Source organism: Stegostoma tigrinum, chromosome 16 (assembly GCF_030684315.1).
Source record: "Stegostoma tigrinum isolate sSteTig4 chromosome 16, sSteTig4.hap1, whole genome shotgun sequence".
Taxonomy (NCBI): domain Eukaryota; kingdom Metazoa; phylum Chordata; class Chondrichthyes; order Orectolobiformes; family Stegostomatidae; genus Stegostoma; species Stegostoma tigrinum.
In genome coordinates this window covers 15,138,839-15,419,802 of record NC_081369.1, presented here as the reverse complement: position 1 = coordinate 15,419,802, position 280,964 = coordinate 15,138,839, and the positions used below count along the sequence as shown (strand labels likewise).

Sequence of the window (280,964 nt, the reverse complement as noted above, 5' to 3'; positions counted from 1 at the left end):
GATGGTTGAAGGATCACATTTCCTCGGGTCACCAGCAAAACATTCCTGCTTTTTGATGAAGCTGCCGTAGGACACTGGGCCTCAGGTCCCCCCATATTGTCAAGCCTAGTAACATTTGAACTCCACTTTTCTAATTAAGTTTCAGAGCAGCATTAGATACACATGAAGGATGTTAAAGTCATAGTGTCATAGAGATGTTCAGTACGGAAACAGACTCTTCGGTTCAACTCGTCCATGTCGCCCAGATGCCTTAAATTAATCTAGCCCCATTTGCCAGCATCCCTCTAAATCCATCCCATTCATGTTCCCATCCAAATACCTTTTAAACTTTGTGATTGTACCGGCCTCCATCACTTCCTCTGGCAGTTTATTCCATACACGCACCACCATCTGCATGAAAATGTTGCCCCTTAGGTCCTTTTTATATCTTTCCCCCTTAAACCTATGCCCTCTACTTCTGGACTCCCCTACACTGGGGAAAAGACCTGACTATTCACCCTGTCCATGTCCCTCATGATTTTATAAACCTCTATAAGATCATTCCTCAGTCTCCGACGCTCCACGAAAAATAGCCCCAGCCTATTTAGCCTCACCCTATAGCTCAAATCCTCCAACCATGGCAACATCCTTGTAAATCTTTTCTGAATCCTTTCAACTTTCAACTTTTTCAATAGCAGAGAGACCAGAATTGCATGCAGTATTCCAAAAGTGGCCTAAACAATGTCCTGTACAGCCGCAACATGACCTCGCAACTTCTATACTCGATGCACTGACCAACGAAGACAGGCATACCAAACACTATCCTCACTACCTTGTCTACCCACAACTCCACTTTCAAGGAACTATGAACCTGCACTCCAAGATCTCTTTGTTCGGCAACATTCCCCAGGACCTCACCATTAAATGTATTCGTCCTGCCCTGATTTGCCTTTCCAAAATGCAGCACTTCACATTTAAGTTGATAATGAAAGAATTTCACTTTTATTAGAAAACTGCAAACATAGAAACCATCAGTATTCCCCGCATTGCATGGGTTGATGGCACTTGTTGATAAAAATGCAAGCTAGAGGCTGCATTTAGCTGATTGCTGGCTGAAAGTCACCCTGACAACTGTAGGGAGGGTCACGTGTAGAGTGTGAGCTCCATACACTGCAGTAGAAAGGAAGCAGCCTCAGAAGGCTGAAGGGGCCTGGAGACCAACCATCAGCGTGTGACCACTACAGTGAGCAGGGGTATGGGGGAAGCATGGACTTGTTCTTGGGAAACAATGCTAGGGACAACCAGTTTGCATCTCTTTATGTTTAGGGTACAAATGCCTTCACAATTCCAGAATGAAGTTGTAGCTCCTATCCATGAGAACTGAGCTCAAAAACTCACCATTGCTGCTCAGCTTGGTTTGCGGTGTGTATTTGGGATATGATATGAGTCACCGGGATGGAATAGGCTAAATTTTGCTTTCAAGAATATCATGTAGGACAAGCTGTTGTTTTGTTTGATAACTGTGGAATATTGTAACCACTTGTACTGCTTTAGTTTATACTGATATCTCTTTCAATCTGGTCAAACATATAGTCTTGAAAAGAATTTAGGCTTTATGGCTGAACATGCCAAATCTTGGACCTTATCTGTTGCTTCCTTGGATTTGTGATTCAGTACAAATTTTGAACATCCTGGATTAGCTGATATGATCCTGGGCCGTGAGATGTTCCGACTGGTCTCACTAACCTTGGTTTAAAGGAGGTAGCTAATAGAAATTGGCCAAGATGCTACAATGTGAGCCCTTTCGAGAACAACTCATGATAATTCAAATCAAGCAGTTCGGAGAAGTTATTACACACTTCTGGAGCAGGTGAGACTTGAACCCAGGACCTCTCTGGTCCAGGGGGCATGTACACCACAACTGTACCACAATAGGCCCAAGAAACTCCTCGGGAACTTCAGGTGAAAGACTGAACTCAGCTGTGATGGCCTCCACAGTTAATTAGCCTGCCAATAACTTACTGTTCAGGGTTCATGCATGAGATATATCAAAGGTCTGCCAGGTAATGTGATGTCATACATCAGTAAAAGCCAAGTGTCAGAAGTCAAGAATACAGACTGGGGTTAAGTGAAAGAACTGTGAAACATTGCATCATGCGATTCAATGGAATTAGCTGGTTTACTCATGCTTTAACACTATTGACCAGCAGGTGGTGCAATATTACTGCTTCCTCAGTTATTGACCACTACTTATTCATTAAAAGCTGCCTCTGCTCTTCCAGTACGATTTCAGACAATGAGTTTCACAACCTGTTCTTTACCAGATGTGGGTCAAACAGCAACAGATCCTCTTTAAGGCAATCCAGACAGATTATAAACTGTAGAAGAATGATTACATGCACCTTGTGTGGTCACTCTAAGGATGAATGTAATCCTGTAATGCTGTGCTATTCTATTTTATGAGAGAAAGTTATCAGATCAGATGGCCAAAAGGTTGTTCAAAGAGATAGATTTAAATTGCATCTGAAAGGAGAAATTGAGGTGGAGGGGTGGGATGGTAATGAGAAAAGATCCAGCGTTTCGAGGCTAGTCAACTGAACCCACAAGTGTTGATGGAGCGATCGAACTTAGGGCTGCTCAGAAGGCCACAATCTGAGGAATCATGGACAGTCTGGAGGAGGTTACAGATATGGGCAGTGACAAGATTGTGGAGAGATTTTGAAAACAAGGATGAGACTTCTGAAACCAAAAGGATGCTAAACCAATGTCAACACAGTTTAATGATGAAAGGGGCTTGGGTTCAAGCTACGACAACAGCAACTAGATTTCAGATGACTTCCAGTGTGCAAAGTGTAGAAAGTGGGAGACTAGCTCAGGGCTGTGTTGGAATCGTCAAGTCTCCAGGGAATGTGGGCTTGGGTGAGGTTTTCACAGCAGATCAGCTGAGACAGGGACGAAGTTACAGAGGAAAAAAGAATAGATGGAATTGTGCTGGCTTCAAACTTATGGATAGCCAACGTAGCTCAAAGGAACAAAGGATGTCAGTCTCTCAGTTCAAATCACTGGGAGTCTGAAAGGCTAGAGGGATTGGACAATGAATACCCATGTTCTAAGTATGCTTGCCATCTAGCCAACCCACTTCAAATCAGTGTGAATGTGTCTACCTGAGATCACTAAGGCCTTCTCCGCTGCTCGATGTAATTGTCTAACTTCACATACCCATGGCTACCAAAGTCTACTCATGTTGATTTCAGTGCAATTTCCATGGAGGAAACTCTAGACCTGCAATTCCCATCAAACCAATGTTAATAATCCCACCTTCTCACCGAGCAAATACACCAAAGGGTTCCTGAAGGAGTTATGACAACCAACATATGTAAAATGATATGTTTATATCAGGTTTACACTGAAACACATTGGAATAAATCCCTGAGACAGAATTATAGGGCCAATGTCGCAGAGAAATACATAGTTGTGGATTAGTTTACAACAGCTGCAATCTCACAGCAGACTGAACAAGGTAGGCTATAAGGAGATGGGTGGCAGACTCGAGCAACAAGCCTGGCAGGATCCATTTTAATATCAAGATCATCTCACACCTCTTTTGATGCTTTTCACCAGCGATGTGGTCAGATTCCCACTAGGCAGCTGTTTGATGGGGATCAGTGTTTCTTAAGTACCTGGTTAGCATCAAAACCTGTCTCATTAACATTCACACTTCCATTTCACCGACTAAGGTCAACATCAATAAAAAATGATGAGAAAGCTAGAACAGGTGCCTAATGGATTCAGCTCACCACCAGCTCTGCACGATCCCCATGTCGGGCACTGGTCAACAACATCTCAGAGCACAAATCATGGGCACCATGGTTACCATCCAGAATCAGTCAACCTGTCACAACCATTTGGCACTTGTCCTGTCTGCTAGCAGGGCATTCTGAAAGTGCAGGCTGTACCAGAGACTAACAATGACAGGCTGCAGAGGAGGCAATTTGTGCATGGGCTCAGGTATCGAGCTCGCAGGCTGGGCTAGGCCGCGTCTTAGCAATGCTCATTTGCCATCTTACTGCTAACCCGCATGCTAAGGAGTGGGCCTGGCTCGCCATGGAAACCAGCTATCTATCCATGGATAATAAAATGTGAGGCTGGATGAACACAGCAGGCCAAGCAGCATCCCAGGAGCACAAAAGCTGACGTTTCGGGCCTAGACCCTTCATCAGAGGGTGATCTGATGAAGGGTCTAGGCCCGAAACGTCAGCTTTTGTGCTCCTGGGATGCTGCTTGGCCTGCTGTGTTCATCCAGCCTCACATTTTATTATCTTGGAATCTCCAGCATCTGCAGTTCCCATTATCTCTATCTATCCATGGAGACAGCCAGATGGTCACATGACTGCCTGTACTGCTGCAGCTTGTGAGTAATGGCCATTGTGTCCCACTTCCCCGTCTGCTGCTCCTGTTCCTCCCCGTGCACGTGGACACAATCCCCGATTACTGAGCCTAAAGGCTCCTCTCCTTCCTCAGGCAGCTGCAGGCCTGTCACAAGGAGGCCGTCGCTTGATTGTGCACCTACACTTTCTCAGCCTGACAGAGGAGGTCAGGATCTGAGCTGGCGAGGGCTATGAGACGCGGCCTTGTCACTGCTTCCTCTGAGGCCTCAATACCCTCAGAGGTTAAGGAGGGCGGTTCCTCCACAGCCAGCTACTCCTCTGGCACGATGTGGACTTCTGGAGCCCACAGGGCCAGGGAGAAGGAAGGACTCATGGTGCTAATGAGAGAGCAAGGCGTGTGGCATGGCTCTTACTGTTTGGTGGGAGCTTGGACACCGGGAACCAGCATGGGCTCTCGCTGCTCTGTTACAGGCTGTCTTCTCCTGGGCAACTGGGTGAGATGGCAGTGTGTGGCACAGCTGCCAGGGCTGGTGCGCAAGGAGTGGGGATAAATGTTGGTGAGCTGTCCACAGAGGACTGAGGAGGCCAAACAAAGGGCAAGATGGGGTTAGTGATGTGAGAGGCTGACAGAAGGAGGGATGGGTGAAAGAAAATGTTAACCATGTGTCCTGAGCCTTGGTGGGAGGTGGGTGCAGTGGCAAAGCTAGTGAGCTTGAAGGGGGAGAGAGGAGAGGGATGGGTACTTATCCTGGCAAAGGGGACAAGGTAACTGACTGGCTGTTCCTATGGCAGCCTACAGATTGCTCTGGCCCACGTGGTGACCTCAGTTGTCATGACCTCCTCAGGGGAAGGAAGGCAGCCCTGCTTTGCACCATCCCAGCAGCCAAGCTCTCCTGCCAGACTGTCATGGTGCTATGTTCTGGAAACATTCTTGGCCAAGGAGGGCACCTTCAAAATGCCAGAGCTCATCTCATTTAAAGATGGCATGAGCTCAAGCGATGCCAGCATTTTGACGAATAGCCACCAAGTGGCAAGTTGTGCGAAGAACAGCATGTGCTAAGATGGGCCGGAAAATCAGACATGTGGGATGAGGTAGCAGCGGGAAAGGTAACTACACCAGGGCAAGAAAGCTGATTAGGCCTCACTACAATAAACCCTCCAAAAACACTTGACACAACTCAGCCTTAGCCAAAAGGAAGATTCAACCTGATTTTTCTCCAGCGAAAAATGGAAATTCAGTCCATGATTGTGGACAGCCCCCATTTTCTTTGAAGCCTGGGCCAAAAGGTGAACATTGAGGTGACTAATGTTAATGTTGTTACATATGCTGAGGTGGAGAAACCACTAAAATGCTAACCAAGGTAAACCAGAAATGATACTCCTCTGCTCAGCAACATTCAAACTGTCTGTCATGATACCGCCTCCCGTTCTCCTTCGAGTGCATGAGGAAACAATGCACCGAGGGGTTCAAAATCATGAACCGGAATAAGTTGGGACAAACTGCCTCCTATGAGGGAATGTCGGTAAATATATGGACTCGAGAATTTGTCAAAGAATCCGAGACAAGAATTGTTTTACAACACAGCGAGCTGGTAACGATCCAGAATTCAACGACTGAAGCAAATTCAGAGCAATATTCAAAAGGAATTGTAAATAAGTTGGAAAAGAAACATTTACAGTCCTGTCAGGGAGCAGGGCAGAGGGAGATGGCTCACTCAAGGAGTTTGTACAGGATAGACCTTCACTCCTGCACGATTTTAATGAACAGCTTTTTCTTTGAGAAGTTTGCATTTGCAGGAAGGAAGGAAGGAGGGAGATGGGAGCATTTCAACAATTTCCATTTTGCTATCCGAGCTTTGTAAGGTGAGTTGCAGTAAACCCCATACCATTCCTGGATAGCACAGATGGATGAGTTCCGAAGCTGTTTCATGTTTGAAAAGTTGACAAGTTAGCTTTGTCACTGTAGATTGGGACTAACGCAAAAACCTCCTCCTCCCCTCACCTCAACCCTGCTCCCCGATCCACCACCTCACAAAAACTCCTCTCCCTGTAATGCCTCTGCTTGTTACTTTCCTATGGGTATCACCACTCCCTTGCAGACACTGACTCAGTACATAAGGAAATCTACAAGTTGGATCACATTTCTAAGAGTGTCAATATATTCAAAGGCAATTGAACACTCACAAGAAGTTTCAGGTTGTAAAGATGTGACGGACAGAAACAGATGGAATGTGGTGGACCCAGAGCATGGGCGAACAGCGTCCCCAGCACAGTTTAAACCATTACATTCACCAGATATAGCTGAAAATGTTACTGGCAACACTCGCTAGAAGGAGGGAGAACTATTTCTGTGGTACACAGCGATTACCCCAAGATGGAGCATCAAGTCCAGAGTCTGGGGCTTTTCCGCTTCTGTCTGCCTTTCTCAGCAGGAGACGTGCCTTCCTCAGAGTGTTGGCAGAAGCGTGTTCCTTTGTTGAAATGGCAGTGCCAGGAGGTGGTAACGTCAGCCAAGTAAGTCAGAATGGGGTGCTGGCTGCTTTGGCACAGTGGACCCAGCGTGGAGTTTGAACCTAGTTCAGAACCGGGCGGTTACATTGGCGAGATCAGCCCAGCACAGGGTCACGACAGCATGGCTCTGGGCCACAGCTGGGCATGGGTAGCTGGCACTGCAGGTGGCGCTCCAGCAGCATGTAGGGGATTCAGGCCACCTAAGTGTTTGCAGACTGAACAATAGACTTTGGTTTTCTGGCAGTGAGGACTCATGGTGGAGGTGAGGGAGTGTTCTGGACATTTTGGCTGTTTCTTTTATTTCTGCTTCAGGTTGTGTACTAAGAATGTGTCGGAGAATGTCGACCTTGCACACTTTTCACCATATTCCTGAATTCGGGTACACGTGAGAATAAATTCAAAATCTAATCTACGCAGTAAGAATTCTGTCTCTCTGTATCACTCGCAGAAGGCCTTGTTATCTCCCTCACCTTGGAGCTTGGTGCAGTGGAGACAAGCTACGCTCCCAGGTCAATGAGAAAGATTTTGTTTTTAAATGGATGGCTCAGTGGTTAGCACTGCAGCCTCACAGTGCCAGAAACCCAGGTTTGATTCCACCATTGGGCGACTGTGCAGAGTTTGCACATTCTCCCAGTGTCCCCGTGTTTCCGCCCACTGTCCAAGGATGTGCAGGTTAGGTGGATTGGCCATGCTAAATTGCCCATAAGTGTCCAGGGATGTGCCAGTTAGGTGGGTTACAGGGGGATGTACTGAGGGTCAGTGTTGGGCTAAAGGGCCCGTTCCCATACCATAGGTAATCTATGAATTAAAAAAAAACAGCCTGTACTTGGAGGCCTGTCACCTTCCACCTTCAGTTTGATTCACAGCAGCAATCAAAGAAGCTGGTTTGGTTGGTTGGTTGTTTGGATCACGAGGGAAACTGCAGAGATATTTGCTGCTCTGGTTACAGATGAACAAGTAGCTGCATTGTTTGGGATTCGCTGTCAGAGTCAGCCTGCTTTCATAGCCACTGAACTTGAAATGTTAATCTCTGTCTCTCTGTCCCTCTCCACAAATGCTGCCAGGCCTCCTGAGTTTCCCCAACACTCTGCTTTCATCTCAGATCTTTGGCAGTTCTTCATTTTATTTTAGATAATAAAATGTGAGGCTGGATGGACACAGCAGGCCCAGCAGCATCTCAGGAGCACAAAAGCTGATGTTTCGGGCCTAGACCCTTCATTTTGTGCTCCTGAGATGCTGCTGGGCCTGCTGTGTTCATCCAGCCTGACATTTTATTATCTTGGATTCTCCAGCATCTGCAGTTCCCATTATCACTTCATTTTATTTTGCTGCTTTTACATTAGCTGTTTATCAAGAACGTGTAGAATGTAAACCAGGAACCAAAAAAATGTAGTTTTTAATTTTTTTCTTCACTTCTTCTTGACTGAAGGCTTTGACTGTATGTTCTGCACATTTTCAATGCTGGAACAGTACCTCATCCAAGAGGTTTGTATTCAGTGTAAGACACTCAGCTCCTCAAGTGTGTTTCCCCCATTCAGATTACACTGTGCATCGCTACTCCATTTACCCAATCGATTATCATTTCTCTCACTTGTGGGCACTTCCTGGGCTCAATCAGGTAGTGTCTCAGCAGACAAACTGACGCCATTCAGACGTGAACAGTGTGGGGTCAGCTTCTCCACACTGACCTACAATTCTCTTTAGGCGATTCCAGATGAAGTAAACTTCGGCCAGTTTTCTGGCTAGTCTCCAATAGATTGGGAAATCGAGGAAGTGAGTGAGGGATTCGTAGCAGTGATATCTGTCTCACACACACACACACACAAGATTTGATGCATGCGTACAAGATTATTGTTGAACTTCTGTTGACATGCTAGTGACATTCAAGAGGTTTTAGTGAGAAGCTGGAGTCAGGGACTTCTCTATGCCTAACACCTTTCCATCGTAGGCCTCTAGTGGTGTCATTCCAGTATAAAGCAACTACAATGCTGGGGCCCAGATTGTTGCACAAGACCCAGTGATCTGAAATGGTAAGCAGTCCAACATTAGACTTCACAATGATTTTTATGATAACTTTGTTGTTTGTTTAAATGAGCACCCTTGCCTCACTTTGTTTGAGGCTTTACAGACTTCCCTAAACAAACAAAAAGGTTATCACAGCCGCTCTTAGCTAAGCAAGCAAACTCCTCAACTAGTCCAGAAGGATATTTCCGAAATAAGGGATTAGGTTTTAAGAGGGAGCCCGGCATCTCTGTGGCAACAGCCAAACAGTAATGGGATTATTCTGCACAATTCTGGGGCTTTTGATAGCATTTCTGAAGCTTTGAAGTTGTTCAAGGGCGAGAGGTTCATGGTTTCAAACCTGATGGACTTTTGTTCTACAAAAGAGAAAATAAGTTACATAAGATTTCACGCAGTGAACTTTATTGAAGACTCCTTAGAGTCAGAGTCAATCTGTGTATATAATCCCATCAGAGAGTGGAACAGTACAAAACCACATTTACACAACATTCAAATCAGTGATGGCTAAACTTTGGGAACCAGGAGCTAAATCAATATGTCAATTTCATCTTCAGTGAGTGAGCAATCAATGTTTCAAACATAACAGCACAAGGACTGTGTGGATACGATGTGGCTCCCCATTCATGTGGACAGCGATAACCCCATATGCAAGAATAAGACCTCATCAAGCTGTCAGTGGTCCTTGCCTCTCATTCACTTCTCTACTGCTTCAAAACTTGTTCTTTTACTCTTTCTCTGGGTTCTAACTCCCTCTCCATGCTTCTGTTCCCTTCTCCACTTTGGGACAATCACTCTCGCTCATCCTCTCTTTCCACATTTTCTGCTGTCTCTCTTCTGGTTTTTGTTGTCATTCTGGTTTCTGCTTCTCAAATTGCTCTTCCAGGTCACAGTCATCTTCAGAAAGATTCCATTACGTTCAACACTATTAAACCCCACTTTAAAAAAGGCATGCCATCCATGCACACAGGCAATAAGAGAGATTTAACCAGGGGTCTTCACATTAATGGGATTAGAGATAACATTAAGACCACATACGGCTTCAAACCCTACCTTGGCAGATGGTGGATTTTGAATTTTCTTTTAAAATCTGAAGGTAAATCTCTGATTATGGTCATGAAACTATTGTTGGTTGTCAGGAAAAAAAAACCTGTCTGGTTTCTGGTTCATTAATGTCCTGAAAAGGCAATTAGAAATGAGCGAAGGCCTAGCTAGTGGCACCAACATCCCAGGAACATATTGTGTAAAAAAAAAATCCATGGAAACATCAAAACTCACCAGGCTGGAAGACTTCGGAACATCCACAGTTTGAAGGAGTTAGAATCATAGAATCCCTACAGTGTGGAAGTGGACCATTCAGCCCATCGAGCCCACACCAACCCTCCAAACAGCATCCCACTCAGACCTACCTCCCATACTCTACTACTCTTATTCCTGCATTTCCCATGGCTAATCCAAATAGCCTGCACATCCCCAGACACTACAGGAGAATTTACCATGGCCAATCCACCTGACCGGCACATCTTTGGAGTGTGGGGGAAATGGAGAATTCAGAGGAAACTCACGCAGACATGGGGAGAATGCGCAAACTCCACACAGACTTCCACCCTCTGGCAGCTTCGAACCCAAGCCCCTGGCAACATGCTAACCACCGTGCCATCCCTCGTTGTGGCCAGTTTGACAGCGCAGCACAAAGGGAAGCAACACGAGACTAAGACTGGACTTGGCTGCAAGCAACTCTTGTAGATTATTGGCCCAATGTGCCATAACTATTCTTACCAACTTTCAACATTGCCCTGGAGATTTCAGGTCAAAGATCAACCTCCACTACATTGCTGCTAGCAAGTGCTAAACAAGACAGATTTCGAACAAATTAAAAACTGGGTGTCCACGAGGCAATGTAGGCCATCAGCTGCAGAATTGTGGTCAACCCTATTCTATAGCCAGATAGCCCAGCAGAGTCCGCACTGTACCATTACCATCAGTCTGGGCATCAACCTTGGTTCAATGGTGAGTGCAGAAAGGCATGCCAGGAATAGCACCAGGCATACCTTAAAATGAGGTGCCAACATGGCGAAACGAAACAAGGATGAGCATCATGCCAAAACAGCAGAAGCAGCATGCAATATGCAGAACTAAGTAGCTTCACAACTAACAGATCAGATCTAAGCTCTGCAGTCCTACCACAGACAGATAGTCAACTATTAAACAGCTCATTGGAGGAGGATCCACAAATATCCCCATCCTTAAATGACTGGGGAGGCCAGCATATCAAAAGAAACACTGGAAGCATTTGCAACAATTTTCAGCCAGAAGTGGATGGTCCATCCCAGCCTCCTGCAGAGGTCCCCAGCACCACAGATGCCAAACTTCAGGCAACTTGATTCACAGCATGTGATATCAAGAAACGGTTTAAGGCACTGAATACTTCAAGGGCTATGGGGCATGATAGTACTCCAGTAGCAGTACTGAAAACTTTCTGACTATTTAAACAACTAAATTAAAAGCCAATGAGGGAGTTGCTTGAAATAAAGTGGAACCGAAATCTTCAGAATGTGGCATTACAACTTGATGCATGACTTACGCAACTTGCTAATGGAAACAAAGTATCAGCAGAGTAATGCACACCCTGCCGCCACAGGAGCGTTCAACAGGAAATAAAGTGGGTTAGACAAAGGGGAGCACAGGAAGAAGGCAGTTCTCATTTCCATCAAAATTGCTTTTATTGTGCTTGTTACGCAACGTGAAGTCTAAATTTACACTTTTGCAAAAATAATAACCAAGTTACTTTTCCAATAAATGTTTGTCATAAAACTTGCACTAAAAGGGAATAAGCATTTTTCATATTAAGTCATATTTGCAAAGATAAAAGTGTCGGTGGCCACAGCTGTTGTTACAAAGAGATTATAAAGATGCTGTCACATACTGTGGAGTCACTCTGTGATCCAATTTGCAGCTTCACACACTAGAACCTAAATTGCACATTATATAATAATATCTTTCCTCTAATAATTTACAAAATTTACATTTTATATCATGTACTACCCTGCGCTTCATTTGGAATCACATCTAGAGACCCAGTCGCAGCAGAAACAGTGACTTCATTTTTGCACAAAGCCCGGAAACACTGAACTAGGATTGCACTTTTTCTCCCCTCGAAAAATAAAATTCAACAAAAAGGCACAGCAGTTCGGTGTGCAATTGGAATTAGTTCGCCACAACCTGAGGACCTTCAGGGATCAACGACGCAAAGAAGGTTTTGAAAAACACCCAGGCTTTATTTGCAAGTGTCGTTCTATTCATCTCAACCTCTGGAGCCGCAGGGGCTTCTGTGATCTCACCGCTTCCAGAGTTATTTTCTCCTCCAACTTCTCGATCTGGTGTCCCACTCTGAAATTCACACACGAAACAAATCAGATTAGTAACATTTCGCACTGTAATTTAACTTGGATCAGATGTGCAGAGTTTTGTTTATTCTGTACCCTTTAAAAATCTCTCAGCTAACAGGATCTTGCCTTATGTCAAAAAAAATCCTAACATGTTTCACAGGAATATTATCAGGCAAAACTTGGCAACAAGCCACATATGGGCACAGACAGCCCAAAGCTTAGTCGAAGAGCAAGGTTAAGAGGAGGATTGGGAGAGAGGGATGGAGAAGTTTAAAAGGAGAGAAATTTTGAACATTGAGTAAAAACCAAAAGAACTGCGGATGCTGTAAGTCAGAGACAAAAACAGAAGTTGCTGGAAAAGCTCAACAGGTCTGCTAGCATCTGTGGACAGAAATCAGAGTTAATGTTTTGGTTTGAGTCAACTGGAAACGTTAACTCTGATTTTTCTCCACAGGTGCTGCCAGACCTGCTGAGCTTTTCCAGGAACCTCTGTTTTTATTTCAAAATATTGGGGCCTGGGTATCTGTAAACTGTCTATCAATGATGACAAAAAGAAAATCAGGATGTAGAGAAGAGATTGGAAGAACAGAATTCTTGAGGCGGCTGTACAAATAGGAAGGGACAAAACCACTGAAGGGCTTGTCTTTCAATTTAAAATGGAATGAACCTACTTGAAGCAATAAGTATCTTGGCCATTCAGGAATAGGCATTAGTCTGATTTAAGGTGTTTTACGCAGGATCGGCATCATCAAAGGAATTAGAAACCAGTGATGGGTGTTTAAAAAGTTACAACAGGGCAAGTGACAGGTTATAGATATATAAAATTACAAACTCCTGCTCTGCCACGTAAACTGAAAAATAGAATAGGTTCATTTGCAAGGCAACTGTGTGTTTAGCTGAGCATTGTTCCTTTTCCCCCAGAGCAGATTTACCTTTGTGAAAGTCCTGCCATTATAGTCAACCTATCCCTGCTAAGTGATGGCCTTTTCCAAAGAACACCACTGTCATCTTAATCTCTGCCGGGAATGATTGAATTCTCCCCAAATGCCCTTCAGTGAATACATTTTCTATCCGCAGAATGGAACAAGTGAAAGTGAAAACCTCATTTCCCGCCATGCAATCATTGGAACATCTCCATTCAACATCATGCACATTGTTATAATGCTGCTCAAAACACCAAATGACTTCAAAAAGGTGCTATTCAAAATACATTTACAACCATTAAAAAAAAGTTTGCAAAATGTTTTGCTTAATTCTGATTTGACTTCTCGCAGTAAACAACTTTCTTGAAGATACTGGGTGGGCTTGAGCTCTTAACAACTACTGTATACTCAACTGCAGATCCTCTACGCAGATGAACCATGTGAAAATTGCACTGACCTCTCCTTGCACATTCTCTTGGTAATCCAGATTCTCTTGAAGGTCACGGTTTGGATTGGCTTCCTCTGCTGGCACTTCAGCATTTGGTGCTGGCTGTACTGGTGCTGGATGCCCAAATAGGAACCAACCAGCACGATGCCTATAAGGGCAGGACAGGACACACATTCAGACAGCAAGAAAACTAGGTGCATATAGCCCCTCAGGTCTAGTCAATTGCTGAGATGGGCATGGCATCAAGTCTGCAATAGGCTAACTTGTGAATAAAGGGAACAGAAATACAAACTGTCGAGTAATCTGCTGGATAAAGTGCAAACTGGAAGCTTCAACAGTAACAGCTATTAATGGCCAAATCAAACGTTTTGCTCGATATCTGATTGTTAAAGAAAATTGGTGGGGGTGTAAAACGAGTTGATGATTTACCAAAATACAACCTGACCTTTGCACCCTCCACACGTTGGTAAGTCAGCCATGGGCAAGATTGGGAGGATAAAACCAGCCCAGGGTTGAGCAGTGAGGCCACTATCTTTATGACTTCTCACTCTCTGCAGTGACAAGGTATACGAAAAAACACCTCATCAAGTCAAAAGAAATCTCAAAGTCCGATACTTTTCGGTACAGGTGATTTTGAGTCAAGAGGAGGAAGCAAGATTAACAGTTAAAATACCAAACAATATAAACCATATGTATACAAATCAGCCATTTTATTTCAGTTACTAGCAGTACAAATAAACAATTTCAACACCGGATTAAAACTAGTTAGTTTTAAATAGGATTAAAGAGGCTAGAAAGAAACTCAATAGAACCGAATGCTGGCAGCAATCAGAGCTCCGGTCCAATACTTAGCACCGACCTTAGTATCAGGGCTGAATTCTGTATAATGGTATACTAGACTTTGGAATATTGAGTTTATTGAACCCTGACCCTTCTGTGCATAGCTCACCATGATACGTTAGAGCGAACAAAGTAAACCATAGAAACAAGCCAATTTAAACAAGCCACGTCATCAGTTGAAGCTCTCTGTAGGCCAACTCTACCAGACCATGCTGGTTAGTCCTGACATTCTCGGCTGTAAATTCCTTCAGAATCTTGTCACACAGCAGAGTACTTTCTTCCCTTCCTATCAATGTATTACAGATAGAATTTTCCTTCTTAATAACTGTAGGGGATGTCAAGAGAAATGTGGAACAGACAAAATAGAATTGAGACCAAGATCAGGTCGACCATGACCACATCGAATGGTACAGCAGGTTAGAGGGGTAGTGGGGTCCACTTCTATTTTAACAGCATTGCCCCAGGTTTGGTTGCCTATAAGTAGGGGGTAAAGGGGTTGGGTTAACAGAGTGATTGCAGCTAATGATGATTCAAGCAAAAATAAAAATGCTTATCAAGACTATTCGTGACAGAACTGAAAAATGCTGTCAGAATGCAAATCTGCAATGATCTTTGGAAGCCATGCTATGGGTAGGATTTCATGAATTCTTTTTAGACATGGTGCAGTTTAAACAGCCACTATCTCCCTGGTTCAACATCTCACAAACCGGTTGTCCTGGTTCGTAATGGATGAAGGTGCAAGTCAGCGATGCAATATCAAACATAGGTTGGCAACTCTAACCGGTTATCCTAAGGATATTCCAACTCCAACTATCTAGTCAAACGGCCTTCCATTGGCCGCTTTATAACAATCATTAATAAGCTAAGGAGTGTTCACAGAAAGCAGCCCAATAATTATTTCTCTGCAGCACTCTCCTGAGGACAGAACATCTATTCTTGGTAGTTCCAGGACATGCTGGAGGTTGGCGACCACTCACTCATATGAATAACGGGCGTAAACAAGAACTGCCTGAGGTGCTGCAGAATACTTACAGGTATATCAGCAGAATGGCACTGGCTACCAGCACCACACGGCTTAGAGATGAGTAGAAGTAGACAATGCTGAGGAAAAAGCAGGCCCGGGCACCCAAGTACAGCCAGTCCAGCCAATCGCGGTTCAACTCATCATCGTCGTCCATCACCGGGCCCCCCTGAGCATTCATCCGGAGGTTTTGGTTGGCCGGCGGGTTGTTGAGTTGAGGCAGGGGGGCGTCCCGATCTGCTGGAAGGTTGACCAGAGGGGGTTGGTTGGGTAGCACTGGAGGTGTCCCCGGGGCGACCACCGGATGCTGCCGAGAGTCAGTGGCAGCAGCGGCAGCAGCAATTGCAGCCTGGCTGGAAAAGAAAACATTACAATTCAGACAGATAAATCCAACAACATCCAGCTTGCTTGGCTTCCTGGGAAGGTATTCATCATGGCAGGGAGAGACAGTGAGAGACAGCAATTGGCTCCAGTTTTCTAATTAAAACAGAGAAACCCGAAAACTTGTACAAGCCCCAAAAGGACACTTCAGACTAAATCAAAAGGGCTGCTGACTATTTTATCGGTAAAGGAACCAATGGGTCTCCCCCTTGGCATTGGCCATTATACCAGCCCAGGCAGAACTGTAGAGGTCATTCTCCCCATCCTGACTATGCTGGCCCTCTACAAGTGCAAATCAGACAGTTCCCAATGCCCACCTGATTCCCAGGTGCCTATCCCATAACCCTGCAGATAGGATCACAGATTTGCTCCAGTGTGGAAGAGGCCACTTGGCCCATTAAGTCAACCTCTGAAGGTCATTCCACACAGACCCACTCCCCTACCCTATTCCTATAACCCTGCATTTTGCCATGGCTAATCCACCTAAGCTGCACATCCCTGAACACTATAGGCAACTTAGCATGGCCAATCGAACTAATCTGGACATTTTTGGACTGTCGGAGGAAACCGGAGCACCCAGAGGAAACCCACAGAGGCACGGGGAGAATGTGCAAACTCCACACAGTCGCTTGGGGCTGGAATTGAAGCTGCGCTCCTGGCGCTGTGAGGCACCAGAGTTGACCACTAAGCCACCATGCCACCCCTATTTAGATGCCAATAGAATTATGTTGAAAACCACAATTTAATCTACCTCTGTCAGGCAGAACATTCGAGATCCTAATCACTCACTTTGAGTAAATAAAAAAAATTCCTCCTCACACCATTTTTGCCTTGTCACAAATCACCCTAAAATGGTACCCCCGGTTCTTAAACCTCCAGCTGAATAAAACGGCTCGCCCCCATTTGGCTGTCCAGTAACCTCATGATAGAATTGCTCAATCAGATCTCCTCCCAATTTTCTCTTCTCTAGGCAGAAAGCCTCAGCTTCACCACAGACCTGATGTCTCCACATGGGTGTTGTCCAATAGCTAGATGTTGGCATCAGACACAAACTGCTCAGTTTTCATCAGTATAGTTTCAGGTGGAATTGGGATAGCAGATTGGCCATTTGGTCTTTTTAAAATGATTTGCTAGTTTTTCACTTCCATTTCGCCATACATGGGCCTAACCCCTTGGTATATTTATCCAATAAAGGTCTGTCTGTCTAGTCCACAATACATTAGTTTGGGAACAGGAGTCTTTTGTCTGACAGGGAGAAGACAGGTTAATAAAAACCAAAAGAACTGCAGATGCTGTAAATCAGTATCAAAAACAAAGTTGCTGGAAAAGCACAGCAGGACTGGAAGCATCTGCAAAGGGAAAAACAGAGCTAACGTTTCAGGTCCGGTAACACTTCCGAGAGTTCTGAGGAAGAGTCACCGAACCCGAAACGTTAACTCTATTTTTTCCTTCATAGAAACTGCCAGACCTGCTGAGCTTTTCCAGCAACTTCTGTTTTTTTTGTGTTTTTGTCTATTGCTGCGAATGCGCAGGCACTGGGCAAAGGAGATTCAACCCTTTGTCCCTACCCTCAAAAGGAAACTTGTGGGAAGTGAGGCTTTTCAATGTCAGGACACAAGACAATTCCAAAATGTAAGCTTTTTAACTTACTAATAATGCTAAACAACCTTCGCTTAGTTTCAAAACTTCAAATCAGAGACATTTACAAACATTAACTCAGAATAATAGACATATTATTTAACTGTACTCAGCAGGGGACAATCTCTCCTTTAGCAAAGAATACAAGAAAAGGTGTGAGCACTGTGATCTTCTTTTGAACAATACAATCTACACTCAATACTGTAGCAGAATGGCAGAAAGGGAACCAGTGTGATGTAAGAATCACAAAGAAAAACCTGCAAATTCTGTTTTAAAGATAACCTGTGGAATAAATGAAATACTTACTACTGCATATAGTACTGTCTTGCATACATCTGCTGGAGCCAAACTATTTGCTGAGAGCTGTACAGATTGTACGCTGCTAGACCAGACATTCCTGCTGGTCTCTGGAGCTCTTCTCCTGCTGGCCTTTCAAATGACAAATCAAAGAGCAGATTTAACACATAACCAAACAAATACAGACATCAAGTCAGTGATGAATGAGCCTCTGGTCCTACTCACCAGGCACCATACAACCAAGGGAAGGAGCTGGATCCTCTGTGCCGAAGGCTGTCTGCAGTTACTGACGTGGGGACAGTGAGGGTTTCCTGGCCAGAGGCTGTAGGTGCAGCTGCTTCCTGTTTATAGAAGGTCAAAAACAAAACAAGTCAACTTGCTATGCAGACAAAAAAAAAGCAAGAGATAGGACAGAGGAACAAGTGGATGTCAATCAAACTCCGTGTCTGCCATCTTGCTTTTCACTACCTTTAAATACAGATGGGGAAAAAAATTATTTTTGGCCTATCCACTGCATCTCAGACAAGTTTTCCTACTTTGTCCATTTTTACACCAGTGAATGATCCATATCCTATGATTTCCAGCGCTAAGAGTAAACTTGGGGGGGGGAATCATGTCATTGTCTGTCCAGTTGAGGACTGGATTCTGAAATGGACAAACTGAACTTGACGAAACAATTTGGACACTCAAAGGCTTTGACATCGTCTCCTTAGCCACAAGCCTCAATAGGGCAAAGGTTAATTTTGGGCAAGAGCAACTGTTTCTAAACTTCATCTGATATTCCACTCCATTGACGTCAATAACTAGGCTGCCTATACACCATTGCTGATTCCGTATTTTCACTAGCGCCAAATATTTTTATCCCAGTGACAATGGTTAAGTGAAAGCATTAAAACATTTAGATTTATTAAATCTCTATGCACAGTATTTAATTTTTAGTTTTTGCCCTAAGGCGCAATGACAACAACTCCCATTTAGGTGCTTTCTCTGTGGGACTTTAGCTTAAGCCAAAGCCAATTAGGATATAAATAGTTTGCTCTCAACCCATGACACAGCTGGACATTTTGAACTACCACAAGTATGCAAATCTCCAGAGCAGGGAACAACATTTGTTGAAAATAAGTTTGCCTGCACTTGGCACTGCACCTGTTATCCTGTGGGTGGCTTTTTATGATAGCTCACAGCAGAAAGTGAGAAGCTTCACACGCCTCCAACTGCATTTCTCAATAGTTGGGATGATTCTTTTCCCCCATCACATAGTGACAAGCCTTGAATTCATAGCTCTTTAAGTATACTCTTCATGCTTCAATCCTGCACCATTCAACTCTAATTGAAACTAAACATTTTCATAGTCAAAGACTTTTTTTATAAAAAAGAGAAAACATGGAGCCTGATCTTTTCTTTCTATTATGAGAGTCGAGTTATGATCAGGCACAAACTTCAAGAGCTGCGATTAGCAAATGTTTACAATTACGTGGTGTTTTCTATGTGGAACAGTGACTGACAAACTTCAAAGAGGAAGTAATTCCTGTGAAACCTTTGTGGAGGTCAGAAAGAAAAGGAAATCAGAGGTTTGTTCAAAGAGGGGTAGTTAAAGTGCCTTTGAAAAGTTAAGGGGTTAAACAAAAGAGTTGGCAGAAGCAGTTCCAAGCAGATGTCCAGCTCCTGTAAACTCTGCCGTCAACAACAAATTTGAAGGGTCTATCCAGGAAGCACACGACCACGTGTATATAATGCCTTCCACCTCTCAGGGCAACTCAATGTACTTTACAGCCTGTTAACTCTGTTTATGAAACACATCATTAGTTGCTTTCTAAGTAAAACAAGGCAGGCAATCTACATACAACAAGTGACCATGAAAACCAACGAGTTCAACAGCAGTTAGTAGTGACATTGGTAAGGGGTAGGATAAATGACAGCTATGACACTGCTAGAAATCCCCAGTTCTTCAAATTTTACCAAGGGATCTTTTACATTGATCTCAGGGGCAGAGTGGGTCTCAGTTCAATGAATTTTAACAAAATGCAGTGAAGGGATATGGGCATCACTGGTTGGGCCAGCATACATTGCCCATTCCTGGTGCCCTCGAGAAAGTGGTAATGGGCTGCCTTCTTCAACATCACTGAAGTTCACTGATGTAGGTACATCCACCACTCCATTATGAAGGAAGTTCCAGGATTTTGACCCTGCAACACTGCAGGTATGTCAATATATTTCCAAGTCAGAATAGTGCTTCGGGCTTGGAGGGGAATTTGCACGTGTTGGCGTTCCCACGTACCTGCTTTCTTTGACCTTCCAGATGAAAGCGGTCATGGGTTTGGAAGGATCTGTCTGAAGGTCTTTGGCAACTTTCTGTAGACAGTACACAATGCTGCCATTGAGCATCTGGTGGTGAAGCGACTAACTATTTGTGAATGTGATGTCAGACAAGCAGGCTGCTTTGTCCTAGATAGTGTCAAGCTTCTTGAGTGTTGTTGGACCTGCACGCATCATCTGATCTACTTTTGTAACTACAGTGTGGTGCCTAACCCAGTTTGGTTTCCGTTCAATGATAACCTCCAGGGTGTTGACAGTGGGGGCATTCAGTGATAACGGGGCCATTGAACATGAAGGGTAATGGTTAGATTCTCTCTTGTTGGAGATTGAGATAGTCATGATCTGGCAGGTGTGTAGCACAAATGTTATTGCAGTCAGTTGTCAGCCCAAATTGGGATAGCCACATATGGACATGTACTGCTCCAGCATCAGAGGAGTCATCAACAGCACTGAACGTGATATAATCATTGTGAACATTCCCACTTCTGATTTTAATCACGGAGGGAAGATTATTGATGAAGCAGCAACATGGTCGCGTCCAATTCATCAACATTGTGCAGTTTTGCCGCCGCAGTATCAGTATAGATTCCCTGCTGAAATTTCTGGAGCTAGGTTTGAAGTTTCTATCAGTCAGAACCTGAAGAGTGAAGGAGGGAAATTCAGCCTGAAAGACAGTCGCAGATTTTGAGTCCTAACATCACCACAGTACACGGCTTACAGGAGTCAAGTCTAACAGCATTACGGTGGTGTCATGCTCACTCACTATTGTAGTTGATAATTCACTGCTGCTCAAGTCAGGCACCCATAATTTCCCAGCCCAGCAACGGCAGGAGCTGCACAAGTGGTGACAGATTGTGGCAGGATGTTCACCCACTACCTTGGCCATTTACCAAACGTCAGGGGAGGTATTAACAACAAACTTAACATGTAGGGCAACATGAACTCAGCACAAATCAAAAGGCACATCTAGGCCTTTGTGACCATGTCATGAAGGAGGTGGAATGGAGAAGAATTTTCTGACATCCAGTTTCCTGTCCTGGTGTGAACTAGCTGTGGTTCTTAGTATCTATAAAATAGAACCTACAGCAATTAGATCCAATTTTACAACAGTGTAGGACTTAGACATTCTCATTTTAGTCCAGTCAGATCTAAACGGTGATGTCCATGGGAGTATTTGTAAGGGCACGCTAACCAGTCCCATTGATTCCTTCCTTTTACCTTCATATTTGCTGCTTGGGTAGATTCAGCTTCACTTCTCAAGTTACAGACCAAGTGAAGGGTGTGGTATTGGTCATTCTGCAGGAGATGAGGGAGACAAACAAGACAATTAATGCCAGACTTGGTCAAGGTACTTCTGGAAGCTGACAGACAGAAGCAGGTTCACAAGGCATCCAAAAGGAATTTTACATGTTGTTTTAACATAAAGAAATATAGGTCTGCTGAATAAGAACTTAGTAAATAACTAATATCTGAATGGTGAACTTCTAACTTATTTCTTTTTCTACTTTTTAACCTAAGATTTTGTACCTAGATACCTTCTACCTAAGATGGGGCTGCGAATAGCAACATTGTGAACTTTTCACTGTACTCCTGTATCTCTGTACTTGCGTATATGACAATAAAACCTAATTCTAATATGATTTGATCAAAATCTTTAGCTTACTGTATCTGATACCAGGTGTTGTTACAACCCATTCCAGTGACACATCTGTCTCCATGAATTTAATCATAAGGAACACACAGCAGGTACTGACTGGCAATTCTTATCTGGTTTGAACACACTTTCAGCACAGCGATTAATTTGTGTGACCAGCTCAACAAAAAAAACAAACAAACAATTCTCAGTTTAGGTTTTTTTCTCCCATACCAAATCACCCTTGGTATTTATTTTTCCCCTATATTAATCACCACCAGAAAATCACCCATGTTGCTACATGTGTAGCATCAAAGCTCACAAGCCTTGATACCTGGATTAAATCCAGCCCAGAAAATGGAAAAAAGTCTCCGCTAATCAGATATGAGCTTAAGCCAATTCCAACATATTCTTAGCAATCATGAGACCATTGCATAATTCCGATGGCAACACCAGTTAGAAAGGACATGGGTGTTTGAAAGGCTTATTACTGCTCAAGGGATCTTCGAGTTAAACGCTGCTAAGGAATTGTGCCTAATCTGAGCTAGTGGTGAACTGACAGTCCTGCGCACTGACACATACGTGTCAATTTGATAAACTGTTGCTTCTCAAGGTGATGTCAGTGCAACAGGCATTCAACAAAAACCATACTTGCTGAATGGCAGCACTTCAAATTAACATCACATCCCATTCAGACTCAACATTCAGTGTGCCTTCGCACTATGGAGTTAATGCTTACACATTATAAGAATGGAGAGAAGAGCCAACATGTGTTTCTACAGTGTCCTTTTGTGATCAGGAAATTTTGGAATGCTTTGCTGCGAATTGAGCCCATTATGAAGTATATTGAATGTCTTGATTGAGGAAATCTGACATTTAACGTGTTGCATTCTTTCATGGGATGTGGACATTGCTGGCTAGGACAACTTTTGTTCCCATCACTACCTGCTCGAGAAGATGGTGCTGAGCTGTCTCCTTAAACGATTGCAGTCCACATGGTGGATATAAACTCAAAAAAGCCAGTAGAGAGGAATTTCAAGGATTTTATCTGGTGACAATAAAGGATGGTACGGGGATTGGAAGGGAACTTGCAAGCCATGCTGTTCCCTTGCATCTTCTGCCCTTGTCCTTCTAGATGGTAAATGTCATGAGTTCAGAAAATGCTGACTAAGGAGGTTTGGTAAGACCATTGTGGGTACAGTAGACAATAGCCACAGTGCACCATTAGAGGGAGTCCATGTTGATGAGAGTGGCTCGGTGCCAAACACTTAGCTTTATCCTGAATGATGTCAAGCTTTGCACGCTTTTGGAGCCATATTATCCTGGCAAATCCAGAACGTTCCATCATTCTGACTCATGCCTTGTAGATAGTGGACCAGACATTAGGGAGACAGGAGAGGATTACTCATTGATCAGTCTCATCCAGGTGGGCTATAAAAAAATTCATGAGATCCGCCTTTGTTCTGCCATTTGTACAGTTTGTGATGGCTTCAACCATAGTTATAGTGTTAATTAATGTTTACTGCATGTTAATTCTAGGAGTATAAGTTAAACATTGGTGTTTGTTTGCTTGGTTCACTATTGTACAGTTAAAAATTTCTTCTGTTTGCAAGCTGCAGTGTCCTGCAGCTTTATTTTGTAGTAAATAACCTCTCACATTTCAAAGTTTCATCACTATAAACAAAATGTTACAGATCCCTAACTGCATTGTGGTCTGATTTGGGGGTGTGGTCTGAGATCATAAGCATTTTATGTGAGAAATGGTACGTCAGAGTTCAGTTCTCTCTTGGCCCTGCACTGGAATGTCAACCTAATATGCCCAGAGTCCTGTGATGACTCTTGAACTTCTGAGTCAGGAGTTTGCAGATTCAAGTGTTACCAACTCAATCAACACAAAAATGAATTCAAGAACATAAGAAATAAGAGTAGATTGTATGACTCCTTAGGCCTGCACAGCCATTAAATATCATTGCAACTGACTTGATCAGAATCTCACCTCTGCCTATTCTCCATCACCCTCAACATCCCTGTAGGGCAAGAATCTATTCCACCCTTGAACATACTCAATGATCCAGTTTCCAAACTTCTCTGGGGTAAAGAATTGCACTATTCCTCATTTTGAAACTATGCCCCTAGTTCAGATACCCCTCAAGGGGATGCACTTTCTCAGCATCTACCCTATTAAGCCCACTTCAGCATTCCGTGTTTCAATAAGATCATCTCAAGATACTTTAAGGGAGAGTAAAAATTCTCTCTCTTCGACCTTCCCCTCTTCTATTCCTGTTAGTAAAACACATTTTTAAAAAATACACAGCAATTACTAACTCCAAAAGTCACGAGCAAAACAACATTGAACTCAACAGTCATTGTCGTTTGCTTTAAAAAAAACTGACATTAAATTCTTTTGAACCACAAAACCCATTTAGTGAAAGGCAATGTTTTTTTCACTTCCAGCAGGACTGACCTTACGTAGCACGTCTCTCAGTAAAAGATGGTCAGGCAGCAGCTTTCCTGAATAAATCAGCCGTTGCTCAGATTCAGTCTGAAAAAGCAAACATATTCAAGAGTTGATTAGGCACAGACACAGTTGGCTCTGGATGCATCCAATTGCTTCTAAGCCTTTGCAAATTTCAATAACACTTCTTAAATTCAAACTGCCAGAAACAAAGTGGTCTTTGGATTCACTCCTGATTATCATTAATGCCAAATTCAGAGACAAACTCCACTGTCACTGCACTTCAAAAGATTGTATGACGAAGCACTTTTGAATCACTGCTGGGAGACACGAAGCTTCTTTATAACCTTTACTCCAAAACAAGCCAGTCAAAAAGCTGATTCAACTCAGTGATCCTGAGGATGTTAAACTGCAAGCAACAAGTGCTAACAACCAGTGCTGCCTTAGGCTATTTTTACACTGGGCCTTGAACAGACAGACTGTCTTGCACCTTATTAGTCTTTCTGGGAAATGTAAAATGCTCCGTTATTTTTTTGAACTGCAGTCACAGGCATGAGACAAATGTTGGCAGAATAGTGATATTAAATCAGTGGCATACAAAAAAGCAGAGGCGCCTTGAATTTGATCATTTACCTTCTTGCAGATCTTGATATGCAATCAATTATAGATTACATGGCTACACTCATCAAGGCAGGAATGCTAGTCGGTCCATTGGTAAAAGCAGCCACTCTTCAGAGACAGGTGAGCATAACATGTCTTACCTCAAGAAAATCGTTTAAATGCATTCAATACATGTTTTTGTGTGAGATTCAATGGGCCGAATTCAACTTCTACTATCTCACTTTCTGAACAGGCAGGGGCTGAGAGATAAACAATCCTCACTTAGAATTACAAGAATGCACCCTGTGGAATTCTGCCCAAACTCCTCCAACTGACACAAACAAACAAAGCAACAAAGCATGCTAATGTTGCAGAAGTGGCATTGATACTGAGCCACCTGGCAGCATGGCAACAGCAGACTCAGCGCCAACTGTCTGGAGGCTGCATCTAAAAGTATTTGCTTAAACTTTGCTTTGGACTCGGCAAGTGCACTAAAAGCAACTAAAGCACTGTGCTGTAAATGAAAAGGGGATTTAGAAAAATGCAAAATGGTGAAATATTATGATGCATGTTTGTATGAAACATATATGGATTCGCTATACCTCACAGTGCCAGGGACTCTGATTTCATTCCGACCATGGATGACTGTTTGAGTGGAATTTGCATGTTTTCCCCACGTTCATGTGGGTTTTCTCCCACAGTCCAAAGATATGCAGGTTTGATGGATTGGCCGTACTAAATCCTCGCATATTGTCGAGGGAAGTGCAGGCTAGGTGGATCAGCCGTAGAAAATATGGGGTTACAGGAATAGGGTGGGTTGCTGTGCAGAGGGTCGATACTAACTCGATGGGCTAAGGAGCCTCTATCTGCACTGTACTATAATCCAAGATATATGCTAAAGCCCAACATTACAGAACACAAAGAGAGCATTGTTTTTTTGTCTGGAAGCCATCAGCTCAATTCAACCTTCCTGCTAGTGCTTATGTGCCATATTAATATTTCAGTATTACCAGGATTTCTTTCGAAATCCAGACTGTGCTTTAACAATGGCATGTGGCAAAGAATGATACATTCCAAATATCAGTGATAATGGGAACATTCCAAATATCAAGTGATTTATTAACAAACATGTTGTTTGTACCTCAGCTACTCATTTACATCAGCAGTTTTCAGTCAGCAGGCAGTGGGGATTACTCAATATTTGTCTTGTAGAAATGAGAGTGTTTTAAAAGGGCCATCGCAGTAGGTGTTAGGGTGCATCCATCAGTTCAATTTAAATGTTTATCTTGCGAGTGAGGGCATAAATAATTCTGAACATTGGATCATTCCACAGGGGGATAATTACTCAGGGAAGTGGAAAGTGACATGCTGAGCATGGAAAACCTTCCCATTATGTCCAGTCACTGGCAATGAAAGAAAACACCCAATTATAGACACTGTCCTCCCACAGCCTGGGTTGTTTCTCCATCTCTATGATATTAGTATGAGCTACTAGTGGTTACATATCTGAAAGAACTTTCAAAGCTGCATGTATTGTTTTAGAACGAAAAAGGACTAATTTCTTTTTCTTTCTCAGTTTGATAGAGAAGTCAGCAACAGCATAACAGGAAATTTTAGGTTTTCACTTTTACACTATGAGTGTCAACAGATGAGACATTTCATTCCCTTTGATCCCAGGATGTGAAACCTGTGTGAAAAGTCCCTAGCTCTCATCAGCCAAGCACATGCTGTTCACTGGCTGACAAATCACCACGTCACCTTAAGGTAAAAGCATTTCTCTCCAAATTGCTATAATCTGTCAACTTTAAAATCAGTATTTCATATTTTAATCAGACCTGGGATAAGAGTTGAAATGGTCATTGACAATGTAAAGTTTTAAGAGTGGCAATATTCTTGAAACAGCTGGGCAGACTCACTATTATATTATGCAATGCCACCTTTTCAGGTGTGTAGCAGCAGATACATTATTGTCATAATACTGTGGCACTTTTCTGCAATATATCAGCGGTATTTTAATTAGGCTTCTGTTCATGGCTAGTCAACTCCTACAGCCTTCCAGTACCTCACCTAATATTTTGATTCATTCAAGGGATGAGGGCTTGGCCGCCGAGACCATTCCTAATTGGCCAAGGGGTAATTTGTGTAGATCTGGAATCCACGGTCATCATTACACTCTTAATTCTAGGGATTTTTTTTTTAAAATTGATTTCAAATGCCATCTGCTGCAGCAGGATTCGAACCGACGTCTCCACATACACAGTCCAACAATAACATTAGGCCACTAGCTTTCCTCCTCTGTTGTGTGTAGTTGTTGCTGAATTACGTGGACATTGCAACCGTTCTGTCGTCAATTTGAAGATCACACGTGACTTTCAGGAGGGGAAACCACAAGAAACAGAACGTAAACTTGACCGGACACGTCCTCCAAGTTATTCACCATCCTACTTGAAAACACATCACCTATAGGTCAAAGTCCTGGAGTTCCCTTCCTAACAGCAGTCCTACATAGTTCACCATCAGCAATCGGACCCTGCTAGTGTCTCACATGTAAGAAAATATATTGTATGTTTAAGAGAGGTCTTTAGGTTTTTGGATAGAATCAAACCCCAATGTTATATTTGCTTCCTTGATATGAAACTCACTTTTTCAAGGGCTACTAGGTATGGGTAATAAGTGTTGGTCCAGCCAGCAACACCCATATCCCATAATCAATAAGGAGAAATTCCCTCACCCAGATTGAACACTCTCTCCTGTCTCCTTGCTGGGATGCACATAGATGGGGAATTAAGTCTGAGATCTTGCCAAGACTGTGATTCGTCTGCTCGTTGTTTTAATTAAATTATCACAGAAACTAATTTACAATCAGAGGGAAAAATATCGATGGCTGTGCATAAATTAACACTTTTAACTCATTTAAAGAGTTAGAGGCCACATTAGGGAAATATGTTTCCGAGCCATTTTAGAATCCTGTAGGTTCAGCGAACTGAACATTGGGAGGCAAATATAATGGAGCCGAAACAACAGTGTAGCTGGAATTGGTAAACTTCTTGTGTTTTTAGATCGTTCTGCCAGACTGTGAAGAGTTTCCACACCCTCATAAGTCACATTCGAGTCAAACTTTGCGATCCACTCTGAACCTAATAAGCTTCCGGCTTAGTACTCCTTTCAAGCAGGGCTCAGAGCATGGGTTATACATATTGGCGAGGAACAATTTAAAATAAAGGCAGGTTGGATAGTTTCTGGTAGTGTGATAATTTTAGCATCTATAGTCCATTGGAAGAAAAACAAAAAGGATTTTAATGACAAACACTTCAATGTAGAGAAGCTGTAAAATCCAAGTTAACACTTAAAATGCAATGTTAATACTCACACTCCCACCCTTCTACCTACTAAAATGAGAAGTCGAACAGTAGGGCAGCTTACAACTTTACTGTGCAGTGTACAACAGGATTGCCCAGCTCTGCTAAAATGTTTCTCACTTGCTGCCTAGCCCTGATGAGAATTTCTCGGGTCTTGCCGAGGACGGATCTGTTCTGCCTCACTTGTCAAAGATCGACGGGCCAGGCAGATCCACAAGTAGGAGCCGGAAGTCTCGGGAGGGGCAAGAAAATTTCTTAAAAAAAACTTTAAGCGAAGGGTCCCTGAAAGGAGCCCTCGAGTTCCACACCAACAATGTGTCTCGTTCCTGAGCGGCTATGAAAGCTTTAAAAATAAAATCTACCAGACTGCTAAATACAACTCGCTGTGATCTCCAGCGTTTTGTTGTTTTAGGTTCACTCCACCCTCAAGCGCTCCCCACCCGGAGTGACTTACTGGGTGACTCGGATAGTTCTCTCTCAGATAGGATTTCAGATTCTTCACCGTCCAGCCTGGATCCGCCTCGACTTTCTGATCTTCGTACTTTTGGTTCGGCGCTTTAATGAGCAGAGGCACCATTTCCACATGAGCCCCCATACCCGCTGCTTCTTTGGAGTTTAGGGGTTTTTTTTCGCTCCTCTGGATTTTGTGCGAGGTTTATAATCGGAACCGCTTCTTCAGCGCCGCGAGTGTTGAGTAAGGGTAGAGCAGGAACTGGTACAAGACAAGCGGGTTACACCGAGCGCTGCTAATCCCTCCCGCTCAGCAGTTTATAGACTCACTGTGACTTGTCTCCTCGCCCCCTGCTTTCTGAGTTTGTTTTCCCATTGTACTGGGGCTGTAGGGTGGGGGCGGAGTGTCCGTAATGCCAAGCCGGAGTGTGGCTGCTGGTGATTGGTCCTTTGTAGCAGCGACGTGGAGCTCGAAGGAGGCAGTTTTGGAATGCGAACCGGGGGAGGGGATTTCCCCGCCTCCCTGCCGGGCTCGGAGCGTTCACGGCCGGCTACAGCTCCCCAGCCCTGTCCGGGCCTCAGGAGAACCACAAGCGCTGCCCGTTTCTCAGAATCAGATTGCACGGAAACAGACCCTTCGGCCCACTTCTCCATGTTGACCAAGTTTCATAAACTAAACTAATCCCATTTCCCTGCATTTGACCCATATCCCTCTAAACCTTTCCTAATCATGCAAATTGTCTTTTTAAATGTTATGGTGCCCATCTTTACCGCTTCCTCTGGCGGCTCATTTTGTACACGCGCTACCCTCTGAGAAAAAGTTCCCCTTTTCCTTTTAAATCTTTCTCCTCTCACCTTAAACCAATGCCTCTAGTTTTGAACTGCCCTGCCCTTAGGAAAAGACCTTGGCTATTCACCTAGATAACAAAGTGTGGTGCTGGATGAACACAGCAGGCCAAGCAGCATCTTAGGAGCACAAAAGCTAACGTTAGGCCCGAAGCGTCAGCTTTCCTGCTGCTAAGATGCTGCTTGGCCTGCTGTGTTCATCCAGCTTCACACTTTGTTATCTCGGATTCTCCAGCATCCGCAGTTCCCATTATCTCTTGGCTATTCACCTCATGATTTTACAAACCTCTCTAAAGGTCACCCCTGAGCCTGTGATGCTCCAGGGAAAACAGTCCCAGCCTCTCCTTATAACTCAAAGCCTCAGGACTTGGTAACAACCTTGTAAATCTTTTTCGCACCCTTCTGAGTTTGATAAAATTCTTCCTATAGCAGGGCAATCAGAATTGTATGCAGTATTCTAGATGTGGCCCTACCAATGCCTCGTACAGCTGTAACATGACATCCCAACTCCTGTACTCAACGCTCTGACCGATGAAGGCAAGCATACCAAATGCCTACTACCCTGCACACCCGTGATGCTACTTTCAAGAAATTATGTACCTGCACACTGAGGTCTCTCTTCTTTGCAACCTTTTCATTACACCTCTCCCTCCGTCAGAAGTGGAGGCCATTTCATCTGTTCATCCTGTGCTCTTACTGTGTAATCTAATTAACTCCAAGCCCCCTGCTCTTCACCCAGTCTCCAATGGAAAGTTCCTGTTGAATCTGCATTCAGCTGCTCCTTGGGGACACTGCATTTCCAGACAAGAACAACTCATGTAAACAGCCAACTCACTTACACTCTGAGGTATAGTAGATTCTGGCATCTCCTTCTCACGAAAGGATCTGTCAGTTTCTCACTAAACTTGTATATTAGGATAAAGGTCCAGATTGCACAGAACTGTTGCCACAGGAGGAGGCGGCCATTCAACTAATCATGTCTGCACCAGCCCACCACGAGTATTTAATTTTGCACAATTCTACTGTTATTTCCTCTTAAGTCTGTGGTCTTCCTTTTCAAAAGACAGTCTAATCCCCTTTTCAATATCTCAAACAAACCTGCTGCTACCACACAGTTGGATTGTGTGTTCCTGAGCCCAACCATTTATGGGTTTTTCCCTGTCACGTTTGCTCTCTTAAGAACTACTTTAAATCTGTGGCCTCTCATTCTCAATTCTTTTATGAGTGTCTTTCCCTATTTGCCCTGTCTCCTTAACTCAATAATTAACACAGTTCCCTTACTAGCAAACACTTAACAGCTGCTTAACCAATGCAGCAGGGGTAATTTAACTAGCAACACGTGAAGGCAGAGAAATTAATATTGGGAGTTGGGTAATACGTGCGTGACTGAAGTGAGAATTTAAAGGGCCTGGGCAGGCATGGGAAACACATGCAAAAACATGGTGAGGGCAGGCCGCCATGGGATAATGCATCATCAGGTCACAGTTCAGGTCTGTGCGGGAGCAGAGACACTCTGCCTCACAAACATAGGTTCCACGGTCACCTCTGTTCATTTTGAACTTTGGCGAATTTGTCTTTGCAATTCGTGACAACACCACCCGTTCCCAAATTTATTACTTCAAAGTGTTGGCAAAGATTTGTAGCTTGGGTTATGGATGAAGTTGCTGACTAACTTGCCGAGCTGGCTTGTTCTCGTTCAGATGTTTCGTCACCATGCTAGCTGACATCATCAGTGAGGCCTCCAATAAAGCGGTGTTATTCTACTCCACTTGGAATTTATACTGTCTGGTCTGTTATGGTGAGTACAGTCATTTCTGGTTTTGATCTGTATGGGTTTGTATGTGGGGTCCAATTCTGTGTGTTCGTTGACTGCATTGCAGATGGAAAACCATGACTCTAGGAATTCCCATGTGTGTCTATGTTTGGCTTGAGCTATTATGGTTACCTTATCCTAGTCAAACTGATGGCCTTCATTGTCTGAGTATACCGATATCAAGGAGAGTTTGTTGTGCCGTTTTGCTGCTAGTCGATGTTCATATATTCTGATGGAAAGTTTCCATCCTGTCCGTCTGATGTAGTATTTGTGGCAGTCGTTGTGTGGTATTTTGTAAACCACGTTGGTTCTGCATGTTGTGGCAATGGCGTCTTTAATTCTTGTAATTTTTTGTCGTAGAGTAGCTGTGGGCCTATGTGCCACCATGGTTCCTAGTGGTGTTAGGAGTCTTGTCAGTTCTGACATGTTCCTGATGTATAGCAGTGTGGCCAGTGGGTTAGGGCATACTGCGTCCTAAATTCCAAGTATAAATTCCAAGCAGAGTAGAATAACATTGCTTCATCTGAGAGTCCACTGATGATGTCACCTAGCATAGTGACAAGACATCTGAATGAGAACAAGCCAGGTCGGTGAGCAAGTCGACAACCTCCAACTTATTTCCTCTTGCTAAGCTCATTAGAATCTACTGTCCTGGCATTTTCACACCAACCCATCATATCCAAACCCTTCATAAGAGCTAGTAGGAACTACTGCTGCTGGAGTCAGAGATAACAGTGTGGAGCTGGTGGAGCGGAGCAGGAAAGTTGACGTTTTGGAAGAAAGGTCCCAACCCAAAACGTCAATTTTCCTGCTCCTCTGATGCTACCTGGCCTGCCAAACCTTTCATAAAAGTCTTTTTTAAAATTCATTCATGGAATCATGGACTTTCCTAGCTAGGCCAGGATTTATTGACCATCTCCAATTGCCCAGAGGACAGTTAAGTATCAACCCTGTTGTTGTGGGTATGGAATCACACATAGGCCAGAGCAGGAAAGGATGGCAGATTTCCTTCCCTAAAGGAAATAACTGAGCCAGACTGTCAAAAACAATAAAATCAACAGTGGTTAGAGATAGTAAGAACTGCCGATGCTGGAGTCCAAGACAATACAGTGTGAAGCTGCAGGAACACAGTGGGCCAGGCAGCGTTAGAGGAGCAGAAAAGTTGACTTTTCAGGTCAGGACCCTTCTTCAGCTTCATACTGTTTTGTCAATAGTGGTTACATGGTTTTTATTAGGCCAGCTCATATTTCCATACTGTTGTTGAATTCAGCTTCAGTCATGGAGGAATTCAATCCCCTGTCTCCAGAGCATTACCCTAGGGTTCTGGATTATGTTAATGCTATACCACTGCTCCAGTCCCAAAACCTGAAATGTGGAGCAAAGACAAGGACCTGTTCCACTTTCTTTCAGGTTCTCCTCTACACAATTGGAAAAGGTAGGAAGTTGTCTCCTGGAGGCCCTCCTGCCCATCCAAGATAGCTTGGACAGCATTTGCAGAGGGGACTAGCAACTGTGGGGTCCACTCAAGATCACAAGTGCGCTGTTAGGTTAGGGTTGATGACCTCCTTCAATCCACCCAGGTAAGTGTCTCAGTGGCACGGGATAATCGCTCGGGTGGACATCAGTATTTGTGTGAGTGAGCAGCAGGGCCAGCAGGTGAGCATGTCAACTGGATAGCATTTGAGGCCAGGGTCCAAATATTTACTCAAGCCAAACTATCTCAAATAAACACATCAGGCAGTTTGTGTTAAGAAGATAACAAGACAGTCAGTTGGCATTTGTCAAGCCACTAAACATCCACTTTTTCTTGTAGGATAAATGGACCCCCTCATCAAAAGGGAAAGGCAAAGGGGTCTGAAGAGTGCCCAGAATGAACACCTTCACCCCTGCATGGGGCAAGAAACCTTCTATTCTGATAGGGACCAGCTAAGTCAGCTCATTGCTGACAGTAAGTCAAGAGTGATGAGGCATGAAATTGCCATATGGATGCTCAGCACCACTGGAGGAATTGTGCAGTGGTCCCAGACTCTGTGGAACTTGTTCTCCTTCTCAGATGCCCTTCAGTGCAGAAGCTGGACCTTAGTCACTGGAGACTGAAGACTTCACCCCTAGGACAATGACATCAGTGACCGACAGGATGCGCCCTCCACCAGCAATACTCCACCCAGCAAGGTCACAGAGGGGTCGAATTTAGAATTGAGGCATATTTTGGTAAGCATGGCACAGAAATGAGGAAGCACGTGACAAATGAGGTCCAGATACTGCAATGACCTCACCCCAATTCCAAGCCACACCGTTGATGGGTCTCTGGCTGCGGCCTTAGGTCTAAAGGACGTGCAACGAAGGTGAGAAGAACGTATGATGGAAATACCAATGGTTAAACACAACTTTGTGCAGACTAAGAAGATGTCTGTGCCTATCAGGTGTTCTGCCAAGTCTCCGAGCACTGTTTCATGAGGGAGTGACCACCACGGAAAGCCAGGCCAAGTAACCAACCCCACGTGCAGTGTGACCTCCACTCAGGGAGAGAGGGAGCTCCTGCGCCCAGATGTAGGACAAACCCAGGCTAGCTGAGCTGGGAACTTGCTCTCAGGACTGCTCCAGGGGGAGCATCCTCGTCTCATTCCCTCAGCAAGGGGCATCAATTACTTTCTGCATGTCTTGCTGATGATGTTTCCCCTCGTACTCGTGTGGAACACCCAGGTAGACAGACAGAGAATGCAGGTCAAAACCACCACAGATAACAGGATATCACAGCGTGCAACCTGCCATCACCGCAACCTGCCATCACCTCAACTGCTGATATCAGGTTCACGCCAAGAAACAGTACTGGAAAGAGAAATCTTCAAAATTAATAAAGCACAAGTGAAATTCTCTTTAATACAATTAGCTATTGTAGATATCTCCTAATCAACCTGTCAGAGATGTTATTACATACCTCTGGAGAGACAAGACTTGAACTCCATCCTCCTGGCTCAGAGTTAGAGACGCTACCACTACCTCAGAGCCCACATATAGCTATTGTACTTTATATTATTCCCTCTTTATTCATGTATGCATCATTATCCAAATTAGGGATTTGAATAGTCAAAGATCTAACTGGCATCATTGATGGGTTCCGAGGGAGCTGAAATGATAACTGGCATCGTTGATAGTGGGTTCAAATCCTGCCACAGCAGATGGTGGAATTTGCATTCAATAAATATCTGGAATTAAGAATCTAATGATGACCGTGAAGCCATGGTTGATTGTTGAAAAAACCCATCTGGTTCACTAATGTCATGTAGGGAAAGAAACTGCCATCCTTACCTGGTCTGGCCTACATGTGACTCCAGGCCCACAGCAATGTAGTTGACTCTTAACTGCCCGCTGGGCAATTAGGGATGGGTAATAAATGTGGCTTAGCCAGTGATGTCCTCATCCTGTTAATGAATAAAAAAAATTGTGTTAGACATCTTCATTATTGTGAAGGAGACTATGGCATGTGTACTTGCCAGCAGTTTTTACTTATTGTATGTGCATCCATTGAGATGGTTAGCAAATTATGAGACATCGAAAGATGTGCAGACCCCGCAGAAACTTGTCTGCAGCACCAAAACGATTGTCTAAGACTATACTGAAGTGCTCTGTATTAAGTCAGTAACTTGTGATATTGCAGCTAATTATCCTTTAGATTCTTGGAAAGGAAGTGACAGCTGTAAGGCCCACTGCCCTGACCGCCAGGCTATCATCCAACCTGTGTAACTCACTGGCATGATAGAAGAGAACACGGTCATCCATGAGGCTCTGTGTGGTGTAATACAGGCCTGTCAGGGCAACAGGACTGCATTTGTTACATCTCAATGGCCTGCTCAGTGATGGCTGTGGTGGAGGTCTGACCTGCCTCACCGGTGTCACGATGGCCTTCAACAGCCAGGATCAAGTCATTAATCTAGATGGTAAAGCTCAGGGAGCTGTAAGTTCTACAAGATCTATGTGCCACGAGAGCTCTCTGTGAAATGATCACAGACCTGTATAATTCTTTACTTGCGATTATAGATGAGTTTAATGTTCACAGAATGGAACCTCTTCTTGATGGGGCCTGCCCAGATTAAAAATCACAGCTATAATGGGCGATTTGCATGTAATTGTTAAGTGCCCGCTTTTAGGTCATAAAACATTGTGAAAAAGTTCTGAAAAGTCTAATTTGAGTTTCCATCAGATCTAGAACATGATGCAATTTCATCAAAAGTATAATACTCATGTTGTCACATTCCTTGTTGAAACATTGAACTCTAATTTATTCCCATTCATTTTCCACATGCTCCCTTAGTCTTGCTATCAGCATGCCACTGTGATCAGTGCCATATAAAATAATGGTTCTGAGAGAGTTAATGGTGTGTTGCATTTATCTCCACCCAATCTGACAATGTCACACAGTCTTCAGGTAAGGAAGAAGCTGTGTTACACAAGATCCCAGTAAAAACATGTCAACTTTGGATCCCAATACTCTTCATAATTACTCATACCTAGTCAAAATAACTTGTACATATTGCTATCACTCAGATGGAGTCTTGTAGTGAAGTCAAGTGCTCCTTTTTGTTAAGACTCCACAGTGGTTTATCCTGTCCCACTGTTAATTAGATAGGCCCTTAAATTCAGTCTATGAAGGAAGATTGCATCCTACATACTCCAGAGGGGTGTCATAACATGTCTGAACAGATTGCTTACAAAATTACCTGGAGAGGAGGATTTGCAGGACCCTTGCAATGAATAGAAAGTGAGGTCTTAGGATTGTTAAGGTTCAAGAATTGTCTTTAATTTCGGGCAAAATGAAGACGACCATGTGACCACTGCAAAGTCTGCCTTACAACAAATTTGAGTGGTTCAGGCTATTAGAGATAAAAGGGTGGCCCGTGTTATTTGCTGGAAAGACGTTGTAATGTGTTCACATGCACAGACGATGACAGCAGCATTTATTTACAATATTACAGTAAGGTTGAGAGCCGTCTCCAATGCCCCAGCACATTGAGAATGTCAAGTTGTCAGTGTTTATAACTTAAAAAGTCAATTTGCACCAACAACAGCCAAGGTCACCCCTGAGTTTCAGGGATAGTTAATCATCTATACCTACACAAATCTATTGAGAGGCAAAGAGTTTCTAAGATGTCTGAAACTCTCAGATAAGTCAGTCTTCTGCGATCTATTGGAATGGATGAGGGGATGGGTGGGCAGAAATGGGTTGGAGATGGAGAGAGAGGGGAAAAACTGTCTCCATGGTTTACAACGCAAGGTGGTGCAGGTGAAATATAAAATTTGTGAAGATTTAAAACGAGGTTGGAAGGTCCACCTATCCTGTATTAGATGAATAAAGATAAACTTACACTGTGAAAACTAGGTGTGTGGTTTTAAGGGACATTAAAAGGGAAGGGGAAAGGAACAGAAGTAAGCATTTGAGAGCGAAGAATAACTTTGGATTATAGACTAGGAAAATTGAGCAACTACATGAGGAACAACGTAAAGTAGATCTGTGAAGTGTTTTTTATAATCATTTGTGCTAAAAATAAAAAGAGGAAGTTCAATTCTATTCTTTAAAACCTAAGTTGCCGACTAAAATACTGTCTAGTTGGTAGTGCTTTAGTCTGATTGTTTCAACGAAACCTTAAAATATGACACCTTGACAGGTTAACTTTCCAGTTGAGAAATGGAAGTTCAATTTCTTTCTTTTGCAAAATAGTCATTCTCCACAACGACCACAACAAATCGATGTCTCGTGCAAGATGCTAGTAATGGCACCAAATGGACTGTGTTTACCAGAGTTTAAATGTGCCAGCTAATTTGGAAACATCAGAAACTATTTAAATGTGTGTCTGTTCTTCAAGTTCATGTATGGGAAAACAGAGGCAACCAGGTATTGCAAAACGACAGCAAGAGACGATGGGACAGAGAACTGAATAAATATAACAGATGGTGGAGACAATATTCCCAAAAACAGTACAATGTAGAACGAGCATTCACAGACAACAGAGGCAGGGAAAGCAGAAGAGTGAAAATGAGACCTTTTGAAACAGAGAGAGAATAATGAAAATGAGAAAAAGTACATATCTCAGATTTCTTAAAGACTATCAATAGTATAAAGCATAGAGAGGACCACAAGCCACAATGCATCAAGGGAGAACAAACAAAATAAGGAAACAGTATGGAACAAAGACCAGATGTAAGGTTGGTCCCTCTACATTGGGGAAACCAAGCAGAGGCTTGGGGACCACTTTGCAGAACACCTCCGCTCGGTTCGCAATAAACAACTGCACGTCTCAGTCGCGAACCATTTCAACTCCCCCTCCCATTCCTTAGACGACATGTCCATCATGGGCCTCCTGCAGTGCCACAATGATGCCATGCGAAGGTTGCAAGAACAGCAACTCATATTCCACTGGGGAACCCTGCAGCCCAATGGTATCGATGTGGATTTCACAAGCTTCAAAATCTCCCCTCCCCCCGCCGCATCACACAACCAGCCCAGCCTGTCTCCACTTCCCTAACCTCTTCTTCCTCTCACCCATCCCTTCCTCCCACCTCAAGCCGCATCTCCATTTCCTACGTACTACCTCATCCCGCCTCCTTGACCGGTCCGTCTTCCCTGGACTGACCTATCCCCTCCCCACCTCCCCACCTATACTCTCCTCTCCACCTATCTTCTTTTCTCTCCATCTTCAGTCCGCCTCCCCCCCTCTCCCTATTTATTCCAGAACTCTCTCCCCATCCCCCTCTCTGATGAAGGATCTAGGCCCGAAACATCAGCTTTTGTGCTCCTGAGATGCTGCTTGGCCTGCTGTGTTCATCCAGCTTCACACTTTGTTATCCCAGATGTAAGGTTAACAGGAATTAGTGCTTGACAAACATGCAAAATTGAGGAAACAGGAAAAACAATATAATGCAAAAAAAACCCCACAGAACTGTGGATGCTGGACATCAGAAACAAAAACAAAAATTGCTGTAAAAACGCAACAAATCTGGCAGCATCTGTGGAGAGAAAGCAGGGTTAACATTTTGGGTCTAATGACTCTCCTTCAGAACTCCTCAGGTGAAAATAACACCATGATGTTTTTGAATGAAATTGAAAGGGGAGCTCTTTGAAAATACAGAGTCTGTCATCAAAGAAATTGCAAAGTGACTTTATAATGCTGCAATGGGGCTGGATGGAACATATCATGTAGACTTCTGCTACTGGTAAGTATCTAAGTAAAGACTGATGTCACAGTGCGACCTACTGGGGGATTCAGCTCAAGGTATGGCATGGTGCGTCAGTAGTTAGCACAGGTGCCTCATAGTGCCAGGGACCTGGGTTTGATCCCACTCTTGGGCGATTGTCTGTGTGGAGCTTGCACATTTTCCCATGTCTGTATGGGTTTCCTCCAGGTGCTGTGGTGTCCTCCCACAATCCAAAGATGTGCAGGTTTGGTGGATTGGCCATGCTAAATTGCTGGTGTTGTCCAGTGATGTACAGGCTAGTTGGATTAGACATGGGAAATGCAGGGATACTCCGATAGTGTTGGGGGAGGGGGTTTCTAGGTGGGATACTCTTTGCAGTGTCAGTGTGGGCTGGATGGGCTGCTTCCACACCATAGGGATTCTATATTTTAACTAGACGGACAGTATTGAAATAATTGAGGAAACTGGAGTATTACTGGAAACAGACAACAAAATTATGCCTCACAAAGTAAAGGTACCTAACAGAAACAGTACATGGATGGAAGGCTTTCAAACGTGTTATATAGATGACTCTGGTTTGTTTGAAATCGGCAGACTGACTAATGAAGGGAAGGGAAGCAAGTATCTTTTCAGATGAAATCTCATTTTGCAGCCTGATAATCCATGTGGGATAATACCACCCAATGAACTATTGAAGTGCAGATACATGTAGGAATATTTGGCAATTCGCTTACAGCAACATTGCACAAATGACAAGTAAATGTCCAAGTAATTGGTTTCGGTGGACTGGTTGATAGATGTTGTTCGGGGCATCAGTGTGGAGACACTCCTCTTCTCTGCAAAGTGTAGTGAGATCTCTTATGTTCTGTTCAAATGTCAGGTTCAGTATCTCATCCAGAAGTACACAAGCCTAAGATGGCTGTAGTCCCTATGTCCTGTACTTTGTGTTCAAGACTCTGGAAGCTAAAAGAGTTGTTGTCAGAATGCAATCAAAGGGTAGCTTAATCCTAGTGAGCACATAACCGCAGTTAGCTATCAGATTCCGTTGCATCATGAGAAAGGTTGAAACTTATTTTCAAAGATTGGCAACAGGGGAGATTGTGTCCTGTAAATAGTATAAGGAGAAGCAGTGTAGGTAATGGCTGGTCAACAAACTACATTTACAACAAGACAGGACAAGAGGAAACAACGTGGAGAATCATCAGCCAGAATGAAAACAATAACAGTGAACCCAGCCCCGCATGGAATAGCCAACCATTAACATTGCCAGCAACAAAACTGGCACCTGAACAAAATCAGAATGGCAGGAGCTAAGCGATGCTGATTCAGTGACTTTTAGTGTTTTCAAACTTTTATAGCAAGGCCTAAAAATTGGATTATGATCAAGGGTGGGAGTGTGTGGACTGTGCACGTCACCTCTCTCTGTAGGCCCATAATAAGTTGATCTCCAGCCTCAGGGTTCTACCAGTCAGCTGTAGGCATCCATGGTGATCCCAGAAACTGATTGGGGAGGGATAGGGAATAGGTCTTAATGTTCTGTGCTTTAAACATGCAGCCATCAGGCACACTAAGGTAGGAAAGTTTACCCTACTGGTGGCAGCTCACTCTGGTTCCTTTAAGGTTGGTTGCTTTACCTACTGTTTGCCTAAAACACTTCAACAGGAATGGAATTACAAGCAAAGACAACATCCTTCCCAAAGGTGCTTGGAACAGAGTGTAAAACAAACAAAAAAAATAGCTGGTTGAGAAAGAAATGAGGCATTTGGGTCCTAGCTGAGGAAACCTGGCTGGAAATACATATCAGAGTCTCTAGGCAGATCGGAGGCAATGCAAATTTTATCACAGAACCTTTTACTTCTGAAAAGCAGAATCCGATCCAGGAACTGTTCTTGTGTGTCCTTATATGTAGAATAGCCCATTACAAATCTTTGCAATATCTTACCTTTCCAGGATAATCAGAGGAAGACTGGGTACTTCTCAGGAACAAGCCTGAACAACAGATAGAGCTAGCTGTTTCACGTTGCTACAATGAGTGGTATTCATCACTAACGAAATGTTGCCATCAAGGCAAAAAGAAGTTCTATCTATCACACAAAATAGTAGTGTGGTATGTGAATTTCAGTATTGTTGTGATGCCAGGTGACAGGTTGAAGGTCCAACAGACTGGTGGATGGTGTCAATTAGTATGTCTGCACAGTTGTCACAACAATCAGGGTACAGACTGTACAAACTGTCTGGAGAACTTGGCAATGCAGCATCTAGAATTGGATGCAATTCTGCTATTGGACAGCATTTGCTGGATAATCCCGAGTGTGTGAAGAATTACACTGCCTACTAATTTGAGATTATCAATTGATAATTCCAGTGTAATGCAGTTGTTTATATTGGAAGCTAAATACAGTAATACTTTTTTTGCAGGCAGAGAGTTATACAGCATGGAAACAGATCTTTTAGTCCAACCAGTCCATGCCAAACATAATTCCAAATTAAATTGGTCCCATATCCCTCTAAACCTTGCCTATTCATTTACTTATCTAAGTGTCTTTTAAACATTGTAAATGTGCCTGTATCCACCACTTCCTTAGGAAGACCATTCCACACAGAAACTACCATCTGTGTGAAAAAAATGGCCCCACGTCTTTTTTAAAAATCTCTTCCCCCTCCCCTTAAAAATACTAACCTAGTTCAGTTCAATACAAATAAGTGACAGAAAGCAATGCCCTGACAAATCAGATCCATTCTGCCTGGCTTAAAATAAGAGAAGGATGATGTAGGTCTAGATATCACCTGAATAAATTGGCACAGTGGAATGTGATATCAGTGGTTTTAGCAGGCATTAAAAAAAATGGATAAATCCCCAAGCCAGGATGAGATGTGTCCCAGGCTGTTGTGGGAGGCAGGGTGGGGATCACAGAAGGTATAATATTAAGGAGAAATGTCAGGCAGTGAAAAACAACTGATGTGGTACCATTATTCAAGTAGGGCGGTAGAAATAAGCCAGGAAATTACAAGCTACTGAGTCTAACATATATGGGAGGATAAACTATTCAAAAAAGAATTGAGACACAGAATTAATCCCCACTTGGGCAGGCAGAGATTCATCAAGGATAGTCAGTACGACACTGTAAGGGAGAGATCATTTCTAATAATTGAAGTTTTTGAGGAGATGGCCGTGTATACAGGAGAGTAGCCCAGTTGATGAAATACACAGACTTTTTGAAAAGGTCTTTCATGGCAGACTGGTCAAGAAGCTAGGAGCCAATGGGATCCAGGGAAAATTGGCAGATTGGATCCATGATTGGCTTTGCTGGAGGAAGCAGAGCGTGATGGTCAAAGGATGTTTTTGTGCCTGGAAACCAGTGTCCAATGGCACACAGTTGAGTTTGGTGCTGGGTCCTTTGCTGGTTGTTGTGTACATTAATGATCCAGATTTGAATATAGGAGGTTTGATCAATATGTTCATGGATGACTCCAATGCAGTACGAAAATTGGTTTTCTCCTTTCCCCCTATCGTCCTGATGAGGGGGAAAAAATGTCAAAAATGTGTCTTTTTTCAGCAGGAAAAAAAAGGATGATGATGGACTTTTTTCCAAGCCAGACAGTTCCAGCTGATACTTCTCACTATTACATGGGAACTATTTCAGATGGAACCCAAAGCTGTTTTCTGAGGCCTCAGCTGTTCAGCTGCATTTTTCCCAAGAAACTCAAAGTTGCTGTTAACATTTTGTTGGAATTTCCCAGGGCCAAAATAAATCGATGAACTAAAACTAAAACAGCAAACCAATTAACTTCTATAAAGCTCACCCAGCAGTTTCTGAACTAATCAATGGCGACTATTGGTACTTTCTGCACTACAAGTCAGAACCTCCAAATCTGAACAAATCATCCACTGACAAATTGCTTTGATTAGAGCTACTATACTTTAACTGTGCGCAATAATCTTAAAAGCTTCAGATGGGAAGGCCCCACAGGAGGTAAACACTTAAAGATGTAACTTTGTAGGCAATCTCTCACCTTTGCCTTTGGCTATAATGCAGTGTTTCCTCTTCCTGGAGATATTCTGTTATCAAATCCCTCATTGGCTACCCTTTGCTATCGTTCTCTAATGAAAGAGGCAACCTGCACTGCACCAAGGTGAACAGGAGATGTGATAATGAACAAGCATTGTAATAGAAACCGAAAGAACTGTGGATGCTGTGAATCGGGCACAAAAACAGAAGATGCTAGAAAAGCTCGGCAGGCCTGGCAGCATCTATGAAAAGAAATTTGAGTTTACGTTTTGAGTCTGGTGACCTTCCCCAAACCTTTCTGTTTTTGTAGCATAGTAATGGAACTAACTAATGAAATGTCTTATTATCAGGAAGTTTATATATTTTGAAGAAATGCAGAAGAGCTCCAATTCTTTTGTGACAGGACAAGAAATGCTAATTTAGACCAGACCTAAGTCCCAGTGAAACATTTTAAAACACCCTTAAATCTTCACCAGACTGAAATAGTGAATTCAGGAGAGGTCAGTCTCCTTCTCTGCTTGGGATGGCTCGAGTAAGAGATAAAGATATTCATTCAAAATTATTTTTGCTTTGACTCATTTGGGCCTTCAAAAAGCCATGTTGTACTCAAGATGGATAAATTGACCATCTGGGGCATCTTGACAGCTTTATTTGTCCCACTGCAGCTGGATGAGGGTCCTTGCAATTTGGAATGGGGCATCTTGCTTTAGATAATGGTACTGCTCCATTTCACTCACTTGAGTTGTGACTTGGTCATCATAGGAAATCCAGAGAAACTCAAGTGCCTGTTTTGGCTCAAGAGAAGGGCAGCTGGTCTGGCTCAACACAGGATCTCTGACTCAAAGACAGAGAACCCTGGACTGGAAAACCAAAAAGAGGGGGTGTCATATCCAATACTGGTAGAAGCTGCTTTTGTGTTAACTACCAAGCGGAATGCTGGTCCGAACTGACTCCGTGTGTTAAGAGACATAACTTGGGGAAATTCTAAGGGCAAGGAATCATGAGACAGATGCCTTCATGCTGGAAATTTGTTCAATTACACTGAAAAGATTGAGTGAACAGACTTGTAAAAGGACTCTGTAAAACTCATCCTGATGTTTAGAGAGAAAGGCTCTTCTTGGAAAATCCAACAAAAGTTTAGGGGTTTACTTCTGCCAAGAATGGTTTCCTTTATTCATTTGTGGGATGTTGGCATAGCTGGCATGATCAGCATTTATTCTGCATCCTTAATTGCCTTTGAGAAGGTGGTGGTGATCAAGGATTTTGCCTGAGAGACAGTGAAGGAACAGTGATACAATTCCAAGTCCAGACGGTATGTGACTGAGAGTTGAATTTGATTAGTGTGAGGGTTTTCAGTTATGTTAACTAATTATTGTAGAAAGTACCTTTTCTGTAGTTTAGTGCATTAGTGTATGTGAGTAATGTTTATACTATATTGATGTTAGTTTGCTTGTTATAATAAGTACCTGAAAACATGAAATCTTGTTCTGTGATTGTTTCTGCCATCAATGGGAAAGGTAAATTTCTTTTTGAAAGTGATCAGTCTCTACCAGGATCAGAACAATAGATAGAACAATGGTTTGAAGTTTAGATAAAATTTTGAATTATACTTCCCCTTTGGAAGACTGGTAATACAGCTGAATGTAACAGCTAGCAGAATTGCCACTGATAAAACACAAATAAAACAGTCCAGATTTTAGAAATTGAAAAATATTAAGCAGAAAATGCTGGAAAGACTCAGCAGGTCAGTCAGTATCCACAAGGCAAGTATCAGGACTAATGTTTCAGCTCAACAATCACTAATAAAAGATAATCTCCCCAAAATGTTAACTCTGCTTTTCCATCTCCAGAGATCTTAACTGCTGAGTACTTCAAACATTTTCTATTTTAATTTGTGGTGAATACTGACTGAGTTGGGGAGGACTAGACATTGAACAGATAGTTGTAAGTTTTATTAGATGGGATTGTCAATTAGTAGGGAGTTAATTCAACCAAAATGTTCCAAAATAAATTACCACTTCTGTGTCTGAATTTGGTCAAATGCGGGGAAGTTTGGGTTATAACAAAAGGAAGAATATCTGTTACATTATCTTCACACAAAAAGTTGACAGGTCTTTGCATACAGTGTCAGATGCAGAATGTGAAGATGTGTCAATGAACTGATTACTACCAAAAAACAAAGAAACACATTTCTTTGTGAAATTATGTTGCTGACAGAAAGTTTCAAAAACATTTGATGGCAATAGTTGAACAGACCAAACTTAAAAAGCCGACACAAGGAGAAGCTAAATTAGTCCATTTATTTAATGTTGCATTCATTCAGTGGGTGGCACTGCCATGTATTTGAACTAAGGTTGTGGATTCAGGTCCAGTCCAGAGAACTGAACCCCAAATCTAAGCTGACACAGCCATGCATTACATGGGAAAACTGTATTGCTAAAGGTGCTACCTCTTAGATGAGATATTAAACTGTCTGCTCTCTCAGGTGGATGTGAAAGATTTCATGATGTTATTTCAGAGAAAAGCATGGGGTTACGGTCTAAGCAGGCAGGGTAAATCAATTTGAACTGACATGAGGAAAAATGTCCTCACCAAGAAAGTCCTGAGGCTGTGGAATTCACGACTGCAGAAAATCAGGGACAAAACACTGAAATATTTCAAGAAGGAGTCGGACATAGCACTTGTAACTAAAGGAATCAAAGGATATGGGGAAAAAGTGGGGACTGGGAATTGAGTTGGATGATCATCCATTATCATAATGAATGGCAGAGCAGGTGCAAAGGGCTGAATGGCTTACTTCTACTCCTACTTTCTATACTTCTATCTATATTATCCCCAGTGTCCAGCAAAATACTTATCTCTCAATCTTCATGATCAAAACGGAATCATTACATTACCAATTGGGGGAACTTACTGTCTATAAATTGGCTGTCAAGTTTGTTACGTTATAACAGCAAATACACACTGAAAGTAGTTAATTGGCTGCAAAGAACTTTAGCACATCCTATCATCATGAAGGCTACAATATAAATGCCCATTTATGAAGAAGGGTCCTGACCCGAAACATCAGCTTTCCTGCTCCTCTGATGCTGCTTAGTCTCCTGTGTTCCTCCAGCTCCACGCTGTGTTATCTCTTAAAGTAAATGCAAGCCTGTTTTTAAACTAACTGTACTTGTCTTTCAGAACACTATGCTTGTGGTGTTTTGAATAACAAATCCATCTGTAATTGTCTAGATGTGAAAATACAAAAGATCCCAAGTGGACCAAGTTCCCTTGAGAAAACGATTAGTCAGATGTGACGAAGGAAAAACAGTTGGATTAACACACCTCATAGGAATGAATCAGATAGCTGTGCTGAAGTACAATTGTTAACAATGTAAAGTTCATAATAATATCAGACTCCAAAATCACATGCATCCCAGCAGCACTTATTAGTAAAGGAGGAGTCAGAGCTAATTAAAGGAAAAGATGTCAATTTCTTCTTTAAAAAAAAATATTCACTCTCCTGATGCACCAAATAACTGACCATTCAAGAATCAGAAACTACCATTGGTTTTTCAGTTTGATCTTTTGGATTCAGTGATTTTGTTTTTCTTTTGACAATGCAAAATTTCCAAATATTATTGTTCTGACATTTGCAAACCTTCTGACTTTAAGATCTTTTCCTTCTAATTTGATTTTTTTCCACTACACTGGATTCCTCAGAAATTTTATTCATCAACTGGTGAGTTTTCAGCTGTTCTCTGGAATTTTGTATCTAATTGGTTGGTTACAAAATATTTCATTCTGGACCTAACTGAAGAGCAGAACCACTTGAAGAGTTTGAAGGTTCACTCTGTTCTAATGCTCTACGTAGGTATGATCTAAAGCTGGTTGAAATTCCTGAACCTATGCCATCAGATACTAAATGTGGTTTAGGCACAAAGAACATACTCATCAAGAGTACAGGTAGTAAAGAGGTTAACAGTAACATTTTGTAGAAAAGAATGCAATAGTTGCAAATTGAAAATCATTTAAGACTAAGGAAGGTTGAAGCTTGTTAGATCACAGCCTGTTCAGACCTGTGAGTTTATCCTGGCAGGGTTCGATCAAGTTTGACCGACACTTCAACCCAATTTACCAAACTCTTAGCAAACAGATGTCTTTCATTCTCAGTTTTGGGAGCTGCAATTGACCCAGAATTAACAGCCATTCATTTGGGATAGTTCCAGATTTCTTCTACCCATTGTCTGAAGTAGTGTTTCCAGACTTAACTTGGTTGTCTCTAATTTCAGGAAATCCTTTTCTGTGTTCAATTTTTAAAGAGAAGCAATTGACAAATCTCCCACTAGGTGGTGATGTTGATCCTGTAGATACTCAAAGATGGTTTGGGGAATGAGGGCATTACAGCAGAGAACATCCTGCATTACAAAGGAATGCGTTTCAAAGATTTTGGTTCTGCGAATAAATTATCAAATATTTTCTTTGCTTAAACACTGAAGCTTACTTCATTATGAGGAAAGACTTGCTACACAGTAATTGGGCACAACGTATGCTGCTCCACCTGTTAGGCTTAACCTGGGCCAAAGTTGTACTACCATTTATCTGTCACCATGAAACAGTTCATGGGCAATTTGAAAACAATTCAGTAACTCAGGGGTGAAGCCAGGGGTCATCTGATAGCTCAACATAATAAAGCCACTCCTGGTAAACGGAATTCTTAGCAGACGTAGTAAGACCCCAGCCCAAATCAACGCGCCATTTTCATTGTGCTCAAGGACTTTATTTTTGACCACTGTTAACACACACAAGAAGTGCAACTCCTGCCTAAGCTCTTATATCAAGATCTAAACAGTGAGATAGGGTGAAGCAGGCTGAGATGAATGCAGTTTCCAAAGAGACATGGCAGCAATATTCTCTAGATTTGCCAATCTGCAGTGGGCTTTATAGTTACCAATGAGAAACCAATGCCTGAAACAGAATAACAAGATAACAAAGCGTGAAGATGGATGAACACGGCAGGCCAAGCAGCGATACTTTTGATCAGATCTTCGGCCCCACGTACTCAAGATTGAGTTGATATTCTGGGAAACGCTGCTCCAACACCAGGAATAAATTCATCCCAAATTGAGTTCGCCTTTGTAAAGCCTGTCAAAATGTTGTAATTTTTCTCAGAAGTGCCACAGAACAAGAAATGAGTTCAACATGTATGAATAGATGGTAAAACCAATTTTAAAAACAAAAGTCATACATTGATTGCACTGGTTCTCCATTATGATGTACACAAGTCACACCATTCGCCAGATTTTTAAATTTATTCATGAGATGAGGACATCGCTGGCGAGGCCAGGATGCATTGCCCATCCCCAATTGCCCAGAGGGCAGTTGAGAGTCAACCACATTGCTGTGGGTCTGGAGTCACGTGCAGGCCAGACCAGGTAAGGATGGCAGTTTCCTTCCCTAAAAGGACATTAGTGAACCAGGTGGGTTTTTCCAACAAGGATGTCATGGTCATCATCAAACTCTTAATTCCTGATTTTTAAAAAAATGTTGAATTCAAATTTGGCCATCTGCAATGGCAGGATTTGAGCCCAGGTTCCCAGAATATTACCCGGACTAATAGCAGGCCTTTGTCTGCCCAGTTCCACCAGTTTCTCCTTCACAGCAGTTTGGACTTATCACCAACAAGACACATCAAATTGACAAACCCTGTTACCTGGAAATTTCCTTCCCTCTACGACTTGCAGTGTGGGTTTACATCATAGTTCTGTCATTCAGGAGCCACTAACATGGATCAAAGCAGCTGGGCCCAGTCTATGTAAAGGTGTCAATGTCTGACAAAGGGTCAATGGACTTGAAATGTCACCTCCGCTTCCTCTCTGCAAATGCTGCCAGATCTGCTGAGTTTCTCCAGCAATTTCTGTTCATGTTTCAGACTTCCTGCATCTGCAGTTCTTGGTTTCATTTTGTGCCAATGCCTTTGTTCCTCTTATTCAGAGCAAATAACCACTTTTGGGATCTATGGCCATTTTCTTATCTAAAAGGCAAGATAACACTTCAATTGTGTCAGTGCCTTTATACTGTCTGTGTACATTTCAGTGGGACCTCATCGCTAATCACCAGCCAGCAGCCGGTGTCATCCTAGAGAAATAGCAGTGGACAATTGAACAGCTAACCAGAGGAGTCTCTACAAACATCCCATTTTTAAAGGTAAAGGTAACACAGCATGTCACTGCAAAAACAAAAGGTTGAAGCATTTTCAAGCATCTTTAGCCAGAAGTGCCCAGATAAAGATCTATCTTGGCCTCTCATCCCTGCAGTCCCCTACACCACGCCAGCCAATTTGATTCACTCCATATATGATTCCAAGAATTGGCTGAAGGAACTAGATACAGCAAACACAATGATCCTATGTACTTTTTGCACAGCAGAATATCCTTAACCAAAAACACACACACATTTATTTTTCTGGTTGCAGGCATCTGAGGTGCATTCAATGGAGTGACTTCTGAAGCCAGACATGTATGGGACCAGCATGCCAGTCACTGTGTGTGTAACTTCATAGTGGGTATGTGGCCTGACAGCTTAGAGGGGATTCTGCCCTAACTACCTGTGTCATTCTAGTGCAACTACAACACCAGCATCATGTATCTGGCAACATGAAAAACTGTCCAGGCATATCCTGTCCACAAATATCCATGCTGGTTAATAACACCCCCCTGTCTACTCTTGGTATCAGCAAAGTGATGGAAGGTGCCATCACACAGCACAATTAATATAACTTTTATCATTCATGTCATTGGTTGGAGGGTGTCATTGGCTAGGCCAGCATGTATTGTCCATCCCTAATCACCCAGAGGGCCGCTAAAAGTCAACCACATTGCTGTGGGTCTGCTTAGTGAGCCACTGACTCTCTCAATTATCCTAAAATTCCAGTAGAATTGCCATTTTAAATGTAACACAGTTGCATAATTCACAGATGCAGAAGTGACATGAGGAAAATTCTAAAGATAGAGATTTTTGGACCAAATGTTCAATGTCACCTGGTCCTCCCAAGGATAATTCTATTATCTCATTTCATGTCTGTTACTCCTGCATTGGATAGTGTGGATAGGAAGCAACTGTTTCCCTTGGTTGAAGAGTCAGTAACAAGGGGCATAATTTTAAGGTGAGGTTTTTTGCACCCATTGGGTGCTGGGGTCTGAAATACACTGACCAGGTTAGGAGTTGAGGCAGGAAATGTCGCAATCTTTTAAAAAGTCCTTGGATGAGTACCTGAAATGTCCTAACATCAAGGCTATGATGGGCCAAAGGGCCTCTTCTGTGCTGTATGATTCTGTGATTATATCCCAACAAATTGTTTTCTGAAATCTCTCTGGAATCATCTTAGTGAATGTTACGACAAACTTACATGATCATGGTGTCCTTCCTAAAATAACCTCACCAAAAAAATTTATTCCTGAAATATAGGTCAACCACTCTTGAAATGGCACAATGCTAATACAAGGAATGCCACCCGTCTTGTTAATTTTCATTCCCACATGTATCTGAAGAAGTTCTCTTTGATCTTACTGCTGTTGGCATTTTTATTCCCATTCCAGTAGATTTTAAACTGTTTATGAAATATTCTTTGCTTCTGTAATCACCTTTTACTTGATCTTCAAACAATGCACAACACAACTCAACACTTCAAGAAAATATGACAAGATATATTTATCCAACAGTTTGTTGTTTCTAGCCCGATACACAGGAACACATCTATCTTCATCCTCCAGTATTCAGAAAGATCAGCAATATTATTCATTTTTAACGTCTGGGTAAAGATATTTAAAAACTATCAGTACATTTTTCTTCCAAAGACTTAAATGGGGTTCTACATTAATTATAGCTAAAATTACACAATCAAGAGGGCCCTTGACAATGAGACCTTGGTCAGCTGGGCTGATGGCCAAGGAGTGGCAGAAGAAGTTTAAGTTAGATAAATGAGAGATGTTGCATTCTGGCAAGGTAAATCAGGGCAGGACTTATATACTTAATGGTAGGGTCCTGGGGAGTGTTGCTGAACAAAGAGACCTTGCTATGCAGGTTCATAGATCCTTGAAAGTGGAATTACAGGTAGACAGGATTGTGAAGGTGGTGTTTGGTATGCTTGTCTTTATTGGTCAGTGCATTGCATAAAGGAGTTGGGAATTATGTTGTAGCTGTACAGGCTATTTCTGGAACACTACGTTCAATTCTGATCTCCCTACTATAGGAAAGATGATGTGAAACTTGAAAGTGTTCAGAAAATATTTACAAGGATGTTGCCAGAGTTGGAGCGTTTGAGCTGTGGGCAGAAGCTGAATAGGCTGGGGTTATTTTCCTTGGAGAATTGGAGGTTGAGGTGTGACCTTATAGAGGTTGATAGAGGGGCACAGATAGGGTAAACAGCCAAAGTCTTTGCCCCCTCAGAGTAAGGGAGCCCAAAACTGGAGGCACAGGTTTAATGTAAGAGGGGAAATATATAAAAGGGGCCCAAGGGACAACATTTTCATGCAGAGGGTGGTGCATGTGTGGAATGAGCTCTGAGGGGGTGAGGGGGGCTGGTACATTTACAACATTTAAAAGGCATCTGGATGGGTATGTGAACAGAAAGCTTTTGGAGGGACATGGGCCAAATGCTGGCAAATGAGGCCAGACTAATTTAGGATATCTGGTTGACATGGACGATTTGGACTGAAGGGCCTGTTTCCGTGCTGAACAATTCTGTGACTCTAAGAGAGCAGACTGATTTACGATTTCCAGCTCACATCTCTGGTGAATTAATAGCAAAAAGATCTGAACAAAGTCCACCTAACAGTCATGAAGACACCACATAATTATTATTGGGACATCTCTCAAAACTCTCACCCGAGTTCTGGAAGGTCTTGTCATGCACCGAATCTGCACTCATCTTTTCTGTACTGAACCCCTCAAATCAGGCTTCTGTCAGTCTCCACAGGTCTTCCTGAAATCACAAATAACATCCTGTGTGACTGTGGCAGTGGTAACTCCTCATTTCTTCAACCTGTCTGTGACCTTCAACAGAGTTGAACAGAGTATCCTCCTCCAATGCCTTTCCCCAGTGACCTGTTGGCTCAGACTGTGTTAAACTGGCTCCTTTCAACACAAATGTTTCAGTTCTTATATATTCCTCTTACTTCTGGCGTTGCGCCAAGGATCTATCCCTGATCAAAGGGCCAAATAGCCTACTTCTGCTCCTAATTTCTGTGTTTGGCAGCCTCAATACTTCTAAGCTAAATATTGCAAAACACATCCCATTCTACAGTAAACTGAGGGAACTCAGTTCCATCTTACCACCAGTCGCGATAAATATGTTGGATTCTTTAATACCATGATATCTGTATCCTAGTTTCTCATGTTATAAGGGATATAAATATTTCTGCATTAGGTTACGTGCCCTGCTGGAGGCCAAAACACGTTATACTCATTAATGGTTTGACTATTGGAGAGATTTCTCCTCCATCTTGTAGAAAACCAGTTCAATCCGTTTTATTTCAATAGTCTCAACTCACTATAGCAAATCCAATGACTGACCGGAAAGATGAGTAAGGAATTTCTTCATTCAAAGATTTAAAACATCAATCTGTTCTCAGATTTAGTAAAAGTCCATTTGAATCAACGTGGGGATGCATCAGTAAAGCAAAAAAAAATTTCAATATACATGATGTTAAGCAGTTGATTGGTGCTCAAAAATGAATAAAAATTGAACTTCTGAGATCCACAACTACTTCACCTCTGGAGAGAACTGACCCTTATCCCGGGGATTGAGTGGTTTCTGGGCTGTTGAGTTGGGAGAAGTGCAATTGTACTTTGTGCATTGACTAACAAACTGTAGTCACGTGACAGTTACCACTGATGCAAGTGTTGCGAAGTTGGGTAGAATGCTTGTGGATTGGGAAGAAGTTAGAATTTGGAGTTTGTAAAATGCTCGGGGGTAAGGCATTGCATGGTCGCTTTAGAAGATGATATGCTTTTTCTATGCTTAGAGATTTTAAACAAAACGTCTGTGAACAGGTTACAAGTTTGCAAGTACACAGACAGCACCTGACTTGAAACATTTGTATCAAAAGGCTGTACAGTTCATAGTCCATAGAATCTTTATAGTGTGGAAACAAGGCCTTTGGCCCAACAAGTCCACACTGACCCTCAGAGCATCCCATCCAGACCCATTCCCCAAACCTACCTAATCTACACACCCCTGAACACTACGGGCAATATAGCATGGCCAATCCACCTAGCCTGCACAACTTTGGACTGTGGGAGAAAACTGGGGCACCCGGAGGAAACCCACGCATACATGGGGCGAATGTGCAAACTCTGCACAGACAGTTGCCCGAGTCTGGAAATAGCAGGCCAAGCAATAGTTTTGTTACCAAGGGGTTAAAATTGTGTCAGAGATAATAGGAATTGCAGATGCTGGAGAATCCAAGATAACAAGGTGTACAGCTGGATGAACACAGCAGGCCAAGCAGCATCTCAGGAGCAGGAAGGCTGACGTTTCGGGCCTAGCTGAAGAAGTGTCTAGGCCCAAAACGTCAGCCTTCCTGTTCCTCTGATGCTGCTTGGCCTGCTGTGTTCATCCAGCTCTACACCTTATTATCTTAGTTTTGTCACCAACATAAGTTTTGAATTTAGCCAATCAATTTGAACCAGGCACTTAGACACCAAAAACCAATTAAACTTAAGTCTGGTGGTTTTGACAACATTGGACCAATGGAATTGTAAGAAATTGATATGTCCTCAGGGGTAGAACAGAAGGGGGCAGTTGGAAAAAAGAAAAAAAAATCAGGAGAACTAACTGCCATCAGCCAGAGTTAACAGCTCTCGAGAGAGAGAATTGCAGGCTCCCAATCTTCTCAATGTCTTAGAGAAAACACTAACTAAATATTAAAGGTACCAACAGCACAACTAGTTAATCTGCCTGACAGAAGAATCGACAGAGAAGACGCTCCTGACAGAATATTCAAGAGACAAGACAAGATACTTAATCTGGCTGTAATTTTGAGACGCTAAACTCTATTTCATTTTATTTTACTTTACTTTATATAAGTAGGACTTATATTTGTTGGAACAGGATATCATGAGAATCTTGTTATTTGGGAATAGCTAGTAGTTTGAAGGGATTTATTGGTTTGTTAATAGTTTAACTAGTTTGTTCGCTGTTAGAGTTAGAGAAGTAAATAGTTACTTATTGATTGTAAAGTGAGTGCCGAAGATTTATTTTATTTAACCACTAGGACTTGCTGGTTTTCTACCCAAGCTTTTATGGCGAGACAGGAATTTCACCAGCGAGCAGCAAAAGAAAGCATTCACATGCATTACCATCTCATTGTTGTCATTCTCGTCTCATTTGTACAGAGTTTGCTGTTGTTGAAGCAAGATAGCGATGATGTAGCAGTGCAGCTTGTGGGCTCCTCTACTCTGTCCATGTTTTACCCTTTTCTTCTTCTTAACATCTCCATTTATTATGTTACATTTTTTAACTTGTTTGGGAGAAGGCATCTTCTCCCAGCCTAGTGAAGAGGTGTCTTCCGGCCCAGCACTGCGGTCACGGCCCTGTTGCAGTGGCATGGCAGTCTCAGGTTTGGCGGTCTCGGTATGGAGATTTCCTTTGGCCGCAGCTTCCAGGTATTTCAGTGGCCTGGCACAGTGATCATGTCCAGTCCTGCCGTGGGAGGTCTTGTCCGAATGCGCGGCATTGAGGTCTCAATCCAGTGTGAAGGTCTTGTATTCCAGCTTGAAGCAACAGTTTCCCATTGTGGCAGCCTATTCCTGAAGGGGCAGTGTCGGCTTGGCATGGCGGTCTCCAGGTTTGGCTGTCTTATCCCGAATGTGGAGGTCTCATCAGTATGGAGGTCTTCTTCCGAGGCAGCTTCCAGGTTTTCCAGCGTTCGTTGTCTTAATCAACTTTCGCTGAATTGAAGTTGATATGAGATGAACTCTGTCTCAATTTTTACTTTTCTATTCTTTTCTATAACTTCCATCATTAGTACAGGTGTCACGGTATGGTGACTTATGAAATTATCCGTTTTTTTTTTAAAAGTACACGAGAATAATTTACCATTCTATTCTCTTGAATAGCAGAGAGAAACTAGATAATTCCTGATGTGGATGTCACAGTGGTTACCTGATAACTCCAGCTCACGACTTACTCCTCCTCTTTCACCAGCATTCCCGTGTTTCCAAGAACTCTTCAAGTGTAGTACCCATCTTCCGCTCCTTACCCTGCTCCACAAAGGTTGGCATTGGACACTCAGCAGCCTCACCACATCATCATGGTACATCTCAAACTCACGTTGAATACAGGCTCTGAAAGTTTTACAGGTGTGCCAGGCCACTGAAATACCTGGTTAATGTCCAAGTCAATGAGGGTGAGGGATCAGTTCAGCATCTGCTGCAGAGCTTTCTAGCTATCTGCAACTTCGAAGGCAGGAAAGAAGAACTGGAAAAGAAGGGAAATGATTAAGAAAAAGTGATAAATCCTAGCAGCATGGTCGCAGAGAAAATAAAACACCTGAAAGCATGTACAGATCCGAACAATCTCAATAAAGCTTTGGACAAATCTCAGCATCCACATGCCAAACATTGACAAAATTGTGCCACAACTTGTCGCATCAAAGACTGACAGCAAATGGACCTGGCACAGTGAGAGCTACAGAAGAGGTATAGCCACCGACAAATGTGTAATCAGTGTAAGAATGTGTTAGATTCATGAACCATTAACTAAAGTTCTTGTCTAATTTGTTGCCAAACTGCAAATTCTATGCAGGCTCCGTCTTAAGGATGTGTCATAGTACTGCAAAACACAACTGGGTAGAACTGTCACTCAAACAAAAGCAGCAAAGACCAGCGGTAGTGTAACAATATTACAATGTCAACAACACTGAAGTAACCTTGCAGTGTGATACCAGTGAGGCAGTACTTTGAGCAACCATTATATTGCAGGGATAACAATCTGCATTTGCATCCAGGTTGTTAATGCAAAATGAAAAGTGCTGTGCTCAGCTTGACAGGGAGATCCTAGCTATTGTCCTTGCTGAGAGTGTTAACCAATACCTGTTTATGAGAGACAAAACTACAGTGAAGTCTGATCACAAGCCACTTCAAAGCATTTTCCTCAAACTGCTTCTATCTGCTCCAAAGCATCTGCAAAGAATTTACTTCATTTTGCACAGAATTATTTGGATATGACATATAAGCAAGGGAGACAGGTATGCATTGCCAAGATGCTGTTGGGAGCAGTACTCCCTACACAGAAGTTCGAAGATGCTAAGCCAGAATGTGAAATGTTCCAACTTAAATGAGAAGCAACCGGCTCATCATGGTCTGGAATCATCAGTCCCACCGAGGTACTGAATCTGAAAGGTAAACCTCTTGCTCAAAGAGGAGACGATGGCCTAAACATATTGTCATTGGACTGTTAATTCAGAGACCCAGGTAATGTTTTGAGGACCCGGGTTTGAATCCTGCCACAACAGATGGTGGAATTTGAATTCAAGAGAAGTCTGGAATTAAGAATCTGATGATGACCATGAAAACATTGCCAACTGTCAGGAAAAACTCATCTGGTTCACTAATATCCTGTAGGAAGGAAACTGCCATCTTTACCTGGGCTGGTCTACGTGTGGCTCCAGACCCACAGCAATGTGGTTGACTTTTAATCGCCCTCTGGGCAATTAGGGATGGACAATACATGCTGGCCTAGCCAATGACACCCTTAAACCATGAGGAAAAGAAAGAAACATAACACAAAATGCAACACTTCAACTGCTGCAGGAAGTAAAAATGAAAGGATCGTCTGAAAACATACTTTACTGAAAACATACATGTTGCTGTAACAGTGTACTGAGCATACAGGGGTGAAGTGATTGCTCGCAATTTGGGAGCAATCTTGTGATCCTGATAAGGAACAACAGGCTGTGTTCTATATTTTAGGTCGTAAAAAAGGTTCGATGCATTGAAGGCTATTAGTCTCTATAATTTGAGCATTGCTATTTTCAGAGTTTCTCTTGCTCATTTCAAAGTGCAAATTATTTACAACTCTCAATCAAGGTCTGTTTTGTGCTGGTGTGATTTACAAGGGTCACATGATGTTTGGTTTGCACAGAAATTTGATGGTTGCCATGCAAATTGAAGGGAACATTGCCTATGATTGGTTCGTACACAACACACTGATTGAGGAATTCCAAGATTAAATAATTGTCTTGTTGTTCCTTGGTGTTTACAATAATGGACAATATAAACTATTTCTATCATCACCGGGCATTTTGGTTGGTTTTATGTGCATCACCTGAGAAGCGGTTGGAATGAGGTCAGCCAGCTGGACCCCATAGAATACGAGTTCCCTGACTGGACCAGATTAACAGCCCAATTGGGGAGCTCTGGCTGACATAAGAACAGGAATGACAGGCATCCTGTTCACTCTGACAGCTGGCTCTGGATCAGTGTTAAAGATGCTCCATGTGTAAATAAAGGGTGACTTGGTGACGTGATACCAGCCTCTGTGGAGTTATTTCAGTGGTGAAAGAAAAGCGTGCTCCTGAAGAAATTCTTTTGCAACAGTCTTTGAGTTGGGGTAAAGATTTCTGGCACCGTATGATTTATTTGGGAAACTTGACTCATTCTATCCTGGCAAAGAGCGGACCAGTACGTGGAAAGAATGTGTTCTCTCTTCTGGGCAAATGACAAGCAATGAGTTATTCTCCTGATTGCCTGTGGACCCAAAGCTTTTTTGGTTATTAGGAGCCTAACTATCCCCGAGACACCAGATAATAGAACCTTTCAAAAGTTGATGGATTTAGTTGAGGAATATTACAACCCCAAGCCTCCTCTAATTCTGAGATACTAATCAGTTTTACTTGGGAATTTGAGAACCAGGGGAAACTATATGGAGATTTTTGAAAGTTTAAGATGACTGACAGAGGCATATGACTTTGGTTTAACACTTAATGAGATGCTGAGACCATGTTTAGTCTATGGGGTTAATGATGTAACCATACAAAAGCACCTAATAGTTGAAGCCTAACTGGTTTTATCATTGTAAAATGCAGCAGGTGGACCTTGTAAGTTACAGGGTATTCCAATGGATGTGGACACCCTCGTCAGTCCAACTGAGCTTAGGGCAAATCACTTGAGCGAAGACAATTGCATAACCTTGCTCAGGACATATCCTGAACAGAGGGACTCTCTGTCTGCCCGCAGTGAAACCCCAAAACAAAGCCAAGTCTCAGCCAAATAGTTAACATTTTCTGCAGGATTTGGGCCAGCAAGCCATTTTAGTTGCTACTATGTGGACTCGAGACAGAATCCCAACAGACTTAAATCGAGTAAAAGAACTCAAAGGCCAATATCCAGGACCATGAACACCCTGGGAAGTCCATCTACATCTGATTTGGACCAGTTAAGTTGCTTGGCAACATCCAAATCAGAACCAAAAGTAAATGCCTCGTTAAATGGTCACCTGGTTTTACTGGAGGTCAATACTGGTGCACCTGTTTTGGAGACTGCAGGGCCAGTCTTTAACAAAACTCACTCAGGACTTCAATCCTTAAGTTCGCATAAGACCTCAGTTAGACTGAACTTCTACAGGGGACCCTCTACACATTGAGGATCCAATTTTGGTTCTGCTCTCTCATGAGAAGTAGCTGGTTCTGACTGTAGGACAAGGATTGGGCCTAAGCTTTGTGGGGTGAAATTTGTTGATGAAGATTCACCTCAACTGTCTCAACATTTTACGATTAGAAAATGGCTGCCAAAATGAAATTTTAATTAAATACCCAGAAGTTTTTCAAGAAGGTCTACGGACGATCAAAGGAGCCAAGGCCACCTTGCATATTGACCAGGAAACAATTCCACGATTTTACAAGGCCTGCGCAGTGTCATTGGGCTTACGGACAAAAGTAGATACACAAATCAGAAAACTGGAAAGTGAAGGAATCATCAAACTAGTACAGTTTGTGGAATGGGCAGCACCAGACATTCCAATTGTGAAGCCCGATGGATTAGTTCACCTTTGTGGGGTTTTTAAACAAACAGTAAATCACTTTTCGCAGCTGGATAAACACCCAACCCCCACCCCATACAGGATTTATATGCAAAGCTGGCCTTTACAAAACTGGACATGAGCCATGGTACTTGGCGACTGTTACTAGAGGAGGGTTCCCAGAAATATGCAACAATTATTACCCATAAGGATTTGTACCAACATACAAGACTGACATTTGGGGTATCATCAGCTTGTGCCCTTTTCCAGCAGACAATGGAGAACATTTTACAACGGCTATCCCAGGTTGCCATTTAATTGAGATGACATGTTAATAACAAGAAAGACCAATAAACAGCAGTTGAGAATTTGGACATAGTGCCTAGACATTTCTCCCAGGTGGGCATAAGCCTTAAAAGGGGAAAAAAAAGTGTGTTCTAGGCACCTCAAGTGACCTACTTGGGCTACTGATTTGACAAGACCATGTTACACCTATTGGAAGATAAAGTGAGGGCAATCAAAGATGCCCCGGCCCTATGTCTGTACCTGGGCTCAGGTCTTTCCTTGGGTTGGTGAATTATTACAGAAAGTTCATACATAACTTGGCCTAGATCGTGGCACCCTTTTTGGGTCAACTCTCAAAAAAAGGGATCAGCCTTGGAAACGTTTGCATAGCTAAGCCATAGCTTTCAGGGAAGTGAAGGAACAGGTATCGTCGAGGACTCTCCACAAGTAAATAAAGGATGACTTGGTGATGGAATAGCTGCCTGTGTAGAATTATTTCAACTTGTTGTCAGCCTGAGTAGCAACCATTAGTGGAGCTCCATCTCTAAGTGAGAAAACTACAAGTGTCTCCAGAAATACTCTAATTCATTACCAGGATATTTCACAAAGCCATACAATTGAATCACTTAGTTGCTTTCGATTCCACGTGGAGAAGGACTTAGGCCAGGAATTCAGCTGTCTATGGCTCCAGTTAAAAATTTTCTGAACGTACGACCATCGTGTGTAAACAGCAGATGAAACTCAAAGGAAACTCCCAGAATAAGTTACACAATAAATTTATCAATTGATTTACTGCAATCAGTCATGAACCCACTCCTTGGGCAGTGTTATCAAAAGGTTACATGTGCATAATCAATTATCTGAATTTTTATCTACTTTTAAGCTCCATGTCTTCAAAATCAAAACTACTGATTCAGTAGCCATCTTGTGGATTGCTATCAACTTGTGCAGCACTTCCCAAAGTGGTGACCTGCTGATTAAATCTCCTTCAGTTCCAGGAATCTTCTTCCAAGGATCTTCAGGTCTAATCCTGTCTTCCGGTTAGGAATTGTGCATCTTGACAAGATCAGGAGCTGACGGTATGGGGAATCACAGCTCAGAAGTGCACCCCACCACTCCTGTTGCACCACACTTAACAACGTGACACACTACCAAGGACTGCTGTCATCTTAGTTGTTTAAACAATTGGTGTCTGAGTATTTTGGATAAGGCAGAGTTCTGCAGGACAGTCTCAACTCTTTATTTCAAAAAAGATGTCATACCCCGCTTTTTATAGTTTCTATCTCTGAAGTGTCTCTCTTGAATCCATGATAAACACTCTTGAGAGCATAATATATTCAAATTATCCAATGCTTTACAATGGATATTGTGGTGAGCAACGGCGACTAAGTTTAACCACATGGTGCATCATATATAGTATGAATATTGATAAGCTGACTTTTCCCTTATTGCATTAATATTACTACTTTGGTGAAAAGAAATCCAAGTTGTTGTAATAAGTGCAGCACCCTTAACATGTCAAAACATCCCAAGGCACTTCACAGGAGCATTATCAAACAAGAATGAAACTAAGCAATATAAGGTTATATTAAGTCAGGTGAATAAAAACTTGGTTATACAGATAGGTTAAAGTTAGCAAAGTAAGTGAGAGATGTAGGGACAGAATGCCACAGCTCAGATTCTAAGCAAGCTAAGGCATGATATTGATGGAGATGCTCAAGCGAATAGAATTAAATAAGTAAAGATATCACAGAAGTTATGGAGCAGGAGATAGGAGTCGTAGTCAAAGAAGAGTTATAGAGGAGTTTGAAAACAAAGTTGAGAATTCTATGCATCAGACAGCACAGGGGTGATAACAAAATGGTATTTGCTGCGAGTTAAGAGACTGACATAACAGCTTATAGATGACCTTTAGCTAATGAAGAGTACAATTTGGGATGTAATACAGGAGTGTATTGGAATAGGCAGGTTTAGAGGTATCAAATGCAAGGATCTGTGTTTCAGCAGCAAGTAAGCAAAACAGGGAAAGTTTAATAATATCACAGAGATTCAAATAGGCAGTCTTAGTGTGAATATGAGGTCAGAAACTCAGCTTCAACTCAGATGTGATGCAAAGCTTATGAGCAGATTGAACTGATTTCACACTGTTCTAGAGATAGGGTTGGAATTGGCAGCTAGGAAATGGAGTGGGAATCAAAAACAACAACTTCACATTTCCCATATTTCATTAAAGAAAACTTCTGTTTATCCAATACTGGATGTCAGATCAGCAATTTGATAATTTAGCAACAGCAGAAGAGTCGACCTAGGTGGTAGGGTTGGAGTTGGGTGTCAATGTTTGCAAATGTTAACAGTGCACTCCCAGATGATGTCACAGAGAGACTGCATGTAGATGGGAAATAGGTGGGAGCCAAGAACAGATCTTTGGAGAGAGGAGAAAAAATGACTGGGGATGAGTTTGTTAGTGATACCCTGGCTATACTGAGATAGCTAAGGATAGAATAAGATCAAAGGAGTCCTACGCAGCTCGATGACAATGGAGAGCTGTCCCAGAGGACCATGTGGTCAACCACAATGAGAAGGATGTGGAGATACGTGTACCTTTGTCACAATCATATCAGTTAAGATTTTACACTTTAGAAAATTCTCCAGTTCATGAAACCATCCTCTCCCTTCACTGTAACTTTTCATGTTGCTCTTAATTCCAAGTCACCTATTTTGTACTTTAAAATGCTAAACTTACAGACATACAAAACTCAATACAGCTTTACAGATAAATTTCCAAAAAAATGCTCATGATTTTGCTGTGCTAATTGGTGTAATTACTTAGTTCAAGTGCGTTAACATGAATGAATAATCAGTCTTTTAGCCAGTGTTACTGACAGTAGAAAGTCAGGACATTTTCTTGGTTTCCTCGGATGAGGATGACAGGGGGACGCAGGTCCTGAGAAAGGGTCTCCAGCCATGCCAAGTACAGTGTGCTCGGGCATTTATCCTTCCTTGCGACTGGCATCGTACTGAAAATATAAGAACATTTCACTCCACAGAAACCCACCAATGTTAAATAATATGCTCTTTCAGAGAATTCCAGGGCCTCAAGAGAAAACTGATCCCCTTGGTGCAATTTAAGTATGCAATCTCACCATTCTTATTAATTCTTCCATGAAAAAAATTAAACCATTATGAGGCATTGCTTTAACTTTAATGTAATTCAATTCTGAAGTGTATGATAAGGAAGGGAAGAAATCTTTGACGATTAAAAAAAAATTTCCACAGGCTGTTATGAGAGTGAGTGGTAGACATCTCTTAAACAAGCTTTTGTTAAGTCTCTTTGGTAAGATATCCTGACCATGTAGTACAGACAATTTAAATAAAAATTTAAAAAATCACAACCTCAATTCAGGGGAATGCTAAGAGAAGTATGAAATAGAAAGAGACAGTGCCACTTTGTCACTGTATAATTGACCAACTGAATCTAGTTAAAGTCAACTTAACTTATTAATAACCATTTAAATGTGTATGTATATTAGGTTCATAAAATACATGTATAAATATGCTCTCATAAGTTACAATTGAATTTTCAGCTTTCCGTACTACAGCTTCATAAAAATTAATGTATTTTCCAGAGAACTCAAGATATAACTGAATCTATACTGTATTATTATTTGAGAATGAGAGTTACTGAGATTGCTAATCCAAATTTTAAATGACTGGTATCTATCTTGTAGATATGCATTATCAAAATAAATTAGTAGCGTATTTGAAATAAAGTTCATTCATTTCACTAAATACCAGGCTAAATTTGGAAAACAAGTTGTAGAAGTTGAAGTCTTTGGTACATAAATCTGATGCCTGGAGACTTTGAAACATCTTGAGACAAGGACAGAAACATTCTGAGCTGGAGGTCACACAGAACTTATACTTACACAACTATAAGTGCAGCATCACGGGAGTAGTCCAACAAGATCTCGTTTACTCTCACTTGCCGGAGTGACTGCAGGTAACACATTGACGTTATCTAATTTGCACTAAATTTTTTTTGGGTATTTTAATTATACAAAAGCAATTTAACATATAATCCAGATCCATGAACATAATAGATGCAAATCTAATTTGAAATATAAAAATGTTGGTCATACACAATCCTACAAAAGCCCTGAAAGGAGGCTGATTTTAGATATATGCAACAATACTAGTCTAATTACTATCAAACTGGTCCTCAAGCCAATCCAGGTCACAATCAATGAAATCTCCAACCAGATCTTTACATACTTTTGTCCTGCTATTCTTAATATCCTCATCTGAGATCTTCCAAGGACAATCTTTCCTCAGCTCCTTCACAATAGTTTCATCCTTGAAGCCATCATTCAGTCTGTAGGGAGCAATCAGATCTTCAAACCTCTTTAAGCTGTAGCAAAGGTGGGAGAGGAGGGGTTGAAAGAATGGCTTACGAAATCAAAGACGTAAAACTAGTATCACTAGCACTATGTGGCAGAATGCAGAATCTTACAGAGCTCTAGCATTTGTGCTACAGTGCTCCTTACTGTTCAGGACGCGGGTTCTCATTGATGTCTGGCAGGACATGGACCTCGTGGAAACCAAGGCGGAATTTGTTCAAGAGAGTAATCATCCTACAACAGAGAGAGAGAGACAGAGTCATTAATCTAGTATCTTCATCTGTTGTGAAATTTGTCAAATTCTCTCTTTAACGTGGACAATGAGACCTATCCTGGGTTAACTGTCACTGACAACAAGGGACTAAAAATTGAGTCAGTTTACCTGCCAGCACTAATCTTTCCTCCTCATAGAAGGTGTATAAAATTAAACATTTGCATTATTTATTGCAAAGAATGTTAATTTGTATTTACTGGTTTCGTCCAATTTTTGATTTTTTTAAAAACTAAGTATTTGCGACAAGGAGCACGAACTTTATTTCTGAAAATTACTGGAAAGTAGTAAGGGCTAAGATTATTGACAGGTAGGAAATCACTCGAAGCAATTATAGCAAATGGATGATTTGAAATGCATAAATTTACATAAATCTTTAAATCTATAGATCGAAGAGAAGATTTCAATTAATGGACCTTGTACCACATGGACTTTAAGTATCATAGTGCTTAATGTTAGCTGGAATCTGTGAGACAAATACGATTTGAGACAAGCTTTGCAGCCAGGAGAGATTTAGAGACAGGTCATACACTGATAGGGAGTGGGGAAAACAACATCCGAGATTACTTATTCCCTCTGTAGGTGAAGGTAATGTTGTTGAAATTTAACGTGATTCTGAGTGGACATCTGATTCTTATATTTGTAAGAAGCAAAATTAGAATTTGGATAATAAGGTATTTATGGTATAAAGGTGCTCAATTTTTCAGTATTCTTTAGGTCTTACTGTAGTCTAACTGGAGTGACGCATCACTTGAAATAAAACAATGGTAAACCTATACTCAGTCTCCAGTGTTCAATTGTGAGCAGATATCTCAACAGAGCTAGAACATAAGAACAGAGAGCTAGGGGCAAGAATAGGCAATTCAGCCCCTTGAGCCTGCTCTGCCATTTAATACCAATCAGTGATGATCTCATCTCAACCTCAACTCCACTTTCCTGCTGTTCGCCAACTTATTACTAATTTAAATGGCTATCTCCTCCTTAAATTTCCTCCATGTCCCAGCATCCACCTCTGGAGTAGTGAATTCCACAAATTCACAATCCCAAGAGAAGTCACTTTCCCTCCGGTGTGTTTTAGATCTGTTACCCCTCATCCCAAAACTATGGCCTCTTGTTCTAGATTGCCCAACACGAGGAAACATCCTTTCTACATCTACTCTGTCAATCTCTTTTAGCATTTTATATACCTAAAGCATAAATTCAGCTGCATTATGGTGTGCAAAGATAAAGCAACCAAGCCAATATTATAGGGTGTGTTCTACAAAGTACCTGTTAGTGTAATTGTTTTGGGATTAATTTGATTATTTGTAATACAATTGGGTGACGTGCCATAAGATGACCATTTCATTCACAGAGGGTTAAAGGCGCCAATATTGTCAAATAGGTTTTGAGCCCCAGAAAGTTAAAAGGGTACATTTTGGATATGCATAAATCACCGAGGGCAGTAGTCTACATTATTTGGGCTTACTAGGGATTTAGGAGTTCTGGTCTTTGCAGTAAGGAGACCATCCATTATGTAGTGAGATAGTACCACCATGCAAATTGGGACAGACTAGATGGGCATGGAAGCTTAAAATTAGGTGTCCATGAAGCATTATCAGCAGAGGCAGAAGAACTATTTACCACTGCAATCTGGAACATCAGCGCCTGGAGTAACAAGTCACATTGTGGTTATGTTACTGGACAAAATCCAGAGGACTGGCATTTGTAATCCAGAGATTTGATTTCAAATCCCAACATGACAGAATGGACAACTTAAATTCAATGAATTCAATAAATATACACTAGCAAATAACTATTACCAGTAATGATGACCTTTAAACTAACAAATTCATGTAATAATACACCTGGTCCACCAATGATGTCCTTTAGGGAAAGGAAATCTGCAATTCATAGAAACATAGATACCCTACAGTGGAATCAGGCCATTCAGCCCATCAAGTCCACACCGCCCCTCCGAAGAGCATCCCACCCAGATTGACCTCTTTACCCTATCCCTGGAATCCTGCATTTCCCATGGCTAACCCACCTACCAATGCATGTCACTGGACAATATCAGCAACTTGGCAAGGCCAATCCACCTAACTTGCACATCTTTGGATGAGGGAAGAAACCGGAGTACCTGGAGGAAACCCGTACAGGTACAGGAAGATTGTACAAATTTCATATGGTCAGTGGTGCAAGGCAGGAATCGAATCCAGATCCCTGGCACCGAGAGACAGCAGTGCTAACCACTGAACCACCGTGGCATGCCACTGCAGTCTATTTGTGATCCCAAATCAACAGCTGTGACTAACTCTTATCTGCCTGCTGAAAATAGATTTGTAAGCCACTTAACTGTTATCAGTGTATTCCCAGGGGTAATTAGGGATGGGTAACAAATGCTGGCCTTGACAGTGACACCCATATCCATGCTTTGATGATCATTGATCACCGTAAAACTGAGCCGTTGGCCTAATGAGAGGTGACTACACACTGGTCACACAAATCAGAACCATCATGAATGGATGCTTGACAATGCGCGCACACAATAATCCCTGCTCAATTCACAAGTACTTACGCCTTTTTCTCCTCATCCATACGATTAATCTGACCTCCCACAAATACACGAACCTTGCAATTGCGCCATCTCTTCTTGCGCGTGAGCAAATATGGGATTAAGAGAGTGAGGCCTACAGTGTTGAAAAATAAACAGGTTAGTACAACAGCTGTCGGCATGTTGGATTCCCATTTTGAGCAGTCCTGGAAGACAGTTGCAGCTGCATCAACCTCTCTTCATTCTTTGCTTCCCACTGCGCCCATGTTTACCATGCTGTACTTCCACGTGACAGGAAGGATAATCTGATTTCTCACACATTTCTGGAGGGACCAGTTTAGAACATGATTGAAAATCACTCTGCAGTGTCTACCTGAGGATCAGGGTATTCACCTATCTCCTGCCCACAGTCAGTGGACAACACAGACCTGGAGACAGGCAGACAGAATGAAGACATCATTAATTAATCAGTGCAGATTTATATAAGAGTAGATTGGATTTTTTTTTAATCCCCAATCCATCAAACACAACCCATCCAGAAATGGTAAAGCCACATGCTACTGACCTAGCTTTCTAATTGCATCATCTCAACAAGAGATAGTGGGAAAAACACAGAGACAGACTTAGAAAAACCTCTCTTTAACTCAGTGAGACAATCATTCAATGCTTCATGGCAATACAGTTACTTAATCCATGAAATAACTTTCATTACCTTGTTGCATTGATTCCAAGAGGTTATGCTGGAGCTATGTTTCTATATATTTGTCCCAACCACTATGGCTAGGCCAACAGCTGGGGTACTGAGTGATCACCACACTCTCAGAAGGATGCAACTGCATTGGAGAGGTTGCAGAGAAATTCACCAGGATGTTGCCCGGAATGGAACAGCTTCACTATGGAGAGAGGCTGGATAAGCTCGTGTTGTTTTCTTTAGAGTAGAGAAGGTTGAGAGGGAAACTGATTGAAGTGTGTAAGATTATGAGGGGCATGGACAGGGTGAACAGAAAGTAACTGCTCTAGTTAGTTGAAAGGCCAAAAACAAAAGGAGGGGAGAGGGAATTACCAGGCAAAAGGCTAGAAGGTTTAATGGGGATTTGAGGAAAAATGTTTTCACCTAAAGGACCGTGAGAAACTCGAAGAGTAGTTGAGGCAGGAAACCTCAACTTTTAAAAAGGTCTACGGGATTTCCGATTTACAGAAGTTTTCCTCCGGGTGCTCCGGTTTCCTCCCGCAGTCTAAAGATGTGCAGGCTAGGTGAATTGGCCATGCTAAATTGCCCGTAGTGTCCAGGGGTGTGTGGGTTATAGGGGGATGGGTCTGGGTAGGAGCTTCAAAGGGCGGTGTGGACTTGTTGGGCCGAAGGGCCTGTTTCCGCACTGTAGGGAATCTAATCTAATCTAATCAAATCTCATACAGGAATGTAAGCTTTAAAATCCCACAAACAAACATTTCCTGTATTTACAAATGACTGCTTTATATTGTCCTGCACTGTGTTCCAACTTATGTACAAAATCGACTTGGAAATGGACTTCAGAATGGAATTTGTTTTCAAACTGTCTGTACTTGGACAAACTTGAAATGTCATAATGTTCATGGTTCCAAGTCTGGAAAGTGGGACAATTGGAGATTTAGGGAAGTTTTAGTTGGTGCAGACTCCCAAAGGTCCTCTTCTGTACTGCATGAGTCTATGGTTCTTTGAATATCCCACAGCAATTTATAGTCAATGAATTATTGTTTGAATTGCTGTCACTGTTGTAATGTTGTAATCATTGCAGTCAAATTGTGACAGTAAGTTCCCACATGCAGCAACAATGATAATGATGTTGTAACATTGATCTGAGGGCTAAATATTAGCTAAAATATTAGGAATAAGTCTCCTCTTTGAAAGAATGTTACAAGATCTTTTATGGTTGCCTCAGAAAGCGATGATTTAACATTTCAGTTGATAGCCATGCAGTCATAGACATCCTGCAGTACTGTGTTAAGATTGTCTGTACTGGTACTTGAACCCCTTAACCTATGACAACACAACCACTGAGTCATGGCTGCCTTCCAATCACCAGCAGCAGCAAAGACCAAGTTCTCATGATTCCATGTTCCATCTGTCATAATACTGGCCTTTCATCTTTTCCTCTTCTCTAAATTCTAGGTATAATTTCCATTTAAGAACAGTTGATGGCAAATTAAACTGTGAAGCTATCTGATTGGGAATAAATGAGCCATGTCGTAGGTGCAAATTAGTCGTAATGTTGCTCCGGACGAAATGATGGAATACTTAGATGGAATAAGCAAGAAGGTCGCTCACTGAAAAATGACTCAAAATTTACTAAGACACAGCTCATGGTCTATCCTCTCCCCTGTCATTCTTGCCTGGCTATCATTCTGTGTCTTTTGACGTTTCTATATATTTGTCCCAACCACTGCCTACCTCAGCTGATGTATCTGTATCTCTCATTTTTAACCTATTTCTGTCTAGGCAATAATGCCTGCTGCAATCTGAAACTGCACTGTTAAGAAAGCTCGAGCAAACAGAGGTATGTACCATGCCAAACACCAGGATCCAACAGAGGGAATTCTTCTCATCCTGAAGCAGCCAGAAATCGAGAGCTGCAAGGCCAGCTTTAATACAGATCTGATGTGTCCGCTTGGCAGCTCAGATGTTTTTTTTAAAGCCAGTCCTTCAGGTCAGCTTCAGTGACCATCGCTGCACCTTCCAGCCTTCAGACATCCATGATCCCTGTTTCTTCTAATATCCCCCCCTTCCCAGAAATTCAGAAAACTGCCCAAACTTTAGTCGCAGCAGTTCCTTCTGGCAGTAAATATCAACAGTCCTTGCAACCCAGTCCACACTGGCACCTAGTCTCTAGTCCATACCCAGCCTAGCTGCTGAGGCCGGGAGTCTAAGTCTGCGCTGAGGCCAGGACATCACCGATGTCACCCAAGTACAGCAAGCAAGAACAAAGAAGGAAAGAAAAACACAAAAAGGGCAGGAAGAAAAAGAAATGAACAGAGCAGAGGGACTCTGGCTGAAGAGTCCTACCCTGCCACCATCTAGGAGAAATTTCCTACATGAAAGGATTTCATTTCCTACAAGGGGACGCAGATTTAAAGTAATCACTTAAAGAAACAGTAAAGTGATCAAAGGAAAACATTTTCACACAAGTGAGTCGAGAGTCTGGAATGCACTATGGTCAGGCTTTGCAGAATTGCTGAGACAGGAGGGCATAATAGACTCAAGGTGAATCAGTGACCTGTTTTACCCAACAATATGATTGCCAACAGTCTTTTCCATTGAGTTTATTTATGTCTTTTTGTCCACTTATCCATTATCTTATTTTACTCTGGTTCTTTCATGGGTTCAGGCTTCAATGTCTTCAGACTTGCTGATCAAGAAAGCAGTTACAAGTGGGACACTCAGTCTTTGTCCTCAGTCCCATTGTACAGAGGCACCTGAGGGCTTTAACTGAGAGTGAAGACCTCCTTTCTTAAAACGATTTTGCTTTGTTGCTCAGGAATCATTTGATCCTACTACGCTGTGAAGTTAACGGATAAAATAAATCCAATTACACCCATCCATAAAATTGTGATATTGAATAATGCCAGGTACACCCTGGCAGGAGAAATTCTTCCAGATTGTGTGTTGTTTTTCTGAGTTATGAGTATTGATGATGTTTTTTCCTCCAAATATGAATAGACTATAAAAGGTGTGCAGAAAGTATTAATGAACAAGTGACCAAAATCAATATTATTGTCTACACAGCACTGGAAATAATTAATGAGATATTTTCCTGTCAAATTAACAATATTGCATGCGTGCATTAAAATAAAATTTGTACTTTCTGGTTTGTTTAATAGAGTGAGATCTATCAAGAGTGCGCACAAATTAACACTCCATTGTATCATTACTGCTGCAGGTATTTAACACACATGCTGCAGATATTTTTTAATCAACTTGTTCACAGATGTTATTACATTGGTATGTAAACCAGATGCCAACAATGGGCATTATCATTTTACCAGGACCTTTCTGCAATTGTTTCGTGAATTTATTCAGTTAATGACAGGACCCTGAACAGCATTGATATATAGAAGGATCTCTGGGTTCAAGTCCATAGCTCCTTGAAAGTGGCCACACAAACAGATAGAGTGGTAAAGATAGCATTATCTCAAGCATTATATATAAAGGTGTGGAACCGGATGAACACAGCAGGCCAAGCAGCATCAGAGCAGGAAAGCTGACATTTCGGGTCAGGACAGTTCCAGACCCGAAATGTCAGCTTTCCTGCTCCTCTGATGCTGTTTGCCCTCATACATCATGCTTGTCTTTGTTGGTCGGGGAATTGAATACAATAGTCAGGATGTCATGTTGTAGCTTTATAAGACTTTGGTTAGGCCATACTTAATGCATTCAATTCTGGTTGCTACTTTACAGGAAGGATGTGGAGGCTTTAGAGAAGGTGCAGAAGAGATTTACCAGGATGGTGCCTGGATTAGAGGGCCTGAGCTATAAGGAGAGGCTAGAGATACTTGGGTTTTCTTCTCTGGAGTGGCAGAGGCTGAGGAAAGGCTTGATAGAAGTTTATAAAATTATGGGATGCATAGATAGGATTGACAGTCAGAATCTTTGCCCCCAGAGATGAAGTGTCTCATACTAAGGGCATGCATTTAATGTGAGAGGAGTAAGTTCAAGGGAGATGTGAGGGGCAATTTTTTTTTTAAAGAAGCTCAGAGTGGTAGTAGTCTGGAATGCACTGCCAGGGTGGTAGTGGAGGCAGGTACATTTAAGAAACTTTTAGTTAAGCACATGAATATACAAGGCAAGGAAGGACATGGACAAAGGGATTTGTTTAGTTTGGTGTCATGTTCAGCACAAAATCGTGCACTCTACATAATTACTTGGTGAATCTTGAAAGGGGAAAAAGAATTCATGATTGGAGAGGGTGAGTTAATGGGAAGTAAAGGCGCACAGAAGGAGGGGACTGAACGCAAGAGAAACACCAGGGCCTTGGACTTTTCTGCCTGCATCTAGGTCTGCTGCATGACAAGAACCACAACAGCTAAAAGGATGGGATATCTTTTTGAAAAGAGACCGACATGTTTGTCAGGTAATGCTGAGACCAAGTGACACCTTACATTTATAAAATCATTAGACGAGAAATTTGGGGCCGGGGTAAAACTGTGGGAGCACAGGTTTAAATCCCACCACAGCAAATGTTGAAATTTGAAGTTAATTAATACATTTTGAATTAAAATCAGTCTAATGGTGATCATAAATCCATTCACCAATTGCGGTATAATCTGATTCATGGATGACCTTCAGGGAAGAAAACATCACCCTCAGCTGACCTGACTTCAAGCACACAGCAATGTGGTGGTCTCTTAACCGCCCTCTGAAATGGCCTAGCAAGCCACTCAGTTGTGTCAAACTGCTAAAGAAAATGAAATGAGACAAACATCAGGCAAAAGAAAAGGCTAAAGCATTCACGGCAATCCTCAGCCAGAAGTGCTGAGTGGATGATCTACCTCAGCCTCCTCCAGAGGTCCCCAGCATCACAGTTACCAGTCTTCTATCATCAATCTTCAATCAATTCGATTTGTTCCACATGGGTGGACCTACTGGATTACTGCAACCACTATTAGCTCTGACAACTTTCAGCAAGTGTACTGCAGACTGGTGCTCCAGAACTTGCCACTCCCCTAGCCAAGCTATTCCAGTACAGATACAAAACTGGCATCTAGCAGACAATATGGAATATTGCCAAGGTATATCCTGTACACAAAATGCAGGAGAAATTTCTGCCTTTAATCTACTCTCAACCATCAGGCAAGTGATGGAAGGTCTCGTCAACAGTGCTATCAAGCAGCACCAGCGCAGCAATAATCTGCTTAGTGACTTCTAGCTTGTGTTCCACCAGGGCCAGTCATCTCCTGACCTTATTACAGCCTTGGTTCAAGCGTGGAGAAAGGAGCTGAATTCCAAAGGTGAGGTGACAGTAGCTGCCCTTAACATCAAGGCTGCATTCGACCAAGTGTGGCTTCAAGGAGACCTAGCAAAACTGGAGCCAATGGGAAACAGGGACAACAGCCTCCAATGGCTGGAGTTATACCTAGCATTAAAAAAATGATTGTGGCTGTTGGAGGTCAGTCATCTCAGCACCAGGACATCTCTGCAGGAATTTCTCAGGGTAGTGTCCAAGGCCCAACCACCTTCAGCTGCTTCAATAACCTTCCCTCCATCATAATGTCAGAAGTTCACTGAAGATGGCACAATGTTTAGCACCATTTGCCACTACTCAGATACAGAAGCAATCTGTGTCTACTTGCAGAAAAGCCTGAGCAAGTAACATCGGCACCACACAGATTCCAGGTAATGACCAACTCCACCAACACAATCTAACCACCACTCCTTGATATTCAAATATATTACTAATCAGTGAATCCCTCATCATCAGCATCCTCAGGTGACCATTGATCAGAATCTGAACAGGACAAGTCAAATAAATGCAGTGGATTCAACAGCAATCCAGAGGCTAGGAATTCTGCAGCATGTAACTCACATTCCAATTCCTCAAAGCCTGTCCACCACAAGGTATAAGTCAGGAGTGTGATGAAATACTCCCTAATTCATAGGGTGAATGCAGTTACAGCAACACTCAAAAGGTTTGACACCATCCAGGACAAAGCAACCCACTTGATTGGCACCTAACCAGCACCATGAATATTCTTTCCCTTCACCACCACCACACAATATCAGCAGTGTGTGCCATCGACATGATGCACTGCAGCAACCCACAAACCTCACTGCATCTTCCAAACTCCCTGAGCTCTACTACCTCATGCAAGACAACACCACCAGCAGCAAGTTGCCCTCCATCCTGATTTATAAGAATGTTGCTGTTCCTTTGTAGGTGGGAAACAATTCTGGAACTCGCTAACAGAACCGTGGGTGTGCTCGTCCCCATGGGCCGCAGCAGTTTGAGGCGGTAGCTCACCATTACATTCTCAAGGGCAATCTAGAGTGGGCAATAAAAGCAGGCCAAGCCAGCAACATCTACTTCTCATGAATAAATGAAAAATAATCCCAGTGTGGGTGTTCACTTATGCCAATGTTAGAGTAGGAGGCTCATGCATTAATTTTAATATATTGTAGCTTATGACTTCTCCAACTAGAATAAACAATTTATCTCATTACATTTTAACTTGTGTAATTGCAAAAGGAAAATTTGCAGCTCCTCCTTCTAGCTGTTACTTATGAACAATTCGGATTGTTACCTCCATCATCAAAGAGCCAGTAGATGTCAATGGTCTTTTTGCCTTGCTCCGATTGGAAAACGGTACTAGCCTGTTGAGTGACGGCAGTACTGGAGTCCACTAAAGCAAAAATAGTGATGGCTTTTTACTGATCAGCATGGGCAAGTGGCAGAACCAGCATTCAGTTCAACTTTAAAAAACCACCAGTGAATTGCTACTACAATGGTCATAACTTCCCATTGTAGATGGCTTCAATATTATCACTTCATTTCACCTTTCTCCATTCCTCACTTAAAAGGCTGATTTTATGGGGTGGAAATAGCTCTCAGAAGACCAGAGATCTTCATTTAGTTCATGTGAGTGCTGGAGGGGAAACGTAAGATCACAGACCTAATGGACGAAATGTAATGAACAGGAAGCTGATGAGAGTTGCTTTGCTTCAAGCTGACTGTGCGCTTGCCTCAGCAGCCTTGACTCCAATCTAGCCCCAGGTAGGATGGAAATTCCACCCTCACAAGCTGCTGGCTAATCAGAGGCCAAGGCTTCAATGCAAGAAGGTAAATCCTTTACCTTCTGGTCTTGTGGGATAGAGGTCATGGGCGGAGGGAGGTCAGAGGATCAGAGGCAAGGTCATGGTGATCATGTGGCAAACAGGCAGCTCAACCCCACAACAGCAAGACAGTTGCCCTGGTTTCCCAGTTGGACATCCGTCCCTTTTGTCACATGGGAAGACAAGTGCTTGCATCCACTGGCAAGTTGTGGTCCTTCACTGGCTACTAATTCACCAATCTAGTCTGTGGCCTTTCTCACCCAGAAGGGGGTCAGTATCCCTCCAACAGGGACAGGGACAGAATCCTAGCTCCTGATCAGAGTGCAGTAGAGCCCTGAACTCCGTAAGTTCTGTTATTGGGCATTGATCTAGCCCCATGTCACAAGCCCCGGAATCGAGGGCCAATTATGATGCTTTCACACCATCACCACAACAGCCAAGTGTCTTTATTCATAAATTTGGTGAAAGGATGGACCAAAACCTGCAGTGCAGAACAGATCCACCGAGGTTAGAGAAGAGGAGGAGCAGAGTCTTGGCAATGCTAATACGAGTGTACGTTTGTAGATTCTATAAGGAAAGAATGAACGTAATCTAAAGATAACATTGCAATCTATGAACGATTTTTTCAGAGTGTGAGGATAGCGTGGTAAGCCTTGATTTTAATAGGAGTGAACAGAAGAAAATGCATTAAAAATGTAGTGTAATTTCAGCATACAATAGACGAGAGAAAAATTCAGAGAAGCATTGACCATTGGCAATATTGAGAAACATTTATGCAATGTGGTTGTTCAAGACTTAAATTCCATTTTCATTCCACCCATTGTTAAATTTACAATTTTAAAGAAGCTGAATAATGTAATTAAGAATATAAGCAACAAACAGTGGGGAAAAGTAGGGAAATAGTCCGAACCTTCACTGACAATTAAAAGAAACTCTCAAATGTAGAACTCCTGCAGTGAAAGGGATTGTTGAAGGTTATCATGAACAATCAAGGATGCGAACAGAAATTAAAAAGGATTAGGATTAGGATGGATGGGACAGGGGAAGGGAAGGATCGTGCCTGAGGCAGAAGTGGACAGTCACATGGCGATCTATGAAAGCGCCAGGCAGTCAGAGAGAGAATGGAGAGGAACAATAACAAAGCTGCTGGAAAAGCTCAGCAGGTCTGGCAGCATCTGTGTAGGAGAAAATTGGGTTAATGTTTTGGGTCTGGTGACCCCTCCTCAGAACTCAGAGGGGGAATGGAGAGAGTTGGAAGAGGGTCACAGAGAAACTGAATGACAAAAGGGAGAAATACAGAGCAGGGAGGGTAGATTAGATGATAACAAAAAAAAGTAGTAAGAAAGAGAGAGAAAACCCGGGAGATAAGACCAGAGATACAGGAAAGGGAGACTAAGATAGGTAGATAGAATATGATGCAGGTCTTTAGCAAGATCATATTTGGAGTTCCACATGCAATTTCGGACTAAAGAAAGACATAGATTCCTTAGAAAGGGTGCAATTATACCTGGGATGAAAGAGTTGCCTTGTGAGGGACTGAATAGAATTACCTTATAATTTTTGCAATTTAGCAAAAATGAAAGGTGATCTCATTGAAACATTCAAAATGATCAGAAGGCTCCAGAGCTTAGATGGTAAGAAGCTACTTTGCCTGGCAACTTGATATCAGGTTAAGCAATCAATTATTTAGGACTGAGATGAGGAGATATTTCTGCTCGCAAGAAGTTGTGAATACTTGGAATTCTCTCTCCCATTAAGCTGCGGATGCTCAATTGCAGAGTATATTGAAGGATTAGATTATGATTTTGGGCCCTAAAATAGCTGTGGGATTTGTAGATCAGATGGGAAAGTGGAGCCGAGTCCAACGATTAACCATTATCTTACTGAATGGTGAAGCAAGCCCAGGGCCATATGATTTATTTCTTGTGCTTCATCTCACAATGGTCATACTGCCTCTATTGATGAGGAATTAATGAAACTGACTGCGGTGGAACGCACAGGTCCTAATCCCTGGGCCCTGAGTACACATTTTCTTAAGTATCTGTCACATACTCACCATGTGCTTGCGTCATTCTTGAAATATCCAAGCCCTGCTTCATTCTCATCATACATACACCATAATTCAAGTCAAAAGAGTCACTATAATTCAAATGTAGAGGTTAACTATTGCAGCAGGCATTAATTTCAATTACCAAGTGCAGTATAAAATCCTATCACTTTGTTAACTATTAACGGTGCAGACCCTTTAAGCAGGGTCACTTGATTGTGTCTGTCGTTAAACAGGCTGACTTTCACATGTTGAATTAGGCAGCAAAAGACTTTTAGAGAGTTACAAGGATTTTATTGAAAATCTATAGTTTACCTTAAACAGGAATGTCCACCTTTCCTAGTCTAGAAGCCACTGAACGAGTATCCAGGTTTTTTTAAAATCAAAGATGTTATAACACACCTTTGGAACAGATGAGACTTGAACCCAGGCCTCCTAGCCCCGAGTTACAGACACAACAACTATAGTGGGGGCCACTAAGAGGTGGGAGATGGGAGGAAAGGGGGAAATGACCAGACCCTGGAGGGTGGAGAGCTCCAGGGTCCCACTTCTCTCCACCTCCTACTTACATGAGCATTGGCAGGTATCAGCAGACATTGTCTTAAAAACGGTGAATGATAGTTTTATCCTGCTGACAGTCATGTTTAGTGTCAGGAAACAGTGATGTGCATTTCATATACTCTCCAGCAATCAGCATTAGATGTTAGACTGACACTCTCCTACAACTCTCCTAGCAAAAATCTAATTTTCAGTTCATGATACCATCTATAATCTAGCATTGAAAACACTGGAAAAAACCCAAAACACAACATCCTACATATCTGATTTTGATGAAATGTGCAAAACAAACTATTGCATCTATAATCCATCTGAAATAAATTCTCATCATCCATTGTATTTAAAATCTCACATTATCTCTCCTTTCTAAAATGATTTGCTTTTTGCACACTAATTGACATAGTAATTAGATACTCACTAGATAATGCCAATATAGTTATCCACATTCTGGGGGTGATCAGATTGCCAATTCCTTTTAAATCCCATCACCAGGACGTTAGGCTTCATCCTCCCAAGACCGACAGCCTATTAAACATGTAATAAGATTCCTTTCGACATGTATGAACATTTTTACACAACGGTGGGGAGAGGGGAGGGAAATCAGGAGTGAATTTAAACATAGATAATACAACGTCCTGGGCAGTAATAATGACACTCTCAACACTCTTAGGAAATAATGGGTAAAACCGAAAGTAAATTCTAACATCTGCACAAAAACACAGAAATATGGAAGCTTGACTTTTCACTCGCAATTTAATAAAACTTGCATTGAGTTGCTAGGCCATTGCACAAGTCAATCATCCTGTTGTAGGTCTCAAGTCTCATGTAAAACAGACTGGGCAAGGATGGCAGATTTTCTTCTCAAAAAGACATGACTGAACCACATGGGTTTTCATGATAATCTGAGCGTGTCACACTGCTCATTACCGAGACTAGCTTGTAATTCCAGATTTATTAATTAATTGAATTTAAATTTCACAAGATGCCATGGTATGATTTGAACTCCTACTGCCAAGGCATTAGCCTCTGGTCTACTCACCCAGAAACATCACTGCAGCATCACTGTCCAAATGCTAGGCTTACTAGTGATGTTCAAGTCCCATGAAAAATAAAATTGCTGCTGTCAGAGATACTTTTTTTTCCCCAGAGGGCACAATAGTAACATTCACATAATAAACAAAATACAAACTATTTAGCTACTGCTGCTGCAATAAGGATCAACAAAAATGGTAAGTCTTACATGTCAGATGTAACTGAGCTTTCAACAAAATACTGTATAATTACAAATGAACAACCTCTTCAGCCCTGAGAAATAAACTTTATAAATGTTCTTCTGAATGGATGAAGCTTTACATGTAAAAACTGCAGATCTAAAAAATAAGTTCTTTTTGGTTTAAAGTTTAAATTCTCATTTTTAAGTTTCACTTCTACTCCCATGCTCATGCTCCAGTCTTTATTTTGCTTTCTATACAAGTACATAAATGTGCTTTATATTCCGGGTTTCTACTTCCAACATGGCCCACTATGAGGATTCTTCAAAGTGATTATCTGACCCTAGTCTTCCCTGTTCCCACACATGACGAAATCCCCTTAGTGGGTGCCAAAAGATCATAAATTATTAACGCTGCAGTTGAAGAAATATTAGTTTTCTCATCCTAATATAGCACAGCTCACTTGGGAATGTTGTAAAAACAAAATCCATGACTTTAAATTGGCAGCAAATGAAAATAACAAAGGAAGTTTATACAGTTAAATAGCTGCATCATTCTGGACTTTGCAATGAACCGGCATGCACAGAGTCTAGGATAACATTCTTTTCTTCCTTTTCCCTCAGTCTTTGTTCACCTTCTGCCATTTGCTAACCAAAAATGTTTTAGACCTCCACCGAGAGTCCTGCATAACTGGCTTGGGATTTAGTGAAGTGTTATGGTGGGGGAATCATCACGCAACATGTGGAATATCTAATTTGAGTGTTTTACCCATTTTCTAAATTAATTACAAAAAATAAAAACATTTTATTGTTTACTCTATGTATTATTACTTATTTATTTTTATTTTCTAGGGCAGGATTCTTCGCATTGTTAAGATTTCCTGAGAAAGCGGGCAGGACCTGAGAAAGTGGATAGGAATACACTCCCATGTTTGATGGCTGTGAGGTATTCATCAGCTGGATGTGGGACTCCTGTCCCCACTTCAACAGCCTGGTGGTCACTGCTGGGACTACAATCAGCGCCAGCGAAGGGGAGACAGGGTCTGGACGGAAAACAAGTTCTAAACTCCTGGTGGAGCCAGGGACCAGGCTCTACCATCCAGATGGAAGACAAACCTAGGTTTCTTCTGAGGGGTGTGGGGTTGCTGCTGGTACTACTCCAACCTTGGAGTTTATTGGTTTTCCTGGGTATATATTGGAGCACCCATGATTGACAAAGAGGAACCGTGAAGGTAGAGACTCGCTCTTTGCAGCTCGAGACCAGAGCAGGTGAACATACGAGGCAGCTTCTGTCCCTGAGCTCTGCTGCCAGCCTGAAAACAGCAGCTGGGCAGCAAGTGGCTGCAGGTGGTCCCCATTTGGCTAAATAACAGGTTCCACAGGAACGAAAGCATGTGGATCAAACATAAAATCATGGAGAGGTCAGAATTTTATGGGAACCTGTGAGACCCAGCCCTTTTCTTTCTTAACTGGAGTCTCTTCCCCATTCACTATATGCTCATTAAATGCCAATACCCCAGGCATTCTGGCCTTTTGTTTAGATGTGCTTCTGAAAGGAATCACCTTGATCTTTGTCCCATGCCCACATAGTCTATGCTCTGCATCATTCAAGGGCTCACTTCTCACATTTACCTGCATTAGCATTTGTGTTCCACTTCGTAGATCATCTGCAACCACACCTGCATAAAAGGATTTGATCTTCCTCTTTGTCAGCCACTTGGTGTGTCCATTTGAGGTTACCCCGGGCACCTTTTCCTTATGAGGACCCTTCAGTTCAACACAGGGCACCACGGTTAGGAATGAAATTTATTACTCTTCAGTTTATTAATCCTTTGCAGTCCCAATGATTCAGCAGAATAAATTCAGCAAGGCTCATAACTGAGGTGCAGGCTCCCAGGTTACACAAACATATTGAAACAGCTCAGAATAGTCTCACACTTTTAGGGATCTCTCAGTGCAGCTTCATTTTAAACGTTCTATTTTTACAAAGAACCTGTTCAGACATGTTTGTGACACACCTCCACGACAGACGAGTCTTGAACCCTGACCTTCTGGTTCAGAAGTAGAGACACTATGAATACAAGAGCCCCACATTTTAGCACCTGCCTTGATATGAATTAAAGGAAGTTTGATTGGTAAATTTGCAGGTGACATAAAAATTCTTGATGTGGTAAACAGCACGAAGAAAAGACTGTAGGATGATGCAGAATCCCTGGTTAGAGTGGCAAGTAGTTTCTGACCCTGAAAAATGTGAGGTGATGCATTTTGAGAAGGCTAACAAGGCAAGGGAACAGTGCAGAGAACCAAAGGGATCTGCTGTGCATGTTTATTGATCCTTGAAGGCAGCAGGACAAGTAGAAATGGTAACGAAGAAGATTAATGGGATATTTGCCTTTATTAGTTGAGGCATTGGACATAAGGGCAGGCAAGTTATGATGCAACTGCATAAAACATTAGTTAGGCCACAGCTGGTGTACCATATGCAGTTCTACCTTCCACCTTCAAGGAATTACAAGCACTAGAGAGGCATCAGAGGAGATTCACCAGGATGTTTCCTAGGCTGGAATATTCCAGCTAGAAAGGAGGACAAATGAAGTTAAGATTGTTTTACATGGAGCATGGAAAGCATGGATGGGATCTGATTAGTGTAAACAAAATGCTGAGGAGTATAGAGTGGGTCAATAGCCAGAGCTATAGATTTAGGTAAGGAACAGGAAGGGTTCAGATGTAAAAATATTTGTGCATGGTCATGTGCAGGGGTTGGGGGGGTTTGATACCAGAAAGAGGGGTAGAGGCAGGAAACCTCAGAATATTTCAGCAGTATTTAGCTGAACGCAGAAGTGCCATAGGCTGTGAGCCAAGTGCTGGAAAATGGGTTTAGGGTGGATAGGTGCTCCATAGTGGCCACAAACATGATGGCTGAAGTTCCTCCTTCAGTGATGTAAAATGCTATGACCCTATGGTAAGATTCGAAGCCATGTGCCCTAGAACACTGGCCTGGCATTCTGGATCGCAAAGCCAGTAACCTTACCACTAAAGCTCAACCTCCACAAAAACAGTCATTCAATGTGGGGCTTGAAACCACAATCCTTGGAGTCGGAGTCCCATTATTAACCAACTGAGCTATTTGAAACAGCTCAGAAAACCAGCCAGTCTAGGCTCTTTTTCTAGAAACCTACAGAGTAATCTTTATCAATTCCACAGGGAGGGAGCGAGACAGTGTGACAGCCTGATATCAAGTAGAAATTCCCTAATTTGCTATCAGCCTGGATCTCACAGAAATGACAACACACCCTAACCCACCCATATCGTCTCATGACCTCGCCTTTCCTAGCAAGTCCATTTTACATTCACAGCCAGCAATCTGTAAACTAGTGTTGGTTTTGGGTTTTAAATTCTGGTTAACAATCTCCAAGTTTGGGCAGTCCATAACTCCTTGTATGGAACAGGGCAAAGTGAGCTGAAAAATCTGTCAGCACAGACAGTTCCATGTTTGTTGGAAGATAATACAATTTAAGATCAAATATACGCATACAATCATAGAATCCCTGCAGTGTGGAAACAGACCCTTCGGTCCAACAAGTCCACACTTGCCCTTGCGACATCCCACCCAGACACAACCCCAAGCACTACGGGTAATTTAGCATGGTCAATCCACCTACCCTGCACACCTCTGGACTGCGGGAGGAAACCGGAGCACCCAGAGGAAATCCACACAGACACGGGGAGAACATACAAACTAGACACAGACAGTTGCTCGAGGATGGAATTGAACCTGGGTCCCTGGCACTGTGAGGCAGCAGTGCTAACCACTGAGCCACTGTACAACCCTAAACTGGAAAGCTGTGCATGTGCATCCAGAAACCTAATGCTCTACTGATGGAGCACCACTGTTTCTGCCATAGTGCAGAAATTCTTTAAAAGGAATAAGCCATAAAAGAAAGTGTACAGCAAAAATGCATATACGATGATAAAACGTCCAAAATTTTGTTTTGAGAAGCAAGGTCACCGCTGCATATATTTCTGGAAAACAAGCTTCAAACTCACGATTAGCACATTCCCACACACCATCAGACTGTGGTTTTTGGTGAACGCCCCCACAATATCTACTAGTGCTGGACGAAAGTTAGGAGGACCAGTAAGAACCAAGCACTGAGGCCTGAAGGAGAGAGAAAAAAAGTTAAATTTTGAGTTAAGAGGAACAACATTCTTTAATTGTGGCAATATCAAAATTGTGGGGGTGAGAACATAACACATGATGTATTTAGAGATAGTAAGAACTGCCGATGCTGGAGTCAGAGATAACACAGTGTGGAGCTGGAGAAACACAATGGGTCAGGAAATAGCAGAAGAAAGCTGACGTTTCAGGTTGGGACCCTTCTCCAGAAATGGGCTCAAGAAGGGTCCTGACCCAAAACATCAGCTTTCCTCCTCTGATATGGCCTGACCTGCTGTGTTTCTCCAGCTTCACATGATGTATTTATCCACATGATGTATTTATCCAGTTATGAGCAAACGGCCCAAAATAAATAGACATGAACTAATACTTGTCGATGGGTTCACAACAAATTTATACTCAACAAAAGACAGATGTAGAACAGGATTAGGATAAATTCAACAGCATTAAACCAATTGGGCTAATAGCTTATGGTTACATGTCAAGCAAACATTTTACTTGAATTCTAGAATGTCAAATGGTCATTATATGCTTCCCCTGATGACAATAATTTCAAAACTAATCATCAAATGATAAAGATAATTTTTTAAACTGTCCCTATGATTATTCTTCACAGTTGCTTATAGCAGTATCTGGGAGATTAATCTTTAATTTGTTGTTACCGCAGATACTTCGGGTAACCCATCCACTCACGACTGCCAGCAATGAGATAATGTGAACTAATTTATCTGTGTGTAAAATAACCAAAATGAATATATAACTCACCTGGTTGGCAGGAAAAGGAACTAGGGTTTGAGGCCAAGGCAGCACTGGTTTGGTACCAATTTCTGCTTAATTAAACTTTAAGATGGGACAGCGTCAAACTGAAAAAGGCAGAATCCTCTATGCTTTCAACAATTTAATTTTGTCATATAAATGAAAAAATAACTATTGTTAAGAAAAAACAGAATCACTCATCTGCTTGTTATGAAATAATTTGTGAAGAACTGATGGTTCTTGAATGAAAAAAGAAGGTTAAGTATTGTAAGATAATAAAATGTGAGGCTGGATGAACACAGCAGGCCAAGCAGCATCTCAGGAGCACAAAAGCTAGGTTAAGTATTGTGGCCACTTGTTATAAATTGCTTGGTTACCCATAATTACCTGTAATTTTTAATATGATCTTCCACTTCATTAAGTCCCATTGAATAGATCAATGCCATTTTATAGGAACCAGCTTGAACTGACGACCCCCAATTTACAGCTAAAAGGGGAAAACATTGAAATTCAGAAAACACGTGCATTATTTATTTGACTATCTCTGCATCACATTAGAGTTTGAAATCTTTGTTTTTTTAAGTAGAAAAATACCGTCAATCATTTGGAGCTATTGCATGTAAAATCAACCACAATGAATCACACACTCAAAAATACTTGAACAGAATTCACCACTGGCTCAGAAAGTATGGTAAGTGCATCATTCAGATGGTAAGAAAAAGACTTGCATTTATTATCCTTGCAGTTCATTGGATATCTCAAACCATTCCCAAAATGCCTGACATACAGGGTTCTGAAGTGAACTGTTTTCTTTCTTGCAAAAGAAATACTTTATTCATAAAATATTTCAAATCACATTCGAAAACAGTGGACTTTATGAAAAATGTAGTGAAAATATAACCTTTCTCCATTGAGCACATTGCGCTATTAAGTGGTTCAATCCAGTGACATTTACAAAAAGCATTCAGTGACAAGTATACGGTCTGAGAGTTACCAGGCCTTTTGTAAAGTAAGGTTGAAAGGCCTCAGGCAATGGCCTTTAAAGCAGGCAAGCTGCAGCAATCACTTTGAACTTCAAGCCACATGGACTGGCACAAGTATGGCAACAACACTGTTGGCTGTAAGACACCTTGGTATTTCCTGAGACAAGGAGAGGGAATGGTTCCTGCTCCTGAACGCAGGTGTGACATTTGCTGATACACATACATGTTGGGCAATAAACCAATTACATTCAATTACTTTTGATACCTGACTTCATTAACTTGCTGACCCCTGCAGCCTAGATTCATACTATAAGAGCGACCATTTAGATGGAATAAACAGGGCCAAATGTGACTGTGGATCTACAATTCAAAACATGTCAAAACCTTCATTAAAAAGCCAATGTGGCTTCATTTAAACTCAACCACAAAGACAACTAACCATAACTACAATCAACAAGTTGTGTCAGACTTCAGAGCACAGTCAAACAAGTGAACATATCATTAATACTTCAGTTCTTTAACATTCCGTGAAAAACAGAATGGACTCACAACCGGTACAGTGGCAACTCTCCTAGTGACTTACCAGGCTTCTTGTACAATGCATACGCCAGGAGGACAGCAACAATGCCAATAGCAATGAGGGCAGCCCACCACATTAGTAAAAACATGATAACCACGGAAACTACTGCACAGAACAGGGAGGCCCACTTGTTGAAATATTTGAATGAAGGTCTCCAACCTTTTTAAAACATAAAGCAAAATCAATCATTTAAAAGTGATATGAGTGACATCCACTCTATGGCACTCGGTGGATGTCGTCAGCGTGGCTAAGCTTTAGGACCAGACTTTTAGTGAGCATACGGTTGGTTCTGATATTACACGTGTTTCTTCAACATGAGTGGGCTTTAATGCAACTGAAGAATTTAGACAGCTATTTGTAGAACATAAACTTTCCTTACCTGTATTGGCTATAATGCGACTCCAGCCCCATTCGTTTAAATGGCATGGCTATTGTGCTATTTTCTTATAACTTGAGATTACGCGAGCATGGAACTATCATGATACATCAGAACTGATACCTCTATTGTGTCACTGCAGCTCTAATTGAAGCCTGCAGTGACATTCCCAATATACAACAGATTTATGTTGTAGAATACAATGCAGCATAGGATCAGGTCATTTGGCTTACTAAGCCTGCGATGATTCCTCGTCCTTATTTGAATCCACTGTTTATTGCCCACGTGTGGTTTCCAACACTCTGTTTGCCTCCTGTTCCTGTGTCTATCAAGATTCGCCTTAAACATTGCTAACATGCTTGCTTCCAACACCTCCACTGGCAGGCAGCTACCACCCTCTGTGAAAAATTTTCCCTGCACTTCTCCCCGGAAACTTACCCCTCTCAGCTTGTTGTCCTTTTGTAGTTAACATGTTCATCCTTGGAAAAAGCCTCCGATTATCCACCCTACCTATACCTCCTATAATTTTGTAGGCTTCTATCAGGTCGCCTCTCATATTAATGGTGGTCAAGATTATGGGCAGTATGAAAGGTTACATTCACCTTCAACAATACCTACATAGGACAAATACACAGTGCTGGGAATATGCATAGATTACATTTAAAAAGAAACTGCCTGGTAACATTATAACTTACAATTCTTTGAGAACAAAGCTCACCTATAGGAACTATTATAATCCATTGATGAAACAGTCACATCATTGTCAGAATACTGTGTGTTTGGAGCTGTCACTCCCTATTTTAACTGCTGTTTTGTGAAATGTTCTCAATACATACAAGCTTCCTTCAGTATTTAGTTTATTTTAATGTAGGCTGAAAAACTCTATTTTCCCTTTGCTCCCAGAAAGAATTAGCGCTTTTGAACCACTAACACTTGGGCTCAATGACACAGTCACATCAATGAACTGCAGGCTTGTGATGCTCAAATTTCATGACAACCAGAATGGTATTTAAGAAAGCACAGTTTGGTGAAGGACAATAGAGAGCACAGAACTGCACACTACACTGCCTACCTCTGGTGATCAGCAGATTTTTGGCCTGCGACCGATTTTTACTTGATATCAGAAATAAAGACAAAACCCACATGCAAACCTCTAGAGAAATCACAAGTGAAAACTTGCCTGGAGAATTGGTAACTGAAGCATGGAAGCAGCTAAAATTGATGAGTGCATAGGAGCATAAGAAGAAGTTGGAGATGATTGGAGCAATCATATTCAGTTCCGCTGTAAGAGAATAGAACCACACAAGTTACTGGTAGTTTTACATTTCATTGTCAACCATTGTGTAATATGTAAGGGCATTGTATAATGTCCTTCAAACACAGTTGAACTGACGCAACTGAAGACTTTGACAGCAGTGATTTCTGGAAATTTCTGTCTCCAAAATACTGCTTTGTTAAAACAGGGCTGTTTAACTATTTTCATATTGAAGGGCCACATTTCAATTTTTCTCTCACTTGAAGGGCCAGTGAGAAAATTTCGGAAAGGGATTGTTTGCTACACCAGTGAACTGGAATCAAAAATTGATCATTTTGCCAAATAATTCATAACAATAACCATTAAAAAAGGGTCAAGCAGCAGAGCTAACTTAAAAAAAAACACTTTTTTGCTGTCAACTGAGTTAAAAAGTAGACTGAGTAATAAAAATACCAAAGCTCCAGATAATGGTGTGGGGGCCAGGGCCATGCTAAGGGATAACTAACCTTGTATTTGCCTGCAAGGTAGCTTTGGTAGAATTCTCAAGTGGAGTGTGGGGGTGGATTCCTTTTAAACCTGGGTCTTCCCCATCTTCCAGCTTGGTCTGTGGATGGATGCTTTGAGAAAGAGTGGGTCTACATCCAGCTTAATCTCACCACCTCCACGCATACACAGAGATACCACTTCCAGCTCAGGTCTGGGAAGTTTTGTGTTAATATTACTCAGGAGCAGCTCCAAAGGTGGCGACACACAGTTCCTCCCTCCCAATCCAACACACCAATCACCCTGAGCTGTGCTGCTACAGCAACCACTGCTCTTCCTTGCTTCCCTGACTCATCCAGGCAACCTGCCTCTCATTCCCCTCCTTCACAAGCCAGGGTGTCCCTGAAACGCTCCCAGTTCCCCATCCCACAGAGTCACCAAATCACACACGTTTGGTTTCTCCACCAATCACAGTCTATTCCTCTTCCGCATTCACTATGCACTGCACAAATGCAGGATAGAGATGGCCCCCTGATCAAAGGGATAGCACCATGCAATGTCCTTCAGTTTCCCATACCTGTATTGATTAGATTAGATTAGATTAGATTCCCTACAGTGTGGAAACAGGCCCTTTGGCCCAACATGTCCCCACCGCCCTTTGGAGCATCCCACCCAAACCCATCCCCCTATACCCAAACACTCCTGAACACTACGGGCAATTTAGCATGGCCAATCCACCTAGCCTACATATCTTTGGACTGTGGGAGGAAACCCACGCAGACACGGGGAGAATGTGCAAACTCCACACAGACAGTTGCCCGAGACTGGAATCGAACCCGGGTCCCTGATGCTGTGAGGCTGCAGTGCTAACCACTGAGCCACCATGCCGCCCCCAAACAAAATTGTGAACAGCAGTTTGGATAGGATCCCTCAGCAGGTCACACTGTGGCCCATGTTGGACAACACTATTTTAAACATTTCTACTTTAATCGTCTTTTGTGGAACTTTTACAGATTTGAAGACCAATCCAACAAATAAAAGCCTGAAAAGATGCCACTGACATGCAACTTCTAGCTTTTATACACTGCGATAGTTCTTCTAGAATGCTTTACACACTTTATAAAAATAACAGCTTAAATACATACACTATAAAAAGTATTTTATACTTATCAGTAGATTAAAGAAAAGCATTCAACTTTTTGTAAAGTACTGCATGTTATTAGATATTTTCCTTCAAAGTTAAATAATTTGGGATTGCATTTTCATTTCTAATATTTGAACTGAAAACATCTTGCCATTATAGGTATAACTTCATGCTGACAGAGTTTTTGGCCTCACCAATCGAAAGACAAGAAAGACATGTTGAGTTACTTACCTATGAGAATGAAACCAATAGCAATGGCGTAAGTGAGGAGATAACTGTAAATGGGCTCATTGTTCTTGCCATAACCCTTCCCAAAGAAACCAATACCAGGATAAAGATTGTCCTGGCACAGACACTATTGAGAAAGGTTAAAAAAAATTGGTTCAATTGAGCCACCTACTTTTAGGCAATAAATAGCTTAGAACATTGACACTAATGATAAGTACTGTACTTCACCCCATGACATTCACTAATTCACTGCATATAGAACTAAACGAATTTCAAGCTTAACGTCTCACAGAATGAAGTAAAAGCAAAAACAAATTGCTATAAATATCATGGTTTGGAGTCTGAACTCGCAGCATGGTGTGAAATACATAAAGTAGACAGAAGTTGATTTTAAGCTCAGTGCCTTTGTACAAAAATTTCTAGAGCTTCATATAGAAGAACTGTACAATGTCATTTACTGAAGGATGGTCAATTCCTTTGTCTATCAGAAACTAATACAGCATGGACTGCAGACTAACAAACAATGGTTTTGCACCAAAAAGTCAGGGGTTGTACGTGTTTGACTTAAGTCAAAGCAAGTAAAATGGATGCTTACAATTTTCTGAAAGAAACAGAATTAAGAATGTGGAACATGGGAAAGGGTGCACAAAACAATGGGGATGCATTTGGTTTTGGGGACCATACTGTGGAATGGACATTTGTGAAATGGCAGCCTATTTTACATTCTGCCCGATCTCATTTTCTAAATGGGAAGGAAAATCAAGAGGTGTGTATGAGGAATGGCTGTTTCACAGTCATCTGTTTCACACTCTTGGCCAAGAAGAGATCCAGCCCAAGCGTTCTGTTATTCTGAATTTTATTGGTTTCATGGATGTACAAAAACCAGTGGGTCAGTAGACATATTTTTTAACAATTCAGTTTGTTGTAACTAAACAGTGTTACCATACACATTATAACAAAAGTAACTTGCATTTATATCATTTCTGTAACAGACACCTTAATGCGTTTATAATTGATTGACAATGTGTCAGCTAGTTGGGACATTGATATAATGTACGAATTTCCAGATTACCGTACACAACGCACTGTTAATTTTAGGTGGGCTAACAGAGTACAGACCAAGTAATAGCTCAGTTATTGAAGCCAAACTAGATTAACTTCTTTCACATACTTCCCACTCAATTACATTAAATGGAGGCTGATTAAGTGTACAAATTAGAATAGAGAGATTGGGTTGCATTAATTTACCAGTTAATATTTGGAGAGGGACATTTGTTTCGAGAAAAATGCCTAACTATTACAGGACTAACTTTCAGCAATTCCACAATTTGAAGTGAATGACAATACTGGAATGTATTACAGTACAGTTAAACAGTAGTTGTGTAGCTAAAGAAACATTCAATACCTGGAAGACTTTTGGTGCAGACACAAGGCAGGCAAGTGCAGAGGAAAGGGTAGCTCCAAAGATTCCGGCTGTAATCAAAGGGGCAAATCCAGACACTAGACTCATAGTCTTTTTTAAAAAAAAGTGGAAAAAATGGTTTGTTACTTCACCAAATACTGGCATTTCATTACTCTCGGACAAGTTGTCTTAATTCTAAGAATGAAAGAAAATAATCACAGCACATCATTTGTGGGTGGTGTAGAACTGCAGATGTGATACAGATCTGCCAGAAACTGACCACAGCACAATGTTCACTGCAGATGTGAACCAGCAGATATCCTCCAGATTTGATTATAGCACAAATGCTTGCCAGTGTCTCTGCTGAGAAGTACTGGCAGCCATTGGCGAAGGTCAGAACAAAACTCTTGCATTTGGATTAAAATAAAACTTTCATTTTCATTTCAATGTCCATTATTGTGCAATATGTTAATGATCTAATAAATGAACCTGGGGGGGAAGAAACTGAAAAAGTGGAATAAAAAGATACTACAGAATATCAGGCACCAGACCAGGATGAGCTAGGAGGGGAGCACCTCACTGCAGACCGAAGTTGAAGGAATCGAGTCAAAGCCAGAGAGAGAAGGAAGCAGCTGCAGAACCTGAGGAAACTCAGATCAAGGCAGCCAGTAAACATTGAGGAAAGAATCCAAGGTGAATAGATAAAACAAACAAACAATGTTGAGATGAAATGGGAGATTTTTAGCTTTGAATATAATGCTCATTTTACAATTTAATTTGATAAATTTAGTTTGTGTTCAATCGAAAAGAAAGAGACATGGCAGGACATTTCCATACTACTGGATGCAAATTCCTGGACACTTCTTGTGGCTTCTATGACATTGTTAAACCGTTGCAGTGAATAGAAAATGAAACTGGACTGAAATAGTCGAGTTTCATTAAAAAATCCTTGATACTTATTAATAACTTTGAGTACAGGATAAAACTTCAAAATGAGCAAAAGACACAAAACGTGGCAGTGTTGTGAACCACAGGGAGTATGGGGATAGATTTCAAGACAGTATGAACAGGCTGGAGAAATGGACTGGGGTTGGGGAGGTGGGATCTCATGGTTAATGAAATTTGATGCAGTGGAGTGTAAGCAAGAAAGTAGGAAAAAATGAGGTGAGGCAATAAGCTAAAGAATATGACTTTAAAAAAGAGATTTGGCAACAGGACCTGGTGGTATACGTGTTCAAATCTTAGAGAGTAGAGAGGCAAGTTAACAAAGTGATTAAATAGGGATCCAAACTAGGCTTTATAGATAGAAGCAGACAATATAAAAGCAAAGAAGTTACGGTGGGCCTTTCCAAAATAGAGGTTCAGTCTTGAGTGGTTATCAAATTTAATATGGGGCACCACATGCTAGGAAGAATATGAAGGTTTTAGAGAAACTGCAAACAAAAAGATTGGCTCCAGGATTGAAGAACTTCAGTTTGTGGTCAGACAGGGGAAACTGGGGCTAGTCCCCTCAGAGAAGATTGGGAACAGCTAGAGGCAAGGCCAGGATGATAAGTTATAGGCCCTGGAGGTTCTCCTAAATCCAAACTCCTCACCCCATATCTCTTTTTAACCTTCACAGGTCCTGTCAAATACCTCCACACCTTTTCAGTGCTATTGAACAGAATAATGCAGCATGGGAGGTGGCTATTCAGCAAGAGGTCCAGTCAATCTCCAATCCACCCCACTCTTTACAATCTTTCCCCATTTAATTGTCCTTACAAAGTCTTTACATACTTCTGACACCCAGAATTGTAAATAATAGTCATTTTGCAACAATAATATCAAATTGTTTTACATAACTCCAGCAAAAAAACTTTGGCTTTGCATTCTATGTTTCTACTTATCGAGACCATCAAAAGCATAGGTTCCAATTTATTACATTTTACAGCCAGAACTTAATCAGGTAATTGCACACAACCTGGTTGTTTATATTATGTTTCATGCTTCACATTTTTCAACCAGGCCCTATCTTTTTCTCCCCCTCCCCAAGGGCTCTTCTTAAGATGGCTTTGAGAGCTACTTGTCGCTTTTCAGCGATTACATTTTTCACTCTCACTAACTCAATAATTCAGTGATGCAGTCATGTAGTGGCAATACCTTCTGCTCTTCTGTTTCTGTATGCAAAAGCAGAATGAAAAGAAATCAGCTATTTCCTCAGTTATTAAGTCTCCATTGAACTTAAAGCCACAGGGGAACCATTAATTCAAAACCACAGTTTAAACTGGCACAAGACGACAGGCATAAGTTATCACCAAAAGTTTTCTTTCTACAATAAGTTACAGAAGGTTTTATATAAAAGGCCATTAGCCTAAACACATCTTACACAGACTAATAAGGTTACAGCTAATGCATTTCCATCATGTACGTACGAAGCTGGACCATTTAAAATCAGACTGTAATTATCCTCTTTACTATATTTCAGATCTCAATTACAGATTTATATTTAACTGTCATATTTTCATTTTGACTGCATCCACTACATTAAGCAAGATATTCCACATTCATTTACAAGGAATTTATCTCAGTGATTTCAAGTTTGCTCAGCTTCCAGTGAGACAATGTTCTTTTGTTGACAGCTTTAAACTGTTCTCCCTCTTTTGAGATCACCTTTTCATAGAAATATAGAAAATAGGAGCAGAAGTAGGCCATTTGACCCTTGGAGACTATTCTGCTATTCAGTGTGATCATGGCTGATCATCCAACTCAGTACTCTGTTCCGGCTTGCCCTTTAGTCCTAAGGACTAACTCCGTGAAAACATTTTGGTCTTAACTGTTATCTGTCATAGAGAATTTCACTACCCTCTGGCTGAAGAAAATTCTCATCTCTGTCCTAAATGACCTACCCATATCCTTAGTCTGTAACCCCACCCCTTGTTCTCCCTAGTCACTGGGAACATCCTTCCTGCAATTACCTTGAATAGTCCTGTTAGAATTTTATAGAGAAATCCTCCTTCATTCTTCCAAACTCCAGTGAATATAAACCTAACTGATCCAGTGTCTCTTCACTTGTCAGTGTTGCCATCCCAGGATTCAGTCTGATAAACGGTCATTTCCTCCACAGCTAGAGCATCCTTCCTCGGAGTATTGGTGCCGTTTTGGCCATCTTATCCAAGTGTTGTCTCACTTAGGCCCGGTACAATTGCAGCAAGACACTCCTGCTCCTGTACTCAAATTCTCCCGCTATGAAGGCTAACATACCATTTGCCTTCTTCCCCACCTGCTGCAGCTGTGTTTTTACTTTCAGTGAATGGTCTACAAGGACACTCAAGTCCCACTGCATTTCACCCTTTCCCAATCCATTGCAATTCAGGTAATAATCTGCTTTGCTGTTTCTGCTGCTAAAGTGAATAATCTCCCATTTATCTACATCTGTCATGCATGCATCCACTTTCTCAATTTGTCCGAATCACATTGAAGCATCTCTGCAGTATTCTCACAGTTCACCCTCCCACCCAGCTTTGTGTCAGCTGCAAAGCTGGGGTTATTACAGTTGTTTCACTCATCCATGTCAGTAACAGTTACTGAGAAATGATGTGGTACTTCACTGGTTGCTGCCTGCCACCATGTACCATCATCCTCATTCTACCTGCCTGTAGACTCCACATATCCCCGTCTCATGTGCAGCTTCTTTGCTCCTACCCTCCACTTTCAGCCTCAATATTCCTGTCTCTGTCCTAGCTGTTCCTCCCTTCAAACCTCCAGTCAGCTCCTTACAGCCTCCTTTTCCTTTCCAGCTTCGAGCCTTCTCCTTCTCCCCAACACATACCTGCAACCAATGGTCCTCTTGACCTGAGCTCCAGCAGCAGGGCCCCAGAGGGCAGTTCCAGCTCCTCATTGATCATGTTGTTCCCAAACCTGAGAAAGAAATGATTGGATGGCCACAGAGGTGGCAGTACTGCCCAGAAGCTAGAGTCCATGAAATCAGGAACCTGCTCATCAGCACAGCACTCTGACTCAGATAATCACAGAATCTCTAGTGTGGAAGCAGGCCTCTTGGCCCATTGTGTCTTCACTGACCTTCTAAAGAGCATCCTACCCAAAACCCACCTCCCTACTGTACCCTGTAACCCTACATTTCCCATGGCTAATCCAGCTAGCCTTCAAGTCCCTGGGCACTAAGGGACAATTTAGCATGGCCAATCCACCAAACCTGCACGTTTTTGGGCTTTGGGAGGAAACGGAGCACGGGGAGAATGTGCAAACTCCATACAGTCACCTGATGGTAAAACTGAACCCAGGTCACTGATGCTGAGGCAGCAGCACAAACCTCTAAGCCACTGTGTCGCCCTCAAAGTATTCTAAACCATGAAGGGTGTGGACGGGGTAGTCAGAGGGAGTAGGCATAGGGATGTTGTTACCATTGGGTCAAAAATCTGAGAGAATAGATTGAAAGTGATTGACAAAAGAACCAAAGAAGACACAAGGAAAATCCTTCTCCAGTGTTTACATTTGGGAATGCACCACCTCAGGGATGGTGGAGGCAGACTTTACTGTGGTTTACAAAAAGTGAACTGCGTCAGCACTTGACAGGAAAATCCATGTAGGACGATTGGGAAAAGGGCAGGGGAATGCAACTGAATCAAGTCTTTTAACAGACAAAAAGCATGGATTTGACAGGCTGAACAGCATCTTTATGTCCAATAGCGATTTTTTTTTGATTGACTCAACTCTGGAGATGGGAAGCCCGGTTATCTTTTCAAAAAGGATTTCCCTGCAACAATTTCCATTCAGTGCCATCCAACACTTTGAAGTTACAATGCATCAATTCCATACAATGCTTCAATACTCTGATAATTAATTTCTGCAAATATGCAAAGGTAATAGTCTGGTATGTGCAGTTCCAGCATACCACACTAACCTACAATTATTCTTATTGTGGAGAATTTGAACTGACCAACTCCCCCTTTCTATTCCTCACTATGTTTTCTACAGCTTTTTAACCAAAATCTACCATGTTATTAAAAGAAAATCTTGCTGCTTGAAGTGTGAACATCCAACTGTTGCTGTGTTATTTTTACCTGGTAGTAGTTAATGAGTCCGTAAGTACATGTACCAGCCTGAGCGCATTCAGTGAAGTTCCAGCCATAACCACAGGCAATACCTTCACAATCCGCTGGCGCGACAAGAACGGTGTCATTCAGACTACCAGAGGCATCACGTACCACGCAAGATCCTAAAGTGGAAGGTGGAAGAAACTATGTTAAAGATAGGTTTCCCAAACTTTTAAGCATTCTTATATCCTCAAGCTTCAAGAATAGTGGACAGTAAGGAGTTGCCTTTGCATTTGGTGTAGTGGAGAGCGTGCTCCTCAGGAAAAGGTAGATACATTATTTCCACTGGTTGGGGGTTCTAGAACTAAGGGGCTAAGTTTGAGAATTAAGGCCAGACCTTTCAGGAGCGATGTTAGGAAACCAACTGACTCTTATGGGGAAGCAATGGCTCAATGGGTTTATCACCGGACTATTAATCCAGAAATCTAAGTAATGCCCTGGGACCCAGGTTCAAATTCAACAAAATACCTGGAATTAAGGGTATATTGACGACCATAAATCCATTGTTGATTGTTGGAAGAACCCATCTAGTTCACTAATGTCCTTTAGGTAAGGAAACTGCCATCCTTATCTGGTCTGGCCTACATGTGACTCCAGACCCACCGCAATGCGGTTGACTTTTAGATTAGATTCCCTGCAGTGTGGAAACAGGCCCTTCGGCCCAACAAGAACACACCCCCTAGGTAATGACAGATGAACAATAAATGTTGGCCTAATTAGTGACACTCTCATCACGTGAATGAATACAAAAAAAAATTGATATACAAAGAGCACTAAATGTTTAGAACTGTCTTCAGCAAACACAGCTAATGCTGCAGCAGTTATCAATTTTAAATGTATAAAATTTTGTTAAATAAAGCTATTAAGGAAAATGGGCCTAAGGCAGGTATATGGAATTAGCTCACAGATTAGCCATGATCTTATTGAGTGGCAGAATGGGCTCAAGGGGTTGAATAGCCTACCCCTGTTCCTATGTTCCTCCAGAAAGTATTTTTAATGTCTCTGACAGTATGAGTTTCCAGGATCCTTTCACACAGAATCCAAATTGTATCTCAGGCTCAGAAAATGTCAGATCTGATGTGCAAAGATTTGAAAGGTCAACTAATGATTCAGTCATATACCCCAGTTACAGCATTTCTTCACTCCTGTTAATCGAAATCCTACAACACCCTCCACTACTGCAGTCTTGGGGTACCTACACCAAGGGGACTGCAGCATTTCGAGAAAGCAGCTCTCCACTATTTTCTCAAGCGCAAACAGGGATGGGCAATAAATGCTGATCCAGCCAGCAATGCCATGTCCCATGACTAAATAAAGAAGATGGGATTTTGTAGAATACAAAACACGTGACTGGCTGAAGATCTTTGCGTTGTTGCTGTTGATAAATGGCACATCTCCGCCCATGTATGTAATGCATTCATGCTGCTTAATAAATTGACATAACCAACTATTTTAAAAAACCTCATAGCAAAATACAAGCACAAATATTATCACTCGAGTACAGTTTGGTACATGAGCGAGACTGTTTCATTCTTAGAACGAATGTTTTAGAGATAGCTTTCATCACACATTGTCACTGGATACATTTGAGAGACAATTATTTACTTATTATTTTCAGCACTGTGTTAGCCAATTCATTACAATAGACTAACAATGGCCAAATCCTCAAATCTTTGCACATCAGATCTGACATTTTCTGAGCCTGAGATTCAATTTGGATTCTGTGTGAAAGGATCCTGGAAACTCATACTGCTAGAGACATTAAAAATACTTTCTGGAGGAACATAGGAACAGGAGTAGGCTATTCAACCCCTTGAGCCCGTTCTGCCACTCAATAAGATCATGGTTAATCTGTGACCTAATTCCATATATCTGTCTTTGGCCCATTTTCCTTAATAGCTTTATTTAACAAAATTTTATCCATTTAAAGGAATATGACATAAATGTGTTAAGTTTTCCTACACTTACAACTGGCAATCATTTGTACATGTGCGTGCTACCTAAGTTTAGTTGGTAGCACCTTTACCACTTAAGTCATAGCTACAAACCTCAATCCACAGACTTGAGGTTGAGTTTTCAGTGCAATAATACAATATACCTGAATCATTACAACTTTTGGGACAAAAAGATAAACAGAGGCCCTGTCTACACACTCATGCAGATGTAAAAGCTCTCTCACACTTTTGTAGTAAAGAGTTCCCAGAGGCGTAAATAAATACAACTTTGTTCTTGTATTAGTGGCTTGAGCTTTTGGATAAGGCAATGACCAAAAATTCAAAAAATTCGATGTTACGCGCAAATGATGAACAATTTGCATTTAGAAGTGTAAACAATACATCAAACCAGAATCTGATCATTTTTACTAAAGAAACTACGAATCCAGAAGTCTTAGATAATCTTTCATAAGTAAAGAAGAAGTCACAGAACTTTATGACATTCATAAGCAATAATTAAGTTACAACTTACCAATGGTAGCAGAAATTACAAGGTAGGAAACAGCTGTCCAAAAAATAGCTGACAAGGTTCCCTTTGGAATGGCTACAGCAGGGTCCTACAAATGCAATGCAATGTAAATGAGGGCAAACAGTTAACAAGATGGTTATTAACTACAGGCAGACAAAGGCAATGTGTTAACACACAAGGCAATATTATTTCCTACATCTTTCAATAGTCAATCATGGAGGGGAGGACATCATTGGGCAAGGCTAGCATTTATTGCCCTTCTAAAGTTGATGATGTTTTGTTTTCTTGAACTGCTGAATTCTCTGTGGTGAAGGCAGTCCTACAGTACTATTGAGTAGGAAGTTGACCAATTGATCCCAGCAATGGTGAACAGAGATATATTCCAAGTCAGGTTGAGACAGACTTGGAGGGGAACTTGAAGTGATGCTCCTTTGCATCTTACACCCTGTCCTTCTTGGTCGAGATCAGGGGTTTGTGGGGGACTACTATCTAAAAAGCATTACTGAAATACATCTTGTATATGGGGACAGTACAACTATAGGAATAAATCTGTTATTTGTGCACTTTAACCAATTAATTTTCACATACATTGGGGGAGGATGAGAATACATCTGCTGATAATCAATTTGTGAATTTGACCACTAACTCAGTGCAACTTGAAGGGTGAACCACTCATGGACTGCAATACTAAGAACACAGAGTTAACCTTCCAGGGTAGCATGGAGGGTATTCAATGTTGGCTTGAGGTTATGAAGCTGAAAATGGATTGTGGACATCCCATAAAAAGACAAAATGAAGAAGCAATGGATAGTTTTCTGGAGAAAGACCAAGGGGTCCTCCAAAAAAAAGCAGAGTTGAAGAAGCTGATATGAACATAAAAGGAAGCCTGATAGTTTGGCCAGAACAGTTCTACCGACTCTTAAACTTTTCTCATGTCTTACAGTCCGTGAGTTAACCTCACCACTACTACTGCCTTATCATGTTAGAACAGGCTTCATGAGGTTTGTTTCAATTCTTTATATTTTAAAAATGGAGGGAGTATTTTCATTGAGGTTCATTCTAGGTCAAATTGCAGAACAAAGGCACATGGTAAATTCCCCTTCAATAGAATCAAAGGGGTTTGGATTTGACTTTGAGGAGCTCAGGTCAGACCAGGTCTAACTGGTCTGAATATCTAATCAAAGATTGTTTATTCCTTGTTTCCCAGAAACCTCACCTCTTTTGGCAGACCCAACTTCAACTTTCCAAACCAAATGCCATTCTCTCCCTATAAAGTGTTGGTCATTCCATGACAGCATATTTAACATCCCCAATGTTAATCAGTTTTAGTGAATGACCATTCTACAGCCTGCTAATTATTAACATTATCCGAAATTCAAAACAGATTGATGAAAATTTTAATTCCTGCACAGAGTAGCACAGCAGCTTCACATTCTACATTAGCATTCATCACCTGATCAAGTGAAAGAAATAAACTTGGAAGTAAATTTGACTACAGCTCTCTAAAATTCCCAAATACTCTCCTCCTCAGTAACCTTAGGAAATTGCACAATTATAATGGCAGAATTCAGACATATTATCAGGAGGGGGAAAGATATCACATAAATATCTGGTCCACAATTGGCTTGAAACCAGAAATTGAAAGCATAAAACCAGTAATAAGGCGAAACACCATTAAAAGGCAGTTACCTTCTTTCACAATACAAAGGAACATGTGATCATTAAATTTATTACAGCTCCTTTTAAACCGTAAAAGCTTGAAATACAAAGACATTACTGCAAGTGAAGAAGGGACTTCCTGTTTTATGCTTGCATGTATAAGAGACTAGACAAAAACTTGGGAATTTATGCTTTGATTCATAACATTTTGAATTACCTTCAGGTCACCAGAGATGTTTGCACCTGCCAGGATGCCAGTTGCAGAGGGAAAGAAAATGGAAAACATACCAAAAAAGGACGCGTCACTTTGCCAGCAAGGCAAAAGGTTCTGGGCAAATATCTCAGCTGAAAAGCAAAATCAGCATTATAGTGAACAGAAGCAGACACCATTGTCTGAACCCAATCACTCACCATGCATCATCGTAACAGAAATGCATCATGTTATGGGAGCTCAATCAATTGTGAAACAATCCAAGCAAACTTGGTTGAAATAGTTTGAATTTACCAATGTGGCAGCAATTTACAGCAGGTTATTCAGTTAACATATGTTCACATTTTCACCAAGCAACCTTGTGTTTTAGTGATAATGGGAACTGCAGATGCTGGAGAATCCAAGACAACAAAGTGTGGAGCTGGATGAACACAGCAGGCAAAGCAGCACCTCAGGAGCACGAATGCTGACGTTTCGGGCCTAGACCCTTCATCAGAGCTCTGTTGAAGGGTCTAGGCCCGAAACGTCAGCTTTTGTGCTCCTGAGGTGCTGCTTGGCCTGCTGTGTTCATCCAGCTCCACACTTTGTAACCTTGTGTTTTACGTTTGTTTACAACGCTTTATTCTGCGGTGCTCTGCGTTCTCTCTACCGCGAGAGAAAAAACAGAAAGAATGTTTAGTATCATATCTGATTTGAAACAAATTTAAAGGGTTCCAATGTGAGAAGTATTTAATAAGGATGTCAGAAATTATATAACAGTAACCCCTCCCCCACCGCCATTCTACTCCCCTGTCAAAGGCGATGATTCATGTTTAGGTGATGCTTCATGAAATCTGGCTACTTTGCCCAAGTTCCTATTCCTCATTTGGGAGCTCAAAGAGTGATCATTGCCAAAATATTCATCGATAAGGAATCAAACTCAACTCCATCCTCATTCAACAGCCACTTGTGCCTATTTTCCAGCAAAGATCACTGGAGTCAGGAGCAGCAAACAACTCTGATTTGCCTATTCCCTAACCCAGGGCATAGAGGCAGGTTGTAGATCCCCATGTTGGGCGCACAATCTGCAGAATAACAGCAGTCTGTGCTCCAACATATACATGGGCATAAATGTGCCATAAAACTCCTTAATGCATTGACTATGTTTATCTAGATGTAATAATTAAAAAAAGGTTGGGGGGGGGGGGGGTTGGCCTTAAGAAAATGTAGCCTGAAAATAAGCAACCTCCACAGTTTAGAAACCTAAGTACACACCTCTATAGTTGAAAAAGCCTTTGGCCTGCTTTTCTTTCGATGCTGGGATAAACGTCCCCACAATGTAGTTTGCAAAGGAAACCATGATCACAAAGAAGAAGCCAACCTGTGCCTATCAGAAATAAAAGAGAGAAGGGCATTCTTCACAACAGAAGCAATGAAAAAGTTGTAGCCCTGCTCTAACACTACAGCTAATAACTCGAGATGGTGGATCAATGAAGTGAATGATGCAAATAATGCTAAATTATTGCTTCATTTCATTCCTTGGTCAAAAACACTGCTAAAACAGACTTCCATCTGGCAACTCTGAAAATGAGTTACACAAATGTTTTAATTTTTCTACACTGAATCGTATTAAATATCATGATAAAAATATAACATCTGATAACACAGTTTAAAGAATAACAATATAAACTTATAATGTACAACCACAAAAAGCTTGACCGCTGTTGAGGCCATTGAGCATTCTGACATCTTGGTCCACTCTGTGGAATTCTCCAAGTCCTCACATTTTGTTCCTCAGAAACAAGAGAAACCTCTCTGAAGCTTGCATTTTTGACCAAGACTACTTCTATGTCCACTAAACTTGTGTTGTCCACCAAGAGGCACTACATAAATGTACATGGTGTCACATCAGGAGCAATATGTTGCAACCTATTCGAAGTTTATTCTTTGTCCTATCCCACGATACCTCATCACATCAATCATTTTAGCAATGACTCAGGATTCAAGTCCAGCTGAGCTTACAAAGAGTAGGAATATATATTGATGGAATCTCTAAGACAAGTGTCTAATTCTTTGTGAGGATGTTTTGATCATATTAATGAATCACTCATACCAGTAAACTAATGCCGTAAACCCTAACATTCAAAAGAATACTCCATTGTTACTAACAGCAAAATGACAATAACTTCAGTCTCTAAGCTTTCAGTGGTAGGACATTCCAATGTGCAATGCTTGATAGCAAACACAATTTGAAAAAACATTGGTCATCTAGTGCTTCGGCACTTTGTACATGTTGCTGGTTCCAATGACCATGCTGTGCCATTACCAGACGTGAATTTGCAATCATGATCCTACACAAATCAGACTGCTGAATTCTACTGCTGAAAGGGCCAATCAATGCTCAAGTTCTTTACTGTGAGCTGAGAGAAAATAAAAAAATTACGTCGAACAAGTCGGAAAAGGGGCCTAAATCCACCTTATTGCAGTCAGCTCAGAAGCAGCAAGGGGTCAGTGAGAACATTTGTCAATCTCCCTAAACATGAGGGTACAATATGGTGCATGTCTGACCTAAACAAGGATAAAGTACAGTAAACAACCAAGTACAAACAAGGACTTGTTAATACAGTATCTACAAAATACAAGTAAAGATTTAAATTTTTTACAATTGATTGATTACAGAGACTCAAAACTTCCATAATGTTAAAAAATTCCAGTGGCTTTACCTTTGCTTCCCATTCCATTCCAGCCAGTGAAATCCCAAGTAGCACAGTCACTGTTATGACTCCAATAATCCTTATATCATTTGTGGGGTCCATAATTGTTGCATTGTATTCCTATTGAAAGGTTAAAGTGCTTAGATTCATAGGAGTCTGCAGGTCACAATTGCACAACATTAGAACTGAAAATAGACATTCTGACCTTGATGGTTTATAGAATTACAGAGTTTCAATCAACATATTGTCATTATACATACAGTCAGTGTATTTGGCTTGATTATGAGGGCTACTCTTGCGGTGCTAAGGACAACTGCAATCAGGGATAGCGTACTCTTGTAAAATGTTTTTCTGCAAAAGGTTAAAACTCAACAACTGATCTTAAGTAATTCAGACTGGTTTCCTCCTGCACCATAATTACGCTGATCACAACAAATCATAGACACATTCGCATAAAAGGTTGTACTGAAAAAGTTAGCCGATGTTTTGGAGATTCTAACAATGGATTCTATGGGCCATTTAAATATAACACATCAGGATTATAGACAACATTAAGTCAGGTAACTCTGAAACCTGTTGTTATGCAAAAGCTAGTACTGACAACTTCAGAAAACTGGTCATTAAGATAATTATTGAGGTTTGTCTGAAACGGAGGTCATTTTGTAGGATTTCTGAATGAATGCAAGCACCAGAGAATAGTAAATTTCCAAACTAGTTAGCATTCTGAGATTAATCTAGCAATAGAAAATAGAAATTAGTCAACAATAATCAATTTGAACTAAACAGCCCAAGCAGGTATTTAATTCGTTGGTTAATTAGGTGTAATATAGGTCATAACAATTTATTTGATTTTTCATCAGTTTAGTTAATGGAATGAAATTCTACACTGAAAACATGCTTTGTTGCTGAATACACGGTATTTTGCTATTTTACTGCCAATGGGCTTTTAATTGAATTTAATTCAATGTAACATGTCCATCATGACTGGAAGGGAAGATTTGTGCCTCAGAACACGCGAGATGCAAAAATAGTCAAATTTGGTCAAGAACAATAGGGATCTTGGTGACTGCAGTCAGTGAGTGACGGACCTCCTTGCTCAGTGTTGTTGGAAGGTGCTTGCTCTCATTGCTGTGACCAGATTCAGGTATTATGCGACTGTCATGACTCTCCATGCAGCTTGCGAACTGGCAGGTTGATAGTTGACATGGTTTTCTCATTTCATCAGTCAGACGGGAGTGTTGTGAACATTGCTGGCCACATCATCATTGACCTCAATGACGGTTTCAATCTTTCAGTAGAGACAGATAATTTAAACTGGTGTGGCAAATGGGCTGCCCGCCTGGACTCATGGGTATCTTTTATTCAATTCCATAAGAACATCAGAGTTTCATAAGTTACAAAACAGCCTCGTTGGAAACTTTCCAGACCTGCTCTGGGGCACAGTAGGGCTGCATCCTGGCACACACTTCAGCCGATTTCTCTTGGTGCTGCTGTTGTACAGGGAGTTAATCTGCACCCCAGAGCAGACAGCTGTTCGACTATGTGCCAAGATCAAACTGTGTAACTGTACTGGCATCCAAGCCTGCCATTCATCTATGACAGCTTGTAGATCAGTTCTTCCAGACCTGAGAAAAACTTTGGCTGACAATCAGCATCAGAAGGACCAACGCTACAGACCAGGAGGTAAATTTACCACCTTCTGTCAACATGGGCAAGCCCACACTGGAGGTCACTGACAACTTCACATACATTGGATCAACACTTACATGTCCCTGGAGGTTGAAATTGGCACCAGGATCACCAAAGCCACTGTTGCTATGTCAAAGTCGAGACAGAGTAAACCAACTAAAAATACAAAGCCCTGAAGGGTGCTGGCCCAAAACATCAGCTTTCCTGCTCCTCTGATGCTGCCCGGCCTGCTGAGTTCCTTCAGCTCCACACTGTCATCTCAGACTCCAGCATCGGCAGTTCTTACTATCTCTACCCCTTAGGTCACATCAGTTAAATTTCTCTCCTCTCTCCTTAAACCTAAGCCTTCTAGTTTCGGTCACCCCCACCTGCCCTATTTATTCTATCCATGTCCCTCATGATTTTATAAACCTCTATAAAAGTCACCCCTCAGCCTCCAACGCTCCAGGGAAAAATAGCCCCAGTTTCTCCCTTTAGCTCAAACCCTCCAACTCTGGCAATATCCTTATAAATTTTTTCTGAGCCCTTTCAAGTTTCACAATATCTTTCCTATAGCGAGAATTGAATGTAGTTTTCAAAAGTGACCTAACCAACGTTCTATACAGCCACAGCATGACCCCCCAACTCCTATACTCAATGCACTGACCAATAGAGGAAAGCATACCAAGCACCTCCTTCACTATCCTATCTAGCTGCGACTCCACCTTCAAGGAACAATGAAATTGCACTCCTACGTCTCTGTTGAGCAACACTCCCCATGTCCCTACCATTAAGTGTAGTTCTGCCCTGATTTGCCTTTCCAAAATGCAGCACCTCACATTTATCCAAATTAAACCCCATCTGCCAATCCTCGGCCCACTGGCCCTTCTGATCAAGTCCTGTTGTACTCCGAGGTAACCTTCTTCACTGTTCACTACACCTCCAATTCTGGTGTCATCTGCAAATTTATTAACCATACCTCCTATGTTTATATTTGCATCATTTACATAAATGACAAAGAAGTGGACCCAGCCCCAAGCCTTTGGGACACTGGGCACTGTCCTGCAGTCTGAGCAACCTTCCAACACCACACTCTGTCTTCTACCTTCAAGCCAGTTCAGTATCCAAGTGGCTAGTTCTCCCTATATTCCATGTGATCTAACCTTGCTAACCAGTCTACTGTGTGGAACCTTGTTGAATGTCTTACTAAAGTCTATATAGAACGTCCACCGGTCTGCCCTCATCAATCCTCTTCCTATAGTGAGACAATGTGCCGAGCATGGAAGTACATCAGGGTGCAGTGATGCCCAGCACATTTGCCTTCTGGAATCAGTGGCAATACCATTGGCTAGCTCACTTGAGGCAATGGATGAGCCCGGCATTCCCAACCATACACTCTATATTGAATTTGCTATTGTACACAAGTGTATCTGGTCAAGATGGCAGCAAAGGACACTCCAAATGGAACACTTCCACTCTGTTTATTTCCTGTTTTATTCTGTTTATCCACCCCCACGCCCGCCACCCCATCCCAGTGCTCTCTCCTGAGGCAAAGCCGGTAGAGACCCGATCAAAGTGGGGACAGTTATTGGTCTGGGGACAGGTAGAGGCGATCAGCGGCTTGCAAGCTGGGCAGACGACGTGTAGAAGCCCCCTGCGCTGATCTACTGCAGGCCCTTTATGGAAAGGCTGAAATGCCTCTCTTTTTAAACTTTATTCTCATTTTTCTAACTTATATTATCAACAGCTATAAGTAACGTGACTTTCTCCACCTTTTTTGTTTATATATTCTGTATCTAAGATTTGTACCTAGGTACTTAGCACCTAAGATAGTGCCACATGGGGTGGCATTGTAAACTTTTCACTCCTGTACTTCTGTATTGAGTCCACGTGACAAAGGATATTCTATTCCAACAGTGCTCACCTACGTCTGAAAAATGAAGATCTCTGATAGAGGCTCCAGAGTTTGGAATCGGCACATGGAAATTCTTTGCCGCTGCCCAGTCTGTCTACATGCAAGTGGTCAGCAATTGGGTAGAAATGTAGAGAACAGAAAAGGGAAGCAGCTGGGGGGAGAAACGAACTCCTCAGTCAATCGCAGGCCAACGTTCTTCAAGTCACTGCAATTCAGCCTCTACAGCCAGAACATAGTAACTTGGAAGTGACACCCAGGTGCAGCACATTGTCTCCCAAGATGAATGGATGTCATGACTCAGAGATATATTATTTTTATTGCCAACAATCTGTTAATTCTGGGTTATCTTTGCAAGTTGAAGAACACATGGAATCTTTATTCTGCAGGTGCCAAGCTAAGTACATTTGCAATAGACCCTGACCTGCCCCTCACCTGTGACCTAACAATCCTCTTGCTCAATGTATCTCTGAACCCAGCTAGCTAGGTGTGAAACGTTGACAAAACTGAAACTCACCATTATTATGCCTCTATTGGTTGCTGTCTGGCAAAAGAAAGCAAAGAATTTCTACTTGGTAGGAGCACTAATCCATCTCCCTAAATAGTAAAATGATTGAATTTAAAAAATGAGACCTTAGGCTTTATTTCCACATCTGTGTCATGCTGTACATCTGTAATGGCTCTGTTAGAGCAATTGGCCTAATGGTATCCCATCCCCTCCTAGGCTTTGGGGGAATACTTGGTGTTCACTGAGGAACTGTCTGCGGTGGAAAGTGAGAGTATGTAACCTTACAGGGGGGTGGGGGAGACCATGAGTGCTGAATTCCATCCTTGTGTTCATTTGGTGTCACAGCCAAGCTTGCATATTTCAAAGAGTGGACCTGAACAAAGCATCAATTGGTCCCAACACATCCCTCACCTTCCTGGACCTCTCAGTCTCCATCTCTGGCAACCAACTTGTAACTTATGTCCATTTCAAGCCCACCGACTCCCACAGCTACCTAGAATACACCGCCTCCCACCCACCCTCCTGCAAAAATTCCATCCCCTATTCCCAATTCCTCCGCCTCCGCCGCATCTGCTCCCACGATGAGGCATTCCACTCCCACACATCCCAGATGTCCAAGTTCTTGAAAGGATCGCAACTTTCCCCCCACAGTGGTCAAGAAAGCCCTTGACCGCATCTCCCGCAACACATCCCTCACATCCCGCCCACGCCACAACCGCCCAAAGAGGATCCCCCTCGTTCTTTCACACCACCCCACCAACCTCCGGATACAACGCATCATCCTCCGACACTTCCGCCATCTACAGTCCGACTCCACCACCCAAGACATTTTTCCATCCCCACCTTTGTCTGCTTTCCGGAGAGACCACTCTCTCCGTGACTCCCTTGTTCGCTCCACACTGCCCTCCAACCCCACCACACCCGGCACCTTCCCCTGCAACCGCAGGAAGTGCTACACTTGCCCCACACCTCCTCCCTCACCCCCATCCCAGGCCCCAAGATGACTTTCCATATTAAGCAGAGGTTCACCTGCACATCTGCCAATGTGGTATACTGTATCCATTGTACCGGTGTGGCTTCCTCGACATTGGGGAAACCTAGCAGAGGCTTGGGGACTGCTTTGCAGAACATCTCCGCTTGGTTCGCAATAAACAACTGCACCTCCCAGTTGCGAACCATTTCAACTCCCCCTCCCATTCTTTAGATGACATGTCCACCATGGGCCTCCTGCAGTGCCACAATGATGCCACTCAAAGATTGCAGGAACAGCAACTCATATTCCGCCTGGGAACCCTGCAGCCCCATAGTATCAATGTGGACTTCACAAGCTTCAAAATCTTCCCTTCCCCCATCGCATCCCAAAACCAGCCCAGTTCGTCCCCTCCCCCCACTGCATCACACAACCAGCCCAGCCTGTCTCTGCCTTCCTAACCTGTTCTTCCTCTCACTCATCCCTTCCTCCCACCTCAAGCCGCACCTCCATCTCCTACCTACTAACCTCATCCCACCTCCTTGACCTGTCCGTCTTCCCTGGACTGACCTATCCCCTCCCTACCTCCCCACCTATACTCCCCTCTCCACCTATCGTCTTTTCTCTCCATCTTCGGTCTGCCTCCCCCTCTCTCCCTATTCATTCGAGAACCCTCACCCCATCCCCCTCTCTGATGAAGGGTCTAGGCCCGAAACGTCAGCTTTTGTGCTCCTGAGATGCTGCTTGGCCTGCTGTGTTCATCCAGCTTCACACTTTATTATCTTGGATTCTCCAGCATCTGTAGTTCCCATTATCCCATCAATTGGTATTTATGGTTCTTTCAAACAACAAAAATACTGCGACACGGAATTGAAATGAACCCAACTTACAACAAGAAGATCTTTCACAGTCTCAGCAAAGCCAACAGTGTGCATGGAAACTGCCACCGCATTTGCAAAAGCAAAGATGAGCCCAATGGAGCCTCCAAGCTCTGGGCCAAGGCTCCTTGAGATAAGGAAATATGTGCCACCTGAACAACACAGAAACAAATGCCTTTTACTGTAAACACAGGGCAAACACAAATTGGGGAAGTGGGCCAAGAAATGGCAAATTGAGCTTAATATAGGTAAGTGTGAGGTTTCACATTTTGGAAAGTCAAATCATGGTAGGAGTTTTATGGTGAATTGTCAGGCCTTAAGGAGTGTCGTCGAACAGAGGGATCTTGGGGTTCAGGTGTATGATTGTCTGAAAGTGGAGTCACAGGTAGACAGGGCAGTGAAGAAGGCTTTTAGCACACTGTCATCAGTCAGGGCACTGAGTACAGAAGTTGGGAAGTTATGTTGCAGTTGTACAGGACATTGGTGGAGTACTGTATTCAGTTTTGGTCACCTTGCCATAGGAAGGATGTTATTAAACTGGAAAGCATGCAGAAGAAATTTACAAGGATGTTATCAGGACTCAAGACACTGAGTTATAGGGAGAGGTTGGGCAAGCTAGGGCATTTCTCTTTAGAACGTAGCAGACTGAGGGGAGATCTTATAGAAGTGTATAAGACCACGAGAGGCATGGATAGGGTGAATGGATTCAGCCTTTTCCCAGGGTTGGGGAATCATGGACTAGAGGATGTGAATTTAAGAGGGAAAAGAATACACAGGAACCTGAGGGGCAACTTTTTTTTAAACACAGACGGTGGCACGCATATGGAACGAGCTGCCAACAGAAGTGGTTGAGGCAGGTACATTAACAACATTTAAAAGGTATTTGGACGAATACATGGATAGGAAAGGTTTAGAAGGGTATGGGCCAAGTGCAGGGAAATAGGGTGAAGGTGGATTTTAGTCAGCATGGACCCGTTTGGGCTGAAGGGCCTGTCTCTGTGCTGGAAGATTCTATGCATCTATGACAAGGTCTTCAACAGGGAAAAAATTCTGAAAATACATTCCTGTTGTTAGTGATTTTGTCTTGGGGAAATGAGAGCAGATCCTCATGTTTATAATTTGTACTCATCAAGCCGAATCCTACAGTTAATTTAAACAGAACCGGTAATGTGTTTCATTTCTGCTGCCCCTGTCTATTGTGCTTTCCCTTCTTACGGTATTGTTTAGGAACAGATGAATTCTGCAACAGGGACATGAAAAAGCTGGTTATATTCCTGATGGTTTGAGAGCATTCTAGCTGCCACCATGTTAAGTTGGTGTCTGCGCAACACAGAATATTGGATGAACTGCATTGCCCACCAGTTAACCATGGAGAAGATACAAATGATTAACATTGACCTCTCTCACAACCTTTGGCTGAAGAACAATCTACTCCACTCCCCAGCCACTGTCTTTGGCCACAGCAGATTATTAGGAATTGAATACAGTGCCAAGATTCCTCATTTATTCTAACTTTTATTCCCCTCCATCACAAAGATTTCACTTCTGTAAACCCTTTCCGCAACAATGACAAATCAGCTAGGGAAAGGGAGGCTCACATTTAAGTAGCACCTTTCACAAGCACCAAATGTCTCAAAGATTTACAGGTGAGAAAGTACTTTTGAAGTGTTGGCACTGCTATAATGTGGGAAATGCAAAAGCCAAGTTGTGTTCACAGACTCCCACAAACTGCAATATCATAATTGGGAGATTATCTGATTTTGGGATGTTGACTGAATGGCAAATATTAGCGAGGAACTGAAGAAAACTACTTTGTTCTGCTTCAAAATAGAGGCGTTAGATCTTTTACATGCGGCCTTTGAATCATTTCTTATCCAAAAGACAGCACCTCCAACACCCCTTTTATGACAAGTTTGTCTTTTCATTCCCAAGTCCTGAAGTGGGACTTCAATCTGAGTTGGGGGCCAGAGGCAAGAGAATGTTCCCAATGGAGACATGGCTGACAACTAATATCATCTATAATCTTCATCTGAATCAAAACTCTATTACCATATCCTATCCTGCAACAAATATTATCAACCCACTGGCCCTGTCCCTGCTGGCTTAATTCACTACAAATTCTCAATGACAGATACGAACAATATAAAGCTCTGGTTGATGGAACAATACAAAGTATTGTGAGGAAGCGAAAATTAAAGAATACCTGATTTGACTTTGCCATTCGTAGATATTGCTGATATGGACAGACCTGTAATGCTGGTTACAATTACGGACATAATGATGATTAACCATGTTAAAGCTGCAATGGAAGGGAACAAAACCAAATTTATTTGCGCTTTCATCACCACTGGAAAATACACAATATTTTATACTTGCGTGCTTACGACCAAGAATCACAAATAAGAAAAGTCTATTAGACCCACAGCTGCTTTGACTGATTGTCCAATTATACGACAGAGGAACTATCGTTAATTGTTTGGATAGAGAGATTACACCACACTTTGCTACTCTAGATACAAAATCAGACTTTTATTTTGTACTTCACCTGCAAGGCTGTTATGCAAGTCATGTACTTCTTCTGGAGTCAGTGACACAGAAGAATATGTTCGTCATGCCAAGGGTAGGGTGGAATTTTAAGCACTAACACCAGCACGGGGTCAGTGGGCAGAATGGTCTGTATCTGTACTAATACACACTATGTAACATTCCTATCTGATAAAAAAATCCCTGGGCATACATATTTCCTACCACAGTAACAAGTAGGCCCGTATAAAGCTTGTTTGATTGACAGCTGTCTCTAAATGTTCCGGTCAGAGAACCAGATGCAGTCGCCATGCAGGTAATAATAATAAACTCTGACACAAAACCGGGTGCCAGTTCTCATAAAAATGCTACGTAAAATCAACGTAGAAGAAATGTGCCAGAGAATGGTGTAGAGGACATCCCTCAAAGCAAAATCCTCAGGCAGCATTAACTCTAAATCTCTGACTCTCCGACGGTGAATCTAATGCCACTTCACTTCCAATTTCTTCTCTCAACTCTTCCTTCAGCTGTCCTTTCAGCCTGGCAAGAGCTGCTCTTCGATTCATTTTTATTATCAATTGATAATGGTGATGCATCTGAAACTTAACCCAAAGACATCCTCTTGTGCCACTATTATCTTCCCAGCACTTGTACTTACAGCACAGTACACAGAGGTGTAGCTATAATGGAGCAAACTACACAAAGTTGCATACATATAACACCCATTTTTGTCATTGCAAGCCCCATTTCAAAAGGGCCAGAAGTTTACAGTCGAGAGGGGATGTGTGTGAAGATGTAGTGTTAATCATCAAATCTTGTGCTTAATTTAAACAGAACCAGTAATGTGCTTCATTTCTGCGGCCTCTTCCTATTATGCTTTCCCTTCTTATGTTACTGTTTAGGAGCAGAGGAATTCTGCAACAGTAACATGAAAAAGCTGGTTATGTTCCTGACCTATGTTTCTCTTTTTGTAAAAAATTCATTTATGGCTTGAAGGTGTTGCTGGCCAGGTCAGCATTATTGCCCATTCCTAATTGGCTTTAGGGCAGATAAGAGTTAACGACATTGTTAAAAGGTCTGGAGTCACACGTAGTCCAGATCATAGAGTGTCTACAGAGCAGACAGAGGCCATTCAGCCCATCAAGTCTACACTGATCCTTTAATGAGTTTCCCACCCTATCCCCATAAGCCCAGATTGACTACTGTTAACCCAGATACACTGCACACTACAGAGCAATTTGGTTTATCTGATAATTGACAATGGATTCACCGTCATCATTAGCCTCTTAATTCAAGATTTTTCTTGATTTGAAATTCCACTATGTGTTATGGCAGGGTTTGAACCTGGGTCCTCAGAATATTACCTGTGTCAACAGTGCAGCGATAATACCATTAGGTTATCACCTGCTCCCGACATCACCTCAGAAGAGCCATCATTCCCAAACCTAGCAATTTAAACAAGCCACTTCTTGATAATGACATCCACTGGATGTCCTTAAGGAGCTGACGGTTGAAATTCCATGTCCCCAGTGGGAGTGAGTGCCATTCTCTAGCGACCAATCTGATTGTCCCAGCACTAGACCTCAGTAGTGGCCACTACTGGTACAACACTAGAAGGAGCAGTGCCCCTGATGAAGAGATAATGGGAACTGCAGATGCTGGAGAATTCCAAGATAATCAAATGTGAGGCTGATGAAGGGTCTATGCCCGAAACGTCAGCTTTTGTGCTCCTGAGATGCTGCTTGGCCTGCTGTGTTCATCCAGCCTCACACTTTGATTACCCCTGATGAAGAGGCCTGGACTCTACAGAACAGCAGATCTGGCCTTCTGGGCAGGAAGGATCAGGGAACCTTGAGGGCAGTGTGGGTAGGTATGAAAGGAGGTGTGGGGGATGGGGGGAAAGTGGGCATCAGTGGGAGGTGGCAAAGCAGGAGGTAACATCCCAGAGAGGTTGAGGGCAATGCCCCTGATGGTGTACAGCATATACTGCCTCCCCATCCCCCACTGAAGGGCAAAATCTCACCTTTCGCCTTTCCTTTTAACTAGATGGATTAAAAAGGCCAACGTACAACTGTACAGTGGCGAAGGCAACAAGATAGGAATTGACTGGTTTGTAAACTAGATCAAATGTCAGGATAACAAAGGGTGGAGCTGGATGAACACAGCAGGCCCAGCAGCATCTCAGGAGCACAAAAGCTGACGTTTCAGGCCTAGACCCTTCATCAGAGAGGGGGATGGGGAGAGGGTTCTGGAATAAACAGGGAGAGAGGGGGAGACGGACTGAAGATGGAGAGAAAACAAGATAGGTAGAGAGGAGCGTATAGGTGGGGAGGTAGGGAGGGGATAGGTCAGTCCAGGGAAGATGGACAGATCAAGGAGGCGGGATGAGGTGGTAGGTAGGAAATGAAGGTGCGGCTTGAGGTGGGTGGAAGGGATGGGTGAGAGGAAGAACAGGTTAGGGAAGCAGAGAGAGGCTGGGCTGGTTTTGGGATGCAGTGGGGGGAGGGGAAAAGCTGGGCTGGTTTTGTGTGCAGTGCGGGGGAGGGGAAGAACTGGGCTGGTTTTGGGATGCAGTGGGGGAAGGGGAGATTTTGAAGCTTGTGAAGTCCACATTGTTACCATTGGGCTGCAGGGTTCCCAAGCGGAATATGAGTTGCTGTTCCTGCAACCTTCGGGTGGCATCATTGTGACACTGCAGGAGGCCCATGATGGACATGTCATCTAAAGAATGGGAGGGGGAGTTGAAATGGTTCGCGACTGGGAGTTGCAGTTGTTTGTTGCGAACTGAGCAGAGGTGTTCTGCAAAGCGGTCCCCAAGCCTCCGCTTTGTTTCCCCAATGTAGAGGTAGCCACACCGGGTGCAATGGATACAATATACCACATTGACAGATGTGCAGGTGAACATCTGTTTGATATGGAAGGTCATCCTGGGGCCTCGGATAGGGGTGAGGGAGGAGGTGTGGGGGCAAGTGTAGCACTTCCTGCGGTTGCAGGGCAAGGTGCCGGGTGTGGTGGGGTTGGAGGGCAGTGTGGAGTGAACAAGGGAGTCACGGAGAGAGTGGTCTCTCCAGAAGGCAGACAAGGGTGGGGATGGAAAAATGTCTTAGGTGGTGGGGTCAGATTGTAGATGGCGGAAGTGTTGGAAGATGATACGTTGTATCTGGAGGTTGGTGGGGTGGTATGTGAGGACGAGGGGGATCCTCTTTGGGCGGTTGTGGCGGGGGCGGGATGTGAGGGATGTGTTGCGGGAAATATGGGAGACACGGTCAAGGGCGTTCTCGACCACTGTGGGGGGAAGTTGCGATCCTGAAAGAACTTGGACATCTGGGATGTGCGGGAGTGGAATGCCTCATCATGGGAGCAGATGCGGCGGAGGCGGAGGAATTGGGAATAGGGGATGGAATTTTTGCAGGAGGGTGGGTGGGAGGAGGTATATTCTAGGTAGCTGTGGGAGTCGGTGGGTTTGAAATGGACATCAGTTTCTAGCTGGTTACCTGAGATGGAGACTGAGGTCCAGGAAGGTGAGGGAGGTGTTGCAGATGGCCCAGGTGAACTGGAGGTCGGGGTGGAAGGTGTTGGTAAAGTGGATGAGCTGTTCGAGCTCCTCTGGGGAGCAAGAGGCGGCGCCGATACAGTCATCAATGTACCAGAGGAAGAGGTGGGGTTTGGGGCCTGTGTAGGTGCGGAAGAGGGATTGTTCCATGTAACCTACAAAGAGGCAGGCGTAGCTGGGGCCCATGCGGGTGCCCATGGCCACCCCCTTTGCAGTTCCCATTATCAAATGTCAGGATGCTACCTGGCCTGCTGTGCTCCTCCAAATCCGCACTGTCATTTCAAATGTCAGGTGGTTATTTTTTGTAAAAGATGGCAAGCAGGCTGATTATTTCAGAGCTCACCTGTCTACTGTTGCATGGCAACTGTGTCAGGAAGAGTGGGAGTCCTGGGTTAATCACTCCTCACCCCCTATTAAAAACATACCCAGCAGTGGGACTGTAACCTGCAACCCAGTGTCTACAGGTACATGACAACTGAGCTCAGTCATGCCTTGTCCTCTCTAAACATAAGCATTTTCTTGCTATGGTCATTTTTAAGTGACAATCAGTAGAGGAAATCCTAACTGATCTCTTCTTCCTAAGTGCAAGTTCAGCTAACTCGACAAACAGAAGGCACTATTATCAAGTTCAGTAGCACACCATCCATTTTATTAACCCACTGGCTTTCTGCAAACATCCTGTGGAAGTACCTTAACAAATATTAGAAAAGGTTGTATTTGATGTGTTCAATATTCAGAGAGTACATACTCTAGATTTGCCTTTTACATATTGAAACATTGCTCCTATAACAAATTACATTTTTTTTCCTTTATCAATACAATCGATTCAGATGTTGATACTAATTGCTTTTTACGATCACTGAAATCTAACATATTTTCACGTTCACAGGTGTGGCCTTACCTATTCCTGCTTGTGCAGTAATCCATGACAACCGCAAATACAAGATAACACCCCAAATATTTAACATACATCGAATCTATGTAAAAGAAGAAACAGAAACAATAATGACATGCCATGCTTTAGGAAAGTCACCTTAACACAAATTAAAGGGCAAGTTTCTTTCAGTGGGGACCTGATTTCCAAGTAAGACTTATAGAATTCTATCATAAAATGGTCAGCTTCTTGCAGCTCTTAGTATGAGCTAGCCAGCTGATCCCACTTCTCCTGTCTGTTCTTTGCAGCCCTGCAAATTTCTCTTTAGTTAAATTGTCCAGTCATCTTTAGCAAGCCACATTTGAATCTGCTGCCACCAAATTCTCAGGGGGTGTATTCCAGATCCAAAACACTCCCTGCATATGGAAACTTCTTTCGTTGCTGTTGCCTCTTCTGCCAATTAGTTTAAATCAGTGCCCTGTTTCTCAGTTCTTCCAAAGGGGATGGTTCATCCAGACCCCTCATGGTTTTTTTTCGAGGACTTCTATTAAGTGTCCATCAAGCTTCTCTTCTCTAAAGAGACCAGCCCCAGCTCCACCAATCTATCTCCATAAATGAAAGCCCTAAGCTTCAGGGCAAGCCTTATAGAATGTTTTCACACATCTACCATGCCTACACATCCTTCCTAATGATGTCCAGAATTGGACACAATACTTCAGGTTTAAGGCTGAACCTGTGCTGCATAACAATTCATTGTAGCCTTGTACTTTCATGCCTTTATAAATAAAGGCCTTGTGTGTTGTCAACTGCCTTCTCAAATTGTCCTGCAGGCCGATGCACATACACCCCAGGTCCTTCTGCTCCCGCATCCTCCTTTCAAACAGTTCTATGTTGTTTCTTCTTGTTCACCTTACTCAAACATATCACTACACTCTTGCCTGAATCTTGGAAGATGACTGCCAATGCATCTGCTACTTCTCGGGCCACTTCCTCAAGTACTCTGGGACGTAGATTATCAGGCGGTGGGAATTTATCAGCCTTCAATCCCATCAATTTCTCCACCAACATTTCTCTACATTCAAAAACACTTTGCCTCAGTTCATCTCTCAATAAACCATGTGCCCCATCATTCCTGGTATGTTATTCACATCCTCCTAAGTGAATACAAAAATGAAGAACTCGGTTCATCAGCCAGATCTTTCCGAATATAATTACCCCGATTTCTGACTGTAAGGGACCTACATTAGTTTTCAACATTTTCTTTTCTCTTTGCATACCTATAGAAAATTTTACATCCAGCTCCCTGCAAGCTTACTCCCATGTCCATTTTCCCCTTCTTAACCAATCCCTTGATTATCCTTTGCTGACTTCGTAGCTCATCCCAATCCTCAGTCTCTTCACGTAGACACAATGTTTCTGTATCTGAGGCATCGCGAATGGTGCTGAACATTGTGCAGTTGTTGGCTAACATCCTTGCTCATGACCTTAAGATGGCCATAAGGTAATTGATGAAGCAGCTGAAAATGGGTATCTGGGACACCACCCTGAAGAACGCCTGAAACTAGGGATGTGACGATTGACTTCCAATAACCATTATTATCCTCCTTTGTGCAAAATAATTGAAAGCCTTCCACTGAATCCCTTTGACTGTAACATTTTAGTGAACACTCCCCAGTACACCATTTGGTCACTTGTTACCTAATATCAAGGACAGATGTAACTCGCCACTGATCAGCCCAAGATTGAATGTGGCCCAGGATCAGCAGCAAACAGGCATGGACTCCTTCCCAAAATCCACAAACCTGCCTGCCCTGGTCGACCCATCGTCTCAGCCTGCTCCTGCCCCACCGAACTCATCTCCACCTATCTGGACTCCATTTTCTCCCCTTTGGTCCAGGAACTCCCCACCTACGTCCGTGACACCACCCACGCCCTCCACCTCCTCCAGGACTTCCAATTCCCTGGCCCCCAACACCTCATATTCACCATGGACGTCCAGTCCCTGTACACCTGCATTCCGCATGGAGATGGCCTCAAGGCCCTCCGCTTCTTCCTGTCCCGCAGGCCCGACCAGGCCCCCTCCACCGACACTCTCATCCGCCTAGCTGAACTCGTCCTCACACTCAACAACTTCTCTTTTCACTCCTCCCACTTCCTACAGACTAAGGGGGTGGCCATGGGCACCCGCATGGGCCCCAGCTATGCCTGCCTCTTTGTAGGTTACGTGGAACAGTCCCTCTTCCGCACCTACACAGGCCCCAAACCCCACCTCTTCCTCCGGTACATTGATGACTGTATCGGCGCCGCCTCTTGCTCCCCAGAGGAGCTCGAACAGTTCATCCACTTCACCAACACCTTCCACCCCAACCTTCAGTTCACCTGGGCCACCTCCAGCACATCCCTCACCTTCCTGGACCTCTCAGTCTCCATCTCAGGCAACCAGCTTGTAACTTATGTCCATTTCAAGCCCACCGACTCCCACAGCTAACTAGAATACACCTCCTCCCACCCACCCTCCTGCAAAAATTCCATCCCCTATTCCCAATTCCTCCGCCTCCGCCGCATCTGCTCCCACGACAAGACATTCCACTCCCGCACATCCCAGATGTCCAAGTTCTTTAAGGACCGCAACTTTCCCCCCACGGTGATCGAGAACGCCCTTGACCGCGTCTCCCGCATTTCCCGCGACACATCCCTCACACCCCGCCCCCGCCACAACCACCCCAAGAGGATCCCCCTCGTTCTCACACACCACCCTACCAACCTCCGGATACAACGCATTATCCTCCGACACTTCCGCCATTTACAATCCGACCCCACCACCCAAGACATTTTTCCATCCCCTCCCCTGTCTGCTTTCCGGAGAGACCACTCTCTCCGTGACTCCCTTGTTCGCTCCACACTGCCCTCCAACCCCACCACACCCGGCACCTTCCCCTGCAACCGCAGGAAATGCTACACTTGTCCCCACACCTCCTCCCTCACCCCCATCCCAGGCCCCAAGATGACATTCCACATCAAGCAGAGGTTCACCTGCACATCTGCCAATGTGGTATACTGCATCCACTGTACCCGGTGCGGCTTCCTCTACATTGGGGAAACCAAGCGGAGGCTTGGGGACCGCTTTGCAGAACACCTCCGCTCAGTTCGCAAAAAACAACTGCACCTCCCAGTCGCAAACCATTTCCACTCCCCCTCCCATTCTCTTGATGACATGTCCATCATGGGCCTCCTGCACTGCCACAATGATGCCACCCGAAGGTTGCAGGAACAGCAACTCATATTCCGCTAGGGAACCCTGCAGCCATATGGTATCAATGTGGACTTCACCAGTTTCAAAATCTCCCCTTCCCCTACTGCATCCCTCAACCAGCCCAGTTCGTCCCCTCCCCCCACTGCACCACACAACCAGCCCAGCTCTTCCCCCCCACCCACTGCATCCCAAAACCAGTCCAACCTGTCTCTGCCTCCCTAACCGGTTCTTCCTCTCACCCATCCCTTCCTCCCACCCCAAGCCGCACCCCCCGCTACCTACTAACCTCATCCCACCTCCTTGATCTGTCCGTCTTCCCTGGACTGACCTATCCCCTCCCTACCTCCCCACCTACACTCTCTCCACCTATCTTCTTTGCTCTCCATCTTCGGTCCGCCTCCCCCTCTCTCCCTATTTATTCCAGTTCCCTCCCCCCATCCCCCTCTCTGATGAAGGGTCTAGGCCCGAAACGTCAGCTTTTGTGCTCCTGAGATGCTGCTTGGCCTGCTGTGTTCATCCAGCCTCACATTTTATTATCTCGGAATCTCCAGCATCTGCAGTTCCCATTATCTCATGGACTATTTCAATTGCTTTAAACAAGAGCAGATTTTAAAAAGTTCAAATATAAATCTTGAGATTTACAGTCAGACAGAGATAACTTTGTAGTTGTCGCTTATTACTGGACACTGGATGCACAATGCAATGATTGATCAATCCATCAAAATATATCAAGTGTAAATAAGTTCTGTGTCTTCAAGACAGTGATGAGAGTTGCTATGGAATTCTAGGCATAAAAACCAATTAGCAGTCAAAAGAAAACATCCTTGAAGTTAACATTGTGGTGCACTTTTTAAATTAAGAACACTAGCACAAAAAATAAATTAGACATACCATAACACCCTTTATCCAGCCAAATCGGACAGGTTCTTCTGCAAGCTTATTGTTACTCAACCCCACCTCCCTTTCTTTGCCACATTCATCGCCAGGTCTAATCTCATTCATGGGGGGTGGATGTTGTCCCATTTCCTGAAAGGTTATACAATAACTTCAAGAACACAGTATCAAGAATTATCCTGGTCATTCAGTCCTCTATCTAATTAGATAGAGGACTGAATGAAACACAAACACAGAATTCCAAAAGAAATTATTCTGCATTCACCACATATTAAAAAAGAACGCCCCCACACACCTCCACCCCCAAAGAAAACAAAGTTGCAAAGGTTGAAAATCAGACACAGGACCAGAAAATACTGTTTTGAGAGGCGTTTCTTCTCAAGTTGCCTTTGAACCTGCCAATATTTCCAGGGTTGCATTACTTACCAATTTACTCTACATTCAGATGGGATGGTAACCTATTTAAAAATTCACACTGCTCTGAGATACAGGCCTGCAACTTACCCAAGATCATGTCCAAGTCTCACCTCAACTGACAATAAATGGCTGCCACTGACATCTTAGTTGCACTTATCTTTTATCAGTTTACTTTACCTATTACCTTTCCCTTTGGCTTTTATACCATGCACATTTTTTTAAAAAGTAATTTATTCTCTGCTGCCTTCCACCCTGTCACAGACCTTCTCTTTAGTTCTTTCTTCTTCCTTTCTCTTGCTGGAGACCTAGTTCTGTTGAAGGATCATTTACACAATTTGCTTCCACAAATGCTGCCTGACCTCCTTCAAGCATTTTGTGTTTTTATTACACTAAACACACCGGCTGAGATTCCTTTAACTTGTACTCAAACACAGTTGAGGCCCTGAATGTATCATTGGAGATTCCACTGTTTTGGTTTCCTTGACATTAGCTCAGAGATCTGTTGGATAACTCAACGATGTGAGGCTGTGTTTCAAAACATCAAGCAAATGTGGGAGGGAGAAAAAATCAGTTTTGTTAAATGGAAGAACGTGTATGCATTTTTATAGTGACTTTCACATCCTCAGATGTCCCCAGTGTGCTTTACAAACAGTAAACTAGTTTTGAAATTTTAAAAAAAGTGCTGGCGAAACTCAGCAGCATTGAGGGAAAGAGACAGTTGGTTCAGGTGTAACACCTGAAGAATCCAGTTATCAAAATCAGGGGAGGCTACAGCTTAGTGGCAGTGTTACAGAACTAGTTATGCAGAACCCCAGGTTCTGGGGAAATAAGGTTGAATCCCATTGTGGTAAATGGTGAAAATTAATAAAACTTTGGAATTAAAAAGCCAGCCTAATGGTCAATTGTCGTAAAAAGGCTATCTGTTTCACCAATGTCTTTCAGGGAAGGATATCTATCATTTACACCTGGTCTGGTCTCCACATGACTCCAGGTCACAGCATGTGTTGGACTCATAACTGCTCACAAGGCATTAGGGATAGGCTATCCTAACCATCGATGTGCACATCCTATAAACATGTTTTCAAAAAATTACTTTTGGAATTTGTCTGCATCGTTAGCAGCCAAAAAGTGCAGAGGAAGGTAGAAGAACAGCCTAGAAGATAAATGAAGTAATACACTCAGAATGCTGGAGATACTTAGTGGTAAAGAAAAACAGAGTCAACATTTGGAGTATGAAATGACTTTTCTTCAGTTGATTTGATTGATCTATTTTTGTGGTATTGAACTTTAAGCTTAAAGTTAACACTTGTCCAGTTGTCACCTAGCTTGCATTTTCCTAGCTTTCTTTACAACAAGCTGTCAGCATCAATCTAGTTCTCTGGAGTTAGGACTGGATATTACTGCAAACTTCTAGGATTTGCAGGCAGACCATTAAATGATTACACCTAAAGAAGCTGAGCTAGTTTCTGGTCAAACAGAACCATGTTTATTTTATGACCTTCATGAGCACAGAGCTTCCTCCAACTAAAGACAGAATTTTAAATAGAAGTCTTACTCCTTTCTTAAACACGAGCTCTGTTCTGACATTCCAGGGTGCTACAATACTACAAGAATTGTCTTTTTTAGGACCACATTCTTCCCTTCAATTAAGGCAGGTAATGAAATAACAATGAGGTTGCGACTTCAGAAGGAGAGAGAGTTTGAGGTGGAACAGCATGGAATCCAGCTCAGTAGCTGTTTGTAAGGTTTGAGGTGAAACTTCAGAACAGAACTAGGATTAGGATTGTAGATTGTAAAACTCCAGTCCACAAACACATTTTCAAAGATATTGAAAATGGCAGCCAACTGTGGGTGACAATCCAATGAGTGACTGTGCACCTCAGCGTAATCAGAAAAAGTTGGGTGACTTGTCCAGTGAAACTCACACTGTGTTTCAATTATTTGATGGATGTTTCCAGAAGATAGCTCACTACAAACCTCTCGGGGACAAACAAGACCACAAGATGTAGACCAGAAGTAAGTCATTCAACCATCAAGTCTACTCCTTTTCAGGGAGATTATGTCTGACCTGATTAGCCTCAACTCAGTTTTCCTACTTTATTCCCAATAACCCTTGATTCCCTACTGATTAAAAAGTCAGTCTCAACTTACTTAATGACACATCCTTGACGCCTAGGCAAAGAATTCCACAGATTCATTACCCTGTAAAGGAGGAAACCCCACCCACTTATTTCTGACTTAAATGTGTAGCCCCTTACTCTAAGATTACACCCTCTGGCCCTCCACTCTCCCACAAGGGGAAACAGCTTCATTGTATCTACGCTGTTGAGCCCTCTAACAATCTTATTTGTTTCAATAAGATCTTGATCCATTCTTCTAAACTGCAATGAGTACAGACTCAACCTACTCAACTCTCTCAATGCGAAAAATCCCTCCATTCATCGGCATGGTGGGTCTCAGTGATTAGTGCTTCTACCTTACAATGCCTGGGGGTCCCAGGTTCAATTCCATCCTCCGTCAACTATGTGTAGAGTTTACAAATTCTCTCCATCTCTCCGTGGGTTTCTTTAGGGTGCTATGCGTTCTTCCCACAGTCCAAAAATGTGCAGGTTAGCTGACCATGGGAAGTGCAGGGTTACAAGGACAGGTTAGGGGTCTCTTTGGAGGGTCCATGCAGACTCGATGGACCAAATGGTTCACTTCCACACTGCATGATTCCATGATTAGGAATGTGCAATAAATGCTGACTGAGTCAGTGACAACCCTATTTCACTAATTAAATAAACAACACAAGAACTGCATGAAATCAGCATAACTGATGCTTGCTTGAAAGACTGACATTTGATTACAATAGTCACAATTTATGGAACAATGGTCTATTTACTAGTGAGTGGGAGGATTAATAGGCTGGGGCTATTTTCCCTAGAGAGTCCGAGGGTAAGGAGCGACCTTATAGGGGTTTACAAAATCATGTGGGACATGAATAGGGAAAATAGACAGTCTTTTTCCTGGGGTGGGGGAGTCCGAAAATAGCATAGGTTTAATTGGAGAGGAGAAAGATTTACAAGGGACCTGAGGGGCAACTTTTCCATGCAGAGAGTGGTGTGTGTATGGAATGAACTGCCAGAGGAAGTGGAGGAGGCTGGTACTACTACAACATTTAGAAAGGCAACTGGTTGGGTATATGAATTTAAATGGGTTAGATGAACTTGAATATGAATTTAGATGGAGTTTATATAGACATGGACCAAATGCTGACAAATGAAGATAGATTATTTTAGGACATCTGGTCAGCATGGACGAGTTGGACCAAAGGGCCTGTTTCCGTGCTGTACAGCTCCACGACTTTAACGTATCCTAAAGGTAAAAAGGTGGGAAAACTCACAATGAAGTTCCATGTAAAAGGTGCAGTTTAATAAAGTGGATAGAAATGTTTGAAAACTGTGATTTAAAAATGAATTCCTGACAAAAGTGTAAAATTATACTCAAGAATGCCTTTGTTTAAAAAAACTGAAGGGGAGAGTTAGAAGAAACTTGAAAATTAGAATGGAGAATTGCAGACCATCTTTATACGTAAACACTTTGAAACTGAAAGGTTTTATAATTGAAAAGATAGGATGCAGGATTGTGGGGAATGTTATATTCTGCACCGGTGCTCACAGGGTGGGTGTGCCTTACCATCATGTAGCAGCGGAGATCTGCCAGGCTGGGTCTGGTCCTCTTGTCCTCGCCTGGCATCTGGGTTTTGGAATAATGCTGGTAATTGGGCACTGCATCAAGGGTGTTGTAGCCAAAGGTTCTCAGGCAGAAGGTACTGTTCTGGGTCAGGCTGCTGACACTCATGCTGTCGTTGGTAGGATCAGGCAGGCAGTAGATAGTTTCGGAGTCATCTTCCTTGCCTAGGTGGGTACTGATGGTAAATCTACCATGGGTAATACCTCCTACAGCTGGGCTAGGAACTGCCACTGGGCTCTCGCAGACTGTAGAAGCTGCCATAGAGTCAGTGGGCTCAGGCAGTGGGAGCTGATGGGGAATGTGAAGGGAATGCCAAGTGAAGCTGAACTGCAGGTTATTTTATAGGATAGACCAGGGAACCGGGGCGGACCTACAGCAGCAGAAATCTAACCGGCCCCAGAGGGCAGTGGTAGCTGGAGAAAGCCAGAAGAAAAGACATTTCATTGCAAAAGTCAACTGCAATCTTTGATCATTCATCTGATTAACTTTTTTTTCTGCATTGCCAGAGAAACCACTAATTGGTGTTTAAACCTGCTTTGCTCCAACTAGTTCCGGGTGGGGGATGGTGTGATAATTACAATGGTTGCCCGAAGGTTATGAGAATAATCTTGGAAAAAAGCCAGAGGTGACCGCCACTACCACCCCTTTCAATATATTCCACCGAACCTGTTTAGAGTGGTAGAGGCAAGTAAGATGCCAACTGGAAGAAAGGGGTGTGTGTCGTGTGTGGCGGTGGAGGGACACAATGCAACTGGTGCTGACTCAAAATGGGTAAAAGGTGATTTTAATTCACTTCTCCACCAACCTCCACTCCCCCAACAAATCTGCATTTACAGAGTGCCTTTCCAAAATTGTGCTTTGGTCCAGTCCTCAGAGATGGATCAAATATTTAATGTATTCAGCTACCACTGACCAACAATGTGGGTTACATTGATGTAAGGATGACCAAATGTTTGTTTTTTTTTGGGGGGGATAAGAAGGTGGGTGAAGAGGGGAGGAGGATGTTGGAGGCAGCACCGGTTATGGCCAGGATACAGGATTAACATACCCAGTCTTCCAAATGGGCCATACAGCCAAATATGTGGTTTCGTCCCAATGCACTTGAGAGTTAGCCTTGCTTTTTCTCCCCCACACACTAAACCCTAGAACGAGAGTTGGACCCTACCCTTGTACTTTAGATGTATTACCAACTCAGCCCCTGCTGAGACATTTTCCAGCTAATGAAGTGGCCAGCCCTGTTGGATGAGAGAGTCTGGCTCTAGGGTTGGTTTTGCACTGAGAAGTACCATGTATTGATGCCCACCACAACCTGAAGATGTTACCACCTAAATACACAGAAATTTACACACACATTGATTTCCCAACATGAGACATAATGGCTTTACCCTTAATGAAGAAATTTATCCATGTACATTTTAGATGCAGAGCTAACAAAGACTCAAGAGTCTGTCAGATGCCTGCAGAAATTTACAGGGCTTCCGAACCCACGCAACACCCTTTTAAAAATTCATACGTTACCACAAAGGACACCAGTATACTGACACCAGTGGTGCATCCACTCTGATAACCAGAGGTGAAGGCTTGGTAGCAGTTCTTGCCTCTTTACAAACACGTATCATTGCAAGAACCAAAACCAAGATGGGTGAACATTCAGCTGGCCTCCAGGTAATAATTTTGAACAACAGTCACTGTGGTCTTGGTAAAGCTCATTGGCCACATGACAGATTCCTCTTCAACATGGTGTAACTAGCTACTTAAGACAGGCTCATCAACCACCTTACGGTTCCAAACATCCAACTCCAATGCCTCGTTTCAGATTTTACTCCTCACAAGTGGCTCAATTTCACAGCCTTATTCGGGACTTTAGAAGAAATGCGGAGTCAGGAAGCAGTCCCTCCCAGAAAAATCCGTAATTTGGTATCCATACTTCTGGTCACTTGTTAGCTGATCTCAGACAGAGCAATGAAACAATTACATCTAATGGCAGAGGACATCCAGCAACAACTACTAAAAATTACACATGTGGGCAGAGTCAAATTTACTTGTACTCACGTTCACATTTCTACCAAAATAACCATGGCTAACTCAATTCTCATGACCTAGTTGACCAAATACCAGACTGGAAGGTGGACACTGTCATAGAACACCAGCCAAATGTGTGATTTTTTAAAAAAGGTTAAAGATTACTTCATCTTTAGCTAATGTAATCATTTAGAACAGAATGCATTTTCCAGGCAATATTAAATGCATTGCTTCACTTACATTTCTACAGATCAATAGGATAAATAGTGCCAACTTGTGAAAAAGTAAACAATATGAAAAAATCATAAGTGATAGAATTTAATATACTGTTGGAGGGTGAGAAATGTGGGTTGGACACACCTGGTTTAACTTAAATAAGGGGAGTTACAATGATACAATTAGCTAAAGTGAACTGAGTGAATAAAATCAGCAAGAATGACAATGAGCAAATTGTGGTAGACAATTAAGGAGGTAATCAACAGCTCTCACTAAAAATACATCCTGGTAAGGAAAAAAGGAAGATGGTCTGTCTGACAGTCTACGACTAACCAAAGAAGTTGAAAGAAAAATAATAGAAAAGGAGGCAAAAAGATTCAAAGGCTGGGCTAAATTCAGAATCCAGGAAAGGAGAATAAAAGACAATTAGGACAGAAAATAAACTACGAGGGCAAACTAGCAAAGTACATTAGCAACTGACAATAAGAACATCTTTAAAGATATAAAAAGAGACGGCTCAAAGTGAAACATAGATCCCGTCAAAAATTAATCTGAGGAGACAGTTTTGGGGAATAAAGAAATGACAGATATTTTGCAGTCTTTATGGTTGAAGATACTCAAACATCCCATTAACTCTAAAGAGTAACGGGGAGGAATTAATTACACCACTAGATTAGTAGTATAAGACAAATTAATAGAGAGAAAAAGGCATCTGTTAGTTTGCATCCTAGGATCCTAAAAGTAGTACTTAGAGATAGTGGATGCATTGGGTGTAATTTCCCAAAAATCATTGGATTCTGGCAAAGTATCAGAGGATTGGAAAACTTCAATGTGACACCCCTATTCAATAAGGGCTGGAGGCAAAAAGTGAGTAACTGTAAGGGAGTTATCTATTCTATTCATAGAATCTCTACAAGTGTGGAAACACGCCCTTTGGCTCAACAGCCCTTAATGACCCTCAGAGCATCCCACCCAGATCCATCCCCATACCCTTTCCCTGTAACCCACCTAACCTACGCAACCCTGAACACTACAGGCAATTTAGCATGATCAATCCACCTAACCTGCACATCTTTGGACTGAGAGAGGAAACCAGAGCACCTGGCAGAAACAGGGAGAATATACAAACTCCACACAGGCAATCGCCCAAAGGTGAAATCAAACACGGGTCCATGGCGCTGTGAGGCAGCAGTGCTAATCACTTTGCCACCCATATAGCTTAACATCTATTGTTAGAAAAGTACTGGAATCAATTAGGGAAGTAGTACCAGAAATTTGGAAAATCATAAGCAGAGTCAACATTGCTTCAAGAAAGGTAAATCATGTCTAATTTATTAGAGTTTTAAGGAAATCTCAACCAGAGTGAACTGAGGGAATGAACAGATGTGCTACATTTGGAAGCGTTTGACAAGGTATCTCACAAAAGAAGATAAGAGCCCATGTTGTTAGAGGTAGTATACCGGCACTGTTAGAAAACCAGCTCATGGGAAGGAAACAGAGTGGGAATAAGTTTTTCAGGTTGGCAACCTGTGAACAGCGGGGTTCCACAGGAGTCAATATGGAGACTGCACTGTTTACACTTTTGATATTGATAGATTAAGTAAGTGGGCAAAATGTTGTCAAACTGAGTACTGTGTGGGAAAATATGAAGTTTTCACATTGGAAGGGAGAATAAAAGAACAGTATTATTTAAGAGGGAAAAACTCCAACATAAAGGGACTTGGGGATACTTGCGCACAAAGCAAGCACACAGGTGCAGCAGGCAATCAGGATGGCTAATGGAATGCCGGCACTTATTTCAAGGGGGTTGGAGTATGAGTACAAGCTGCTGCTGGGATTACTGTGAGCAGTTTTATCACCTTATTTAGGGAAAGATTTTATTTTACTGGACGTAGTTCAGAGATAACTCACTAGGATGATCTCAAGCATGGTTGAATCGTCTTCTGAGTAAAGTTTTAACAGAACGGGGCTGTACTTACTGGTATTAAGAATGAGAAGTGATCTCATTGAAACAGACAAGATTCTTAAGGGAATTGATAGGGTGAATGCCAAGATGACACTTTTCCTAATGAAAGGGCCTAAGATCAGAGTGTACTGTCTCAGAATTAAGGGCATCAATTTAAGACTGAGGAGGGGGAGGATTGGGGGTTGTCTCTCTTTGGAACTCCTTGCTAGTGGGAGCCATGGGGGCAAAGTCATTGTGTATCCATAAAAATGAGATAAATAGATTCTTGATTGGAATGGGAATCAAGGGTTATGGGGGAAACAGCCATAATCCTACTGAACAGCACAGCAGGCTCAAGGGGCTGACGAGGCTACTCCTGTTCCTTATGGTCTTAAAACACATTAGCATTTGAGTGGGTGGATTTATGCATACAATTTTCATGAAACGGTGGTTGTTATTGAGTTAATTGTTTTATTGAAATGATTCCTCGATATAACTTTCCTAAAAGATGACCATTGTTTAGTTTTGGTCTGGTTGAGTACTTACCCTGGTACACAATGGCCAGTTAAAACAGAGAAGCACAAGCATCTATTATAGATCCTAAGAACTGAACCAGTGCTGACTCACATGGGAACATTGTGAAAACGAACCTGATAACCTGTGTAATTTGCCTTTAGGACATCAGGATTAACTGATTTGATGTATTCAATGCAGCAGTTTCAGAACTTCATATTCAGGGGTTATAGCAATTAAGAAACAAAGCCGTGGTAAAACTTCTTGAGAGCTAATTATATAGGCATCAATTTCCTCTGTGTTCTGCATCAGTAATAATGACATTTCATATTGAATGTAATTTCCTTTTCCTAGAAAAATGAACCACTAAAATACTTAAACATCAAACTAATTCTTGTAGCACTCTCCACAGCCCACCATCAAAATTATTTAAACATTAGCTAGCAAATACAACGGAAAAGAAGGACATTTGATCACGTAAAAATATACAAGTTACACAAGAGAATACTGTAAATTCATGCTTGAGGCACAAGTATTGCAACTTCCTTGAGAAAATAGGGGTGGAATGGCAATCTGCAGATGAATCCATTGTGCTGTTAAAAAGCAAGTTCCATAATTTTGATTATGAAATTAAAAGGGGGATATGTTATCAAATCAGGATGGTGTGGAGATTGGATTAGAACTTGGAGATGATGCCATGAAGCTTGTCTAGGTAGTACACAGCTTGCTTGAAACGTGCTGTCAAGAGAATAGGTATTTTTCAGGTTACTCTGAAATCAAAGAAAACAACTCAGGTTATAATGTTATACTGCAGTGCTAATAATATCAAATTTTTGTCATCTCTACAGCAGCCAGAGATGCTTTACCAAATACATTTTCAAGTTGTTTAAGATTCATAAAAACATAGCATATGGTACCATTTGATTTAAAAATCTAACTGCGCATTTTTATCTATTGAAAAAAGTCCACATCCATATTTTTGGTATGCAATTTTTCCATGGCGTAATATTTGATGCGGCGTGAACACTAACTAATTTCTTCTACATGCAAACACGTTTAAGCAAATAAAGAACACAGCTTTCAACAGGAGGCCAATATAGCCAAGTTTAAACAGAATTGACTATCACATCATTTGAAGCGTATAACTTGAACAAGGATTTTTTTTTAAAAAGAGATGAACTCAGATGTCTGCATACATTTATTGAGAAATGATTGTGATATATTGGTAATGTCACTAAAGTAGTAATCCACAGGCTAAACCTCAGAGGATATAGGTCAAATCCTATTACAAGTACTGGTGGAATCTAAATTCAATTAATAAAATAATCTGGAACTGAAAGCGAGTCAAAAGGTCAGCAGGAAATTACTGATGGTCACAAAAAACCCATCTGGATCACCAATGTTCTCTAGAGTAGGAAATCTGTTGTTCGTCCTGGTCTGCCCTCCTCGTGACTCCAAACTGCTCTCTGCCCTAGCGAACCACTTTGACTAAGGTGGGCAATAAATGCTGGCACAGAACAGTGATGCCCAGATACTACGAAAGAATAGAGGAAAAAAAAATCACAAAGGCTACAGTATATTGAAAACGTTTTCTCTCACCAAGGGATTTAAAGAGAGTTGGCAATGGTGACTGCAAGAAGAGACCAGAGTGAGAGGATATTACTACTGGAAAGAAGAGAGCACGAACACGGAAATTTCAATAATCCAATGACAAGGAGAGGATAATTCATTCGTTACTTCAGACGAGCTCACTAAAATCAAAACACCCACTATCAGCTCATTATTTTACAAAGTTGAATGTAATAGATAGTTATAGAGGCAGGGCTGAGGAAGCAAAGATGCCATAGAAAGATATGGAGCGCTAAAAGGTTGTTGATTTTTGGAGGGGGTGGGGTGGGGAAGGTGTTTTGACCACAGATACCTAACATAGGCAGTCAACAATTTAAAGAGTTTTCTGATCGTGTACCGAGCTTGTTAAGCAGTTTAACAATGATAAATTAGTAAAATAGACAAAGGCAGGTATACAGTTATGACAACTGGTGATGATTCATCAACAGAGGAGAAACAGGCTGTTAGTACATAAAAGGTTGTGGAGGCAGCATCCTGCTCTCCAACAGAGTTGTCGGGAACTCTTCAATGACGCTTACTTCACTCCATCTTCCGTCTGGAGAGTCAATACTGTGATCAGAATGCATCAGAGCTGCTGAGCATTGGCAGCCATGCAGCTTAGAGGGAACACTGCTCATTAATATACCCATTTCTCGAGGCAGGTAATTTACTGTGTCAATCAACTGGATTTGTTTGGCCAATGATCATGGGATAGCTGCTCATAATGCTAGGGTGACTGCTGTCCCCTTGCCTACCTTCATTTGGGCATCAGTTTACTATTCTAAGTACAAATACTTACTTTCCCAAGCAATACACATATAATTGGGAATATTTGGCACCAGATGAAATTGTTGACTCTCGTTCAATGGACATCATGGCCTTACTGCTTCTTGTCATTCTTCACTTTTTTTTTTCAAATGCTAGAAATTTGGAAAAATGATTGGTGCTGTACTAGTTGTAAATGAAAATTTCTAACTTCACATAATGGAAAAACTCGAGTTTTTATGGGACTCCAATTTCCAACAGGTTTTCAATTAAATTGCACGATTAATTGCATTTTTAAAAAACTCACTCATGGAGTGTGGACACAGCTAGCTAGGCCAGCATTTATTGTCCATCCCTTCATCCAATGAAGATCTTACACTCCTGTTCATCTTCTCAGACCAAAGACACTTATTACAGTTCTCAAAAATTATACTCCAGTTACATTTAACAATTTCTATCGCTATTCCATTGTTCTTCAGTCGATCAGTTGCTGCTGGCTCCACTCAACCCCACTTGTTTACTTTCGCTCTGCAGCTTCCCACAGATTGAAAGGAGTCTAAAAGATATGCCACTGCAATGCTCAAATTTTTCCACCATGGGTAAGGAGCCTGGCTTCTGCTCTCTACCCACTTTCCATAAGTTGAGATGGGTACTGTCAGCCTGGAAACAGTAACCTGCTGCTCACCAATTCATTGTACAATTTGTTTGTTCTTTCAAACAACAAAAAGACATCGAATTATAAACAGAAGAATTTAGTAATTTCTACTTACCCACGTGGTACATGCAAATTTTCAGAGCGACTGGTTCTGCGTTGAAGACAAGTGGTATGAAGCAACCCTGGTGTTGTGAAATAGCCGGATCGTAGCAGTTGCTTTTTACCGGCCTGATTCACAACACCAGCTGCTGCACCGATACCGAGTTTTGACTGGCAGCGGTGTGTCAGCCAGCTGTCCTGACATTTCAAAGAGACTCATCCAAAGGTGGCTATAAAACTGAGTTAGCTAAAGCATACTTTATTCAAAGAAAATTCATTCATTAAAAAGGGCAAAACACTCAAAATGTAAGAAAAATACAATCAAATACGTTCCTCTTGATAAATGAAATACAGCAGCCGAATAAAACACGAAAGCAATATCCATTTAAAAATCTTTTAGGTGACGAGATCCAACTCAGCTTAATTTAACGGTCTTCAGCACGGGATCAGTTTAATGTAGGCTTTCCTCTTACTTTGGAAGGGTGAAACTGAGAAATGATACTAACTAACACTTCCCAGATAACTTACAAGTCCGTACCGTGAATTGCTGCACTCGGCAGTCCAAGCTTCAGTTCTAGTTCAAGTTCAAGTTATTGCAATTTGCATAAAGTTCCAGTAAGATGCAAAGTTATTGCTGGCATCCCAGATCAGCAGAGGATAGGGAGAGGAGGCACACCATACATGGATGGGCATCAAATGATGCCCTCCTAATAGCCAGACATTTATTCTCCAAGCACAAATAGCCACCGCAGCAATAGACCAAAGGACAGGTGATAGAGATTACAAGGTTTAGCATTACACAGATTTGTCGGCAAGGAATCAAAGCGTTCAGGGAAGCAAAACAACAAACTGATAGTGAAAATAGATGGAAATACGGAATCAGAGTCCTCACAGTTCCCAATATAATTAGCATACCAGCAGAAGCAAAGAATGTTCCTAAAGGTGGTAGAAAGGCACAGATGCCAAGCTTCACGTGGCCAGTCTTGTTCAATCCGCACCTAAACACAGATATGATAATGGCATTAAGACCGTTCCTTGACTAACAAGAGGGGGAATTAGTAGAAATTTTACTTGAAGACTTGTTTGTGACGTGAGTCATGTTGATTAAGGATGCACTGCTAGAAATGGCGAGGAAGAATTTGGACACATTTGAAAAGTAAACATATGCAGGGTCATGGGGAATAAGTAAGGGAGTAGGATTAATTGGATGGCTTTTTCAAACTGTTGGGCAACAATGGGAGGCCGAATAGCCTGCCTGTGTGTCAACAGGCTTATAGACAGGTATGAATGATAATTTCTGAAGAAAATCAGGTTCCAATACGAGGCAAATTAACGCATCTGCAAAACCATGGTGTAAAGAAACATCACTGAGTCCATTTGACAGCACTGAAATTTCATGTTCAACATACCCAAAAGGCTATCTTTTAACTAAAAAAAGCCAGAATAGCAATCACCTAATTTTTATAGGCAAATACTGCCAACAATTGGCCACAATTGAATGATACACAAAATCAACAGCACTTGTAGCGTACTGTTAGATTAGATTACCTACAGTGTGGGAACAGGCCCTTTGGCCCAACAAGTCCACACCGCCCCATGAAGCATCCCACCCAGACCCATCCCCCTATAAACCACACACCCCTGAACACTATGGGCAATTTAGCATAGCCAATCCACCTAACCTGCACATCTATGGACTGTGGGAGGAAACCGGAGCACCCGGAGGAAACCCACGCAGACATGGGGAGAATGTGCAAACTCCACACAGACAGTCGCCCAAGGCTGGAATCGAACCCGGGTCCCTGGTGCTGTGAGGCTGCAGTGCTAACCATTGAGCCACCGTGCCGCCCCATTCTGAGAAATTTCTATCAAAAAAGACAACTACACTCTTGATCAAAAAAGTTACATCACAAAAGATGATGACACTTTCACGAAACAATTTTAAGCTGTATGCAATTCAACAAAATTAATCACAGCCTCTCTGTTTGCATTATCATGATACCAAAAATCAAACCAAATGTTTCTGATTTGGCCCTTATTTCACCTCCAGGGATTTAAATGAAAACGAACAAAGTATTCCAAAAATCAAAAGCAGGAAAGATAATTTTATTTCCAATTTGAAAAATACAAAAGAAAATTCTGAATATAAAAATCTATTATTACACCACCGGATTACTGCTCCAGTGTTAGAATTCCCAACAATTCTCAGTTCATGAGAACTTCCATCTGTACTAGGCGTGCATTAGTATCACCAGCCATTCTGTATGGTATCATTCCAGCAAATGTGATCAGCGCACGTGCCTGGCTTCTGAGTTGCTGTCAAGAAAGATATATAAAAAAAAGTTAGACTCACTCCATTAAGCAAAATGAAATAAGCAGCAAGATGGACTTTTGAGGACACTGTTATTGTAAATACAATTCACAAATTTCAATCAAAAGGAAGTTTTACAGCCACAAAAATATTATTTTCAGCACTACACAGGCAATACTGTAAGATGCTACTTCTTGTGTTCTTTCAAAATGACACTTAAATTGTTTGCTTCCCTGTACTGACATGCAAAAAAAATGCTGGAAATCACATCAGGTCGGGCAGTAGATTCCCATATCTGCAATAATTTGTTCCTATAAGTGCCAATGGATTGTTAGGTTTATGGTACACGTTTGCACACGTTGCCAAACATTACTAGGAAAAGACTTAGTGGTGAAATCTACTCTCATAGAACATATACTTCTCCCAAAATGTCATCTAAGCATCTAAATAGGTAGACCAACAGAGAGGGAAGATTGTCTTCGGAACTTCCATTCTTTGGAGTGCAATTCTGTTCAATTCAGTTTTGGCTCACCAAAAATTCAGCCTCCCTCCATTTCTTTTATGAATCTTAAAGCTTATAAAAGCAAAGTGTACAATCGTTAAGAAAAAAATTGAAGGTTTGTGTCTGTGCAACTGATCCAGCTTAGCATTTCTCAACAGCTCAAACAGATACTAAGGTCCTGTAATGAAATCTTACCAAGTCTCTATCCTCCACCGCACGCTGAGGTCTGGTTGGGGTGGCTGGGCTTGTGCCCTTCAGTCTCTTGTACTGGGTATACAGAATATTCATGGTGGCAAGCAGCACTTCCGACAAGTTATGTCGAATCTGTATAGAACAGATTTGCTCATTAGCAATGCCAACTGTTGCTGCACAAATGTTATTTGCAAGAATACTGGTTTGACACAAGTGGCAGCCATTCCAATTTCACGTTTCTCAAAACAAATTTCTCAATGTCAATAATGCTGTACATTAAATTGATTAAAAATAACTGCTTCCATCACAGGTTGTTAATGACCAAGCTCAATTGAGAGCTTTTTGGAACAGTCGACATACAGTGGGTCAGAAGGGAAAGATAGAAGAATGAACAATGCAGCTGTTTACCAGACAGTACAGCAAAGAAACATATCATAGTCCTGTCCTGTCTGCGATTTTCAAACAAGCTTGCCCAATTAGTCACACTGTCTGTCGTTTACCACCTACTGCTGTGCAGTATGTTCCCCAAGTATTTCTCTAATTTCATTTTGAAAGTTATTAAATGGACTTCCACTGCCCTTTTACAAACTGTGCATAGGATAAATACATTTTATAAACTTCTTTTAAAGATTTTTTCAACATATTAAACATCTACTGTGTGGATCCAACTTTTGAAGAGAAGCTCTGTCCATAAGACTTTAATTTTCCCAATTGCTCATATTTGCTGTTAGTTTGCCTGAGCAACAATGCCCAAATGGTAGGCAAATTATTGCTACAAACCTCTGTCTGAGAGGAAAGCTAATTTTATACAGGGCTCTTACAGGTAGCAAACTGCAGATATTCATCCTAGATTCAGACACGTGTCTCAGAACTGAAAAGACAATGGATTGCAGTATTAATCCAGTCACAATTATTGCAATCTTTTACGATTCTAGATATCAGAAATACTCAAAGTTTCTCCATCAGAAATGAATATAATTGAATGCCATGGCATGTTGAATTCTGAATCTTTTCAAGTATCCTCAAAGCGACAACGGAAATTCGATCTTTGAATTTACTATCAGATGGACTTTTGCAACATTCTCCCAATGACAGGCCAGGAACTTCACACTATTTCAAGGATCATATACAGTTGTATTATAGCAAACCACCTCCAGCAAAATCTTTTTACCTCATCGCTGAAATTTCTGAAAGCTGCCACTCTCTCCTCAACACATTCCTGACTGAGTGGCACGAGTTTCAGTCTCTCCATGACCTACGAAGGAGGAAGAAAAAAAAGAGGCAAGTGCAGTTAGACAGAGCATCAAAATCAAACATTACAAAATTGACTGAGAAAATTGAAAGGTTCATAAAACAGGACTGGATAATCAACCAGTGGTTAGATGTTGCCGATATAGAAGGAAGGAAGACGAAGGAAAGTATGACTTCTTGTTGTAATTTAAATGCAAATATATCTCCTGAAGTTAACCTGATCAACATTACAGAAAATGCAACAATAAACTTGCTGCTATAACAGTTTGTGGAATGAATCAGAACTGAGAGAGAGACAGACAGCAGTGTGTGTTCTTGTTGCCCTCCTTAGGTTGCTGTTGAAATTACTGCTTCACCAATGTTTCAACCACTGCAGCAGTGCATTCAAGAAATAGCTTATAGTGATAAATCTTTGTTCCCTAGCTGGTTTATGGAAGGGGAATGGAGAAAAAAATAACTTACATTTATATAGCTATTTTTATAATTATCAGATGTTTCAAAGTGTTTCACAGAATCAGTTAAGTACTTATTGAAGAGGTAGTCACTGTTGTAACTTAAGAAACACAAATAACTCACGTCGATTGCTCTATCGATATTGCCAGAATGGTATTCATCAAAAAAAGTAATTAGGTCCAGAAGAAGGTAGAAAGTGCTGTCAACTGACTTCTCTGCAGCAACACCCCGATTCCGATACCTGCCAAAAAGGAAAATGTAATCATAATCTGGATGCTGTCGTTTCTTCGATCACCCGTGCTGTCTATGCCAACTTAACTTGCCTTAATTCTCCAAAGTGTCACATTATCTCCTTGCCTCCAATAATAATGACCTGAAAATACTTGTATTGACATGCGATGGTGCTTCACAATAGTTCTAGAACAAAATTTGACATCTCGTCACAACAGGTTTAAGAACTACTGCTTGTTCAAAGAGACAGGACCTAACAGAAGTCTTAGAGGAGGAAGGAAGAGAGGCAGAGACACTTAGGGAATTTCAGCAGCTGAAGGACCAACTGTCGGTGGGAATGTGAATGACAAAGGGATGTTCAGAGCCCAGAACTGATCGAACACAGGATAATTTGGTGGATTGTGGAACGGGAGGACATTAGGGTTAAGAAGGGGAGAGGTCATGAAGGATTTGAAAACAGATTGTTCTAAAATGGAGGTGTTACATAACTGGGAGCCAAGGTAGATCAGTAAGTGCAGGGGTGATATGCAAGTGGAACATGGCATCAGGGGCAGCACAATTAATGGGTTAATTCAAGTTTATGAGTAGACCATGGAAGGTCAACCAGCAGCAGTGTCAAATACACAGGTCTAATGGTTTTAAAAACGTAACTGATGATGGTTTTTGTAGCTGGAATTAGGTGATGTTACTGAGGTAGAAACCAATGGTTTAGCAATAGTGTGGGAGTGTGCTCGGAAACATAAACTGAAATTAAACAATGCCAAAATTACCCACAATTTAGCTCAGTTTCAGACGGTTGCTTGGGAGAAGGATGGAGTTTGTGGTTAGGACTAAAGACACTATTGATATAGTTGGAAGAAACTTCTGCTTATCCAGTACTGGATATCGGATAAGTAGTCTCTCAATTTAGAGATAGCGGAGAAAGGTTGAGGGGTGACGAGGAAAAATCTGACATCATCAGTGTATATGTAGAAAATAATGATGTGCTTTGATGTCACTAAGGAGATGCACGTCTATAACAAATGAGAGGACCAAGGATAGATCCTTGGGCCACATTTGAAGCAACAAGGTAGAAGTTGGAAGAGACGTCATTGAAGCAATTCTATGGTGAAAACTTTGTCAATAGGAATAGAATCAACCCTGTGTGGTCCCAGCCATCTGGATGGCGATAATAAGAGGGGCTCTGGAAGAAAATTATATGCATAAACATAAAAGATTACAGACAGATCAAGGAGGCTGAGTAGGATAGGTAGCATTTGTCACTGTTACACGGGATGCCATGTGGGATTTTGAGAAGAGATAACAGTGCTGTGGGAAGCCAAAAACCCTGATTAGAGATGCAGGTATTGAACTACAGCAAGTTTGGGAATGGATCTGGGAGGCATTACTTCATTCAAGTGCTTTGGAAAAGGAACTATGGTTTTGGAGACTGGGTGGTAGTGAGTATGGATGAAAATCAAGAATAAGTACCATCCTACAGCTCACAGATCTCCATTGATTCTTCTGTTCATCCGACTCTAGCCATTTTCTACTTGGCAGCCATGCTTTCAGCCACTCGGACCCTCGAGCCAGAGTTCAAGTCAATAAATTCTTTTGCATCTCATTCCTTCCCCAAAGGCTTTTACAATCACACCTTTCTAAACAAGCCCTGGATTACAGTGATATCTCCTTTCTATAGGGTTCTCATTTCCTCTTGTAGATCAGAATTACCTTAATATTTAGATATTTAAGCAGTGCCAAGGATGAGGTTTTAATCTTCCTGATCTTTGCCCACCCTTCAAAACAAGACTGTTTAGAACTGCATCGTCTGCATTCACTCCATGAAGCTCACCACTGTGGGGCATGAGGAGCACTTTTTGTTCCAACAAATCAACTTCAGGACTCTTTTCTTAAGCAAATGTCCCCACCAGTTAGTTTCACCACCTCCCTCACTGGAGGGGTTACCGGACAGAAGTAGTACATGACAGTATATATGCATAGTGACATGCTTTTTGAATCATAGTTACTATTATAATGATTGTTGCTATTGCGTAGCTAGCCTGCACAATTACGTGAACAAGCACTTGAACTCTGAAAACAGTATTATGCTCTGTTTCTCAAATGCAATGAACACTCTGGAAATTTCAGCTAGCTTTGGAAAAATTCAAGAAATGTATTTTGTATGGAATTAAAATCTCTTCATATCCACACTGGCATGAATGGTTTGAAAAATGACTACAATTATTAATGTGTAGTTAGTTTATGGATATATTACAAGATCTAGATTTGCTTAGTAATTAAGCTTCACTACCAAGCCAATGTAGTGCCCAAGTTGCTGATTTGTACTAAAGTGGTATATATTGACAAGTCATGCATTTAGAAGAACAACGTGACATTTCCTCCTAGTCACCTTGCTTTAAAAAAAAAATTGATTCTTAGCCATTTTAAATCAGATAAGTTTTAAATTGCTGCAAACTCAACTCAAATTATGCTTATGAGCTGCTTGAGATAATTAAACCCAACTGAACAAGCATGCAATGCATTTTCAATGGGACTACGGAGAAAAAAGTTATGATGCTTTGGTAAATAATTTACAGTCTACTCTTAAATAGGGCATTTTCCATTACCTTGACACAGGAGTTACGATAAAGACAAAACCATTCACACAACCTACGACTCTTACCGCTCAGCTACTGCGAGTGCCATGTTTTTCAATCGTTCTTTATTAGACTGGGGTGCACTTATCTGTGGTATCACAGGGCTCAACAGTTTGTTCATCAGCTCCAAGACTTTGTCAGGATTCTGCAAATAGTATGTTAAAGAAGTATTAACCTACTGCTTAGATGATTCTGTGCACATAAAATCACGATAGACAATTTTGCACGATAGATTGACTAGGCTCTCGATCTGTGCCTGCCACAGATGACAAGATGTTCTTACTTAACAAAAAATGACAGAATATTGTAGTGATAAGGGATACTGAGGTGACCAGTCTTAAGATCCAGCCATAAGTCCCAATGGCTTGCACAACTGTGCCCTGTAGCTTTCACCAGAACTTTGCAAGCATTTTCACTTTTAACGACCAATGGTAAACAGGAATAGGAGCTTGGTCACTGACTTGAATTTCTATCCAGGTCAATGAGGTCAGTATTACTGGTTTTCCAACTGATTAAAGTGAAATTTTAACATCGATAGATAAAATGATCCCAGGAACGATGACTAGACAGTTTTAGAATTCGAAGTTTTGTTTTTATTTTTCCATTTCACCAGCTGTCTCAATCATTGCCATTCTTTGAAATTTGTATAAGTGGGTAGGAGAGCACAAACTGGCCTTCAGTGAAAAAGAGATACAAAGATGATTCACGGTAACTCATTCACATTGTGGCTTCCATGCTATGGAAAACTGTGAACTAGGAGTAGCCAAGTGCAGACACAAAACTATATTCAGGCTCCGACAGACCGCTGTTTGAATATGGCTGACATGTGCTTAACAACCTCACGGGTCTTACTGCACAAACATAAAACGAGTTTTTATCTACAGGTCACAAAGAAGAATGATTGCGGATGCCTGTAGCCAACTGAAGAGGCTCTCATTATAGTAACGGGCTGTAATTCACTGAAATAGCAGAATCAGTGCTTTAACACTTCACTAAAAGTAACAGAACCTTCCCAGCGAAAGGCATTAAAGCCCTGAAATAAACGTGTAGTTATACACATTGAAGGAACTGACTGGCTCTTTGAAAACCATTGCATTCTGTACCAAAGTTCAGGCAGACAAGAAACATTGGAGTCAGTTCTGTCAAAGGCTTCTACCATTACTGATAATCTAAGCAATTTGGATCTTTATACCTGGGAAAATTAAAGGCTGTGAAAACGGACGTCAGCAAAGCTTACAGACTGCACTAATAAAATGAAGTGAACTGGGGAGTCACTAGCAACTCATGTCAGTGTCTCCTTTTAAAACTGGTTAGATGCCAATACTAATTATTCTAGTGATGCCAAACACCCAAACAAATGTCAGAGAGTACTGGTGGGCTAGATTACCTTTTTAGAAAAATGAGACAAATCACACAAAACGCCCGACTGGTGAGAACAGAGGTCAGTCAATAATAATTTGGCATGCGTTTTAGATACTCAAAACTGTTTCTCTACCATAATGTTTTCTCATAGCATCATTCTGATATAATACACAGGGCGTTAGATGAACAACAAACTGGTTCACCAGTAGGCCAGGACACTGAAGAGTAGAATAGTTCACTTATTCTTGGAGCTTTTATATAAAAATCTATAAGAGACATTACAACAGTGCAGTCACAGGATGGAGCAGCAATAAAATCAACTCTCACTGCAACACCTACTGCAGAGCCAGTGTGCAGCCTTCATAATTTACCCATGCAATTCTCCATTTCCACCACCATCACTGCAAGCTGGGAAAAATTGACTGGCAGCCGAAAGAGCAGAGATGGTTAAATTAAAATGCCCGGGGGATTTTAAGTGGGAAAGAATAACCAAAAAAATTCTCCAAAAAATTAAAACGAAGTAAGATTGCACACTGCTCCATATTTATCCAAACAATTTTAAACAATGTTATAAAATCTATAATATACTGACATAGATTGAATGCAGTTTGGAGGACATCTCATTTCTTTCACATATACCATGCTTAAATACTCTGCAGTTCCTGCTTACCTGGGCTAGGTCATAAAGCTTCACAGCCTCCTCAAATAGGCCTTTATTTTCAGCCACGGTAGCTACTTTACTGATAACAGCTCTTGTGTCACCAGCAAACTTGTCAATTACACCAGGCTGTGCAGTGAAAGAAAATTGATGAAGAAAGAAGAATTACATGGTGTAATGAGCTTCTAAGTATTTTGTATAATTCTATTGTAAAATCCACACCAACGAGGTACCACAGTTTATTAAGAAACAGTATTCAGAATAGTAACGGAACAGTACTGCAGGAAATAGAAATGGTGCATTCTAAACTGCTGCACTGTTTATCTCCTGAGGCTGGAGTCAAAAAAGAATGAAGAGAGAATGAAGTGAAAACTGCTCTACATCTAATCCTTACTAATTGTTTTCAGAGACTATTTAATTTGATCACTGGGAACTAAATATAAATTCAATCCCAAAGTCATTTTCAGAGTGCAAAGAAGTTATAGGTTTTTAAGAGTTTAAATATGAAATTTCTTACAATCACTTCATAACACGATTACTGAAGAAATAGTTTAGCTCCAATAACTACTTAAACACTTGGGGTTCTGCAACATTATAGAAGTTGTAATCAGGCAATTCTTGAAAATGAGTGTACTAAGCAATTTTCTTTGGTCAACCAGGTGATAGATTGAAACATATCAACTTGCTAAGTAGACTCCAAATTAAATGATGGAGAAAACTACACAGCTAGAATTCCTGTTTCGTCAATATCTTTACCTCAAGGATACTTTGCACTTACTGCAGCACGATACAAGGTTCAAGACTAATGCATTAGAATACAAAGAGTGCACAACTTACCAATAAGGAGCATTGAATAACATAATATATAAACCATGATATCTTTAAAGGGCAACAACACCAAATTATAGCTCAGGCCAAAGTTATTTCATAATAAAAGTGTACTGATCCTATAGTGTTTCAATATTGCGACATCAATACATAACAGAATAACGTTTCATATTACGCAGTTTAGGGTTTCTTACTAAGATTAAAATTTATGATAATAGCCTTCTGACAATTCAGAAAAATTAAATATTATAAAGCAGCGAATGACATTTTCTCCTTGAAGCTGTTGACCTGGTATATATGCATATTCAGTAAGAATTTCCTTTTGCCCTGTGACTTCATCACAAAATAATAGAGTATAAACTGTATTTATGGCTCAACAGATTCAGACTAATCAATACGTCACTGAGCTATAAAGCCAGGCTACTACTTCTACTCAAATGTTAAATTAGAATGGCAACATGGTTGTCAGTGGTCCTGAGTCTCCCTACACTCTGTTTACCTAGAGCATGGTAGGAAGGCTTGCACAGTGACAACAAAGGTTCATGGCCCCAGTGGTTCCAAGCAAGAACCACTGCACAAGTGAAAAACCGTCAGAAGATGAGAAACTAAGATTTGGTGGCAATGTCCAAACTCTCTGGTCAGACCTACCACAGCTGCTTGGAAATGCAGTCTGAAAATTGCCAGTATCCATGGACTTGTATTGAGTATTAGTTGCTGTTCTCTGGAAAGTGGTAGGGGCAAGAAATGGAATGGGAAAGAAGTAACAGAACAAACACCACCTAGCTGAATCAATGACAGAACTACAGGCAACTTTTATAACTATGTTCATGCTGTAGGATGCAGCGAAACTGACAAGACTAACATCATCTTTACACATCAGTAAAACATCTAAAGATAGCAAGGTTAAAAAAACCAAACAAATAATCTTGTGCCATACCAAGTCTCATCTCACCTTTCTACTGCCATCCTTTTCTAATCGGCCAAGCAGCATGTCAAACTAGAAACAAGGGATAAAAAAGCTGATTAAAATAAGGGATCACCCATTTAATGCAGAAATAAGAAAAATATTTTTCACAGATGGTTGCAAGTTCCTGAAACTCTTTTCCTTAAATGTGTTGGAAGCAGAGTCTTTGAATATTTTAAAGTCGCAGGTAGATAGATTCTTAACAAACAAGAGACTGAAAGGTTGCAGGGAGTACCAGGAATATAGAGTGATCAGATCAGCCATGGTCTTAATAAAAGGTGGAACAGGTTCAAGAAGATGTGTGGCCTACCCCTGCTCCATATTCATGAGTACATACATATGCAATTAAAGAAACAGAACACACTACGCTAATGTTTTGCTTTTATGCCTCAGTTGATACAAGATTTACCTCTCGACTTTCAATGACAAGTTCACTGACACATCTCATGAACATGTTTTCTCCTTGACTGTCTTTCTCATTCCTATAAGAAACAGCAAACAGAATTTAATAAGCCTCAATCTAATGTGGCAGCCAAATTACACAACATATTGTGCAGATTGGAAAGCCAAATTCTAGTTTCTCTCTCCTCCCTTTCAGCATCTTAATTTATTCTGACTAGCCATTGGCAGTGGAGTGCAGCTGGTGGAACTCCAACAATTATCTTTAACAATTTAACATGCAAGCTCAGTTGTGCAACTTTGGAGATGTTCCTTCTCATTATATTCAATTATCAAATCAGACAAAAACATCTGAGAGAAGTATATGTCTGAAATTTAGAAGCACAATACCTGAAGAACCACATGGTGATTGATAAAACCATTTCATAACTACATTAAATGCTGTGGAAATTCTACGCAGGGTAAACATCATGAGCAACAGATGGTCATTTTCCAACCAATTTGTAGTAATGGCACCTTTAATGACCATCAGTTCAAATCATGTACAAGAAGCTCAAACAATTAATATCTGCTTTTTTTGGCCCTAGTTACGTTAAGAACAGATATATTGTTATAAATAGACACTATAAGATGGTAACAGCTTTCAAAGCTGTTGCAATAGCGTAAACTTCAGAACTTTAACAACTGAATGCCAACATATGAATGCCCTGAAGAATTTAAGGACTTAATCTCAGAAAACCTGTGTCTTCAAACAGACAGTCAGTGCGGCATGTAACAAGGATAAGGCGGCAAACCGCAGACTTGATAGTTCCAGAGGAGCAGTCAATATTGTGGATGAAAGAAAATCAAGGATCATTAATAAAGTCATGTCATAAACTTAAAAGGACAGAAAACTGTATAAAAATTCAACTCTAAGAATCTTTAGCAGGAGAACTTCACTTCACATTGTTCCCTGAAGGTGGCAACGCAGGTCAATAGAGTGGTCAAAAACGCGTACGGCATGCTTTCCTTCATCGGACGGGGTATTGAGTACAAGAGTTGGCAGGTCACGTTGTAGTTGTATAAGACTTTGGTTTGGTCACGAGTACTGTGTACAGTTCTGGTCACCACATTACCAAAAGGATGTGGATGCTTTGGAGAGGGTGCAGAGGAGGTTCACCAGGATGTTGCCTGGTATGGAGGGCGCGAGCTATGAAGAACGGTTGAGTAGATTAGGATTATTTTCATTAGAAAGACGGAGATTGAGGGGGGACCTGATTGAGGTCTACAAAATCATGAGGGGTATAGACAAGGTGGATAGCAAGCTTTCTCCCCAGATTGGGGGACTCAATTACTAGGAGTCATGAGTTCAAAGTGAGAGGAGGAAAATTTCGGGGAGATATGTGTGGAACGTTCTTTATGCAGAGGGTGGTGGGTGCCTGGAACGCATTGCCAGCGGAGGTGGTAGATGCAGACACGATAGTGTCTTTTAAGATATATCTGGGCAGGTACATGGATGGGCAGGGAGCAAAGGGATACAGACCCTTAGAAAATAGATGACAGGTTTAGACAGAAGATCTCGATCGGCGGAGGCTTGGAGGGCCGAAGGGCCTGTTCTTGTGCTGTAATTTTCTTTGTTCTTGGTTCACAAGGATGTAACCTGGAGTCATCTTGGAGATAAAACTGTTGGTTGGAATCATAGCTAAATTCCATCCTAGATCAGGAAAGAGTCAAGTTGGGTTGTGGGGTTTAACTTGCTTACTTGAGGGGTCTTATTTTGGTTGCTACATGCAATAAAGTTCAACTGTTTCAACTAACTGTTTTAGCATTTGATTGAGAGATTTAAATAGCTGCATTAAAGGTAGCTTATGGTAACTTACACACAATACTGTTATGCCAGCTTAACAATAATGGTTTACTGTTCCAAAAGCCACGTTCTTAGTTTATTCCTAATTAGATTACTGTTTTTAAATACACATTTGGATTTCCACAGTTGAAAATGTCCCAAATGAATTTTAAAAATATTTTTCTGTTTATACAGTTCATAATTTGCTAAAAGAAATATAGCATAAATTATGCCCCTCAGTTTTGCTCAGATTGCAATAGGTAGATACAAAGGAATATTACCTGAGGAAATAGAAATATTGGAGCGCTTCCCTGGGATCAGTAGGTTCAAACTTTCTGGTGTACAGCATTAGCAAGCGGATGAAATTAAGGCGTCGTATTGGACGGGGGTCAGTGCTGTCCTGACTCACTGTTGGAAGATTACAAAAACTGAATTATAAAAGGACTGAAAAGTACAACATAGAAACAAAAACAGGGTTGAAAAAGTGGAATTCAGTATTCTCACCCAAAACAAAACACATGATGGGTCAGGGAAATCTCAAGAGAACTTGAAAATCGACTGCAAACTATAGTTATGTTTGGCAGCACAGTGGCTCAGTGGTTAACACTGCTGCTTCATAGCGCCAGGGACCCGAGTGCAATTCCAACTTCAGGCGTCTGTCTGTGTGGAGTTTGTATATTTTCCCAGTGTCTGCATGGGTTTCCTCCAAGTCCTTCAGTTTCCTCCCACAGTCCAAAGTTGTGCAGGTTATGGTGACTGGCCATGCTAAAATTGTCCCATTGTGTCCAAGGATGTGTAGATGAAGTGCATTAGCCATGGGATATGCAGGGTTACAGGGATAAGGTGGGGTGGGGATGGGCTTGACCTGGGTGTAACGCTCTTCAGAGGAAATGTGTGGACTCGATGGGCCAAATGATGTACTTTCATACTGTTGGGATTCTGTGCCTTAGGAAATCAAATTCAAGGTATACTATTGTCGTCATTTTGACAGATCAAGTTGGGATAAAGAGACCTTCTTCACATCCTAAGTTGTATACACACAGAGGAAGTGGTAACTCTGACAGAATATTGTACTCTTGAGTAGAGTCTCAGATACAAAACTGACCATAAGGAAAAAGCTTGTTAGTTTTCAAAACACCTAGAGAAGGTTAAATGATGGGTCAATCAGTTTTGCCTCATGTTATGAAGGCACCCACAAACAACACCAATGTCAAAGCAAGAGTTGGAAAAATCCTTAGTTACAATACTGTGGAAAATTCCATTATTGAGCTTTTGAGCAAGTGAAACATACTCAATGTCTCTTGAACAAACTAGGCTAATTATACAAGGATTAAATTGGTTCAGAACTTCTTCTGATCCTAAATTATTTGCCTGCAAAGTATCCACCAGCCAGATCATCAGATGGGGAAGTATACGATTCTGTACCTGAGATTTAAATTGGGACAGCTCCAATTTTATTCATACTAAGAAAATTGAGATTAAACACTTTTGCCTGTACTCAAATTGCTTGAAATTTCAGAATTTTCCCCTTTGGTAGTAATACAAGTATCAGTATGCTAATAAATCCCTAAAAGAATTCAAGTTATTAAAGCAATAAAGGATTGTGCAACACGGAGCAGGAAGAACCCATGATCAATTCCTGGTCTATACCAAGTCACCAAACCCGAATACAACCAATCTAAATAGCTTCAGCACCCAAATTAGAAATAAGATAAACTAATGAGTGTTTTGAATTTGAATCCAGCAGCTAAATACTGAATCCTACAGTCTGTGGTGGTTGAAGGAGAATGGAATTTGGCCCACTGTTAAATAACTACCAATACTTATCACGCAGACTCAAATATCCAATGATCAACTTAATAAAATACACAAGTGTGCTTCAAGTATCAATCCCCAAGTGAGCATAAAAAGCAGTGATAGGAAGAGAGTTACAAATTGGCTTAGAACTAAATAGTCTGCTTCCAAATACATTCAGCCACAGCTTCATTGCTATGATATATCTGTCTGACTCTTTTGGACAAAACCTAGGGAGCTCTTTTTAAGTGTGGTGACCTCAGATTGGACACAGTGCAGAGTCACTAGACAGATACCACAGCTTAAAAGAGTAAGTTAGGACGACAGATACAAGTTTACAAAGTTAAAAAGAGTGATCTAATCAAGATCTCAAGAATGCTAATCTACCACAAATGGTGCTTGTGGGGGAGGCATACATTGGGTATGTTTTTTTTAAATCGTGCTCTCCTACAGCTTCTGATGTAGAGTGTACTACACAAAAACGATCATCGTGACTACTGAGTTGATTAGGCTAATTACAATTCAGCTACCATAATCCTCCAAATAAAGAGGGGCAGCAAAAACAGTTTAGGTACACAAGTACAGGGTTTTACAGGGGCTTTCCAACGAGGAGTATGGGAAACCAAATTGATGAGGCCAATGAAAATTAGCTACCATAATTGCGGGATAAAAAAGAATTTTGTGTCAGTATCTTTGCACTGAGTTAGTTACTGTCCCGCACTTATGAATAGTGACAGCTGCAGGAATGGTTTAAGGGATTGAAAAAATGTGAACTATTTCCTAATTCTTAAAGTGCAAAAACCTCCTAAATGAAGGAACTTTTCAATCAACATCTGAAGAAAGTGGAGCAGACAAGAACTTTTCTACCAGATGGCTGTGGAGATAGATTAAAAAACGTAGAGAAATCTGTTACAAACCAGGACTATACAGCATGATGCTGCTGCTTCTGCTGCAACAGCCAGATCTTCCTGTTACATGTGGATGATGTGAATTTGTTTTAACCTGGCCTGTACTTCACTGTGACAATGATGTGTCCAGCTTTCTGCGGAGCATTACTGGACACTGTTCCCAGTAAACAATGATCTCTAATAGCTATCTGATCAATGGAGCTCTCATTCAATGTAAACGTCAACACCCAACTTTGGTCCAGTAAATCAACAGGCCAACAAGTGGATAACACAAAGGTACTGTCGGTTTAATGGTGGGATCTGGAAGAAGGGGGTCGCTTTAGAGTAATAACTCTGTTATTCAGAAGAAGCAGCAAAAGGCCTTTGTCTACACAAAGAGGAGTGGAAATTTGAAACACTGCCTCTCAAAAAAAATACTGCTTATTAGCATTTTTAAGTGATATCAGTAGACTTTTGTTAAGTAAGAGCACAAAGGTATGTGGATTAAAGGTGCAAAATGGGATTTCAGCACAATCTCAAGAGTCTGATTGGGCCAAATCTGTTCCAAGTTAATTTATCATTTTGCTGCCATTAAATATGCTAAATTCTTAAATCTTAAAATACCAACTGGAGAATAGTAATCAGATGACAATGTAAAAACCATAAACTAGTTAAAGGGCCTATTAAAGACAGTTCTAACCTTGTACTTACACAGCTGTGCACTTTGGGCAGACGATTTCAGAAGAAGTTTTAACTCGTAAAGAACCAGGGCCACATGCACTGCATGACAACGCAGTCGTTCCATGCGGAAGAGAAAGGCAATAGCTGCCTCAAATTGGGCTGTAAGGAAAAGGACTTGGAAGTACAGGAAAGGATGCCGGTTGGCTGCAAAGTGTGTTTCACCTGGAGGAACAACAATACATTCAGGTACATGATCATAATAAAAGATTTGAATGACTGCAGCTTTATGGATCTACAATTCACAGAACATTGAAAATTATTACAGAAGTTGAATGGTGCATTTATCGCAATCGATATAATTATCAAATCATGAATTTACTATCGAACATAGTAAAGCTGTAATTCAGAGATGACATGAATAAATTGTTACATATATAAAAACTGGATGAACTATTCAAAGATCCTTACAATCGTCAAGAACATTTTACAGCAAATATTCACTTTACAGTTAGCAGACAAATGAATTTTGCTGCAGGTAGTATCTACCTTCCATGTAGAAGCGACAAAATATTAATTTATGGAAGTTACACATTTCCTACCAAAAAAACTTTCCAAAAATTATTTTAAAATACAGCACCTGGAATACTGATCAATACAGAGTTGGAAACACACCAATCACTAGGATTGTTAAGGGCTAACAGCTGGGTTGCTGAGTCAAGTGTCTAGCACAGGAAACTTACCATATTCTTCCAGCAGCTGGATCTGCAACTGTGGCAGCGTTTGCCTGTCCTGAGGAGAGCTGCTACCATCATCATCAAAACATACTTGATTCAGCTGAAAACATAACACAAGGACACAATTAATGCATCATACAAAAGTTCCAGCAGAAATTAGAATTTCACTCACTGGGTAGGACATGTATGGTAACAGAAATCTTTAGACAACACACCTCTAGAGCATAGAACTTGAGCCTGGGCCTTTTGGCCCCCATGTAGGATAACAGTGTTCTTTGTGATTAATCTAGTTGTCATTTTACACAATATTTTTTTCTTGTGCGTTAAGTGACCACTTGGTGTTAAATCAAGCAGGTTGTGCTTGAGAAACTAGATAAAGACCACACAAGTCAAGGGCACTTAGAATCTTGGCAAACAGCACCAATGTGTTTTATATGTCACCTATGCTGACATTTACTTTGGTGAATAACTGCGTTCCAACATATCATACCATCTATAAATTCTGTATTTTTTGAAGGCATGTTTCAAGTGACTGTGCAAGATACTTCAGATCTCTTTACACTGCATAAATGAATCAAAAGTAATGTTATTTAAAAACTACGCAGATAAACCTGCAGTGCCAGTTTCATTGCTTGTTCCAGGTTATTAATATCACAGATTCTATGTGTCGCTAAATGAAGCTTTCTGCTGTTTCGTACTGAACATAATGAATTAGCTCATATTGCCACTGGAACCATTTTGATAAACAATTTAATTCAAACAAGCCTACACTGCAAATGAAATTGAAATATTGTTGACTCAGTTTTTCCACAGTGCAATTATACTTAACAAGGCTGCAGTAAAAACACAGATAATGTATATATATCCAACAATTTTGAACTGAATAGTCACTGGGACAATGGATGTTTGAAGGAGGGGACACTGATCAGGAAATACCCAAGTGAAACCTGTGACACCAGGTTTGTCAACACTTCAGCCACACAAGAACAGGGAAAGAATGAAGTGAGTGCCTGTACCTTTAACCAGAGATAGTCGTCTGTTTTATCAGCTATTTCACTGTGGTTGTCAGTAACATCACATCGACCAATCAGACAGTAGACTGCTCTTTTATATGGATCTGTGCTGTTTCGCAGAGCACGTCGGTAGTGTAGGCGCAGTTTATTCTCTGTTGTAGGAGGCAACCTAGGATTTATCAAGCAAGTTCAAACAGAAAGTTAAGTCAACAAGCAGAGCAACATTTTAAGTACGTGCAAGTAAACATACATAAAACCTTCAATCTCATCATTCATATGCAAAAATATTCAATCATTATGCTGAGCTATATAGCACTTCTCCCTCAGACATTTCTATAATGCTTTCTTCCCAGTAGAAATGTAGATGGACAAACTATTCTAATCCACACCGATGTTCGTCTACAAAGGGGTCACTATCCATCCTGTCTTTTATCCCCTACTGAGTCAAACAAAAAGGTGTCTGCAAATAATTAGCTACTCAGCATGCTCAATTCCCTTTCAGTTTAAAAAAATGGACCTAGGTCAAAAGAAATTTAAATCTGGGTAAATGCATCTTTGCATACTGCGTGTGAAAATATTTTTGTTTTAAACATAGCCCTTTTCACAATTCCACGAGGTGGTTAGCAAGCATCAATTTTAGATACCACTTTTCAAAAACAACAACTACAAATCAGTACTTGCCTCCGGTCATCACCCTGAACGTACTCTTGGAACCAGTTGCTAAACTCCCCCAGCTGATGCTGTGCGCGGTTCACCACCTGCAGCGCTGCCATTAAGTCTCCGCAACGTAAACAGTAGTAGATGAGAGCCCAGACTGGTTGGCCTTCAACCTCACCGTCCTACATTTTCAAAAACAAATTTTTTTTAAGAACATTATGCACCGAAATTTCTGATCCTGAGTTTTTATAGTTCAAACACTACAGCGACCAATAAATTAAAAGCACCACAGGATAAAATCTGTTTAAAAACAAAACAAGTTTTCTTTCACCAGATTCTCTCCGACAAACTATGATATTCACCAACATGTGAATTAGGAGTGGGGACAGGCCATTCGATCCAATGACCTTACCCTGTCATTCAATAAGGTCATTGCTGAACTGACCATGGTCTCACCATTACACTCCTGCCCAGCCTTGCAATATCTTTCAATGCTTTCATTAATCAGGAATCTACCTCTGCCTTAGACACATTGAATATTTCTGCTAACCCTGTTCCCTGGGGACGAAAATTCTAAAGGTTCACTACTGTTAAAGAGAAAAAAATATTTACAGCTCAATATTAAATGGAAGTCTCTTTATTTTTCAAATTGTGCCACACTAGTTCCGTTTCCCCTACAAGGGGAAATATTGTTTCAGCATCCACCCTGTCAATTCCCCTCAGAATCTTTAATGTCTCAATAAGCTCACTTTTTTTGTTTCAATTCCAGTGGATACATATGCAGTCTATCCAACCTTACCTCAAGGCAGGCCCCTCATTCACAAACCAGTCAGGTGAACTTCCCAAGTTTTATTTTTATTATCGCTATTCCAACTGGAAGGAATCTTTAAAAAACTCTGAACATTGTGAAAGGTACTAAAAGAGCAGCTGTTCACTTGCTGCATTTGCACTCAAAGGTGCTGTGATTGGGAGGGGCATGGAGGGGTGGAGGTACTGTAGGTGTTTAAGGGGTGGACAGCGTATCTTGGATGCGACTACCTCATGTATCAACTGAAAAGGGGCAAGGTATGTGTGGCATTTTATCATGCTGGCGGGGGTGCAAATTACAATTCATTGAATGTTGTGATTGGCCGAGTTAAAGGTGAGGAGCAAAAGGGTAACCCCAATATTCAGGAGCATGGGTAAGGAGGAGAGCAAAAGGGAAGACGACAATTATGGACCGCAGATGCTGGAAGCCAGAGTCTACAGCTGTGAGCTGGAAAAGCACAGCAGGTCCGACAGCATCTAAGGAGCAGGAAAGTCAACGTCTTGGGTTTTGGCCTGAAACACCGGCTTTCCTGTTCCTTGAAAGCTGTCTGACCTCCTGTGCTTTTCTAGCCTCACACCTATAAAGTAGAAGGGAAACCAAGTGGACATAATCAAAGCCCCTATCATCTTACCTGAAGAAATTCCTTGGTTAAAGAAAAATGAAAGCCTTTAAACGTGCAGTTATGGAAGGTGGCATTGTTAGAACAGATGCAGCAGAGCAACAGGACAAATGGAATAGAGTTCTCACAGGAAGCATAATAATGAGTGTAGTCAAAGTATTTCAGGGAATTAGTGAGATGAGTAGAAAACTATTTTGCCACAATAAATTGAGATATTGAGTGTGATTTGAATCCATTTTTACACTATATCTAATCTGCCTTGGTCCTTGCATCATCGGAGCGACGCATTAGTTACCCATTGTCCAATTTCCAAGGAAGCAGGGAATGCAATTTGCCTACATGCTTGTCAGTTCTGAAGGAACAAATGCACACTTAAATTTTTAGGTGTAACTGGATCCAAAGTCACAATTTAAAACAAGATCTGCACAAATACCTAGCCTTTTTCTAACTCTTTCAATCTATTTTCACCACGTCAAATTGGGTTACATTGAAAAACAGTTTCCACAATTGCATTTCCTTGAATGCGTGCCTAATTTGCATTATGAATAGTGTCACGGCATTAACCTTAATTCTCATATCTAAAAGGATTACATTTTGCACTCTAAGGCGCCCCATCTGTTACTCTATTTGACTTTAAACCAGTTGTGCGCAGTTTGGAAGGTCCTAATTAAATTTCAACACAAGTTGTCAATGATAAATTTTGGCCAAAATTGCTGGTTACACGATCAGAAAATTTCAGACTGTTACAAAATCTGTGTTTAGGTCAAATCACAGATGATTATCTAGAGCAATTACCTAAGTTTTTTACAGGTCAGGATTTCAAACATCTCAGACCAGACCAATGCATTCTGAATTGAAGACCTGCTCCAACCCAACTGTTCCCTTCTGAGTTATCAATGAGGTATTATAAAAGCAATGTAGCAGAAGCAATCACTTGGTGAGGATTCTTTATATTAATGTATGTAACTAGCAATCTACACTTTTAGATGCTAGCACGTAATAAGATGTTCAAAAAGAATCCAGAAGAAATGGCAATTCAAAGTTTCAGTATCTCAAGTATCTTTTGTGTACTTGATTTGGGAATATTTGAAAGCAAATTGAGAACACAGTTTCCGAATGCTCCCCAAACCTGTGGTGCAGGAAGAATCACTAATTTTAATGGATTAGTCTGCAAACGTGTGTTAACTAGAAGTGGTAATCACCATCACACTCCTGCAACTTGTAGAACTATCAGTACCGATCTATTTTTGTATTACTCTATGTCACAGGGCTCTAGGATTATTCTAAAGACCTTTAGATTTTATTGTCAGGTGTATCAGAGTATAGGGATACAGGAGTACACTGAAAAGTGTATAAAGTTGCCATTCTCTGCCATTACTTTAGTACAGAAAAGACAGGATTGAAAACAGAGGCAGAAGTAAAAGAAACAGCCCAAAGAAGAGGAAACACTCCAATAATCACTTTTGCTTCCCCTGCACATTGGCCTCCAGAAAAACAAAACCACAAAGTCTATCCCACAGTCTGCGAACACTCAGGTGTTTAGACTCCATCACCTCTGCGCATCAAGTACCCGGGCCCAGCCATACCCATGCAGGAGCCACACTGCCGTCACTGGCACCATGTCGTCATTCTTTGCGACCATCTTGCATTCACCAACGTCCTCACGCCTTGAGTCTCTGCTGGGCCAACCATGGCAATGCAACTACTGGACTCAAAATTCCATGCTGGGCCTATCGCACCGAAACAGCCAGTACCTCGTTCTGGACTATTTTGCTACTGCTAATTGGGGCCACCATTTCAGCAAAGAAACCCATCTCTGTCAAACCCCCCAAGGAAGGGGACTGATACCGCCGATGAAAGGGAGGGGAGGGGGAAATAGAGCAACTTTGAAAAGGAGACACAGAGAAAAAGTAAAGGCAGGCAGAAGTGGGTGAGCCCCAGGCTGTTGTCATCTTAAAAGATCTTGTGATAATATATTTCATTATAAACAAATAAAAGGACAAGGAAAACCCTGAACCTTAAACTGAATTATTTCTGCTTATGCTTTAATACTGAACAAAATACTGCAAAAGTTACCATTTAAGAATACATACCTGGAGCCCTTGCAAGGGAGCTGGCAGTTTAATATTAAGAAAGCTACGGACTAATTGGTAAGTTCCAGGTACGCCACCTAATTGAGCCTGGTGGAGGTTTCCATAGACAGTTGCCATTACATAGTTCTTGTAGCTATGAATGAGAACATGAAGAAAATAAGTCAGGCAATGGCTGGCAGTGAAGCTTTAGCTCCAACTTGATCATTAAGATCTTAGAGAAACGGTAATGAAATTAAGCCAGTTTGTCCCAAATTAGTAACAGCTATGAAACAGTTCTCAGAATTGCTCCTAATTAATACTCCTAAGAGATCATACAGGCACATATCAGATTAACAGCAAGATGTTAATCATTCCTCAATGAGCGCTCTCTCTCTCACCTCTGTTCCAGAAAATTTAGCCCCTGCCTTACAAATGCCATTTGCATTTCCAAACTAGTACGGCTCTTCAGTGCATCAGCAGCAGGTACCAACAGCACATCAGTCATCTGCTTCACCATTGCCCACAGTTCAGAGACATTCTACAATCAAGGAAGTAATCAAATGAGTACAAAAGTCTTTGACTGCTTTATGGACAATTGGTCTGAGACAGATATATTCCTGGGGGAAAAAAAGTGTTTAACATCTCTTCCTGGAAGCTTTATATTATTTTAGCGTTTGTATGGAATTACATAAACACATCCAAAACATGCTTTTTTGTTACACACCATGATTTTTGTAATGTTGCACAATCACAGCCAAAAATAAATTCAAGAGCAAGCAAAATAATCTTTTCTCCAGTCCTAGGTTTTAAAAAATGTTTTTATTACTTATAAAACTCCTTCACATAGCATAAAATTTTATTTTCTAAGCAAAGGGGGAAAATAGCAACCTCTTAAAATCAACAATTAGGAGCAATACGTATCCACAAATGCTCAATGTTTGGTCTGCATTTTCTAAGATTCAACAAAAACTAAATGTCATCCACAACACAAATTCATTCCATAGTTGGAATTCTGAATCATTAAGTGGACTTGTATTGGAGGATAGCCAAAACACAAACAAGCTATTTCAAGAGTTTACATTCATGCAAATGGTGCTTTTAATAGCATAAAAGGTCCTAAGAAACTAGATATTACAGTGAGGTTGTACAACTTAAACGGCACGATTGTAGGCTAAACCAAGCAGTTTCAAGAAGGACAACACATCCATCCTTGGACAAGCCAAACAGAGACACGCACAAGAATTCCTAGAAGCATGGCATTCCAACCGGAACTCCATCAACAAACAAATTGGCTCCAAATCAATCTACCATCCTCGGAGAAAAAGAACAGGAAATGACATCACCAACCCAAGGAAACCTAACCAGATAAACAGAAAGCGGCCTTCAACACCAGCGCTTCATCGGAGGTTCACTGATGATGTTACCTAGAATGGTGACGAAATGTCTGAAAACTAACCTTCCAGCTCAGTGAGCAAACTCACATCCAGTTTCAAGGATTCCGAGATTGCAACGAATGGCTTACGGGTGGGATGGGGTTATCTCCACGCTGTAAATTTGTCATAAGTACTTTACTTTTCAGGAGTGCTACAGCAGCCCGAGACTTATTAAAAGGATGAAGGTGAATCGTATGCAAACAATGCACTCTCTTTCATATTTAGTTTTGCAATTAAGCTACTGCATTCCTTTAGCCTTGAAAAAGGTTTAACATTTCGGTCCCATTAGAAAAGTCTCTAACCTTTCAAAATATGAATCTTAAAGATTAGAAATCTAGTTCTGCATTTAACTAAAAAGCAGCGTTCAAAACAAATCAATATGTGGATAATGTTTAAAAGTGAATTGCTAAACACAAATTAAAATGATAATTTAAATTTTTTACATTCGTGTACCTTGTCATCCAAAGACTCAGCTACAGTGCTGCAAAGGTCCCCTAAGTTCGGCTGTAGATGTCCATTCACCACCTTCTCATTATATATATAGATCTACAATGAGGAAAAGAATTTTTGACATGTTGAAATTCAGTTTTAAGCTGGGGTGTGGGGGAGGAGTTTATTTTTATTTTAAAAGTGCAAAGAATTACACAAGGTATTTAGTCGCAGACTGGATTTTAGCCTGGATTTTTTTGTTTATTTACAGGAGTTGGGCATCGCTGGCTGACCCGTTCCTAAATGCCCATAGGGCAGTTAAGAGTCAATGTTTTGGCAATACTAGGTAAGGACAGCAGTCACCTTCGTAAAAGAACATTCATGAACTGGGTTTTTCCAGGTTTCATGATCATTATATTCTTACTTTTATTGAATTCAAATTCCACCATCTGTCATGGTTGGTTTCGAAAATGGGTTCCCAGATTAATATTCCCATTCCAGTACCACTGCCTCCCTAAAGCAGTTGTTGTAGAGACAGTGAGATTTTTAGTGTTTGCTAGTATTAACAGATAGAATCTTATGGTGTCGGCACGTGCACAGTTAATCACAGAAATCCACAAGTTTCTGTCAGTGCATCCTTCTACCTGCATAGAGTACATTGTTGCAATCCCCACAATTGGAAACCCTTTAGAAGTCACTGATTTGACACAAATCCACTTTGCAAAGTTTCTTATTAGCAACATGGGAACATGGCTAGTAAGTCTACAGATGACAGCAAAATTAGAGGCGTAATGGACAGCGAAGAAGGTTACCGCAGACTACGACGGAATCACGATCAGACAGGCCACTGGGCAGAGGAGTGGACAGAGTTTAACTGAGATAAATGAACTGAGGTGCTGCACTTCAGAAAGGCAAATCAGGGTAGGACTTATACACTTAATGGTAAGGTCCTGGAGAGTGCTAGTGAACAGAGGACTTGGAGTGGAGGCTTACAGTTCCTCGAAAGCCAAGGTGCAGGTAGAAAAGATAGTGAAGGCACTGTTTAAGTAAGCTTGCCTTCAATGGTCAATTTATTAAGTATAGGAGTTGCGAGGTCATATTGTGGCTGTATAGGACATTGATTAGGCCACTTTTTTGATAACTGTGTGCAATTCTGGTCTCCCTGCTATGAGAAGGATGTTGTGAAACTTGAAAGGTTTCAGAAAAGATTTACAAGGATGTTGCCAAGGTTGGAGGGTTTGAGCTATAGGGAGAGTTGGAATAGGTTTGGGCTATTGTCCCAGGAGTGTTGGAGGCTGAGAGATGACCTTATAGAGGTTTATAAAATTATGAGAGGCATGGATAAGTGAAATAGACAAGGTATTTTCCTCTCGTTGGGGGTGGGGGGATGGAGGAGTCCAAAACTAGAGGACATAGGTTTAAGGTGAAAGGGGAAAGATTTAAAAAGGGACCTAAGGGGCAACTTTTTCACACAGAAGGTAGTACCATACATGGAATGAGCTGCCAGAGGAAGTGGTGGGGACTAGTACAATTACAACATTTAAAAGGCATCCAGATGGGTATATGAATAGGAAGGATTTAGAGGGATACGGGCCAAATGCTCGCAAACGGGACTATATTTTTTTTTAAGATATCTGGTTGGCATGGGCAAGTTGGACTGAATAGTCTGTTTTCGTGCTATACATCACTATAACTCTCGAACATAAGTTACAGCTTGTTGAATAAGGCATGATGGAGCTTTTAAAACAGTATACCAATTCATGATTTTTTTCAATGATCTCTCACGTCCTGATTTTATATTTATGGAATATCAAATGTCTGCATTCAGTGATATTTCAGTAGATGTTGAAAATGATAACATTCCTCACCTTCTACCATAAACTTGTATATCACAACATTTACTTCACTTTCTACAAAAGATTTTTTGTTTTTTTTCCAATGTATGTCTTACAATTTCCTAGGCCACTTTTCTTTAAAAAAAACACAAGACCTGATAAAACCACAACTAATCTGAAGGAAAATATGTAGATATCTCTGAAGACAAATTTTAGACTGAATGGAAATTACTAAGTTAATTGCAAACTTGTTTTTTCTTTAGCAAAGTGATGGGTTTAGTGTGAGCTGTCAAACTTGAAAACAAATGTTCCTGACATTACAAGTTAAAAATCTTGCACGAATAAAATAGCATATATAGACCTGCCGAGCATATGCCACTTCCACACTGTCCATTGCACTCCGTCCTGGTGGTCCCATTTCACTGACAAAACTTGGCTGTTTATAAAAAGATAAAGTAAACATCAGACTTTATTAAAGCAGAACAAGCTTTACTTTCATATCAACCTTGTCACGTCCAGGACAGAAGCATTTTAAAAAATGTATAGATGAAGCATTCTTACCCTGTCCTTCCTTAATTCTTAATTTGTAAATGCTAGCTTTGAGAGAGATCAATGTGATAATGTATCACAACAGTACTCTTGTAGGTCATCACCTTCTGTTGTTAATTTTCACTGCTCCTCTTCAAAACTAAATTAATCTTCAAGGCAAATGACAGAAATAAGCAATACCGATGTTTCCTATATTTACAGGAATTCCAAGACGCAAGAGATTGCAACTTAGCCCAAAGATTCACCTGACATCCATTTATTTGGTTAACAGGGGGTCACTTAATAGACAACAGGGGTACAGGATTATTTTTTCTTTCATAGCCAAGGATACAACACCTACTGCAGCAGTACAGTGGTGGCCTCAGGAGATACCAGCTAGCCCATCACAAGCGGGGAATTGATGTGGATGTCTATGGTTCAGTTCTATCTTTATCTATTCTTATCAGGAAGGATTTGTTTCAATCAGTATTTCAGCTGTTTAATCAAACTCAAATTTCTTAAGCTATGTCTCAACTTACCTCTGCTTCCTGAGTGAAATCAAGAGCATCCTCCCCTGATGTCAGAAGCGTATGGAGGATCTTCTGTTTTTCATGTTCCCATTCCACCAGCATGGACTCCCAGTGATACTTCTCTGCCATTGCAAATGTCTGTTAAAATATACATGTGGTCAACCTATAGGTGTGGTTTCCAATGGTAAATCCCAATCAGCAAAGCCACAAAAGAAGAATATAGTGAGAATGTGCTTATTTGATTTGTTTTCACTTCTGATTCTCTAATCTTGATGCACAATTCATAAGAAATTGTAGTAGAATAATACTCAGAAAGAAAACTAATTTTTCATGAAACTTGAAATCTGTGTACATTTAATCTGCAAGATTGAGATGTTTAAACTTCTGGAATGAAGGCACTTAGACCAATGTTGCCTGCTTCATAAAAATCTAATAACCATTAGATATTATAAATCTGAAGAGCTAACAGAATGAAAAGATAACAGCAATGTAATATCAAATTTCAAAGCTGGATTTTAAAATACACCCATTTGATTGGTTTTGGTTCAATGACAACCTCACTGAGATAGATGTAAGTCCCATCAGTGGTTTCATCTCCTTGCTGGAATGTCAGAAAAATAAGTCACAGATCTGAGAGGCAAGTGACCTTGAAGTGCAGATCTATCTGAGAGGTGAAGCAGATTGAAGGGCTGAACAGCCTATTCCTGTTCTCATCCTCTTAGGAAGCAAATTTTCAATGATTAGAGTATAGAATGATTTTCAGGGATAGTAGCAATGTAAAAGCCTGGAGTAATTCAAGAGGCTGTTGAATGCAGCAAGATTGCAGATTCTTCAGGAAGGCAGGGTGATCTAGATAGGCTATATAGCTATTACATTCATTCAAAAAGAACAATTTTTTTTAGACAAGTATTTTGATCTATAATGAGTTTTGACAAGCTATTTTCTCCTTACTTTTTTTTAAATCTTAAAGCAGAATGAGTTCATTGAACTAAATACCAGTCAACCATTACAATGTCCAAAGACATTTTCCATTTACAATAGTTGGCTTGCTTCTACAAATCTTCAAAAATATAAATCAAAGCCATGAGGATTCTCAAAATGATTGTATTTTACTAAATTATCTGGTGAATAGGTTTTGCGCATTTGCTTTCCTCCAAAATATACAGAAAAATAGATCTGTTTCCTAATTACATCCAAGTACGCCCTCACTTCCTTAAGTGCTGGCTATGAAATATAAAATTCTGTACAACATCAGTGAAGATGATACCCAAAACTATGCAGCAAAAACTGGCCGCTACAGGATTTGATAAAGAAATAAATATTTCATGGGTCACAAATTCAAAACATTTTACTTTCCATTCATTATGTGTCATTTACAAATCTTAATTTCTGCCCTTTTCTGGATTGAAAGCTATATTTTTAATACAGGGATGCTGATCGGAACAGTAAAATTAGAATTCAGAGGTACACTATAAAAAACTGCACAGTCTACAGTTCTTAGCTGGTTGAACAAGGAAACAGCTTGTGGTGAGCCATTTTAGATTTCTTCACTGCTGTGATCTATTCATATTAAAGCTGTACAATCAACATAATTTCAACCACCTATAAACTAGACCCCAGTTCAAATTTTCATTCATGTGATCAATAAACTATTTTTTGCTGTTTAATAATAATTCTGGGTGCAAAACTTCCATTTTAATGTTAACTGATTCACAAGCTAATTTCAACAAACTAAGTACTGTTGACATAAGAGTCTCAAATAGCAAAGATTCTTGACAATTTGAGCTTCAATCCTACAAATTTGGGACCAGTACCAAGGCCAAATGGAATGTGTGTGAGGAGTGCTGATTCATTAAAAGAGACACTATTGTTCTTCTCAGGGAGATGATGGCGTAATAATAATGCTACAGATTAGTGACTCAGGGCTATGTGACACTCAGGAGGACAGGGGTTCGAATCCTACCATGGCAGCTAATAAATCTGGACTTGAAACCTAGTATCAGTAACGGTGACCATGGAACTATAAAGGACCATAAAAACACATTTGGTTCAGTAATGTCTTTTAGGGAAGGAAATCACAATCCTTATCCGATCCGGCCCACGTCTGGAGCAACAGCACTGCAGTCAACACTCCACTCACAGCCATTTGCTAGAAGGGCAATCAGTGGCAGGTAATAAATATTGACCTTGGCAATAATGCTCATATCTCCTGACAGAGAGCAGAGATCCAACATTAGTGCCTAAAATGTCAAGACACTGTTTCATGTTAAAATCAAAATTTGAACTCAAAATAGTTCACAGTTTAGCATGGAAATGACGATTAGTGGGCACATTTCAATCTGATACCTAATAAGAATTTTGTCTCTAAATAAGATGAGCCACAGTGCACGTCATTACAGTGAAGTATGAATGCGGATGCATCAAGTGGATTTTATAAAGTTATGAATGTGTTTGCTAAGGCAGCAGTTTAATAAGTTGAGTGGCCCTGCAGTTGGTGAATGAATCACTGCATTTCAATGTCAAATTGCTCTACACATCTTTCAAAAGATGAACTGTCCACTGATCAATTAAAAATGGTTATTTAAAATGATATAGTCAATTACCCTACACCAAATTGATAATTCAACTCTCGTCCAAAAGGAACGCTTGACTTTTTTTTTCCCTTGCACTTTACTTCTATTTTCTGAACAACTTGCTGTATAGCCTGGGGAAAATTAGGATCTGAGCCTGTCAGAGCTTTGATCAGTATGATGGCACCATATTACTATGCAAGACTAGTTTTCTTACGAATTGCCTCTCTATTATGATCCATTATGAATATTCCAATAATTTAAAATTTCAATAGAATAGTTATATTTTATTTGAGCTGCTCTCAAATACTTTGTCTATACCAAAGTTCAGCTTATATTATAGACATAACCCTGCAGAACACACATTACAGCCCTGGAAATATTCAATATTTCTGAAAGATTCTGTGCAGAGAGAAACAGACAATATTCTCAACTTCTGTGATTTTTTTTAAACCAAGTGTCATTTTCACAGAGCTGCATGCAGAGTTTCCTGTTATAGACTCTACTCAAGTAATATTTCATTGGTCATTTCATTCTGTATTCATTCAGGCTCCACATTCAATTGTGCAGTCAGTGGTGACAGCTCTCACCAAAGCTGGGGTCTTTCAGTGTTCATGCTGACAGTGTCATACTTAATTCCCAGCTGCACAGCATTTAATCACTGCAAGCCAGGAACTGGCCTTCATACATAGTGCTGCTGTGCCATTATGATCAGGGATATGGCTGAGAAAGGGAAAGTTGGCACCATACTTTGTCAAGAATCTTTGGAACTTGCAAAACTAGTTGGAGGAGAGGAGGGCCATATCTCCTCCTCTAGATCACCAAAGACTCTAAGCTTGGACAAAGACAGTCACTGAGATAAATGCAGTCTTGACAGTGAAGAGAGCATCTAGCAATGTGTAAAGATGATTAATCTTGTGTGATCCCCAAATGTAAGTGCTACCATCTTCTCTGTATTTCACACTCACTGAAATACTGTCACTGCACACACCTCCCAAAGTCAGCAGTCTACTGCTCACAATTGCATGCAGAATCTCCATTCTACAGCTCTAATCTATGTCAGCTACCCTGTTGTACTTCAACTCCATTCACACAGGACTGAAAATGTTTTAAAACAAAACTCTTTCCACACATGCTGCCAGACAGGCTGAGTTTAGCCAGTAATCTCTGTTTGTTGCTGTACTTCCCACACACTCATTGCTGATAGCTCACCACCTTTCCAGTTCGTTCATCACCACTAAAAGCTCTTTCCAACTATTTTCATTTCAGTCAATTCCTCCTTTCGTCTCATTCCAAGAAGGAACACTGGACCACCAAATGGAGAGAGTAGAGTGGGTGATATTAGGAGCGGCAGGAGAGGATCGGGACCACTCAATTCTCTTCCTTTATTCTCCGATGTAGGTGAACGCTCTATTCTCTTGTGTAGGTGCCAGTAAAGCTTCAACCACAAACCTTACCCCAACAGTTTCTCCTCCACATCAGAGCAAGTAGCCACCAAGACTTTCTCCTGCATCCCCGGCCAGCTCAGATAGGTTCACCTAGGTGGGCTGTCTTCCTGGGTTATATTTGGGAACATGTTCTGGTGAGCTGACCTCTGGCATGGCCCTGCAGCTGGTAGCGGGAAAAGCTGGCACTCCGAGGACTGGTAGTGCCCAAGCACCTGCTCAAGCCCAGGCCTGAAATGTCCCTATCGTATTAGCCATTAATGACTTTGTGCAAGTGTGCAGGCAGTCACGGGTACAGCAGGCAGGCTTGCTGAAAACACTCTGCAAACTGGGCCAAAAGTTGGAGGTGTCCACCAGTGTTATCAGTACCAGGCTGACTGTGGCAAGCAGAGGGGTATAGAGAGGATGGCAGCTGCCATGCCAAGCCAGGTCCAGCAGAATGTTCAGTGGCTAACAGAAGTATACACAGAACTGCACACATTGCTTTAGCTAATGGTGCTCAGCAACAGTGGTAAGTCAAAAGCGTTGGCGAGTGACCTCAAACACACTCCAGGTGCCCCTTCACCTTAAAGAACCAAGGTGGTGCCACCATGCTATCAAGCCTCTTCCTGAAGTCTCCTCTCAGGATTTTCCACACAAATTCTGCCTGCAAACCCCACAAAGGCGTGTGAGCCTGCATCTATGCAGAACATTCTCAGTATCTTCTAGCCACCAATGCTATGGGGCTGATCTCCCAAATCTTCAGTCCAAAAGAACATGCCCCTCCACCCCAGCTAAATGTAATGGGACAGCAAGGGGAAAAAAAACTCTCTAAAAACACAGGCAGCAAGGGAACAATTCAGTGTAAATACAGTCTCATCCTTAAAAATGTATATGCAATTTGTATCATTACGTGATTGACTGCTATTTTAGCTTAAGGATCTGGTCAACTCGACTCTAAAGCAGCCTGTTTTTCTTTCCAATGAGGATAGAACTTATAGTGGTAAGATATTGCTCATCTCTGAACAGAACTCTAGATAGCAGAGATATTAAGCATCCTGCAACCCTTACATTCACAAATACAGACAAGAGTGAGCACTTTTTAGTGAAGAAATACCAGTATCAAACGTAACTTGAACACGCTGTAACAGGTCTTTGCCTCCATTCGTTACTTGGTTGGGATTTGGAAGATTGCATGTTATCCAGGTCACACTCCTGTGCGAGTGTTCCGAGCACTGCCTTATAGTAAAGCTGGCCCACCCACTCTTCAATTTGCAATTTCCGCTTCACAGTCATTATCTCCTCTACGTCTAAGTGTAACGGCTCTAACCCCCCACTTGAATTTCCTGCTACACAGCCTGAACTTGTCACTTAACACCTCCTGACATGTGCTGGCCAAACCTCCATTGCTGGCCGTGGCATACCCCTCCTGACGGTTTCATAAGGACACCCCTTCACGGACCAGTGACCGATGTCTCTAATGCTCCCCAGGCTGACTGGACTGGATCTGCGGGCTGCAGCACTGCCCAAACTGTGGGCTAAAATATCCAGGACCCTGATCAGATCAAGCACCACATTAACAGTGGCAAAACCGCTGGATGGAAATCAACTAACTGCAGCCATACCCTCTTGATGCAATTAAAGGCAGCTCCTCTATAACTTTCAGACATGGCCATTTGGCTGAAGCACACGCAGAGCATTTATCACATAAGCTGTTGAAGGCGTGTTATTGACGTAAAACTATGCCATACAGCAATATGTTCATCCCCTTGACTACTTAGTGTTGTCAGTTATGACAAAGCACCTGCCTTTCTAACCGTGCTAAAAAGCAAGTCAACACAGAAAATGAGCCTCTATGTCCTGAATGAAGCAGCAATGCACCAAAGGCAAAGCAGAGATGAGGAGAATGTCCAACTCAGTGCAGAGTGAATGATCACTAAGAGGAAAAAGCTATCGAGTTAGAACATAGAACAATACAGTGCAGAACAGGCCCTTCGGCCCTCGATGTTGCATCAAATGGACATGTTCTAAGATGCATCCTGTTCTGAAGCATGAGACGGACGTGTATGTAGAATGGTCTGGCAGGAACATTGCAATACAAGTGCCCATGTGCTTCAAAGTATGATGGTGAAATGCTGAAGTGCCTTGAGTTAGTCCAGATTATGATTCAGGGAGGAAGGCGATTTGCCAGTGCCACATTCTGTGAACAAAGGGTACAGAGAGTCATTGCCCAAACTGCATGCCTTGAGATTCTGTTAAATAGAGCTCAAGGTGGAAACCCAGAGAGGTCAGCAGTGAGTTGCATCTGCAGATAACCAGTCTAACTTTCCAAGTGGTAAACTGGTGCCATCTAGTTTCTCACCAGTGCCTAGGACAACTTCAAATTGCATATAAATGAGGTGGGATTAGCTAATGAGATGCAAACACATGAAAATAAGGACCTTGCCACAAATAAGTGAAATTCTCACCTAGTCATTAAAATCTTAAGGGAAAAATCAGTTCTATTTATTTGCTGTCAAAGATTGGGAAGATGCCAATCTCAATAAAATTTCTTGTTTAACTCATGAAATACTCAATTAAATATTTCAAATTGAATGCGGCTCGCTCTCTTCCTCCATCACAAATGATGTGCAGCCCAGCTATTTTGTGAAGGCTGACTCTTCACTGTGATGTCACATTGTCTTGGTTCAGCCTGAAATTTAATATTTATTTTTGGCTCTTCAAAATTATCGGAGAGTGCCATTAATCACATAACCTTTGGGTGGTGTTCAAAACAAAGTGAAAGATTGGCTACACTTGGGAGGAAAACAAAAGGCAATGCAATGTTCATCCTTACAATGGGTCATAAATACCCAGAAAATGAGAAGTAGCACTAATTAATATTACCATATCCTTTCATCAGTATAGCTCACAGCATTAGGTAGGGCACTAATTAAATTGTGGTGAAAATTAGATCCGTTAAACTACAAAATGGGAGGTTGTTAAGTTTAAATCATTTTTGAAAAAGTCATGCCCTGAAAAACTTGGCTCGGCAATTGCCAGCAATACTATTTTTGGATAAGATATAACGGCCTAGACCCTTCATCAGAAAAGGGGGTTGGGGAGAGGATTCTGAAATAAATAGGGAGAGAGGGGGAGGCGGACCGAAGATGGATAGAGGAGAGGAGAGGAGAGGATAGGTCAGTCCGGGGAGGACAGACAGGTCAAGGAGGCGGGATGAGGTTAGTAGGTAGGAAATGGAGGTGCAGCTTGAGGTGGGACGGGGGATAGGTGAGAGGAAGAACAGGTTAGGGAGGCAGGGACAAGTTGGGCTGGTTTTTGGGACGCACCGTTGGGGGGGGGGGGGGGGGGGGGGTGGTGGATTTTGAAGCTGGTGAAATCCACATTGCTACCATTGGGCTGCAGGGTTCCCAAGCGGAATATGAGTTGGTCTTCCTGCAACCTCAGGGGGACATCATTATGGCACTGCAGGAGGCCCAGGATGAACATGTTGTCTAAGGAATGGGAGGGGGAGTTAAAATGGTTCACGACTGGGAGGGGCTCAACTCCCAGTCGTGAACCATTTTAACTCCCCCTCCCATTCCTTAGATGACATATCCATCCTGGGCCTCCTGCAGTTTTAAATTGTGCCCCCATAGTCCTGGATTCCCCTGAAGAAAAAAATGCTTTCAGCATTTAGCCTGTCAAATTCCCTCACAGCCTTATCTTTCGTGAAGATCACCTTTTACTCTTCTGAACACCAACAGTATACGATCAACCCTTTGGTTTCCTCAAAAGTAATCCATTTACCCTAATTGCGTGAATAAAAACAAAATTCCCCAGATGTCAGAAATCTGAAACAAACACAAAAGAATGCTGGCGAACATTAGCAAGTCTGGCAACATCTAGGTAACAAAATAAAGCTAAAGCTTCAAGTCTGGTACAACTCTTCCTGCATTAACTAAGCTTGAAACCATAACTCGTTCTCCACACAGATGCTGTCAGCCCTGCTGAGTTCTTCCAGCCTTCTATTTTTAGCCCAATTGCTTCCTGTTCGCTAGCAAGTCCTACATTAAAATAGATATAGATAGATAGATCACCCACAACATGCTGAGCACAACATGTGCTGTTATCTTTTATGTGGAACCTTACAAAACTACGTTTGTAAATCCAAATGCACTATATCTGCTGGTTGCTCTATCCAGCCTGCACATTACATCCTCAAAAGAACTATAATAAATTTGTCAAACAACTGCCCTTGCACAAAATGTGTTGATTCTGATTACATTATGATCTTCCAAATGTCATGTTACTGCCTCTTTAATAATGGATTCTGGAGTTTTCCCCTACAACAGATATTGGATTGAAACAAATATTAAAAAAAACATGTAATACAAAATAGGGAGGCCATGCTAAAACTATAGAAGGCATTAGTTAGACCGAAGCTGGAATACTGTGAACAGTTTTGGTTCCCTTATCTAAGGAAGGATATACTGGCACTGGAGACAGTCCAGAAGAGGTTCACTCGTTTGGTTAGAGCATGGAGGAATTTTCCTATGAGGAGAGTTGGAGTAAGTCGGGCCTGTACTCATTAGATTTTAGAAGAATTAACATGGTAGGTACAGAATGCTGGTTTTTCCTTTGGGAGAATCTGGAGCCCGATGGATTAATTTCGGAAAGGGACTGCCTGTTTAAAACAGAAGTAACAAGGATTTTTCATGTCTAAGGCAGCAGTGAGAATTTACCATAGAGGCTATACATTCAAGGCTGAGATTTATTCCTTTACTGATTAAAAATCTAAGGTTATGGGGTAAAGGCAGAAAAGGAGAGTTGATGATCGTCAGATCAGCCACGATCTCACTGAATGGCAACAGCAGACTTGATGAGCCACATGGTTTACTTCTGCTCCTAGGTTTAATGATCTTCTGGAAAGTTAATTCTATCATCTCTGCCAGCATAATTTCAATGAACGTGGATGATGGTTGAGTAAGCATTATCTCTTATTCTAGTTTTGTATCAATAAAGGGGCTACATTTGTTCAGGGTCTCATCTGTGACTGATGCCAATTCAACTAATGGGTTCCCTCCCAGCAACCTGCATTACTTTGCTTTTTTTTTTGAAAAAAAGTTTTGTGCAGCTCAGCAAGGGCTCCTGCATGTTCAAGCAGTCATGGGGTTGTCAACCAGTCTCAGTAGCATCTACGTCTCCCCATGGTGTTGCCGAGGTCACAGATGAGCTGATCCTCTAATTAGACCGGCACCAGTGGAACGTCACCAAATGTCTTTAATAGAACAACAAGCAAGGTTGTGTCTTGGAACACAGCTGCACAGGTCTTGCTGGTGTTCAGCATGGACTTGGGATACCTTTTTGGTATGGCTTCAAGATCCCAGGAAAACAATGCAATAGGGAAGATTGGTAAGAAACACCAAATTGTTGTGTTCTACTAATGGCACAGCTGACAAAATAAGTGTGATTTAGATTGAAAAGGCAAAATGCTTTTCTTTATAAAAAAATAATTTAAACTTTTAGCATGTTGGAACTCAGTAAGCTAATGAAGTGAAATGCTAGTGAACAATTGAGCTTTATGCCTTAGCTGAACCTAGTCATGGCAGGAGCTCTGCAACGCATTTCAAGCGTTCAAAGATGGGAATGAGAACGACTTCAAGACAAGTCAATAGTTTGTTAGCTCTCCAGTGACCCCTGCTGGAAAGTACACTTGCATGGATGCATCAGACAATGAAACATTGGGCTTAGTTGCGAGACCACTCAACTGATCAATATTTTCTCTGCACACTAGAAGAATAGCAACTTGGCCCAACTGTCAAAGGGTTAACAAGCACTGGTCAAAGTATGTCAATAAGAGCAAGCCAGCTAATGGACAGGAAAGAAGATCAGAAACATTCTGTGTTAACACAGCCAATGCCAGAAACAAATGAGGCCATTAAAGATATTTCGAGTCCTATGTCTATAATGTGGAAAATGAAAATACTAAAGAACAAAATTCTGCTAAATTTGATTTCAGTGAATTATTAAATGTTTAGAAATCAAAAGTTCACTACACTACTTAACAATTGAATTTCACAATTTTGTTAAGAGACTGAATTCAAGTGTTAAAAAATGTGGCAATATTCACTTTTAAACAATACCATGTTCCATTTTATTGTCTTTTTCAAACACAATACTCCAAGCGGTTTTGAATGTCTCCAAAGGCTTTCAGACTCAATCTATTAAAGTTATTGAAAGGAAACAGAATTTATCCCTTTTAACAGCGACGTCTAGGAATTTGGCTCAACAGACATCAACCAGGATGTTGCCTGAATGGAGTATTTCATCTACAAACAGCTGGATCAGCCTGTGTTTCTGTCTTTAGAGCAGAGAAGGCTAAGGGTGGACCTAATTGAAGTGTATAAAATTATAGACAGTGTGGACAGAAAAACAGCTATTCCCCTTAGTTGAAGGGTCAAGAACAAGAGGGGACACTTTAAAAAAGTGTAAAGAAGGTTTAAAGGGGATTTGAGGAAAATTAATTTCACCCAGAGAGCAAGTAGAGGTCTGGAATGCACTGTCTGGAGAGCAGTTGAGGCAGAAAACCTCAATCTTTGAAAAGTACTTCAATGAACACAAAATAACTTAACAGTCAAGGTCTAGTGCAGGAAAGTGGGACTACTACAGAGAGTGTACTTTTGGCACATATATTCCATGGACTGAAGGGCCTCTTCTATTCTTCATGATTCTATGAACAGTAGTTATGTTGAATTAACAATTTACAATGCACTAGGAGACTTCACTAGCCAGCTTGAGTATAGTATGGTGAGCCACCTAGGCACTTGGTACAGAACTGACAATGCTATTGCCATAGGCTAGACAGTGAGCTTATGCATCACCAACTGCAGGCACTCAAATCTTCAATCCTGCTGTTATAAATCGGGGGTATCCATTATCATTCTGCCAATACTATATAGTACACAGTTTGAGATCTTCAAAATGGCTGCACACTGCACAACACAAGAATATAACTCAATCTTCAAACGAGGGCCAAGTATTTTGATTCAAAAGTAAATCAAAACCAAGTTATTTTGACATTACTTTGAAAGATATTGAAGCTTAGCCTTTTGAACGCAAGCCAAAACAGTTTGTTATTTTACCAGTAGCAGAGAATAATTGAAAACTTACATGGCACATATATAGTCACAAATTATTTTGTTTTGACAGGTTGATCAATTCCAACAAAGTAGCATTCTGCAGTCTGATTGCCATAAAATAGAGTATTAAAATGTTATAGCCAAATTTCACTTACCCTCTTCCGGGACTCTTCAATAGCTGACAGCAGTGCATTATCACGCTCATTCTTCAGAAAACCCTAGAGGGTAAGGAAAGTCACATCAATGACAGTGCTTGAAATGCTGTCACACTAGGTTTCACGACGGCATAAACTAACAACACATTACTGCACAGTCTGCATAATTAGTAAATCCAGGGAAGGGTCTTTAAAAAATCCATGGCATATTATCAACCTACTGAAAGCAATTATCCACAAATGCCTTGAACAATTTATGTCAGACACATTATGCGCAACTGTGGAAAAATTTAAAAAGACATTGTGAAAAATCGAATTGATAACGTAGCTCAACAGGAATGCTGAAGTATCTGAAAATTTTAATCACGGCTGCTTACCATTAAATTATATCAGAGAGTTGCGAATTCAGTATATTTAGATAATATATTCATATCTACTGCTTCACATTTGGGACAAAGTCATTCAAACATGCACAAAAAACTATTACGGAAAAATAAGGAGAAATGGCAGTTACCCACGTCCTCCCTCTCTCTGCAGGGATATCCATTACTCTTTAACCTGCATGAGAATATACTGGCAATGACAAGTGGAAAATAATTCTAATTAAATCTATCTTCTTCAGTGTCATTTCTCACCCCCAAACAGTAAAGAGTGTCTTCATTCACTTCCCCCATTCTTTGCAGCATGTGCTCAATGGTGCAGCAATCATTCAAAAGACCCCACCCCATCTCAGAAGTCTGATGGACAATGACTTATGGCTTGGAATAGCAGTTATAAAAGGATAATGCTGCAAAATTATGAGATTTAAAATTTATTGAAGGAAAATGATCATTTAAAATCACTGCTTCCTCCATTTCAAAATATTAAACACCATGTTAAAATAACTTGAGCGTTCCATACCTTTATCTGTATTGCACATTTCTAAGAATATTGCAATGTGGAAACTAATCAGTATTGTGTTAATAATTAATACATTTGCATTTTCACCAAAAAAAATCCATTCTAGTTCTTGTTCACATATGGAGGTAGTTTTTTTTAAATTTTCCTTATATACTGGAAGCAAAAACTGGGTTCAACTGCAAACAGGCGATATATGACGCAGTTACTTGACACACCCATGTCTTCAGTCAAGTCCTTTGAAACAATGGATAATTAGAATATGTTTGAATGGATATATTTTAAAACAAAAGGGAGGAGTGCAGCCAAGACACACAAGATTGTCACAATGCACAATCATACATAAGCAAATAAAAGTTAATTACAAGCTTTAACAACGAATTTACAAGCCCACATCCGAACAGTAATATGTAGTAATTCATATTTATAACCAACTAATCCTAGACTGGGATTCAATTCAATTACTTTTTGCAGACAACTAAATGACACCAACATTAATTAACTTTAAGTTACTGTGCATTTGATTATAACTGAAAAATTGCCAAACATTAGAAAAATGTAATGCCAAAGTACGAAAAGATCTAAAACCAGTTCAAACCTTTTACATTGTAATTCTATAGCCAGTGAGATGATGCATTTTATACAGCTATATCTTAGTAGTGTTGTTAAAATTAGAGAATTTCACTGATGAGCTTAGGCATATTTAGGAAACATCTTGTCAGCTTTCCTAATTTAGTGAACCAGGGAAAATAGTTCAGTATGAAAAACAAAAATAAGTGCTAAAAATAAGAAACAAAAGACCAGAGAGAGGAACAGATTCAGCTATAGCAGTGTGAGCCTTCAGTACAGTTTACTGATGTCCTTTGCGGGGAAGACTGAGAAAGAGGGGGAAAGTCAACAGATCAGACAAAGTGTATTAAGGAGCAGGATTAACACTACTGGTCCAGCATCTGTACAGCTGCCATTTCCAGTTGTGAGTAATATTGGACAATGAATTGCTTTTAAAAAGCACTCAAAAGAATATGCCCCAAACAGTTTAAAAATACATAGTTCAATTAGCCCATTATACTTACTAGTGAGTAAACTTCTTGAAAACGGAACAATTGAAAATGGAAACTGATAAGCAGACGCATTACGAAGCTTACGGATTCAGGCGCAGCATGACCCCACCCTAAAATTAGCTATACGTTGGTTCTTACATGGTCACAACATAACCAAATACATTCAAAAATCAGTTTCCTTACCTGGACAATTTAAAAGGAATGTAAATGGGTTCAATGGATGCACTTGAAGGAGTTTGTTCGCATAGATATACTGCAATGCTCTACTTATTAATACATCTAATGCACTCAAGGCTTTCTGGGGTGTTTCATACTCCAGATCAATTTCTGATGCTGCATAACGTATATCTTATTCCTTTGTACAGCAAAAAGAGCACAAAGATTCTTAGAACTGTTGATACAGTCAACAGTCCAAGAGGATAAATAACAAGCAGCTCAGTGTCTAGGGAGCTGAAAATCAGCTGAGTCTATTTCATGAGTGCATGCACCGCAGTTCACCCAGTCCACGGCACTGAAAAACATGCATCTATAACCATTCAAGCAGTCTGAAGCTGGCTGCTCTGATGTGTGCTACGGTTTTAGGGTTACACAGGGATTTTTTTTATTGTTAAAGGACTGTACCATATCAATTTGACGTTTGAGAGGCGGGGGGGGAGGAGGAGAGACAGAGAGAAAGAAAGATGTGGTGGTGGGGGGGGGGGAAGAACGTGGAAAGATGATTCAACCTTTTTTCCTCCTTTGGCCCACTGCAATTTATGCTAATGGGAATTTTTGATGACTTCCGACATCCTGCCTTGAAATCAGGCTAATAATCCTTTTAGCTGTCATGCTTTGTTAATGAGGTAAATGCGGCTGCAAAAATGAAGCAACACTGGGAGCTGCGCAATTTAATCACAGATGTGAAGCTATTTTCTTAAACTAGCAGCCTTTATTAGCATATGTCATGAAGCATGGAGAGGAGATGTAGTGTTTTCTCCCTTCCCTTATCCAGTAGGAAGGCTGACCAGCTTCCGCCATTTAAACAAGCAATATCAAAGTGCTGTTTCTAACCGTTAAGTGCAGCTGAGAAATGCAGCAGAATTAATAGTACTCAGATGGATAGTGACAATACAGAGCACATTAATATGCTGTTGTATTAGAATTTGATTGAGATTTCTTGCTAAACAAGAAATCACCTAGCACGCCACATTAAAACAACTGCACATTCTTGCGTTCGGTCTGCAACGATATGCTAATACTGCAAATATTGCAAAAATTAATCATTATCATCAATAATAGATGATTGCATTATTAGACCAGATGCTTCAAGATGAATACAGTAAGTATGTTAAACTACAGGTGGATTATGAATTAAAACTAAATATAAACCAAATCAATAAGATTTTTCTGTAGTGTAGACGCATGTTACTTAGTGTAACAAAAGGATCTCAGAATACAGTCCCATTGCAGGCTGTAGACACCATAGTGTCAATCTGGTTATTAAACACTAATAAGAGTTTTCCACATTAAATATGATATTTATCCTGAATTAATTTGGATTTAGCCAATAAAGCTGCAATTTTCCCAGTTTCCCATTACTGGATTATTTTTATATCTACTTTTCCACAATACCATTACAATGCTTTTAATGTCAAATGGAGGGTTACATCTGGGTCCAAAAGGTATGGCGTCAAAATGTAAATTACAAGCTGTTCTCAACGATCAGAATCAGGCCAGGTTATTCGACGCAATCAGGCAATGGCGCTGTCAAACTGCAGAGAACCAAAGAAACTTCTAGAAACAGCAGCACTCATTCAATTCAGATCAGGAATGAAACAACTGACTACAGTATGGAGCTGATGGTGAGTCATTTTTTTAAGGTGTAAATTTACAATGTATTTATTTTACCCAAAGAACTTCTTTATGGGTGAATGCCATGTCTTTAAAGTTGTTGGGGGGAATGACACAACTCTTATTGGTGTGAAATCTATTAATTGTAACCTATTTTGATTTCCAGAAACTGGTGCAACTTAACACATCCTGTAATTTGTGTGCACTTTCTCATTCTCAATTAATTCACAATGGCAAAAATAATCAGATTTGAGTTAAAGTGTGAATCTCACTGTACAATTATTATGCGATGTCAGCAGTTTCACAACTATGAAACCCGCAGCAAAGCCAGAATAATAATTATTTACAAAAGGCAGGTTCAACGTAACTCAAAACTCAACAGAATTGGTTTCAGGGAGCATTTGGCAGCAATTTAATGTTAGGGTTCAGTCGGCAATGAATAGCACTTGCTACTTTCAGAATTCATGGTGTCATCCAAACCGGTGATATAAATTATAGCTTCACTACTTAATCCTAAGCAGCCGGTCCATGCAGTTGTCATCGTACTTTGCTAAAGACACAAAATTCCTTTCATCCAAAATCAACAGGCCAACTTGGAAGATTAGACTAGCAGAATTTCTGCAAATAATCACAACTGTTCTAACATCATACTCACCACCTTCTCAGTCTGCAGTAGTCTCAAAATCAAATGTTCGTATCAGGGTATCATTCAGCTGTTTCCTCACAAATTCAGAATAATAGGTCAGAAATGTCACAAGTATGGAAACTTTTCTTTTCAGAAAGAAAAGTCAAACTGGAATTATCAACGATTTTAAATATGTGTCATTCTGAAATGTTATAAATTCTCAATCTCCAGAAAAATATAGCTTTAGAATCCACACAAGAACCTGAAAATCTAACATTTACAGTGTTGAGTTGATTGGAGGGATGGGGGTGCATAAGAGACTGGGTGATGCTAACTAATATTTTGTTTCTTCATCTTTGAAGTGTGATTTGCACCTATAGTCAAGACTATTGACATAAACCTTCTAACAGAAAATTGCTCATAGTCCTTCCACACTTATTTAGGAGATGGTGCTCTGCCAAAGCAGTCACACCCATATAATAGACGAGTCCACTGCCATTCTGCTACTATATAGTAGGACAGTCTCAGTGGTCTTCATCTAACAGTGCTCACTAACGACACTGGGTATCCAAAAAAACCTAGTAACCGAAGACAGGCCCCTCATCTCAAATGGAAAAGAAAATCCTCTCATTGCTTGCGGTTGGAATACCATTGATTGCACATTTCAGAGATTAGTACTTCGAGCAAAACCTGTTGTGGTAAAGTTGCTTTCGAAGTTACAACAACTTAAGTAATGATGAACAGTATTAACTTTTCAGACTGTAAGAGAAAAGGGTAACCATGTGGCATTTATTGCAAAATTTGCAAACACGAGAGTTCAGCAGTCACTTGGAAATAACTCAAAATTAGACCCTGCCCTCCATTCTAACAAGCAGACTTAGCAATTCTGAGTTTAAAGGTGGTGGGTGTGCAGGAAAAAGGGGGTGATATGGGTTTCTGCGCTGTCCTTTCAATCCTGTAACCTAACAAAGAGAAGCATGAGGAAATGACCAATTTGGGCAATTTCATATTCCTGTGACACATGGACCAGCACAAGGCCAAAGAGTCGTAGTACATTAGAAAGATGCAAAAAACAAAAAAGATATGCTCAACAAGTTACTTGAAGGACACCATTTCAGAAAAGTCTGGCTTCAAAGTAGTAAGAACTTGGTTCCCTCTTTGCTCTCCCCCCTAATGAGGTCGGTCAGCATTTGAAAGCTGAATAACAGATATTTAGGCTCAAAATAACGGAGGTTTTGAGGTTATCACAAAGAGCATGAGAATGAGTTCAAAACCACTGCTTCTCCTTGAAATTAAGGAAACTTGTTAAATTTAGGAAAATACTTATATTAAACTTGCATGTCATTGATTTATTCCTGCTTCTATTTTCCATGCCAATGACACAGCAACTTTTGTCATCTGCAACTGAGCAGCTACATGCTCCAGTACAAAGTGAGCTTGTCTGCACATCCACGTCAGCAACTAATAAATCTGACCTGGCAGTAGCTTTAGGCTACTATTAAGTTATTAGTGTAAATGTAAATCTGCTCCCCCCCAACTCCAACTCAATTTTCTCCATATACTGTCGGTAATACTATCCTTCCGGCTTTTTCCACCATCTCCGATGCATCATCTGCCTCAATCCCTATTAGCAGAGTTTTTTCATCCCTAGTGGTTTGTTAAAGGCTCAAGGGCAAGGTTGATGCAGCCACTCTGTGTGGCCTGCTGAAAGTGTCTTTTCACTATTGTAATTTCATACAATCATACCAAAAAATCAGTCAATTTACTTAAGAAATAGGAAAAATGCCGACATTCCATTTGCAATCTGCAATGGAGCAGCTGCCCATGACAGACACCAGCAAACGCGCCATTTCCAGTTCCTGTTTCCTTTGCTACTGTATTTTTAATATTCTGTCATGAGGCGATTGCTCTTTATAGTGACGTCTATAGCCACCTGTAAAGTCAAAAACTCATGACTACACAAGAACTGCCATCTTATTGATCAGGCACACCAAATTAGTACAGCAGTGCTACACTGGAATTTCAGCAAAAGACTTCTATGCCTTCAAAATTAATGATCCTTAGCACTGATTTGCACTAAACCTGGAATCGGACGGTTTATTTTTTGAAGGATGGATTTTATAGACCCCAAAATCACATAAATATTTCAAAGGACATGCTGAAGATTTTGACTATAAGCAGCCTCAGTGATGTCTAGATTTGTTCATAAAATTCTCTCGTTCATCTCTGCCCCAACATTACTTCTCCTCAAACTGCTGATACGCCAATTTTTTGAAGGTTTTAGGACTTTTTGCAACTGAATTGGAAAGCAAGTGGTATGTTATGCTCCTGCGTCGACATCCTTCCAACACAATTGTTTGTTGGATGTGTGCACAATCTTTAAGGTGTGATGTCTTGAAGGTGCACCTTTGCCAAAGGTTGTGAAGATCAATCTATGAGAGGAAACTACCAAGTATGATTGTAGATGCTTTTGGCATTAGCAGCTGTTCCCATTTGCTGTAGCAACAGGTCATAGCGAATGGAAGCCCTTAAGATGTGATGCTAGTTCCCTTTTGTCACCAGCCAATGACATCCAGGATTGATGGTCGTAGTTTAGGTCCCTCAAGTCGCACTGTCAAGAGTGGTAGTCTAGCTCTGGCTATGTCTCCATCCAAGAGGATTCTGGGTGCATGGCCTGCATTCTATCCTAAAGAACATAGTCAACCCACTGAAGTCATCTCAGTTTGACTTATGGTACATTCTTGGGTGCTTTGGGTTTGAAGGACTTGTGATACTGTCCAGCCATGATGACCTACAGACAATGATGACAGAAACTGACCTTCCTTTTGCATAGGCTTGATAAACCATCAGCTAGGTGCTGTCCCAAATGAGATTTGCTAGTTAGCCAAAGGAAGAAGTCGGTATTTCTAAGTATTGAGCTCTATATTACTGAACTTACTGACCATTCCTAGTAGAGTGTCACGCAATGTGACGGAGATAGATACACCACCATTTTTGTTATGAATCTACAGCTTTGTTAACACTCAGGAAGAACAGGTTACAGGCATTAGAGAAGCATTCCACAAATCTTTTTTGGTGACTTTCAGTATGGCAAAGCACCATCAGCATTAAAGAGTTTCCTTAAAATAGTGCAATGTGTTCTTGTTTTCACTTGCAGTTTTAATAGATTCGGCAGCTTGTTGTATGAGTTTACAGTCTCAATTTTATACTACAAGAAGTCGTTTGGCCCATCATATAAGTATCCGTTCTCTAAAATGGAGCTGCTCATAAATCTTCTCCATCTCTGTCCAACGCCTATGCATCCTTCCCAAGATATTGTGTCTAGAACTTGAACAGCTTACCCCAGCTGTGGCCAAACTAGCATCTTTTATCATTTCAAATAACTTCCTTGCTCTTGCACACTCTGTCCTTATTAAAGCCTAGCAAACTTTGTTTTATTACCTGTTCTCAACTTGTTCTACCATCATTGACTTATGAATGTATGCACTTCAGAGTTGTATTTTTTGTTTTGTATTGTCACTCCGAGTTCATCCTACCAAGATGGATCATTTCAGCTTCTCGAAACTGAACTTGATCTTCCACTTACCTGCCCACACCTCCAAGTTGTCTATTGTTTTAGAAGATCCATACTGTCCTCCTAATGGTTTACAATACTTCCAAATTTCATATTAAAGTAAAATATTTCATATTTTTCACAAAATCCCAAAATGGTGGTGGCAGAGTAGGCAGCTTCTGGGCTTGTCCACTTTGTCTCCTTCTCTGTTTTACCTCATTTTTGTTGGCAGAAAGCAATAGGAAGGCAAGGTCCAGAGCATGGCGGTGGCTGCTGAGACCAGAATGGGACTCTGACAGACGACGGCAAGTTGGCTGGTGAGCCCGGACTGGGACCCTGGCAGGCAATAGACGGACGAGCTCAGGGTCCCAGTATCAGCTGCTACATTGACAGAGATTACTTTGAGGTGGAGGAGGAATGTTTTGGATGACTGCAGGGACAACAGCAGCTCCTCATGGACATTACAATGGAGTCCAGTGGGTTGCTTCTGCAGAGTCTTGCAGCTGGTTGTAGATGGCCTGCTTTGACAGCGGCTTCCAGCCCGGTATTCCAACGTGGCAGACTTGCAGTGATACTGTCTTTTCCCTGAACCAAGGAGCCATGAAATTTAATTAAGATTGCCTGCCTTAATTTTTCAAATTTTTTTTAATCTATGCCTTGTTATTAAAATAGGCATGGTGGTATGACGACTTAAAATACAAGTGACAATAAATGACTATTCTATTCACGTTGTTTGAAAATTCTGAAATTGTGCCACGTACAGCAAGGTTTAGATTAGTTATGTATTTCACAAAAAGCTTTAGGCCCCAAACACACTTATGGAAATCTATTAGCCCTCCCCAGCCCAAAAAATGCACATTAATTGTTATTTCTCTTCCTATCATTCAATTAATTTTGTATCCATGTTATTATAGTCGCTTTTATTCTATGAACTCCAACTCTGCTCCAAGATCTACCAGGCAGCATTGTATAAAATGCCTTCTGGAAGGCCACGTGCACATCAGTAGCACTGCCCCGATTAACACAAAAATAAACTGCAAAGTTAGATCAACATAATTTTCCCTTAAGAAATGAATGCTGGCTCTCCTTAAATAATCCACATTTATCTGTGTAAATATTAACGGGTTTCCAATTATTATTTCTAAATAGTGCCCCAAAGTTAAACTGACTTCTGTAGTTACTTGGCTTATTTTTACAACATTTTCTTGAGCAAGAATATAATGTTTATAGTTCTCCAGTCCTCTAGTATCACCCCATAAGTCAAAAGGGAGACTGAAAAATTGCCAGTGACTCTGCAATTTCCATCCTCACTTTCCTCAGTGATGAACAGTTCAACCTGCACCAGTGCCAGTGCCTGGTCAACATTAAGTACAGACGAATGAATCAATTTTAAACGATTTTAACCCTTTCTGAACTTCCTTCTCTTTTACAATGATTTTCCTCTTTGATATAGTCAGATGCACATATAGCCATGTTCACTGTCTCAATGCGTAAATACTCTTTTTAGCCTCACCCATCTTTCTTACCACCTTTTAACAATTAACATATCTAGAACTCCTTGGGACTTTTCATATTCAACCTGGTTCTCGATTGTATTTTCCACCTGACATCTGTAATAATTTTACTTTTTCTTCTTTCACAACTTCTACTTGTGTCATCAGACAGCCCTCGATTTATTTGTCCTACCTTTCCCTTTTAATGGGAAATTCCTTCACTGTACCCAAATTGTCTCTCTTTCAAAAGGTGGCTCATTGTTTAATGACAGTTTCTCCCAACAATTTGTTATGGACTAAACCAAACCCCGTTCTAACATATCAAGACGATAGCCCAGCCCTAACTCTTGCTGAAAGGCAAGTATATGGCCATCTCCAGCACATCGCTCACCTTCCTGGACCTCTCAGTCTCCATCCCAGGCAACCAGCTTGTAACTGATGTCCATTTCAAGCCCACCGACTCCCACAGCTAACTAGAATACACCTCCTCCCACCCACCCTCCTGCAAAAATTCCATCCCCTATTCCCAATTCCTCCGCCTCCGCCGCATCTGCTCCCACGATAAGACATTCCACTCCCGCACGTCCCAGATGTCCAAGTTCTTCAAGGACCGCAACTTTCCCCCCCCAGTCATCGAGAACGCCCTTGACCGCGTCTCCCGTATTTCCCACAACACATCCCTCACACCCCGCCCCCGCCACAACCGCCCCAAGAGGATCCCCCTCGTTCTCACACACCACCCCACCAACCTCCGGATACAACGCATTATCCTCCGACACTTCCGCCATTTACAATCCGACCCCACCACCCAAGACATTTTTCCATCCCCTCCCCTGTCAGCTTTCTGGAGAGACCACTCTCTCCATGACTCCCTTGTTCACTCCACACTGCCCTCCAACCCCACCACCTTCCCCTGCAACCGCAGGAAATGCTACACTTGTCCCCAAACCTCCTCCCTCACCCCCATCCCAGGCCCCAAGATGACATTCCACATTAAGCAGAGGTTCACCTGCACATCTGCCAATGTGGTATACTGCATCCACTGTACCCGGTGCGGCTTCCTCTACATTGGGGAAACCAAGCGGAGGCTTGGGGACCGCTTTGCAGAACACCTCCGCTCAGTTCGCAACAAACAACTGCACCTCCCAGTCGCAAACCATTTCCACTCCCCCTCCCATTCTCTAGATGACATGTCCATCATGGGCCTCCTGCAGTGCCACAATGATGCCACCCGAAGGTTGCAGGAATAGCAACTCATATTCCGCTTGGGAACCCTGCAGCCTAATGGTATCAATGTGGACTTCACCAGTTTCAAAATCTCCCCTTCCCCTACTGCATCCCTAAACCAGCCCAGTTCGTCCCCTCCCCCCACTGCACCACACAACCAGCCCAGCTCTTCCCCCCCACCCACTGCATCCCAAAACCAGTCCAACCTGTCTCTGCCTCCCTAACCGGTTCTTCCTCTCACCCATCCCTTCCTCCCACCCCAAGCCGCACCCCCAGCTACCTACTAACCTCATCCCACCTCCTTGACCTGTCCGTCTTCCCTGGACTGACCTATCCCCTCCCTACCTCCCCACCTACACTCTCTCCACCTATCTTCTTTACTCTCCATCTTCGGTCCGCCTCCCCCTCTCTCCCTATTTATTCCAGTTCCCTCTCCCCATCCCCCTCTCTGATGAAGGGTCTAGGCCCGAAACGTCAGCTTTTGTGCTCCTGAGATGCTGCTTGGCCTTCTGTGTTCATCCAGCCTCACATTTTATTATATGGCCCTGCATTCCAGATGTGATTTGATCAGTCAAGCTTACAAGGCTTTAAGCAAAATACTACTTTGGTACACCACAGTCGAAATACAAAAAGAATTGCCATAACTTTAACTCTATCGAAATACTTAAAATATGATTTAACTACTTATCAACTGTTCTATTAAAGCAACATTCCCTAAACCACACCATTAGGAAAGGCAAATTCAACAAAGCAAATTTCCCTCACTTGCAATCTCCAGCAGTCCAGAAGAAAGGAAAAAACCAGAAGAATGAATCTAGCAGAGACAGAATGCAAGCTTTATGCAGCAGTACAGAGAGAGCTACATCTAGCAGTTTCAACTCCAAAACCCCAACATCAACAATGAAAGCAAAACTAAAACTCTGGGTCTGTGACAGCCTGACTCCACTCACTTATGCTTCCTTTTTTCTCGATAAAACTCGGAGCTTTTTACTCTGCTCTCCATGGAGCAGACACCTTATAGCACCAGGTTTACAACATCCCTCTTCAAGAGAAACCAGATAGAACAAATCCTTCTTAGACAGCACATATTGTCACAAACCTACAACATCAATTTATTCCACCCAGATCCATTCTTTCCCCAATTAAATGGATTTTCCCTCGATTATTCTCACCCAGGATTGTTCATTATCCTTTTCCATTGTCACCATAAACCTTCTGACAGCGATTTCTATCCCCCAATGTCGATCCACTAAAATTGTGTCAATTTGGTCCAACTACATTGCTAAAAACAAGTTCAGCAGTGCTACCTTTCTTAGTGAAATAACATACTGCTAGAGAAAACCATTCTGAACAAAGCACAGGAACTCTTGCACCTCTCTGTCTCTATGTTACTACTGTTGGAGTCTATACTCAGATAATTGAAGTCCCCATTATAATGGCTCTAAATTTTTTCCAACTCCTTGTAATTGCCTTGCAGATTTGTTCCTCTGCACCTTTCCCACAGTTACTGGCTTACAGACTATCCCAAACCATTTAATTGTACTTTTGTTTGTTCCTTGCTCTAGCTGAATTAATTCTGCCATTGACCACCTTAGGATCTTTTCTCCAGAAATGCAATGCTCTCCTTAGTAAATGTCACCACTCCCCCCGCCTTTTAAATTCTTTTTTCGTTCTTGAACACCTTATATTCAGGAATATTTAACAACCACTCTTTTCTCAAGGACATATTATGTGTTACAACCACAAATCTATATTTCCCCTTGGTATTATGTTCCAGCAAAGCAGAAATTTTATTTACCATTCTACATGCGGTCACATAACTACATAGCAACCCTGAGTAAAGTATCCCTAATTTCTCTGACTCCATTAACTTATCTTTCACTATTTGAGTGCTCTATCTTTATGAGTATTCTAGAACTAGTGTGCCAGGAAATTCCTTCCATATCTCCAAGAAAGCGAAGGTCAAGAGCACAGAGAAAATGATATTGAAAATGAGACTCAATAGGGGCCAGGACACAGCCCTTTCATTCCATTCATCACTCTGGAACAGTCGCCAGCATTGGAGCCAATCAATCAATTCACACGCCATCATGGAAGGAGTGGATGAAACTGAGGAGCTTTGCTGGTTGACCAACCTCTCTCAAAACCTTGCAGAGCCTTCCTTCTGCAAATTCTGTTGAATGCTAGTGTGGGATTTGTAAGAGAGGTAATACCCTGTTCTCTACAACTTTCCTTATAGTCGAAGTACGGAGATGATCATGTCCACATCAGCACACAAAGTGGATTCCAATTTTCGGTAGCAAATAAACGAGAGCCTTTTAAGTAAAGCCCTCATAAAAGGTCACCCACATGAAACGAAAGCAGGAGATGTCGCTGTAGTTAATGCAGTCTGTTCTTTTGTTTTCAGTGTGATGATTCTGGCATCCTGCGTGTCCTGAATTCCAGCAGACATCTATTTTAATATTTTGTTCATGGAACTTTGGTGATAAAGTGCTGGTGGAGCCGGCGTTGCCTCTTCCTAATTCTCTCTTCACTTGACAGTGAAGAACAGAAATACATGTCCAAGTCTGGGTGTTATGGGGCTTGGTGAGGATCTTGTAGTGGAGGTGTTTCCTTGCATCTACTTCCCTTGTCCTTGTAGATGACACAGTTAGCAGGTTTGGAAGATAACGCCAAACGAGCCTCGACAAGCATCTTGTAGATGGTACATACCTCTATCACTGTACATTGGAAGTTCATTTCCTCCACTAGCAATGTGATTGACAGGGTGCCAGTTAGCTGGAATGCTTTATTGCCGTGGCACGGTATTTCTTGAGTGTTATTAGGGCTGCCCAGGGTGTTGATGGTGGGGGTTTCAGCAAAAGAAATGCCATTGAAAATTAAGGAGTGATGGTTAGAATCTCTCACTGAAGATGGCCATTACCTGGCATATGATGCACAAATGCTACTTGTTAGTCCTAGCTTGGTTACTGTCCAGATCTTGCTGATAAAGGTCATCAATTAAGCAGCTGAAAACGTTTAGGTCTAAGCCATTTCCAAAGAACCTCTGCACTACTGTACTATGAATGAGATGATTGACTTCCAAAAACCACAACCAATTTCCTCTGTGTGAGGCTCCAGCCAGTGGGAATTTTCCTATGAAGAGGGAGGAAGTAAGTAAGTAAGTCTATACTCCCTAGATATGAGGAGGAGATCTCATTGAAATAAATGAAGTTCTTGAATGGCTTGAACGGAAAGACAAGAGAATATTTCTTCTGATCAGGTGGTTGAGAACCAAGTCTTTGGGTCAGTCTCAGAATGAGGGATTAGTCATTCAAGACTGAGATCAAGAAAGGTTTCTTCATGCAACAGGCTGTGGGTCTTTGGTTAAAGGAATTAAGAGATACAGGAATTCTGCAGAAATGGGAGTTGACATAGGTGGTCAGCCATGATCTTCTTGTTGGCATCTTGAGCAGACTCACAAAAGGTCTACACCTATTCTTGTTCTTATGTTAGATTCCAGTATACAATTCCCATGACTGTTTGAAACAAAGTGCATTGTCCTAATTTAGGTCTGTTCTCCAAACAAACCAGCATATTAACAATTTGGAAGTATTTTAAATGGTAAGTAGAGTACATCAACAGGGCCACATGAATATGATGGGGGTGGGGGGAAGGGGAGTACAAATTGTACTGGTGTAACAAATTCTATTGCTTTTGGAACACTCGAGTGCTATTACTGCTAGCAGTCATCGGGAGTCTATTACCAGCCATGTTCTGAGCATTCAAACTAGACAGGAATACAAATCGCTGTTTCAGGGCTTGACCAGATTTCTGAATTAGGATCTTTAATGAGGTTACCCATAGCTGAGCCCATCCCACTAAAACACACTGGTGGTGAGCAAAACAGGGACTGTAGGAAACTGAAATTAACTCTCATTTTTACTTTGCAGATCCAAGCATTGTTGTTTTCATGCGAACATCTACCTGTTTCCAACTAGCTCTCAACTGTTTCACATTCATGGGTTTCATCTTGAGCACCTACAGTAAAATGCAGCTTCTAGAATTCAAGAACTGTAAAGTTGGTGTTTTTATCACATGACCTTCGGTTCAATATGGTAACAACCATAAAGCTGCTGTAATGAACCACAATAACAACACTAGCTAATCAACCAATGACATGCTTTGGAAAGGCAGTGGTAATATCACTAGACTAATAATCCCAAACCACAGGCTACGTTTCTGGGAACATGCGTTTGAATCCTACCATGGCAGATGGTGGGAATTTTGATTCAATAAAATTAAATAGAAGTAAAAGCTATCCAAATTGTCAACCACTTGAAATGTTTAAAAAAAAAAATCGGGTTCATCAGCCAACCTTATCTAGTCTGATCTACACATGAACTCCAGACTCTTAGTAATGCGGTTGACCACTAAATAAGGATGAATAATAAATGCTGGCCTAGCCAGCAATGCCCACATCACATGAACAAATCAAAACTGACTTTACACTGCATGGGTTGTGCCATATCTATTAGTGGGTGGATGGACACCAACTTTCTGGCTGTCAACATAGTGAATGCAGAGGTTTGGAGAGACTAGATAATAAATAATTGCATTACATCACTGAACTCCTGAAAAGGAGAAAGGACTACACAGATAAGCAAAATTGAGGGGAAAAAACAGGCAGTACGAGATAAATTACAGGTTATCATTAGTTTACTAAAGCTGACTCTAAGGGATCAGACAAAGTAATAATTTTCTTCCCTTTGGTAAAGAACATGATGCATTTTTCTCTGCCCCCAACCCCCACGCCCATACCTTCGGCATCAGAAAAGATGGACTGAAGGTTGAGTCCCAAGCTTGATAAGAGGATTCTGCAGATGACTGAGTAATGGAATGTGGCTAGGCCTTGTATGTACCTGGTCATTACTTTCTACTGAAAGCCTTCTGAGGCCTGCCTAATTTCAATAAGGACGGGACGAAATTAATAATTTCAAAGGGTGAGATGGTCAAAATGTTCAAAACATACCCACCCTCAAAATACCTTGCCTTTATGCAATTCTTTGATTCTAACATAGTGAAGGAGATTGAACACAAATCTGACATTGTTCAGAGTCCAATGTACTCTGCAGTAGTGGTAAACATTTTCTGCATCAAAAATATAGGGGAATTGTTTTAAAGCTTCTTAAAGAAACGGTTCTGTTTGAAGCTGGTTTGAAAAAGGTACAACTTGACGGCGTTCAACAGCATGTAATCTTTTGGATTCTGTGCAAATCAGTGTCCAAATTTGGAACTGCATCCTACTTACAAACAGTCAATGCTGACTCAAGTATAATCCCACAGCAGAAGTAATATTGGATTTTCCATTTCTGGAAGCTTCCACATTGCCAAAAACCAAAAAAAAGTACAATTGTTTGCTGTGAATATAAATACATTGCTCAACGGCAAGAATCCATACTTGATGCACGTCGACATTTGTAACTTTTTTCCTCCAGAACTGCGCACAGTCGTAAAGCATAGTCCCATCTATAAAGGTCTAAATAATTTATTCTTGGGGGGGGGGGGGGGGGGTGGTTGGCATTATACTGAAAATAACACAAACTTGGGGCGGCACGGTGGCTCAGTGGTTAGCACTGCAGCCTCACAGCACCAGGGACCCAGGTTCAATTCCAGCCTCGGGCAACCATCTGTGTGGAGTTTGCATGCTCTCCCCGTGTTTGTGTGCGTTTCCTCTGGGTACTCCGGTTTCCTCCCACAGTCCAAAGATGTGCAGGCTAGGTGATTGGCAATGTTAAATTGCCGATAGCATTCAGGGGTGTGTGGGCTATAGGGGGATGGGTCTGAGTCTGGGTAGGATGTTTCAAGGGGCGGTGTGGACTTGTTGGGCCGAAGGGCCTGTTTCCACACTGTAGGGAATCTAATCTAATAATCAATCAATTCATGGTTAACACAAACAGAATAATAAAACAATCGCATGATTAATTCATATGCTGGCTATGAAATACGTTCAGATGGTTCAGCAATAGTATAGAGATGACTGGTTAAACTCAAAATAATAGGTCTCATAGGTAATTGTAACAACACAGCTCTTTAAAATCAGTGTCCTGCACCCGTTGTGAACCAGATTTCAACCTTGTTCTGACTGGCAGAAATAAAATCTCAACCCTCTTCTATGAAATTCTTATAGCTCATAAAACATCGAACGGTAGAGCGCAAGAACAGGCACTTTGGCCCACCGTGTCTGTGCTGACCTTGATGCTATTCTAAACAGATCTCATCTGCCATGTGAAATCAGCTCAAACCTTACTTTGTACTATCAACCAGGTTGTTTTGCACCATCAATCTCACTCAAAGGTCATTGGATAGCAGTTGCCAAAATTGTAAAATGTCATACCAGCGTAGTGGGGAGTGTTTTTCTGGAAATCAAAAGCAAGCTGAAATTTTAAAAGGTGGGAAAGACACAGCCTGTCTGCATCTGTCAAGAAAAGGATTAGTCAAAATTTCAGGCAGAAGTCTTTCATGAGAACTGCAGTTCAATAAAAAGGCCACTGAAGACAGACCTCAAAATAGTGTGCGCACGCCTGTGCATAATATACAGTTTAGCAAAACGTGGAGGAACACAATAGGTCAGTCAACATTAATGGAGATAAAGGGCTATATTTCCATTACACATCTTTCTTTAGAAGAAACAGCCTTTGAAAACAATCAGGAAAAAAAAGGTTGAATGCACATTTAAATTGCAAATCCACACGTGGCACGGATGAAGAGATTACATTTCACTCAACAAAACTATGGAAGAAATAGTAAAAAAAAAGTTAAAGAAAGGTCAAACTTCTGTGCATGCGAGGGATCTGGAATCCTTCTCTTGCTCATTTACACATTGGTCCTTCAAGATAGCTTTCACCGGTAACACAATTTCACGTCTCCAACAGTGTCGACACCTCAAAAGGACTCGGCACAACCAGACTGTCCATTCAAAAATTGCTCAAAAACTATTCTAATTCATTTTTCTTACGCCCAGTACAAATGATTTATCCTCCCTACCAACTTCATCACCTCATGGTCAATCTTGCAGTTTGTGTGCGCATTTGCATTACTATTCAACTTGATGTTTCCAACATCATTCTTTCAATCACAATCACAAAAACAAACTACTGCCACTCCCATATCATCTCCATTTCCAACTTTTACCTCAGGCCACCTACTGCTCAAATCTGCTTTGATATCTAATAGTATGACAATTTTCATGGTTTCCTACAGGTTAGACGGATTTCCACTCACCCAAAATTCCATCAATACCATACTGCACCAAACTCTCTTAGAGTACCAACCTGTCTCAGATCTATACTGGTTCCAAAAGACTCAAAATTTAAAATCCTTGTGCATTTAAGTCTCTCCTTGACCTCAACACTCCCTGTTATAATGACCTCCAGTATGACAGCTGAACCTTGCTCTCCTTGGAACTCCCAGCAGACTGGAGACCCAGCTACTTTGTTCCACCACTGATAGCTAAGCCTTCAGTGGTCTCAGACTACTGTTGTTTTCAGAGATCTCCCCTGGACCACCTCTTCCAAGGCTGCCAAAGCCAGTCCTTTCACTGATCTTGTGGTCATGTGAGTTAGCCTTTTGTACTTTGGCTCAGCACCTTTTTGCATCTGAAACAGTTTGCAATACCTTTCTCTACTAAATGTACTAAATATGTAAAATGTTATTAACATAAGCAAATAAAAGGCAGGGGATGAAGAAAGAAAACATGGGAGCTAAGGATAAAATAAATGTGAAACTTGCTACCACCGTGTGACTAAAAAAGGCAGTACGGATATAATTTACAAGCTTAATTCTGGTTCACAGAAATACAGTTGATTTTTATTTTATTTACAATAAAATACAGGAAAAAAACAGCTCATCTCCCTCATTCTCTCTGTTCCACTGAAGTGAAAAAATGTGAACCTACAAATAAATTTCAACGTGCCACATTCGTAATAAATATGGACCAATACTTTTCCAATTGCATTATCTGACTTTAATATCAGAGATCTGCATGGACGAAACTGGTTTTAGAAGGGGATGAAATGTGGACTTAGGAGGGCCACTGTGGTGCCTTGACTAGGTTGAGCCAAGCTTATGAAAGCAATGAGATCAATGACAGTCCTGCCCTGAAACTCAGTCCCAAGTGAATAAATCCTCATCACTTTTTGATTTCTACCTGCAGTGCATGGACTGCAGCAGTTCATAATCATCTCAATGGTCATGAACTGCTGACCAGCCAGAAATATCCACGTGCCATCAGTGAATTTGAAAATTTACATTTTCCTAGAAGTTTCACATATTAGGGTACAAGTCATCTGTGGATTATTCAGCTTGAAAAAGTAATGATACCAAACATGGGAATATGTAAGTGAACTGCATTTCATGGAAGATACTAAAGTGTGAAGCTGGATGAACACAGCAGGCCAAGCAGCATCTCAGGAGCACAAAAGCTGACGTTTCGGGCCTAGACCCTTCATCAGAGATGCTGCTTGGCCTGCTGTGTTCATCCAGCTTCATGCTTTGTTATCTTGGATTCTCCAGCATCTGCAGTTCCCATTATCACTGCATTTCATGAAGACAGTTTTTTCGCAGAAGCCATTTTAAGAAAAAGGATGGGTAAGGAACTGAAAGACTGACTTTTCTTTTTGTATTGCCGCTTCAAAATTCTGAATGCCAGCACTGGTGATAGAGGAAAGAAGATTGGAGAAACATCTATTCACAAAACAACTCAAGAATTCTAAAATTTTTAATTGAGGCTACAAGACATGAATTAAGCAGCCAAGTTCTCCGTTTTAAATGCAATAACTCAAGTGCTCCAAGAACTCTTTACATTGCGTATTCCTCATCTTTCTACTGTAATAGATACTCTCCCATTTAAAACTTTATGCCTGTAAAATTCTGATGCCACGCTTATTTACTTTCTCCATGGTAGTAAGTATTAAAATTCCTCTTGCCTTCACTTAAGAAAATTTTGCAATTGCGGCTTTACCTTTGACAAGTATAACACTTAAATTTAAGTGCGATATAGCCACTGGCTACTTTTCATATTTGTTACAACTGACTGAAGAGGTTAAAGAGGGGGGCTGATTTACCTCTCCTTATCTGTATTATAAAAATGTAAAAACCTCCCAGCTACCAAATCAAGCCAAATCCAATGGAGACATGGCACCATAGTGTAATTGATATATTTCAGAGTTAAAGCGACAGGCATCACCTATTATTTGGTTTGTTCCACTCAGGTTCAGTGATAAAACGCTTTTCCTGAAACATTACAATGATCAACTTGGGCCTAAACAAGTACATCATACCGAATTCAAGGCACCTACTATCCTTGAAGGTGATAGTACCTTCAAGGATAGTAGGTGCTGACTGAAATGTTCAGACATGAGCTAAATGTAGGAAAAGAAAACTGACTGCTTTGATATCATTGACATCTTCAAGAATTCATTGTCATATAAAAGGCAATAAAATGCCAATTTTTAACTTGTGATTAGAGTTCGTGCAATTGCAGAGTTACTGACATGTGCAACACTTGAAGCATTTCCTCATATCATACTCTAGCTAAGTCAGCGTTAGTATTATGGAGATACATTCAGCTCTCATCAACCTAGCACCTGTTTCTGAGATGCTGCTGGGCCTGCTGTGTTCATCCAGCCTCACATTTTATTAACCTGAATATTGATTGTTTCCTCTCCTAAGTCCAGTAAATTGCTGGCTCTTAAGTTGCGTGTTACGACTTGTGTACTTTTACGTGACCTTGCCATCATGAGTATGAGAGACAACCAAGTCACATGTTTAGATATAATGAAAACCCAACCTAGCCAAACAACTGGATGAAGAATTAATGCTTCAGGGAATGACTGTAGAATAGCAAAATGGATCAATCATTTTGTGGTCTCAGTAGTACCCTTTAACTCTTATCCAGAACAGCAGAGAGTTTATATACTAAGTAATACTGAGACCTGTAACATGACAGGTTGCTGACAGTGCAATTATATGAGCAATCACTATCTGGAAATCAGAACTGCAGATTTTCACAAAGTCCTAACCTAACAAACAAACAATTCGGGGCTTAGGAGCTCACTCAGCTGAAATACCATGCCCCTATAGCAAATTAAATACTTTGGGAGTATCATCAAGTGGATGAAAGCCAGCACCAAAATGCATTTAAAATAACCTTGAATGATATGACAGAAAAATTATTTACTTGAGAGGCATTATCTTCGATTTAAGATTATGCTCTCTAATCAAGATCATTACATAGCAAAATACTATATGATAGCATTTTTATTTGATTCCATATATAAAAAGAAGCTTCTTCATACTTTATTTTTGAAGCAATTACTTTTCTTATTCACCAATAGGCCAAGATCCTTTAAACTATTACGCATTGGCTTTTAAAACTGGGTAGAAGTAGCATAAATATTTTCTTTTGATCACTGATGCTTTCCAGTATGGGCAAACTTGTAAAATCAATTATGTAGAATGTACTGTGCGGGTATTGGTTACCAGATGCAGTCAGCATGCAGTTGTAAAACAAAGGTCAATCTCGAAGAACTTTTAAAGGGAGGAGAATGTAGTAGATTAAGATAACATATGTCAAGAAATTGCTAAGGAGGTTGGTTTTGAAAATTATAGTATTAACGAAAATGCAGTCACATGAAAAGATGTGAAGAAGAAACAAAAAAACCAAATAATTATCTAATTTACAGAATGTTTCCCCAAAAACCACACTAAAAAACACATTTGGTTTGAGATAACAGAATTGAACATGAATATAGTTTTTTTTAAAAATCAATTGTTCAGACATGTCATGACACCTGTGGAACAGGCGGGACTTGAATTTGGGCCTCCTGGCTCAGAGGTACACTCATTGTCACTGTGCCACAAGAGGACCTAAGAAACAAGTAGACAGAATCAACCTGCAAGTATGAGTTGCGTCAAAGCTTAGTGATATCAAATTAAGATGAACGCTAAAGTGAAGGCCTTGGGACAAACAGATTTTGGGAACAGGAAGACAAGTGGCAGGTGTGGTTCAATGGAGAGAAATTACCAGTAGTTCATTTGGAGAAAGACACTAAACAACTAGCATCTTAAGGAAAATTCTCAAAAATGGGGGCCATATAAATCTAAGAATATAGGTCAGGAAAAAAGTGCCAACTAAGAAACAAAGATTCACTAGAATTCTAGGAGCAAATGGCTGTGATCTTTTTAAAATAGCAAAAGCAGAAAAATCCATATTCAACAGACAGCAAAAAAGTTGTCACCTTAAATAAAAACTAAGATATTAGACTTAGAGAGGTGCAAGACCCTGAAGGAGAAGAAAACCAGAGAGTCCAGAGAGTAGAAAATTTTAACCTACAGTTAGATTGAGGAAAAAAAGTACAGCTAGCAAATAGAATAGGCTGGTTGAAAACAGTAAAGGTAGTTTCTTAAAGCAGCTGGTGAGAAAGCAGATGGTTTTTATTAGTTGTAACTAAATGAACAACTACCGTACCTAGATTTTCAGGGTTCCCATAAGTAGCTCTGAAATATGAGCCTTCTACTGGGGCATTCATCCACGCCAATTGGCAACATATTCCATGGGGGTGGGGTGTGTATGCATGTACATGCACATGGCAGGGGTGCTAAGAAAACTACTTGGTTTGTGGCAGCATTTGAGAAATATAGTATCAATTGTTACCTAGAAATTTCTACACTGTCAAGTAAAACAAATGAACTGAGAGAAAGGGACAGGTTACTGTGAAAAATATACACAAAGGGCTCATATTAAGCCTGAAAATAAGTGCAAGCCCAAAATATAAATTACTAGAATTAAACAAATCATTCCTTTTATATCAATAAATGCAAATTACTTCTCAATGTTGATCACATGAATTGCCAAATTCCTTGGAAATTGATGGACCTTTGAGCTTCACTATACTACTAACCAATGATTAAACTGTCTCATTAAAGTGTTAAATTATTTTATTCAGTTTTTTAAGTGCCTTTTTCAATTACAATATTTTGACAAGTTAATTGTTATTGTATGCATAATATTCAGCATTTTGATACTGACATTCAAACACATACAGCAAAAAAAAGTTCACTCGTAATCCTTATAAAGTTTTGGTTTTCAAAATTGACCAATTGGAGATGTCCATTACACCAAGAAATTCAACATTTCTGAACACCTAGTTTAACAATTCTCCACATCAGCAACTCCAAAATGCAGGGAAAACCTAGGATTAAAAACTGTTATATACCAAGTGACATATGGCAACAGTAACAGTTCATAAAATAAAGCACCAACATTTATCAAAAAGGAGATGGGAGGGGTTGGGAAGAGAAAGAGAAAGAGAAAGGAGGAGGAGGAGGAGTTGTCATTGGATCTCACATTGGGTCAAAAGGGAAATTTTCTCTGACAGTTCCAACAATTCAATTAAAGGTCTAAAAAATATAGGAACTAAACACATGACATTCTAGACTTTTCTGGTTACCAGATTTTTGCACATCTTGTTTTTGTCTCAGAACACTGTGTTAGATGCAAGCTTGAAATAGCAAGGGTCGATGATCACGCAGTTTCATGTCCTGGACAAATAAACGTGAAACAATAATTTTCTGGAATCTTGCTTTACCGATAACTTTGCTGTTACCCACACCTCTTACCTCACTAACCCACAAACTGGATTTTTCCCCCATTTCATGTGATTGATGGGGACTGCAAAGAAAATTTAGCCCCACGCTGGAGCACTCCCAGTGCAAGGTGCAAAGCATAGAGCCAACGTGAAATGCCACATAGTTCTTTTAAAAATTGCCAACAATGGGCACACAGCTGAGCATATATTTTTGATCCCTAGGCAGACCTAATACATTTTTATATGTTGGGCACTTGGTTCTTTAAAATTGAATATGAAATTCATTTTTTTTGTCATAAAGCTGTCTTTCAAGATCATTGCCTCCACACCAAATTCTACAAAGCCATAACTTACTGACGCTGTTTCCAATGACCGACACAAAACTTAAGTAAACTGCACTGCATGTGCAGGGTTTTTCCTAACTAGAGCAATTTTGCACTTCAATTTTTACTTTTTTTTGGTAAAAACACAAATCCTTGCCTTGCACACATGGATAATTCTCCACTGCTCATGTAATGTCCCAACATTATTTTGCTTTAACCTTCTCAGACTTGCATGGATTTAACAGTGTTAAATCAAAGGCGCTGTAGTTTAAGGCTGGTCATTCTAATAACAGCGACGAAATGTAGTTTCTCAAAACAAAAAACAAAAAATGTTAGAACAGTATACTTTACAATGGCAATGCCAATACACTTCATTAGTGCCTGTCAACAAAAAGGTTTAATAAAAAATAATCCATGACATCTTTAAAAGTTCTAGAAATATACTTAACATCAGTTTAGTTGCAGAAATGCTGCTTTTTAAATAGCCAAACCAGTGAAATTTATGAAACCAGTGGCAATTACTGTGTCCATACTGGTGTAAAAGTCTTTTCTGTACCTTTTTTTTAAAGAAACGCCAGAGGTCTTGGGGTCATCTTTCACATTTGCGATGTCTTGAGAGGTTAGTATGCAAGTTTGATTTGGGCCAAAAAAGGACTGTTGCAATTCAATAAAGTTTTTTTTAAAAAATTCATATTAGTCAGCATTCACAATAAGTTTAATAATCTGAACTAATAAAGAAAAAGTAAATGCAGTAATGTGAATGGCTAAGGATCCTGGGATTGTATTCATTAGAGTTTAGAAGGTTGAGGGGAGATCTAAAAGAAACTTACAAGATAATGTATGGTTTAGAAGGGGTGGACGCTAGGAAGTTGTTTCCGTTAGGCGGGGAGACTAGGACCCGTGGGCACAGCCTTAGAATTAGAGGGGATAAATTTAAAATGGAAATGAAAAGACATTTCTTCAGCCAGAGAGTGATGGGCTTGTGGAATTCATTGCTACGGAGTGCAGTTGAGGCCGGGACATTAGATGCCTTCAAGGCAGAGATTGATAAATTCTTGAACTCACAAGGAATCAAGGGCTACGGGGAGTGTGCAGAGAGGTGGAGTTGACATGCCCATTAGCCATGATTTAAAAGGCGGAGTGGACTTTATGTGTCCAAATGGCCTTACTTCCACTCCTGTCTTATGATCTTAAGTTTTTGCTTTGAGTTTCATTTTCATTCATCTACAATGAAATCAGTAATGTCTCTAGAATAATTCTTTGGTTCTGCATTTTGATCCCTGATAAACTAGGGAACAGATGCTGCAGAATCTGAGATAACAAGGCTCTGAAACAATTTAACCCAACTACGAAGCCTCTCCTAAGGATGCCTACCCTGAAGTAGTTACATTCCTCCCTCCGAAACCACCTCAGGTGGATCTCTCTCCCAATCTCTTCGGCCTTGAAACTGCTCGACCACGTCCTGAAGCAAACCAGCTACTACAGCCACATCACCTTTCTTAGTGCCTGCCTACGGAACTAGATCATCCCCAATAGACTACAGTCCACATTCAGCCCTTCCCAATTTGGCCCCAACCGCGCTGCTTGGGAATCCTGCAGCCCAATGGTATCAATGTGGACTTCACAAGTTTCAAAATCTCCCCTCCCCCTACCACATCCCAAAACCGGCCCAGCTTGTCCCCACCTCCCTAACTTGTCCTTCCTCCCACCTATCCCTTTCTCCCACCGCAAGCCACACCCCCATCTCCTACCTATTAACCTCATCCCACCCCCTTGAGCTATCCTCCCTGGACTGATCTAGTCCCTCCCTACCTCCCCACCTACACTCACCTCTACTAGCTCCATCCCTGCCTCCACCTATCTTCTTTGCTATCCATCTTCTATCCACCTCCCCCTTTCTCCCTATTTATTTCAGAAACCCCTTCCCCTCCCCCATTTCGGAAGAAGGATCTAGGCCCGAAACATCAGCTTTCCTGCACCTCTGGTGTTGCTTGGCCTGCTGTGTTCATCCAGCTGTGCACCTTGTTATCTCAGGATTTGGGAAAGTTTTTTTTACATTTGACAACGCATAGAATTTTCACAGATTCTGAAGGGGATAACTAGATCAGACAATTGGTGCTATTTAAGCAAACACAGCAATTTCAATAACAGTGGCAGTGGGAGCCAGAAGTACATCTCTATCAGAAAAGCAGCATTAATTCCAGCAGCGCACACAATGTACTTACTAGGGCATCATCGCTCCTGTTTAGAATCTTTTATTTATAAAGGCTTGATAACAGTAACCTAGTTAAGAAATTCAAACTCACTTGTAAGTTTCAAATAAAGAACATAAAACTTAATCATTGAATCATTCTAACCTAACAGAATTGAAAATAATTTTGAAATGCAGTTCAACAGCTGAGACACAGCCAGCAATTTGCAAGGCTAATGACTCCACTGGTCACATCATTGCAACAGCCAAATAAACAAGGAGATCAGGCATCATTGCACTCACATGATTCATGACCACCTTCCTGGAAATTGAAGTGATTCTTCTGTCAAGAGTCATAAACTCAGCAAACTGCTCTGAATGTTCAATGCAAAAACTGATTTTACAGTCTTTGCGGGCTTGCTAAATTAAAAATTGTCACAAATCAAACACCATCGTGAAGCTCCAATTTTTGGGTCTCCAAAGCACACGGTCATGCATTTCAGAATTATCCACTATTTTTATAATGGTGCCCAATACATAAATGCGGCAACATCCACCAATTTCATCTGCACTGAGAAAAGGGAGATGAATTAAGAACATAAACTGAAAAAAAATATATAACCTTCATTCTGATATGCTCTGTAGTCTCTTCTGCATTTAAAAGGTAACCAGGACATGAAGTGGTAAATATGCTAAACATTCTGACTTTCTGCATACTTGTTCCTTTATGATAAATCAAGACTCAATCACAGTCAGTTATATTTCGAGATGGCAACTGGAAGTATAACATTAGTCTGATGCATTCAAAGAAACTCAGATGTTTGTTCAAAATATACCTGTTGCCTTTAACAATGAAGAAGATGCCATTTTAAAAGTGCAAATATTTTACTCATTATTAATCCCAATAACAATAGTCACTATGTTGCCTTTAGGATGATGCCAGAAATAGAAAATTACATGGTAACCCTGTCACAGAAATTCTAGCTTTACGCCACACCAATGTATTAACATACAAACATTTATAAACCATCTGTGACCCGTATAAAATAGCCCCAATTGTGTGGGAAGACAAGTTCATTGTCAGAATATCCAATGTAATTTTCATAATATGTTAATATAGATAAAACAAATAGAATAAACTTTTAATATATCCTTTCTTTGCCCATTCTTGTGATCAGATCAGCAACAGCATCTGAAGCTGAAAAGCAAATTTTACCTCGGTCTCCATCTGGCTGTGGGAAGATGACCAAGATTAAGAGGAGAAAAGGGACAAAGTGTACAGTCAACAGAGCACATACAGTTCAAAGTCAGAATCCATGTTGGATTATTTATTTCCAGTAATCTCAAGTTAGAATCTGAATTATTTTTAGAAACAATCCTGTCCATTTCCAAACTGTTTCATTTGTGGAAGAAGAAAATCAAACTTTCCTGACATGCTTTTCCTCTCAATGTCTTTCCCTGTCCTTAACCCTCCTCCTGAGGCCTAAGCCAGAGTACAATACCACTGAAACCAAAGGAGAATAAAGTTCACAGTTCAAATAAAACCCTTCTTTAGAACTACAAACAGCTCTTGTTGAGTAGCATTTTAAACAAAAAAAAAGGAGAAATGCAGAATTCCTAGCAAAGTGCGCGAGAAAAATAAATTAGTCACGTCACTGAAGTAATAACAACATTAAATAATCAGAAAAATATAATGCAGTTCACTTATAGGACACAGGGATAAAGCAAAATAGCTGAGCCAGTTTTTCAGGGACCAGTGGGGGAGACAGAGCAACTTTGAAATGGAAGGAAGTGCCGATATGTGGAATTATATCCTGCAACCCAAGACAAATTAAAAGAGACAATGAAGGGTGAAGATCAGGTGACCAGCAATGTTTCAGAGAATAATTCCCACTCCAACGATCAAAGGCTCATGTGAAGTCAGCTGCTGTGTTTCCAGATTTTAAAAATTTAGCTCAGCTATTCAACCATGAGATAGGAGATTATCACAGCCAAATATGATTCCATCCTTGTTTGATAACTGCACAATGTCCTTCAGATGCCACGGTAATAGTTGCCAGAAGGGGGGAACCCTCTTCACCTTTAACATCTGTAAATCATACCAAATGAGGCCGATCATATCATTCCAATATTGCCCAGGTTAACGGAGCAAAGAATGGCACTTATGTCACAGTATAGCCCTGCAGTTGCAATTATTTGCCAGTCCATTGAACAAGATCTCACTCGCAAAAACACTTCACAAGTTATTTTCCTCTATGGATGTGCAAAAGAAAGGAAAATATTTGAAATTATTTATGTTTCAAAAATCTCTATCACACATTTAAAAAAAACACAAAACTGTTAAGTCCATCCAAGTGATGCTACCAATTACTAGCTAACAGCAATAAAAGAAATTGAATCGACTCTGGACAACCTACATTTATGCCTACACACTAAGATCACAAAATTTTATCCCAAATTTATTTTCCCCTTTCTGCAATTATTAGTTTGAATGAATGAATAAATAAAGTATTAGGTAGCACCCCTAGCAAAGACAGAAACCCAAGTTTCAGGTCCCATTCTAGACTTTGATGGCCAAGGAGGGAGTATTCATTATGCTGGTTAACATCAACTTTTCAAATGTTCCAGCATATACCAATGCTAGTGAAAAGGTGGGAGAGATTCCTGGTCAGCCATGCGAGAGAAAGAAGTTAGAGCTTCTACCATCAGAATGCATAATACCAGGCTACAACGTGCTTAAAGAAGTTGTCGTGCTAACTTAAAAAGGCCTGGTAGCCCTGTTGGTTGGACAGCTGATAGATCTGATTGACACCTTTGGTTTGATCTCCATTGTGGCTGGGGTGAATTCCAGCCATCGCCCCTTTCCTTAACCATGGTGGGTATCGTGGCAGCGGGTCAGACATGGCTTTACGCAGAATCTTTAAGAAGCCTTTAATGTAGAGGAATTGTGTGTTACATGAATCATTTGTCACTCTGGTTTAAATTAGTCTTACAAGATTAGCACTGTTGTACAACAGTGCACACAGGAAAAGTAAAAATGGCTCACCACTTCACACTGCATTGCCTCCAGCAATTAATATAAACAAGGCACTGCTACTGCCTCCAGAAGCACAGAAACCAATTTAAACACCTATGTTTTCAAGTGCGTCTAGAAACAAATCATAGCCTCCGTTACTGAACATTACTATCTGACATTTTTTAAAACAAATGCTCAGCTTATACTCAAAGCTGAAACTGTTGGCTTATTAGACCCTCGGAAATATGAAAAAAACTGGAGCCTGAAAATCTGAGTTGCAACTGTGCAGCAATTGAAGATTTTAAAAATTGTGTACATGCAGTTGTTACAGCTATATTGCTACTACAAGCACATTTCTCCAGAAGTACTGTGTTGTACCAGAGGGGAACAACACTGTTTTAAAATATACTAATGTCAGTACTTCCAAGACAGGGACAACCCAGGGCGCACAGCGACTAGCCCAGGTGCCCCTCAGTGCCAGGGACCCAGGATGGATGACATCCTCGGGTGTGTGCGCGTGCGCGTGATTTGCAAATTCTCCCCATGTCTGCGTGGGTTTCCTCCCACAGTCCAATGATGTGCAGGCTAGGTGCACTGGCTGTGCTAAATTTCCTGTAGTGTTCAGGGATGTGTAGCTTTGATGCATTATAGGGGGATGGGTCTAGGTCTGGGTAGGTGCTCTGAGGGTCAGCATCAACTTGTTGGGCCATAGGACCTGTTTCCACACTGTCAGGATTCTACCCATATGACGGTTAAGCTGCCCCACAGTAAATTTTCCATTGTAACAGTCTATTCAACTAATACATTTAAAAATATTAAATATATCCAGAATTAAATTAAATAGATTCATCCAGGATTCTTCCATCTCAAATGAAACTGCAATTAAACTCCACAAATCTAAGTTACAAGTAAATGTTCACCTTTGTCTTGGATGTATAGTCTGTGGTTATGTTAATCATTGCCTTTCTCATTTAAGATTTATCATAATCTTCTCCAATAATTTTTGCAACTTGCTTGTAATTTTTGAAATGGTTCTCTTCAACAAACATCTGGCTTCTCCCCTTGTGCTCAACTCACACAATTCAACAAATGTTACTCTGAACCCTGTCAAGAAGTTCTAACTGCAGTGGCTACAGTTAAAAAATTATTTTTGATGTTGCTTTTTAAATCTAGTTGTAATATAATCTAATATGACGACCTCTGGAAATAAGTAATCCACATATATCAAGTCAGTCCACCCATGGAATAGAAACAGCATACTGGTCCTCATCATCTACGTGCAGCACAAATAACTGAAAAGCTAGTACCTTAGTTTGCAAAATTGATCTATATTTTCAGAAAATAACCATACACGCCATGCAATATAGCTGAACTCCAACATCTTCCAAACAGCAACACCCTTACTCCTTGAGCAAATGAAAAAGAAATCACAGTTCTAAAAGGTTAAGCCAGTTAACTTTTTGTCCTCCTCCCCCCCCCCCCCCCCCAACGCCCCAACGCCCCCACCCCTGCCGACCAGATTTTAGGTTATAAAACAGACCGTGCTCATCTGCACAAACTGACATTAAACTTAAACTCTTTGTTTGCTCAAAATGACCTCATTTTGTTTTAAAGCTGTGGAATTTTTATTCTGGCCATTTTCTTTGGGTCTTAATATTGACAGAGGCTTGTGCTCTACAAGTTTAGAACATTAATCTCTTTGGAAAAGTTTAAATAATGGCAACCTACAGTGCCAAAAGAATGTTCTGAATTAATAATGTCCATTAAATATCAACGCTTTTAAATTACTGTTTTTTAAACCTTTTGGTTTTCTGAAAAACCGTCTGACAGAATTGAACAAGGAAAAAATCTGTTCCTTAGCATTTTGAGTCAATACTTGCTTTCTACAGGCGGTTTGCTATTTGCATTCCTAGTTTAATTGCCCTTCCACAGTAATGATACAGGACAGCAGCATACAGGTAGACTATTTTTGTTTAGGAGATAAATCTACAAGTGAAGCAGGCAAGGCAGCACATTACGGAGATTACAGAGAATGCTGGCCAAGGGGATGCTACCTAAAAGTGAATGAATCCGCTTACCTGATTACCAAAGTAAAAGTGTATCATTAGTGATGCAAAGCTGACTTGGGACGCACAAAGATAGCACTGTTCAGGGCAGTAAAACAGGCAAGTAACTTAGGTTTGCATTATATGATACACCTGATATTATTAAGCTCAATTTAAATAAGTGACACTGAATAGGTCCCACAGTGCGTAACAGATAACTCAATACATCTCTCTCAAAGATAACAAGGTGTGGAGCTGGAGGAATACAGCAGGCCAGGCACCAGAGGAACAGGAAAGCTGACGTTTTAGGTCTGGGCCCTTCTTCATTTTCTGCAGAAGGGTCCAGACCTGAAACGTCAGCTTTCCTGCTCCTCCAATGCTGCCTGACCTGTTGTGTGCCTTCAGCTCTACACCTGGTTATCTCAGACTCCAGCATTGGCAGTTCCTACTATCTCATCTCTCTCCAAGGTCTGCTGTGATACAGGTTGAAACTTTGTTTTGATGTGTGTTAAGATCTTTAACTGTTAATATATTTATTGTGTAATAAACATGTTGTTAAAGAACAGAGAAGGTGAAGGCCTGGCGGTATTATTGCTGGCCTGTTAATCCAGAGACCCACATTATGTTTTAGGGGTCCAAGTTCAAATTCAGCCATAGCAGGAATTTGAATTTGGTGGAATTTGCATGCAATAAAAAATAATTCTGGAATTGAAAATATGAAGATGACCATAAAGCCATTGTCAATTGTCACAAAATCTATCAGAATCATTAATGTTCTTCAAGGAAGGAAACTACCTCCCTGGTCTGACTTACTGAATCCAGATCCACAGCACTATGGTCGACTCTTAACTGCCCTCTGGACAAGCAGGGATGGATAATAAATGCTGGCCTAGCCAGTGATACCTTCATCCCATGAATGATTAAAAATAAACATGTGCCTGCCTCCTATTAATGTGTTTCAGTGACTAACCATCATGTTAAACTGAGAAAATTAAATACATGATCTACACCAAGCCAAGTTTCATTCTGGAATCCAGTCTGTCCAATATCAGCTACCATCATGACACTGTCTTAAAGTGGAAGACACCCTTAGTTTTTTTTTTACACCTACTTCTAGATTTTCCCTCAATGGGAAACATCTTTTCCACATCCATCTTGAAGTCTCCTCAGGATCTTAGATGCTTCAATCAAGTCACCTCTCACTTGGCTAAACTTTATCAGATACAGTTGAGCCTGTTCAGCCCTTCCTCATAGAATTACTGCCACTTTCTTCTCTTCACCACTCCCCACCAACCACCCTGAAAGAGCTCTGCAATCTCTCACCATTCAGAAATGCTTCTTTATGTTCTCTGCCAAAATGGAAAATTCCACATTTTCCAACATTATATTCCATTTGCTACATGGTTGCTCATTCACCTCACATAACTATATTCTTTTGTATGTATGTCCACTTCACAAACTTACTTTCCTACCTAGCTAAATTTGCTGATGACATGGTAACAATACAATTGATCCAGAGATCCATAACACATGTAAACTGTAGAGTTAAGAGCCCAGCAAATCCCTGCAGTATGCCGCCAGGTACTTCAGGCCAGAAAATGATTCAACTACGTGCCCACTCTACTTCCTATCTGTTAGCTAATTTTGAATTTTTATTTCCCACAATAACCTTTGTGGCACCTTATCAAATGCCTTTTGTAAACCTATGCACATCAGATATTTCCCCCTTATCCACATTGCTTGCCACTTCCTCAAAGAGTTCCAATATTTGGTTAAACAGGGTTTGCACTTAAAGCCAATTCATTTCAACTTCCCCTCCCATTTTTCAGACGACATGTCCATCCTGGGTCTCCTGCAGTGCCACAACGATGCCACCCCAAAGGTGCAGGAACAGCAAATCATATTCCACTTGGGAGCCCTGCGGCCCAATGTGGATTTCACAAGCTTCAAAATCTATCCTCCCCCACTGCATCCCAAAACTAGCCCAGCTTGTCCCCGCCTCCCTAACATGTCCTTCCTCCCACCTCAAGCTCCACCCCATTTCCTACCTACTAATCTCATCCCGCCCCCTTGACCTGTCCGTCCTCCCTATCTCCCCACCTACACTCACCTTACTGGCTCCATCCCTGCCTCTTTGACTTGGTCGGTCTCCTCTCCAGCTATCATCTCCTCTGTCCATTTTCGATCCACCTCCCCCCTCTCCCTATTTATTTCAGAACCCCCTGCCCTTCCCCCATTTCTGATGAAGGGTCTAGGCCCGAAATGTCAGCCTTCCTGCTCCTTTGATGCTGCTTGACCAGCTGTGTTCATCCAGCTCTACACCTTGTTATCGTGGATTCTCCAGCATCTGCAGTTCCCATTATCTCTGCCTCTGAATAATAGCTTCTAGCATTCTCTCTAAGGCAGATCTAACAGGCCTGCTTTCTGGTTCCTCCTCTTTTTGAATATAGAAATTAATTAACCACTTTCCAATCTGATGGAAGCTCCCTGAATCTCATGAATTTAATGAAATTAACAATTATCTCACGAGCCACTGTTGAGATCCTAATATGAAAATCATCAGGATCCAGGACTTGTCAGCTCACAGTTTCAACAATCTGCTAATTACTTCTTCCTTAGTCACCAATATTCTTGAGTTTCTCCTTTGCTTCCAACTTCTAACAGGCAGCTTCTTCTGGGATGTTACACGCATCCTCTATTGTCAAGATCAATGCAAAATGACATATTTTTCAATATTAATTTCCCAGACTTATTTTCTCTACAACAACTCACTTTGTTAACACCATTTTTCTTTATGGAAATTCTTACTGAGTTTACATTGCTGGCTAGCATGCTGTTATGTTTCATTTCTCTCCCTTTCTTAATCATCTAGTCATTCTTGGTTGTGTTTAAATTCTGTCCAATTTTCTGATCAGTCACCCATCTTTGTGGGATTAAACTATTTTTTCTTTCAGTAAATGCTAGCTAACCCTTATAATTAATCATAGATAGTAGGCACCAGCCATGGGAATCTCTCTCTTTTCGGAATGTATCTACTTTGTGGATTCTGAAATATTAAAATGTCTGCCACTGTGTTGCTCTCAACTCGTCCCTTAACCTGAATTGCCAGTTTGTTGCCATGCTCTCATAATTGGTCCCCTTAAAGTTCAAAATATTAGTATTAGAGCCATGGTTCACGACTCAAACTGTACTTAGAATTCATTATTGTGCTTAGGGGTGCCTTCATTGAGAAGTCATCAAGCATTCCTACCTCTTTGGTCAATACAGTTTTAGTATTGCCCATTCTCTGGTTAGTGCCAGGGCATGCTGTTCCAAGAAACTATCCCGAAGACATTCTATAAACTCATCATCTCAATTATTGTTGCCCTATCTGATTTTTCCAGTGTCTGCATAGTTACTGTGGTGATTTTAATCTGTGTCATATCTTTTTGACAAACTCCTTCTTTCATAGTCAGTCCAACCATGTGGTTAGTTAAGTGGCCTCAACGCCATTCCCACAAGTGGCTTATTTTCAATCATTCTTTGGCTTTATTCAAACAGTGAAATGAATTCAAGTTATCATGTTAAAATCATCATTTATTAAGAGCCATCCTTCCATTTTATTCCAGCTACCCAGCCTTCCCAAATGTCTCATACTCTTCAGTATTTAGTTTAAATTATGCAATGAAAAAGGGCTAATTAACAACATTATTGTAAAAAATCCTTTAGGGATGAATGACAACAATAAGATAGTATTTTACACAATTACGTTTGAGTGCAATGTAGGTCATTCTGAAGCAAGGGTGATGTGTTTGAATAAGGGAAATTATGAAGGATTGAGGCAAATTGGTTCAGGTGGATTGCATAAATACATGAAAAAAGGCATGAAAGTATATGGATAATCTTTAAGACTAATTGCATGATTTAGAGCAACAGTGTATTCAAGGTCCAAAACCTCAAAGGTTAATCAATTGTGGCTAACAAAAAATTCAAGATTGTACAAGAGTAAAAGAAACGACCTGCAAAGCTGCTAGAAATAGCCATAATTCTGAAGATTGGAAAGTGCATAGAGTATAAGAGATGCCCAAGAAACTGAAGAGGACAAGAAAAACAGGACACGAATGCAATCTAGCAAAAGAAAACGGGACTGTAAGAGCTTCTATATGTAGGTGAAAAGGAATGTTTGGATAAACTATGACTGATCATTACAGGCAGAGTCAGAAAAAAAATGTAATGAGGAACAAACCACAAAGTTAAATGATTACTTTATGTCTGTTTTCACCAAGGGAAATATCAACAATCTATGTGAGCTTAAGATCTGTGGCTAGGGAGAAATTAGCATCAGTAAGATGACTGTACTGGAGGAATTAATATGATTGAAAGTTAATAAATCCTCAGGAGCTGATGGTCAACACCCCACAGTGTTGAAGCAGATGGCAATTGAGATGGAAGATAATCATCAAATTATTTGCTAAGACTATTCTTACGGATCGGAAGGATGCAAATATCACTCCAGTATTTAAAAGAGCAAGAGGGAAAACAGGAAACTGCAGACCCGTTAGCATTATATTAGTAGTGGGGAAAAATGCCAGTATCTACTGTAAAAGATGGGATAAATAGATTCCATGTTGATAACGATCCGACAGCACGGATCTAAGAACATGAAATTGTGTTTGATGATTTTTTATTTGAAGATGTTATTAGCAAAATTGATTAAAAAACCACCAATGAACATGGTACATTTTACAGAAGATTCCTGATAAAGTCTGTCACAGGACAGTGGTTAGAAAAATTAAACAATGATACAGTGGCATTGATTAATCATGGGCTAACAAACAGAATATATCAATCCCCATTTCACTATAAAACTCACGAACAAAGGCCAGGTGGTAGCCTGAAGAACAGACCTCTGTATCACAGAGGCTGAAAGCCAACTCTCCAACGCCACATCCTACCTCTGCCTTGACCAACACCCTACCACGGCCCATCAAGTCAGTGGCTCCCACACCGTCCATGACCTTATCGCTCCCGGTGACCTTCGCTCTACCACCTCCAGCCTTATAGTCCCCCAGTCCTGCACTGCCCAATTTTACCTGCTCCCCAAGATCAATACGCCCAACTACCCTGGCTGACCCTTAGTCTCCAAAAGTTCCTGCCCCACCGATCACATCTCTTTCTACTTTGACTCTACTCTATTCTCTCCCCTTGGTCCAGGCATTCCCCACCTACATCCGAGACACAAACCTCACCCTCCACCTCTTTCGTAACTTCCAGTTCCCTGGCCCCTAGCGCCTGATCTTTGCTATGGATGTGCATGTCTATACGCCACAAGGACAGCTTACAGGCACCTCAGTTTTTTGTTCTCCAACAGACCCATCCAGAAACCCAGCCCGTCGATACCTCATTCACTTCAGTGAACTAGTCTTCGCCCTCATTAACCTTTCCTTCAATTCTTCCCACTTTCTCCAAATCCAAAGGCATGCCATGACACTCACATGGGCCCCAGACATGCCCACCTCTGTCAGTTATGTCGAACAGTCCCTCTTCAGTACTTACAACGTACTGCTCAGCAACTCTCCTGCTATTATATCGATGACTGCATCAGTGCTGCATCCTGCACCCAGGCTGAACTGGAGCAGTTCATCGACTTCATTAACAACTTCCGCCCTTCCCGTAAATTTGTTTGGTTTACCTCCAACACCTCCCTCCCGCTTCTTGACCTCTCAGCTTCTAATTCTGGCAACTGTTTATGGATCAACATTTACTATAAACCCAAGACCCCTATAGCTACCTAGGCTACATCTACTTCCACCCTTTATACTGCAAAAACTCCATCTCATTTTCCCAACTCCTCCGTCTCCACAGCATCTGCTCTGACGAGGAGACATTTCACTCTGAAGCATTCCAGATATTCTCCTTTTTCCTTTTGCTTTTGCTCCTGTCATCCAAACACCCCTCTAAACCACCCACCTCCCAAAATAGAATACAGATAGGGTTCCCTTTGTCCTCACTTTCAACCCCACCAGCCTCCACATCCTAAATAACATCCTCAAACACTTCCGCCAACTCCAATTAGACTCCACCACCCAGAACATCTTCCACTCCCCATCCTTGTCTTCTGCAAGGATGTTCCCTTTGCCACTCCTTAGTTCGTGCCACATTTCCCAACAACCACTCCAAATCCACCACCCCCAAGTACCTTTAAAAGACGCAACACTTGCTCAGACACCACCTTCCTCACCGCCATTCAGGGCCGTGCACAATCCTTTCAGGTGAAACAGAGATTCCAGTGCTCCTAATGTGGTTTTCTCTACATTGGTGAGACCAAACATACTATGTAACCATTTTGCCAGGCATCTCCACTTGGTTCGTTATGGCCAGCTTAACCTCCCAGTCATTGCCCATTTCAACTCCATTCACCCCCATTCCCCCTTCAACATGTCTGTCCCCAGCCACCTCCAGTGTCGCAGCGATTGAGAATGCAAATTTGATGAACAACACCTTACCTTCAGCCTGGAGGGCCCAACATTCAGTTCTCCAATTTCACAAACTCCCCACCCATCCCCCAGGCTCCCTTTCCAGCCCAACCTCCTCCCTTCCATTCCACCTCCGTGTCCTGCACAGCCACAACATGACCTCCCATACAACTACCAACTGGATTCATCCCCTCCCATCGACTAACCAGATCATATCTACTACGTGTCCACCTATCACCACCATTCCACTACCCTCTCTCAGCCCACCTCTTTATCTGCAGCTCCCCTTATCCCCACATCCAGCCCTGAAGAAGGGTAATACCCGAAACATTGCCTTCTCCTTTCCTCCAGATGCTTGGTATGATCTTCCAGGCTCCTTTTTGTCTACCTTAGAATCCAGCATATACGTTTTTTTTGTCTCGAACAAAGTAGAAATACATGGGTCATTCTCGCATTCGCAGGCTAGGATTAGTGGGATACCACAAGGATCAGCTGTTCACAATATGTATCAACAATTTACAACTGAGGACGAAATAAATGCCTCCAAATTTGCAGATGATTCAAAGCTAATAAGAGAATGGGTGTGGGGAGGAAGATGTAAAATGGCTACAGGCAGGTTTGGACATACTTAGTTAATAAGCAAGAACACAGCAGATGAAAAATAAATGTGGAGAAAAGCAAGGTTATTCACTTAGCATCATAGAATCATAAACAGGTACAACAGGGAATCAGATTCTTTGGTCCAATCTGATGTTGATCTGAAAACCTGGAATAAAGTCCCAATTCCTCCAAACCCTTCCTATTCATGTATTCATTCAGATGCCTTTTAAATCTTGTATTTGTACCAGCCGACACCCCTTCCCCTGGCAGCTCATTTCATACATGCACCACCTTCTGTTTGAAAACATTGCCCCTTGGCCTCTTGTAAATCTTTGCCCTCTTCCCAGGCCTTGTCTATTTATCCTAACCATGCCCCTCGCGATTTTATAAGCCTCTATAAGGTCACCCCTCAGCTTCCAATGCTCCAAAGTGGGGAAAAGTGGATGCACATTGCGCTGTATTGTAATAATGCAATGTTTAAAATAGAAATATTAATAGAAAGTTACATTAAATCTACAAGCTTTGCAAATATATGCAGAGTTAAAACAACCAAAACTATACCAGAATATACAGTAATAAGTGTCTTTAGATACTAATAAAGCCTCAGGGTACCTTTGTGGTTATTATAAACAGGAAGACAGCAACTATTAGGACACAATTTTAAACAGCTAATGTAATAGTGCACTCAGGGGCAGTTGGGACACTGCAACACCCATTAACAGTCACTTGGACTCTCACAAATTGAACAATAAGCTCAATGCATTTCCCCGACCAGCAAACTCTCGAACACCACTCATTTCTACCTAGGATATATAGTTTTTTTTCCCACTCTTAATTTTATTCGTTCATTCACTAATGAAACTTTAGTCCAGGCTTTGTAACCACTTATGCTTCATTAACAACGAGAACACTGGAGCAACAGATATTACATTAAGCTGTAAATCACTGACCGTGCCTGTGATTTAGGGGATTTAAGAATGCCCCGGGAAGGAGAATTTAGGATAATAAAGGCAGCTTAAAGTTGAAATTGACCTTTAGCTGATCAGACACCAAATGTAAACATGATTTTGATCAGAAAATAATGAATGAATTGATGCAAGTAGAGAAAAACAGGCTAGTTTAATTAACAAGTAGAAATATGAGAACAGCTTTAGGAATAGAGGTCTTATACTGCTTATGTACCCCACTGTAGAATTTTGATTTTAACTCTGACAACTTGTCAATTACTGACAACCATTATACTGAAAAGTTTTTCCACCTGTTGAGGAGAAGGGTGATGTCATCTTCATGACAGCTGAAATTTTCTACCTCAGAGGTAGGGACACTATTGCTACACCGCAAGATTCCTTTGATGACCAGTATGTGTTAAATGGTCAATTTCTTCACAGCACTCATATACAGTGAATTTAGTTTTGATGAACATAGTCGACTCCTCTGTCTATAACTGTGTTTGCACTCTTACCAGTCTGTTAAACTTTTATGGCACTGGCTGAGCCAGTACAAGATGTACGCTGGTCATCAGTGCGAAAGGGGTTGAATTATAGCAACCTCAACAGTACTCATTGAAGAGTTCATGAAAAGGCTTCAGGCACCATTTGGGACAGCATGGTCAACAATATCTTCGGTCAAAAACAGACACAACTGATAGGCCATTACAAAAAGTGCAGTTGCAGGCATATCTATTTCATTAGTTTCATCAGCCTGAACACAATCATTGGTCCTTACAAAGAGCACATCAGGGTTCCGAAAGAGTCTGACTCAAAACACTAACCCGGTCTCTCTCCACAGATGCTGCCAGAGCCGCTGAGTTTCTTTGGCATGTTTTGTTTATATTTCATATTTCCAGAATTCTCCATATTCCATGTTATTTGTGTGGTTGAGTGGATATTAAAGCATAAAAGTGCTTGCAAGCGACAAGCTTTTCTGGTTGTTAAATATTTCTAAGCAAAGTAATCTTCAACTTTCAGGTTAATTCTACTCAGGTAGTAACACACACAAAAAGGCCTTTCTCGTGTCCTGCAAAATACCCTTGGCCAGTTGATTCTTGCTATTGCCACCCCCTAGCACTCATAAGCACCACCAGGAAAGAAACATTGCTGTACAGATATGTGAAGAACACTGGTTGAAGAACAAGTATACGTTGTTAGTTCATTCCTTCCACACATTCTAATTAGTACATTTGAAAACACCGCAGTATCGCAAATTCTTACTGAATGCTTTTGCATGCTGCTAATTAACAACAGACACACTAACTGGAAAAGTGGCTTAAGGACAACACTTTAAAACAGCGCTTCCTGTCTTGAATTCTCAGAGCAGAGAGAGAGGAGTTAACTAACTTGGACAAAATCAGATAGAGTGCTCTACATGAAAACGCATGCCTTGCTTCACTTAACATACGTTTGTAAAACTAGCACGATGCATTCACCTTTAGACATCAGTGTCTCAAATTACACTGAAAGAGCTTTTCCTACCAAATAAAATGATAGTACTGGATTTGTAGAATGGATGTCAAAATTGAAATGCACAACCTATATATTTATAAAATAGAAGGGTCACTGAACTGAAAAAGCGTTTCTCTTCACAGAAGCTGCCAGACCTGCTGGTTTCTACCAGCAATTTTTGGTTTTGTTTCACTGTTAGTGGCTGTCTATGTTCTACAATCAAGGTTACCGTGCTTCAAATTACATTTAGAGCTCAACAGTAAACATTAATTTCTATTTTCTGGTAGCAGAACACATTCAAAGTAACCATTACCAAATTGATAGGCAATGGGCTCAAAGTGCTGGTAGCTGTTGGTTAATTAAGCAAAACAAGGTCAGAGTTTAAAAGATATAAAAAGATGCTGATCAAAGATACCTTGATTTGGTTGGTGAAAAACAAAAAACTGCTGTAAGGTGTAAGCATCCGATTTCCTGACAATTCACCTAAATGTGACAGTAAGTGATACCTGACCTGGAAAATATCAGGTTTTACAGAGATTTCGTTATTTTTCCTGTGTTAAAAAGCCTGAAGTATGGAATTACTCTTATCTTCCAGCAGACAGTGTGCAACCTTGAAAGCTAAGGTGAACGTTGTAACTAAAGTATTCTAAATATTGTGTTTTGGTCATTTTTTTGAAATCAGCTAATGATGTTAATATGCTTCTAAAACTGCCTAACTGGAAAGTACAGGTATGTTGCAAAGACATAATTTATCTCAAGTGAATATTGCTATTTCACTCTAGTGTACTTCTGATACTCTATTTTGACATTCCAGATGAAGAATGTCTCATTGAGCAAGATGAAAACACCACAAGTGACAGTAACTTACTACAGCATCAGCAGGGGTCAATTTACATGGGTTTACGGTACTGTTACATCTCACTGGGATAACATGCTGGAAATCAAGCTCCACAATTCCCAAAGTCATCACAAAAGTAAAAGATTTTAAGTAGTGTGCATAATTCCCTATATTAATTGTCTTCTAGACCTAGATTGACAAAAAGCATATACCTGGTTTTTATCAGAGATAATGGGAACTGCAGATGCTGAAGAATATGAGATAACAAAGTGTAAAGCTGGATGAACACAGCAGGCCAAGCAGCATCTAAGAAGCACAAATGTTGAAGTTTTGGGCCTAGAGATGAAGGGTCTAGGCCTGAAACATCAACTTTTGTGCTCCTAAGATGCTGCTTGGCCTGCTGTGTTCATCCAGCTCTACACTTTGTTACCTGGTTTTTATACTTACGAAAGATTACTATTTATTACAAATAGATAGATTCTAGTGGCAGGTAAACAATATATACCATCAACACATATCCCTACTGCTTAAAACTCTAACCCGCTCATTAACTTTCCCACATACATTGTTAGAGAATAAAAAAGGGTGTTGAGGGCAGAGGGGAAAACTGGGAAAGTATTCAGTGGTACCTGCGCACGAGGTTTGCTGAGATAATTCTTCAGTTGATCAGAACACTGTTTCTTATCTACCTTCTCTAGATACTTTTACTTGTTTCCGAGAGGCACAGAATGGTTGGTTCACATTTAAGGGTTTCTGACATATTGTAGGCTGTGAATTTTAACTAACAAGTGATGCAGAGAAACAAACTGGCAATCTTTTGACTAAAGGTGCTTTAAATGCAGAGCAAAGCAACAGCTCCTTCCTTCCAAGAGGTCCAATGATTTGTGATGTGAATACTCCAAAGCTGTTTAGCTACCTGGAAGCCAGTCAATCCCACTGCTATTGAGAGGCAGAAGACCTTTTTCACGAACAGGTCACCATTTCACAGGCCAATCAGTTACTTGCTGCCAGTCAAATCTCTAATCATACACTTCTTTCCCTCCCCCCGCCTCCACTCCCAAAGGCTCCAGCTCATCCACATCAGAGCTTTCCCACAACTTCTACCAAAGGCTTTGTAAACAGCATTTAAAATAAGTATCAGGTAGTTTGCTTCTTAAAAATACTGTAATCCATCAACTATCCTTGACTTTTAAAGCAGTCCATAATCAAAATACAGAAAAATACAAAGACATGGTCTTGCTGCACCTAGGCACAGAATGGAAGTCTGGGCAAAACACATGACAATACAAACCACATCAACACAGAATCAGAAATTTTTGCATAAATACTGCACTATTCTCATGATTATTAATGTAATATATACACACATTCAGAAGACATATTTCTCCAAGCATTTTGTCACAAATGTGTGTTAAAGAGGCTTGTCCAAAGGGTGTGGAGTTATCTCAAATGTCTGTCATTCCCAGAACCAATGAATCCTTTATCTGTACCTGAGCAATCAATCTTCACCACAGAAAGTCAGAAAAAGGAAAAGGGGAAAAAAAATACACAAAACAATGCTTTTATTAAAAGAATTTACCCAACATAATACAATTTGCTCTTCCACAACCCACAAGAATGAAGTCAATTCATCTAAATTAATGTAATTGTTAAAAAATATTCCAGAAAGTTGACACAACATTAAAAGAATAATGCTGTCTTACTACTAAGTTCTTAGCATAAAGACCCGTGACTAATGCAACATATGCCCAAAATACCTGCAGCACATGATGAGTTTAATGTTAAAAAGCAGCTTTTCCTAGTTATTTATGGTGGTGGTAAAAGAGTCACCTGACTCTAAATGTCAAGTCTGCTCTCTTCCTACAGATGCTGTCAGATCTACAGAACTTCTCCAGCAATATCTGTTGTTACTTCAGATCTCCAGTTCTGTTTTCCATTCTATTGGAAAGACTTGAATTTACCATCAAGAAAACATCCCACTCGCTTGACACCCCACCGATCACATCAAATATTGTTTCCTCCATCACCAGCACAAACAGCATTCGGCGTGTACTAACTACCAGGTGCACTGCAACACCACCAGGCTTTTTTGACAGCACCTCCTGAACCTACAGTCTCTACTGACTAGAAAACAAGGGCAGAAGATGTTTGCGAACACCCTGCTGCAATTTCCTATCCAGCCACACACCATTCTGACTTGAAAAAATATGCTCTAGTGAGGTCAAAAACCTCAGAACTTATTCCCTTAAAAACAACATGGATTCAACTGCCGTGCATGATTGCAACAGTTTAAAGGTGACAGTTCTCCAACTCATTCTCAAAAGGCAATTAGGAAAGAACAAGTCAATACTAGAAGCTTTGGAAATGAATTAGATTGAATTGGAAAATAAGTAACTTTTACACTGTGACAAACTCAAGTTTTCTTTTCTATCATAATACGGCACAAATGCCAGTATAAGGGGCCAAATCTGGCTTTTGGCATTTCAGTAAATTAATGGTGTGACAGAATTCAACATAAAATATTCTCCAAGGATATACTCAAAAAGCTAACATTTATGCTTTGTAGCAAGATGCATGATGTGTATACAACATCTACATGTTATTTCAGAATTAATTCACCTCAATTGCATATCTCCTCCTTTTACTTTATAAATTCAGCACCAGCTCATTCTTTGCTGAACTCCACAGTTAGCCCAAAGCTTTTAGCACTCAGGCCAGGCTTTCGAGTTGAAATTTTATAGAATTAACCAAACAAAATCCCCAGTGTAAAGGAATAACAAGTTTACATGGGAGTTCTGAAAGATAGAGTTTCAGTTGAAGGGCAGTGAGCAATAGAAGAGTACACATCCTCCAAGCAAATGTAATTTAGCTCTGTACTTAATTGAAAAACTTACAAGGTTAATGCTGCTAAATGGAAGGTTAAGAACCATTTTCCAAAAAAAAATTACAGGGAGATATTTAAAATAAAACTTCTCAAATATAACAATTCAATTTTTTTTAGATGCAATGCAAAGAAGTTCATTTTTAGGAAGTTTTGGAAATTGGTACTTAAACAAGTTCATTCTTATTCTCAAGTATGTACAGCCAGAAAACAGAGAAGCTACGTCGTCTGAAGTCTTTCTAATGCAGTTACCTACAATTTAGGGGTCATGTCAGATGGCATCCAAGTCATTAGCAATTCCTAGGCAACATAATAGCACTACAGTTTAGCATACTAACTTAAAGATTCCTTGCTTCATGCATATTTTTTTTTACAGTGGAGAGAAGGATCACCAGTAGCACAAGCAAAACGATAAATAAGTTAGGAAAGAAGTTTAATGGATTTAATGTTTTAAAAATTGCAATGGAGAGAATACCAGAGTTGAAATAGACATATCTCCAAGGTTGAGTTTGTAAAAAGGTGAAGTAATTCAAGGCAGTTATTCATAAATTTACAATGCTCTCTAGATTCAGGAACTGCACAAATCGATTGGAAAATTGCAAACCCCACTATTTAAGACAGGAGAAAAGAAATCAGGTAACCACAAACCTGGTAAATTATTAAAATTTGAGAGAAAACCATTGTGAAATATCAAAGACAAAGTGACTCTAAGTCTGTAAGCGCACTGGCTGATCAAATCAGCACGGATCTCTTTACTCAGAGTGGTAAGGGCGTGGAATGCCCTGTCTGCCAATGTAGTTAACTCAGCCACATTAGGGACATTTAAACAGTCCTTGGATAAGCAAATGGATAATGATGGGATAGTATAGGGGAGGGGCTTAGATTAGTTCACAGGTCGGCGCAACATCGAGGGCCGAAGGGCCTGTTCTGCGCTGCATTGTTCTATGTTCTATAAAAGCAAGGCCATGCCAGACTAGTTTCTAGTTCACTGCCTGTGACTTCAAAAACACATTGGTTATAGAAATATCTATAAGACTTTAAACTAATTAAGGAGGACTTTAACATTAACTATTATCTTATTTCTTTATTTTTCCACTGAAACTATGGTGGTCTGTCATCTTTAACTTTTTAAACTTTCTTTCTCTCTTTTACCATTTTGTACCTAAGTTTTTTGTACCCAAATACCTTCGTTCCTAAGATGGTGCCATGCATGGCGACATTACACGCTTTTCACTGTACTCCTGTACTTCAGTACATGACAATAAAATCCAAATCTAAAATATTATTAAAAATGAAAGTGCATTTGGAAATAATACTGGCCAAGAGATAGGAGAGAGATATTACGGACAGAGATTAACAAAGGTTGACCTTCTCATTCCAATACCAATTGAGATCCTTAGATGACAAAGGATCACAAATGGCATCACTTCACCACAGCGGGACCACTAACCCAATTGCAGATAAAGCCTGTCACTATGTTGCCAGCTTTCAACCACTGGTAGGGTGTGCTGCAGAAAGGAGGGGATGGCAGTACAGGAAGGTTCCCTTGATCAAAGATATTTGATACCTAATTAACAGACTGGATGTTAGGAAAGAGCGTAGGCTTGCTGAGAATCCCTCGACTCTGTGAGCCCACGAAATACACGAAAGGATGTGTTTTTAAAAAAAGAGTAGAGCGTGGTTCACATGTAGAATTAACTTCCTGAGGCAGTGGTGGACACGGGCACAATTTCAGTGTTTAAAAGACATGTGGATGGCATGAATAACAAAGGTTTGGAGGGACATGGGCCAGCAGCAGGCAGGCAGGACTAGTTTAGCTTGGGATTATGGTCAGCATGGACTGATTGGACTGAAGGGTCTGTTTCCATGCTGTACGATTCTATGACTATGACTCTAGTAGCATTCATATTTTGATCAACAATCCAGCCCAAGGAAGCACTTTTTTATTCAAAAGGAAAAGAGCCAGTGATGTATAGAATATTCAGAGGTTACAACTTCCTAAAAAGGTACACTGCACTTTATAAAAGAATTACTTTCACAAATATTCAGATACCATGTGCCTCCTCCTCAACTGTACGGGAACAGCAAATTGAGAGCGCAAATAATTTGTGGGGAGTATTTTACAATATACTCTCCATCAAGCTTTAAGTGTTTAAAATTCTGGCATTTTATTGTTTCACGCTATTTGCTACACCCACACTGCCTCCTTCAGTCACTAACTGAAGTTACTGGAGGTCAGGTTTCTCAATACTACCAGTTGCGATCTGGTCAGCTGATTTAAAAGCATTTTTCAGCTTGGATCCTCCCCTCTGCCTCTCCTACCCAAAAAAAGTCACTCAGCTAATTTTCCCTAACTGATTAATCAAAAACACTACAGACATGCCTATCCAAACTGCTAGCCTTCTGGTTGCAAGTAAAAACATAGTCACCACCAGAATACTCAAGGTGACGCATGGAAAATGGGTATTCACAGTTAGAACTAAAAATCAACAGTTACAAGGCAACAAAACATTCAATAAACTTGGATCACATCTGGGTTTTGTGCCACTTTAAATAAACAATTAAGCCATACTGTAGGTATTCAAAAAAATTGCCAATAAAGCTACAACTCAGCTTAGAAACCGCAGACAAAATGTAACCCCAAGTACTGTAAAATGGCACTAACATTTTGATAGTTGACTGCTGATCATTTTGAAATCAATGGATGTCCATTGTAATTGAAAATTGCTTGTTTCAGGAAACGTGTTGAAAGCTTTTCTTTGTCTTACTATTACCATCTGACCATCATCTGCCAACTATGTTACTCTAGCTTCACACCCTACCTTACCCAATCCCACAATAGTAAAACTGCTCTTTAGTTTGCCTGGTTAATCAGCTGCCTTGTGATGCAAGAAGGATCAGGAATAAAAGTTTGATCTTGCCTTCTTAAGTCTTTCACTGAAAGTTTAATTCATTGAAACTATTAAAAAGTGTATTTATATACAATATTACAATAAGTTACCTTCAATCCCAATGCATTCTATAGATGTATTAAAGAGAGGATAACTAGGAAGGTAGGACCGCTGAAAGATAAAGGAGAGAACTTGTGCTTGGAGGCAGAGAATGTGGCGAGATCCTAAATGAGTACTTTGCATCAGTATTCACCCAGGAATAGGATGTGGAGAATAGTGACATTTGTGTGGAGCATGTTAATATGCTGGGGCATTTTGATATCAAAGAAAGAAGTGGAGTTGGATTGAGGAGTATTAAGGTGGATAATTCTGTAGGGATTCAGGATTTGATCAGTAAAACTGCTGCTGTTTTAGGTGGTTCAGATCACCCCTAGATCCCTGGTTCTGTCACTGGATTTAATTTAGGAATGTGAAGTGAAGACGGCAGTGGACAGGTGTTTCAGGGCAGAGAATCTCTGCGTTTATTAAATACAAAATTGAGTATATCGCAAGAAATAAAAGGCAAATATATTAACAAGAAAAATAATACAAAGGTGAATATATTACAAGAAATAAAAAGGCAAATACAAAACAGTGAAACTGACACTCAGTTATTCAGAAATATTAATATATACTATTAAATTAAATACAGATTAAATACTACTGAAAACGAAACAATAGGGTTTTAATCAGACTTCCCAACCTTGGAGTTCCTTGCTTTTCACCACCCATTTTTCCCCTCACTGCAAGCTAGGTTGGATACTTAAGGATCGAGAATAAGCGCTCACTACTGGGGATAAGTGCAATTTTGAAATAAACCTGGCTGTAGCCAGTGCTTCAGAGGCAGCTGTGCAGACAGTTCATTGGGAGAGTAGCCGTTTTTGATCTCGCTTCTGGAGATTGCTGTGGGGAGCACTCTCGAGATGGTAGCTCTTTCAGATCCCTCTCCTCAGTTTCTGCAGAAGCTTGTTTTCGGAAAGATTCTCCCTCTCCCCCAGATCAGGCTAGCAGACTCTGTGCTACATTACCTCCTCTCAAATCGGTGATATCCATTGTGTTTCTGTTGTCCCCTGTGAGGTGAACTGACTTCTGATAGTTTAGAGTAGTATTCTGATTAAGTGGAATATCCAGTATTTCTACAAATGAATAATATTTGAAGTTAAGTGTCTTGATGCCTGTAAAAGCTCCATAATGTCTGGGTTAAGTTGGTTTCTTAGGTCTGGTTAATTGTTTTTTAAGAGTTGAGGTGTGAATTGGATTTGCAGGCTGAACATTTGGTTACAAGCAGCTATTTCTGCCTATGTAATTTTCCAACAGCATAGCCTACCCACCTTTTATTTTTTAAAAAGTTATCTGCAAAGTCCAGGATTTTGAATTAGGGGTTCTTTTGCTCAATCCTACAGTCCCTAGGGCCCAAGTTATTGAGAGAGGCAGAGGAGATTGTTGGGGCCTTGACCGGAGATTTTTTGTATCCTCACTAGCCACTGGAGAGGTCCCCGAGGGCTGGTGAGTAGCTAATGTTGTTCCTCTGTTTAAAGAAAACATGGATAATCCAGGAAACTACAGACCAGTGAATCTCACATCAGGGGTTGGGAAGCTATTGGAGAGAATTCTAAAGGGATAGGATTATCAGTTCTCTGTCTCGCTCTTTCTTTGTCTTTCCTTCCTTGTTTTTCCCTTCTCTCTCTCTTTATAGTAGTTCAAACCCCCCCCCCCCACTTGTAATTCCTTACCTAAGGAGTCGGGAAGGAGCCAGGTCGTGACCGGGAATCACATGACGGGAGCTGAACGTGTGGGCTTTGTCCAGCAGCAATGGCGGATCGAGCGTGGGCCAGAGCAACGGCGGCCGATCAAGAGTGATGTGGCGAGCAAGGGCCGGTGAGACAGTGCCAGCAAGATTGGGCCAGTCCGACAGCTCACAGCAGGGCACCAGCAGAGACACGACGAGGGCTGGAAAGCCCTGAGTGTGAATGCGGCAGTGGAAAGGAAGTTGAACTCTCTTAAGTTCGAATAAGAGAAGGGAAAAAAAAGCTAAATTAATGTGAATGGCTCCATGTATGCACAGCAAAAGTGCACACTGTTCACTATATTTTTTTTTACATTTCTTAACATTAAATCTTTACATCTTACATTTTAAATTGCTTAAGAGAAGGAAAACTCTGATTCTAAACCTGCGCTACCCTGCGGCTATACCCAATCACGGGAAAGGCTTCAGGAGTAAACCCTGAAGGTAAATCCAGAGCTGCAGTCCCTAAGACAGTCCAATGTTATACCCAACCTCGTTCTGGCAACTCCTGCGACGACACCAGTGCCAAGTTGCATCGGCCCCTGCCCTTCCCTTGGACAACACTGGTGACATGGAGAGGGGAGACGTACTGCGTGGGCAACTGCCGATCTCTCAAAAAACCCTGCCCAGGCCTATGTCCTGGAGAGGACACTCCAGCATCGCCTCACTGTGGTGGCAACCACGGAAAGCAGCAGTATACCAGTTATAAGCCTCACTCGATTGGCGTAAAGCAACCCCTGGCACCTTGCTCTCGACGGAGGGAGAGGCCATCGCGCCTCGCTGGACAGCTACCCCCGCCTCAAGCTGGGCAGCCCCCAGCCAATTAGGTGCTGTCCCGCCACAGTCCGCCCACTCCACTAGGTGCGTGGGGCTTAGGGATACAAGTATCCTGAATTGCGGGCTGTAAACACTGCACCAAGCAAAACAACAAAAGGAAACAAGGAAAGAAGCCAGCATTCAGACTTGGATGTTGGAACATACAGACCATCACAACTGGTCTACCAGACGACCTTTGAGAGATCAGTGACACCCGTAAGACAGCAGTCTGTTGTTAATCACTGCTACGACTCCAAGTGGGCGTTGCAGCACTCCAAGAGACAAGGCTCCCAGAATCGGGGACCTTACGTGAGAGACTATCCCTTCTTCTGGCAGGGGAAAGGCATAGACGAGACCAGAGAGCATGGTGCTGGCTTTGCCGTGAAGAACTCGCTGTTGACCCAGCAAAGATGGATCAGACTAGATCCTCTCACTTCGACTGCACACCCCTGATGGGCCTGTCAACCTTATCAGCACTTATGCCGCAACCCTCAATTCCACACAAGATGCAAAGGGTGAGTTTTACGACCAGCTTTCAAGGAAAATACAGGCAATCCCGAATCAGGAACAGTTGCTGCTACTTGGCGACTTCAATGTCAGAGTGGGTGCCGACCACAACTCCCGGCCAGGCTGTCTGGGACAGTATGAGATCGGCAACATGAATGAAAATGGACAACGACTGCTCGAGGTTTGCATGCTCCACGAACTGTGTATTACCAACACCTACTTCCAGGCCAAAGCTCAGCACGAAGTCTCATGGCAACATCCCCGCTCTGAACACTGGCACTAGCTAGACCTGATCCTCACAAGACGCAGCCACCTGAAAAACATGCTCATGGCTTGGTCCTTTCATTGTGCCAACTGTGACACGGATCACTCCCTGGTTTGCTACAAACTCAGACTCCAACCAAAGATGATGCACTACGCCAAGCCTGCAGGGAAGCTGCGTGTCAATGCTACTACGACCCAACATTCAAACAAAGTAGCAGTATTCATCAAGTCACTGGAGGACGCCCTCCTTGCAGACCCACCAGAAGGAGCTGCTCAGCAGAGGAGGGACTCTGTTAGGGACACTATCCACAGCACCACGTTGAAGACCTTCAGGAAGAAGCAGAGCAAAAACACAGGACTGGTTCGAAGCAAACGCGAATGAGCTCAACGCAACCGGTGAGGTGAAGCGTGCTGCACTGTTGAAACACAAACACCAACCTACCAAGGTAACACTGCAAGCGCTGAGGACAGCAAGAACCAATGCACAGAAGACAGCCAGATGCTGTGCAAATGACTACTGGCTACAACTATGCGAAAGCATCCAGTTATCATTTGACACAGGCAACATACATGGAATGTATGAGGGGGATCAAGAAAGCCATCGGTCCAACCCAGAGCAAGACAGCTCCACTAAAATCCAGGACAGGGAAGATCAAAGACAAAAGCAAGCAGACGGAGAGATGGGTGGAGCATTACTCAGAACTCTACTCCAGGGAAAACAAGGGAACGGTGCAGCAAGACATGAGAGACTGCAACACTGTCACCCTCTATAAGAACGAAGGGACAGAAGCCACTGTAACAACTAGAGGAATCTTGCTGCTGAGCATCGTTGGGAAGGCCTTCACCCACGTGGTCCTGAACAGACTACAGAAAATCGCCAGAAGGGTATACCCCGAATCTCAGTGCTGTTTCAGGTCAAAACGCTCCACAATCGACATGATCTGCTCCCTCTGACACCTACAACAGAAATACCGAGAGCAAAGACAACCACTCTGCGTCGCTTTCATTGACCTCACGAAGGCATTTGACCCGTGAGCAGAGACGGCTTGTTCAAAATCCTCACCAGGATTAGTTGTCCTCCGAGACTCCTCAGAACAGTCCATTCATTTCACGCGGATATGAAAGGCGTCGTTTAATTTGACGGCTCTTCTTGGAGGCTTTCAACATCCGCAGCGGTGTGAAGCAGGGCTGTGAGCTTGCCCCCAGCCTGTTCGGCATCTTCTTCGCAGTCATGCTGAAACACGCATTTGGAACATCAGATGGTGTCTGCCTCCACACCAGATCGGACGGGAAGCTGTTCAGTCCGCCCTGGCTGAGGGCAAAATCCAAGGTTTGTGAAGTACTCATTAGAGACATGTTGTTTGCAGATGATGCAGCATTGGCAGCACACTCCGAACAGCAACTGCAGCGCCTCATGGACAACCTCTCAAGAGCCTTCCAGGAATTCAGCCTGACCATTAGCCTGAAGACGACCAAAGTGCTGGGTCAAGGCGTGGAGCACCCCACCCCCGTCATCACCATCAACAACTATGAGCTGGAGGTAGTCCACGAATTCACATCCCTCGGCTCCCCCAACACAGACAGGCTCTCCCTGGACTCCGAGATCAACAGATGGATCAAATGAGCCGCCTCCACATTCGCCAGGCTGACCGAGAGTGTCTGGGAGAACAAAAAGCTGACTACGAACACCAAGATTGCAGTCAACAGGGCGTGCATCCTCAGCACACTGCTTTACGGCAACAAGACCTGGAGCATCTACTCCAGACAAGAGCAGCGTCTCAACGCTCCCCACCTTCGCAGCCTGAGATGCATTCTGGACACCAAGTGGACCGACTGAGGCACCAACACTGAAGTCCTCACCCATGCCCAGGTACTCAGCCTCTTCACCCTACTCCAACAATGCCACCTCTGCTGGTTGGGTCACGTACATTGTATGCTGGACAGGAGGACCCCAAAAGATTTGTACGGGAAACTGGCCATCGGCAAGAGAGCACGAGCACAACCTCATTTTCGTTTCAAGGACGTCTGCAAAAGGGATATGATGTCAATGGACCTGGACGTCGAGAGATGGGAAGACGTTGTAAAAGATCGTTCACGCTGGAGACGGGAACTACGCCGAGGGCTGGAGCGAGAAGAAAAGAAACTGAGGCTTGTCGCTGAGGAAAAGCACACTTGACAGAAAGAAAGCAACAGTGGAAGAGAGCGTCTTCAAATGCAGTCGCTGCAACCGAGACTGTCACTCCTGTGTGGGCCTGTACAGCCACAATAGACGCTGCGCTACCACCAGCACCTGAATCAAAACTCTTCAGGCGCAGATCCATGGTCTCGAGACTGACGGATGCAACACACCAGGATTTACACACATTTGGAAAAGCATGGCCTAATTAAGGCCAGACCGCATGGTTTTGTGCAGGACAGGTCATGTCTTACTAACTTGATTTTTTTGATGAGGTGATGAAGGTGATCGATGAGGCAATGGAGCTTGTTTATGTGGAATTTAGCAAGGCTTTCAACAAGGTCCCTCATGGTAGGCTCATCCAGAAGGTTAAAAATGCATGGGATCTATGGTGACTTGGCCGTATGGATTCAGAATTGGCTTACGCACAGAAGGCAGTGGACATTGGTGGAAGGAGGCTTTTCAGCCTGGAGATCCGTGACTAGCGGTATTCTGCATGGATCTGTACTGGGACCTCTGCTGTTTGGTGATTTATGTAAATGACTTTTATGAAAATGTAGATAGATGGGTTAGTAAATTTGCAGATGATCATAGGATCAGTGGAGTTGTGGATGATGTATAAGAATAAGTCAAAGGATACAGCAGGATATGAATCAGTTACAGATATGGGCAGATCCCATAATCCAGTTAAGTGTGAGGTGCTGCACTTTGGGAGTTCAAATGTTAAGGAACAATATTCAGTTAATAATAGTTATACAGGATCCTGAACAGCACTGATGTACAGAAGAACCTTGGGGTTCAAGTCCATAGCTCCCTGAAAGCAGCCGTGCAAGCAGACATGGTGGCATGCTTGCCTTTATTAGTCAAGGAATTCAGTACAAGGGTTAGGATGTCACATTGTAGCTTTACAAGACTTTGGTAGGCCACATTTAGAATACTGTGTTCAATTCTGCTTGCCACATTACAGAAAGGATGGAGGCTTTGGAGTGGGTGCAGAAGTTTTACAGGGTGCTGCCTGAATTAAAAGGTATGAGCTATAAGGAGGGGCTAGAAAAACTCAGGTTGTTTTCTCTTGAGCAGTGCAGGCTGAGGGGAGACTTGATGGACATCTATATAGTTATGATATACACAGATTTAGGGGTCGATGATCAAAATCATTTTTCCAGAGTTGAGATGGCTAATACTTTGGGGCATGCATTTAAGGTTAGAGGGGAAGTTCAAAAGGAGACATGAAGGGCAATTTTTTTTTGTTTACATAGCAAGTGGTAGCAATCTGGAATGTACTACCAGGGATGGTGGGTGGAGGCAGATATAGTAGGGGCATTTAAGAGACTTTTACATAAGCGCATGAATACGCAAGGAATATAGGGATATGGACCAATGGCAGGCAAAAGGGATTAGTTTCATTTGGTGTCACGGTCAGTACAACATTGTGGGCTAAACAGCCCACTCTTCCGCTGTACAGTTCTAATTTCTAATTAGAATTGGCAAGGAAAAGGCTGGTTAAGGCAAGTTATACCTATCATACATTAAGTCAGTATGGTGCATTCCTGCACAAAGAAAGTGACAGTACCAATTGTCACAAATTAAATTGCATATTCAAGTTCAATTGGCTATTTAGCTGCAGAATTGATGGAGCACCATTCAAAGAACAAAACATGCATTTTCAGAATACAAATTGGGCCTTTTACTGGATTACAGTAATCATTACACTAGCACTGAAGGGACCAAATTCCACACCATATGTTGCAGTAATAGAAAATCAAGAAACAGTTACCCTGTTCGATATTCTATCAAATTGTTCTTTTAATATCACAATGAAGAATGCTTTTATGGGGAATGGTAGCATAGTGGTTGTTACAAGACAAGTAATGGGCTGCACTAACGATCTGTAAACTATCTCCAATCCTACCAGCGTAACTGTGGCATTTGAATTAAATAAGATAAATCTGATGTGAAATAGCTAAGAAAGCTAGAAAAAATATTTGCTTAGCATATCCACACTTCTTTTCATAAATACAGGAAATGAGATGCCATTAACTTCTGTAGTCTCACTTTCACAGATGGGATTCAAAGCCTATAAACTGAAAACACATGATGATCAGGTCTGATCTCTTGCCCTTTAACTCGTGCATCCATGCTACTCAGTATTATAGATCAGGCTGCCCAATAAGCACAATACTAAATGCAAAATGAATTTAAGGTTATTTGAAGCTGAAAAGCATCTCAGTCGCCATTTACTTCTCAAAGTTAAAAAAGCAGAAAACCAGAACAAAGGTACCAGATGAGACTCAGTTCAACATCTTAAAATAATACGAAATGCAAGAGATTAATGCAACCAGTGATGTACAAGTTAAAATATGATTCAAAACACTATAACACAAATTCAATGGTCACTTGGTTCCTGGATTGTTCTAAAGTGCCAACTGGTTAACTAATACACTTCAATAAAGAAAGTTTGTCATCCTTTTCCCTTCTGAGCTACAAGAATGTAGATTGCCTCATACCTGCTCTCTGAAATGATTTGAGCCACTCAAATTAACAAATATCAGTGGTGCGTAATAAACACTGGCCTCACCAGGGATGTCGACACCAGATGGACACATTTTTTTAAAAAAATCCATGTTTTATATATTGCAACAACCAGTGTCATAATATGGGAAACAGACAGTTTACTTTGCCTCACTGAAATCCATGAAAGATTAGTACAGGCCTCTGATTCACTTAGCAGTAGGTTATCATTTTAGGATATTCGAATAAGACCTGCTAAAGCTGCTCCTTTTGTAGCAGTTTTACTTCATTTTCCACAAGAAACCTACTCGCTCACTGCCACTAATTTCAGTCCAAGAAACCTCAAGCTTTGTTATTAGTACATCATACACATGCAGAGCTATTTCTGGTTAGCCAAATTTAAGAAATTAAAACATAGGTGGACCACAAGAAAAGCATGTCCCTTAATGCTTCTACAAGTGTCAATCTTCTTACCAACAATATGCAACAGACTTCGACAGGTCAACAACACAACTGAGTGTTAACATTCTGTTTCTGTGAAGTATTAATTTGGTCTCCCACCCACACAGGGAGAGAGAAACATCTCACTGAACTACCATACAGTGTTAGAAGTTACTGCTAATTTTGAACTGAACAATTGATGGGATGGAACTAAATAAAAATTCCCAAAATTGACCACTCATCTTAATGTATACATAATAACTATTGCAGAAACTAGCAAAACAAGTTCTTGATTTTAGACATCACAAGCTCTCTTCAAACTTGCAATAAATCTATGCATACAGGTACATAAGTCAACATTTGACCAAAACCCAAATAAAATTGCCCATAAAAGCAGCATTACACACAGTATGTTTTTAAAACAGAACTTGACTGTACTTAAGGTCATTGTTAAAACCCTTAGATTACTGCTTTGTAATTCCAATGAACATTTTTCATTGAAGAATGTCTACATTCTGAATGACAATTTTCCTAAGAATTAGTTAAAAAGAGAAAAATATGTCAACATTGTGACTAGAGATAATGGGAATTGCAGATGCTGGAGAATCCAAGATAACAAAGTGTGAAGCTGGATGAACACAGCAGGCCAAGCAGCATCTCAGAAGCACAAAAGCTGATGTTTCGGGCCTAGACGCTTCATCAGAGAGGGGGATGGGGAGAGGGTTCTGGAATAAAGAGGGAGAGAGGGGGGAGACGGACCAACGATGGAGAGAAAAGAAGATAGATGGAGAGGAGAGTATAGGTGGGGGAGGTAGGGAGGGGATAGGTCAGTCCAGGGAAGACGGACAGGTCAAGGAGGCGGGATGAGGTTAGTAGGTAGGAAATGGAGATGCGGCTTGTGACTGATTGATGAAAACACCAAAATTAAAAAACAACAATTCCTTGGTTAAAAGGACTGAAATTTTGGATCCATGATCAAAAGTAAAATGCAGTGAAGGGGTGTCCAAAACCAGAGATAAAAACAGAAATTGCTGGAAAAGCTCAGCAAATCTGGTATGTCGACAGAACTCAGTTCTCAGGAAGGGTCACTCGACCTGAAACTTTAACTGATTTCTCTCCGCAGATGCTGCCAGTCCTGCTGAGCTTTTCCAGCAATTTCTATTTTTGTCTCTGATTTATAGCAATCACAGTTCTAATGGTTTTCATTTAGTACTGCCCACAACCAGAGTTTGTTTCTCAATTACTGCTTTATTAATTCTCAACCTAATGAAAATGGAACAAGTGACAACCATCAGCAAAGTTTTCTACCACAGTAGGAAAGCTAAAACAAATGATAGCCAACCAAGTTCATAACCAGTGATAACAGTGGGGACTGGCCAGAATGAAAAGAATTCCTATTCCATATTTCAAATTTCATCTATTTTTCTTGTCAACGTATAACTTAATTTGCATACATTTTATACTCAATATTCACAGGATCATCATCTTTACTCAAGACAGCAGACTGACAGAATCCCATTTACCTGTATATCTGTGTCCTTCACTGGTTCAAGAGGCTCAAAAGTCGTAGCTGCACTGAGACTTTCCAATCGTTGAGAAATGTGAGAGATATCTAATCCTTTAGAACTCAGTAGAATGGACCTGTTTAAAGAAAAAAAAGGGGGGGAGGAGAAACTCAACATTTGCAAAGTTTGCTTATCAACAATTATTGCAACTCTACGTTGGTTCACTGTGCATTAACAATTATGTTGCATCAACCTTATGTTCTGTAAATCTTTTTCAATTCAATGTATCAAAAGGAATGTTACATGCTGTTTAAAAAAAATAACAAAAAAAAAGAGATAATTGCACAGCTTTGGCAATAACATGAGGAATACTAGCATGTCGCCACATTTTTCCAATTTCAGCCAGAGCCACAGATGCAGTTCGCTCTCGTTTGCTAAGTGACATTGGATTATGGAGTAGCACTAAAACAAACCAAGGTACAGAATTGCTCATCTGCCATCACGGCAACAGATTGTTATTTGACGCAGTAGTGAAAAGTAGGTTATTTCAAAAATTGAAGGTACATTCAAGATAAAACAACCCTTCAGTAAAGACTGAAATTTAGCATCTAAATATTTCTTTCCTGTGGTTATGTACTTTCAGTAAAATGAAGCCAATGGTTTTCACAAGAATCTGTTCACCAGAGAAGGGAGGTCTTTCTCCCAGATCCGAAATAGTCTCAATACATTTTTCACGTGGCTTTTTCACATCCAATACACAACTAAAAGGAACACTTTATGAAAAACAAATCAATTAGAAAGAGAAAAAGCCCTAACATTTCAGTCTGACAAATAACAAAGCGCCTTCCAATCTCCAACTTTCTCTCAAACAAATTAAACTAACTGATCAACAATTTACTTAACATTTAGACTTTGTAGCCTTGAAAAAAAAGATGTGTGGGGAAAGCCATTCTAGCCAGGTTGGCTGTACAGCTAGATGATCAAATTTGGTGCTAACAGTACATATGATCTGCGGCAGCTGAAGTATATTTTGTGGAGCCTCACCCTACAGTTTAACAAAGAGACGCTTTACTGTGGATTGGTGAATAGTCAAGGACCTTCATAAGAAAACTTAAAAGCTCATGTTTCCATCTTAACAACAAAAATCAATCAAAACTTGCCATCAGAAACAGTAGATTGCCTGATTTAACATAAGCATCATAGGAGAACAACTGGTCATATTTTATACAAATGGATTCACTAAACATAATTAGTGCACTGTTGCAGTTTATATTAAATAATTATACAAAATCATGAAACACCATGAATAAAATTTAAAGCATTTTCATGTAATATCTACAGTAAGAATTCAACATGTTCCTCATGAAAGTCAGCACTCATACTTACGCTTTGACATCTGCTGTTTCCTGTGAGGTGCGTGTCAAGGTCCTTGATCGCAAGACCTCTCCAGCCTGCTGAATCTCCTGCAGGTTTCTTTCTACATGTGGAAGCTCAGACACCCCTTCAGTTTCTGCTGCAAGCTGCTCAGCTTGCTGTAACAATTCGCCGAAACCTTCTACATCCATAATAAATACTCAAATTCTGCAGAAAGTAAACAAAACAAAATTAAAGCCATACTGGGAGACAGCTTACACAAAAATTTGTGTGGTGCTTTTAATTTGGAAAGATTGCTGTAGATGCTTCAGAGACAATGAAAAACACATACCAAGCTAAAAAGGAGACCATCAAAATTTTCAGAGGCAAGCAAAGAGGCATAGAGCTTCAAGGAGAAAACATTACAATTTAGGCTTAACAAAAGATTGAAGGACACAGGCACCAAAACGGAAAGGAAATGGTTTGGGGCTGTGGTAAGGCTGAAGATGGGGAGACACCCGATTATAAAACAACTGGATCATGAAAATAAGAATTTTAAATTGTTGGGAGTTCCAGATCAGGAGTATGTTAGATGAGTGGAATGTTTTATTGGATACCATGTGGGCCACTGAGCTTTTGATGACCTGAAACTGTCTTGACCAAAGGCTACACAGGCACAGGCGCACACTTGCCAGACACTCAGAGGTGCATATATTAAATGACAGAGTCCAGTGGGCATTCACTTACAAAGTAATACTTGATAGACCCAAAATATCATGGCATGTGCAAATCACATTTTGTTTTCAAAATAATGCTTTGAGGTCTAACATTCCTGTTTCTTCTGAAGTTCGGAAGAGTCAAATGTTTTTGAAACATACAAGAGGATGGTTCCTCTTATGGGAGGATCTAAAACAAGGGACATCCTCTTAAAACAGAAACAAGTGAACATTTTCTCCGAGTTGAGCGTCTTGGGAATTCCCTTCTTCAAAAAGGGCAGTGGATGCAGAATCTTTAATTATATTAAGGCAGAGGGAGATTGGCTCTTGATTACCAAGAGGATGAAAGATTAATCGACGAGAGGCAGAAATTTAGATCAGCCTATAATCAGATCAGCCATGATCTCATCAAATACAGACAAGGCTCAAAAAAGGGTCAAGTGGCCTATTCTTGTTCCTTATTCATATGTTTGTAATTTACACAGGGTCAAAAATGAGGCATTAGCCTGGAGACCACTGGAATAGTCTAGTATGGAAGGGCCAAATCCAATGGATTTGTTTTGGCAGTCAATACAGAAGGAAATAATAGTGGAGGCAGGTTAGAAGTAGGTAATCTTTGACACAGGTGTAAAAGTCATTGTTTAGCTCAGGTACAAATAGGACTCCAAGATTTTAAACAGTTCATTTTAGCCCAATAAGTGGCTAAGGAGCAATCTGGAATCAGTGGCATGAGTAATGGCTTTCAGGCCAAGGCATGAATGACCAATCTTTTCTGTTTAATTTGGAAAAATATGGCTCACCCAACACCAGATGTTGGACAAATAATGTGGCAATACAAACAAATGCAGCTCTCTAATATGCAAAGTGTAAAACAAAATCTGCACTTCATTTCCAGCTCAAACCCTTACGAAGGCCCTTTAGACATTAATAGTGACTGCCTTGTCACAGATGATCACAAGTCTGAAGAGTCAACGAAATTGCAAGCATCATTATCGGCAACAAGGTCATGTCATAAGTAACGGAAAGCAGTTCAGGCCTCAAAAGTGCAGGCCTGTTTTGCCATTAAATAAAGTCAAGTATGAATGACAGCCAGCCCAGTTCTAAAATGCATCCATGTGAATTGCAAGTGATACATAGATATTAAAAATATAAACAGGATGTCAGTCCAGGGAAAGTGACTTTTAGTGTATTGCAACGAATCTCAGAAAACGAAATGGCTGCATTCCATGTGGGTCACTTTTGCCAATGTCACTGGAAGGATCACCAAGACAACATATTTATTTTGCTTAACTGGTTCCTAAGCAACTGTCTGAAAATGACTACAAATCCCAGTGATTCTCCAGCATCCAAATTTAAGACCACTGCTCTTTTTTCACATAAATGATTTATGAAATTGAATCTTGTAAGCTCTATTCTATCAGGAAACTTAAAACATAATAAAAAGCAGAAAACAGAATGGATGAAACAATTAGACTGGTGAAGACAACTGATGCATGCAGATGAAATATAATGCAGAGAAATGTGGAACAAAGCATTTTGATGGGAAGATTAAGGCAATCAATTTAAACTGAAGAGTACAATTTTAAAGGGATGCAGGATACATGGAGATGTAAATATACAAATACATTAAGATGGCAGGTGAAGTGGAAAAAGCCTACTAAAAAAAACAGCCTCCAGAATCATTGGCCTTACTAATAAAGGCATAAATAAACTCAAGCAAGGTCATTATGATAATCTTTTATAAATCATTCAATTGGCTCCAGTTGGAGTATTGTGTTAACAGCATATTAATTGGTGTTTCAATGCATTCTGGTCGTGGCATTCATTCAGAACTTGTCTGTGCCCCAAATGTAATCTACACCTATGCTACCTTTGGGTCAGAAGGTCCAAATTCAATTCTCACCTGTCCTAGTCTATTGTCATAACAGGTCCAACCAATAGGTTAGTTAAAATATGTAAATATATAGAAACAGGTTGTCACATTGGCAGTATATGTAATATAAACATGTGGTCTTTGTAATTAATCATTAAAAATTGCTTGACTTCGAGTTACAAGTTACTAAAGAAAGTTACTGTAACAGTAACAGGGATGGGAGTTCCTTCAGTTTCATGAACAGCATGGAGATGTGCTCTCCAACCCAAATAGGTTAAGAGGAGGTCTGGTAGAAGTTCAGAGTTTTGAGAGGGTCCTAATTATAAACTGTTACATGTGGCATGAATAACTTAATGACAGATTTAAGGATTTCAGCAAAAAAAAGAGTGACATGGGGAAACTTTTTTTTTAAATGCAGCAAGATATAATGATCTAAGAAACACTGCCTGAAAGATGGTGAGAATAGAACAACAGTAACTATATATACAAAATAAAATTGGAAAATATTTGTGGGTGTAGAAAAATTAAACCATGTGAGCAAAGAGCAGAGGAGTGGTTAGGTTGTCAAATATCAGAGAAAAGGCCAATTGTAGCACTTCTATGAATCTTTTCCCCAGTCTCCCAAAAGACAATATCAGCTACACAATGGAAAACAGTGCTGTTATTCCAGAAACAAACCAAAACAGAAATTGCTGGAGAAATGTGTCAGATTTGGCAGCATCTGCAAAGAAAAAAAAGAGTTAAAGTTGAGCCAGGTGTAGTAGTTCTGAAAATGGGTCAAATTCAATGCTAACCTTGTTTTCTCTCCACAGATGCTGCCAGACCTGTGAGTTTCTCCAGCAATTTGTTTTGGTTTGTTCCAGATCTTCGGCACCTACAATTCTTTCTTCTCTTATTTCAGAAAAAGTGTTTTCTAAGTGTACAATGGAAATTGTACACTCTGAGGTCAAAACATAGAAATTTGATGGCACTTGGGTTTCCTTCCCCGATTCCAATTAGAATATAAATTTTAGTGTTTTGGTTTGGAGGATTTTAAAATGTCAGCTTCGTTATAATGACATCTGGGAAAATTTTACATAAATCCTACACATGTAAAGAGCCCAACTGCTAGTTTTTCCAATTCACAATGCAGCCACAATATATCCCTGTTGCTTCACTGGGATAAAATCCTGGAATTCCCTCCCTAATAGCATTGTGGGTCAACCCACAGCAGGTGGATGGCAGCAGTTCAAGAAGGTAGCTCACCACCATCTTCTCAAGGACAACTAAGGACGGACAATAAATGCGGTCCAGCCAGCAATGCCCACATCACACAAAAGAAGAATCATATTATGAATAGAAGTCATCAACAACAGACTTTAAAATAAGCAAGTGCAATCAATATCACAAAAGTCTTTGATCAGGGTATGTAGCATTGGAGTTCCAGCTTCTAGTGGAGATTGAAAACAATTTGCTTAGCATATCCACTCTTAAATGCAGGATATAAGGTGTCAATTCCTGTAAACTCATTTTCAGATTGGATTCAAAGCCTACAGATTTGAAACCCCATTGCGATCAGATCGGATCTCTTGTCCTTTTGCCTGTGCCATCCATGCCAATCAATCATAAATCAGGTGGCCCAAAAATGTAAAACGGATTTACAGCTACTTGAAGCTAAAAGACACCACTTATTTTTCAAAGTTGAGAAAGCAGAAAATCAAAACAAGTTCACTAATGAGACTCAGTTCAACACCTTAAACCAATACAACACAAAAAAGGATTGATGCAGCTAGTGACATACATGTAAAATAATGATTTTAACTACAACACAAACTCAAATGATCGCTTAGCAACCTCAACATCTGTATACAGTGCAAGAATCCAGGTCAATCTTAAAGTACATTTCGAAAACAAACTAGCTTTTTAGCAAATGTAAGCAAAAAAATGGCAGCTGTTGAAAAATCTGAACTTTAAAAACAGATAATGTGACAGAAAAACTCAGCAAGTACAGAAGTAATGTCTTTGGACTCAACTCTAACTGTTTCTGTGTACACATTATTGCCAGACCTGCTGAGCTTTTCCAGTTTTTATTTTGGATGTTTAACAATTTCATTCCTAAAGTAGATGTGTTTCACACCACTTAAGTGATAACAAATTAGATTTCTAAAGAATGAATTTCCACTGCATCTTAATCTCACCTCTAAAAATAGAGAAGTACATGCATTGAATTAGTTTTAATATGTAGCCCTCTTACTTTGCAGCAGAAATTAAAATTCTTAATCTTACTGCATGGAATGCAGCTGATGTGAAACTTTGACAGCTCTCCAAACATGTTTCTAAACAGTACAAAACAGTATACGCATAGGTTCAATTCCTGTGGCATGTCGAGTTACCAACTGGGGAAATAAGTGGATGGTACAACTAACCTCGGGCTAGGAAAATCAGGAACAGCACCTGCGACCAAATATTATACATTCAGTTTTACTTGAAAGAAACATCTGGACAAAAATCAGGTGAAAACAGGATCACAAGTGAAGAAGGGTCTAGGCCTGAAATGTCAGCTTTCCTACTCCTCCTGATGCTGCTTGGCCTGCTGTGTTCATCCAGCTCTAGACAATGTTATCACAAAAAAGTGTTTGGTTGTTACTAAATTCTGAATCAAATTGTCAATATATATTCACTGTCAAGTCACATATGAAACATTACAACTTGGGTGAAGTCCTCGATTCAAGCATCTACATTCCAGTATGAATCTACAGCCTGTGAAGAGGAGTAATGCTGGGGAGTGGGAGGGCAGGAGCACTGATGACATGTGAAAAGCAAAGCCTGATCTATTTAACATTTTTAATCCATAGGCCGTGGCTTTTAAATGAACTTTTGATGTCAGACTTTGCACCAGACAACATAACAGGATCAATGCATCTTTGTCTCGGGACATTCTGTCAGAGCCAGGAAACAAAGCCAAACAACAGGCTTTCAACTAAATTGCCTCCAATCTAAAAAGTGTGTTTCTACAAGGGAATCATGCTTATATACGGCAAACAGCTTTTACTTATACTGCCCTTTAATGTTTAAACTCCTAAAATGCTTAAATGGGAAGATTTAGAATCAAGTTGCAGTAACAAAAATTTGATGAGATAATGAAAGTCTCAGCCAAACAGATGGATCCTGAGAATTTTTTGTTAAAAACAAGAATGAGGTAGAGGTTTTACAGAAGGAGCTCCAAAGAAAAATTGAAGTGAGTGGCTGAACAAAGCTGATCATACAGCCATACAGTCATTGAGCTGTACAACATGGAAACAGTCCCTTTGGTCCAAGTCATCCATGCTGACCAGGTATTCTAAATTAATTTAGTCCCATTTGCCAACATTGAGCCTATATCGCCCTAAATCCATCCAGATGCCTTTTATCCTGAAAGAAAGAAACATTCATACAGTGTTTTACACAATTGTCAAACATCTCACAGCATTTTAAAGAAAACAATTTCAGAGAAACTCTGGTCTGACAGCAACTGTGGCAAGAAAAGCACAGCCGAGTCTGATGACTTTTCACCAGAATAAATCATCCTTTTATCAAAATACTTCAGTAATTTTGAAGTGTAGCCACTATTGTGTCTCTTGCATTACATCTGCTGGGTTACATGCAAGAACACAAACTGCAAATGTGATAATGACTGGATAATCTGATCTTGTGATATTGACTTAGTGGCAAATATTCCAGAAGATGGAAAAGAGTGTTCTTAATATGCAACAAAAGGAGTAGGCCACTCAGACCCGTCAATCCTACATTCCTGCATTATCTCTGTATCCATGACATCTGTAATAAGCACAAAGATATCTTATCTCAAAATACGGCTTTGAAACGGTATCCTTTGAAATGGCTACCTTCTAATCACATGATAGGGTTAAGTTTTGGCTTTAAAAACTTTAGCCAAAACACAGCACTTCCAATAGCTCAGCAGACCTTGTAGTATTAACTGGAATTGTATCAATAACTCCAAATCCTGGAGTGGGGCCTGAACCCAGGACCTTCTTGACTTGAGACAGGAATGAATTCCACATGAGGTACACACAATCAGCAATAAAGACAGATGGATGACCAAAGCTAATCATAGAGCCAGTTATAGAGCTGATCAGATGAATGAAGGACATTAAAAGGAGATCAAGGCTGGAAAAGATGATAGGGTATAAGACGACACTGGAGAAGTTAAGACTGAAACAGCCAAGAAGAAGCAGCATGACATCTTGACATCAGGAGTTTCCATTAGAAATGTGGAAATAGGAGCTCCTGCCAACTTTCTGTCACATTGCGAGCCCCAAGCAAATGGAAGATTTTGCTTTAGTAGGGAGAACTTTTGCCAGGTAGTTATTGCTGCTCTTGCCTCAATGCTTTTTGTACTTCCTTCTGTCACAGTCTGTTTTTAAATTTTCCTTTCTGACAGGCGTGGAGAGAAAGCACAGTGCACTGTGCTAAGCCAAACAGTTCCTGAGACTTTCAGGATGAACTTGGAGAGGGTGGGAGGAAAAATAATCTCCCTCTTCATATCCCTACCTTCCCACCACATCCCCCAACCTCCAGTCACCTTGTTATCATCACGACACTATCACTTCTCAACTACCCATTCACTGCTATCAATATGCCTACATCATCACTGAACTATTAATTTAATTGCAGATGCCCTTCATTTGTCCTCTAAACTTGGACTCACTTCATTTTTATTCCCTAGTTCTCTGGAAAAAAAACTAAGGAGTCCTGTGATTTTGCACCATGTTTTCCCCCATGCTTCAAGCTGAAATCAACTTTTTTTTCCCCTTTTTGAAATGAAGGAAACCCCTTTCCCTCGCGAGATCAGCCTTTTTCCTCTACTTCAAATATTCTTACTTCCCATCCCTCCCTTCATCTTTTGCCTCCCTAAAACCTTATTCACCACCCTTTCAAAATGTAAATCTCCCCACCCTTCAATAATATTCTTCACGTCAGTTCTTCCTTCCTCATCCAGCTTGTCCAAATTCAGCTCAATTCACATCTGTAATTAAAAATATTAAGTGTAGTGCCTTCAAAAAATTAAAAGGAAACTGAATTAAATTTATATGCAGTCTACTTTGTTAAATTTACTAGGAGTAGACTTTGAGGCTTGGATTGCGCAAGGAAGCATTACAGAACATGCAGGACCTGAAGCCGTTCTAGGCTGCAAAGACAAACAGGGACATCACAGCACCACAAAACTTGGTTTCAACCAGCCTCTTGGACGTGAGCAGATCAAGTTAATCAGTTATTTGGCTACACGTATGGCTGCTAAATTTGCCAACAGTACCAACAAATACTCTGCGATTATGGATAGTCTGATTATGAAGCTCACTACATATTTACACAGAGAACACATCAGAAAATGGCTAAGATCAACAATTTTCCAATACTACAAAACGATTACCGAACTCAGTTCATCTGCAATCATATGTTGTAGTGCCAGGGTAGTTGGAATTGATTTGGTAGGAGAAAGCACACTTTTGAAATTAAATATTAAGCACTCAGAAGAGAGCAAACACTGTTTTTCACAAAATCTGCAATGCAGCTCATATAGCCAGTGTACTTCCCAGCCACAGGAACCTGGATGTTAGGTTTGGTATTGATTTGGTTGTGGAACACAATTCCTGAGCAGCACTTTCCTTTACACGGAGAAAAATAAGCACAAAATGTAAATCCTGATCCAGTACAGTGACAGTGATGTAGCTCCTTGTGACACCTCTAGGTAAATGTGGGCAGCACACGTATTGCCACAATATCATAAGCTGTGCTGGAAGCTAGTGGTGAAACTGGACTCGAAACATTAATTTTGTTTCTCTGTGCACAGATGCTGCCAGGCCTGCCGAGTTTCTCCAGCACTTTTTTTACTTCAGATTTTAGCAACCACAGCATTTTTCTTTTGACTGCTGGAATTATAATTTTGTTGAGAGAAGTTGGAGATTTCCCTTTAGAAAGCATCAATGCACTGGCAGCCTTTCAAACTGATTACTATCTTGAGAAATGAAGAGACCCACATACTGAAAAATTGAGAACCGAGTCAAGACATTTCTTATCTCAGAGGGTTTTGAATACTTGAAATTCACTACCAGACAGCCCCAAGGATACCAGATCTGAGCACACTCAAAACAGGATTGGTAGAATTTCAGACATTAAGGCGGGTGCAAGGTTATGTGGACAGTTGGGAAGGTGGAACTGAAGTAAAAGATCAGTCGTGACCTTATTAAAAGGCAGAGTAGGAAATATGCCTCTTTCTCACAAGCATATACAAAAGCAGATCTTCATTACATCTTAATTTTTTTTTGTAGATGCAGTCCATTGCATTTGTGTTTCTACTGCTCGTTCATACTGCTATGCACTATTAACCAAACACACAACACCTTGACAATGCACACTTGAAAACCATGAGTATTTGGCCAAGGAGGAATTCACACCTCCTCCACCAGATAATTTTATAAAGCTCTGACTACAAACAGGCTTGAAATTAACATCCTCAACCAAATTGGTCCTCACCACATCACAACCAAGCATAGGAACCTAGTCAAGTTTCTCCCCACTAATCCAGGGTGCTGAGTCAATCATAGCACAATGATTAAAAAAATGTGAGCCAATCAGCACATCATTGTAATTAAAAATGGAAGGTTCCTAATTTGCACTCAAAAAGCTGCTTTCCCAAACAAGGATCTGTGGATCAAGGTATCTTTAGCTTTGGAAAAGACAAAGAGGAAAGGAAAGAATGGCACAGTGCAGCTTGGAAGGAGACGGAAAGTATTACATTGACAGGGACAGTAACATAGCAATTAAATTGAGCAACACTACTGAACATGCCTGGAAAACTGTGCTAACAAGTTCAAGTCAGTTTGGAGTTAATCCTCCTCCCCATGAGTTTAAATTGCATATTTATGCATTTGCGTTTTGCCAAAGATAACACAAAAAGGGCATTTGTAAAAATGGCTATGTACACAAAGACCTTCAAGCCATCACGAATGGTGGCCTGCTCCTTTCTTCTTCTAGGTTATCCATAGGCATCATCCAGAAACATGGAGATCAGTTTTCATATTTACACAATGCAGCCGTTGAAACCTTCCAATTCCTTCAACCCACATTGCTAAATGGTCTTCCCAATATTTAGCGTTGAGTAAGCTGTAAATTCTTCTGGTCAAACATTGGGAGGCTGGAAAAGATTGTTTTTGGTCTGTACAACCAAGTTTCTGACCCCTTCTGCTCTCTATCCACCTATAAAAATTATCTACTTGCTACCCTAACATTGTTTTCCTCTGCTGCATCTCATTAATGCTTGAACTCTTAACCATACCATTCTCACCTCCAGGTTCATTTATTTTAATAAAAGGCAAATAAGCAAATACTAGAAATCTGAATTCGAGAGAAACTCAGCAGATCTGGCAGCATCTGTGGAGAAACACAGTTAACATTTTGAGGCCAGAATGACACTTCAACTCCAGGTTCAATTATTTAATGTTTGCTGAACGTTTACCAATCCTGAGAGTCATGTGTCAATTTGCAACTTCCTCTCAAACTCTCTGAACATCAAACAGTATCATTTGGAAAAGTAGGTTCTGCAGATTAGGGCCTCCCACTCTCAAAAGTGAGCTAAGACTTAGAGCACTGGTATTTGAAACTCTTCCACCAATGTCCTCTGTCTTCCATGGGCAAGCGAGTTCTGAATGCACGCAGCCAAGTCACTGTGGCCCAAAATAAAGGTGAGGAATAAAACACTTTATATGACAAGTTACAATAAACTTTTATAAATCATTGGTTAGGCCTCAACTGTGTTCAATTCTGAAAACCATGCTTCAGTATGAATTTCACTCCTCACAGAGTGCAGAGAAATTTACACTAGTGGTAGCAGTGATGAAAAACCTGTCAAGTGGAGAGACTGTAAAAGCTAAAGGTTGTTCTCCTGAGAAGCGAGAAGGGGAAGATTGAGACAGCTATGCAAAATCATGAACTGCTTTGATAGAATAAATCAGCAGAAACTACTAGCATTTGAAAGTTTGGTAACTAGAGGGAACAGATTTAAGGACATAGGCAAAACAGACATACCAAGCAACAGTTACTTATGGAGCAAGTTGCAGTTTGGAATTCAATGGCTGAAAGACAGGTGGGAATAGATTTAAAATAATTTTCAACAGGAAATTCGATAAATAAACTGGAAATGTTTATAAAACTACATCAAAAGAGCAGAGAAATAGTTCTGCCAAAGAAGCAACACTGTCTTAATAGTTTGAAGGGTCTACTTCTCTTCTGCATCATTCCACAATTCTAAGATGATATGTGAATATCTGAAAATACTGTAGATTCTGAACTTCATTCAAGTGCCTTGTTAAACTACAAAGTATTTTGACACTAAGTCGTAGTGGCTTGAGACTGAAATGAAATTTCTTGCACAATATAAACATGCACTTTCAAAACGATTCCTGCAGGTCACAGATCATTCACGTTCTTACAATCAAGATGAGGCAACAAAATCTAGTGCTTGCATGAAATCAATTAGAAGAGTGATGGGCTGGCACACAGACAGCAATTCTATTAGTGCTTAGAGCTTAAATGCAAGCCATCAAGGAAATAGCTGTTTGACTGCAAAATGTTGAAGCACTGACAGCTCAATTTTCATTTGCTGAATTTTCCTGTCAAATGTGGATTGGCTGGAACTGGAGTACTGTTTTGGGCATCACACTTTAGTATGAATGTCAAGGCTCTCAAAACAGCGCAGAAGAGATTTATATGAATATTTTTGTGAATGAGGTACTTCAGTTTTGAAGATTAATTGGAAAGGTCGGAACTGTTTTCCATGAAGAGGAGCAGTTTCAGAAGAGATATAATGGAGGCATTCAAAATTGAGGGGTCTGGGAAAAAGGAGATAGGAAAAGCAGTTTCCACTGATGAAAGAGAACAAAAAGGCACCAAATTGTGATGACAGGTTTAAAATAAACATAGACATGAAGGAAGTTTTTTCCATGCAGCTACTGGTCAGGAATTGGGCTGCACTGCCCAAATGTGGTATAAAACAGGTTTAATTGAGACATTTAAAAAGGCATTACCCAAAAAGGAAGATGTGCATGGAGGTGACCAGGGTATTGTACTCAGTAAATTGCTCCTTCAGAGAACATACATGGTGACCTGAATGGCCTCCTGTAACCCTCCAGTGGTGCAATAGAGTGCACATCCCTTTCATGTTTTATTATTCATCAATATTTCAATTAACTGAAAACCAAAAGTCTGAAAGTCTCATTGCAAGCAGATGATCTCAATATACTGCGCAAGAACAGCATGAGAACATTTTTTTAATTCAAGAGCAAAATTTAATAAATTAGAGCATTCTTGTATTGACCAGCCGATGACCCACAATAACTACAATTGGATGAAACGTTTAAGATTGTTAAAAAGGATGATTTTTAAACATTGTAATAGTACTTAAATGCATTAAGTGGCAATATAATAACTTTTTTAAAAAAATGCCTGGTCCTGTATGAAAAAAAGCTGAGAAAATTGTTGTACCGAGTAAACATCATTCTGGTACGGGTACCATTTCATAAACTCAACTGTCAAGGGAGGAGGGCACTGAAATAAAAATTTGACAAGGTCTAGATCCAAATCCTCCATTAAAGAAAATATGCTGTACTTGAATGATTTAGATACAGATAGTCAGTAACTGGCCAAGAAAACAAGGCTGCCATCATTGGGTATAAAGATATGAGGGATTAGTAGCAAAATTTTGTCAATGGGTAGGCAAAACTAAGCCAAGTGTGACAATTAGTTACATTCTCTGCAATGCAACATTAACTCCAAAAAAAAGTCACATGTAGAAAGCAACAATTTAACTGCAGTTTCAACACTCAGCAGCTGGTATTATGAGTCAGTAGCCTAGTGTGAATCAACAATAACCGGAAAAACTCATGATAACTTCTGAATGCGCAATGCACAAACAAATGCCCACATCCATTACAAACAGGAGTTAAGGAAAGAGGGCACAACATGCTTACAGCTTACTTTCTTTAAATCAAGCGGTCATAATCAATAAAATTAGACAACCCGACACAAAGACAACTTTTCAGCAATCACTTATTTTGGTCATGAATATTTCAACGGGCTTTCAACTAATTTAACAAGATTGCAAATGATTCAAAATCCTAAAGTTCATGCAGAAGAGATCACAAAAGATAATCTTGTGTTACATGTGAATTGCTAGATAAAAGGGCTTTCTGGATCATCTTTTGCAACATTACAAGTCAGGTTAAAATTTAAAGTATGTGTCTTTATCTAACACCACACTGCTTTACAAAGTTTCTGGAAAAAGTAGTTATACATTGAAAAATTTTGAAATAACATATGGGAAAACATGGCAACAATTCTACAAACTATATCCAACAAATAACATGAATAAACTATTAACTTGTCAGTAATATAATCCTTGAGAATGTTTGGCAATATTCCTGAGATTACAGTTTATGATTTCAAGCTACTGAAAAAAGTGAGTACAACAGATATTCAGAATTAATACTAACACCTAAATCAGCCAGGCATGTATAATCAGTACTTAAGTTATTTAGCATTGATAAGTATGCTGAACAAAACACAGCAAAAAAATCTTCAACACAATCATCAGTCATTGAAGCCAAATCATACATGGATTTTGATACAAGAGAACAAGATTGCTTCTCAAGGTATCTTCTACCACAATTATGCAATGTCCTGGACTAAATACATAAGCAAATGTGCAACCTAGAACAAAAACCCTCAAGGTGTTAATTTGATCAAACAATTTAAATAATAGCTTACATTGGTACATTGCATGGTACCACCAGAATTAGCTTGACAAACAGCACTTTCCTAAAAATGAAACTAACAGACTGTTGTCTTGTCCCTGCAATGTCCCACAACTTAATGTGTTTTTCCTTTATTCATTAACAGGATGAAGACGACACTGGCCAGGCAGCATTTATTGTCCATTCTTTATTGCCCAGAGGACAGTTCAAAGTCAACCACATTGCTGTGGGTCTGGAGTCACGTCAGCCAAACCAGGTAAGGATGGCAGTTTCCTTCCCAAGAGGACATTACTGAATCAGATGGGTTTTCCAACAATAGATTCACGGTCATCATTAGACTCTTAATTCCAGATATTTTTTATTGAATTCAAATTCCACCATCTGCTGTGGCAGGATTCGAACCCAGGCCTCCAGAATGTTATCTGGGTTTCTGGATTAACAGTCCTGTGATAATACCACTAGGCCACTGCCTCCCCTAAGAGTTAAATGATGTATGCAGATTGAAACAACAGAAATTGCTGGAACAGTTGAACAGGTCTGGCAGCATCTGTGGACAGAAATCAGAGTTAACACTTTGGATCCAGTAACCCTTCCCTAGAACTGGGTGGATTCAAAGCTTGAAGGATGAAACTTGAGTTGGAATCTACATGGGGTAAGTCTGAGCCACAGGCAGTCACTGAGGAATGGAATTTGGCTGTAGAAACAAATTTTAGCAAATACCTGTTCAGACACCAGGAACAACAGTGAAATTAATGACAGTAGAAAAGAAAAAAAGATTGGAACTGAAATCTTCATAGGAGAGGAGAGCAAAACTTTTTCAAGGTGGGCATACTGAGAAGAGATGTGGCAGCGAGTTAAATACTAAATAAACACCAAAAGAACTGTGGATGTTGTAAATCAAAATGATTGTCCGCAGTTCTTTCAGTTTTTATTTAGCGTGCAGATTCTAGTTTAACCATACCATTTTTTTTTCTGAAATGTTACCAAATCAAACCAACACCAGGATAAAATTTAGGCCAAGGTTCCAGCCAGGGCACTAATTCAGAAAGGGTGATAAGCCATATTTTGATTATATTTCAGGTCTGGCAAGAAAAATGGTTCCAATAACAAGAATCTCATAACAAGCATGCAAGATTAACACCCTACTGACAAAAATAGGGCAAGAATTATAAAACCCGTAGTAAGCAATTAGACATGGTCTAGCAAGTTTGAAAATTAATGTACATTTTGAAAGTTTACAAAAATACATTTAGAATGATTGGTTCATACAGCATTCAGTTAGATCATTTCAGTGGTTGATTTGTTTACAAGTGTAGCTGTGCCAGTATGACAACAAAACTAGCAAGGTAGAAAATAGCTCAGATATGTCCTGCCCACAAAAAGCAAGACAAATCCAACCTGATTAATACCCGCCACATCAGTCCATTCTAAAATCAGCAGAGCGAATGAAGATGTCAACAGTTCTATAAAGCTGCACCTGCACCCCAATGCCCTGTTTAGCTTGTCAGGGTCACTCAACTCCTGACCTCATTACAGCATTGATCCAAACAAGGGCAAAATGGTTGAACTGCAGAGGAGAAGCAAAAGTGCATTTGACACCAATTCAGTATTTGACTGAGCATGGTGGTGAGGAACCAGAACAAATATGAAGTCAACAGGAATTAGGAGGATAACTTACTGTCCAGAAAACCTAATACAAACTGAAATGGGATAACACAGCAGGCCAGGTAGTATGACAGGAGAAGGAAAGCTGACGTTTCAGCTCAGAAATTATAAGATCTCCATTGTGAGATCAGGGACAAGATGGTCACCAATGATTGCACAATGTTCAGTCCCGTCTCAACACCTCAGATACTGAAGCATTTTACATCAAATTACAGCAAAATTCAGGCTTGAGCTGTTAATTGTCAAGATGTTTGAGCCATACAACCACTATCTTCAACGAGAGAGAATCCAACAATTGTTCCTTGCTATTACCATCACTGAATCCCCCCTTTATTAACATCCTGGGAGTTACCATTAACCAAAAACTGAACTAGAGCTGCTACATAAATACTGTGATACAAGAACAGTCAGAGGTTAGGAATTCCACAACACGTAACTTATCTCCTGACTCCTCAAATCCTATGTACCATCCACAAGGCACAAGTCATGACTGTGACTGAATACTCTGGATGAGTTTAGTTCCAACAACACAAGGAGCTCCAAATTTTCCAAGACAGAGCATTCCACTTGAAAGGTACCACATTTCCCATCTTAAACATTGCTGTCTCCACCACTGACATCCCCCAGCAATATCAGTCTACAAGATGCACCACGCAAACTCACCAAGGCTCCTTAGACAGCACCTTCCAAATCTCTCACTTATAATGACCCACAAGAACATGGACAGCAAATACATACGAACATCACTACCAGCCTCCTCCCACCCCAAGCCACACCATACCAATTTGGAAATATACTGCTATTCCATCACATCTCAAACTAACAAAATGCTCTTTATAATACCTACACTCAAAGGACTGTAACAGTCCCAGAAGACAGCTCACCACCAACTCCTCTGGGGCGATAAGAAATAGGTAATAAGTGCTGGTCTGGCCAGGAGCTTCCACATCATGCGAATGATACTTTTAAAAATCAAGTACTGTATAGTATTCACCAGACAATTGGATGAATCTCAATTTTTAAATCATTAAGAATGGTTCCTAATTTTAAAATCTTCAATTAAGTTCTTTTGCATTCCAAAGTTATGCTTATGATCCATCTTCTCATCACTAAAGCTGAAGTCTCATTTAAAAAAAAGACAGCTGTTCACTGTTACTTGTTACACACGACACCAAATCCAGCCCCTTAAACATTCACTGTCTGCACCATTGACACCACCTGGCAACAGTTTACACGTTAACATACTAAGGTTCCTTAGACATCACCTTCCAAATCACACTTTGTACCACCTAGAAGCACAAGGGGAACAAATTCATAGGAACACCACTACCTGCCTGTTCTCAATCAAACAGAAGGCAGTGGAGGCCAAGTCATTGAGTGTATCTTGCACAGAAGTGGATAGATTTTGATCGGCAAGGGAGTCAAGGGTTACAAGAAGGCAGGAGAATAAGGCTGAAAAACATATCAGCCATGATCGATGAAGAGTGGAGCAGCCTCAATGTGCTGAATCATCTAACTCCACATCTATATCTTATGATCTTATAGTATGGCATTTAGTCACTCCTAACAAACTGTACACCTGCATTTATGCCTCCTCACCTCTTAATTTTATTATGTTATATTTCTAAATTCAGTTGTTTTTCATTAAAGATGTTACTTCACAATTCTTGACTAGGAATTCATTTACAACAAACCTTCCTAATTCACCAATCTTGCTACACGCTTCTTAAATCTTTCAAATATATCCTCAATTTTTCAGTTAAATTTTCTAATATCACAGAAAATATTGCACAGGAGACTCTCACTCCAACAACCATACCAATGTTAAGTTTCCAAATGACACTAACCGATTATCTCAATTTACCGACATTTGTATTATTCCCTTCTTAAAATCATGGTCAGTTTCAAGAACACATGACCATCCTTGTCTGAAACAACCTCCCAATTGACCTCACACTTAAAGAAATTTTGCTGAAAATTTATAGGCATCGGAGAGATATCTGGAATAATATATACAACCCTGTTTTCCTCAGTCAAAGAAGGACATATTTCCCCCCTTCAAAGGGGATGAAATAAGGTTTTGTTAGATTTATTGATGCAATGAAAGAATTGCCCAACAGGAGATCATGTAGATGAGGCTATAATCCCTAAAGATTAGGAGAATGACAGCAGATCTCATTGAATCATGCAACATTCTCCAAAAGCTTGACAGACATGCTGGGAGGATGCATCTGTTTGCTGCATAATCTAGAATTACAAGGTGAAAGTCCAAAAGTCAGAGTTGGACATTTGGCAAAGAGGAAAATGTCTAAACATAAGGACTGTGTGTCATTGGAATTTTCTACCCTCGGCATCACTGATAGGTCAGTCAGAACATATTCGGGGAAGATATAAATAGATTTTGGGTAGTTGAGGATTAAAAGATATGGAGATAGAGCAGGAAAATAGAATTGCCTTAGACCAGTCCCAATCGTATCAAACAGCAGAAAAGGTTCAAAGAATCAACAGCCTATACCTCCCATTTCTTAATCAGTAATAACACTGGTTTGTGTGTGTCATTGCTAACACATCTATTTCAGAGAGATAGTCCAAGACAACACAGTGTGGACCTGGAGGAACACAGCAGGCCAGGCAGCATCAGGGGAGCAAGAACACCAGCATTTTGGGTCAGAACCCTTCATCGGGACCGAAGAAGGGTCCTGAACTGAAACACCAACTTTCCTGTTCCTTTGATGTTGCCTGGCCTGCTGTGTTCCTCCAGGTCCACACTGATGTCTTTTACAGATATGTTTTCACTGATTATGAAGATTCCAATATTTAAAACTTCTATTTGATCTCCCCTTCCGACCTGGAATTTCACTTCCAGTGGAAACATCTGCATTCTTTCATAATCTCTCATGTGATGCCTTTCAGTCAAATCTTCACTGCACCTTTTACATGGCTTGAATATAAATTGGGGCATATACCCCAACAGTAACAACTGTTCTTAGAAAATTTCTCAATTTTTTAAATATTTCTCAATATTCCTACATACATAAGGGGATGTAAACATCTTTATTATGACCTCATGAGTGCATACAGAACTTCAAAGATCAACACGTATAACCCTGGATCTCTCTGTCCCCCTCTGCTGTTAGGAATACTATTTAGACACTTCTTTACATTTATCATTTCTTCTCTATACACGTTTGTCACTTCTCTACTTTGAGACAGCACTGACATTATTTTAAAATTTGCCTATGCCTTTCTGCAATCTTCCTCAGATCATAATTCCTCAAACTCAGTCAAACACTTGTTGCTCCCCATTTGCTGTCTTGGATGGACCTGGATTTGGACTCCCCTGCCCTGTCAGGGGAGGGGATATGTTTAGTATCCCCCCCCGCCTGCCCTGTCAGCGGAGGGGATATGTTTAGTATCCCCCAATGTCCAACCTGGCTATCACTTGCCCAGTACTGCCATTACCTCTTATCCCAGCCTGTCTCCTCATAGTCCCTAGATACCCCTGTCACCAGTGCCCCGTTAGCATTCGTCCCAGCACCACCCGCATTACTACATCTCCATACCCGTTACCCCTGCCCCAGGTGTGTGTCTATCTGTCTCTCCCTCCCTCCCGGTATCTCTCTGCACAACACATATTACCTCTCTCTTCCCCAACTGTATTCGCCCTCGACCCTCAGGATCATCTATCTCCCCCGCCCCCGTACTACCTATGTCCCATCCCCATCCCTACCCCGCATTACTCCTGCCCACCAAGTACTCCCCCCATAACACCATTGCCCTAGTATCACCCTTTCCCCCAATATTTTCCCGTTATTACCCCCTCCCCAGTTTTACCTCATCTCTCTCCCCCCGAGTATGCCCCCCTTGTTATTACCCCTTACCCCAGTATTACCCCTCTACTCGCCCCCCGATATAATACTCCTCCATCACTCAGGTACTACCCCCACCAAGTATTATCCCCAGAATTCCCTCGTTCCTCCCGAGTATTGTCCCTCTAACCCCCATGTTACCCTCTCTCTCCCCCAGTATTAACCACTCCCTGGTATTGGCCCGGGAATCACCCCGCTCCTAGCAATTACCTCTCTCCCTCGGATCGGGCCTGTTTTCTCGATGAAGCAGCTGCCGCCTGCACTTGGCCGATACCCAGGCTGCTCCGCGAGCTGCTCTCCCATTGGCTGCCCTCAACAAACATCCGCCTTCCCATAGGTTCATCAAGCGTCACGTGCAGCTACTGGCGGTACTATTGGCGGAAGGTCTCGGCGGGCCGGCCGCAACAACCAATCAGAGAGGCTCCGTTGATGAGACTGTAACCTCACGAGGCAGAGGTGAACTCAGTCAAACAGAAATTAAACGGTGTGAGGGTCGGGGGGACCGGAGTGACACGGACCCCCGGGGGGTGGGGGAGGATCTGGAGTGACACGGACCTGGGGACCGGAGTGAAACCGTCCCATGTCTTCGATAACGTAGTGTAATGAACAAGTGTAATAGTTAATCTAGCAAAATCGACCAATGATCATAAAGTCCAATAGATAATGCGTTGAAATAACCAAGTGTAGTAAATATAAATATCCACTATAATTGATTATACAGTATAATAAAGCAGTGTAATAGATGTAATCCAGTGTACTAGATATTACACTCATAGATAAAACAGTTAAATAACCCAGTGACATAAACCAGAGTAACAAATAATATAGTCAAATAATAAGTATAATTGACTCTCTGGTGTAATAACGCAATAAATTAGATATTACACTGTAATAGTTACTACAGTCAAATAACCCAGTGAAATAGACATCAGTGAAATAATTAATAATTCTATAAAACCAGAAATAAATAACCCAGAGTAATAGATAACCTGTTGTAATAATCCAGTGAAATTACTCAGTATGGTAGATAACCCAGTGAGTTTGACAATTGAATTTAATAAACCAGAAAACTAAATAAGTAAAATAGATAACCTAGTGAATGTACAAGCCTGTGAACTAGCCCAGTGATATTGGATAACCCAGTGAAAGTAATTACCCAGTGAAATACATAATCCACCAAATTAAACTGTAAAATAGATAATCCAGTGAAGTAGAAAATCCAATTGAATGGATAACCCAGTGAAATTACCCATTGAAATAAATAAATCAGTGAAGAATGTAATCTAGTGAAATAGACAACCCAGTAAATGCATAATTTAGTTAATTTCATGATCCAGTTAAATAAATAACCCAGTGAAAATAGAAAATCCAGAGATACATATGTAGTCTAGTTGAATAATTAACTCAGTTACACAGGTAACTCAGTGAAATAACTAAACCGTTTAAATCAATATCCCAGTGAAATAAACTAATGAAATAAATAACCCACAGATATAAATTAGCCAATGCTGTAAATAATCCTGTTTCATAAACTGGTAAAATAATCCTTTGAAGTGATACAGTGAAATAATCCCATAAAATAAATTAGTCAAAAAATATCGTGTAGCAAATAAACTAATGACAGTAAATTAGTTTTAAAAAATCCAGTGAAACAAGTAACCCAGTGAAATAAACTAGTGAACTAAATCATGGACGTAATCCAGTGCAATAAACCAGTGAAATGCCCGGTGAGATACACCATTAGAATGACGTTATGAAATAAACTAGTGAAAGAACCCTGGGAAATGAAATAGTCTAATAAAGAGGTTGACAGGCCTGCTTTTCCTGTTAAGTTTTAAGTTGTCGGTAAGACGGCTAGAGAAGCTGCATAACTTAGGAAAGGGTATCGGCAGCAGAAATATTTCCCAGATATTCTGATACTTCCCTGAAGCTGCTACAGCTTGTTTGCCGGAGGACCTTATATGCAGGAAGTGTTGACAGCTGTAAGGATTCAACCTCCTGGTTTTGGGTATTGAACAGCAACTGCTGAGAGTTGTGTCAGCTGCATGTTTCTAGATGTGGCCACCCTGCAGGTTAAGAGTGCACAAGTAGATAGAGACAGCCGAGGAGGATAAGGCAGGAAGTGCATCCTGTTCTCCAGCAGATATTACATTTTGTATCTTGGTGTGAGTGATGGATCATCCCCAGGCATGCAGTCAGAGCCAAGTGTGTGGCAACACAGCTATCTGCTCTGTGCAGATATCATATTACAGGATTTGGTAGTAAGGGAGCGAACAGGATTTTCTGCATCTTCGGATGTGCATCCAGGATGATATTTCTGCCTCCCTGATGCCAAAATCAAGGATATCGCTAACCAGCTGCCGAGCACTAAAGGGAGCGGGTGAACAGTCAGCTGCTTTGGTCTACATTGATACCAACTTAGGCAGAAATAGGAATGAGATCCTGTATTCAGGCTTTGGGAAACTAGGAAGGAGACTTGTGGTGTGGACCTCAAATGTAGTAATCTCTGGATTACACACAGTGCCAAGAGGCATTGCACATAGAAATAGGAGAATAGATCAGCGGAATATGAAACTGGCGAGATTGTGCAGGAGCTTTAAATTGTTGGTACATTGGGTCATGTTCTATGCAGGCTGGTTGAGTTGCACCGCAACACGGCAGGACCAGGATCATGAAATGTGTTCTCATGAGCTGGTTCATAGTCTTGGCAGGGGATTGAGAACCAGAATGTGACATTAGAAAGGAGAAAGAATGTGCACAAAGGTTTGACAGACAGATAGCATAGAGTAAGAAAACGTAGATGTTATTTGGGGATCAGTACACGATGAAATGCCAGAAGTCTGAATTATTAGAAAATAGATGACAGGTTAGACAAAGGATCTTGATCGGCACAGGCTTGGAGGGCCGAAGGCCCTGTTCCTGTGCTGTTGGTTTCTTTGTTCTTTGTATTTCTGTGCACAGATGTAAATACTCCTGTACGCCAAGAGAAGCAGGGAAAAAAAGGAGTTGGAATGACACTATTGATTAAGGTTACAGTGCTGGAGAGAGGTTGTCCCTAAAGGGATCAAGAACAGAATCAATTTCATTAGATGTTGGTACCATTGCAATACTAGGTATGTTATATAGTTCATCAAATAGTCGGAGAAGATACAGAGAAGCAGATTTGCAGGGGAAATACAGATTAATGCAATAACGGAATAAAGATCATGGTGAACTTTACTTATCCTAATAGAGTCTGGGTAATAATTTGGGTGAGTGACTGGAACAAGAGTATAATTGTGAATCAATGTTTTTCTTTATACTGAAGGAAGGTGTACAGTGGGGTTTCTCAGTGATCAGAATTAGAGTCTCTTTGAATTGAATTGAATTAGCTTTATGGTAACATGTACTCAAATGAATACAGTGGAAAGTTTATAAGGTGCCACTTGTGGTGCCATCTTAGATACCTAGTTACAGATTCTTCATTATATTAATGACTTAAACGTGGGTGTTTGGGTATACCTGTTGCAATGAAAGTTACCGCAGGAAAGTGTGACATGATGCATTTCGGTACAAAAAAATTGAGGGCTCAATTCAGAAGGGTCATTGACCGCAAAACATTAATTCTGCTTTCTCTACACAGATACTGCTAGGGCTGCTGAGATTTTTCAGCAATTTCTGTTTTTGTTTCTGGGTTCCAGCATCCACAGTTCTTTGTTATTTTTTCTCAGTTGAAATATTGTGTCCAATTTTAGACACATATTTTGGGAATAATGTGAATGCTTTCGAAAGGGTGCAGGAAAGATTTAGTTCCAGGGACTTTTGGGACTTTAGTTAGTGGATCATTTGAAGAATTGCTGCCTGTTCTCCTCTGAGAGGAGAAAGTTAAGAGATTTGCTAGAAATATTCACAATAGATAGAAAATAAGCCAAATGTGGAAGGAGAATGGCCAAGAGAACAGCAATTTAAATTAAAATGCAAAATGCTAACATAAGGGAGAACTATTTTACATTTTGAGTAGTTTGGAATTTGAACTATCCAAGAGTGGGGTACAGGAAGTATACACTGTGTGTAATCCAGAGATTACTACATTTGAAATCTACACCACAGCTCTCCTTCCTAGTTTCCCAATAGTGGTCTAAAAAGCAAAATTGGAAATCCCAAAAAAAAATCAAAAACGCAGGACTCCGGGAGAAAGGGTGAGGAATGTTGGGTTAGCTGAGTTGCCTTTGCAAATATTCAACAGGGGCACAGCAGGCTGAATGGCCCACTTCTGTGGTTCTATGATTTTACATAATCTTTCATCAGCGTGGCAAGCCTGGCTTCACATATGTGTCTCGGAAATCAGGCAGATTCGAAATGATCCATTTTGGTGAGGTGAGCCAAAATTTCATTTATTAGACATTTGGACTCCCCAGTTGTGTTCAATTGTCCTCATTTCTGGCTTTCCCGTTCTTCTACCTCTGCATGCACCATGGGAAGATGTCAAGGGTTGATAATGTGGACCTGTTAAGTGAGTGTTGAAATGTACAGCATAGCTGCTTTTGATAGAGCTGGGCCTAAGAGCTTTTACTCTCACTTACCTTTCTTCTCCTCATAAATAAAGTTTGTCAAATTGAGAGACATGTAAGAGTTCAAATCAGTACTTTGAAAACAGCTAATAAAAGGTAAGTAACTTTTAAAGGTTAATTAAAAGCTAAGTAGATGTAAAAGTAAACTTATTTGTGGGAACAAAGTGTCCTAACTAAGAATATATCTGTAAGCTGCCAGCAAAACAAATTGCAAGAACAACATCACAATGCTGTGCTGGCATGACTAAAAACCAAGGGTATATGTAATTAATTAAAAGCAGTGTGCAAATCTCACCTCCAGCTGTGACAAAATCATGATGGGGATGAAAATAAGCACAAAAAAAGACACGCTGGACAAAAGACATTGAATAGACAATGGATATATATAAACTGTGAGATTCACCTGTTTCATTTTAATTCCAGTATGGTGGAGACTGACAGCCAATACTCAGCATGACTTCAGTGTATAATGATAGCAATATGAAAGAATTTACAGTTTGGCTGAAACCTTTCTCTGTTTCTTGAGGGATAATCAACACCTGTTGATTGCGAAGTAGATTTAGAACATTCATTTGTGTACACATATTTGAATCAGAAACAGGAGTGGGCCACACAGGCTCTCAGACATGCTCTGCCCATTCAGTAAGATCATATCTGATCTGATTGTAACCACATTCCTGCCTGCCCTGATAAACTTCCAACCATTGCTTAGCAAGAATCCATCTACATCTGCATTAAAAAATATTCATAGACTATGCTTCCATCGGCTTTTCAAAAACAGAAATGTAAGTTAATCTCTTCTTAATAGGTGACCACTGATTTTTAAGCAACAGTAACACCCTAGTTCTAGATTGTCCCACAATAGGAGATGCCTCTGCCTGATCTAACATGTCAAATCCTCTCAGGATTATATATGTTTCAATCAAGTCACCTTACTCTCCTAAAATTCAGCAGCAGACAGAAGCTTAGCATATTCAACTTTTCCTCATAAGGCAACCCACGTATTTCAGGTATTATTTAGGAAATTTCTTCTGAACTGCCTCCAACATAATGCCATCCTTCCTTAAATAAAGTGTCTAATGCTGTGCACAGTATTTCAGATGCAGTCTGACCTGTGCCCTGTACAACTGAAGTTTCACCTCCCTAATTTTACATTCAATTCCCCTATTAGTTTTCCTAATTACTTGCTGTGCCTGCATAATCTTTTGCAATTCACACATGAAGACACCCAGATTCCTCTGCATCTTGGAGTTCTGCAATCTCTCGCCATTTAGTAAATATTTTTAATTTTCCAGCCAAAATGGACATTTACACATTTTCCCACATTACATTCAACTTGCAACATCATTGCTCATTCATTTAACCCATAAGTACCTTTTTTTAAACATCCTTGTGTACCTTTTATAATTTACTTTCCTACCTACCTTTGTGCCATCAGCAAATTTTGCAACAGTACCTTCCATCTCTTCATCGAAGTCATTTGTATAAACTGTAAACTCTGTAAAGCACTGATCCCCTGTGGCACACCACTCATTGCATCTTATCAGTCTGAAAAACAAAATTTACATCTACTCTTTGCTCTCTGTTAGCCAGGCAATTTTCTATCTATGCCAATATTCTACCTTTTACACCCAGAGCTTTTACTTTCTTCATTAACCTTTGAAGTGAAACCTTAGCAAAAGTTTTCTGGAAGTCTAAGTACTGTACATCCACTGGTTCCTCATGCACAACATGGGTTATCTCCTCAAATAATTCCAATAAATTAGTCAAACATAATTTCCTTTTCACAGAACACTGCCTGACTAACTTGACCTTATCAAAATGCCTTGTTGTAACTTATTTATAGTAGCTTCTAACATCTTCCTTGAGATAGATGTTAAGCCAACTAAGCCTGTAGTTTCTTGTTTCTGCTTCCCTCTTTTTTTTCAATAAAGAAGTTCCATTTGCTATCTTCTAATCAAATTGGTCTATCCCTAAAAAAAAGGGTGTTTTGGAAAATTGAAACCAATGCATCAACTATCTCACTGGCCACTGGAATTAGTCTGCATCTGCAACAATTAACTCAGTACCACTTTGGTTTTCCAGAGTTTCTCCCTCCCTTCCATTTTCTTATTTATAACTGGTTCTGGGATGTTGCTCAGATCCTCTATAATGAATTCTCAAGCAAAATACTTAATAAATTCACAAGTCATTTCCTTATTTTCTATTATTAATACTCCAGTCTCACATTCTGTAGGACAAACACTGACTTTATTGAGATAACAAAGTTTGAAGCTGGATGAACACAGCAGGCCAAGCAGCATCTCAGGAGCACAAAAGCTGACGTTTCGGGCCTAGACCCATTCATTTCTTTCTTATTTATTTATTGAAACCCTTACTTGTTTGCTTTTGCCCAGCTTTCTCTCATTTTTCCCTCCTTATCATTTTTTGATTGTTCTTTGGTTTGTTACATTCTGTCCAATCTTCTGACCTGCCACCTGTCTTGGCACAACTACATGCTTTTTGTTTGGTTTGATTGTACCTTTAACACTTCCAGTTAATCACATTTGGTGGGTCTGTACCTTGGAATTTTTCTTACTTGCTGGAATGTATCCATTCTGAAAAATTCCCTTAAATGTCAGCCACTACACCTTTATGAACCTATCCTTTAACGTAATTTGTCAATTCACTCTAGCCAACTCTCCTTTCTTGCCCTCATAATTGCCCTTACCCAATTTAAGAAATAGTTTTAGATATATTCCTCTCTTCCTTAAACTAAATGTGAAACTCAACCATGTTATGGCTGCTGTTACCAAGAGGAACCTTCAGTATGAGATCATGAATGCATCCTATTTCACTGCATGATAGAAGTTTAGTACAGCCTGCTCCAATATATTTGGTTCTAAGAAAATATTCTCATCTACACTACCTTAGCCCATATGACTTTTCCAGTTGCTAGATAGATTAACATCTCTCATGATTATCATCCTACCCTTCTGATAAGCTCACATTATTTCTTCTTTTATACCCCACCCTACTGTGTGGTTTCTGATAGGAGGTGAGTACATCACTCCTACATGTGGCCTTTTGCCTTTACCATTTCTTGTTTCCACATCTTGGTTTTCTAATCTTAGGTCACCCATCTCTATTATGCTAATACTGTTCTTAACCAACGGAACCATAGCTCCTTCATTTCTTTATTCTCTGTTATTTCTAAATGTCCTGTACCCTTCAAGATTTAGGCCCAATCCATAATTCTTTGCTAACAGATAATATTCCTCCAAATCTGTTTGCACTGTTAGTTTATCTATTTTGTTTCAATGCTCTGTGATTTCAGATACAGAGCTGTTAGTCTTATTCTTTTACCTTCTTTGTAAATTCTAAGTTGTTGCTTAACTGTTCAATTCATTCTTCTATCCCTCCATGTTTACAATTTCTGTAATAATAACTTTCTCTTTGATCTTGAGTATTCTGTTTGATTGACGACATCTTCTCAAATATGATCCTTTGTCCTACTGTTTAGTTTAAAACCCGCTCTCCTTCCCTAGTGATGTAGTCAGCAAGAACACTCTCCCCAGAATGGTTCAGGTGGAGACTGTCCCATTGGTACAGATCCCACTTTACCCAGCACCCTATGAACACTAACCCAATTCTCCTCCAGCAGTCTTTTAGCCCACCATTCATCTCTTTAATCTGATCTTACCTGTGCCAACTTGTCTCAGGTGACAATGTAGTGATTATTACTGAGGTTTTGGAGTAGATTTGTATCTCGGCATCTGGGTGTTGAGTTCGGCTGCCTCACCGAGCTGGTTTGTTGTTCCGCAGACATTTCGTTACCGTGCTGGGTAACATTGTCAGTGCAGCCTTTGATGAAGCGTCAGTGTATTTTCCCGCCTGGTTTTTAAACTCTGGAATCCGTTCAGCTGGATTGCCTGACTTCTGGTTTTCCTTCATAGTGAAGTGTATGTGGGGTTGACTTCTATGTGTTTATTGATGGCTTTCTTTGTGGAGTGCCAGGTTTCTAGGAATTCCCTCTGCTTAGCTTGTCCCAGGATTTTGATGTTGTAGCAGTTGAATTGGTGGTTTTCCTTATCCATGTGGATTGAGATGAGTGAGTATTGTTCATGTCTTTTTGTAGCCAATTGGTGTTCATGTACTCTTGTTGTTAGTTTCCTTCTAGTGCACAAGCCAGAAGTACCCCTTAGACCCATAGTCTCCCTACCAGGCACTCCATCGCACAGATCAGCCAAGGAACTTCAAAGGCGACTCAGGAACCTAGTCAACAAGTCACCCAACTCTATCCACTCAGCCCAAGTCTGTCAAAGACATAAGGGTAGATGACAAGGAGACCATGATATCGCTTGATGTCACTGTCCTATTTACGTCAATAGACATACCACTAGCAAGTGAAACAATGACAGCACTACTGGAACAAGAGCAAGACTCCAGTGAAAGCATCTCCACAGACCACATGGTCAAACTACTGGAACCTATGCCTCACCGTCCACTTCACTTTCAACACCCAAACATACAAACAAATCAACGGGACATCCATGGGATTACCTCTCTCCGGACTCATAGCAGAGGCAGTGATGCAAAGGCTAGAAAGGATGGCCCTTCCACTAATCCAACCAAAACTATGGATATGCTACGTGGACGACACCTTTGTCATCATTAAACAGACCAAACTAGAGGAGACATACAAACTTATAAACAAAATCCTCACCGAATAAAATTCACCAGAGAGGAGAAGAAGAACAAACAGCTCCAATTCCTAGTCATCATGGTAGACCGCACGACAAATGGGGAACTCCAAATGAAAGTAAACAGAAAAGCTGCACACACAGACCAGGTACTGAACTTCAGTAGTAACCATCCCAACACAAATGAAGCTGTGTGCAAGCACTATTTAAACGGGCAGCAACACGGAACTACGCCAAGAGGAAGAAGAATACCTCTTCCAGGTTTTCAAGGATAATGGATATCCAAAAAACTGGGTCGGAAGATGCCTACACGAACAACATCAGGAAGATACTACACGCCCCAACACAGTCATCACATTACCCTACATCAGAAACACATCAGAACTAACCACTAGACTTCTACAACCGCTGGGCATCAGAGTGGCACACAAGCCCACATCAACCATACGATAACTGCTCACCCAAACTAAAGACCCAGTCTCCGCCATGGACAGGACCAATGTCATCTATAAGATCCCCTGCAGAGACTGTGAGGTACACTACATTGGACGAACAGGAAGGAAACTAACAACAAGGGTATGTGAACACCAACTGGCTACAAAAAGACACCACCAGTACTCACTCATCTCAATCCACATGGACAAGGAGAACCACCAATTTGATTGGGAGAACACCAAAATCCTGGGACAAGCTAAACAGAGACAGTCATGGGAATTCCTGAAAGCGTGGCACTCCACGAAGAAAGCCATTAATAAAAACATTGAACTCAACCCCATATACCCTCCACTGCAAAGGAAAACCAGAAGTGAGGAAATCCAGCTGAACGGACTCCAGAATTTAAAAACCAGGCAGGAAAACACACCAACGCTTCATTGGAGACTGCACTGATGATGTTACCCAGCACGGTAATGAAATGTCTGTGGAACAACAAACCAGCTCGGCGAGCCAACCAACCTCAAGAGATTATTACCTTTGAAGTTTTGCTTCGTACTTTGGTGCCTTCCTCCTTGTACTGCATATGCTGAACCACCTTCCTTCTCCTGTCTATGTCATTGAAACCAACATGGATCATGACAACTGGATCCTACCCCTCCCCGGAAATTCATCACCAGCTCAGAGCAGATGTCCTGAACCTTGGCATCAGGCAGATGACACAGCTATCTGCACTCATACTCTTTGTTACCAGGAAGAATATCAATCCTCTGACTATACTGTCCCCTACGACCACTGCGTTCCTTCTCTCTCCCCTGCTTGAATGGTTTCCTGTGCTTCTCTGGACTGGACTTTCTTCAAACCTACAGAGACACTGGGAGATATTTATGGAGGAAGAGTTTCTTCAAAAAAAATTCAATGAAAATGAAGATGTCACGTGAATGTGTACTGTTTCTATAATTTCTAATGAGAATAGGAACATATGGACGACACTAATTATCACTGACACACTTTACGGAAGTTTTCCAGAGACCATTAATACAGTTGTGGGGTTAGTTAGATTAGATTCAGTGTTCACATGCCAGAATTATTTCATCAGGTACAATTCTCACCCCTCATCCAGAGGTTTCTGAAATCCCAAACAAGTTTTTCTTTAAATAATAATTGATACATTGTTGTTAATAAACTGTAGAAACAACAAAGAAATTTTCAAGGGCAAGCAGCATCTTAGGAGCACAAAAGCTGACGTTTCGGGCCTAGACCCTGGTTTTATTTCAGATAATTACGTTTGTGGTCTTGTAGGGTACATTTCCAGCCAGCTGGTGGCACTGTCAGACCATGTCAAACGCTTTCTGTGCAAAGGTCCTGTAAAATGGTCTCAAAAGCTCTCTGCAATGGTACAAATTCCGAGCTACAGCAACATTCCTTTACTGATCTCCAAATTACACAAACCTGGAAAATATTTAACAGACCAAACAAACAAAAATGTTATAAGTAAGCCTCACCGAGCTAAATGAAAAGGTTCCCTGTATTAGGGATGTTGATTGAGGAAGAATTGCCTCTGAGTAAAACTCACTGCTATTTAAAACGATCTTTAAATCCTGCATAATAAAATGTGAGGCTCGATGAACACAGCAGGCCCAGCAGCATCTCAGGAGCACAAAAGCTGACGTTTTCGGCCTAGACCCTTCATCAGACAGGGGGATGGGGAGAGGGTTCTGGAATAAATAGGGAGAGAGGGGGAGGCGGACCGAAGATGGAGAGAAAAGAAGATAGGTGGAGAGGAGAGTATAGGTGGGGAGATAGGGAGGGGATAGGTCAGTCCAGGGAAGATGGACAGGTCAGGGAGGTGGGATGAGGTTAGTGGGTAGGAGATGGAGGTGCGGCTTGGGGTGGGAGGAAGGGATGGGTGAAAGGAAGAACAGGTTAGAGAGGCAGAGACAGGCTGGACTGGTTTTGGGATGCAGTGTGTGGAGGGGAAGAGCTGGGCTGGTTGTGTGGTGCAGTGAGGGGAGGGGACGAACTGGGCTGGTTTTGGGATGCGGTGGGGGAAGGGGATATTTTGAAGCTGGTGAAGTCCTCATTGATACCATTGGGCTGCAGGGTTCCCAAGTGGAATATGAGTTGCTGTTCCTGCAACCTTCGGGTGGCATCATTGTGGCACTGCAGGAGGCCCATGATGGACATGTCATCTAAAGAATGGGAGGGGGAGTGGAAATGGTTCGCAACTGGGAGGTGCAGTTGTTTATTGCGAACCGAGCAGAGGTGTTCTGCAAAGCAGTCCCAAGCCTCCGCTTGGTTTCCCCAATGTAGAGGAAGCCACACCGGGTACAATGGATACAGTATACCACATTGGCAGATGTGCAGGTGAACCTGTCCATCATTTGACATGTCCATCATGGGCCTCCTGCAGTGCCACAATGATGCCACCCGAAGGTTGCAAGAACAGCAACTCATATTCTGCTTGGGAACCCTGCAGCCCAATGGTATCAATGTGGACTTCACCAGCTTCAAAATCTCCCCTTCCCCCACCGCATCCCAAAACCAGCCCAGTGCGTCCCCTCCCTCCAATGCACCACACAAACAGCCCAGCTCTTCCCCTCCACCCACTGCAGCCCAAAGCCAGTCCAGCCTGTCTCTGCCTCCCTAACCTGTTCTTCCTCTCACCCATCCCTTCCTTCCACCCCAAGCCGCACCTCCATCTCCTACCTACTAACCTCATCCCACCTCCTTGACCTGTCCGTCTTCCCTGGACTGACCTATCCCCTCCCTACCTCCCCACCTATACTCTCCTCTCCACCTATCTTCTTTTCTCTCCATCTTCGGTCCGCCTCCCCCTCTCTCCCTATTTATTCCAGAACCCTCACCCCATCCCCCTCTCTGATGAAGGGTCTAGGCCCGAAACATCAGCTTTTGTGCTCCTGAGATGCTGCTGGGCCTGCTGTGTTCACCCAGCCTCACATTTTATTATCTTGGATTCTCCAGCATCTGCAGTTCCCATTATCACTGATACAATTTTAAATCCTTCATAGCCAGCAGAACATTGCAATTTATAACAGACGAGGAGGCCATTTGGCCCACTGTGTGTGATGGTCAATGAATATCTGATTACATTAATCTTAATTTCCAGCTCTTGGCCCTGAAGGGTATGGAAATGCAGGTGAATGTCTAAACACTGCTTAAACATTATGAGACAGTAAGAACTACCGATGCTGGAGTTGGAGGCAACACAGTGTGGAGCTGGAGGAACACAGCAGGCCAGGCAGCATCTGGGGAGCAGAAAAGTTGACATTTCAGATCAGAACCCTTCTTCAGAAATGGGGAGGGGGATGGGCGCTCAGAAATAAATAGAGGAGGGGTGGGGGTGGGGAAGGTAGGCGGCATGGTGATAGGTGAGTGCAGGTAGGCAGTGGTGGGGATTGGTCAGTGAGGTTTGAGGAGTGGATAGGTGGGAGAGAAGCAGGGCAGTTTGTGTCAGGTCAAGGAGGTAGGGATGAAAGGGAGGGTTAATCATGGTATGAGGCTGGGGTTGGGGAGATTTTAAAACTGATGAAATCCATGTTTAGGCCATTGGGCTGTTGGGTCCCAAGGCAGAATGCAAGGTGTTGCTCCTCCAGTTTGCAGGCAGCATCATTGTGACGGTGAAGGAGGCCCAGGATGAACATGTCACCCAGTGCGAGGGGGAGTCGAAATGGTTTGCGACTGAAAGATGTTGTCATTTGTCATAAATAGAGGGCAGATGCTCTACAAAATGGTCTCCAAGCCTCCGCTTGGTCACACCGATGTAGAGGAGGCCACATCGGGAGCAGCGGATGCAATAGACCACATTGACAGATGTGCAAGTGAACCTCTTCCCCTACACCTCCATTCAAGGCACCAAACACACCTTCCACATTAGACAGAGGTTCACCTGCATATCCTTAAAGCTTCCTCCAGTGTCACAATGATGCCATCTAGAAACTGGAGGAGCAGCAACACTTATTCTGCCCCAGCAACATATAGTCTGTTGGCCTAAATATGATTTTATCATTTTCAAAATCTCCCCACTCCAGCCCTCATCTCATGACCAACCCTCCTTCTCACCCCCACCTCCTTGACCTGACACAACCCTGTCCATCTTCTCTCCCACCTACCCACCCCTCCAACCTTACTGACCAATCCCCACCACTTCCTACCTGCACTCACCTATCACCGTCCCACTTACTTTCCCCAGCCCCACACCTGCTCTCTCTATTCATTTCTGAGCTCCCTTCCCCACCCCCCATTTCTGAAGAAGGGTCCCAATGGGGAAGGCCAGCTTTCCTGTTCCTCATGCTGCCTGGCCTGCTGTGTTCCTCCAGCTCCACACTGTGTTACACCTTAAACATTATGAGAGTAGCTGACTCACCCACTTTTTCAGGGCAGTGAGTTCTAGGTTCCTTCCATCTCCAGGTGAAAAGTTTCTTCTCAACTTTCCATTTAACCTCTATCTCTTACCTTACATCTGCGCCCCCAGTTATTAATTTTTCTACTAATGGAAAAAGTGCCTCCTGTCTACCCTATCTTTGCTCTTCATAATCTAATACACCGTAATCAAGTCCTTCCCAACCTTTGCATGCACCAAGGAAAACAATCCCAGCCTATCTAATTTTTCATCATAGCTCAGATCCTGTAGCCCGGGCAACATCCTAGTAAATCTCCAGTGCAATCACACCCTTCCTAGAATGTGCTGACTGGAACCGCACACAGTCATGTAATTGTGGCCAAACCAGCAATTTATACAGTTCCAGTATAACCATACTGCTCTCCAGTATAACCATACTAATCTATGCCTTGGCTAGTAAAGGCAACCATTCCACATGTCTCCTTAATTACCTTATCTACCTGTATTGCTACCTTCAGGGATCTGTGGATATACACACCAAAGTCCATCTTCAGACCTTCCAAGGTCCCACTATTCATTCTGGAATCCTTTGACTTGTCTACAGACAAAAAAAAACTGCAGATGCTGGAATCCAGGGTAGACAAACAGTAGGCTGGAACCAGCCTCCTGTTCATCCACCCTGACTTGTCTAGCCCTTCCCAATTGTATTACCTCACACTTTTTGAGGTTGAATTCCATATGCTACTGCTCGGCCCAGCTGACCCATCTTGTTGATGTCCTTCTGTAGTTTATGAGAATTCTCCTAACTACTTGGCACTGTACCAATTGTCATGTTGTTTGCAAACTTCTTGATCATACTCCCTATGTTTAAATCCAATTAAGAATGTACACCACAAACATCAGTGTGGAAACGGAATTCCAGTCACAGAAACCTCCCTTACTATTGCCATCCACTTCTTGTCTTCAAGCCAATTTTTGATCCAAGGTACCACTTCACCTTGGATCCTATGGACTTTTACTTTCTACTGTGAGGGATCTTATCAAAAGCTTTGCTAAGTTCCATGTAAATCGTATCAAATGCACTACACTCATCAACAGTCCTGATTACCCCACCAAAAAAAAATTAAACCAAAAAAATTGTCAAGCATGACGACCCATTAACAAATCCATACTAAATGACCCTGATTAATCCCTGTCTCTCTAAAAGCAGATAAATCCCGTTCTTCAGAAATCTTTCTAAGAACTGACCCACCATCAAAGTTACGCTTGCCTCTAATTTTCTGGTCTATCTTTTCTTCCCTTTTCTAATAATGGAACATCATTATCCGTCCTCCTCATCCAGGAGAGGATTTGGAAATTACTGCCGGGGCCTCAGCAATTTCCTCCCTCGCCTCCTTCAACAGGCATTGGTTCAACCTAGATTATACATTCCAGTTGAGCAGGATAACAATAACTTGCATTTATATCGTGCCTTTGGCGAAATAGGATAGTCCAAGGCACTTGACTCAGCCACTGTTAAACAAAATTTGATACCCAGCCCCAGGCAAAGTGACAAAAGGCTTGATCAAATAGTTAGTTGTGCAGCAGTTTCTTACAGGACGATTGGTTCACGAGGAAATTTTGGGAGTATTGGGATTTGGCAGCCAAAAGGCACAGCTACCAGCATATTGCAAATATAATTGCAAAGTAAAAATTGGGTGGCACAGCTTTTTCGGAGAGTAATGGGACAGGGACAGGAGGGAGTAACTTGTGAAATAGATAACCCCCAGAATGTTGATAATGGGGGAATTCAGTGATGGTAATGCCAATGAATGTCAAGGGGTGATGACTACATTCTCCCTTGTCAGTGATGTTCACTGCTTGGCACTCAAAACAATTTGATTCTAAACACAAAAACCACTACCTTTGAATTAAGCACCGGACCATGTTGCATTGATCACCCCACATCAGCAGAGGTGCGCTTTCCAATGTTAGGTTTTCTCCCAAAATTTTGTTTTGCTACTTACCGCATTTACATTTAAAACTAGCATATCTCACACACACACCGAGGAAGGGTCACTGGACCTGAAACGTTAACTTTTTGTTTTCCTTCACAGATGCTGCCAAACCCTCTGAGCTTTTCCAGCAACTTTGTATTTGTTCTTGATTTACAACATCTGCAGTTCTTTTGGCTTTCACAACATATCTCACACTTCACTGTGAACCATGCCTCTGGTACATTTTCAGAATTTGAGTTCCAGACTGTAATAGCTCTTTGCCACAGTCACAGTGGAAAACTATTTCATCCCAAATCTACTCATTCATCTTGAAGTGCAGATGTCATCAATGTGGCCAGGCATGCATCTCCTTCAGTTTCCTCCTTACTATGTTTAAAGAGATTTTCATTGGTTTAGCTATCCCAGGATATCTTCTCAATAGCCATTGAAAGGTGGAGTTACACCAGTTGGCAAGCACACATTCCTAAAGTAGCTTTCCTGTTTACCATCTACTTTATCAAGCAACATTGTCAGGAGTCAATGCTCTATGCATTTTTGAAAATGACTTTAAATATTGTACACTTAACCTCCAGTATTTAATTTTCATTCTTAAAACCTAGTTTGATTTTCTGCTTGTTTTCTGTCACCCTCTCTACAGACTGCTTTGAGTTTTGGACTCTTTCCCATACTTTCTTCCAAAGATTTATGCTCAAATATGAACGTTGACATTGTTATTGACAGACCATTAAACTGCAAGTGGCAAGACACAGTAGACAAATGCAGTGGTCTGTCTTCATCCACTGTTTAGAACTGGTCAAATGAGTGGCTGAATATGGAGAAGTTCATAGCCACACTTAAAAACTCTTAGTTCCACCTCAATTCACAGAGCTTAGACACCCCTTGATAAAAGCAAAAACTTGGGGATTGTAAAGAATGTACAGAATACATTCAGTTATGATCACATACCCTGTCTCCTTTAAGAATTAGTAACAATCCAATCCCACTCCTTGCCACTCAGGACCAGTCCATCCATTAAGATGTTGCCTTGTAAGATTTTCTGGAACCAATGGTAAGAATTCCAGTTTCCAACAATAAATCTAACCTTTCAGGTCTGAATAATGAACTGGAAAGCTTTGGAGCACTGTGACCTTCACTGACTAAGTTACATCTCTGGACTGATGACTCAAATGACCTCCTTAGCACCATAGCAATTTTTCAGTATGAAACATTGGCTTTTTTTCCAATCTTAAATTGACAGACATGTTGCTCTGATACTGATGAGAGGAATAGGATGGGTGTGAGGGGACTTGGTAGTGGGTGAAATACCTGACAAGGCTAGGCTGTGGAACCCTTTGAGAAGGAGAAATTAAAATCAGCACCAGAATCTTGGGGGTACATACACTCTAAAGGACGCTGTTTAATTTCTTTCCCAAACAGGTAATCTGCTCACCTGACATCCAGAGGAATTCCTTCTGAAAATGTGAATGTGTAGACCATATCTCTGAATGAGAGATAACAAAATGTGAAGCTGGATGAACACAGCAGGCCAAGCAGCATCTCAGGACCACAAAAACTGAAGTTTCCGGCCTAGACAAGGGTCTATGCCCGAAACATCAGCTTTTGTGCTCCTGAGATGCTGCTTGTCCTGCTGTGTTCATCCAGCTTCACACTTTGTTATCTTGGATTCTCCAGCATCTGCAGTTCCCAATATCTCTGAATGGGAGATGGGTTTTTGGGGAAAGGCTCTGAATATGAGGATTGATTGATTAATTGTCATGTGCACCAAAATACAGTGAAAAGCTTTGTTTAAAGTGGTACAGGCAGATCATAGTAAGCAAAGGATGTACAGATCAAAAAGACTTATACAGAGGCATACAGTTTACATTGCACAGAAATTGTCTCTGAATGGTAATTTGGGGTTGTACCTCTTAAACAGGGTTGGTAAAGGCTAGAACGGAAGAATCCTGTGTATTGAGGAATTATAGAATCACAAAATCCCTACAGTATGGAAGCAGACCATTCATCCCAACAAGTCCACTCCAACACTCTGAAGAGCATCCCACTCAGACCCACACCTACAATATTCCTGTAACCCAGCATTTCCCATGCTAATCCACCTAGCCTGCACATCTACATCAATGGACTGTGGGAGGAAACCAGAGCACCTGGAGGAAACCCACACAGACATGGGAAGTATGTGCAAACTCCACACTGCTGCCCCGAAGTGAATCAAACATGGGTACCTGGCCTTGTGAGGCAGCAGTGCTAACCCATGAGCCGCCTTGTGGAAGACTGTTTCTGTAAACTGCACAGCTTAAAGGGTGGTGTACTTTTGAAGGGGCCATAGTATCTTTGAGGGAGAGGATTAGCTGTTATATAAAAGATTTGGTTGACACTGCTGATGACAAAGAAACACGAATGTCCCTTTTTCTTTCATATATGCAATATTTCAGAATTTATCAGTTATGAACTAAGAGTATCTAAAGGTTAAGTTGAATAAAATGATAACATTACACTGACCTTCTGAAGAGTATGTCCTGGGAACTCCCAAAATTGTACATCATCAAATTTGATGAAACAGGAGTGAGGGTATGGGGCTGTGTGTGTGGATGTGGGGGAGTGAAATGATTGCAAAAGGTGCAAATGTTTTTCAAATCTTTTATTTTGTTTAATTAATCATTTAAATTGGAAACAGGTTGATGCCTGTGACAAGATTTGCAGTGAATGTTTATTTTAACATTAAGATGGGCTGAGGCAAATTGGAATAAGTGTCCTGTATCTTCGATGCATTTTGTGGTTTTCTGTACATCAGTCCGTGGATATAAACCACAGAGACTCAGGCTCATTTGAGACAGATATCTTGAAGTTTATTAGCAACAGTAATTATTTACATAGCTACAAGATCACATTCTCTGGGTACTGTGCTTATTGACTTATTTTACATTACACACATATAACCAACCGACTGAAAACATTTCAGTGATTTTATTATACAGATCCACCAAAGGTGGGGACCTGTGTCTTTATACTAAAATGTCACAGTGCAATGAAATCCAAGACTACAAGTACAGGCTTGACCGTGTCTGGTCACCCTGCCATAGAAAAGATATTGTGAAACTTGTAAGGGTTCAGAAAAGATTTACAAAGATGCTGCCAGCATTGGAGGGTTTGAGCTATGGGTTGAGGGTTGGAGGCTGAATAGGCCGGGGCTATTTTCCCTGGAACGTCCAAGGCTGAGCAGTGACCTGAGCAGGTTTATAAAATCGTAAGGCCATGGATAGGGTAAATAGCCAAGGTCTTTTCCTCAGGATAAGGGGGTGCAAAGTAGGTTGAGAGTGAGTGGGAAAGATTTGAAAGGGACCTAGAGGGCAACTTTTTCACACAGAGGCTGTGGTCCGTGTATGCAAAGAGCTGCCACAGGAAGTGGTAGAGGCTGGTACAGTTACATTTAAAAGGCATCTGGGTGGGTATATGAATGGGAAGGATTTAGAGGGATATGGGTGAAATTCCAGCAAATGGGACTAGATTTAATCAAGGATATCTGGTCGGCATGGATAAGTTGGACCAAAGAGTCTGTTTTGGTGTTGTACATCTCTGTGACTGTATGTGCTAAAGTGAACTCCCCTATCTGCATCTGACTTGTGGCACCTAATTCAGAAGAATTAGGGTAAGGAGAATTCAGCCATGAAAACTAACCACCTCCTCCCCCAGACACACACTCACGTTTGATCAGAATGTGACCTTGATAGCAATTGTGTCAGTCCCTGATCATCTTGTCAATTTAAAAAAATTGTTAAATTTAGCCTTTCCCGTGAGACAGACTTCAATGTTCTCAGAAAGACCATTCGAAAGATGAACGATCCTGTTGAGGGAAGAAAATTCTCGCCTCTGTCTCAGATGGGAGGAACCCTTTCTTTTTAAATAGTGTCCCCTAATTCAAGATCCCGGACCCGATAGAGAAAGCATCCTCCCTTCCTTCTTTCTCTCACTCACTCATTCAGAATTCGGTCCATTTTATTCGGGAGTTATGACATTGTGAAGCGTTGCAATGTAAAGTCTCACGTTGAAAACAAACGCAACAAGCGTTTCTCAACCACGGGGGGTGGAGATCGAGTATCAGTGAGTCACGAGGACTGTTCTCAAACATTCCGGTTCTTGTTCAGTGTGTTTCTCTGATGAGTGTTGGAAGGGTCCCAGTGTAAGCGCAGCCCCGTGTGGAAAGGGCTCGCTCTGCGCTCGGACCGAAAAGTCTTAAGTGTGGTCTCAGCGCCGGGTCGTGTGCAGCGCTGAGGCAGAATGGGATATCGGTCAAAGGGCAGGCGACTGCGAAACCTTCTCTTCAGAGGAGTCTTATTTACCCGAGAACCAACTCTCAATGAAACGGAATGGGAAGCGCCTGAGTGAACATTTCACCTCACGCTCATTTGGAGACCCTCTGGTCAAACGGATCAATTGACAATAAATAACTTTACAAAGTTGCAGCTGATGAAACTGAAAAAAAGGGGACAACAGTAACAAGAAGGGGAGCTATCTCCTTTTCCCGAATGGGGAGGAAAAAATCTGTTCCCCCCCCCCCCCCAATGATGTGCAATCTAATGTATGGATGCCTCCCCATCCCCTCAGATGCTGGGAGTGTGAGACGTTTATAAAAATAATATTTACAACATGGGTATACGGGGCAGTTTCTAAACTGTTAAGTTTTGCAGACTGCACAGATTCTAGTGGCGGCTGCAAAAAGAGTGTGACCGAAAGTTGAAGTAAATCGAAGGTCATCAACGCTACCGGCTGTGATAAACTGATCCCAGGCCGCTCTATATATCTCCGCCCCTTCCAAGGCTGGCGCTAAGTCCTGTTGCTTTTTGCACACTGCGTCCAAGTTGAAACCGTGTGCACCACCTCCCCAGCGTTGCGCCAGGTTTTCAGTTTGCACTCGGTGTTAGGGCTCGGTTATCCCTCTATAAATACGGAGCAGCCAGCAGTGGCCGCAATACAACAACTGGGACTGAAGAGTGTGGTGTTACTGACAACAGCAGCAAGACCTAGCACCAAACGAAGCTGACAGGATGTCTGACGCTCCTTGCACGTGTAACCTGGGTAAATGATGGAACCTCATGTTAGAGATGGACTCTTTCTCTGTCATTTGCAGTTTGTAACTCTGTTTTCTTTCACATGAACAGGCGACTCTTGTAACTGCGGAAACAATTGTAAATGTAAAGACTGCAAGTGTGTATCCTGCAAGAAGAGTGAGTATTGACTGATACAAAAGCACAAACAACTCTGCGCCGCTGCTACCAGACCTGTTGAAGTTCTCCAGCGCAATTTTTTTTGTTTGTTTTTATTTTCAAATCTCCGGAATCTGCTGTACAATGTTTTTGTTTAAATATTGACTGACTCCGGAGGTCTGGATCTGTGAGAGGGGTTGTTTTCAGGAATGCTAATATTTATTTTTATTTGGAGGGGATAATTTCATCCACTTTCTTAAATAAATCTTCCGATAATGTCTGGATAATCCGTGTGTTTGTTCAGTATGCGGTTAGCGGCGTCCCATTGGAATTATATTCAGGGACTGATAGGCCCCTGCCGTGTCTGTGTGCGACAGTAGGAATGGGTAATTTTGGAGTGTTTGGCTTTCATCGCTCTTTTTTTTCTCTTTATCTTTTATCCAGGCTGCTGTGCGTGTTGTCCCGCCGGCTGCAGCAAATGTGCACAGGGTTGTGTCTGCAAGGGAGCCAGTGACAAATGTAGCTGCTGTCAGTGAAAACTGTCATCGTGGAGTTTTTTTTTCCTCATTTTTATTATGTGAACGACTTGTTTTTAATCCTTTTTGTGTGACTTAATCATATGTAAAGGGATAATTGCTAAGTTTTTTTACTTTCCTTTGTTTTATGTTACGTGGCATCTGAGTAATAAATTCTGTTTACAAAACAATCGCCTTTGTACTGTTGGTTTGTCCTGAGAACAACATTAACACTGCAAAAATGCTTCACCAGGCACAAAATGGGCATTTCAAGACAAAACTTTCAACTGACTTCTCACTAAAGAATTCAACATCTCCTCACTAAAACATTTTTTTTAAGAACAGGGAGTTCTATTAAATCTGGCCAAGTCACCAGCAAGTTTGAAAAGAATAAGGTTCTCAGTTTTCTTGAGCTTGAGTTAGGCATTTGTAAGCATCTGTCCTTTTTTTTTGTTGTTTCTAACTGACCTCACCATATCTAGGCTCTTCCTCTTTAGAGGATGAGCTTTTAGATGAACAACCCAGTTCAGCAATTAACCTTCGCAAGTGTACTTCCACCCCATCCACCATGCCTGAATGCAACAGGGGAGATCAGCTCGTGTGGTAGTTACACACTGCTTTTTAATCATGGGTTAGTTGCCATATTGTGCTAAAGTTCTATTATCAAGGGATGTGGATGGTACAGTAATTGACAATGTGCCTGTCAGTTACTGAGTCTCTTGTCCAAAAAACTGCTATATGCTTATAATATTTATTAAAGCACATACATGACTGCTGAAAATTAATGTTAAGTGCATACCAAGTCATGCTCTTGTAATACATTAGAAATTGCAGTTGATATTTACAACATTAATTAAATGTCAAACATATTAGCCAGAAGATATTTTTTTCATTTTTGAACTGTGCTGCCCCGCCCTGCCAAACCCCAGATCTCTAACATGAGGGATTCTGACAGTGTTACTTTCCCATTGAGTTTTTGCAGTGGATGCCCAAAGTTTTACTCATGTTCTTCAGCGTGAAGTCCTGATCCTTGGAATGTGTCATTCTGCAATACTCGGTCAGCAACAGCTCTTTGCACTGAAAGACCAACCTGTTAAGGGCAGATCAAAGATGTTTTTCACCTAGTTCTTGTCTCCCTGGGTTGTATTCCTGAGAGCAGCCTGGAGACCATCAAGTGCTGCATCAAGAAACAGTTTGGGTTGCACCTCAACAGAAAAAGAGTAACAACTTTTGCCACAATTGTTTTGAAACATAAAATTCCTGGAAAAGGTGGATGATGGCCTCTTTTCCCCACTGTGGCCACCTTAAGAACAAGGAGGAGACTCCAAAACTCCAGAAAGGTTCTGATAAAGAGGGCATTTCCCACCTAGCTATCTCATGGTGCTTGTTTGAAATAGAGAGAGGAAACTTGCAGCTCAAGGAAATTAATGATAATATTAGCAGAAAGAAAAAAAATTGAAGAAATAAAGGGCACTAAGATCTGATAAATCTCCAGGACCTGATACCCTGGGATTCTAAAAGCAATAACGATAGAAATAGTGAATATTCTGACTATGCTCTTTCAGAATTTCATAGGCATGGCAACATCTCATCAGATTGAAAGTCTGTAAATGTTACGTATCTTCTCAGGAAAGAAAGGAGATGGACAACTATGAACTACAGGGCATTTAATCAAACATCAGTTGTTAGGAAAATGATTGAATCTATTATTAAGATAGCTTATCCACTTAGAAAACTATAGATTAGAACAAGCTCAGATGAGATGACAAAAGGAAAATCTGTGAGAGTCCTTTCAGGTTGTAACAAGAGCAGAATAGATAAAGCAGATCCAGTAAATTTAATATACCTGGATTTCCAAAAGGTAATCAATGAGTTAATACACAAAGCATTAATAGGCATGTTAAGGGCTCAATGAAGGGGTGGAATATTAGTATGGGTAGAGGATTAGTTAATTAGAGGGAATCAGAGAGTATGAATGGTCCCTATTCTAAACTAATTTGGAAATATTTGGTGAGCTGTACCAACCTCTGGTCGGGGGTGAAGGGAGAACACATGAAATGCTAAATAGCTTCCTTGAAAGAAGTATATAAAACGTGAGGCTTGATGAACACAGCAGGCCCAGCAGCATCTCAGGAGCACAAAAGCTGATGTTTTGGGCCTAGACCCTTCATCAGAGAGGGGGGGGATGGGGTGAGGGTTCTGGAATAAATAGGGAGAGAGGGGGACGCGGACCGAAGATGGAGAGAAAAGAAGATAGGTGGAGAGGAGAGTATAGGTGGGGATGTAGGAAGGGGATAGGTCAGTCCAGGGAAGACGGACAGGTCAAGGAGGTGAGATGAGGTTAGTAGGTAGGAGATGGAGGTGCGGCTTGGGGTGGGAGGAAGGGATGGGTGAGGAAGAACAGGTTAGGGAGGCAGAGACACATACCCAGTGTGGCTTCCTCTACATTGGGGAAACCAAGCGGAGGCTTGGGGACCACTTTGCAGAACACCTCCGCTCGGTTCGCAATAAACAACTGCACCTCCCAGTTGCAAACCATTTCCACTCCCCCTCCCATTCTTTAGATGAATGTCCATCATGGGCCTCCTGCAGTGCCACAATGATGCCACCCGAAGGTTGCAGGAACAGCAACTCATATTCGGCTTGGGAACCCTGCAGCCCAATGGTATCAATGAGGACTTCACCAGCTTCAAAATATCCCCTTCCCCCACCGCATCCCAAAACCAGCCCAGTTCGTCCCCTCCCCCCACTGCACCACACAACCAGCCAGCTCTTCCCCTCCACACACTGCGTCCCAAAACCAGTCCAACCTGTCTCTACCTCCCTAACCTGTTCTTCCTCACCCATCCCTTCCTCCCACCCCAAGCCGCACCTCCATCTCCTACCTACTAACCTCATCCCACCTCCTTGACTTGTCCATCTTCCCTGGACTGACCTATCCCCTCCCTACCTCCCCCCCATACTCTCCTCTCCACCTATCTTCTTTTCTCTCCATCTTCGGTCCACCTCCCCCTCTCTCCCTATTTATTCCAGAACCCTCACCCCATCCCCCTCACTGATGAAGGGTCTAGGCCCAAAACGTCAGCTTTTGTGCTCCTGAGATGCTACTGGGCCTGCTGTGTTCATCCAGCCTCACATTTTATTATCTTGGATTCTCCAGCATCTGCAGTTCCCATTATCACTCATCCTTGAAAGAAGTGTTGCAAGAAACGGATGTAGGCAGTTTCATTTTGAGCTCTGCACTGAGGTGTTTATAAATTGTCATTAGCTTCATTATAAGGGTTAAAAAAAGTCATCCAAATCATAAAATGTGAGGCTGGATGAACACAGCAGGCCAAGCAGCATCTCAGGAGCACAAAAGCTGACGTTTTGATGAAGGGTCTAGGCCCGAAACGTCAGCTTTTGTGCTCCTGAGATGCTGCTTGGCCTGCTGTGTTCATCCAGCCTCACATTTTATTATCTTGGAATCTCCAGCATCTGCAGTTCCCATTATCTCTCATCCAAATCATTGATTAGTTTGCTCATAAAATGCATAATTTAAGACCCTTTGGCAATAATTTTTTGTTACGCTGATAAAAAAACAACTTGTACCAATGTTGTTGGGGATTGGGCAATGACTTTACAATTTTTAAAAGTAGTTTTTAACGCATTGAGAACTTGGAATCACTGGCATTAAGCCTTTAGTGTAGGTAGCCACTGAGTAACCATCTGTGATCACACAATGGGGAAGCAGAATATCAATCATGAGTCTGATCATGTGTTGTGATTAATCAGTAGTGAAACCGACGAACACCAACTAAGTACAGGTGAGGAGAGGTTTCTAAAATCTTGGCAGCTGATTCCAAACAATCAGCATTTGTTGAGAAAGAATAATTGTATTTATAAAGTGCCTTTCAGAATTTCAGGATATTTCAAAGTGCTTTACAGGCAATTAAATTCTTGTTGAAACACAGTCACTATTAACATGGGTGGAGTGGGGTAGGGTGGGGGTGTAGGTGTTGGGGTACAGCAGCTAATTTGAGGTTAATAACAAAGTGATAATTACTAGATATCTGTCATTAGTTGTTAGCTGAAGGATAAATGTTAGCCAGGATTGAAGAGACAACTCCCTTTCTCTTTAGTGAAATGGTGTCATGTGATCTTTTATACATAGCTGAGTGAATGTATATTTTATCTAAAACAACAAAGTCAGAAATTGCCGGAAAAGCCTAACAGGTCGGGCAGCATCTGTAGAGAGAATTTGGGTTCCGTGACTGTTCCTCAGAGCTGCTGGTAGCTAGGAAAAAAAATTCTTTTATGCAGAAGGGGTGGGGTGGTCTGGGGGGGGAGTAAGGAGTAAATGATAGGTCGAGAAAGACAAGAACAGTTGGACAGACAAAGGATTGGAAAATGATCAGCCTGGGAGAATGAATGGCTGTGAATGGGGACTGTTAGTGGCTAACAATGGGTAGTGTATAATAGCAGACCATGCGATTAAAAAGGCCTGGTGCATGGGGCTTGGGCTGAGGATGTGGCAGAAGGTGCTCCCATCCAAAAACCCTAAAACTGTTGAACTCAATGTTGAGTCCACAAGGCTAAACAGTTTTAAAGTGGAAAATGAGGTGCTGTTTTTCCAGCTTGTGCTGAGCTTCACTGGAATACTACAGCAAGCCTAAGATAGAGATGTTGACCAGAGAATAGGATGATGTGTTGAAATTTCAGGCAACTGGAAGCTGAGGGTCTTGTTTTTTTGCAGACAGAATGTTGGTGTTCTGTGAAGTGGTTACCCAGTCTACTTTTCCCCATTGTAGAAGAGACTATATTGTGAGCATCCAGTAGACTAGACAACTGGAAAGTTCAGGTAAAGTGCTGCTTCATTTGGAATGTGTGTTTGGGCCCTTGGATTCTAAGCAGTGAGGAAGCAAATGGGCAGGTGTTACACCTCTGCTGTTGCAGGGGAAAGTACTATGGGACTGTGGGGGGAAATGAAGGAGGTGTGGACCATGATATCCCAGTGGGAATGGTCCAAATGGGAGGCTGCCGGGGAAGGTAGGGGAGTATGTGCCTGGTAGTAACATCCTGCTGAAAATCCTGGAAATGGAGGATAATGATCCTCTGGATGTGATTCCAGTGGGATGGTAGGTGAAGACAAGGGGGACCTTATCGCTATTAAGCGAAGAAAAAGAGGGGTTGTGGGCTGAATTGTGGGGAGATGGTTTGGACCCAGCTGAGGGCCCTATATATTATGGTGGTGGGGAGTCCTCAGTTGAGGAAGAAGGTACGTGTTTCAGAAGCTCCCTTTTGGAAGTTGGCAGCATCGGAACAGGTGTGACAGAGATGGAGGAATTGGGAGATTGGAATAGAGTGTTTACTAGGAGCAGCATGTGAGGATGTATTGTCAAGGTAACTGTGGGAGTCAGTGGGTTTATAGTGGACATTGGTGGCCAGCCTATCCCCAGAAGTGGAAAGAGTGATGTTGAGGAAGGGAAAGGAGGAGTCAGAGATGGACCAGGTCAAGATGAGAGCGAAATGGAAATTAGAAGTGAAATTGATGAACTTTTCCACTCTGTATGAGACAGGGAAACAGCACCGATGATGTCGTTGTTTTACCGGAGAAAGAGTTGTGGCTGGGGGCCTGAATAGAACTGGAACAAGGAATGTTCCACATACCTCACAAAAAGACAGGCACAACAATATGGGGCCAATATGGGTAGCTATGCCCACCCCTCTGACCTGAAGAGAGTGAGAGGACTTTGAAAGAGAATTTGTTCAGGGTGAGGATGACCTCAGCCAGGCAGCGGAGGGTGGTGGTGGGTAAGGACAGTTTGGGCATTTCTTCCAGGAAGAAGCAGAGAGTCCTGCGACCGTCTTGATGAGGGATGGATGTTTTAAGGGATTGCATGCCCATGGGAAAGAGGAGGTGCTGGAGCTCGCAAACTGGAAATTCTGAATCTGGTATAAAGCATCAGAGAAATGATGGATTGAAGTGGCAAGAGACTGGCCAATGGGAGGAAAAAAAATCCAGTCGAGGTAGGAAGACATGAGTCTGTGGTGCAGGAGCAAGTAGAAACATTGAATCGGCCTAGGCAGTCCTGTTAGTGGATTTTGAGAAGGTGGTAGAAGCCAGCAGTGCAGGGCTGAGTGATTACTACCTTGGATGCGGGGCTGGGGGGAGAACCCCAGATGAAAATTGGGTTATTTAGCATAGTAGACACAATGGCCTGATGCTCCATCATGTTGTTATTGTCCAGGAGGTGATATAGTTTATCTCTCATGATAAGCAAGGCAGCGCCTATTGTCCATTCCTAAGATATTTGAGAAGGTGGTAATGAGCCCTCAGCTTGAACTTCTGCAGTTCTTGCAGTGTGGTCGCACCTTCAATGTTTTCAAGATTGTGACTTGGTGACAGTGATGGGCGATAAAATTCCAAGTGATGGACTGGTGATAAAATTGCAAGTCAGGGTGTTGTGGTGGGAGCGGTTCCTTACCGGGTAGAGGTGGGGCTCAGCAGTGATGGGTTCCTTTGCTGAAATAGTGGCCCAAGGAAGCAGCAGCAACGTAAGCCAGAATGAGGCATCAGCTGCTTTGGCACAGTGGGCCCAGGGTCAAGTTTGTGCCCAGATCTGGACCCAACAGCTGCAGCAGCGGCTGCATTGCTGAGGTCAGCCCAGTGCAGGCTCATGTCGGTGACAACATCAGTGAAAGCAAGATGGCATCGAAGAATGATGACTTGATTCCAGCAGCAGTGGCACTGTTCCAGGCCATGACTGGGCCTGATGGCATTCCAGCTGCAGCAGTGCATTGGGACTTGGCGCGCCTGAGTGTTTGCATATTGATGGACCTTGAGACTTTGTTTTTCTGGTGGCTGGACTCAAGGCAGAGCCTGGCAAGTGAGCTGTACGATTCCTTTTCTTTTGGATGTTTCTTTTATTTCTGCTTCTGTTATTAATCTTCTCTTTTGTACACTAAGATGGCACCAAAGACTGGCAAATTTATACACTTTTCACTATATTCCTGCATTCCAGTACTCAGTTACATGTGACAATAAAATTGAAATTGAAATCTAAATCTGTTCAGTTTGAAGGGCAGGTTGAAGGTGATGGAGTTCCTATGTATCTACTGCCCTTATTCTACTCATTGGTAGAGATTGCAAACTTTGAAAGGTGCTCGCAAATGAAGCGTGGTGAGATGTCAGTAACAGTCGATAATACATACTATTGTAACTGTGCACTGGTGTTAGATGGAGTGAATTTTTAAGGCTACGAATGAGAAAATGATTAACGTTTGCCTTGGAGCACATTGAGTTTCTCGTGTGCTGTTGAAGCTGGAGGTAATCACTGTCGTGCATGTGCAGTGCAAGTGTTACTTCCCACTGTTCAGCCCAAGACTGAATGTTGTACTGGCTTTAATAAAAAAAAAAGCATGGGCCATGCTCAGGGTCTAGGCCCGAAAAGTCAGCCTTCCTGCGCCTATGATGCTGCTTGGTCTGCTGTGTTCATCCAGCTCTACACCTTGGTATCTCGGATTCTCCAGCATCAGTTCCTATTATCTCTCGAGCATGCTCATAACTGAGGAACTGTGAATGGTCCTTAATGCTGCACTCGGATAGAAGTTTCAAAGCTGGCTGTAGGGTTAGTATTTTGTTTGACTGGAAGACAGGAAAACAAAAATGTGCAATCATAAAGAGAATTTAAACATAAGCCATAGACCTCAATCCCATGCATGTTTCAAGGATCTAATATTGTGAATATTATTGCATAGAATATACAGCTCAGAGAACGGTCATGTTGATTCATGGAGGTGTTTATGTTCTACATTTGTTTCCTCCCTTGCATAACCTTCACCTCCCCTATCAGCATAATGGTTGATTCGTTTATTCCAAATGTTTTGATCCAGGTTCCCCTTTATGCTACTTCTTCTATTAGGAGACTTCTGTCCATGAGTCAGATGTTTGTGGATTTAAGGCCCACATCAGTGCTTGACCATGTAGGCTGCCATTAAGATGGTGGAGGTATAATCTAAGCCCATCTATCTTTTAAAAGACATGAGTTTTAAACAGCACTCTTCTGTGAATAGGGGTATACAAACTTCATTTATGTCATTTGCTATACGTAGGGTGTTGATGTGTACAGATTAGCTTTTGTGCTTAACCACATAACGAGAATAAATTAGGTTAATTCATTGAGTGCAAAGCAGAGAATCAGCATCTTGAGGATTAGATACAGTGCTTTTGAAATATTAGTCCCTTGCCATGTCCTTAATTTGTCTAAAAGAACAAATGAGATTCATGGCAAGAGACCATTCAAAATAGGAACAGCAGCAGGCCATTCAGCCTCTTGAGCCTGCTCTGTCATTCAATAGATCATGGCTGATCCAACATTCCTCACACCCACTTTCTCACCCTTTCCCTATATAACCGTTGATTCCCCTACTGATCAAAAATCAATCTGTGTTAAATGTGCACAAGGACACTGCCTCCACAGATCTCTGCGGCAAGGAGTTCGTAAAGATTCTCAGTCCTCAGAGAAGATATTCCTCCTCATCTCAAAGTAAAATTGGCACCCCTTTATTCCTGAGGCTATAATTTTTGGTCTTAGGCTTTCCCGTGAGGTGAAACGTCCTTTCAGCATTTACCCAGTGAAGTCCCTTCAAATTGGATAATCTCTAATTCTTCTTCTAAACTCCAGTGAGTAGAGTCCCAACCTGTTTGGCCTTTACTCAATAGACAATCGGTCCATACCAGGAATCAACCCAGTGAACCTTCTCAGCTGTCTCAAATCAAATAATATCTTTCCTGAAATAAGAGGACAAAACAGCTCACAGAACTCCAGAAATGGTCTCACACGCACTTTATCGCCTTTGCAGTAAAATTCTCTACTCTTATACTCTAACCCACTTGAAATGAGAATCAACATTCCATTAACCTTCCTAAATGCCTGCTGTCCCTGTGTATTAGCTTTCTGTGTTTCATGCACGAGTACCTCTAAGTCCATTGTGTTGCAGTTTTCAGTAATTTTCTCCAGTTAAATAATGAAAGGTTGCTTGTATCTTTTAACATTATACAGAGATGCAGATTTGAATATTCAGCTCCTTTTGAAAGCAGTATTAATCTCCTTTGAAGCAGCCAGCATAGGAGTGTAAAAGTGCGTAAATCATTTTTTGCGATATTATCACAGCCTGCCATTTCTAGGCTGCATGAACTGTTGAACTTTGTCATTGTTCACTTACTGCAATGTGATACAATTGCTCTGAAGTTTACCTGCACTGTATATGGATATTTTAAACAGAATGTTCTCGAATATGGTTGAAAACTCTCCTATTCCAATTATACAACACCTTTTCCCTCACCAAATGGAAAATTCCACTCCACTCCAATTCTCATATCCTATTTCACTGACTGCGTGACTGCCACCTTTCAGACTAAGGTTTTTGTGTAGATTTGTAGCCGGTAACCCTGGGATTCAATGCAAGGCTAATAGGGAATTCCTGATGAATGTACACAGGAAAGCCACACAAACTGACCAAGTACTGAATTTCAACAGTAACCACTCTAACACCCACAAATGAAGTTGCATGACAATATTATTTAAATGAGCAACAACACACTATAGCAACCTGGAACTATGCCAAAAAAAAGACTACTTTCACCAACGATTTAAGGCCATTGGATACTGGAACAATGGGATCTTATGATGATTATCACACGAACAACAACACTAAGATACTGCACACCCTGACACACTCATCACACTACCATGTATCAAGAACATATCTGAACTGACCACAAGACTCCTATGACTATTGGGCAGCAGAGTAGCATACAAACTCATGCCAACCCTACACTGACTGCTAACCCGAACCAAAGACCCCTCACCCACTTTGGACAGAACTAATGTAATATACAAAATCCATGCAAGGACTGCAACTAAAGTTATTTTGGACAGACAGGGAGAAAATTGGCAGCAAGAGTACACGAACACCGACGAGCAACAAAAAGACACCACCAATACTCACTCGTCTCCATTCACATGGATAAGGAGAACATCAGTTTGATTGGGGCAACACCACAATCCAAGAACAGGCCAAACAGAGACAAGCATGGGAATTCCTAGTGGCCTGGTTCTCCACCAAAAAGGCCATCAACAAACGCATAGAACCAGACCCTACATGTACAACGCTGCAAAGGAAAACCAGAAATGAGGTAACCAAATACAATAGACCCCAGAGTTTAAATACGAGGTGGGAAAACACACCAGCAATTTATCAGAGGCTGCACTGATAATGTTATCCAGCAAGGTAATGAAATGTCTGTGAACTAACGGAACAGCTTGGCGAACGAACCAGCCACAGCATCTTTCGGACTGTACCATCCAGTGCCCCTTGCCTAACCCCCTCCACACCAAATTCTCCTTTCTTAATGAACAGAAAATAAAGAAGGGAACATAAATTTTTGCCATCTTACCGTATCCCAGAAGCATTTCAAAATGCACCACTGCCCAATCTATCTATGTGACTAAAATATTACATTCCTGGAGCCATTTTTATAAATCCTTACTTCAACCTTTTAAATCCTTCAGTTTTGCTGGAATGCAATGCTGTACTTCCTTTAGAATTGCCTTTTCTCAATCTTTCTTGCCTGGATGTATCACTAAGTACTTCTCTGCATTAAATTTTGTCTGGCTCAGTTCTGCTCACTCCATTAGATTGTTTACACGATCTTGAAGTTTATCAGTGTCCCAGTATATGCTTGTGCTTAAACATTGGAGTATGACTTGAGCAAAAAGCTTACTTTCAGAGGAGAGGGGATCTCTAACCGAGCCACAGCTTGTATTCAAGGTGATGAAAGCCATGACATAAATGTACAATGTTCCTTTGTCAGATATATTTTTTGTGTCATAGTCATTGAGGAGGAAAAAAAATCAGGAAATTTGAGAACTTGCTGCACTTGTAACAATAGTTCTCGTGAGTGTTATATAGCTCCCTGAGCCACCTTACAAAGACTTGGTTTAATATCTCAGATGGGATCTCTGACATTGCAGCACTGCATTAAAATTGCACTGAAATGTCAATCTGGAGTATAAGATCAGATGTTGGAACTGGGACTAAGTCACAAACCTCTCAATCTGAGTCAGGAATACTATAATATAAAACACACTAACACTAAAACCTTAAAAGAGATCACTTTAACTGTGCTTTTACCCCTTTTTGTTTTAACCTGCTCAGTGTCATCTTTTTCTTCCTCTTGCATTCTAATGAACTCTGAAAGATGTTTTGTACTGGGAACATTGGGAATTGTAACATATTGAGGAAGTCTGCAAACCACAAGTGCTGAAATGAAAGCAAAGAACTTGTATTTACATAGAACTTTCCTTACCTCTGTACCTTTGAAGCACAATCGCTGTTGCGTTACAGGCAAACACCGGAGATAATTTCCACACTGTGAAATCCTGTAAACAACTGTGACATAATGCCTGTTTTAGTAATAATAGTTGAAAGATAAATGATGCCTGGGCACTAGGAGATCTCTCTGCACTTCAGTGGCACATTCAACGCTGCAATATTCCCCTACTGCAGTATCGTTAATGTGAATAAATAGCCATCTGGTTTAACGATGAGAGTACTCATTGAGGTTAACCAACTTCAAATTGTCACAAAGGAACTTGGTTTATTCATGATGTTTCATTATTTATGATGAATTATTTTAAATGACTGATTTTTTTACAGGTTCATAATATAAATCTAAAGATCAATATTTATATACCTAGTCCTTAATAATATACCTGTGATTACACCTCAAAAGTCCTTAAATAACTGTAAAGTAGTTTGGGATAACCTGAGGATATGTTGGATGCTGTGCAAATGCCCATAATCCTTTGTCTAAGTCATCCCATCCCCTGGGCATTAAAATTTATGCCAGATAATATTGGCAGAATCGTAGCAGATTTTCAGAACATTCACCATGGAGCTTTAGTGGTCTCTGCGGCAACTTTAATTCAATTGGAATAAATATAAAGTATTATTCTGTTTTTAAATATTCCTACATGATGTAGGTGTAGTATCCTGTTTGACCAGTTCCTCCCTAATGTTCCTTTATTTAAACAAATAAAAAAAATTAGACATGCATGTATTAGTATTCACATTGCATCGTTTCAAAGCAAAAGTATTTGTTTCCATTGCCTGAGTGACGAGTACAGAATGTGAACTCTGGTCACATGAAAAGGGATTCTCTGAAGCATTAAATACTGTGTTGTTGTGTTCCTTTTCATTTTACTTCCTTGTAACATGCATCATTCCCAGGCTAAAAAGGTTTCCTGGAAACTAAACATTTGCTAATACTAATCTTTACGCTGACACTGTACTGTCGCTAACAGCAACCCGACTCAGGCAGCAAAACAAATAAAATGATGCCGAGACCCATCTCAGGAAATAAATATAAGCATTGGAACCTGAAGAAAGCTATGTTTTGATTGGACAATGAATGAGACCAACAATCCAACCATTTAAATGGAAAATAGTGCAATTCCATACATGCTGCCCAACAAACGTTCATGTTCGGTGTCATTCACAACTCTTTAGATACTGAAGGTGATCTTCCTTGCATACAGCAAGGCCTAGATAACATTCAGGTTTAGGCTGCTAAGAGGCAAGTTAACATTTATGCCATCCAGGTCCTAAGCAATGACTAACTTTAAGACTAGAGAATCTGATCAACTCATGTTGACGTTTAGTAACATTACTATTGCTGAATTCTCCACTATAAACACTGCAAGGTTATCAATGATCAAGCACTTAACTGTACCAGCTAAATATCTGAGATCATGGCTCATAGTTCATATGTCAAGCCTTGTAAGACTTTTCCAAAACTGACGGTTGTATTGTACTCTGGGTGATTGAGGTATAATGCTACCACCAA

The 280,964-nt window shown here is 41.2% G+C and overlaps 4 protein-coding genes and 1 long non-coding RNA gene across 9 annotated transcripts; 1 reads left to right on the top strand and 4 right to left on the bottom strand.

The window, feature by feature from the left end:
* Nucleotides 1-11,601: 11,601 nt before the first annotated feature.
* herpud1 (homocysteine-inducible, endoplasmic reticulum stress-inducible, ubiquitin-like domain member 1) lies at nt 11,602-29,033 on the bottom strand. Its single transcript, XM_048547098.2, has 8 exons — nt 28,652-29,033; nt 24,248-24,325; nt 21,369-21,446; nt 18,060-18,175; nt 17,844-17,966; nt 15,530-15,871; nt 13,667-13,805; nt 11,602-12,287 (listed from the first exon to the last, which is right to left on the bottom strand). The coding sequence occupies exons 1-8, from the start codon at nt 28,790-28,792 to the stop codon at nt 12,105-12,107; spliced, it is 1,200 nt and encodes a 399-aa protein (XP_048403055.1). The 5' UTR covers nt 28,793-29,033; the 3' UTR covers nt 11,602-12,104.
* A 5,588-nt stretch (nt 29,034-34,621) lies between these two features.
* On the bottom strand, nt 34,622-54,667 carry LOC132210619 (uncharacterized). The gene is made up of 3 exons (XR_009446755.1): nt 53,851-54,667; nt 51,376-51,472; nt 34,622-34,728 (listed from the first exon to the last, which is right to left on the bottom strand). It is a non-coding gene; the product is annotated as an uncharacterized LOC132210619 (long non-coding RNA).
* A 4,926-nt stretch (nt 54,668-59,593) lies between these two features.
* slc12a3 (solute carrier family 12 member 3) lies at nt 59,594-122,611 on the bottom strand. 4 transcript variants are annotated; one of them, XM_059651618.1, is made up of 25 exons: nt 122,247-122,611; nt 118,149-118,283; nt 114,032-114,107; nt 109,258-109,353; nt 107,067-107,206; nt 101,128-101,238; nt 99,680-99,791; nt 98,432-98,559; nt 96,559-96,643; nt 94,060-94,214; nt 89,003-89,110; nt 87,601-87,724; nt 85,668-85,769; nt 84,115-84,270; nt 82,936-83,035; nt 81,663-81,774; nt 79,248-79,382; nt 76,824-76,930; nt 75,857-75,939; nt 73,272-73,370; nt 66,024-66,135; nt 63,340-63,426; nt 63,068-63,203; nt 62,722-62,789; nt 59,594-61,812 (listed from the first exon to the last, which is right to left on the bottom strand). In XM_059651618.1, exons 1-25 carry the CDS (start codon nt 122,562-122,564, stop codon nt 61,671-61,673), a joined length of 3,027 nt encoding a protein of 1,008 aa, XP_059507601.1. In that variant the 5' UTR covers nt 122,565-122,611; the 3' UTR covers nt 59,594-61,670. The 4 variants fall into 4 exon arrangements, with proteins under 4 accessions (XP_059507601.1, XP_059507602.1, XP_059507603.1 ...); XM_059651619.1 differs by lacking the exon at nt 73,272-73,370; XM_059651620.1 differs by lacking the exon at nt 118,149-118,283.
* Nucleotides 122,612-132,202: 9,591 nt separating this feature from the next.
* On the bottom strand, nt 132,203-246,629 carry nup93 (nucleoporin 93). 2 transcript variants are annotated; one of them, XM_048547025.1, is made up of 22 exons: nt 246,543-246,629; nt 227,456-227,650; nt 226,088-226,205; nt 169,029-169,091; nt 157,768-157,896; nt 157,062-157,136; nt 154,890-154,982; nt 153,402-153,541; nt 153,025-153,157; nt 149,529-149,686; nt 148,851-149,016; nt 147,841-147,934; nt 147,131-147,322; nt 144,020-144,146; nt 141,924-141,996; nt 141,503-141,547; nt 139,735-139,851; nt 137,729-137,847; nt 134,959-135,076; nt 134,303-134,386; nt 133,135-133,263; nt 132,203-132,442 (listed from the first exon to the last, which is right to left on the bottom strand). In XM_048547025.1, exons 2-22 carry the CDS (start codon nt 227,632-227,634, stop codon nt 132,332-132,334), a joined length of 2,463 nt encoding a protein of 820 aa, XP_048402982.1. In that variant the 5' UTR covers nt 227,635-227,650; nt 246,543-246,629; the 3' UTR covers nt 132,203-132,331. The 2 variants fall into 2 exon arrangements, with proteins under 2 accessions (XP_048402982.1, XP_048402983.1); XM_048547026.2 differs by lacking the exons at nt 226,088-226,205; nt 227,456-227,650; nt 246,543-246,629 and adding an exon at nt 171,170-171,526.
* Nucleotides 246,630-267,295: 20,666 nt separating this feature from the next.
* LOC125459797 (metallothionein-2B-like) lies at nt 267,296-268,263 on the top strand. Its single transcript, XM_048546656.1, has 3 exons — nt 267,296-267,429; nt 267,513-267,578; nt 268,002-268,263. The coding sequence occupies exons 1-3, from the start codon at nt 267,399-267,401 to the stop codon at nt 268,091-268,093; spliced, it is 189 nt and encodes a 62-aa protein (XP_048402613.1). The 5' UTR covers nt 267,296-267,398; the 3' UTR covers nt 268,094-268,263.
* The last annotated feature ends 12,701 nt before the right edge of the window (nt 268,264-280,964 follow it).

Excerpts from the sequence above, each read along its gene's own strand:
- LOC125459797 (XM_048546656.1), top strand. The coding sequence starts at position 267,399 with ATGTCTGACGCTCCTTGCACGTGTAACCTGG. Across the intron at positions 267,430-267,512 it reads TCCTTGCACGTGTAACCTGG|GCGACTCTTGTAACTGCGGA; the intron begins GTAAATGATGGA and ends TCACATGAACAG. Across the intron at positions 267,579-268,001 it reads GTGTGTATCCTGCAAGAAGA|GCTGCTGTGCGTGTTGTCCC; the intron begins GTGAGTATTGAC and ends TCTTTTATCCAG.
- herpud1 (XM_048547098.2), bottom strand. The coding sequence starts at position 28,792 with ATGGGGGCTCATGTGGAAATGGTGCCTCTGCTCATTAAAGCGCCGAAC. Across the intron at positions 21,447-24,247 it reads TGAGAGACGTGCTACGTAAG|AATGACCAATACCACACCCT; the intron begins GTCAGTCCTGCT and ends CATCTCCTGCAG. Across the intron at positions 17,967-18,059 it reads CCTTGGTTGTATGGTGCCTG|GCCAGCAGGAGAAGAGCTCC; the intron begins GTGAGTAGGACC and ends GTCATTTGAAAG.
- nup93 (XM_048547025.1), bottom strand. The coding sequence starts at position 227,634 with ATGGATGTAGAAGGTTTCGGCGAATTGTTACAGCAAGCTGAGCAGCTT. Across the intron at positions 153,542-154,889 it reads CTGAGTCTTTGGATGACAAG|AATGTCTCTGAACTGTGGGC; the intron begins GTACACGAATGT and ends CCTTGATTGTAG. Across the intron at positions 149,687-153,024 it reads CTCCCTTGCAAGGGCTCCAG|GACGGTGAGGTTGAAGGCCA; the intron begins GTATGTATTCTT and ends TTGAAAATGTAG.
- slc12a3 (XM_059651618.1), bottom strand. The coding sequence starts at position 122,564 with ATGGCAGCTTCTACAGTCTGCGAGAGCCCAGTGGCAGTTCCTAGCCCA. Across the intron at positions 87,725-89,002 it reads CTGCACCAAAAGTCTTCCAG|TGTCTGTGCCAGGACAATCT; the intron begins GTATTGAATGTT and ends CTTTCTCAATAG. Across the intron at positions 76,931-79,247 it reads GAACACAAATGCTAATGCAG|GCTGTCGGTCTTGGGAGGAT; the intron begins GTAAATGTGAGA and ends CATGTTTAATAG.